This window comes from Bombyx mori, chromosome 3 (genome assembly GCF_030269925.1).
Source record: "Bombyx mori chromosome 3, ASM3026992v2".
NCBI lineage: Eukaryota > Metazoa > Arthropoda > Insecta > Lepidoptera > Bombycidae > Bombyx > Bombyx mori.
Genome location: NC_085109.1, coordinates 9,781,710 through 10,000,000, shown reverse-complemented (window position 1 = coordinate 10,000,000; position 218,291 = coordinate 9,781,710). Strand labels below are relative to the sequence as shown.

Below are 218,291 nucleotides of genomic sequence, written 5' to 3'. Positions count from 1 at the left end.
ACAAATGTAAATTTGAATTGTTAAATTTCTAAGTCACTACTATTACATGTTTAAACTTGAATAAATAATAAATTAACAGAGTGAAACAATTAACATAATGTGATGTCTCGCGTTCCCGCTAAAAATATTAATAGTCGATTAAGTGAACAGGACACTGGCCTAAAGACTGGGTGCACTCGTCTATATTGCCTCTCCACAAAAAGGGCTCAGTGTGCAATTGTAGCAACTACCGAACGATAGCCCTTGTGTCGCACGCTAGCAAGATCTTACTCCACGTCATAAACAGCAGACTAAAATCGTTCCTTGACTGGCAGATACCTCAGGAGCAGGCAGGCTTTGTTAGGGGGAGGGGCAAAAGAGAGCAAATTCTTAACTTGCGACTCATTGTAGAGAAATGCTATGAGTACAACACACCTGTCTTTATGTGCTTTGTAGATTATCAGAAGGCCTTTGATTGCGTGAAATGGGAGAAACTGTGGGAGATCCTAAGTGAAACAGGAGTTCCGAGTCATCTTGTTATGTTGATTCGCAACCTGTACGAGTCGGGATTTGGGTCTATCTCTATCGAAAATGCCACTTCAGGTAAATTTCGTTTCCAAAAAGGAGTCCGGCAAGGATGTGTTATCTCACCTATTCTCTTCAATATATATGGGGAATATATAATGCGCCAGACTTTAGAAAACTGGGAAGGAGGCGTTAGAATAGGGGGGGTTCAGATAACGAACCTGAGATATGCCGATGACACCACACTTCTTGCTTCATCTGAGGCGGAGATGAAGGAGCTTCTGGACAGATTAGAGGCTATAAGCCTAAACATGGGACTAGCAATTAACAAAAGCAAGACCAAGCTGCTAGTCGTAGACCGCTTCTCATCCACTCAGCGTACGGACCTTTTGGCAGAATACGAGGCCGTGGACCAGTTTGTCTACCTTGTTTCTGTGATCACGGATAAGGGGAGCTGTGAGCCTGAAATACGCCGACGAATTGGAATGGCTAAAACAGCTATGACGCAGTTGAGCAAAGTTTGGAAAGATCGTAATATTTCGAATAGGACCAAAATACATATTGTGCACTCACTGGTCTTTCCAATCGCTCTCTATGGAGCAGAAACATGGACCATAAAAGCAGCTGACCGAAACAGAGTTGATGCTTTTGAAATGTGGTGCTGGCGCCGCCTATTAAGGATTCCATGGACAGCCCACCGCACGAACATCTCGGTCCTACATCAGCTTAAAATGGAGAACGCTCAACGCCTGTCTGCCATCTGTCTGCAACGCATAATGCGCTACTTTGGCCACGTTGCCCGCAGAGGTGTAGACAACTTGGAACGTCTGGTGGTCACTGGGAAAGTAGAAGGAAAACGTCCTAGAGGCCGGAGCCCCAAACATTGGTCCGACCAGATCTCCGAGCAAACCAGCGGACCACTTAGCGCTGCACTACACCTGGCAACTGACCGGAACCGATGGAGGCTGACAGTAGACAAGTTAAAACGGAGTCACGATCTTCAGCAATGAGGGAGCGATGGAAAAGAAGAAGAAGAAGTGAACATTAAATACTATACTATACTATCTCTTAGGTTTATGGCGTTTCCTTTTAGATTTCGCCAATATCAAGTGTATTTAATACTCTGCTTTCTATAGCGGGCTTCGTGAACGAGCAAGGTCACAGATATTCACTAAGAATTAAGTGGGTACCGTAAAATGGGGCGATTAGGGACAAATTCCAACTTTATGAGCAATTTTAAGGTAGTTGTTGATGTATATAATGCTATATCAGGATCAAAATGATTGAGTCTTGGGGGCATCTTTGTTTTCTAATTTAAAATTATGCAACTAGCATTCCAGTTTAAGCAAAAAATGAAAAAATTGGTGTAATCCCTATTTACCCGAAAATTGCGGTTAATTGGGACGAAATGAGAAATTTGCTAGGGTTGGCACTACTTTTATTTTTATATATAGTTTTAATTAATTTATTTATTTAGTTGCACCAACAAAGTGATCATCAATAAAAAAAATTGAAAAACTGACAAAAGTACATGGCAGACATCACCTCAATTATAGGTGCAATCGACAGTGCTGATATTTCTATCTGGGTTAAGAGATTAGGTGTGTCGGTTATTCCATGGATTAATCAGATGAATACCCCCACTCTGAACAAATATTAAATATTTTATTATGTATTACTTAGACATTTTTGTCCACTATCAGATTTCATTGATCTTGTTACATGTCTCTGCAAAATCGACTTACTTATATTAAATTGCTTATCTATTTCAACTAAAGACTTATTCCCAATTTCGCTTCGAATAAACCAGATTTTTACCAACAAATTTAAAAAGTATTGTTATAACTACATAGACAACCCTACAAACCTGTACCTATTTATACTTAGGTCGTTTCCATTTCACGTAATCTCATCCCAATTGACCCCTTTTTCGTTGTTATTTGTACCTAAGACGTCCCCAATATCCCCAAAAACAACAGATTTTTATATGTATTTTTATTTAATCAAATACATTAAAACCAATAACAACTGAGACTTACTTTTAATATATATGCTGGTTCAAACACTAAATAACGTTTATAAATCATAGTCGTCTTCTGTTATTATCAAATAAATAAAAGAGAGCAAAGTTTCTAGCACTAAAATAATTACCACCACAGGAAGTTTATTTGAAACGCGATTTTTTATAAGTTAGCAGCTATTATCTGCATATTCAGAGTTGTTTTGTGAACTTTCAACATTCTACTATTAAACTACAAAAAATGGAAGATTTTGCAACGAATATAAAACTTATATCGAGCGTCGAAAGATTTTCCCGGTTTTTTCCCGATTCGCCTCTCAATCCCTAATCGCCCCATTTTACCGGTAGCGAACATTAGAACAGCACTATGACATATGACAGTTGCCGTCATTTTGACATTGTGCTATTTTTGACATTTAAAGTTCTTTCAATTAAATCACAAAAAATCACAATCCAGAATTTGATTGAAAGAGTCGAGACTGACAATATGACGAAACTTAAAATGTGTCGCATCGAAATACGATCTCAGTGTTTTCTTAGAAATTATGCAAATTAATTAAATATTTTATGTTCGTTTTGGTGGTTTCTTAGAAACCTGAACAATGTCTCAAGAGACGGAACTTTTGATATCAGTGCCGCGTACGTGTATAAAAGAATTTCGGAGTAAATATCTAAATCTAGTTGAAACTTTTTACTATGTTACATTAACCGAGATTAAATCTAGTTTCGCAAATGAGGAAACGGAATTTGTTTACTTCAACGTAACATTTAACTTGAACTCAACAGATGGGAACAATAACCCACGTGAATTAATAGGACGTATACAGGTAAGTGAATAATTAATTGGTTGCGAAATAAGTACGTGAAATTGGAAGAGAAACAAAGAGAAATCGGCCTTGCATAATGTAATGCCGTTGTCGTCACATTTCAGCTGTGATCTGCATTGTATTCTAGTGCATCCTCTTGATATGACTAGATTTTTATTCGCGTATTTCCTAGTTTTAGAAAAGTTAAGCTATAAATATCGTAAAGTATATTATATAGGACATATGTCAAATTGTTATTTCAATAAAATGAATAAATGCTATAATGTATACAAATTTTAAAAAATTTAAATTAATTTTTCTTGTAGAAAATGTCATTAGTAACATTTGGTGTCAATTTAAAAGATGCCTTGAAGTGATTGATTTTCTTAACATTATTAATCTTTTAATAAGTCAAAAGTAAATATAGAGATTTAGTAGTAAAAATTGGTAAAATTTTAGCTATTAATAGTTTCTTCAAAGTTTAATTGTGAACAAGTTTAATTGTGCACAAATAAATTTGAAATCCTTGAAAAGAAAAATGTTGTACTTAAAATAATAATAATAATTATCAAATTAATAGGCTGTAAAGTTCATATTATTATGTATGTAAATGTGTATGTCAATTGATGGATTATTGTTATCTGATAAATAAATGAATTGATTGATTGATATTTAAAGTTTGTCTGAAATGGGATATAAAATAAAATGAATAGTAAGATTTATTATTCTTAAAAATTTAATAATTAAAGCAACAAGCCATAACCACTGCCACTGTTACTTTTTAAATTTATACTGATAACCCTTATCATAGACTTTTTGCATTGATTTTAAATTAATTATTTTTGTATGTAATCATTCAAACTTAATTGTTTGAGTACTACGGTGTTATAGTATAATAAATAGTTAAATTGGTAAACTGTTGGTAATAGCATTCATGTTATGAGCCCTGTAGGATCTGATTATCACTTAAGTGTGAGTTCATTCACATTATTGACCTATGATATTTTAAATTGTCAGATTCTGAGTGTATCTGTTGTCTAATATGAATGTGTTTCTGGTACCAACAAACAAAAAAAATTCAACAAAATATCTACTAGTAACAGTGTTTTAAGAATCTGTAAAGTAGTCTTGGGGATTATCCCAGGCAGACGACAGATAGGCACAATTGAGATTTTTGTAACAAGTGACCCAATAAAATGTTTGAACTTAAAAATTATTATATTTTCAAAACTCAGAACGAGACTTCAAAAATATTTTTTTTTTGTAATATAATAGACAACACCAACTTTTTTTTGTCCAGTGTTAGATAAATAATTAAGCATTATTCCATTTAAATACGCTTCTGCAATTAATCTGTGTTATAATTTGTGTACACTCACTTGGTACATTCAATAATAATGAATAGAATGTACGATTTATTCCATTACTATAATTTGCATTACTTGTATACCTTGAATAGTCTAAGTAGTTGAGCTGAACAACAAAAAAAGATATTCACGAAGTATTACCGTTATGATTCAATAACAACTTTTAAATTTGTGTATGTAAATATTTTCAACTTTGACATAAGTGACTGTAGGTCTTGACTATTTATCAATTTTAGTGTCTATTTCAAAGACAAATGTTACCTTGATTATGTTTTTTTTTTTTAAACAAGTATTAATTAATATGAATAAAACATTAATTGCTTTTTACACATGATACTTTGTAAAAAAAACAAGAGTAAGTAAGAATACTGCTGTAGGACAATTAGAATTCATAATATAAAGATAAGTTAAGAAATACGGTGCTCACTTAATTCCCCTAAATGTTTTTTCTGTTATGGACGCACCTTGACCATTTAGATCACAGATATTACAGTGGACAGGGTCACTAACCATAAGGCCAACTGCTAAACAGTTGGGAATACAAAAGAAAATCAATGATGATATATGATATGATTTAAGATATTCTTATGCCTCTAGTGCGTGGATATAATATTATGTATATGACTAGAGATGCGACAAAATGAACGATATTCGTCGCAGTGGCAGAGGTCAGCGGTGTGCGGTTTGTTTGGGGGCCGCCCGCCGGGTGCAGTGGGCGCACAACCCGGATCTCGCGATACCCCGCCTCCCCTTCACTCAGCGGGCATGCGTGGAGGTGTGTATGCGGTTGCGCCACACGCTTAACCTGCTCGTTTCTCACTAGTCTTGCCGCGAAACACGCCGCGCTCGCACACGCGCCTCATGCCATGCGACGCGCTTACGCACTCACGCAGTATTATGTACGCGATTGACAACTCCCAGGTGAGCGCGAAATCAATCTGAGCAATAGAAAACATGCACACTAGCACACGTCGCGTTTCCGGCTAGCTGCACCTAGCACCGATCATGGATTCACTTCGCGAGTATCGCGTTCGTCAACGGTTTTACGTACATTATAATGTAACGATGTTCATTCACGAATCGATATAGTCCCGGAAGTAGAGCCGGTTCGTTAGCTTCGTATAGATATGCTAATTACTGTAGTCAGAGCTCAAACATTGGAAACACGGATTCAATGCTTTTTACATTCGTTAATTCGTCATACGTACGTACGTACACGATAATTATCATAAAAATATAGTAGTAACAATGAAATGTTGGTTGATTCCTATGATAATATCATCTTAATATCAATGTGTTTCAAATTGATCACCTACTGCTGCAACACTGTGTTGTAATACAGTTTTTGTTCTATTTGTGAAAGCCGTGAGGTGGAATTAATGATGTACATGTCTTCATTTGTCGTCTGTATAAGCGTTACAGGTCCGGCATTGCTCGGATAACATTACCGACTTTCACTTTGCCTCCGAGAGAACCATAATATCAATTTACATTCATTCTGTATCTTAATCTGATCACACGTAAACTTCCACGTAAAAGTTTATTCGTTTGTTTATATTTCTGCGAATGGCGGATGCTTTTTTTTTCTGTTGAAAAATCTACATTGTTAGCAACAGCCCGTGTTTACAATTGGATCATACTATTACGTAGGCACTAGAGGATTCCGGTTGCAAATTAATAATATTATTATTTTATTTCGAGCACTACCTAACATAACAAAATTACATTATTATTACAAAAGTCCGTATTCCATTTATATATAACTATAACAATTATCAAATATTTGGCAGGTATACCGAAATAAGTAATACAGAAAAATAAAATCGCAAAAAAAGAAACTGAAAAAATCTTGCAATCATATCTCACTTTATTTGAATGCTCTTCTCTTGACCGCTGATAAGTGTTGACCCCAAGGCGAGTGTGAGGTGTTGACACGTTATATGCAAGTCTCAATTAGCAGCGTCCCAGCTATAGCTCGAGTCGAAAAAATGAATATACTTGACATTCAAATTTCAGCTAACGATTTACGACAAATTTGTGTTCAGCGATTACTTTGACCCACATGATGAGGTATGAGGTCTTTGTGGACGTGGAAGTTTTTTTTTTTTTTTATTGCCCTTATGCAATGATTTTTTTTATTGCATAGACGGGTGAACTATTTCGCGGCCCACCTAGTGTTAGGCGGCTATACCGGCCCTTAAACGTTACTACGTAAATGCCGCCATCCGCCTGGATCCATAGGCTGGATGGTGGTATCTCCCCATGCGAGCTTACAAGGCGTCCTACCATCAGTGATTCTGGTCGTTTGATTTTGCTACATGCTGTTCCTTCATCGTGGAAGCTATCTGTGAATATGTTTTAAATACGTATTTCATTACAAAATTTCACCGATTATTATTACGAGTTGTCCGGGCGTCTTATCCTCTAGGCCACGACCGCTTCAAAAAATGCGTGATTGATTTGGGGCAGTGATAAGAATCTTCACGGATCTAAAACAACCGGTATAATTGTATAATTCGAAAAGATGTATTAAAAAAAAATCAAAGCATAGTCTCTACATACTTGTAGTAGGTACTAAGTGTCGAAAGAAATGCTCCAATGTAGTATTTTATTTTATAAATTTCCTTCGTTTGAAATATTAGAGCTGCAGTTGCGGTTGCAGTCCGCCAGTGCCCTTTTTAGGGTTGCCAACTATTTGTCAAAGAAGGGTTAAAAAAAATTGTTTTTTTTCTCAAATGTATATTTTACAAACATCCTCGAAAAAGCTTGCTAAGTTTAAAATCAAAATGCAATTAAACGATGGTCTAATTTGATTATAAATTTATTCTTGCTTTATTTCTTATTTATCAAAGCATAGTTTGCACTTTAGTTATTTGATAGATGCTTTATTTTGTTCGATTAAGGTTTTTGTCTTCAATAAAGAGGATCCAAGGTGTTAGATAAGCGCCACGCCAATTATCTTATCCGTTTGAAATGAAATATTTTTGAGTACCATTCGTAATTAACTTGCTTCATTTAGTCGATTGCTTTAATTATGTCGAGTCTTGTGAATCACAATATTCGCAACGTGATCGAGAGAATGTTGACAACAGCATTTACCCGTTTTATTTTTTTTTCGAAGTTCGAAATTGCGCTCCATGTCATGGCGACTCATAGTCTGTCGTAAGCGAAACCGCAGGAGTTACGTTCTTATTGTAAACACCTGGATTACCTATGCGTCAGAGATGTTATTACATTTGACAGGACTTTTTGGCGGGAACGCGAGGAGTGAAGTTGTGTGATTTGTTTTATTTTGTCTATTTAGTGTTTCTTCAGGTTTAAATGTGTAATAATGGTGGTTTATTAACTGTTTAATATCTGTGAAAGTGCACAAATGTGGGAAAATGAAACAAAGCTGCTGGACGTAACTTCTCGGGTTCCTCCAAAAAGTCCACTGAAAAAATCTCAGTAAATGACCACCATTTTACTGCGATTATATCTCATCCCATATCATCTCATTTCATTAAATTTCATCCCAGTTGATTAATGTTTCAAATTAATCATCTTCATTTCATTTCACTCCTTATTATCATTTTTCATAAAATTAAGAATATAAAGTAAAATAAGACATGACTTAAAGGTCTTAGTTACCAGGTCATAAAATCTCTTAAAAAAAAAAAATTACATTTGACAGGTTGCAAGTGGCTGTTTCTTATGTGACCGATTAACTGTCAAAATATTTATATAATTCCAATTTTGTTCGTAACCCCATTGAATCCACCTACCTATGACGTAATTTATTTTTGTTTGTGACAATTCTTCAAAATTTCAAGTTTATCTTTTGGATATTACGTGTTACACAATCCTCTAACTTTCTGTAATAAACAAATCAATGACAAATTAAGTCATTCAAGTTTTTTATCGTGTTTATTTTGCAATTATTTCGGTTTATTTTTTGTATAACTAAATCGACTCACGGCTGACCTAAAGTTCAGCGGCTATCAGAGCTTAAAGGTACTACGGTGTGAATTCCGTTTTTCCTATAGAGATATAAGTATTATATAAGATTATATTATATAAGATTATATTATATAAGATTATATTATTATAAGATTAGTGTCTCAATAGAACAGCTCTCCTATTTTTTTATTAAATTGAATTTCACTTTGTTTGAATAGTGCAGCTCTACCTATAGAATTAGACATGAAAATAGCGCCACTTCAGACGGTGTCAAGTACAGAAATATTATCGTTAAGATCCTCTTTCCCTACCTATTCATTAGTAGCCTAGGAGGCTATACCAGCTACGCCTGGACGGGTAGGTGAGCTCACGCGCTCAACCTGAGAGAACTTGCCAACACTAGCCCTAGCAAGAGAATTTACTACCGGATCGAAATCGCGACCCACCAAGAAAATCCGGTGAGAAATTCAGCGGGCTATGTCTTTGGTTTAGTTCGCTTGTCGAACTCTTCGTCGTAATCAATACGTACGTTGACCGGTGCTTGAGAGACTTAAAAGCACCGAAAGTGCAAGATCATCTGAACTTGCACTTTCAGATGAAGTTCGGTAGGCTTGGCTGCCTACCGAAGGCTGAAGTCCATGGGCAACGGTAACCACTCACCATCAGGTGGGCCGTAAGCTCGTCTACCTACAAGGGCAATAAAAAAAAAACTCGTAACTATTTATGAAATCAAAGCCATAAAACACAATAAATAGTTTTATTTATTTTTAAATCGACATTATCGAGCTATGTAAACTTGATTACGATTTGAAATCGAATATCTGGGAATACCATTTACAACTAACATTGATAGCTATGTTTTGTTTATGCGTCAACGTGAAATCTATCAGATTAATTCTGAAATAAATTTTTTGTCCGTTGTCTCGTAAGAAAACATTTGTATAAATAAATAAGCCGCTCGACAACCTTCTAATGTTAGTCGAAACGTATCGGTGCTGTATCCGGAATGATTGCGAACCTCTGATGTAATAATAGTAATAATAAATGTCAGTAGGTAGGTAGGATAGGCTTTGCGCAAAATACTATTCAAAACTCATTCGTATTATAAAAGACTAGCTGTACCCCCCCCCCCGTTCGCTGCGCTGGGCATTTAAAATTAACATTATTATTTCTCACCTCCACAAAGATTCTCATCATTAACGCCCCTGCAACTGGTGTAGGTAGTCCAACACTCATATAAATAGCCAATCCATTAAGTACATGTATTTTCTACATGGGTACCAAGTTTCAAGTCAATCGGATGTATGGTTCAGTAGTTATAACGGAACATCCGTAAAAACCACTGTAGATTTATATATTAAGTATAGATTAAAAGACGCGAACATTTTGTCATATTAAAAAAAAAATGTTCAGACCACCGTTATAGCGAGACAGATAGAAAATTCGATAAATTCTTAGTATCCAAAATTGCTGATAACCTTTTCATCAATAATTATCTTCGTTTGATTACGAATGGCTATTTAACTTACATTGTCCACGATAGTATTAATATACATATATATTAAAATACGTTCTTTTTAAACAAATTACGATCCGGTATGAAATGTTGGCTGTTGGCTGCTGTTTGCATGAGTTTTTTTTTTTTTCCTACTTAAGCTGGTAGCCTTGAGAGGCTATTCCAGCGTAACCCTAACGTTTGTAGGTGAGCTCACGGGGCTCAAACCTGATGACGTTGCTAACACGAACCCTAGCAAGAGCCGTGCTTCGCAGAATCTACCACCGGATCGGAAACGCGACCCACTGAGAAGATCCGGCGAGAAACTCAGTGGGCTGTGTCTGTGGGTTAGTTGGTCTTTTACTTTTTTTTTTAACTACATGTGAGTGTACTATACATTTAAGAGAGAAATAAATAAATAATTATTGTTATTATTATTTGTCTCTTATGGACATTTGGAATTTACTCGTCGAGCCCTTCGTCGCAAGCGACGGGTTCGACGAGAACGGTGACCGGTGCTTGAAGTACCTAGAAGCACCGTTAGTGGATCGGGAGGAGCATGAGTGTACCAGACTCACCACAAACCGGGAGGAGTGGCGATCGCTCGTGAGGCGCATAACATCCACAGCAATGATACTAAATGACGACCACGACAGCTCTGACAAGAGTGATACGACAAAGGAAATTGAAATGTTGTATTTGCTAAGGAATTGTTTAGTGGAACACCATGAATAGTTGTCACGCAAAACTATTTATAACCTGGCAATGCGATAGCACCTTCATCTCTACCCATAGTTGTCGTTAAAGGTGACTTCGGTATACACCGGAGGCTGAGCATCAATCAGCGTTCTCCGAGTGTTATACCAGCGTACTGCGATCGTAATCGGCATTACCTACTAATATTACATCATACAACCAAATCAAACACCCATATTACAACAAACGAGTCCATTCTAAGGCAGCTAAACATCCGAAAAAGGCTCTCTTCCATCTGCCGGGAACGTGTTATGAGCTTCTTCGGACACATCATGCGGTCTCCCAGACATGAATTAGTGAAGCTCATAATTGTGGGTCGCATAGAGGGCAAGCGTGCCGTGGGCAGAACACCAGCCAGATGGTCAGATCTAGTAAGAGAAGCATTTGGTGGTAGTATGTACCATGCGGTCCATGCTACCCATGATCGAACACAGTGGAAGAATGTCACATGTGGTCGCGATCCTCAGTAGTGAGGAAATGACATAGAAAAGAAGAAGACCCATATTACTACTATCATACCTATATCTATCATGAAGCAGTCATGATTTCCAGTAGTCAAGATTAGGACAAACGTCGCGCCAAAAATTGGCCTCAAAGTGACGGCACTTAAACTGCGATTTCTATGGACTCCGGTAGCCATTACATCAGGCGAACCGTGAGCCTCTTCATCCATCCACGCAATAAAGCAAAATAAAAACGTTTTTAAATATTTAAAAAATCGTCTGCGTGTGAACTTTTGAATTTACATAAACAATACTCGCACACAGATATCTTCTAATTAATGTGATCCTGTGTTGTAGTCAGATAAATTGTTGACGTCATTATCCGACTCTTAACGGAATATGACGACGCGGTCGCAGTAATTAATTGCAAACGAAAAAAAATACGTCAATCCGTTCAAAGATATATTTATTATTTAAACGTTAGAAAAAAAAACATGTTTTTTTTTTAATTAAAACTTTAAACCAGACTGTATTTATATTGTTATAGACAGTATATGGCATACAACATTTAATTTTACTAGTGGTCCCGCAGTAGTCGAAATTCGTCTATAATTGAAATTATAAATTTTTACACTATTATGATTCTATTGTCAAAGAATATAAAAGTTCTATTTAAAACAAAGATTTTGCCAAGACTACACTTTAGACAAATATTAATATTATGACAAACAGTATTTAATCTATTCTCAATTTGACCACAGACTATATAAGCAATAAGAAAAGTTTGACAATAAACAAATAGTATGCATGATTGTGTGTGTGTCAAATACATGGTAGTGTGTGTAATGTTTTTTTTATTGATTTAATGTACATATTGTTTATGTATTATTTAAAAAAATATTAACATTTTGCGCTCCTTCTCTATATTCTCTATTAGTGTAGTAAATTTCATACTCCTTCGTCCGCGCAATTTTCGTAAAATAGGGTACAAAGTTTTTGCTTCCCGTACTAATTTAATTTTATAAATATCTATCTAATAACAATATCGATTTCTTTTTTAATATTGTGCGTTATTATTTTGCATCCGCATTTTTTGTGAGAGATTAAGAGTCATATATTAACGATCTAAGTAGCAAACAGATACACACCAAGCTATCAAGTTCAGATGACGCAAAAAATATGAATCAAAATGAAAAGGATATTATATAAGGATTTATAGTACACAACATAATTATGTTTCACATCGAATGTAAGGTTGGAGCATAGATTAATGTACACTTTACCCTATTATCGAGGCGGTATTGTTATGGCAACGCGTAATCAGTTTGCACTTAATATGAATGCTCATGTGATCGTACATGTGTATTATGTGTGTCGCGTGCTCGCATCCTGTTCGATTGTGACGACACACATCGTACGAGGTGGCGCGTTCCGACGTAGCCAGAACTCTCCCACCGTATTGGTCGTTCTTATCTCTGCAACGGACCACTGATAGAATTTCTCCTACACAAAACGGAACTAATTGTACTCATTCATCGGCAGCCAACGTTATCGCGGCAAGATATGATTCGGCGCGTGAAACGGCGTTATGAAAGCTACACGGCACGGAGAACTTGAAAGTTGGCTTTAGATTTTAATAATAAAAAAAAATATCCAAGAACAAAGTTTGTCTTAGTTGTGGTAATAGCTACGGTAATAGCTAGTAATAGCGATATCTAAAAAAACATGTCCCTTAAAACTAAACTAACAAGAGAATACGATAATAATTATTATTGTTTAGTAAACTATAAAGCATCAATCAATCAATTTAAACTGAAGTTTCGATAACCTTTATGTAAATATAGTACTTTATAACCGTTGCCCTTTATTTGCGTTCAAGTAATAAATTTGATTAATGATCTAATTGACGTCATCCTTATCAATTATAATTATCGTACATTTGCATAATAATTGTTTAATTTAAACAAAGTAATGCATCTTAACATTAAAAGCGTACCGGAGGACCTTAATTAATTCGTTCGACACACCTCTTGAATTGAAAACCAAATGTAATTACGATTTGAATCGGATAACTCACTAAATATTCAATTCAAACTAGAACTGCTACAAAATGTAGGTAGGCTGACATTAGGTGCAGTAGACCTAATATATTATTTGGGTCAGGTATTACTGTCAAATGCCCTATTTATTTATTTACTAATTTATTTATTACGCTTCATGTAAAATTTACATTGGCGGATTTAATGCCTAAGGCATTCTCTACCAGTCAACCATGCAGAGTAAATAGTAGTAGGTGAAATAAAATTTATATTAAATTACAAATAAATACACAAAAAGATATATACATATATACATATTAACACAAACACATATACATACATATAATAGTTTATACAGTATTAAAAGGAATATATTAATAAATTCACTTAACAAATAAATTCATGAAGATTCCGCTATATTCCGATTTTATAACTATTCCATATAGTTTATATTTAATTCACATATCCACCCGGTCATCGTTCTCGTCGAACCCGTCGCTTGCGACAAAGGGCTCGACGAGTAAATTAACCCTCAGACACAGCCCACTGAGTATCTCGCCGGATCTTCTCAGTGGGTCGCGTTTCCGATCCGGTGGTAGATTCTGCGAAGCACGGCTCTTGCTAGGGTTCGTGTTAGCAACGTCGTCAGGTTTGAGCCCCGTGAGCTCACCTACTAGTTAAAGTTACGCTGGAATAGCCTCTCAAGGCTTACCAGCTTAGGTAGAAAAAAAAAAGAAAAAAACATATCCACTGCTTTTCCATTTCTCCACAATAATAAATCTTGTATGCTAGTTAGTTTGACTTAAGTTTCTTAAGTCGAACGGAATTGTATAACATCTGCGATTCTCTTTACTCGCTTCCCATACATAAATATATAATTTAAGGTCCTTTATCTAACATAATGTAAAAAGCATGATTTTTAAAAACAATAATAATATATGTAGGTAGTTTAAAAACAAAACAAAAAAGCTTAAACTTCAACCCGAAATAAAAACTAAATTTTATTATATTGATCAAGATATCAGAGCGAAGTTATAAAATAATTGTATTGTGTGCAAATCTTCAAGTTAATCAGACATCTTGAATTCGATCAAAATAAGCTTTAGGTATCTATATATTAATACGCGAAGCAAAAACTTTGTACCCCTTTGTAAGAAAATTGCGCGAACAGAGGAGTTGAAATTTCCCACAATTACAGTGAATATAAAGGAGTGCAGAATGCTAATTTATTTTTAAACTATGCATAAAAAATACATTAAATCAATAAATTAAAAATTACACACACTACCCTGTATTTGACACAACACATATATACATACACTCTTTGTATATTGTTAAACTTTTGTTATTGTTTAAAGTCTGTGGTCAAATTGAGAATAGATTAATGTTGTTTGTAATATTATTTGTCTATAGTATAGTCTTAGTGAAATATGTGATTAAAGAAGTATAATAAATAGTATTTGACAATAGAACCTTAATAGTGATCAAACATAATAATTTAATTATTATTATAGTCGAATTTCGACTATTGCAGGGGACCACTAGTATAATGAAAGCGTCCTAAAAACAGTTAACCGCGAAAACTTACCTGTATTGGAAATAGCAAACGTTGTAAAATAAATAATTTTTGAAATTAAACCAGTAAGTAAGTAAGTTGACTTTGGTTTAGTGTAACAATAAATTTTAGAGCGAAAGAAAATTAAAAAAGGTACTTAAGAGAGAAACGTATAAGATTCCTTTGCAATACTTTCATAGATTGAAAAAAAAAAGAGAAACAATTCTATTGAATAGTTTGCAGATAATCGCATGACCTTCGTTAGATTTAGTGGCTCGTGAATAATCTATTTAGAATGTTTTTCTGTAGCTTTGGCTTTGAAAACAAGAAACAATATCTTGTAATTACTGTTCCAAATACAATGACGCATTGTGTCGTACCATTTTTTTATTGGAACACAACGAGATGATCGGAAAAAAAGTAAAAAAAAAAACGTAAACAAACTTTTGGCCCGCGTAAATTAACGTTGCTAAAATAAAGCGGGATAATCCATTGGGTTTTTTTGTTTTGTATGAAACGTTTGCTACTCGTCATGAGGAAATAGACGCTACAACGATTTTCTACATAGTAATTCTTCGAAAGGTACCTACGTTGGCTCTCTCTATCGCGGCGCGAAGAAAAATAAATAGCTCTAAGAAGTTGACATGATAAACCTTGCATTATATAAGAACAAAATATCAAATAATACGGAACATGAACTGTTGAATATATTATTTAGTTTTAAAAATTTAATACGATAAATTTATGTATTTTGTTACATATATGCAGACGTATCAAATAAATTATTAGATTGAAAATTAAATTTTGGATAACGAACTTGACGCCGCGCCGTTCATTCAAAATTTGCATTTCAACTAAATCCGTGTCACCTTAAACCTGCAATAGGTTGTTCAGTATACTTTTAGAAAGTCGTATCCGGCTTTACGTGAAGGCAGGTCGCTTCCGTGCGACATTAGCCGGATGTTGGCTCCCAGCGGAGGCCTACTAAACTTTAACATCCAACATTACGAATTCATTTGGATTATACGAAAGGAAAAGAACCTGTTTGTTTTACAGCACATGTTATTATTATTGAGAAGCTATTATTCGCGATGACATCCAACGTGTATATTTAAAATGCATGTAAACGCTTTTAATAATTAACCATTTCCGTCATCGTTTTGATGTTTCGTGTTGATTTTATCTTCTTTATATTAATACGTGAACCAAAAACTTTGTATCCCTTTTTACGACTATTGCGCGGACGGAGGAGTATGAAATTTTCCACACTTATAGAGAATATAGAGAAGAAGTGCACAATGCTATTTTTTTTGTAAAATAATGCATAAAAGATACATTAAATCAATAAAGAAAACATTACACACACTACATACCATGTATTTTACGCACACACGCATGCATACTATTTATTGTCAAACTTTTGTTCTTGATGTCTGTTGTCAAATTGAGAATAGATTAAATATTGTTTGTCTTTGTTAATATTTTTTCTTTATAGTGTAGTCTTGGCGAAATTTGTGATTATAGAAGTATAAAAAATTAATCATAATAGTGTACAAACTTACAATTCCAATAAATTATAGTCGAATTTCGACTATTGCGGGACCTCTAGTTTTCATTAATCTGCAATAACACGTTCGTGCAAAGTGAAACTGTCCGAAATGAATCTCAATTTAGAACTACAGTATCCGCCAACTAGGTCTCAATGCGGATCTCGTTCGACAATGACTAATTAATAAAATACGTTTAATTCAAGTAAACCCTCTAAACAGTTAACGTGGCCTTTTAGATTAATAAAAACTCGAGAATCGCTTTTGGTGAATTCGTAGTATAATGAATTACAACCGGTACAAGGATGGACGTTGCGCACACGTTGAAGGTCAATGATCATCTGTAGATCCGCTTCGGCGCCCTCATGACCCTGTCGTGTGCCGGGTTTGGTACTGTATTAAAAAAAAAAATTGCGCTTATTGATCGATAATCGTATGTTTTGAATACGTTTTTTTTAAGCCGCTCGTAGTTTAGGCAGCGGGATTTTGGGTGTGCATCATAGCTTAATATGGTTTTTTTGTTGTAAAATTCCTAAAAATATCCTAAATTTTTATTTATTTAAAACTCCAAGTACTGATCAGTTAAATAAATAAACAATCCAGTACATACATATTATAGAATAATGTTACATGTTAAATCTGGTATATATTAATAAGTAATAGTAAAAAGTCTCTAAATAACTTAAAAATACATCTTTATGATTTTAAACACACATGATTTAATTTGGTGTGCCTTTTATAAATTATGCAATTCACGTCGTTTCGAATAACTTTCCGTAAATATTTTATTATCTTACCAAAAACACCTAATCGACCGAATCGAATCTATATACAATCAAAATTTTTAAAATAGGGTCAAGATTAACACAGTTGAATTGTTATGACATATAAAACTCTGGAATCTTCAGATTATTAATAGATAAACCTGTATATATAAAAATGAATTGCTGTTCGTCAGTCTCGCTAACACTCCAGAACTGCTGGACCGATTTGGCTAATTTTGGTCTTGAATTATTTGTGCAAGTCCAAAGAAGGTTAAAAAGGTAGATAAATATGAAAATGCTCGAAATTAAATAAAAATAACAGTTTTGTTTTCCCTTTGATGTGTCCCCCGTCGGATGAATTCCTTTTGTTCGTTTTAAGTTTATTTTATACAAAAGTTTAGGTATTTTATTAATCGGTTGAGGCACTACGAAGTTTGCCGGGTCAGCTAGTACATAAAAAAAACTAATAACGTATTATTTTAATCAGAAATATGTGGAGTCATCGTTGGGATGGGCCGGCGAACGCGCCGAGGACTCTAGCTATGATTCCGAATGCGAAGAAGACAGTGCGCATCGTGCCGCCTCTCGCACCCCTTCCGACACACTCGCCGCGGAGTTCGCTGAATACGTCACCGTCACGCCTTCGGTACCACAACCAAACCAGGTGAGTTTTGGAGAACAGTAAAGTTTAAAGCCTAGAGTTTGTCATCTGTCGGTAGGCAGCGGCTTAGCTCTGCTCCTGGCATTGCTGAAGTTAATGAGCGACGGTAACCACTCACCATCAGGTGGGCCGTATGTTCGTATGCCTACAAGGGCAATAAAAAAAAAACACTTGTGTCGGATTCGAAGCGGTATTTGAAGCCCACAGACAAACTACAAAGTAATTGCCACCAACCAATATGGTGCAGAAATTTGTAAACTTAGGCTAAATATACTTAAATTGCGGAGTTTCAAGGCTAGGAAATAGTGATTTACCTGATAAAATGCGTTTCTAAATATATTAAAAAAATGCACTTGCACTTATGTACGAACAGATAAAAATTGTATTTGTTTATGATAGTAATTGAACTTAGTATTTTTACTAGAGAGTTGAGCTTAGGTCTTTTGGTGTTTTAGTACCAGCGTGCAAGCTGCTCATCTGCAATCTTAATGCAGTTTTTACGTTACAACCAGTGTGCTTAGTGTGGGTTTTTAACTTTCTCGATAGCGTAAAAGTTAACCCAATTTTGTATGCAGTTGGAACAGCGCCCCTAGCGGCAAACGTAGGTAAACGATCCCGTTCCATACAAATATGAGCTAACTTTCACGCTATCGAGAACGTTAGAAAACTCTCACTAAGCATACAGAAGGCATGATTTCTTCACAACAATGAATTCAAAATGAAATGTAAATTTTCAGGCTAAAATCGAATTTGCCGTGAAACTGGGTTATTCGGAACGTCTGGCAAGGATAGCACTGCAGCGCTTGGGTCAAGACCCTCCCCGAAATGAGCTTCTGGCGGAGCTCATAAGACTTGCAGCGCAGCAACCTCCCCGCGCGCCCTCGCCTCCCCCTCCCGCCGAGGTTGACCCGACACCTGAAAGGTCGCCGCTGCGGCAAATCGTCATTGACGGTAGCAACGTCGCTATGAGGTAATCAATATTTTTAATTACGTTAAAGTTTGTCAGTTATCACATACGCCCTTCGAGATTTTAATTACAATCCGTAAGCGTCTCATGTACTGGCAACACTAGTGAACTGACTAGTGTAACCCAGATACAACGAAATGTGTGCAGAGCCATTTTGATTCGAATTCGTAATTTATTGATTTGGAAACGAATATTGAATATGTATTATCTTTTTTATTTGATTTTTTTTTGTTAATTTTAAGTATATTTCAATGATACTATGTACACACATATGGACTTGTTGTTGTTGTCTGAAATAAAATAAATCATTCATTATTCGTCATTCATTTAGTTTACATTTTAATTTAGTTTACTATATTTAATACATTTTTTTAGTAAAACGATTTCCAATACGAGCCCACAAAATGCCATAAGTTTTTATTTATTTATGAATAGTTTATCATTTAAAACAGTAACTCAACTCAATCATATCTTCGACTCGAACGGAGATTTATGAATTATATTTACATATATACATACAAGAAATTAAATATTCCGTTTTTGATCATTAATATATTAATATCATCATTATAATTAATCAAATAAATCTTTAAAGAATATTGACGTCGAGGTAAAAACTTGATTTCGTTGATTCTTTGATAAATTGACAATGAAACTACAGGATATAAAATTGAATAATAAGTGAGGTCTATGCTGGCAAACATAGACAAACTCATACACAATTGAATGTGTGTAAGGAGTTGAGTTACTGCTATGATTTATCGTGTACAAGTTGATATTAACGTCCGCCTCGATCTGACGAATCGATCAGCTGAACCCAATAAAACATACAATTTTTCTTCTTCAAGTTAATAAAGTTGCACTAAGGTTTATTTATAAAATCCTTGTTTATGGGTTTCTCGACTTTGTGGTGTTTATGTTACGTATTAAGAATCTTATAAATTTGTTGCAAAGGTTTGCTTTTACACAAGATTAATGTGTATTAATACACACTCACACACATGGGCGTTCTTAAACGAAGAGAATTATATTTAGGAAATCTTTGTGTATAGGAACAGAAGTGAAAAGTTCAGTTTTTATTAAACTTGCAACACTGACATTGCAGGGGATAAATGCTCATTAAAAAAAAACCTTGCAACTTTTTTTTACATGAATAAAATAATTAAAAGCTCAACTTCAAATTGGTGTGTTTTTAATAAAAATATTTATAATTCAACAATAGCTAAATAGAAATCGTTCCTTATAATGCTCACCAAGGTTTCTAAATTAATATTTTTTTGTTTTGTTCCAGCCACGGAAACAAGGAAGTTTTTTCTTGTCGCGGTATAGAAATATGCGTTGATTGGTTCCGAGCTCGCGGCCACAAAGAGATCATCGTGTTCGTACCCAAATGGCGTAAGGAAGCATCTCGGCCCGACAACCCCGTCGCCGACCGGGACGTGCTGGACCGGCTGGAGCGCGACCGCGTGCTCGTCTACACGCCCAGCAGGCTGCTCGGCGGCAAGCGTCTCGTGTGCTATGACGACCGATACGTACTGCGTTTGGCCGCGGACACAGACGGGATCGTCGTCTCCAACGACAATTACCGCGACCTCGCTGCAGAGAGCCCCGATTTTCGCCGGGTCGTCGAGGAACGTCTACTTATGTACTCATTCGTTAACGATCGGTTCATGCCCCCGGAAGACCCTCTTGGCCGAACGGGTCCGACGCTCGATGCCTTCCTCCGCATACCCCCCTCCCGCGTCGAACCTCCGCCCCCCTGCCCGTACGGCCGAAAATGCACCTACGGGAACAAATGCAAATTTTATCATCCGGAACGAGCGGGTCGACCGCATAAATCAGTCGCTGAAAAACTGAGCGAACGTGCCGCCAAGGCCTTGCGCGCTCGCGACTTGCACACGGTCAGCCTCCCGCCCGGCGGCCGCCCTTCCGACTCGAAGCGTCCACTCGCGCGAGCTCACTCCGCCGCTCCGCGCCTCGCCGACACGGCACTCGCTACGCACTTCGATCGCGCACAGCTGCAGCCGGCCGGGCCGTCGGCACCGTCTTCGTCCCCGGACTTCAACCCGCATCGCAAACTCGCCCGCCAGCTCACTCTGAATCCAGCGTGCGACCCGCGACTGCACGCGCTGGCGAGCCGCGTGGCCAGCGCGCCGGGGCAGGGGGGCGCGGCGTGCGGGGCGGCGGGGGCGGCGCGGCTGGCGGCGGGCGCGTCGGACGGCGCGTTGCAGCACTGGGACGCGCGGCGCCGTATGCACTTCCATTTATCCGCCATCTTCCCAGAGGCGCAGGTGGCGGAGGCGATGGCCGCATACCCGGAAGAGACGGACGCACAGAAAATGTGCGCAATTATTTTAGCGCGGTACCGGCCCAGCGAGGCGCCCCCGCCGCGGCCGCTGCGCTAGCCGTTGGGGTGTCGTACTTGGAATTGCCCCCGGTTTACTTCAAAATCGGGTCGCACGTTCGAGCTCAGTCACCAGTCGAGCCTTCGAAACGCCCACATAAGTTGTAACGCAAGAGCTTAAAATTTCTTATAAAACAAAAAGCGTGGCCTGAAGTACTTTTCTCTTATAGCAGAAAATACAAACAGGCGCCTGTTACCGCTTACGATTTTAACATTCTGTTTCTAAAACATTGGCAACGTTCTTCTGAGAAGCGCGTTTTAGCTATTCACCAAATTGTTTAAAACAAAATGAATTTATATGAATGCTAAATCGTAAGTTTTCTTTGTTGTTCTTCATTATACACTTTGTAACACTAAACTAACATATTGATTAACTATTAAAGATAAGTTTTTTTTTTTTTTTTCCAGTGATAGGTGCACTTTATACTACTATGTAAGCATATGGGCACATTAAGAATTTGTAATTAAATAATTTTAAAGTTTATTGATACTGTGTATCATTTAGATTAGATTTGTTAATTTAGTTATAAATATTATTAACATTGTTAAATTTAACTAAGAACCTTTCATGTTTGGTTTATATTGAGGAATTTTATATTTATGTATGTTCTTTATACACAAGAATAGTCTTTAGGGAAATGTGATTTATATGTACATTGAAAATGACTCTTGATATCACAACAATTTCAGGTTGGACGTCCATTTTTCATATTTTGATAATGAATTTTTGAGCATATAAGAGTTCATAGTCAACCATTTATAGATGAACTATTTCATATTGAGATGTAAGCAATATCAGGAGAATTCCTGAATAAAAATATGGTAAATAATAAAACACATCAGACATTTTCTCTCATCCTGAAAGCATTTCATATAAAGTAAAAGCTCTTTATTCGCGTGGTATACTTTCCGTGAATATAGAATAGCGCGTTTACAAAGGATATACGGTTGGATACCTAAATATTGGCATGTTTTATATCAATGTGTATGTACCGATTAGATCCGTCCCATTTTTTTTAATCTGCAAATAGTGAAAAAGCGAATAAGGAGATTTTACTGTATTGTCGGGATTTATGTTATATTCTCTATTAGAATAGTAAGGAAAAATCGATGGCCAGCTATTAAGGACTATAAGTTATAGCTATAAAGACGACATTCATTTGTTTGATTTTAATAAAATTGAACTGTATCAAAACTTAAATGCAATGCATGGAAAGAAAATGTAAGATAAATATATCTACCCCACGTAATACTGCATACAATTAAGCATTCATTGTTACAAAGATTTTTTAATTGTGAGCAGTGCTGCGTTAATTTTAACATTAATGTATTGTAAACTTACCGTAATCTCATATTGCGGAAAATGTTTCCCAGAGAAATGGTGAAATTTGTTTACAAATAGACTGGATGGTTAACAACTTTACGTTGTATGTAAAGTTACCATCTACCTATTAATTTTTACATTCATTGATGAATGTATAAGGATAAATGTCTTTTTGACATCATAGCTCATTTGTATTTTATAAATAAAAAATATGTGCTACATATCAATTTTTCGTTTATTTTTTGCTCTATTCGGATTGCTAGTTATTCTCTTTACAATCATTCTCATGTAATTAGTGCTCTCTTGTTTCTTTTTGTCTGTAAAATTTATGTAATCTTGACCTGAAAACTCCATTCTCTTTTGTGTGATTACTTCATCAGGTACAAATACTCTGGAAGTTTTGTTAGTTCTATACAAATATGGATAAATTTCGACAGAGTTCACAGACTTAACAGGTTTTTCTTCTTGTGAGCAAACTTTCATTTCTACATCCACATTTATATGTTTATCTTCTGATTCCAATTGTAGATCATTTTTGTAGAATTGCGAAATTTCAAGTATTTTATTTTTGAGGTTATGCAGACTATCCGTTTTAATGGCTAAACAACTTGTGGGAATTCTAAAATACTGGAAACAAATTTTTTTCAAATTCGTCAAACAAACTATAGGGGTTCTTGTGTTAATGCATTCCTCAATGACTGGCTGTACAATTGCTCGGGGATTTACTAATGCTTCTATTATTACTGCAGAGCACTGACAATTCTTTAATGCTGCTTTAGTTGCTGCTGTGCCAAATATAAAACCATCAACTATCCTGTAACAATTTCTATGTTTTATTATAATATATTTAGTGTGTTAGTGAGCATACTTACTTGTTCTCCTTTTAATAATTTTTTTAATTCAATTTTTATTGCTTAGATGGTTGGACGAGCTCACAGCCCACCTGGTGTTAAGTGGTTACTGGAGCCCATAGACATCTACAACGAAAATGCACCACCCACCTTGAGATATAAGTTCTAAGGTCTCAGTATAGTTACAAAGACTACCCCACCCTTTAAATCGAAACACATTACTGCTTCACGGCAGAAATAGGCGGGGTCGTGGTACCTACCCGTGCGGACTCACAAGAGGTCCTACAACCAGTAGTAACTATAAGTATTGCTAAGTGACGGTTATATAAAAACAGTGAACTGACTTGTGACTGGTTGTTACCCAATACATGTGCTTAAGTTCATAATAATAAAACATAAATATAGCACTAGTGAAATCACCTTGTTTTTGCGTTGATGTTAAGTAGTTACTGGAGCCCATTCACATTACAACATGAATGCCACCTTCCTGAGGCCTAAGTTTCAATTGTATAGTATTATGACTAATACTATGACCAATAAATAACAAGTTTAAGGTACTTATAACTGAACAAAACTAAATGGACAGTAGGAATTATTATTTTAATAATAATACCACACCTGCAGTCATTCATCTTAAGACATCATCATCATTATCCTGCCCTTCTCCCAGTCACCTGGGGTCGGCGCAACATGTTTTCTCCTTCCATACTCTTCTATCATATACCATTTCTTCGCTCACTCCCCTCCTACCCATATCGTCTTTCACACAATCCATCCATTTCTTCTTAGGTCTACCTCTTCCTCTAAATCCTTCCACATTCATAGTTAACACTCTCTTAACAACCTCATTTTCATTCCGTCTCATCACATGTCCATACCATCCCAAACGTGCACTCCTCAGCTTCTCTGTCACAGGTGCCACTTTCAGACTTCCTCTAACATATTCATTCCGTATTCTATCCATTCTCGTTACTCCACACATCCATCGCAACATTCGCATCTCTGCTGCGTGAAATCGCCTTTCATCCGCCACTTTCGTTGTCCAAAAAGCTGATCCATACAAGACGGCAGGCCTTATTAAGGTCTTATATATCTTCCCTTTTAGGGGAAGAGGGATGTGCGAGTCACATATGGTGCCCGTGACCTGCCGCCATTTCATCCATCCTGCGTCAATTCTGTGCCTCACAGTACGATCCAGTTCACCGTCGCTTTGGATAATAGACCCTAGGTATCGGAAGTCTTGACATACTGGCAAAGGTGTTCCGTCGAGGGAAATGGGTGTAAAATTGGAGAGACCGCCAAAATCACAGAACAGATGTTCGGTTTTCGATCTGCTGATTTTTAGGCCAACACTCTCCAACTTGCATCGCCATTTCTCCAGTATGTTTTGGACCTCGAGCCCGTTTTCTCCGACGAGCACTATGTCATCGGCAAACAGCATACACCAAGGGGGCTCTTCCTGTATCTCCGATGTCAAGGCATCCATCACAAGCAGGAAGAGATAGGGACTTAGTGCAGACCCTTGGTGTAAGCCCACTGCCACATTGAACTCGTCGGAATTCCCCGCGGCGGTTCGTACATACGTCCTGGCTCGACTGTACATGGCACAGATTAACCTCACATACTTACCAGGTATACCTTTCTCATTCAATGCCCACCACAAAACTGCTCTAGGTACTCGGTCGTAAGTCATTCATCTTAAGACATTGGGTTGAAATCTCAAATTCTATAATATAACCACTGCCCAGTAATTTCTATCTAATATCCTCCCTACCGGCCCTAATAATTATCTTGAACACTAGCGTTGGGTAATGTGAGCCCAGTTTTGAACCGGGGGTTCCATTAATACAAAAAAGCAATATTTTCGAGACAGAAAGGTATGGTTGTACTTAAACTTATTATACTGCAACCATCTTTAACCTAGGGTCCAAATGTTTAGTCAAGGCAGGGGAAATATACACGGTGTGTATAGTCACCAACAACCACATATCATGTGACCCATGAACAATAAAAACTGTAATACTTTTTTTTATTCCTAAGGTGAGTTGACAAGTTGCTAGCACCCTTGTATTCAAGTAGAACACTATACAAGGAAACCTTTATTTGAGAATAAATTTTAGTATTTTCAGTGAGGTGATTTAAAAATTGCATTAACAGAATAAGAAAATGGTATACTAACTTTATTGGTGGTGGTTTAGGTCTTGTTTCTTTAGGTATACATTTTAATTCATTCCAGTGTAATTTTTTAAACACTGGTGTGTCAATTTTATATTCGCCTAGTGCCAATTCTAATTGTTTTCCATGTTCTTGAGACAGTACAGGCCTGAAAAATAACTTAAACATTATATGTACAAACAATCTTTTTAATACTACTAATATTAATTTAAAGTTAAATTACTTTTTAAATGAAACAATAAAGCTCCACCTTTTTTTGCCATAAATATACTAACAGTTCATTTTTTAGTTTTCTGTTACTTTTTTAATCCAAACAGACCTTTTGGTCTTGATTTAATAGTTCGTTTTACTTCTGACTATTTGATTTTGAATAAAATGAATTAGTTCTATATGGAATACCAAAAATAATCATTATTATTTTCTTGACAGGCACGTTGAGATAATGTGATATGTTAATCACACAAGATCAATATTGGATCAAACAAAATTTGGTTGTGTCTCTACTTTAACTGACAAGCTGGTGCAGTAGTTACCTGTTTTGACTATTGTGCAGGATTTGATTCCCATATTAAGAAAACATTCATGTGATAATAAGTTTGTTTTCTGCTTGTCTAGGTGTTTATTATCTATATAAGTATGTATGCAGTCTCTGGTACTTATAACACAGAAAATCCTAATTTAGAGCCTTATGATTGTGTGTGATTTGTTTCCAGTCATATATTACAATCACACCTGGATCACAACCACATGTGATTTTCCACCACAGTGTTTAGTTATAGGTGGCATAGACCACATGGTATGTACTACCAACACCTATTCTCCTTCCCTATATCAGTAGTAAATACAGTTTATTACACAGGGTTAGGTTCTACGCACATTAGCTGTGCGTGTACTATTTGTAAAGTATATCTAGGTAGTCTAGTGCTCGATGATTACTCTGCACGTCTTGCATAATCTGGTAGTATTTCCATTGATATATTATCAATATAACAGAATTTCTGCTAATTTGACATTAGTAGTAGCAGAAGTAAACATGTAATGAATTGCATATATATTAAATTGTTATAATAGTTCAAAATTTATAATAAATAATACGAGGGTTTGTAAATTCTCGGTCCTGTCGTAAAGTGGCGCTGAATAACTGATAAGTCAACGTTCAGAATCCTTCGGAGTCCAAAGGGTTAATAACGAACCTTTAAATATAAGTGAATTTCAGTTTAGCTGAATACCATTGAACGAAATGATGACCACGACCACTCTGCCAAGAGTGCAACAAACGGCTGAGAGGAAGAAGAATGCCTATACGTACCAATATATGGGATCAGGCCTACAGATTACATATTTCATAGCTTTCTTCAATTTTCCCTTATGAAGTTTTTTTTTGTTTGGTAGTGTTTCGGCTTCCATTATAATTTATACTATTGTTGTGGAGAGGTCAATAGTTAAAACCTGGTAATAGCAGTATTAGTAGTAATTAAAAATGAGTATGATCAACTTTTAGTTAGAAGCAGAATTAAAAATTCCAATTTCAAAATAAACTAACCTCAATCTCTTATTTTTTTATTTCAGACAGGCGCAGGGAACGAAGCCCATACTTGAAACCAATTGAAACAAAGACTAAAATATTATAGCATTAATTTAACAATGAATATAGTAATGCATTTTGACAGTTAAACTTAAACCGAGTCCGCTATAAAGAGTAAGTATATAAACATGCATAAGCATGAACGTATTTTAAGACCGGCTGACTGCTTGCTTGGTAGTTAGGTTATATATAATCTTACTCTATGCTTGGTAGCCAGAAGACTGTTGTCGTCTTTTACGAGACCCAAGGGCTTTTTAAATCGTCAACCCGAAAATTGTACATAAATATTCCCAAACTGTAAGTTTGAGTTCAACGTCAGCCGGACCTGCACAGCATAACCACCTTTTAAACGAAGACGAAAACTTATGTTCGTTTTCAACAACTCATTTTCCAATTCAATGTATTATGTTATGCAAACTTTTTTTTAATGAGATTTGATGTAGATAAGATGATCTAAAAAACTTAAAGAATAAGCTGTTCATAGCTTAAGTGCATTTTTAAATGGTAAAGTGAGAAGGAAGCGTCCTATAGATATTTGGATGGACTATGTAATAGAAAATATCCGAGAGAAATGTGTAAGTTCAAAAATGATATAAGCCCAAATGGAAAAAAAGATGTACTACTCCGACCCTACACAGTGGAATAAGGGCAAAATCAAGAAAAGGAGACATTAAAGTTAAATAGGTCAGATCTTTACTACGTCAACAATCAATAGTACTTTTTAAGTAGCTATTCTTTAAAATAAGTTTATAATAAAGTAATTAAAACAATATTTTTTTGTTTGTTTTTGAGACGAATTTAACTAAGTTTTTGGCGCGATATTGTATTACCTAATCGTAGGTAGAGGCTAAGGGGCTATTCCAACTTCTAGACTGGTTCTTTTCTAATTTTTTTTGTTAAATTTAGGTAAATGATCTCTTGGAATTAAACTCACCTGGTATTAAGACTACTTTTCAGAGACCACATAACACCACGGTTAATACCACTACCCACTTGAATGAAATCTTTGTGTAAATTTTATAACGTCTGTTCCACCTTTTAAACCAGAGTGCATGACAAGTTCAAGCGGAAATAGGTGAAATAGTGGTACCTTTCCGTTTGGGCTTACCGTAGCTAGTAATCTCAAGCTAATGATTCATGAAATCGAAAGAGTTAAATAATTACTCTGTGAAACGAAGAGGTAAAGCCTTGTTACATTTTTATAGCCATAGCAATAGGATTCATTTTGGTATGACATACTACTAGTTACTATCTCTCTCACACATTTACGAATTTACGCAAACTCTCTCTCTGATTTAAGTTTCGTTCATCTGTAACTTAACAATAAAAGAAAAACCAAACTTGTAGAGTGATAGCATGGGTTCCGTAGTTGGTATAAAAGCGGTTTAAATCAAAGCAGTTGTAAAATTCTTATAATAATTGTTTACCTACGCATTCACGATCAATAATATTTTTGTCAAAATTAAATAAAACTAAACATTGTAATTGTAGAGGTCCTTTATGTACCTAGGGATCAATATATGATTGTTTGCTTAAATTCATTAATATCGGACTGTCGGTCTACTGAGCAATTTCAGCCGCTGGATGGAAGATCTATCTTTAGACATTACCTCCAAAATGCTATACATGGGCTAAATCTCCACGGGGTTTATGACATTAATATACTGTGTTCTATCCACTGTGGTCTATCATGTAATGAAAACCTAAACTCATTCGCATATTAATGGGCTGGCATCATAACCCTGCTTATTTTTACCGCTAAGCAGTAATGTATTCCGCTATCGAATGTTAAGTTCCAAGATGAAGGTCGCCAATAATGTTGCTACTCCGGCGACTACTTACTTACGGCTTTACATATTTAATACCATGTGGACCACGAGTTAGTTCACCCCATGCATTAAAAAAAAACTGGAATTATTTTATTTATGTCGTAACCAATGCGATGTCATCATCTTCGACATGGAGGTTCACAATAGAAACACTGATTTAACTTTCAATTAAAACCCAGTCTCGGAACATATATGTAGTTGTAAAACTGAGTTAAGTGCCAATTTTGAGCGTCAATAATTTAAACAGTAGTAGCTCAAGCTATTATAGCTCAAGCTGGATGCTGTCACGCCATCACGCCAAACTACCTAAACGGCACGTTTATTACAGAAACCACTTAATTAAGATATTTTTTTATTAATTCAGAGATATTAATTTGGTATAGAATTTGTATGGCGAATGTGTGGTATGTATGGCTATAATTATGAAATGTGCTCTTTGTCTCGCATGAAATTAGAAACATTTATAGCTTTATTACTTTTGAACAGAATTTAGTCTCGTTGTCGTTGGCAGTATACTTAACACAGAATCTGTGTTTCGACTGATATGTTGTTTTTAAGACTTCGACCATATTTTTTTCCTTATCTATTCGCTGACAGCCTAAGAGGCTATTCCAGCTACGCCCGGACGGGACTTCGAAGTTCGACCATATGTTTGAAGGTTCGCAACCGAATTTGCTTTGTACTTAATTTAATTTTAGTTTCATTTTTGCTCAACACCATTAAGCTAAATCCCGTTTCGTTTGTACATCCTACATCAATGAAAAAATCAATCAATTGTATTATAAATAAATAAATACCTCATTCCAAATATTCTAAATACAGATGCTTATTGACAGTTTAGTAAAATTAAATGTGTGTTACGAGAACTTCATTGATGGAATTAGATGGAGTCCAATTAGATGGAGTTTAATATTGTCAAATTTATCATGTCTGCATTCTCAGTTGTCCAATCGTTTTAAAAAAATATGGAAATCTGGATACCCATCAGTCTCGAGTCAAAAATTTTAATTAAAAAATGCTCATATTAGCCATCAACACGTAAATATATACCTACTGCAATGTAGAATAGCAGAATATCAATTCTAGTTGGACGTACAATTTGAATAGTTCAATTAATATATAAGTTCGGAATTGGAATGAGTTTTCATTGTGTTCGCTTCGAATTTCTAAATTGAAAATGTCACGTACACCATTAACCGTGAGACAAACCGAACGCCTAATGGTTTTATAACTCAGAAAACGTTTTCAATCTCATAACAATAAGAATATAAATCTATGCTCGGAAACTTTGTAGGAAGTCGATCGCAAAAAAGGTTCGGTTTTTTGTCTACACGAACCGTTGGCGAAATCGTTATTGTTCGTGCTTCAACGGGCGGGGGACGGTAATAACAAGTAAGGGTGCGCCGCAATGGAACATCTACCTGAGTCCTCAAGCAATGTAATCTAATAGACCCTCTGTCTAATTCTTATGTAGTAGATGCAGTACGCTACTTGCGCTGGCCTAGTTAATTCGTATTTGCGATGTCGGCTAATACAAATGAGAATTGGCTTCTCGTGGAGTGGAGTGACGGTGGTCGCGATGTCATTTATATCAAATCTGTGTTGGAACCGAATGTTCAAGAATTGAAGGTCGGCGTTCTGATAACGGCGAATAGGAAAGGCGAGCCGCAGAAAGGAAAGCTCATCGATCGTGCAAGTAAGTTCTAATTAAACGATTTAAATTACTTAATAAACATCACTGCACTAATTGTTGGTAATTCGTAATGTAATTTTATCCAGTTTATTTTCAGTACTAAATTATTTTTAATTAAATTTTATTACTGTCTACCCACTGTACTTATCTTCATTTTTATTAATTTGCAATTTTTGTTAAACGATTATACATAAAAGTGCTTTTGTTTGGTTCATTAAGCTGTTATCAACAGTGGCCATAGTTTGATAGGAGTAACCGTTTCTATTAGGCATTCTTGATCCAAACACTCAATTTTAATACTTGAATTCAATACGTTAAGTTTCACATTCAGTTACAATGCCAATTCTAATATCAATCCATGGAACTATCACACGAAAGCTTTGATATCAGTTGTGTGCGTCAAAGCACGTTAAAATAGCCCGTGATATACAGTAATAGAGTCGGTTTTCAAATGCAGTATATTCGGTAATTTAGGCAGATGTCATTTTGTTTGTGAAGAGATTTAATTTTGCGCGCTTATTCTAAATTAGTGTCAGATGAATCTTTACTGATCTTTTATTTAAACGGTATTATTTGAAATGCGTTGAAATGTTGCGTTTTTACTTTAAACATTTTATGGAAATCGAGTTACGAATATGCGTTTGCCGAAAACACCGAAACGTGGTGTTTTTAGCGCGGGAACACAATAGTGTTGTTATCAAACATAGCTGACCAATAGAACGTAGGGAAGTCTGTGAGCGAAAATCAAACCGATTCAAAACAGCCAATAGATGGCAGCTAGTCCATAATTAATTTGTTCATTGACATTTTGTAGCACGTTATCATATTTAAATAATTTACCATAATAGTCTGATTCACATTCGGTGAAGCTGGTATAATCGAGGATATCAGGCAGAACAAAAACTGATATACATATACTTTTATTGCAAATATTGGACAGAAGAATTCTCGGCTAACCTGATGTTGAATGGTAACGGAGCGCATAGATATCACAAATAACAATCTGCTGTCTAGTACAGAACCATCTTATCCCTTCCCGTAGGTATCGTAAAAAGCTACTAAAGGTACTTAATTACTGATGGCATGACGTATTGTTAATTTTTTTTTTCCTATCTAAGCTGGTAGCCTAGAGAGGCTATTCCAGCGTAACCGTAACTAGTAGGTGAGCTTACGGGGCTCAAACCTGACGACGATGCTAACACGACGCCTAGCAAGAGTCGTGGCTCGCAGAATCTACCACCGGATCGGAAACGCGACCCACTGAGAAGATCCGGCGAGAAACTCAGTGGGCTGTGTCTGAGGGTTAATTTATTCGTCGAGCCCTTCGTCGCAAGCGACGGGTTCGACGAGAACGGTGACCGGATATTGTTAATCCGCTCATACAACAGTCCTGTCTAATTCTACCACGAAGAAGTCATACAGCCATCCGAAATCTCAATTGTATTGTAGAATGGATGTTCCACATTGCAAATCAGAACGCCCTGTTTACTATAATTGATTTATGTCGTATTAAACAATACAACTTAATTATTTTGAATCCTCGTCGTGGCCTAAAGGATAAGACGGTCGGCGCACTCGTATCGTGCGACTGTGCCGATGTTCGAATCCCTCAGGCAGGTATCAATTTTTCTAATGAAATATTTAACAAATGTTGACCACGACAATGGGACTCCCTCTGGCTAGGTGGTGCGATGACCTCCAAACGGTGGCCGGCAAGAAGTGGATGAAGAGAGCCGTAGACCGGGCTCAGTGGTGTGGATTGGGAGAGGCCTATGTCCAGCAGTGGACGACTGTGGACTCTTGATAATGATGATGATGATGACGATGATAATGATGATGATCACGACAACAACTTTTTATAATTTTCATAACTACTGGTGGTAGGTGGTGTTCTGAGGCTGCAGGGGTAAGTACCACCACCCTGCCTATTTCTATCGTGAAGCAGTAATGCATTTCGGTCTGAAGGGTGGGACAACTGTTGTACCGTAAAGCGGAGTCAATTGCGTTGTTGATGTCAATGAGCCTCGATAACCACTTAACCAGGTGGGACGTGAGCTCGTCCACCCATATAATAGAAAAAAATATAGATAATGGTACCAGATGGATGGTTATTCTCGGTTACATCAGGGAGAACTTCTGGTGATGAAATCAATTGAAACTCCGACCTGATATCATCATCTCGAGTTAGATAGGAGATGCATTAGTTAAGCCGCGAGTTCTTGGAAAAAATATTGTCAGTATCCTTTTTCTTGTTGTGGAATGTGGATAGTAGGTGAAAAAGTATACTTTCACATTTTGTGAAACCTTCAAAGTTATTCACAGCATATTTTACTGGTCGTCTTGTGAGTCCGCACGGGTAGGTACAACCACCCTGCCTATTCCTGCCGTGGAGCAGTAATGCGTTTCAGTTTGAAGGGCGGGGCAGCCGTTGTACTGTCAAAACTGAGATCTTACAACTCATGTCTCAAGGTGGGTGGCGGCATTTACGTTGTAGATGTCGTGAGCTCGTCTACCCATCTAAGCAATAAAAAAATAATCTAGTTTGACATTCTTGAGTCGGTATAGTGATTAGTGCTGAATGTTCTCTAATTGTATTTTAATATAATATTATCCTATTGTATATTTGTATGAACAGGAGCCAGATTTTAATGTACCCGCAATTAATAAAAACCCAAGCTCAGTCACATCTATCATTTGCCAATATATTTTTTAAATGTTCGTAATAATACATCAGATGAACGCAAGTCATTGGATGCTCGTTTGAAGGAAATGGACGAGGCCGGTCCTAGTAATAAAAAGGAAGAAGAACCCCAAGACTTCTCATCAAGCTCTTCCTCGTGGGTGCCGAGTGAACGAGACATATCTACAGATTCGGAAAGGGTACGCATTACTTTTTTGTTTTTGCCTACCTGTGCTGGTAGCCTTGAGAGGCTATATCAGCGTTACCTTAGCGTATAGGTGAGCTCTCGGGGCTCAAACCAGGAGGTGTTGCTAGCACTGGCCCTAGCAAGAGTAGTGCTTCGCAGAATCTACCATCGGATTGGAAAAGCGACTAACTCAGAAGATCCGACGAGAAACTCAGTGGGCTGTGTCTATGGTTTAGTTTTCTAGGCACGTCCTTACGGATCCATCAGATCCAATAACCTTTGCATTAGATGCCTTCAGCTCTAATACTAGGAGCAGGCTTAGGGACCCTGGTAACCGTACTCGTCGAACTCGACAAAGAGGTCGACGTGCAACCTAACCCATGCATCAGCCCGCTGAGTTTCTCGCCGGATCTTCTCAGCGGGTCGCGATTCCGATCCGGTAGTAGATTCATTCGCGAAGCAATTGCTCTTGAGTTGTTAGGTCTCCTTCGGAGGCGCTCGGGCAATTGTTAGCAAATCCCGTCCCTCTTGGCTGAGCCTTTGCTCGCCCACCTGTCCTGGTAAAAATGGAAAGGCCTTCAGACCACCAGTAAACTTTCAATCATAAAAAAAAAAAAAAGTTTTCTAGGTTTGGCTAGGTTTGACTAGGTAGGTTAATGGATAGTGAGGATCCGTAATGACTTGCTTAGGGCGACGTCGACTGCTTCCCATTTGGCCCACAGGATCAGGTATGTAGGTAATTTCCGGCGGCATCGACAAAAGGGTTTTCGTGTCGTGCCGCCTTCTCAAAGTGATTTGATTTGTCCCGACTGTATATACTTACTGATTGAGTCAAGATCCAGGTCATCATGGAGGTCCACATTCCTCGACGCATTACTAATAGCTGTTGTCATCTATGACACGAGTAGCTAAAATACCACGTGTTAATAATTGAGTTTTTTAATTCCCACACATGGCAGATGAGTATATGGCCGTGATAAGTGATAAGTGCTTAACGTCGCTCATAAATATTAGCATAACCGAGCCGCTGCTTCCCCGATGGATTCTTTTAAACCTCGGTTGAACAACATGATAAAGTTGTCCGGAACAACATTGAATCAGTTAATAGCATTCTGGAAAAGCATTGTGGATGTACTCAGCGGTTTCTGGTACGAATCAAATCGTTGCGACATCAAGACAACGAGCGACTCGGTAAAATATCGAGGGGTGAAAGGTCATTTAGTTTAAGCGACATTTTGCAACTTTACAAGAGAGCAATTTACAAATTTGAGAAAAATATCATAACAACAAAGCTTCTTCAGCTATTTGAATAGGGTAAACTTAATTTATGTTCAATTATAAACATCTAATTGTTGATATAATACCAAATAAAACGGACCTTTGATTACAAAGATAAATATCGCTTATAAAGCGAAATGTCGCTTAAAAAATATCCTTTCAGCCGTCGATATAATACAGTATGCTTTATTGTATGCCAACATAAACACAAATGCAAAACATGAAATACAAAATTAAATATTCCTTCACACTACCATCAGGCGTAGTTATCGATTGAAAAATCAATATAAATATGAACAATACTATAATAATATCGCACATACGGTGCAATAACGTCACTTATGCAAATTACGTAATTTTTCAGGAGAAACCTTGGAAAATTCAACATCTTATTATATAATTCTTATATAGTTCTGCTAGGCTATAATAATGAAATGAACTACAAACTTCATCAGTAAAAGCAAACATTTCTCTTGTATCACTAATAACTATTAAAAAAATTAATTTTTCATCCACACTTATGTTAACAAAAATTACCTATCTGACTTTATAGCACCGTATATAATTTATACAATTTCCATAAATACCTACGAAGCATGAATGCAATTTTTGTATACCTAAACCAATTAGATTTGTTTTTGTAATAAACGTTTTCTATTCTTTATCCAGGAAGCCAGAAAAGCTAGGTTGGATAAATATTTACGGCAATATACTAACAAGCGAACCAGCAAGAAAACATTGACGCCTTCAAATAAAGTTAGTGAGGTCGTAACGAAGCCGACAAATAATAATGACCCAGTTAAAACCGGTTATGATGAAATAACTATAGCAAATTTTCTACAATCGTTGCGCGCCCAAAAAACGGAGCCGTACCTCCAAATTACCACAGCACCGAAGAGAATAAGTATGGACAGTGATACCACTCTTAACTTCCACGAATGGTTCAGGGAACTTTTTAGATCATTCGAAAGAGTTAAATGTGAAACCGCCCCGGAACATAGGTATCGTCAAGAATTTATTCCGCCACCTATTATACCGCCGACAGTAGAATTTGAACAGACCAACGAAGAAGATATAGAGAGCGAGCATAATATGAACGACGAATCAGATCGTTCTGACGACATCGTTCTAATTACCAACAAACATGACAGTGCTTTGAATGTCCTAGATAAAACTAATGAAACGAATAATGCCACCGAAGTAACGAAAAAAGAAAAAAAAGAAGATAAAACGGAATGGGTAAAAGAAACAGTTATTACCTTTTAAATTATATCTATACTAATATATAAATCTACAGTGGTTTTTACAGATGTTCCGTTATAACTACTGAACCATGCGTCCGATTGATTTGAAACTTGGTATCCATGTAGAAAATACATGTACATAATGGATAGGCTAATATTTATATGAGTGTTGGACTCCCTAATAATAATGACAACAAATAATAATGTTAATTTTAAATGCGCAGCGAAGCGGGCGAGTGCGGCTAGTACGATTATAAAATTTAATTTGACTCAATTGAATTTTGACTGACTCGGCGGTGCAGTAGTTACAGCCCTGACTGTTGCTCGGGGGGTCGCGGGTTCGATTCCCGCATCAGGCAAACATTTGTTTGATGAACAGATTTGTTTGCTCTTTGTCTGGGTGTTTATTATCTACAAATGTATAGCTTAACACTAATCATACCAACTGGTGGTAGGACCTCTTGTAAGTCCGCGCGGGTAGGTACCACCGCCCCGCCTATTTCTGCCGTGAAGCAGTAATGCGTTTCGGTTTGAAGGGTGGGGCAGCCGTTATAACTATACTGAGACCTTGGAACTTATATCTCAAGGTGGGTGGCGTATTTACGTTGTAGATGTCTATGGGCTCCAGTAACCACTTAATACCAGGTGGGCTGTGAGCTCGTCCACCCATCTAAGCAATAAAAAAAAATAAAAAACTTACTGGTACCTATTTCTACCATAGCGGCTAGATAACGGTATAGGACAAGTATTTCTCACAATAATCAAAACAAAACCAAAAAAAAAAGTATAATAACTGTAGATTTATTGGTAAGAAAAATTCACGAAGTTAAATGGTCAAAAGCAATAAAATGATACGTGCATTTTCAATGCAAAGTTTCAAAATGGGTCATTAATTTGATCTCTTATGATATGTTTAGTATTAAACATATTTATGTACGTTTGTCAGTCTCTGGTACCAATAACACAGGGAACCTTAAATTGGAGTCGGATGACCACGCGTGATTTGCTCCCTATTATTATTATAGTTGTTATTTTCATTATAATTCACATTAATTTAACATGCAAAACTTTTTACAGGCACCCATAGGTAGTGGAAAAACTTTGATACACATGGACCAGTTCAAAAAAATTAACTGGTCGTCTTACACGAAAGCGACCCGAACTTTATTGTTGGCAGTCTTTCCCAGAAGGTAAGCAGTTTGTTTTTACTGATTTGATGCATTGTTTAAAACAAAACTTAAATGTGTTTTTGTTCTAGGGTTTTGGCTACTCACTCTCTTACGGGCAAACGGTCACCAGCATTCCTCAATAAGCCACCTAAACTATGTTTGGATCAGAAAATAATCGCGGATGTTATCGCGGAGATAATCGAGCGGTTTAATGTGAAAGAAAATCTAGTCAGGTAATGTTTTTTCTATGTGATTTAGAGACAAAAAACGATGTAAATCGTCGTGGCCTAAAGGATAAGACGTCCGGTGCATTCGTATGTAGCGATGCACCGGTGTTCGAATCCCGCAGGCGGGTACCAATTTTTCTAATGAAATACTTATTCAACAAATGTTCACGATTGACTTCCACGGTGAAGGAATAACATCGTGTAATAAAAATCAAACCCGCAAAAATTATAATTTGCGTAATTACTGGTGGTAGGACCTCTTGTGAGTCCGCACGGGTAGGTACCACCACCCTGCCTATTTCTGCCGTGAAGCACTAATGTGTTTCGATTTGAAGGAGGGGGGGGGGGGGGGAGGGGGGCAGCCGTAACTATATTGAGACCTTAGAACTTATATCTCAAGGTGGGTGGAGCATTTACGTTGTAGATGTCTATGGGCTCCAGTAACCACGTACGACCAGGTGGTCTGTGAGCTCGTCCACCCATCTAAGCAAATAAAAAAACTAAGTTTATTTTTATCTCATTAATAAACAACACAGTACCAATAATTCTCTAATAGCTTATATATTAATGTTTCTATTATTTTAGGAGTATCATAACGACCAAGTGCGCCGATGAATGCAAAATGTGGCGAGCCAGAAAGATAAAGAAAGAATCCAAAAAGAACCAAGAAAACAGACCACCTAAAAAGAATAGCAAATTCAGAGTGAAGGTTTTGAATTAATTTCATCATTGTTTTGCTTGTTTTTTTGGGATGAAGGGATTTTTGGTGGCACGGAGGCGTTTTTAACTTCACCAGGGTTGGCGAGCACCGACTTAGCTAAGAGGGAGAGATTTAATAGCAATGGCGAGTCATATCGATGGCAGTTCTTTTACTAGTGCATTTATCTTTGAATGAAAAAAGCGACCCACTGTGAAGATAGGTATAATTATAGGTATAAACAGTAGGCAGCGGATTAACTCTGCCCCTGGTATTGCTGAAGTCCATGGGCGATGGTAACCACTCACTATCAGGTGGGCCGTATGCCAGTCTGCTTACAAGGGCAATAAAAAAAAGATCCGGTGTGAAAATCAGCGGGTTGATATCATGTGAGTGTAACATAGTTTGACAATTACGATACTATGGTTGCTGTTGGCGTTAGAACTAGAAACGCCCTACATCACTGAGTAGGTTAGAAGATACCTACATTAGATGTGCAATTAGCGGCGACCACAATAAGGGGGTTATATTGTCGCGCAATAAGATTAATTTGCAATGCCGACTCGTGAAAAACACTTGTGATTCGGTTTGTAGTAGTACATTCAGTACTTAATATTCATTGTATCTCATTTTAACGACTGCTTTAGATACTAGAATTCGATTAATAAAATAAATGCTGTGTTGAATTTTTTCAATCTAATTGTGTTTTTTTTTCTTAAATAAATGACATGTAATATTTTCGATTGGTTTTTATTTAAAACGTGAAAAAAATTATTCAAATGACTAGAAAACATAATTCGTGAAATACATCGTAATGTTTTTTTGCATGTGTAATTGTCCAGTGTAGACATCAGTTTCCTTGTTGGAATATACCGAGCGGAGAGAGAACTAAGTCTGTATTGGTGCTCGCTATGACCGCTCTCATGAGCATCATTTCGTCAGGAGTGAAACGCCAACCGCTCAGCTGTCCGAGACTTTGCAGCTTTGGACAGCTCTCCATCAATAGCTCAACGGTCTCTAACGAGAGACGTGGCGCGTTCGGAAACCATATCCCCTCGAGATTTTCGAATTTATATCTCCGCAACATTCTGTGAACGATAATAAACTATATAATCATCACGATTATCACATTAATGGTTGAAAGGCTATTAGGTTTAAGCAACATTTTTCGATTTTACAGAAAAGCCATATAAAGTTTAAAATTTGGATAAACTATTATCATCCCCAAAAACTTCTTCACCCATTTGAATGGAGACCTCCTCCTTGCGTCGTATTCCTCACTGCTGAGGGTCGTGACCACCCCTTTGTATTACTTTCGCACGCACGATCTTTCTCCATCTATTCTTGTCTCGGGCGGTGTGGAGGGCGTTGTGAAATGTGGAATCAGGAGCGTTGCGGATCTGGTCGGACCAACGTATTGGGCTGCGCCCCCAAGGGCTTTTCCCATCTACCTTACCGGTCACGATGAGCCTCTCGAGATTGAAAGGAGTAAACTTAATTAATTGAAGTTCAATTAAAAACATCGAATTGTTGATGCTAATACCAAATAAAACGCTCCTCTAATTACAAAGATATATGGCGCGTATTAAACGAAATGTCACATAAACGAAATAGCCTTCCACCCCTCGATATATAGTCATAGATCAAGTGAATATTTATTTAAATCATTGATTAAATAGGTAAGATTAATAAATTAAATAGGAATTATAAAATTGTTATAATATTTATGCCTCCTTGACGTATTGAGCCACGGCGAAAGTCGCTTGCACGAGAGATGGGAAAGACTAGTTAAGCAGTTGCTTTTAAATAAATATCTATTGGTCTTAGTCACTATTGCTGCACAGCTGAATAAATACGACTGGCAGGGGCTTAGCAATGTCTGGACACTGTTTTCCTTGGAAAAACAGTGACTAGTGGCCACGCAAAATGTGAGGTATAATTGGTTTTTGATTAATTGATTTCGATAGTTGATGTGCTTGTGGTCTATCCGATGGTGAGTATTCATGGAGATCTGTGTTGCCTAAGGGACTAAGCTATGTCTATCTACCGCTGAGAGCTTTCGTAAAGGAAGAGATGACGGGTTCATCTCATACGAATGCTCAGAGCACAATTTATGGTACAATATACCGAGAATATCAAATCACTCCGCCCGTGAGACCAAGGTTAACTCTGTGCATCCATGTTCAAAAACCGCGCGCAAACGCTTTCTCTCTCATGAGTAATATTGATTACAAGTGATCCAACAAGATTAAAACAATACTCACCGTGCCATGTCGTTATCGTCTAACTTGATCTCATCGCCTATAATTAATTTCTTAAGTTTCGGGCTGCCGGTCATCAAATATTTTAAACAAGACGATGTCAGGTTACCCTGTATTATTTCAATATGCTCCAATTTATTGAATGGAGTTTCTTCTTCGTGTGTTGCCGTTTGTATTGAATAAAATTCTATGCTTTCCAGGTTTCGACAAGTCTCGGCGATTCTCGTAAAGTTGAAAGAACCTGACGACCCGGATAACATGAGACTTACAATTTTGTGACCTATTTTATCCAATAATTGATGGAGCTCGTGACATTGGAACTTGTTAAGTTTGATTTTGTTAACACAGTTCAGCTCTTTAATCTGTTGTAATACGCCTTGATCGGGATCCTCTAGGTAAATAGTTTCAATCAACGGACAAAGATTCACAATAGCCTTCATAGTTTTATTGTTCGTTTGCTGATCGTGTATGTATTGTAACTTTGTTTTGAAATTCGGCGGACAATCCGTGTTGTAAATGTGCGAAATAGATTTACCGACAAACGAATAACTTCCAAGGTTTGTTAGGTTCGGTAATCTCCGTATTAATAACGCCACGTCTGTGTGGTCAATGTTTTCTTCGCCATACATTCCTATGTTAATAACTGTCAAACTTTGCGTCAACTGCGGATTACCAGATAGCATAGCATCAATGCCGATTTCCGTTATATCGGTCTCTCCAGAAACATCAAGCAGTTTTAGTACCTTATTATGTTCACCGATATATTTGAGCACTTCGTCATTAGCGATATAGGGTATATTTAAAGCAGTTAAATTAGTGAGATTCTTAATGAGCTGATACATTAGGGGCAGATGTTCATCCTTGACCCAAACTCCTTTTAAATTTAGCGACGTTAAATGACGACCTTGTTCAACAATTATTTCAATGACTTTTCTGTAATACGGAACTGGAAACATACCGGTCGCTAAACTCTTAATGTTCTCTTTAAGCAGAAGTTTCATGGTGTAATATCTCACCGAAGGATCGAGATATTCCGACGTTAATATTAAGTTGATAAGATCCTGGAAGATATCTGTTGTAGCGCCCATACTTTCGTAGTAAGAGGACACCATAGCGAACAATAGCTCGGCATCTTCGTCGGATGACACCCGAGATAGGGTATGTATCAACTGTCTCGCCACTAGCGACAACGTGATTTCTTGTAACGGCAATACCGGACACTTTGGCGACATTTTCAAACTACACTACGATCTCCTGTATTAACACACTTTCACTGTACTATTTGGGCATCGCCGCAATATGCGCTGCGTCTTAAAAAAATTCGGGGAAAGAAATAAACGAAAAATGCGTGATGTTATTCGTTAGACGCATGCGCGGAGAACAGTTGGCACATAGCCAACACACGTTTATAATTCAAACTCACACATCTCGTGATATATTTTTAGAACTTATATAAAAGGTGTTTATGGTAGATGATATGCATAACTTTTTTTTTTATGCCTGTAAAAAATGTACAGCAAACAATATGTACAGTTTAATACAAAACTGAGCACGTCTTTCTGGTACTTGAATATCAAAATAAAAGGCAAAAGTTTCGTTCAATGCATATATTTCAGAAAAAAAACATGCAAATTTACAAGCTTAAACTAGATCATGTGTAATACTACACAATATTTAATTACGTTACAACTCTTAATACCATTAACGAACTATAGTAAGTAATAGTTTATTTAATAGATAATACGTAAAATTAGTTTAAAACTTCTTCTACCTCACTAGTAATGATACTCTGTGGCACTATTTAATTTCATACATCACATTTAGAAGAAGAAAAGAGATAAAAACCCTTAAGGTTCCCATTTTACTAATTTCTAAATTCGATATTCTTTATTTAAAAGTACCAAATAGGTCAAAGTTGGTGGCATTCATAAAATCTTAGATATTACATACACAGAAACATTTTTCAACAGTATTGACAGCTTAGAAATTCCTAGCTTTATAAACTTTTTATCGCATTAAGATTTTACAAATTATAAATTCAAAAAAGGAGGAGCAAATTGTAGGGTGATGGTGGGAAGGTTAAGATGACTTATTGAAAATGGATTTGAATATAATTAAGAATTGCAGAATAATTTTAAACCGTCCGATAAAGAGTTTAGTTATAAATTAGCTTGTTTCGAAAACAATTACGAGGGAGTTTGCGTTTCATAGCTTAAAACTCATAGCGTAAAATAAATGATTCGAGTTATGAACAATTTACTTTAAAAACGACTTTTTCGGAGTGGCTAAAAAATAGACGACACATCCTCCTGCCGTGAAGGGGATATAGGATCTCATAGACATCACAACATGTATCGACTGGATGGAAAAAACAAACCTTACATACCAAGCTAAGTACAAAGCGGTACAAAGCTCCGTAAATCACAATATATTTGAGACAAGAACGCAGTTGTTTATTTTTTTTTAATCAGCAAAACACGCTTGTATATACATGTAGTCGAATGAATTCAAAAACACTCTTCGTGTAGGTTTTGACACATCTAACCAGTAGATGTATTAATTTTTTTTATTATGCGTAACACATACATACCATACGAATATAAATACTAAATATCATTAACAAAGAAATTAACCGGACCCTGTAAATTACACAGGGTCATTAAGTATTAGAACAACAAGGTAACCGATGTTCTAGCCAGATAACTATGTTAGGCTAGATTGATGCAGAATATTTGCGTAAATACAAAAAAAAATACATATTTATTTTATTAAAATCCTCAACGTTGCCTTGAAATATAGTATATTTAGTAATTAAAAAAAAAGTTTAAAAAAACAAAATATATACGCTTTTATAGAAAATCCAACTAAAAAATAGAAGATAAGCGTGGGGTGCTTTTCAGGATATTATCAAAATAACCCTTCTACTCATATCTGTTCATAAAATATTTATAAATACTTACTGATACCTTTACCTCTGCGCTTTTTTTTTTACAATAAAATCTTTTTTTTTAGACTATTTTTAATTTAAATTTATTTTCTATTTTTTTGGTTCGATTTTCTATAAAAGCGTATTTTGTTAGTTTTTTTTACCATTATTTATTTTTCATTTTTTAGTTGAATTTCAATTTTTTCAATATATATTTTTAAATATTGAATTTGCATCGGTCCTTAATAAGTATACCAAATTTCGAGTTAATCCGACGTTTTGAAGGGGGTCAAAATCATGTTTTTTTTATTTTTTTATTGCGTAGATGGACGCGATCACAGCCCACCTGGTGTCAAGTGGTTACTGGAGCCCATAGACATCCATAACGTAAATGCGCTACCCACCTTGAGACATGAGTTCTAAGGTCTCAGTATAGTTACAACGGCTGCCCCACCCTTCAAGCCGAATCGCATTACTGCTTCACGGCAGAAATAGGCAGGGTGGTCGTACCCGTGCGGACTAACAAGAGGTCCTACCACCAGTAAGTTCAAAGATTCCGTTACATGCTAACATACATAAAACTAAACGTATTTAAGGATTTAAAGTCTTTAAGAAGGAACTGGCAGGTTTTTAGCGACGAGAAGCAGTATCTGATCGGTGCTGAAACACCAGTTAACGATGTCCTTAGAAACCTTGCACCAGTACTCGCCGTGGTGCGGCTCGGCGGCCCGACAACGCGACTTCACGTCCTCCTGTTGCTGTTCGTTGCCGTGAAGTAACTCGAATTTATAGAAATACGCCCAAGCGTCCCCCAAGTCGGGATCGATTTTTACCTGAGATCATAAAATTTCGTTGGAAACAATAAAGAAAAACAATAGTAATCCCCCCATATATAACTACATAATATTAAGTAAACATAACTACTAATTATATTAAGCAAGTGATAAAAAAACACACACACATTAATAGATTTTAAGTTATGTAAATTTACTGGAAATAAAAAGGCTTTATTATTATTATTTATATGTGTATTAAGCATTGCCTCGCCTGGGAAGACGGCAGGACACACTCCGGTGAGGTGGGCAACGATCGGCCGGAGCTTTAGGGACTGTTGGGCGAGAAACCGGCGAGCTATACGGGCATTGTCCAGCAAGACTGCTTTTATTATTATTATTATTATTAATCCCCATACAAGCAACCCACTGAGTTTCTCGTAGGATCTTCTCAGTGAATCGCGATTTCGACTCGGTGGTAGATTCTGTGAAGCACGGGTCTTGCTAGAACTGGTGTTAGCAAGTTCTCTCAGGTTGAGCCCGTGAGCTCACCTACCTACCCGTCTGGGTGTAACTGTGTGGCAGGCAGCGTCTTGGCTCTGTCCCTGGCATTACTGACGTCCATGAGCGACGGTAACCACTTACCATCGGGTGGGCCGTATGCTCGTCTGCATACAAAGACAATCAAAAAAATAAAAAATAAAGCTGGGTTAGCTAGCTACCTAGCTATCTAGGCCACCAGCAAAAAGGTAATGAAAAAAAAAATGGCGATGATATTTTTTTTCTGTTGTATTAATTAATTGTACACGAAACAGAGGGTCTATTCAAACATTTCTAAGATTAAATTTACGAAGGATACAAATGATTAAAAGTCACGATTTCTAACATCTGGCGTTTTACTATAATACATAAATTCGCGGCGGCACTTAACAACCAAGTACCCTTTTAGTAGCGTTAAACAATTTAATTTATTATTTCATACAACTATAATTTTTATTTTAATCGCGTTGGTATTTTATCTTTCGCTTTTTTTTTAATCATAATTATGTACTTATTACGAGTAGAATACCGGTGCAATGTAATCGAGATTAAGATTTTAGGCAATCAAAACTTTTCACTTTTTCGTTTCACCCACGAAATTAATTCTCAGAATTAGACCCTTATTATTATTATAGGTGGTGGTCTATGGGCTGTTTTTTGAAGAATTAGTAGGTGGGCACTTAGGACGTTTGGCTTATTAGAGACCAAAAGCAGACACCTTTTGTATTTTATTATGTTTTTCTAAGATCGTATTCCCCCAAAAGGTCTCATAAAACAAAAAAAGCAGAGCATTGGGATTTACGTAACTATGTCGTGCGAGAGAGACAGCTATATATTTCTGCTCTGCTTTAACTAGTAACGAACACATACATCGAGACAATCCGTTTAAAAAATAAGGAATTTTAGACGCTTTTTTTTAAAACCTATTGAGAATCAGTTAGCGGAGAACCATTCGTTTTTCAATAGTATCTTCTGTTGCTTATAAAATAAATAAATAAAATATGGCCTTACTGTATAATTCCGTACGCAAAAAGGTTAAACAAAGGAAAGTGAAAGTGTATAACGTTGCAAGGAAGTCAATTGCGAACGCGTCATGTTTTACTAAGCGTTGCATATTTAAGGCTATTTATTATAAAGATCACGTGTTAAAAAAACGCGTGTTTTTTTTTTTTTGTATTGTTGCTTTCCAAATTTTAACGATAAAACAGTCGACGGAGGAAAACTAGAAGTTTATTATAAATAAGGAAATATTCGAATTCGAATTCCTAGCTAGACGGCGAACAGAGTAATGAATAATGACGTAAATGTTCAAGTGCACTTTGCCCAGTCAATATGTTAAGGATCGTTGACAAATAATCTGGTTTATCTATAAATAGAATGAATTCATTCACGAGAGACACATATCAAATTCGGATGCGCATAATTTACAAAAAGGGACGTTCAAAAATTTTTTTTTAACATTGCTTGTACTCTACTCGTCTGTAGAGAGCTAATTGAGCTCTATCATTATTTAGGTCTAAGAGCTTCGGTGACCGCTCACTATCGGGTGAATAACGTACGAAGGTTTTTTTTTATTGCTTAGATGGGTAGACGAGCTCACAGCCCACCCGGTGTTAAGTGGTTACTGGAGGCGCCTCCGACCTTGAGATATGAGTTCTAAGGTTTCAGTATAGTTACAACGGCTGCCTCACCCTTCAAACCGAAACGCATTACTGCTTCACGGCAGAAATAGGCGGGGCAGTGATACCTACCCGCGCGGACTCACAAAAGGTCCTACCACCAGTAATTACGCAAATTACAATTTTGCGGGTTTGATTTTTTATTACACGATGTTATTCCTTCACCGTGGAAGTCAATCGTGAACATTTATTAAATACGTATTTTGTTACAAACATTGGTACCCGCCTGCGGGATTCGAACACCGGTGCATTGCTAAATACAAATGCACCGGACGTCTTATCCTTTAGGCCACGACGACTTCAAATGTAATGTTTTATTTTTTTAATTCGGCCTCATTTTATATAGCGTAAGGCCAGAAGGTGGTGGTCGTCCTTTAAGCAGTATCGGGCCAAATTTGGAATGATATCAGCCGTCAGCTCGACAGTTTATATTGCTATAAATAATAATTAGACTACTAACCGTCCTATTGAACCATTCCCTGCATTTGTTTAGTTTCCTCTCCGTCCAGAACAACTGTGAGACAGCCAGCAGCACGTGGGCGTCGTGTTCGCATTTCTTCAACGCATCAACCTGTAGAATAATACCAGTATTATAATTGAATAGGCAATTTCGAAAAGGGCACATGTCGCATATTTTGTCAAATACGTTTTTTCATATACATGTAGTTTTGAGGCTTACCTACACCCATTTTATAATAATTCCAGTAATTTTCAATTGCTAATTAACACTAAAATATATATCAAAAGTAAATATTTTAAATTTTAGACTGCTTTAGAAAATAATCAGCTTTTTTCATTTCCTGAAAATTTTACATTTTCAGAGATGTGCCCTTTTCGAAACTGCATATTCAATTACAATTCATCATCATCATAATCTGTTACTCTTGGCAAAGCAGTCGTGGTCTTACGGAAGCATTGTTTATTAAAACAAAACAAAATAAAACATTTATTATTTATTACAACTAAAAATGGTTAATTATGTGTTTTTCTTCTAGTGGGTAGGCCTTTAAAATTATCACAGTTTTACTATAGATTCGGAGTGTTGAGATTTTATTACTGCGACTAATCGGCATGACACTGAGTGCTTGTTCTTTTGACCTCACGCCTCAAAGGTGAGTGACGACTTTACGTTGTTATGTTTAGGAGCTCAGCTGAACACTTTACAGGGTGTGCCATTTGCCCAAAAAGTACTTGAATTTAAGGGTGAGTCAATTGTACTGAGATGCAATGACGTACCTATCTATACTAATATAAATATAAATATAAATCTACAGTGGTTTTTATGGATGTTCCGCTATAACTACTGAACCATGCGTCCGATTGATTTGAAACTTGGTATCCATGTAGAAAATACATGTACATGTTGCGGGGGCGTTAATGATGGGAATCTTTGTGGGGGTGAGAAATAATAATATTAATTTTAAATGCCCGGCGAAGCGGACGGGTACAGCTAGTTGTATTATAATTTATCTTATAGCCTAACAACTTACACTTTTAGTCTTCCTCTGCGGTCTCGATTCCATGAAGATAGCATCCGCCCACAGTCGACCGGCAGATGGGCACTCTTGAAGAGCTTTCGCCATAACGGCATTAGCTATTTCCGGGCTTCCGTTTCGTCTTTCCAATCGCACACTTTCTAACCTAAATAGAAGAAAAAATACAATCAATTCATTATGCTTATCTAGGAATGAAAACAGAATTTGGAAAACAAAATTCAAACGAGGCTTGTGGAGAGTATTAAGGGGTAGGCAGCGGCTTGGCTCTGCCCCTGGCATTGCTGAAGTCCATGGGCGCCGGTAACCACTCACCATCAGGTGGACCGTATGCTCATCTGCCCACAAGAGCAATAACAAAATAGAAATTGTATACAGTGTTTGGTTGATTAATGAAAGTAGTCGCCCTAAATACGTTATTACGGATCCTCTCGACTTTCATCAGTTGAATAATTAAAGCAATTAAAATGACAATGCGTCCCTCCGGAATCCGGTTACTGCACTGTTGAAGGTTTAACAGTGCTTTTAGGTACCACAAGCACCGGTCACCATCCTCGCCGAACCCGTCACTTGCAACTAAGGGCTCCACGAGTAAATTAATCTACAGACACAGCCCACTGAGTTTCTCGCCGGATCTTCTCAGTGGATCGTGATTCCAATCCGGAGGTAGATTCAGCGAAGCACTGCTCTTGCTAGGGCTAGTGTTAGCAACTCTCTCAGGTTGAGCCTGTGAGCTCACCTACCAGTACGATTAGGTAACGAAAAAAAAACCTCAGGCGTCCAGACCGAGCCATAATGTACGATCCCACACCGCATTCTAGTCTATAAGAATCTCTCTAGATTCTAGAGTATATGACAGTGACTAGTTTAAGAAGTGTTATATTAGTTAGCGTATAGTCACTGGACATGGTTTCACTTGAATTCACTCAGTGTCCTGTAAACTCCCGCCAATTCACTGTGATTATTGTTGAAGATATGACGTGATCGAATTTTTATCTCGACGCTGGTACTGCGATGGACACAACGAAAACAAAGTAATGAGTATAATTATCGTTCATAATTCTGCTCCTTTTTGGTCATTAATGGAAATAAATGATTATTACCATACGGTTTTTTGTTCTTTTTTTGCCTTCATTTATGAGTCAGTGCGTCTGCCGCCGAGCGTTCCCCTCAATATTTTTTTAAGGGATTTTATGACCTAGTAACGAAGACCTTTAGGTCAAGTCTTATTTTAATTTTAATGAAAACTTTTTTATATAGGAAAAATGATATTATGAAATGAAATGAAATGAAGTTGATTAATATGAAACAAGACATGAAATAAAATGAAATGCGATGAGATAATATAGGATGAAATATAATCTCAGTAAAATGGTGGTCATTTACTGAGACTTTTTCAGTGGACTTTTTGGAGGATCCCGAGAAGCTACATCCAGCGGCTTTGTTTGATTTTCCCACAATTATGCACTTTCATAGATATTAAACAGTTAATAAACCACCATTATTACACATTTAAACCTGAAGAAACACTAAATAGACAAAATAAAACAAATCACACAACTTCACTCCTCGCGTTCCCGCCAAAAAGTCGAGTCCCCATCAAAGATAGACAGAAAGCACAGATAACGTATAACCTACCACAGTTCGGCATTTTTAGGATTCCGGAGCCTGGCTTTCTCCAGCACGGACCTCGCTTTGGTCACGTGTTTCAGTTTTTCTTCCAGTCTCGACAGCAAGATCCACATGGGGACGCTCGTTGGACATTTTTTCAACTGAAAACACAACATTTCGTTAGATTTTCGCGAGTATTTTTACGATTTCATTTAGTGATTGTTTGTTGTCTTTATAATTCGAGGGGTGAAAAGCTATTTCGTTTAAGCGACATTTTTGCCACTTTAGAGTTGAGCCATTTGCAGTTTAAAATTTGGGTAAAATATCATAACATAAAGCTTCTTCAGTTATTTGAATGGAGTGAACTTATTTTTATTTATTTATTTTTTATTGCTTAGATGGGTGGACGAGCTCACAGTTCACTTGATGTTAAGTGGTTACTGGAGCCCATCTACATCTACAACGTATATGCGCCACCCACCTTCAGATATAAGTTCTAAGGTCTAATATAGTTACAACGGCTGCCCCACCCTTCAAACCGAAATGCATTAACGCCGTGCGGACTCACAAGATGTTCTACCACCAGTAAAGTTAGAAGTCCAATTAAAACATCGCATTATTGGTGCTAATACAAGTTCAATCATAACAAAAAAAGATTATTTAGATTATAGATATTAAAGATTATATACGCACCCCTTGACTATATGTGTTGTGAGCGTCTTCGTCCTTGGCCATTTGTTCCTCAATCTGTCCCTTCATCATGTGAAGCTTTGCGTAGTCCCCGAACACTTTGATCGCTTCGTCCAGTAACTTTATGGCTACGTCCAGATTGTTCAATGCCCATTCTAGTTTCGCTGATTTGATCATCACCTAAAAAAGTAAATAAATAGAAATCGTTTTTTTATTTATTGCTTCGACGTGTAGACGAGCTTATTCTATATCAGTTTTTATAGTACATCCATTGCCTCATTCTTCAAACCGAAACGCGTTACTGTTTAACGGCAGAAATAGACAGGGAGGCGGTAATTCCTCGTGTAGCCTCACAAGAACCCCTTTAAGTAAATGTTTTTAAATAAACATCTTCAGAAATGTTTCCGTCATTCATCAAATGTAACAAACAAAATAAAGCATTAAAATCGGTTCTTACACCGAAAAAATTGACGTCAAAAGACATTAAGCTATAACTCTTGTGAAATAAGAGCTAAACGCCACTAGTCGGTCGGGGGGAGGGGGACCTATGACCTCCCTAGAGTGGGTCTCATAATTGCAGAGTACGAACAGACGAATCTTACAATATTAATGTTGATTTAACTTACACCAGCCCACTGAGTTTCTCGCCGGATCCTCTCAGTGGCAGATTCTGGGAAGCACTGCTCTTGCTAGGGCCAGTGTTAGCAACACCTCCGGTTTGAGCCCCGAGAGCTCACCTACACGCTAGGATAAAGCTGAGATAGCCTCTCAAGGCTATCAGCATAGGTAGGAAAAAAAAACTTACTCTCGGTGTGGGAGCTGAAGCCCTAGCTTTAGCCAGCAGCCGTCTCGCTCTGTCGTACTCTTTGTTCTCGCTCTCCAGTTTGACGGCGGCCAACCAGATCTCTTCAGAGTTGGGATTGGCCTGGAAGGCCAGCGACAGGATACCCCGAGCCGCCGGTACGTCGCCTAAACGAAACATTAATGATTGGTTTATTCAAATAGACCCAATCGGTGGTGCTGTGGTTAGCGACCCGAACTGCTGAGGGTGTTGGTGACGATTTCAGCATTGGGTCAGCTCTCGCGTTATAAACAAGTTTGTATGCTCTATATTTGGGTCTTTAATATCTATATATTATGTATAGTAGACTATATGTACTTATTGTCATATTCGAATTTTGAGAAAATTTACTACGACGGTAACAACCATCGTAGGGGACCGCACGCCAGCAATAAATAAATCAAATTGAACTGAAAAATAATTCGAAAGTCGTGTCATCTACAGCACTTCATTTTGTGTGAGTGCTCTCAAAATCTATAAACGTATCAAACTGCCCTTACAGAGCCGACGGGCAGAGAGATGGGCAACATTCGTCTTTACGTTTTTATTGCTTAGGTCGGTGGACGAGCTCACAGCCCACCTGGTGTTAAGTGTGGTTACTGGAGCCCTTAGACATCTACAACGGAAACGCCACCACCAACCTTGAGATTTGATTTCTAAGGTCTCAGTATAGTTAGTTACAACGGCTGCCCCACCCTGCAAACCGAAACGCGTTACTGCTTCACGGCAGAAATAGGCAGGGTGGTGGTACCTACCCGTGCGGACTTACAAGAGGTCCTACCATCAGTAATTACACGATATTATTTCTTCACCGTGCAAGTCAATCGTGAAGATTTCTGAAGTACGTCTTTCATTGAAAAATTGGTACCCGCCAGCGGGATTTGAACACCGGTGCATCGCTACATACGAATGCACCGGACGTCGACTTTAAGCCACGTCGACTTCTAACGTGTTACTGGAACGGAACGAACGGATCGATAAATCGTCCCTGACCTGCGAGCCACTTGGACTTGGCGCCCATGAGCCACAGCACCTCCGACTTGGGGCAGTGCGCGACGGCCCGCTGCAGCAGCGTCTCGAGGCTGGCGCGAGTCCCGTGCTGCTTCTCCAGGTAGGCGGCGCGAAGCCAGATGGACTTCTTGGACGGGAACACGGACAGCGCGTACCCGTACACGGCGCGGGCGCACTCGAACGCACCCTCAGTGGCGCACTACACAAACAATAACACTTATTAAACACATTACTGTAGGCGCGCGAGTTCATGTGCATCCTGAGGAATGCGGTAGTGCTGTGACCTAGTTAATTATGGTAATGTCGATAATAACTACCGATTTAGTCAACAGCTGTCAATTTGGTTAAATGTAACTTAAGGTAATTTTGCAATTTATGAAATAAAATAAATGTGATAACTAATTACTTGTTTATTTCTAATAGAGAAAAATATTCTTTAAATTTCAATTTAATCACTATCAAATGAAAAGACAACCGACAGATCAGAGTCGGAGTCAGTATGTATCTTTTTTCAGTAGGTTTTTTTCTATCTGAACTTGTTGGAAGCGGAGTAGTTATGGTTAAATGACATAATAGCGTTAGTTTAAATTATGACATCGATAAGCTCGCGTCACAACCGTCAGAACAACACTCGACGTCAGACAAACGCGGGGAGGCGGGCGAAGGTGGGGCGAGCTGTCCCCCGCGCATCGCCTCTGGCCCCGATGGACATGAACTCGCGCGCATACAGTAGTAGTTTTCCAATTACAGAGCACAATGCGACTCAGTGGCACACAATGCCGAATTATGCTGAAGCTTAATTGGAACGTGAATTAGTTTTCAAATGCATCAGCAGAGTGCGCTAAGTTCATGATGATCATTGCAATGTTTACAAAAGTATATACCTGTAAAATTAATTTGTTTACAGATTCGAATTCTAAAATGAAATTGTATTCACATTTTAAATGTGGTATATAAAAAAAAAGTAATTATTTGTACCTTCATCCATACTTATATTATTATTTTTTAGCACAGTTTGAATTAACTTTGATTATTTCCAACGAAACTACGACGAAACGAAAGCCTTACAAATTTTTTCAACAATAAAGGTTTACTGAGGTCTGTCACTGAGTTGGCATCGATTGCTTTTTTTTTTTTCCTACCTAAGCTGATAGTCTTTAGAGGCTATTTCAGCGTAACCGTGGCTAGTAGGTGAGCTCACGGGGCTCAAACCTGATGACGTTGCTAACACGAACCCTAGCAAGAGCCGTGCTTCGCAGAATCTACCACCGGATCGGAAACGCGACCCACTGAGAAGATCCGGCGAGAAACTCAGTGGGCTGTGTCTGAGAGTTAATTTACTCGCCGAGCCCTTCGTCGCAAGCGACGGGTTCGACGAGAACGGTGACCGGTGCTTGAAGTACCTAAAAGCACCGTTAGTGGATCGGGAGGATCCGAGATGACGTGTTTTGGGCGACGTCGACTGCTTTCCATTCTGTCCGCAGGATCGGGAATGTAGTTACCGGCGGCCACGATGAGAGGGTTCTCGTGTCGTGCCGCTTTATCGAAGTGAATCATCGATTGCGAGTATCACGCGAGAGCAGTGCTTTTGAGAGTGCTCGATTGTGCGAAGCGTTGCTGTAGTTGGAACATTCAACGTTGAGCATTACGCCGCATAATACGCTCTAGTGCTGTAATTAGAAAACTACCATTGACACCTAACGGCCGTCCGGTGTACAGTAGGCGCGCGAGTTCATGTTTTTTTTAAGGGATTTTACCACCTGGTAACTAAAACCTTTAAGTCATGTCTTATTTTAATTTATATTCTTCTTAATTTCATGAAAAATGATAATATGGACTGAAATGAAATTGATTAATTTGAGACATTAATCAACTGGGATGTAATTAAATGAAATGAGATCATATGGGATTTACGGAGATTTTTTCAGTGGACTTTTTGGAGGATCCCGAGAAGTTACGTCCAGCGGCTTTGTTTCATTTTCCCACATTTGTGTACCTTTACAGATATTAAACAGTTAATAAACCACCGTTATTACACATTTAAACCTGAATAAACACTAAATACACAAAATAAAACAAATCACACAACTTCACTCTTCGCGTTCCCGCCAAAAAGTGAGGGCACAATGCCCTGCCTATGACAATATAGATTGTAGACTAACAAAAAATTATGCACATCAGTTCAATTTATTTTTCTTATGGATAAGAAATACTCACAGCTTCAGCGTCTTCCATCCAAGTGTGCTTCTGATCTTCGGGTTCAATTCCGTGACCGATGACCGCACGAATGATTGCCTGTCGATATCAGATGACCGGATTAACTATAGTTTTTGGAGATTTTAAGAAATTGCTTTTTCTAGCATTCACATGTGAACTAGATCATAACCTACCTGGTGTTATGTGCTCACTGGAGTCCATAACTATCATCACTTTGAGATATGAGGTCTAAGTGTCAATTGCATTGGGCCACATTTCAAATCGGAAACCATTAGTGTTTGACGGCAGGGAGGGTTGCACGTTTGCTATTATAAATTTATTTAATTTTAAAAGCGTACTTTACTAATATTACTAATGTTCTATGAACAAGTAAGTACATACATATAATGATTACAATTGAAATATAATATTAATTTTGATTTGTTAAGATTGTTGACATAAGTAAAAATTATTTCAGCAGCAACAACTTGTTACATTGAACAATAAAAATAAAATTTTAAATTGAAATGATAAAAAAAATTATTAATAATATTACATATTGATTGCAAGTGACCAGAACTCATAGATGTTAGTACAACTTAAAATTATGTTAGAATATTTAAAACTATAATATTAATACATACAATATTGAGATATATGATTGAGAGATATATGATAACAGAGACCCTACAATTGACCTAAACGTTACCGTGGCTCATGGACAGCATCGTATTATAAAGGCATAAGTTACCTGGCAAGTTGAAACAGCTCCAGACTTTTCAGCTTCTATGGCTTCTTTAAACCAATGTTCGCGGTTGATCTCAACCCCGTTGGCGCTCAGCGACGTTATCGCACGATCAATAATTTTTTCTACCATGTGAGTGTTGCCTGTTTGAAAATTTTAAGCAATATAGTTAAAATTGCCAGTGAAATTTTGGATTTTTTTTCTGTTACAATGTCAAATTATTTAATTACTATTTAATTATAATTTTGATGGGGGCTTATAAATCATTAAAACTGGTGGCTTAATTAATGTAAATTTATAAATTTTCTCAGGTGATGACATTAGTATTATTAAGAAGAAAGAATGGTGCTACTTTTATTTGTTTGTTATTACTGTTAGTATGTATATCGAGAGGTGAAAAGCTATTTGGTTTAAGCAACATTTCGCTTAATACGCGACATTTATCTTTGTAATTAAAGGTCCGATTTATTTGGTATTAGAATCAACAATACGATGTTCTTAACTAAACTTCAATTAAGTTTACCTCATTCAAACAGCTGAAGCTTTTTTGTTATGAAATTTTCTCCAAATTTGAAACATTACAATGGCTCCTGTATATTTGCTAAAAGTCGCTTAAACCAGATAACCTTTCAACCCTCGTGATATGATATTATGTAGTAAGCTTCACTGACCGTGCGCTTCTTCGAGTTTAGCCGCCGTGACCCAGATCTGTCGGTCTGTAGGGATGTTCTCTCTTGCCTTGTTCAGCACCTTCCTTGCGTTCTCGTAGCTCTCCAGTCTCGCCAGAGCCAGCCACAGCTCGACGCTGGTGGGACAGCACTCCACGGCGCGAGACAGCAGGATCCGGGCGTCTTCCGGATTCTCGAGTTCGACGGCCGCCTTCCACAGACGCACCGAATTCGGAATGTGCTCTAAGGCTTTGCGGAACACACGACGTTTCGCCTGCAAACCAATGTTGGTCAATAGTGAATTTTATATTATTTATTTACTTATAACTTTATATATTAGACAGTAGTAGACAGCATAAAGGCGGACTTAATGCCATAGGCATTCTCTGACAGTCTACCTTAGGGGGGTGCAGAGATGAAACTTGGTAGATGTAGTGTGATAGTGATATTACTTAAACATAATAATATGTATATATATATAAAACTACATAAATTTTCTTGTCCAATTTATGGTCAGCTACATAATTGCATGGGTGCCTTAAGTTCTATAATCAAGTAAACACTTGAGTCCAAGTAATAGTTATTGATTTGATCCAATACATGCTTAGTGGGTATAATAATAATAGTCCAGTATAATTCTTTAATTTGAATATGATATTTTCAGATTTTCAACAAGGGAAGTTCGGCATATTGTTTTAGAGAAATCAATAAAATTTGTGTCATAGTATAATTACCTTTGCCTCTTGTTCTAAGTCAGCCGCTTTGACCCAAATCCTGACACTGTGAGGCAGGTTCCTCGCAGCGTGAGCTATGACCGCACGAGCCGTGTCTATTGGTTGCAAGCGAGCTGCCTCTAGCCATAGCTCTTCACTGCTCGGATTGACTTCACATCCCTTCATTATGAGATTACGTGCTGTCTGTACTTTACCTGTGTTCATAAAATTAACTATAATTAGTACTTTCTCAAATCACAAGGGTTTCGTCCAGATATTTAATGTATGAGACGTTATTCATCAAAATTTGAGTATGATGTTATAAATAGAACTGTGTCTACATCTGATTTGATTTGGTGTACAAAATTGTGACTGTTCTTAAAAACATATCGACGCTTGAAAGGCAAACATGACTAAGCGACAATGCGTAAACTTTACAGTAGAGCAATTTAAAGTTGAAAAATTTGGAAAAAAAAATATTTTAACGAATCTAACTGTAGGATTGAAATTATTTTAATAGACTTATAAATAGTTTTTTTTTGCCCATCGAATATACTTAAAGGTTATTGCCTATCATTTGTGTATATAGCAGTTATTGTCGCTTATATATATTGTCCATAATTTGATAAACAGGTAAAATTATCTGAATTTTATATAAAAGGTTTCTCGTCACAAGTAAAATTATCTAAGCCAGCATTGAAAGATTAGGAGTAACATGTAAAGCAATATGAGCTATCGTTGAAAGATTTTCAGTAACATGTAAAGTTAGACAAATTCGCACAGCTTACAGTTTCGTTTTGGGTATATTGGACTAAAGTGATCCCATAGTTCACAACAAATCGAGTAAATGTATCTAAATACTATTCCATATTTTATGCATGTAGAAAGTGTAAAGAATTGAACTAAAATGTAATAAATTACTATGGTAAATCATGCAAAAGAGCGAGACGTTTATGAATAAACATTTATTGTAAGAAACAATAGGGATATATTTTTTTGTAACAAAATCACGCTATTTCTGTTTTTTTTTTTATTGCTTAGAGGTGTGGGTGACCTCACAGCCCACCTGGTGCTAAGTGGTTACTGGAGTCTATAGACATCTAGAACGTAAATGCGCCACCCACCTTGAGATACAAGTTCTAAGGTCTCAAGTATAGTTACAACGGCTGCCCCACCATTCAAACCGAAACACATTACTGCTTCACGGCAGAAATAGGCAGGGTGGTGGTACCTACCCGTGCAAACTCATAAGAGGTCCTACCACCAGTAATTATGCAAATTATAATTTTTGCGGGTTTTGATTTTTATTACACGATGTTATTCCTTCACCGTGGAAATCAATCGTGAACATTTGTTGAGTACGTATTTCATTAGAAAAATTGGTACCCGCCTGAGATTCGAACACCGGGTGCATCGCTCAACACGAATGCACCGGACGTCTTATCCCTTAGGCCACGACGACTTATGTATCAGCGTAACTTTAACTAGTAGGTGAGCTCACGGGACTCAAACCTGACGATGTTGCTAACACTGGCCCTAGCAAGAGCAGTGCTTCGCAGAATCTACCACCGGATCGGAAACGCGACCCACTGAGAAGATCCGGCGAGAAACTCAGTGGGCTGTGTCTATGGGTTAATTTACTCGCCGAACCCTTCGTCGCGAACGACGGGTTCGACGAGAACGATGACCGGGGAAGTCAATCGTGAACATTTGTTAAAAATTGGTACCCGCCTGCGGGATTCGAACATCGTTGCATCGCTACATACGAATGCACCGGACGCCTTATCCTTTAGACCACGACGACTTTGTAAACTTTTGTTAAATCTTTTTACGGAATCTATAGTCGTTTCTTTGGCCTTATTTGGTGGTTCACATCTCCCTCATGGGAACAAAATGCAAAATAATGTGACAAACGACTTAACTAAGCGACGCCCAGCTTACGAAAGTCACCTTTTACCAGCCCGCCAAAACGTGGTACGCGACTAGTTGCGCATACCCACACAACGTATTTAAACTCGCGCAGTTCTTTAGCGACAAAAAATTATATTTTGTTTACGGGTAAACATAACTAAGCGCCAAAAGTAACCATTGAAATTAATCAAGTAAAATTATCTAGGCGACGTAGTTATTAGAAATGTTGTCATGTAAAAATATTTACGGATGGAAAGGGATATTATGTTAAACAAGTAAAACTATCTAAGATTCAATATTATTCCATTTTGTTTCAGGTTAAATTGTATAACTGTACCAATTACGACTACTTTGTATAGGTACAATCTACTAAGTGGTTTCAAAGAAAAATTTCATAACAAGTAAAAATAAATAAATACAAACAAATTAAAATTTAAAAACATGAATAACTGACTAAGTAAATAATACCTTATTATTAAAATGTCCTAACTGCAGGATGTCTCGAAAATAACTTTTTTTTTGTCGTTTGGTAGGAAAAAACTCTGCATTTTTATGAAAATCACACCATATCTAAGCGACATAAAACACGTCACAGAGTCATGAAACCTATACTAAATGACGCAGAAAAATCAGACGATTCCAATGGTGTATCTAACTCATTTTACATACTTTTGTCGCTTAGTCAGGATTGCCTTTCAAGCGTCGATATAATAGTGCTTTGGTGATTGGTTTTTTACTAATAGTATGACACAGCAGCAATAACTGCTCGACAATATTTTTTTTTTTTATTGCTTAGATGGGTGGATGAGCTCTCAGACTACTGGTATTAAATGGTTACTGGAGTCCATAGACATCTACAACGTAAATGCGCCACCCACCTTGAGATATAAGTTCTAAGGTCTCAAGTATAGTTACAACGGTTACCCCACTCTTCAAATCGAAACGCATTACTGCTTCACGGCAGAAATAGGTAGGGTGGTGGTACCTACCCGTGCGGACTCACAAGAGGTCCCACCACCAGTAAAAAATTTGCCGGTAAAGTGGTCCCCTTACTTCCCGTGTAGAACTTTAATTATTTTACAAACCTGTTACTTCCTCTAGTCGAGCACTCGCAATCCAAGCGGGTGGATGATTAGGATTTGTCTCACGTACAGATTTCAATAACAGTCTAGCTTTCTTGATGTCATTAATATCACCACCATAAGTTGGTATCATTGACTGTAAATCCGTCAGATAGCCTTTGGGGTCAACTACCGTTTGACCTGTCACAGAGTCTGACACTTGTGAGAGTTTTACTGTCATAAGCGTATTTCTGGCTTGACCGATCTTTCTTAAATCAAGGTCACCTGTAAACAAAAAGTAATCAGAATTTTGATATCCGAAGATTTCTTATTAATTCATATGCTGAGAAAGTAACCAAATGGTCCTTGACTAATTTCAAATTACATTTTCTACATTTGATTTGATTTTAGAACTGACTGTTTTAGGGATATGATATGTAATATTTGGACTCTTTGTGTTCCAAAGTTTCTTGCATTAAATTCGTCTAAAACTACCTGATGGTGTCAACATCCCTGGAGTCACAACACCAGGCATCATAGACGCTAGTCCTGACCCTGGATCGATTGAAGACGACGATTCTCCACCCAAGTTCCTAGACAAGACGCTGTCTGGTAACGGCGTAAACTTCTCGGCGCGAGGGTTGCGCTGTTTCCTATTACGAGCATCGCCTACTTCGGGGATCGCCGCCCATTCATCTTCAGAAACTGTTTTTAGTTCACGTTTCAAGTCAGAGAATTGCTGTTGAATTTTTGGCCTGTAATATTATTGTTAAGATAAATATTGTGTATTTTTAAGTTCTATTTCTTATTGTTCTTAAATGTATCTCATGTATTATATTGTTTGATAAATGTAATTATAATCAGTGCATGCAATACACGGAATGGGTGTTTTAATTTACTGGTGGTAGGACCTCTTGTGAGTCCGCACGGGTAGGTAGCACCGCCCTGCCTATTTCGGCCGTGAAGCAGTAATGCGATTCGGCTTGAAGGGTGGGGTAGCGTTGTAACTATACTGAGACCTTATAACTTATATCTCAAGGTGGGTGGCGCATTTACGTTGTAGATGTATATGGTCTCCAGTAACCACTTAACACCAGGTGGACTGTGAACTCGTACATCCATTTAAGCAATAAAAAAAAAGTTTTTTAAAGTTTTTATAAGAGGCTACTAATTGCGACTTAGTTTTTTTTACACTACATTTTTAATTTGATCTATATCGTTTTTACTATAACCACGTTTTGGCTTGAGATACGCTTTGTGGGACAGGGGATATATATACATGTATTCCCTATTTCCCATGAAATTTTCACTAAATATTCATTGGCCTAGTGAATTATCCTGTAAAATTTAGTAGCAATAATATCAAAGTCAAATCATAGATCAGCCAGCAAAACGGTCCAAGTTTGACTGGTGGTTTAATAAAAATATTGGTATTTTACATGAACACCTTCTGCAGTTGATTTGAAATTCCGCTTTAACTAAGCTAAAATTACGGTTAATAATCTTCAAAAGTAAAATAACCTCTCCTGTCGATATCTTTCCAAGTCTTCTTTAAGTCTTTTTTCTCTATACTCCTTCCTCTTCTCATCCATCCTCTTGTCAATGGACTCATAGATTGCATCTGCCTCTGCATCGTCTTTGTCATAAGGATCCTAATAATAAAGTTTACATTGTTTAATATTATGATCTACACTTAAGTAAACAATACAAGGTGTATTGGAATAATCTCAGAAAGTGAAGAATTAGCAAATATTGTAGGATTTGTTTGTTTAATCCTTTTGCTGAACATCCATGGATAAAAAATCATTAAATTTATGGTGGTTTTGTCTTGGATGGTGTTACAGCAACTGAAAACCCAGACTGTGATTCAATTTCCAACAGTAGCCTGCTAACATGTGTGGACTTTACCTTAATATTGTTTTTCTATAGTAGAATTTTTTGGTGGAATCTGTTAACATGTTCATTGCTAATAGAGCACAAAATTTTCATGAAAGAACTACATTTGTGAATGTACAAAATATATTTTCAGTGACATCTTATAGCCTAACGCCTAATAAGTAAATAATAGCACCGCAACAACATTCTTATAGTCACTCGATCAGTTACTATATAAAACATTCTAAAGCTGATTTCTCTAAATCTCAAGGTTTTCTTTAAATATTTCATCTTTCTTCAATTGCCTGATTTCAGGGCCGTATCAAATCAATTAAATTTCCTTGAGATAGTGGATATGGCTCATTAGATTAGGAATCTTCTCGAAAGTTTTCATTGCTTTTAGCATAGCAGACAGATCATAGCTTTGGGGTGGTCATGGTACAGTTCTACACCATGAGGGATCCATCTTTTAGCATATTGCTTAATTTTAGAATACTTTTAGGATACATAGTTCGACTTTTTGGTTTTAATTAATATTTTCTGCACAAGTAAGACAAAAATAACAATAAAATAAGTGGTTCATTGGTTCCGTCCAAATCATTGGAATTTCAAAAGTCATAGATTGAGATCTTCTCATACATATAACACAATAGATGTGTCTTATTGTCCTTGCTTTGTCTTATTGTCAGATGGAAAAGCCACAATACTGTTGATGTAGTTTAGTTACTAATGGTGTCAAATTTCTATACAAAGTTTTAAAAGTTATGTAACAAAAGTTACAAATGTAAGAAAACTGGTCAGGATATTTTTTACACTTTCTTTACATTATTTAAGAATTAATTAACTCAGAAAAGTAAATACTATACTCTTAGCATATTTTTTTTTACTGTTATATTGTAATCTTAATACAACAAGTTTGTACTATGGTTCTGCCTTACAAAACAACAAGTTCAAGTTAAGATTGCATAGCATGATGCAAAACATACACAGCATGTCTCAGGGAGGTCATACTGGTATCTAAAGTTTTGTCAAATCCTTATGTCGAGGCTCACATCAGTTCAACTGTCTAAACTAGTTAAATAAAATACCTTAGAAAACAGAGATCCACTATATCCTGAGAACTCATCATAGTTAGAATCATTTAAGTCTTCATCATCATCTTCGTCTTCTGTTTTCTTACGTTTTGCAGCTGGTGGTGCATGACGATCATCACTAAAATAGGAAAATAAATATAAAAAGGCAATATATTTTTCATTTATAACAAATTAAATTTATTCTTACAACTTTGAAGCAATATCATGTCAAAATTAAGTTTGAAGTCACAGCAGCTTAAAAGATAAAACGCCCTGTGTGTTTGTATCAAAAGCTGCGACTATGCCGGTAATTGAATCCCACAGATGCCTGTGCCATTAATTTTTCTAATGAGCGTATTTAACTCATATTCATGAATGACTTCCACAACATGTAACAAAAATAAAACTAGCAAAAATTATAATTTTTATAAATACTGGTAGTAGGGAATCTTTAAAGCCACCACTGTGCTGTCTAAGCAATAAAAAACAAAAACACAGGAAGGTCGAATGTTCTTCAATTTACCTTTTTTGTCAATAGAAAGGATACATACGTTTTTTTTTTCTCCTAAACTTTGTCTTTAATACCGAGTAAATATCATAAGATCTTCATTCATAAGATTGAGAGAAGATTCATAAGTTCTTCTATCAGGCTTCATCTTTTGATGTTGATAAGTTCTATTAAATATTATTAAATATATTTTTTTAAATACTTACGACACATCGTTAGCGTCTCTTGCAGGACCAATATCAGATCGAGTCGTGAAACCAGTAGCTCTGAAATAATTATTAATACAATTATATTTGAGCTTGAATACACTTGTTTATTTTATATTTGAAGATACGCACCCTCTTCCTACACCAGCGACATAACCTAGCGGTGCGGGAATGCCTAAGAAATGCTTTTTGTTTTTGTTTACAAATGCTTGTGGTGGTACAGACATTTTTAAGGAAAATATGAAGTTAAGGTTTTTTTAGAAAACACTATTTTTGCAAAAATAGCCTTTTCTTAAATTTTACGAAAAGCTAACTTATGACATATTGTTAAGACTGTCATTGTCAAAAATTTTCAAAAACTGGAAAGGCAAAAGTAACATAGCATACACGCTTATCGTTTTTTGTGGGTGTGTGAGTGAAAGTGAAATGAAATTAAGTTGATTGATTGGGAACATTATTGGAATTTGGCATAAGTTTTAAAACATGCGCCTGTTTGACGACTTACTCTATTTAGATTATGTGCGGCCAATATTTTCTGTACTAGCTGGTATAACAAGCCTAACATGGCTTAGTTGTAATATCATAGTTTAAAAACTCAGAGCCAGGGCCAATCAGGCAATTATAGTAAAAATTAGAGTCCGTCCGTTGCTAAGCAACTGAAATTGGTTTGATAGTTTGATTGAAAATAGGACTTCAGGGAAGGTTAGCTTATTTTCTGTTGCCAGTGAGTTTTATTTACCAGTGAGTAATACAGTACGCTGATAAGATTGAGAAAATTGTAAATTAAGAGATATCAATTTACAATGGCGAAGAGTTTAATGGCACAAAATCAAGACCTACCATCGAACGATAATAGTTTGTCTACAAGAGAATTTTTACATATCGAAAAGACTTGTGAAGCTTTTAAAGATAGTGACGAAGAAATTAAAATGATACTTAGTGAAATTAATAAGCTATCTGGTGGGAAAACTGAAGAAAAACTATTAGAAGGTGACGTGGACGACGTAGAGTTAATTTTAAAAAGAGCGGAAGATATAGCCTTGGAGACGGAAAATCTTCTGAAAAATAGCCCAGTTGCCGCTAAAATTCATAAACTAACACCGGAGAAAAGTGAACCGTCAGCAATACCAGAAATACTGGTAACCAAACCAACTGAAAATAGTCAAGAAATAGGAAAACCATCACAAAATAAGGTAAATGTAGTTAGTAACCTAAACTTTGAAAATAAGTTAGGGTTACTAGGTTAAAATAGCATTGTTCTGTAATGTCTGTGCATTAATTCCAAGAAAAGCAAATAAGCTAATTTGAACTAACAGTAATGCTAGTTCATGGCATACAGCCGTTCGATGCTAAATAAGATAATATCCCTTTTATCTATATATATAAAAATGAATTGCTGTTCGTTAGTCTTGTTAAAATTCGAGAACGGCTGGACCGATTTGGCTAATTTTGGTCTTGAATTATTTGTGGAAGTCCAGAGATGGTTTAAAAGGTAGATAAATATAAAAATGCTCGGAATTAAATAAAAATTACAATATTAATTAAAAAAAACAAATTTTACTTTGATGTGTCCCCCGTCGCGTCGGACGGATTCCTTTTGTTTGTTTTAAGTTTATTTTATACAAAAAAATAGGTCTTTTATTTATCGATTGAGGCACTACAAAGTCTGCCGGGTCAGCTAGTTAAAAATAAAATAATTTCCATTTTTGTGTTCAGGTTTATTACCATAGCGACAATTAAAGACAATTAAAAAAAACAAATACATTTGTGAAAGTAGAATTTATTAAGATATAATATAAATATGCACATAATTAATTAATTATAAAAATAAATGCATCAATCCTATGATTATATTCATAAATGCAGTACTATCTACTCAATGGCAATATTAAATTATTCCTTGATAACTTGGCTAGCAAGAACCCTCAAGCCAGCTAAATTTTCCTTAGCAACGGGTACAATGAACGATGTAGGTAGAACAAAACCATAACGTCCTGTGTCACTAAGTTCAATAGTGTAAGAGTATTTGATTCCTTGTGATTTCGCCCAGTCATCTGAGCCACCTGCTGCAGGGTAAAGGAGACCACTAGATGAACCGACTTGATATTGAGAACCACCGGTCTTTGAGATTGCCTGAAATATAAAGTGTCATTATATGAATAGTATTATATATATATTTATCACTTAGATGGGTGGATGAGCTCACAGCCCACCTGGTGTTAAGTTGTTACTGGAGCCCATAGACATCTACAACGTAAATGCGCCACCCACCTTGAGATATAAGTTCTAAGATCTCAGTATAGTTACAACAGCTGCCCCACCCTTCAAACCGAAATGCATTACTGCTTCACGGTAAAAATAGGCAGGGCGGTGGTACCTACCCGCGCCGACTCTCAAGAGGTCCTACCACCAGTAAAACATCTGCTTCAATTAAAATAGATTTGTGAATATCATGATTTATGATTGATGTTTAATGTTTAGTAAATAATATAAAAATAATATTGTAATGATGATAAATTTGCAAGTAAAAAAAGCCACCACCCACGTATCTTCTATAGTATCGTTTTAGGTATTTTATGCTCTTAAAAACAGCTATCTAAATTTATTGTATATGGATTATTATTTAAGTTAAACCCATCTATTATTATTCTCATATTATTGATATATAATATTGATATACAATAATGTGATACTAGGACTTACCTCTGCCATCTTTTTTCCAAGATTATCTAAATCCTTGTAGTCTGGAGGCACTGCATTATCATATCCCCATGGATAAAGCATGTATTGACCATAGCTATGGTATGTAACATATGCGGAGAAGTTAGCCGCGCTTGATTTTATAAATTCCTGCAAAATGGAAGTACAATATTAGAAAAAAGTCTATTCTATATCTAACCCTACACAGGAAGATCTTCCACCAAGTGGTGCTTTTGGCCCAATCAACTAAAGTTTACTACTACTATAGATTACACTTACAGATAAAGCTAACGTTTCTGGTTCTGAAAAGGCATTACTTCCACGATATATTTCACTGCACGGACTGTTTGATGCGCCTTTGCCTCCCCAATGATGTCTATAAACAAAAAAAAAGATGAATGAAAAAAGATCATAATTAATTACATAAGTGCTATAGTATGTGCGAATTTAATCTTGTTTTGAATTCGAAGGAAGGTTGCCCTTAAACAAATATGGAATTAAATTTAGGACTATATTTTAGACATTTGGTAAGGAAAACCCCCGATCCGACTTGCAAAAAAAAAGTATTTTAAATTGATAAAGTACTTAACTTCTATAACCACCTACCCAAAGTTTCTGTTGAGATCAGTACCAGTGCAAGCACGGTAACCAGGCTTTCTGTTCTTCCTCCAAAGACGATCCACGGTATGTGTATACTCGTATCCATCTGGATTCACGACCGGCATGAAATACCTGTAGTGTTGTCTTGATTTTTAGCAGAATACGTTAACATTATCAAAACATAAATACTAGTTGATATAAATGGTTATAGGAGCCATAATGTGAATTAATTTTTGATATAATCTTTCAAAAGTCCAATTTTAATGACATCTATCCATAGACCTTCATCTATCCCGCTGGTTAGACAAGAACAAGCCCGCTTACTTCACATTGGAATAGGCACGATAATGATGTCAAACTGTGTGTGTTCTAAAACGTTCTATCATCATTATTTACGACAGGAATTAATTAGTAAATGTGAGTAGAGGAATAGAAGATGAGGGGAATACTAATGAAGGAAGGAAGTAATGCAGGAAGTTAATAGTGGTCCTAGAAGGCCGTGGTCGTATCATCTAAACGTTCGTGTTCACAACATGACAGTTCATGTAAGATTCTCTGGTATACAACTTTGTAGGCCTTATTTTGAAAATTATAAAATGCGTTTTTGAATTAACATAAGGCTTATTAAAAACTGGTATGGTATAAGCGGTAAAGGTATTTACTGCACAGTGGGCATTTGCGTTAGTTATATATAAGCGTACTGCGGACGCCGACCATCACTTAGTGCAGCCTTTCCCAAAGTGGGCGATAACGCCCCCTTGTTCACGCTGCAGGCCCAAAGGGGTAAGAGCCAAAAAAGAAATGGGGGTGTTGTGTAGAGGCTTGGGACGCGATTTGTAATTTCAGCTAGAGGAGAGGACTCTTAGACACCGACTGAGCTCTCGCTATAGTAGTTTTTAAATAGGTGAAAAAATGGGGGCGCTTAAAAATAATTTATCCTCAAACTGGGCAGTAGACAAAATAAGTTTGGGAACCCCTGACTTAGTTACTGTAGGGCGCTTTGGAAACCCACAGGGGTACCATTATTCTCTTTATTTATGCCACGAAACAGTCATCCAGTCATGTGAAACATTCATTCATTCCGATTTGAAGGGCGGTGACAACCGCCATACAATATCTAGGCATTGGTTACCACAAGATAATATCGGAGCCATGAGCTCGATTATCCATCTACAGAATAAACTAATAGTTTTTCAGTCTACAGACGTTCACTACTGGACACACCCCCCAAGTCCCGGGACTAAGACAATGACTCAATCATTAAGAAAATTAATAGTATTTTACATAATTAAAAATACTTTTACGGTTTAATCTCTTATTAAAATGACTAAAAAAAATTGCGAGATTAAACCGTAAAAGTAATTTTAAATAAGACAATTAAGTACTAATTCTATTCTTACCAGTCGATGCCCTTAATATCGTCAGATTCCACATCGAAATACTCAGCAAACTGGTAGATAAAGTAAGTGACGGTTGCGGGACTTATCCATTCACGAGCGTGGATACCGCCGTCGATGAACACGGCTTTGTTGTCTGATTTACCGTTTGATATGCGGAGTATCTGGTATAGAACGACAGAGATCAACTTTAATCATTGATTAAAAGTTTGTTATAGTATGAAACTGTATGCAGCTTGAGATTTTTTATTGCTTAGATGGGTGTACGAGCTCACAGCCCACCTTGTGTTAAGTGGTTACTGGAGCCCATAGACATCTAAACCGTAAATGCGCCACCCACCTTGAGATATAAGTTCTAAGGTCTCAAGTATAGTTACAACGGTTACCCCACCCTTCAAACCGAAACGCATTACTGCTTCACGGCAGAAATAGACAGCGTGGTTATTAAACTGTAGGCAGCCGCTTGACTCTGTCCCTGGCACTGCTGATGTCCATGAGCGACTGTAACCACTCACTTTCAGGTAGGCCGTATGCTAGTCTGCCTACAAGGGCAGTAAAAAAAATTTATAAAATATTAAGGACTCTTAATGTTCGTTTATAGGAAATGTTTAACTAAACAACACTCATTTATAGATGTCAACGAATTCCGTTTTAGTAGCCATTGATAATTAACTAAATAATGAAACAGTAGAGTTTATTTCCGATGTTAACTACATATCGACGCTTGAAAGGCAAACGTGACTAAGCGACAATGCGTGAACTTTACAGTAGACTAATTTAAAGTTGAAATACCTGAAAACAAAATTTATTTTAACGAATCTAGCTGTAGTAGAATCTAGCTAGTAGCTGTAGGCTTGAAATGATTTTAATAAACCTAGAAATATATTTTTTTTGCGCATCGGAAATGGTATTGCCTATTATTTATGTACAAAGCAGTTATTGTCGCTTAGTCACGTTTGCCTTTCAAGCGTCGATATTCAAGATGCATACAGGAAGGATCGAATTTACCTTAAGATCTCGACCTTCAAATGATTTTCCTATTGATTTCACACTGATGATAGAAGGATAGGTTTTTGCCAAGTAATCCATAAAGCCGTAAATGTCTTCTAATCTGTGATACTGTTTCCATGTCATTCGGTGACCTGCAGTGATAAGTTACCAGTTACAATTGAAGACATGAGTGGATGAAGGGGCTAAGTACATTTTTTAAGATTTTTTAGTTTTTACATTGAATGAAGGTGTTATGTGCCTATAAACCACATTAGACCTTAAAACTCCTGGTTTAAAGGTAATTTTTAGAAATTGCATGTGATGAAGGAGCTTTTATGAAGAAAAAGTACAAGCAACAAAAGTTTATTGCACGTATTCTCAAAATTAACAAATTGTATCATATTCCCTTCATCCACTCATGTGTTCAATTAAAATTGCTGACGCGAAACTTTTGAGTCAGTCGTCGAGCTGAGTGTATCCACAAATTGAAAAAAAAACAGTTATTCACAATAATGATAACGCCATGTTAGCATTCACAATCACACGCCATGATGTTAAAATCACGCTAACAGAACCAAAAGAGAATATTAGAACAGACGAAAACGTGCATTGCAATCCAAATTTTGTGCCGATTTTCAACAACGAACCCCAATTTGCATTCGGCCAATATTCCATTGGTATGTTCAGTGAATTGTAGCCCATATAAGCGCTAAATAAACCTAAACGTTGATTAGGTGCCCTGTAACGCCAAAAATTGTGAGCTCTTGCTGGAACAAAACGTAGCTCTTGGAATATTACTAGAGAACACTGTCCTTTCTTCTTAAATTATAGAACTTACCTCGTCTGTCTTGCAGTTCAATTTCATCGTTATCTAGCGGCGGATTTTCCTCATTGATCCTCTTTTGTAAATCTTCTATCACGACGTTGTAGTCTATGCTCTCTCTTTTGAAAACACGTGTAATATTTTCTACGACATTCGGTTTGATAAGGATGTCCACAGAAGACTGATTCCCGCCCCATGTAGAAATCACTGTAATGTTAAATTTGTTAAAGCTATTTATTTTATGACGCGACTAGCTGACCCGGCAGACTTCGTAGTGCTCAATCGATAAATAAAAGACCGAAACTTTTGTATAAAATAAACTTAAAACAAACAAAAGGAATCCGTCCGACGGGGGACACATAAAAGGAAAAACAAAATTGTTAATTTTATTTTATTTCGAGCATTTTCATATTTATCTACCTTTTAAACCTTCTCTGGACTTCCACGAATAATTCAAGACCAAAATTAGCCAAATCGGTCCGGCCGTTCTCGAGTTTTAGCGAGACTAACGAACAGCAAAACATTTTTATATACCTATATATAGATTGAAGAGCTTTAAAAAAAATCCAATCTTACGGTTTCTTCGTCGAAGTCTTCCGATTACTTGACGAGCTCCAGATTTTGTAGTGGAAACTTGCCACACTTGTGAACCGGAGTAATCAATTTTTTTCGGCTCATGATCGCGTTCAATTGTTTTCGCTACTATTATTGCATCTTCAACAACTGCGGCTGGGGCCGGATCGTCAGTTGAGAAGTCCTCTGTCAGTGTCTGTTCTGTTTGGTCATCAGCTACCGGTTGTCTTACCGAATTGCGTTGTGGCCATTCTGAAAGGCAATTATACTGAATCGTGAGGGATGTCCTATCATCAAAATGTAATCATGCGGTTCGTATATATTATTGTATATTTGCTTCACGACTAGGTATTATCGTGAATTATGTGTTATTATAGCGATTACCGCGAGGATAATCTTGATTACGAATTAAACACCTTTTGTTGTTACATGGATGTTTATTGTGCAGTCATAGAACAATAGTATACCATAGCACAATGGTCATAACGATTCAATCTACTCCTCATTTAAGTGTTGCGCTGTGACGAATTAAAAACGAAACTGAACAATAGCGGATATGTTCGTTTGTTTTTTTAGGATACGAAGACGCGTAAAGAATTTTTAAATAGAAATTATAATTAAAATGTTCGTCCCGTGCTTCGTGTGACATGTTTATGACTTTCTCTGGCCGAGGTTCGTTTTCCACTCGCGCTTAGTCCGATCTTTGTGTAACGGTTCTCGCGACGCATTCAATTGAATATTGAGGAGTTTCCGCTATGTTAATATTATTTTACGCACTATAGATAAAGGCTGATATTTTGTTATTGCTTAATTGTTGTACTATAAAAGATGCAAATAGTTTACTGGATGGTTTAGTGACCAACATATTAATGTTTTTAATACTAATTCACATTCCGAAACGCACCTAGCAATATGCTATTCAAGTCTAAAAAAAACAAAAAAAAAAACAGTATAATTGTGTAAAATTAGAGAAAGTATCCATACACTAGAATGCGAAAATTTTACGGTAAATGATTAAACGACATAGTACCGAAAAACCGTCCTAAAACGATGTCATTAGCCCTTGATAAAAAAAGAGTTTTATTATGGGTAAACTGCATGCGAATGTATATCATAAAACTTTTAAGGAATAATCTAAAGTTTTGAAGACCTTATGACAATGTGCTTTACAGACTTGATTTAGCTTTTAAATTTGTTGAATAAACAATTAAAAACAAAATGATAAAACAAAATAAATTTTATAAGACGAGAGTTTAAAAAAAAATTCTCTGGACCGAGTCATGTATTCGATAAAATAACAAAAATTATTCAATTACGTTTACTTTAGAAATATCGATGAAAACGAATTTAGTTCGGCATACCTTCTCCGGGCTGTAGTTCATTGATCAGAGGTGAGCTGAGAACGACGGTTAGGGCCGCCAAGAACAACACGACCGTTTGCCTCTTGGATCCCATGGCTACTGAACGTAAAGTTCGGTTTTGACTGCAGAGCTGGTTCGGGGGGCTTCGACGAACCGCCGCCTCTCAGCCGCGCTTCAATGATGCGACCGGACACCTCGTTTTGCGCCTTTTAAGCTCTCTCAACTTATCTTTTTCACTTAAACGACTGCACTATCTGCTGTCTCTTGAAGCCGTAGCTTACTGGTAGTGTTAAGACGATGATTTCAGGATCTGTCAATGAAATCGAACTCGTGCGACAAGATAAGTCTAAACAATGCAAAATAGAATGTATGGACATACACTAATTAATTTTGATGATATAGAAAATATCCAGGTTTTGATTATCATGTATTCAATGGTTTACATTTACTAAGCCTGTTAGTCAACGAAATTGCGATTATCATTCTTTGAACCTATCACCAAAAAATTGTCATCAACTTAAATACATAACTAAGCAACATAGAAAATAAAATAATTATTGAGAAATCGCACTAGTAATTAGATCACGATATATCTTTTTAGTAGTGCGATACTATTAATTCAGTGAGCTTAGGAATGCATCGTAGTATCATAGGAAGTAATACAATAAGGAAGACCGGATGTTCCTGACTAGTTGAGTCAACTAAAAATATACTCAATAAATAGTCCATTAAAAATTATCTTTGTCCAACAAAATCTGCGAAATGATATTAAAAGTATTTATGCTCCAAAGCTTCGGATATCGCAAATTAACTTCCGAATCGTCCCACTCGATTTTTATTTGGAACCTGAATGATAACTTGTTCTCAAGTTGAGCGGGCGCCATGCCCGGTCATTGCCTCAAGTTGCAGTTATTTACCTCCGATGACAAACTTTGTTGACTGTAAATACGTTTTTAACGATTTATTTATCTAGCTTAACTCATTACGGTTGATAGCTTTTCTTGCATTCTGATAGTCGACCTCGATACTGTAAGTAGTGAGTGTCGAATTGACGTGGGATGTATTCAAGCTGCGTCATATATAATAAAATATATGTTAAAAATATGTTTCTAGGTCAACCAATATGCTAAACATAACGTTAAAGAAAACGTTGAATCTCGGCGTAAATCAAAATCCAGGCCGTTCTCAGCCGGTGTTATTGATTCCAAGAAAGACTCCGGTAAAGTCGCGAGATTCTCAAGTAATTCACCTAAGAAAGCGAATGTTTGTAAACATGAAAACTTGTTAGAAGAACTAAAAGATACAAATGAAAGGGCCAAGAGTCTTGAACTTACAAACGTACAGCTAACAGATGATAATAAATTACTTCGAAAGAAATTGGATAAAGTCAACGAAGAGAAACATGTAGCTGATTTAAAATTGATAGAATGCGAAAAATTCATTAGTAGACTTGGTAAAGAATATGAAAACAGAAATTCTCAATTGAAAACCTTACAGGAGAATGAAGGTAAAATAATGGCTGAATTGAATAAAAAAAGAAACGACAGGAAGAATTTGACTATACAGCGTGATAAAGACGCTATTGTTATACAAGATCTTCAAAGGCAAGTTAAAGAAATGGAATTAATTTTGAAACGGAAACATCCAGATTCGGTATCAGCTCTAATAGGTAAGTTTTTTCCCCTACCTATTCTCTGGTAGCCTAAGGGGCTATTTCAGCCATGCACAGACGGAAACAGGTAAATATGTAACTGATATTGATGACTATTCATGATAAGGAAATCCATTAGTGTATCTAACATACATGATATTTTACAGTTGCATCGAAATCGTCAACAGTTGAAGATAATAAAAAGAAATTGCTTGAAGAACGTATATCCCGTTTAGAAATAGAGTTAAAAGATAAAGAGGATCATTTTCAGGGTATTTTAATGACACTTCAAGAAAAATTTGGAGACATGAAACAAAAGTATGAAAAACATATCATTGATGTCGAAAGACAACTCATGGATGAACGTCGAGTGAATAACGAAACAAGAAACCGATTAAATAAGACCAATCTTATTGATGTAGCCGTTCAAACGGGACCAAGAAATCAGCACACGATCGGTACGCAAACGCTACTAAAGCCTGATCGAACGTCGTCCGCAGTAAGCAGAGTATCACAAAATTCCACACTAATCTTGAATAGATTAAAAGAAGATAGTTATTTGGTGGCGACCATTAAAGGATTACAAGTCGAACTAACTGCCAAACAGCGTACTATTGGCAAAATAAATCGAGAGACGGAAGAGCTAAGAAAGAATCTGCGAACTCTGCAAAAGGAGAAAGAAGGTAAGTTTTATTAGATCTTCGAAATTTTGATAAACGACTTTTCACTTATCGCCTTGTGCTTTTCAGTTTTACTCAATTTGAATCCACACAAAAAAGTGAGCGGTAAACAAGGAAAGTCTACCGAGAATATATTGGCACGTATAAACACAGAAATGGAAGCTGAATTAACTGAAGTCCGGAAGGAGAACGAAGTGCTCGTACAAGAGAAAAGCAGTCTTCTAGACTCCTTAAAGCGGTCCAACGAAGACTTCATAGTTTTAAAAAAGAAAAGGATACAAGATGTAAGTTGATTTGGAAGCTAAGTGCTCCTCAATTGTTTTCTATCAAAAATAAAAATGTGTCTGTTTTTGTCTCCCATCGATCAGTGGTAGATACAGTCCGACGCTCAACGACCATGAATATTTCTGATATTGGTATTTTTTCTTATTTTATTTTTATTGCCTAGTTGGGTGGACGAGCTCACGGCCCACTTGATTTTAAGTCGTCACTGGAGCCCATAGACATCTACAGCATAAGCGCCGCCATCCATCTTGAGATATATGAGTTCTAAGGTCTCAGTATAGTAACAACGGCTATAGGCAGGGTGGTGGTACCTACTCGTGCAAACTGACAAGACATCCTACACCAGTAACATAAGTTTCTGAAATGTAGGTATCTATCTGCACTAATAGTGTTTAGCTATCTCTAAGAAAGATGAAATTAGCCTTTCATCATTCACGAAGCAGCTACTCCTAAGTTATTAGGTCTCTTCTGAAGGCGCTCGGGTAGCTGTTAGCAAATCCCACTCCTCCTGACTGAGATCTTGCTCGCCCACATGTTCTGGTGAAACTGGAAATGCCTCAGGGCGGCTAGTAATTCCTCAATCATAAAAAAAAGAAATCAGCCTATACATTTCATTTATCAGGAAAAAAGACAATTATGAAATACAGATTCATTCGTGAGCGCTTAGTAATCATTAATCGTTACCGAAAGCCCTCCGATTTTAAGAATTAATGTATTATATTTCTGGAAAACCAGTTTCAATCAAGCATAATTTTATTATTCCTTCGTCGAAGGAATACTTTGTTAATAATTTGTTATTTTTATTGCGACTTTTTTTTTAAATCGTACTTATTAGGGTTCGCACCGGAGACGATTAAACATTAATTGTATGTATAATATGTTAAGTGGTATTCAGTATAATTTTCGATTATTCCGTCACCACGAGAACTTGAATTATCGAGAGTTTCAATCTTTCTGCCCCAGCTTCACACGCTTCAACTCGCCCACGAGAAAGAGCTGATGCAAATGAACATGCAGATATATCCATTGCAAGAAGAGATAAAGTTATTGAATCGTACAATCGAAATACTCCAAGAACGAGTACAGAGCACCGAAGACAAAATGATTAAGTATCAAACTGCGAACAATGTTGTTGACTTGAACGGTGGCGGTGATAATTTAAGTAGGAACACGAGAGAATCCCGCTAATTTAACGTAGTACTGTTTTTTATTTAAATATGTATTAGTATGACGGAAATAATTTGGTCTCTTTGTCTGAAGCAGATATAACAATATTTATTTGTTCATTTTTCATGATTCGATGGTGATTCCACTGAATCCGCACGGAAAGGTCCCCCACCGACCTGCCAATCTCTGTCATGTGTTATGGTTTCCAGGAAAAGACAGTTCACACTACACAAACGAGTTTCCCAACTTCTTCTGTTAAAGTGTACGGCGACAGTCGACGTTGTGACTTCCACGAGATACGGTCGAGCTATGTTGTGTACCCACTAAAATAAAATGTAAATCGGCATATTGTTTCGGAAGAAACACTTTATACGTTACTTTTATAGCCGGTCTCGATATTTTCGAATTACAAAGTTTACGCAGGTGAAATAACCTCAGGCAAATCGTTTATGATTTTCTCTGCATCGATAAAAAAACACGTATGGCACTCGGGGACTGCCGCGGTAAAGCTCTTGCATAGTATTTTTTATCAACTTACGCAATTAAAATTAGACAATAATCATTTAATATTAAAACAATAAAAAAATAAGACCACGCTATATTTATAAACGTTAACAAAAGCAAAACATTAACTGTCCCCTTCACACTTATAAGCTAGACCGCGCAAGAGAGAGATGGGCAGACTTTTCATGATGCGCATGCAGTGAGACGTCACGCCACGCGCTTATGCACAAACACTATACAAGCGTAACGTGTGAATGTATTGAACGCGAGCTATATGGTAGGTGGAGTGGGGGTGTTAGGTTTTATATTCGTTACGGAATTTATTGATTCGGTCGCCGCGCTCAAATCCCGGGATAAAACCTACGCAATAGCTTAGAAAACGGATGCAGAAACATTGTGACTCTTGGTTCGACGTTGACGTCACGTCGCTGCAACATTGCAGATTGTTTTATACATTATTACATCATTAGTTCGTCAACCTTTTTTTCCTTGATAGCCTTGAGAAGCTATATCAACGTTACCCTAGCATGGAAGTAAGCTCTCGGGGCTCAAACCGAAGGTGTTGCTAACATTGGCCCTAGCAAGAGCCATGCTTCGCAGAATCTACCACCGGATCGGAAACGCGACCCACTGAGAAGATCCGGCGAGAAACTCAGTAGGCTATCGTCAACCAATTAATATAGACCGTAGTAAGAACTGAGTAACGTAGATTATTTTAAATTACCTACTGTAGTTTAGGTATCTGCCGAAGTTAAATACGGAATAACACAAATGGTTGTGGGATATTTTCTTAAACGTCCACAAAAAGAAGGCAATTACATTTTTGCCTCGATTTTCGTAAAACTTATGTATACTATTTAAAAGCCATTTAAACGCTGAAATCAATACGGCGTAATTGAGTTCAACTTTAACAAAAGAAGTTTTGGCTTTGATGTTTTAAATTAATTTATTAGTACTGTATACAATGAAAACAATAGATTAAGTATTAATATTACGCTAAAGAATAACGTGGGACCATATTTGAAAGGTGCTTATTAGTTAGTATGTATGTACTTCTTTTCTTAGTATATTTATTAATTTATTTACTCTTGCAAAAATAATAAATAATGTATCTTTTTTTTTGTCTACCTAACTGCCAGTAGCCTTGAGGGGTTATTATGGCTTTATCTTGCATATGGGCGAGCTAACGGGGCTCAGAGAGCTTGAGGATTGAGGGCTTGAGAGAGCTTGCTATCATCAGCCCTAGCAAGACTAGTGCTTCGCTGAATCTACCACCGGATCGGAATCGCGACCCACTTAGAAGATTCGCCAAGAAACTCAGTGGGCTATGTCTGGTTAAAGTTACCGAACTCTGTCGCTTTTGACGAGGACGGTGACGGGTGTTAGGAATGCTTAAAAGCGCCGAGAGTTGATTGGGAGGAGCCAAAATGATAATGTCCAGGACGACGGCGGCTGTTCGTTGCACCGTCGCGACATTTAGGTCGGGTATGTAACTTGAGGCGGCCGAATTATGAGGGTTATCGTGCCGCGCCGCTTTCTCAACGAAATAATGTATCGAAGTTTAGTATATTATTATTATTATGCACTTGTACATCCAATTAAATAAATCACACGCCTAGGAAAATGTGACGAACAATTTTCCTCGCTATGATTCCATAATACGCGGTCGTCGTGGCCTAAAAGATAAGACGTCCGGTGTATTCGTATCTAACGAATGGTTTCGGTGTTCGAATCCCGCCGGCAAATACCGCTTAACATCAGGTGGGCCGTTGAGCTAGTCCAGCCACCTAATCAATAAATAAATAAAATAGGGAACCGATAGTTTCTTTTTTATTTGGCGTAAAATTTCGAAACTCATCTGAACATAAAGTTATTATGTGTGACGTCATTTTCGTCCGTAATAAACTACTGGACGAACTAACTGCATAAGAGAAAATTATCATACTTAATACCTACACAACCTTTAGCCTCTTATGATATAATGAGTTTTTATTTGTGTTTAGCATCTTAAAATTATTAGATTTTGTTCAGTGCTTTAAATTAATTATTATTATTTTACAAAGATAGCAATTGATCACTCATTTTAATTAAATTAAGATCCCTTTTAATTACTTTCATAAATTGTTTTATTCGTGTCCGGTTTCTATTAGAAATCTACGATTTTGTTGTTCGAAGTCTAGATTGAGCGTTACTTTAGATATTGGTATACCGTTACATCGGCTGCACTAACAGCAGAGTTACGGTAAACCACGAACTTTCATTACTATTTTTAAATGTTTCGCTTCGCTTAATTATTTCAATCACGTGAAGACTGTAGTTTGAGTTTACCAAAAAGATGGCGAAAACTGAAGTTTTATTTTAGAAGACGGTCATTTTCAATTTACCCTCCTTTTATGGTAGGTTATTATAGAAATTATGTTTTTCAGGAGTTTACATTTTGTTTGGTTTGTGTATGGTAAGTGACATATTAGAAGATGTATTTTAAGTTTAGTTTAAGCATATTGATAATATGATGCGAGGTTTATCTTTTGTAGTCGCGAATTAGACAGTATAGCAGAGAAAACTCGATCTAAACAAATGTCAACGGTATCGGGTATGATAGTGATGGACGATGTCCTAGGCCCGTTCTTGTATGTCCCTTTTTAGAGCATATTTGTTCTTTAAGTAAACCGTATATTTTTTTCTTAAAATTTACTAGCGAGAGAAAAAGCAAAGCAAAGCTCAATGTCGCAGTGAACGAAAAAATTCAATTTCAATGAAGAGCCGGGAAAATCTTTTATGTTCAGGCGCTTTATAAATTTTAGTAACTTTTTAAAGTTAGGCTCTTCAAATGTCGCTGTCCAAGACTAGGGCCTAGCCTCACGGTCCTAAACCTAAATTCGCCACTGAATAACAAATGTTCCAATAGTCAAGAGTTAAAAAAATATTTCTTGCGTTCTTTGGGTCGTCTTTAGCACGCATTAAACTACGATCAATTAACTTCACTATTTATTGGTTGTGAGCAACGGTTACGACTTCTTAAGTTATATAAATCTCACACTTATGTTGTTTGCATTTATTTTACAATATGAATTTAGATACTATGAAATTGAAGTTGAATATCGCCACAAAATAAGAAATAATGGAGGGTAACGGTATGGAGCACAATTTGTGTAAATGTTTCTGTCGAACAACGATCACTTAGGGTGGCGCCACGGTATCGAAGGCTGTAATTTAAAAAATAGCCCTAAAAGTTTTCATTTTCCAATTCCACACGTTACACTCCATTTATAACTGCTCTAGGCATATCGAACCGCTTGCTATGCTAGCGCTGTTTTGGTGGGCTTTTGAATTGTAATTTACTGTTTACAGCTGGACATATTTTCAACTTGGCTCTCACATAAAGTTCTCCATAACTATGCCCTTCAAAAAACAGATGTGTAGCAGGTACTCTGTTAAATGTTAAATTAAGTGTCTAATATTAAAGGGTAAAGAAAAATCAGCACAAACCCAAATTGTGCCTGTAAGCTTAGAAAATTTCTAGTCATATACTATTTTCGTGAAAATTTTATATACCTACCCACCGAACGATAAGCAAATGTGGTGCCTTCTTTATTTTAGTTGTAACGAAATATATGTTTTTGTACAAAATTGCGTTTCATTTTTATGGCTCTCAAATCAGAAAAATCGTAATGCTGCGGTAGCATACAGATTCATCGAATGTTCCGACGGTAGTTCTAAAATTCTAAAATCGGAACAGGTTCTAGCGAAAATCTTTTCTTATCGATGCCCTATCGGTGATTTGGTGAAGTTAGAAGGGTTATTTTCATTACAGGTTACAATAGTGTATACTTCGCAGATTTCAGGCTAGTACCTATGCAACACGTCCACGTTATAATTTATATTCAAACCTATTTTTTCGTTAGAATGTTTCATATTGTAGATACCTACCAGTAATTGTAGTCGGCAAACATATGCAGGATATTGGGGGCCCAAAGATGTCACATATATTAATCCTTGGGTACTTTCGAAATTTTCTAATATGTTAAATAAAATTCGCATAATTTATTTTGGGTAATTAGTGATGGTAAGGCATTTAGCGATTCCGAGTGCTGATGATACAGTCCTAGATTGCCGCAAAACCAGAAAGCGTTGAGATGGACTCCATTTACCTTTTGAGGCTGTCATCCTGGCTTGCTGTGAGAAGACGTCGATGATGCACTGACGGTGTGGCGTGAAGACTACTTGCTCAGAGGTTTATAGAAAACGTGACTGATTATTTCGTATTAGGTACTATTTACCATCGAGCCTGTTCGGTAGACTGACAGTTCGAATATTGTCTTAAAATATTAAGTACTCGGGTTTTATAAAAAAAAAAATTATTTGACGTTATATTTTTTAATTTCTTTTCCTACCTATGCTGATAGCTTTGAGAGGCTATTTCAGCTTCTCCTTAACGTGTAGGTGAGCTCACGGGGCTCAAACCGGGGGTGTTGCCAACGCTGGCCTTAGCAAGAGCAGTGCTTCGCAGAATCTATCACTGGATCGGAAACGCGACCCACTGAGAAGATCCGGCGAGAAACTCAGTGGGCTTATGTTAGATACCGTTAGTCATTCATATTTAAAACATTCTTGTTATTTTAAATTTTGCACAAAAAAGATTTTCGATAAAATATTACATAATACAAATCTTAAGTTTTCTCCCTTTCATAGTTTTATTTTTAACTTAATTTTCGAGTAGGCGCTGTCTAGTATTACGTAAACAGGCCGTGTGTGATTTAATTTTATTTTGTTTAATACTATTTAATCAGGGTCAAAAATGAGTACAATCATATGATAGCGTCTCTTGATGAATACAAGGATATTTTTTAAGATACCTTGTTTTTACTGAACTTTATGAATAATACTCGGTCCTTCGGTCGTATCCGAATAAACATTAAGTTTAACGGCTCTTTCACCCCTTGCTGATTATTTAAATTGATGCCCAGTGCTGATTATTTAAATTTTGCAGAAATTGTTAAAGGACTTTTGAAAAAGTACCATTTAAGAAAATATAAAAATTATAGCAAAATAATTTAAAAAAAAAATTATAAATATTATTGACTTATAAAAAAGGTTATACGTGCGCGCGCTAATCCACTACTAATGCGCAATACCGACTATCTACTCCGCAGTTTGTAGTGATTGACTTTGTACGCATTAATAAAGAGCCGATCTGTCGTCGATTCGCGCTAATGACATTCGCTTCTTTATTTCCTACCTGTGCTTATAGCCTTGAGAGGCTATGTCAGCTTCGCCCTAACATGTAGGTGAGCTCACGGGGCTCAAGCCGGAGTGTTGCTAACACTGGCCCTAGCAAGAGCAGTGCTTCGCAGAATCTACCACCGGATCGGAAACGCGACCCACTGAGAAGATCCGGCAAGAAACTCAATGGGCACTTCGCGCTCAAAACAGCTCAAAGTATAGTGAGGTCTCTACCGGGATTCATTTGAACTCGAATTCCCTGAGTCTACAGATGTCGCCACAGACAAAAACTGCTATCATACCAGTTTTCCCTACAAGCTCCTAGTGCTCTTTAGGAAACCATTTACACAAAATATCGGACTAGACATAAATAAAGATCATAATTTTACGTCTGTGTGCTTAGTGCGAGCTTTTTAACGTTCTCGATAGCGTAAAAGTTAGCCCTATTTTGTATGCAGTTGGAACAGCGCCCCTAGCGGCTGACATAGCCAAACGTTCCCAATCCATACAAATATGAGCTAACTTTTACGCTATCGATAACGTTAAAAAACTCGCAATAAGCACACTGACATCAATCTTGATTTATTTACAAAATACTTATTACTCAAATACAAAAGACGTCAATTTCATTGCTTTAACTTTCAAACTGTTACAACTTCAAAAGTAGGTATTAAAAGTTTGGATGCTGTGCATGATTTTGTATTTTAATTTTTTATTTTGGATGCTAGGATTACTTGGAGCCCTAAGGCCTTTCTAATTTCATCTCATCATGATCTGCAGAGTAATGAATTTGTATGACAGCCTATATCCGCTTTTGTGTAATTTTCGAAGTCTTCAGTTCTGACATTAAATACGTGTTCTTCTCAGTACAGAAGGGCTAGTTGCTAAACAATAAATACTAAATTATGGCCAAACTTTATATCGGTTGATGAAGTATTTTTCCAACCAATTAAATTGTAAAAAATGACAACTTTTTCGACGAAGTAACAAATACCTAAGCAATAAAATTATCGGGTTCCTAAATTTAGGGAGTTTTGAAGAATTTAGTTATTTATTAACCTAGTTTTTTTGACAGGGGCTCCTTAAAGGGGGGCAAAGGGATAACAATCATTAATACTTTAATGATTAAAGTCTCTTGAAAAGTTATGGCTTGTTATGTTTATTAAAATTACACTATGTAATATTATACATAGGGTGCACTGGAACTGCCTCCGAATACGCAGAGTTTAAAAATAATATCAGTTTAAAACTGATGTATTGTATGGTATCTGTGGGACAAGTAAAATTTATTCATTGGTATGAATCAAATGATACTAAAGTAATGATGCAAGTTATATATGTTTATTAACATATCTCTATATACAATCATTATATTTGAAAATAGAAACATTTCATAGAAACTCACGTAAATCTAATAAAAATGTGATAAACAATAAAAATTATGCATTAGGCTTGGTGTTACGTAATTGTTAGTTGTTGCAACAGACAGACCCAAACATTCCTTTGACTCTATGGCAAGTAACCCCTGCCACGAAACAATCAATTCAGCAAAGAATATATCCACATTTTTTATTCAAAGATTTCTCTAATATATTATCACAATCAATCCACTTATTCATAAATAAATTATAAAATTGTCAACTGAGTGTCTCATTTTAATATCTTATGTATAAAACAATGTCAAAAACAATTCACTATTCAATGTGATCACATGGTCCACTGTTGTGCATAAATAGTAAACTATATACTTTTACTTTAGTCTCATATCCACGTTTGACACAATCATCACCAATTCATTGTCAATAGAAAATGACACATTTGTTTATGTTATGTCTTCTAACGAAAGTACATAAGTTTATTTTTAAGTGTACACTTTACGTGCTGATGCCTAAGCATTCACGTTTTTTATTATGAGTGATTGACACTGTATCTGCGATTCACCTAATGATATTCACTCACTCAATGATTTTAATTAATTAATTTTGAGTCTACGAAACGAGCCATAGCAGGCTAGACATATATCATAGTGGTTCACAAGTTTCACTAGTTTGTTTTAATAGAACGTGTTGAAATATCGAACACTAGAATCCTGGGTTACTCCGCGTCGCCATTTGCGACCGTAAGGGGTTCTTCTTCTTCGTTATATTCTAGGGACAGCACCGATCCTCGTCTCCTTTTACCGACGGGAGTGTCGCTACACTCACTGCCCGAATAAGTCCTTTTGTCAGCGGGAGACGGTCGGTTACCGTTCACGGTCGCATGGGACGCGCGTAATTCTTGTTGTAGGAAAAAAACTGTACTCTGCATGCCTTCCACATCTTCATCTAATTCTTGTAGAAACTCATCCAATTCTGTAAATTTTACAATTGTTGTTAAGCTAAATATGTTTGCAATGTTTTTTTTTTTCTCTCTAATATCTATAATAATGTTGTGAAATTCTAGGATGAAATATTTGAAATGCAAAATTTTAATAATTCTAGATAATTCAAATATAATTCTAACTGTTAGTAATACCTGATTGTGATTTCTTGACTTCTTCACTAAAGCTCTTTTGCAGTGCTAGATCACCTTCCAACTTTGCTATCCGGCCACTAGATGTCATTCGTCCTAAGTCTTCATTCTCTTGGTGCAACAGTCTGCATTTTGCCATTAATTTCTTCCCCGTATTTGAATCAGGAGTAAACTTCCATGCGGAAAGTTCATTTTGCGTTTCTTCCAACCGAGCTTTTGTTGAAGTTAGTTCTTGTTTGAGTCTTAAAATAAGTACATTGACAGCTGGATCAAGAAGAGTTGATCGACCATTTAGACTTGCATGCGAAGATTTCAATTCCGTTATTTGACTCTAAAACAGTTTTTATTTTATTTTTACAGACAATCTCATTTTGTGTTAAATTTAAATAATATTACAGATTATGGTTACAAGACTGGGTAAATATAGGGCAACAAGTCAACTTTATCAGATGTTTTTCCCAAATAGTTATATTCTACTTCATTTCTAAAGTCCACTTAAATGTGTTTTGTTAACTGTTTGGGATAAGAGCCTATGGACATCTTAGACAGATATCATGGAATCTCTCAAAAGTCAATGCAAGTTGCGTCATAAGCTATTCTCATTCTGCATGCTAACTATATGGTGGGCACATTGACTATTTGTAGAATTATTATCTTTTGACACAGACGCAAGGCTATATGATACTGTTATTAGAGGTAATAGAAAAGAAAATTGGTAGTCCCAGACTGAAATTAAAGTGATCTGTAAATTCATTTTGATAGTATTAGATAACATGGAATCAAAGTTCCAACCAAACGAAATAGTAAACAATTTACAGTTACAAAAAGTGCACTTTTCAGATAATATGCAAGACAACAATTTAGATAAATGTTCGCAAACTTGTAAAATGTTTAATAGCAATCATGCAGTTGCTTTCATCTAAATGAAAGCAGTTAAATCCTTAAATCATATTAGCTGGAACAGCCAAAGCACTATCTGGTAAGTTCTAACTGGACCTATAGATAGCAGTAGAATAATGAGATTTGATGTTTTTTTTGTTTACAATTTGATAGCAGATTCGAGGGGCTATTCTGGCTGCATGTTAAAAGATAGGTAAGCTCATGGGAACCATCCCGAGAGAATATTCAAATATATTTTTTGTTGTTCTCAGGTAAATATACCATTGGAATTGGAATCACGATCACCCAATGAGAAGATCCAGAGAGAAACTCAGTGGGTTGGGTGTCATTGGTCTATACCTTCTTTAAGTAATCATATCCAATTTATCATGAGCTAAGGTAGAACTTACAACATAATCCTGAATTTCTTGCTCCTTGGCAGCGAGCCTCCGAACAAGTACTTTCTCTCTGTGTTGTGACTCTGCATATTGCTGTTTTATTTTATCCTCTATCTCTTTCGCCTTTTCCAAGCCTCCTGCACATAATGGAACATTACTGAAGTCTGATATGGATATTCAGTATTACTACAAATATACATTGTGTTCATTCATTGGTATTACAAAATACTGAAATCTACAATACTATACATTTAGTTACTTTATTTTGTTATTTAACAATAAAACCGTAACAGTAAAAACATTTCAATTTTAAATGATGATAAATAATTATTTTAACAATTTGTAAAATCGACAACACCTTAACTAAATTATAAAAATTAGTGGATTTTGTTTTTATTATATATTAGAAAAACATTGTGAGATGAATGTGCAACAATGAATTAAGATAAATTATAAATGTATGGGAACACTTCTGATCTAACTTTAAGGAGTAAGACATGGCAATCATACATTCATAAAGCATTGGTTTTTAATTAAGTATGTGTATTTTATTAGTGACAATTATAATTAAAAACAAAGGCTTTTAAAATATTGGTGTTAAGCATGTGCATGTGCTATATCGTAAATGCATTTTTTTTATAAATCTAATATTTAATGTTTAAGATTATGTAAATCAAATGGCTTCTTGTAGATTTTTCTTAATGTTACTAGTAAAAAATTGTGTATATTATTAGTGTTAATTTCATGTTATTTGTATGTATTCATTTTGTAACAGTTCTAGGCCTTTAAATGTATTTTTCAATTAAAAAATGTCACTATCTAATTTTTTATTTTATTGTATGCCAAACTTTAAAAATTATATGTATTATGTGCAATGTTGCTTATTTATTTTCTTGTGAAATAGACGAAAATTAAAATTTTACTTTTCACTTTTTCAGTTAGTTTTTTATGATTTTGTGAGTACAAAAAATATTGATGAACATGTGTAGACAGTAAATATGCTTTTCAGTATTCATTTACTTGGTTTTTTTAATTTGCTTTTCTTAAACAGCATAACATATTATACAATTACATTAAATATTTCCTTCATTTAAGGTCTTGTTGTTTATTTTAAAGTGCATAATGCACAGTAAAAAAACCATACATAACCAGAATACAAGCAAATTTACATTCTCAACTCATTACTACCAGTGATTAGGATGTGAGCACTATAGATGAAACTTTGTTCACCCATTAGTATAGAAAAGTATAAATGCCTTAATTTCAGTTACATTCAATAATGATGCCCAAACATAATTCATATTTATTTATACACTTGAAAATATAATTAAGTAACTGTAAATAATACATAAATACTTAAAGAAGCAAAACAATTACTTATTTAGGAAGTAAAATCAAATTGGTATATTTTTAATCAGTATGTTGGTTGATTATGTGATTTTTGTTATTATTAACACATGTCCATTCCAATAAGGTTGATAGTAAGGCTTCATTTCTAAATATAAAGTCTACAAATACCTTACTTTATATTTTTACATTTTACGTTATTTGATTTCACTTTCAATAACCTATACTTATGCAGAATTTATAGTAATGATGTATGTACCTAAATGTACAAAAAAAGGGTAGATAAATATAGATTAAGATGATAGATAACAAAGCTGCACAAACAAACCTTATCTAATATGGCAAAACAATTGAAAATATATTTACTTTTTCATTTGCAAAAAACTGGACTGCGTTGCTTTCTGGATTTACCGAAGTTGTGTATGTAAGAACACTGAACATCAATCCAGGACAAACTGGAGATAACACTTCCACTAAACACTCCACTGGCTCACCACCAAACACCATATCTTGATCTTCACCTTTACCAAACACCTAAATACACCTTCTACACGTTTACGAACTAAACAATTTCAACATCACAGAACATTTTCGTTAGATCACTAATTTTAGTTAAAGTATTGTCGATATACAGATACATGAGAACTCGCGGTATGACCGAGCGCCGACCGATGCGGCTTAGCTCGTTATTCTCTTATATACCTTCCAACTGTTTATTCAACTTTTCGAGGTGATCAATGTACGAGTCCTGGGATTTCCACGCGGAGCGGAGCGCATCGGCAGAAGCAGCGTCTAGCTGCTGCGGGGTCAATAACACTCGGATGGAGTTCGTGTCACCACCACCGGTGCTGCCTTCACACGCTGCCTCACCATGGCGCTCTGTCTCCTCGGACATTGCACTCATACACGTTTAGAGATATTTCGACTGTAAGCAAAGGAGCAATGTTAACATCCTAGCACGGGTTATTTGCATTTTTCAACCGTTACGGGAGACCTATTGCAGGATATGGATTGACAAGTGAATTAGTTTGTAACTTACATTTGTTTAATAAGAATTTTACTTATTCGTTAATGATATATCAATAAATACTTTTACTGATTTTGTTTACTATTCGTTATAAATAAATGCTAAGTATACTGTAACGAGCACGAAAAATAATCTACGAGGTCATCAAACGATACACGAACGACGCCATTTTATAGCGTATCACTTTTTAGATAGTGCCACACGAATACGAACCTTTAAGCCTAAGATTTTTAAATTAGCTGGAAACAAGACCATTGGCCGCTTAATGATATTTATATTTTTTAATTTCATCAGGTTGAATTTTTTTACATGCAGTACGCTCCTGCAAATAAGAATTAAAAAACAACTCAAAATACTGTGCAAATTTCTTAATTAATATTAAATATAGTTGCAGAATAGCAAGTGGTAGTTTTCCAATTACAGCACAAGAGCGCATTATGCGCATAAACTACCTGTATTAGTTTTCCAATTACAGAGCATAATACGACTCAGTGACGCACAATGCCGAATTATGCTGAAGCTTAGTTGAGCATTATGCCGCATAATGCGCTCTTGTGCTGTAATTGGAAAACTACCAGTATGAGCTCGCCAGTGCGTCGCCTTTTCCATTTCCAGTACAAAGTGTTTTTATTATTGATGGTGGAAAAAATGAAACAAAAAATATAAATTTATCTTGAAGTAACCTATTAATATATTCAAATTAAAAATAAATGCACGAAAATGTAAACAAAATTAAAATAACACCCAGGACCGTTTTGAGTAAAAACATCCTCATCAGAATAAATAACGTTAGAATCCATGTTTTTTGCCTTTTCACGATAATTTAAAATTGAAAAAAAAGCCTTATAATAATAAAAAAATAAACAACGGACCTGTTTCTTCTGTCCTCCGTAAAAAATATGTTTTTTTTGGATAGGTAAAGTGAACGTGTGTCGAATAATTAACTTAGTAGGTAGCCAATTTATACTCACATATATATGATACTACTTACATTGATAGTTCCAGTTTTTGACATTAAAATCGGAACGTAGAATTACTACGCGCAAGGCAACTTCTAAATAATCAAAACACTCGTATCTACAAGTGCGGGTATGCAAATTATGCAATACGCCTTGCCAATATTACTTTATTACTCAAGAATACTCTGGTCAATTACTTAGTTGCCATTTTTGACCCTAACCGGAAGAGACGGATGGTAGTCCTATGCTAGAACTACTAGACATCCCACACTAATTCATGTTATGTACGTATTTGTTTGTTTTAAAATTTCGTCTTTTTTGGCACAATAGCGCCATTTTAATGTATAGTTTTTGAAAATATTTTTTGATCCACATACTTCTGTTGGTCCATTTTTCCCCTTGATATCATTATCAATGATTACATTCGTATTGCTTTGATAATCATAATAAATTTTTGATTATCGTGAATTTGCACTGATGCTAGTAACAGCATTTGACTAAAACTTGAGTTCTGGCGTTGGCTAACATTAATATGATGATATAGATTGAGAGGAAGTGGCCACAAATTCGTATGGAATTAATGATTTGCAGAAAAGAATAGTTTGTCACGTTAAAAATACATAAACTCAAAACATATTCTACAGTGATGTTATCTAAATCGCGTTTCGTTTAAGAGAATCGAAGGGAAATTCCCCTTCCTGCCCTTCTGATCATCAATGAACATTCTTAATTTTAATAGACGTTTTACATAATAGTTTTAAAGCGAGAAGACCGTTTGTGGGAAATACGAAGTACAAGGGAGTAGTAAAATTCGGATACCTTGACTGCTCTGTAATAGATACTAATAACAGGAAAGACGAGATTGAAATACGTGCATCAATTACACTGCGATGCAGTGCGGCCACATATTCGGTTCTTTTTGCGAAGTTGTTAAGCAGACGTACCAAGATTCGGATAAACAAATCCATAGGCAGACCAATCCTTATGGTTGCGAAGCACGCACGCTTCCACAGAAAAAACCATTTAGTTCCACAGTCAATTTAATTTAATATGAAAACAATTAGTTTTCCCACCATAATTATATAATTTCGTTTGAAAAAATAGCTTCAGGCATTAAAAAAGTGACTGTATGGGTTATGTTCCATTTGACAGATTGAATAAAAACAATTTTTTTGGCGGGAATACAAACAAACAATACGAACTTGAGGATTTCTTAACGGGAACGCAGGACCGAAGTTGTCTGAATTGTTTTACAATGTTAATTTAATGTTTCTTCAGTTTTAATATCACTATAATAATAGTGGTTTATTAATTACTCAGTATCTGTGAAAGTGCACAAATGTGGGACAAAGAACAAAGCTGCTGGACATAGCTTCTCCGGATCTTCTAAAGTCTCAGTAAAAACCATCACTTTACTGAGACTATATTTTATCCCATATCATCTCGTTTTCTTTTAATTTCATTCCAATTGATTTTTACTTTTATTTCATTTCGCTCCATAACAGTATTCATAAAACAGCTTAGACACAGGATTAGGCTATTTTTTTACAAAGTATATTTTTTAATTCATGTATCACTCGTAATTTTAAAACATTAAATTATAAATGTAGGTTTCAAAAAATATGCAACGCTATCAATTTAAAAATAAAAAAAGGATTTTTGTTTATTTCGTCGATTGTAGTCAGGATTTTAGATTATAGGAATATTATTTTATTGTCATCTATTCATACTTCTGAACTTTTAAACTAAATCGGATGCCTTGAAGTTTGTGAAAATGAAGTTCAAAGATTTTGTTCCAAAGATAGGATAAGCTAATAAAATCGTGTTAAATAGAGGTTAGTAGACAGAGGTGAATAGAGGCCACCACCCTGCCTATTTCTGCCGTGAAGCGGTAATGCGTTTCGGCTTGAAGGGTAGGTCAGTCGTTGCACTGTAAAAACTGAGACCTTAGAACTCATATCTCAAGAGAGGTGGCGGCATTTACGTTGTAGATGTCTATGGGATCCGGTAACCACTTAATATCAGATGGACCGTGAGCTCCTGCACCAATTTAAGGAATACATAAATAAAACAATTGCCGCTGGATGTAGAAAAATTCAAACAACTTCAAATATTTATTTTTAACATTTTTAATATCATTTCTGTTTCTACAAAGTGTATGGATGCATTTTGAACCCTGGCACGTACCTATAGCATATTCTTCAGTTTTCGCAAGTATGTATTAGAAATAATTAAGATTATCTTTATGGTTTAATTTTGCATTAATTTTTTTCATTTTTTGATCTTCCACATTTACAGTTAATGTGCTCCACATTGCGGATGTCAAGATTAACTGAAGACACATTTTTGTTGTAAAAATTTTTGTCGTGCCTCAAATCAAATTTCTATAGGTACTTAAAGTCAGTTACGGACCTTGTGAACAACTATATAAAATGCTTAATATAGCGGACTATGATTCCGTGGGCTGGCTAGTCTGGATCTGAAAACCAACTTCTTGCGATTCGATATAGTCGTGGCTTTCTTTTTCTTTTTTCTTTTTCCTACCTATGCTGATGGCCTTGAGAGGCTATTTCAGCTTCTCTTTAACGTGTAGGTGACTCAAACCGGAAGTGTTGCTATCACTGACCTTAGCAAGAGTAGTGTTTCGCAGAATCTACCACCGGATCGGAAACGCGACCCACTGAGAAAGAAGATCTGGCCAGAAATTCAGTGGGCTTTTTTCTATGGGTTAATTTACTCGTCGAGCCCTTCGTCGCAAGCGACGGGTTCGGCGAGGACGGTGATCGGTGCTTGAGGTACCTAAAAGCACCGTTAATGGATCGGGAGGATGCGTAATGACGTGGCCGCGGCTATTGATTAACTAAAAACTAAGAAAACACCAGGTCAAGATCATATCACAGCTGAAATACTCAAGGACCTGGGCGAAACACTAGGTAGACGCATTGCACCACAAATAGCGAAATGGCGAGTTATCCACAGCAAACTCTTGTTCCGAGGTAGTGGTCACGACCCTCAGCATTGAGGAAACCGAAGCGAGGAGAAGGGGACGCTCAGTTACGGTAACAACCCTAGCAGCATTAAAACCTGGAATTCTCGTTAATTTCCAGTAACAATTCACATTGCACCTAATAAATAGGAAGTCAAAACAAAAAAATTATATAAAATCTAAATTTAAACGCAAATTCAAAGTTTGCGAAAATTCAAAATGCGAAACATTTGCATTAATAATGGATGCAAAATTATGTAAAAATCATTGAGATTCGAAGAAATATTCCATAACCCTTTTGACTTATTTTCTTATGTTTATGGTCAGCACGCATGATAATAACAATAGAAAAAATGTTTTTTTTTACTTACTTTAAGTTTGACTATGAGTATAAGGGCTTCCTATACGATTGTAGGTTTCCCCGTTTGAGTACCCACTCTTTATTTTTATAAAAAATTATATATAATTTTTGGTACACAGAGAATACTCAGAAAGAGAAGTAGAAAGTTATTTTTTCATTTAATTTATTTCTTAAATTGTTAACAATTAAAATCTAATTAATGTTTAACATTAATTTAAAACATCTTTACATTAATAACCTACAACATGGAAATTTACATTTTACCTATATCACAATATGTACAACGGAATGTTTTTGTTGAGGATTAACGAACCGTCAATATGGTCTCCAAACTTCTTGACTTCCTGCGCCGTACATTCCGTGTTTCACTTCATCGTTGGCTTCGCAAGTTTGGACTATACCACTCGGCTCCCCTGTACCCTGAAGTTCTGTCGTTATAGATATACCCCCGTCTATATCACTTATTTTAATCTCACTTGGGATGCACTGCTCTAAGTTATATTTATCTGAGGAACTGTGTAAGTGTACGTGAATTTGATTTTGGTTGACAGTTGAATAAAGATTCGGTAGTATCATTTGCGGATTGGGATTGATGTATGGCGCGTGAGATTGTATGCACGCGGGATTGTTATTGATGTTATTGTATTGGTAATTGTTGTAATTGTACGAATTTGCTGGCCACGAGTTGTAGTAGTTGGAGTCGTAGCGCTGCGTAGTAACAGGCGTTGTTGGGTTTAGTTCGGTTAGTGATGAACTCGTTCCACTGGGGCTGCCTTTGTAGCTAGTTGTACTTGACTGGAACCCACTATAGTCAGCGTGCCCAAGAGGTAATTCGGGTAAGACTGGAAACAAAACAATATTAACTTTTAATTACAACAACAAACTATATATTAGTCGTGAATTAGGACATGTTTTTTTCCCACTACCTATTCGCTGGTAGCTTCAGAGGCTATTCCAGCTACGCTCGGAGGGGTAAATGAGCTGACGGGCTCAACGTGAGAGAATTTGTTAACGCTAGACCCAGCAAGAGTAGTGCTTCGCAGAATCTACCACCGGATCGGAATCGCGACCCGTTGAGAAGATCCGGCGAGAAACTCAGTGGGCTGTGTCTATGGGTTAGACGCTCGTCGTCCGGATCGACGAGTTCGAAAAGATTATAGCCGGATTAGAACATGAAAGTTAGTTTCACCAATACAATGAAAATAGGGCGTACACGATACGCCTTATTCTTCTGCAGTCGAATTTTTTTCACAACTGAAATAGCCTCTTTTAATTAGTAGTTTATATCACGAAAATTGGTTATATGTACATATTTTCTAAATTTTATTATTATACTGTCGCTGTTTTCAAGTAAAATGGCTGATGTATATGAATAAACAGAAAGTGGAATGATCGGGACGGGAATCGGGTAATAATAAGTACTAAAACATCATTATGTTAAAATATAGAAAAAGCGTGATTGTAAATAAGAGGGTATAAAATTTCAAACATAAGTAGTTTAGTCAAATATTAACGTAGGTGTAATTGAAGACTCATAAAACCTTTTTACTCTAATGTGCCTTACGGAAAGCTTGAACGGAAAATCTAAATATTGTTTATCTCAATTTTTTATTCAATATTTAGGAGTAATTTATTAAATTAAATTAGAAATTGACCTTAGTCGTAATTTTCTCTATTACTAGTACTGTAAGATGAATGGTCAATTCATTGTTTCGAAGTAGTAGTTTAGTTATGATGTGGTAAACCGCTTCATTTCCGTGGTTATGCTCGTTATGATTTAAGGAAATATGCCTCAACAATTAAATAGGTGCATATTTAGGATGACGTCGATTCTCGGTACGTAGGTACCAATTATATCAATTATAACAAAGCACAATTTAATTACGTCGCGTTCGTTATTACTTTATAATTTCCTCGTACACTGATGTGCGTGTGTTATTTTATTAGGAAAAATTACTAAAATAATGTTATGGAAATAATAAAGAAGAATGCATTTAGTTGACTTTTAAATTATCAGCAATAATCATAAATAAAAATCAGACAAGACGCTAATCGTATACACGTGAGGATGTTAAATTTTTTGTTCTAGTTCTTGAATCTCAGTATAGTCTGTAAACATTTGATGAACTGCAAAAATAATGAATTGAATTCAATAACGTTGTTTATAGAAATTACTTCAAATTAGAGATTTGCGGGTTTACGGGAGATTCCCGGATAATCGGTAGACATTTTACGGTGTATATACGTATGTAAATTGAAAGGAAACAAGTGTTGAAGTGACCTGGAGCAAAAAATATATTACATTTAACTTATGTGACGTCCGTCACGAAGAGTGCTAATAAAAACACGGTTTAAAAAATATGATATTTTGTTTACTTTTCGTGTTAGCGATGTCCCTTTCTTGGTCTAATTAGGACGGTTTGATTGAACAGACTTTAAAATTACCTATCCTTGAAAATTATCGATAACCATGTTTTCTTAATTACTGTTACTTTGGTTCTAAAAAGTTGTTTTACTAATTACGGGCCACGCTTTTCTTTTTTCTTTTATCATACGGTTTAATTTTCTACAAAAAAAGGGATTGCAAATATTAAACAGCACTAAGACTTCCTATTTTTAAAATAGAGTCGCTGTCATTATAATTATTTAAGTCGGGAGTTCGGCTGTTTCTTGGTGAGTGGCAGGTCATCTGGTAAACGCTTAATGTTCTCTATCATGTCCCTGCCATTGCCGTTGGTCCGATTATAAAAAAATGCAATTTTAGCAGAAGGCAAAGACGAAGTAAACGGTGGGTGCATGGCAATGGTTTCTATTAAAAATATGCTTAAAAACTTACTCGCAGGTATGTGTATGGCTGGTTCAGGCTTGTAATATGCAGGCTGAAGGGTGCTATACGAAGGGTACATGGACGTAGTAGAAGAATAGCCGGTATTCCATTCACTCGCTCCTAGTATGCTGCCGCTGCTCTCTGAAAGTTATTGTAAATTATTTTTGGATTGTACTAGTTGGTTTAAATATTTTAAAATAATACTTATAGGTTATTTTGCTTCAATACGCTTAAAGTTGTAAATTCACAAACATTATAAATTATGTATAGCTTTAAGATTAGTCAAAAAATTATTTGAATAAGTTAATAAACGTGCTAAGTATACATATTGGTACAGTAATATAGTCTTAAAAGTATATAACCTAAATACTGGAAGGTCGCTTCTTGAGAATTCATGATAAAAGATCAGAAATGCAACAGTGTAGATTAAATTCAAAGAAAAGAGTGACATGCGTCATTAAATTTGCAATCGTTTTCCTTTTAGAGATGGAAATAAATTTAACATATCGTTGCGACCCGACTGTCCATTTTTAGAAAGTTTAACCAAGATCATTGTTATTATTCAATATACAATAACGTACAATGAAAGTTTCATTAAAAACACTTTTAACTAGTATAGTGAAAATAGCTGAATCTAATTAAAACTGCTTTTGTCGTTATAATCTTTTGTAAATATTTAGATCTGGATCTAAAGAAAAGTTTTTTAAACCATACAAGAAACCGAGCCAGCACTTAAGATCTGTTAGTGTAACTAGGACTGTGAGTGTGGGCTCTTATAGATAAGACCCAGACGACGGAATACGTTTTGGTAATAGTTAAGAAGCACATTTCAGATGTCAAGAATAATCGAATATCACACGTCGTAATCACAAGTCTGAAGTTTGCAAACATGCTGTGTATGCTGGTGCCAACTATATTGTACGATTTAATAAAATCCAAATAGTTGCTAATGAAACAAATTAACTCCTCATAACCGAGGAGACGGTTGGCATTTCAATTCGGACGCTTTTAAAGATGAAAACGTGAAATAAAATGTCAGACTTCAAAATATTATTAGTTCTTTCTGTGTGCAAAAAAAGTAAATGTCAATAAATCATTTCATGGTAAATTTGACTATAGTTAGCACAATATTCAAATGTCGACAACGCTTAAGCTTAACGCTGATCACGAAAACATTGAAATATTCGAAATTTCGGAAATAAAATCATAGTAATAAACAAGAGATTGAACAGCAAAAATATGTAAGTATTTACGTGTGTATGTACGTATTACTTATATTCACACAGAGAAAAACTTTTAGCTTTTAGACAAATATTAAAAAAGAGTGTCTAAGCAGATAAATAACCACTCAACAAACGGGAAATCTCCCATTTCCAGGAAAAATGTAAAAAGTGATAGAGAAATTGCAAATTGGGTAACTAAAAAGTCAACGAAGCAGCCTGATTTTTTTGATATTTTAGAAAATAAATAAACAAATAGTTTAATCTTTAAATCTAAGTTTGTTTAAGATAGGTAACTGCTTGAGGAGTTCAGTTCAGAGAAAATAATAATTTTATACAGAGTAAAACCTTAAGTATCTGGCTGACTATCGTAGTTCAAAAACATTTTTATCGAAATAATCGACTTAAATGAGTTTTTAAATTATTTTTAATTGATAGTCATGTAATTACGAAAACTAAAAAACTACTAACTACATTGAACTAAGGTATAGGCCGTGTGATTTAATGGACATTGTAGACCATCGGTACTTAGTATGTATGTCACACGTACGGAAGTTGAGGTGTATGGCGGGATTGCCAGCTGATTCACACAATTGTAGTTATGTTTTGACGAAAGTAAGGTCAGTGTCCAAAACAATGACTTGAATAACTTTCAATGTTTAGTATTAGACATTTGTTTTTTTTTAATTCAATCAGCCTATGATTAGTTTGTTAAGAGCCAAAGCAGAGCTTTTTTTATTGCTTAGATGGGTGTACGAGCTCACAGCCCACCTGGTGTTAAGTGATCCTACCGCCACTAATTACGCAAATTATAATTTTGCGGGTTTGATTTTTATTATACGATGTTATTCCTTCACCGTGGAAGTCAATCATGAATATTTGTTGAGTACGTATTTCATTAGAAAAATTGGTACCCGCCTGAGATTCGAACACCGGTGCATCGCTCAACTCAAATGCCACCAGACGTCATAGCCTTTAGGCCACGACGACTTTAATTGGAAGCGTGTAGTATTTTTTTTTATTGTCCTTGTAGGCAGACGAGGACACGGCCCACCTGATGGTGAGTGGTTACCGTCGCCCATGGACTTCAGCAATGCCAGGGATAGAGCCAAGCCGCTGCCTACCGCTGAATACAATCCACAAGCCTCGTTTGAAGAAGGACATGTCATAGCGCTCGGGAAACACCGTGGAGGGGAGCTCATTCCATAGCCGGATGGTACGTGGCAAAAAAGACCTCTGGAAACGTACTGTGGATGACCGCTGTGGCTCCAGGTAGTATGGATGAACTTTACTCCGGTGGCGGGCGGTGCGATGGTAAAAACGAGATGCCGGTATCATCTCGAACAGTTCCTCAAAGCACTCTCCATGGAACATACGGTACAAAATACAGAGGGAACCGAAGTCCCTCCGCAGACCCAGAGGTTCCAAACGATCCGTGAGAATGGGATTATCGACAAACCGAACGGCCTTCTTCTGTATGGAGTCAAATAGAAGGGAAGTATAGGGAGATTACCCATTTCTTTGGTAATCAAGGGCGGATCCAGCTTTGGCGCCAGGAGGGGGTCACATAGTCAAATTTTCGATGCGCTCGTTCCCAAACGCTTGCCATCATACAAAGTTATTATATTATATTAAATTAATTAAATATTGAAAGTATGTAGTTACATAAAATCTGTATAGTAACAAAATATATAAATAAAATCATTATGTTCAATTAGTGGTTCACCTAAGTCCTGGAACCAGCTCAGGGGGGGGTCATGACCCCATGATCCCTCCCCCCTGGATCCGCCGTTGTTGGTAATTGTGTTATTTATTTGGTCAAATTGTTGTTTTTGTCAAGATGTTAAATATTTTCTCTCATTTATCTAGTAGAATTGGAAGAAAATTCATAAACATGATCCACGTTTAAAATATTCGATGTTAACGTATCACTTACGGTTGAATTTAAATTATTTAAATCATTTATATCTTTTAAGAAACAAGAATTTAATTTTTTTATAAAATTTCCCTGTACTTAGCGCTTGCCTCGAAATCCGTTAGGGAAAAAAGCTTTATTATTCGTAATTGTTAGTAAATACGTTGTGGTGTCTTTACACTATATAATATATATGATTATATTGGATTAAGTATTGTGCCGCTTTTTTGCAAGGATAAAGTGTTAATCATGGTCCCTACTACTATCAAAATAATGTCTGTAGTATAGTGTAATCTAGTAAAATCTAGTCTAACGAGAAAAATACCAACAAAAGTATTATTTACTAGCGACCCGCCCTCGCTTCGCTTCGGAAACATTAAAACACACATGAAACCAAAAAAAAAAAAAAAAAAGTAAAAAAAAGTAGCCTATGTTCATCAGGGACAATGTCGGCTTCTAATGGAAAAAGAATTTTTCAAATCGGTCCAGTAGTTTCGGAGCCTATTCGAAACAAACAAACAAACAAATCTTTCCTCTTTATAATATTAGTATAGATATAGATCATCCCTCACAAGTAGTCACAAGTTACACTTGGGTAGTCGATGACTCCGTTGCGTTACAATAAAAATCCAATGAAAATTAAGAAATTAATATCGCCACATCGTTGGCATAATCCCAAACGTATTGCGAGTCAGATATTATGGCGTGAGTAATCTCGAAAGAAAGTTTATACGTTTTCGCAATTTAACCTTGTTCGTTATTCATGTGTTATAAATTAGGTATAACAAACAAGGATATAGGTATGCAGTAAAACCCACTGTTTTTTTTTGGGATTCAAAATAGAGAAAATGATAAATTAATGAAATCCGACCTAACATCAGTGACTAACGCAAAATAATGTGAAAAACTCCTATTTAAATTAGTTGGGTAATTTGTATTTCGAGGGGTGTGCCTAATTTTCCTGAAATCCCTAACAACTGGACAATGACGAGCATACGAAAACAATTTATTATTATTAAATAGAATCGTTGCAACATTAATTTAATTTGTTTTTTTAGTTAAATTTCCAGTTACGATGACTAATCTGGGATTATTTAAGTTGCTAATTCACGTGAACTATTGGTAATTTTATACCTTCTACATCGAATTGTGATGCGTCAAACAAGTTACAATAATTTTAAATTGTAACATTTTCAAAAAATAATTGTATTTTATGTAAATAGTATCATATGTTTCTAACTAAATAATGTGATACAAACTTTTTTATTTCTTGCATATGACAGCATTATTTCATTGGTTTTAAATATTTTTAATATTACCATAATATGAGAAGTCAGTGGCACTATGAGTTGTTTTCGGAAACGGTTCAGTTACGGTCTAATGGTTTCGGAAACCATTGCACACCAGTTGAGGCTTGAGATTTTCGAGTAAAAAAAAAACAATTGCTCAAAGGTCTATTTTCCCTTTCCCTGTAAACAATTCTCGATAGCCATAGTAAGATTAGTTACTATGTACAATGCACACTCGTACAGTCATAAAGAGGGTGTTTCCGAAACGTGAGTCGTTTACGTATTAAGTCGTCCTCGCAATAAAACTTAACCATTTCCAACGATACTTGTCACGGTACAGTGTTTTAATGCTTAGGGTTCTTTTTAGGTTGGCATTTTGAATTTACTACTGAGTCAATGTGTTGCCAGTGAAATAAATCATTATAATGCTAATTCGTTCGTCAGTAAATCTTTGTGTGCATATTATCGGTACACGCGACTTGCGGCACGTATACCAAGGTATAATTTTCGCAAATCGAACGTTTTTTTTTGTTTTGTAGAATTTTAAATAATGTTTTTTTTTTAATTTTCCCTCTGGCTTGTAATTGTATGTACATAATGTTTACCTCTTTTTTATTCGTTATTAATTATTCGAAACGAAAATTCTGTCAGAGCAAAGATACTGTATCAAACTAAAATTGTATCTTTTGCAAATTATGTTATTGAACATGGTCGCTATGATTAGATTGCAACAAGTTAATTAATTATTACCTGAACTCTTGTAACGGCCACAAACCACAAGTACTTACGTCCAAAACAGTAATGCTGCGTAGTATGAGCATTTTTATTAATTTTATTATATTAACAAAAATACATTACAAAATTGTGACAAGTATTGCAATATTGACATTTACTATTTTTTTATAATATCCATCCCTGTTATTTATATTGAATTTTAATGGATTAGATGGGTGGATCCAGTTTTCAGTGGTAACCGGAATTCATATACATCAGAACATGAATGTCGCCACCGATCTTGGGACATGAGGACGTAGTCTCAATTGTATGGTATAACTGTCTGATTGTCTTTCAGAGCCCATGGCATAAAATATTAAACTTTACAAAACTTCACTAAACAGCGTACCAACCATAGATCATACAGTAAAATGATTAGCCACATATGACATCCCTCTTTGTGATGTGTGACTTAAATTATTTTGTTTATTATTTCACTAAATAGTGAACTGATCATGGTCTGAAACGGCTTCGAATACAATATCGCATCAATCAGAAGAAAAAAAAAACTATTCTATAACCGTGTCACTTCAAGACAATAGATTTCTTATCTTTCTTATTAGTCCACCTAAGCTTAAAAAGCCATGTTACTATAAGTGTCTTAACAGGTGTATCATCGTCATCATCAGCCCACACTGCTGGACATAGGCTCAATTTACACTAGTGAGCCGGATCTCCGACTCTCATCCGATTCTTGACCTGACCAGAGTGGTTCCTGCGTTATGTTCGCCAGTGGGTTGTCACCTCAAGAACCCTTCTACTTTAGCGTTCGTCGGTTCTACGATGTATACATAGAATCATATAATATTTTTTTGGATTATGTTTTTAAGTATGGAAAATGAGTGTGTTTCAATAAAACAAAGTGTTTTAATTTTCATTGGACTTCACTTTTCCTGTTTGTGATTAATTCTGTTATAATTCACAATTCTAATGTGATTAATCAATTTTAATTACGTCCGAAATTAAAATATAGGAACCAAATGAATATCAAAGTTTTTGGGTACAATAAAGTGTTATTTATGCCGGTGAATGTATAAAATGTTGTGTGAGACTCAACCTGTATTTTTGTGTTTAATTACGAATATTGTAAAGAGTCAATGCCTTTTAATTTCTCAAGAAATTCCTAATTGCAACGCAGGCTTACTATTCTACTATTCTGGAGCAAAGCAACAGAGCCGTCTGAAGTACTACCGTTATCTCTTTTTTAAACCTTATCGTGGCTACCGCTAACTACAGACCGACCCAGGTGACGGGGCAAAGCAAAGCCACCGTCGCCCAAAACATGTCTTGTCGGATCCCCCGGATCTACTCTCGGTGCTTTTAGGCTCTACAAGAACCGGTCACCGTCCTCGTCGAACTCGTCGAATCCGACAAAGAGTTTGACGTGCGAACTAGCCCATAGACACAGCCCACTGAGTTTCTCGCCGGATCTTCTCAGTGGGTCACGGTTCCGATCCCATAGTAGATCCAGCGAAGCACTGCTCTTGCTAGGGCTAGTTTTAGCAATTCTTTCAGGTTGAGCCCGTAAGCTCACCGACAAACGAAAAGGCAGGGAAAAAAGCTCTTTTTTATAGGTCCGTAGTGACAAAAGCGTGGAATATAAGTGAGTTTATTTTTATCAACTTATCATTGGTGATCTTGGTCAAGTATTCAAATAATAGTAAATAATCAAAAAAGGAAATTTAAGATAAGGGGTTTAATTAAAAAATAAGGTTATGTCTTCATGATGGAAGACAATGAAATTTTTTTTTATTGCCTTTGCAGGCAGATGAACATACGGCCCACCTGATGGTGAGTGGTTAACGTCGCCGATGGACTTCCGCAATGCCAGGGGCAGAGCCAAGCTGCTGCCTACCGCTTAATACTCTTCACAAGCATTGTTTGAAGAAGGACATGTCATAGCGCTCGAGAAACACCGTGGAGGGGAGCTCATTCCATAGGCGGATGGTACGTAGCAAAAAAAACCTCTGGAAACGCACTGTCGATGACCGCAGTAGCTCCAGGTAGTATGGATGAACTCTACTCCGGTGGCGGGCGGTGCGATGGTAAAAACGAGATGACGGTATCATCTCGAACAATTCCTCAGAGCACTCCCCATGGAACATACGGTACAAAATACAGAGGGAACCGAAGTCCCTCCGCAGACCCAGAGGTTCCAAAGGGTTAAGATTAACTGAACTTCAAGCCGAAATGCTGCCAGAATATCGTTGTGTTGCCAGTATATTTAAAATACACCGTTATCACGCCTATTAAAAAAAAGTATGTTAATACGATTGTTTGTATAACAATGGGATCTGTTTACTGAAAGTGTATTCGATAATGATTTTCCGTACCGCCGGACCCTGCATATGAGTATATGAAGCCGGCCGCGTCCAATGAATCCACTTCATTTTGCGGTCCGATCGTTCACTGTTCCTAATTTTGCTCGCTCGTACATGAAATTAAAATCGGTTTAACGTATAAATGAGATATGCACTTAATAAATAATTAATTAGGTGCCTAAATAAAAGCTTGTTGCGGTGCTCCATATAGTGACGTGTAAAATATTATTTCATATGGAACCATTACGGATATAGAGCGTCGCAGTTTATGTCGCATATAATTAAGTAACCAGAAGCATAATAGGTATTAATGATCCATCCAATATTCCTTTAAAAAAAATGAAACTAAAAACAGAAAAAAAATATGGCAATTCTTCTTTGTGAATCGTGTTTGGAATTGCTCTTCTAAACTTAAGTATGTACAGGCTAATAATCGTGCTAAAATATGATAGGTAGAACTTATTGAAATTATATGATGGAATATTTAGTCTGCTAACAATTAGGGTAAGCTATGAGTTAAAATGACCGAAATGACCCATTTCTCAAATCAAACTACTTAATCGATTGAAAATTGCTTTGTGGTTTTTCGTACTTCATCTAACGAACACGTGTTCATCATCAAGTTTAACGGGGTTTTTAATTAAAAATAATAATATTAACGAAAGTGGCGGATGAAAGGCGATTGCATGCAGCAGAGATGCGAATGTTGCGATGGATGTGTGGAGTAACGAGAATGGATAGAATACGAAATGAATATGTTAGAGGAAGTCTGAAAGTGGCACCTGTGACAGAGAAGCTGAGGAGTGCACGTTTGGGATGGTATGGACATGTGATGAGACGAAATGAAAATGAGGTTGTTAAGAGAGTGTTAACTATGAATGTGGAAGGATTTAGAGGAAGAGGTAGACCTAAGAAGAAATGGATGGATTGTGTGAAATACGATATGGGTAGGAGGGGAGTGAGCGAAGAAATGGTATATGATAGAAGAGTATGGAAGGAGAAAACATGTTGCGCCGACCCCAGGTGACTGGGAGAAGAGCAGGATAATAATGATGAATGATGAATAATATTTAATGTTATCGTAATATCAGTTTGCTTATAAAGTTATGCTAGAACAGATTTAAGAAAAAGCCGAGACGAGAGGCGATTGAGTAAGTGTATGTATGAATAGTTGCGAAAATTAAGGCCTATTAGATGAAAAAAAAGAGCTAGTTATTAGAACTTTTTAAGAATTTTTGTATTGAGCTCGTTTATTAACACGTTTTAATTAGCTTGTTATGTAACTGCTTGTGTGTTACTTTATAAGATATTTTCTAGTGAATTCACTTATACCAATGTCGGTAAATAAAGTATTTAAAATAATAGAGATTTAGCAGCCCACACATTTGATATGGTTTTTTTTATTGCTTAGATAGGTGGACGAACTCACAGCCCACCTGGTGTTAAGTGGTTACTGGAGCCCGTAGACATCTACACCGTAAATGCGCCACACACCTTGAGATATAGTTCTAAGGTCTCAGTATAGTTACAACGGCTGCCCCACCCTTCAAACCGAAACGCATAACTGCTTCACGGCAGAAAATAGGCGGGACGGTGGTTCCTATCCGTGCGAACTCACAAGAGGTCCTACCACCAGTAATTACGCAAATTATAATTTTGCGCGTTTGATTTTTATTACACGATGTTATTCCTTCACCGTGGAAGTCAATTGTGAACATTTGTCAAGTACGTATTTCATTAGAAAAATTTGTACCCGCCTGCGGGATAAATAGCTTATAAATAAATAAATAACAATATCTGGAATCACGCACAGTCATCAGACCCCAAATTAGGATTAGCCGTGTTATGGGTACTAGAAAAACATAGATCTTTATTGACTTTTTTTTGATGTTCTATAAAAGCATTTTTTTTAGTTATTAAACTATTATTTATATTATATATTAACGGGATAAGAAGATTTATATGATAAATCAGTTGTAGTTTATATTTTTATATAAATAACACTAGTAGACTACACACACTACTAGACCCGTAAAACGCTGTAAATGCTCATATTTTAGTATTTTTTCCACTTTTCACGCTTTGCAATTTAAACTACAGTTGTATCTGTGTTGTTATGAAGGCTGCTTGTTAACATCGCATCGTAGGCACGGACAGGGCGCCTAGGCCTGCTGGTGACGTGGGATAATTACCGGCGCCTCTCACTACCTTCCCGTCCCCTCCGCCCCCGATGGTAATGTCACATTAACACCCTTACCTCGGTTCGCGCGGCAAACTGTCAAAACATCGCGCCGAAACTGTTTAACGAATATGAAGCGAATCAAAATATGGCCGCGGAAATTCAAGTGACATTTGTTTTTTTTTTTAAAGGACTGGGTGGTTATTTTTTTTATGAAAATTAATGTTTTAAATCTATTTACTCAGAATTTCACTAAAAATTCGTTGCATAAATGAGTTTAAATGATTCAAAATTCAAATTCAAAAAGTTTTTAATTCAAGTATTTATACATTTTTGTTATTTTACCCGATAACCCACAGCTAAATCTCAAATATTTATATTTATATTATATTTTGAAGTCGTCGTGGCCTAAAGGATAAGACGTCCGGTGCATTCGTATCGAGCGATGCACCGGTGTTCGAATCCCGCTGGCGGGTACCAATTTCTCTAATGAAATACGTACTCAGCAAATGTTCACGATTGACTTCCACGGTGAAGGAATAACATCGTGCAATAAAAATCAAACCCGCAAAATTATAATTTGCGTAATTACTGGTGGTAGGACCTCTTGTGAGTCCGCACGGGTAGGTACCACCGCCCCGCCTATTTCTGCCGTGAAGCAGTAATGCGTTTCGGTTTGAAGGGTGGGGCAGCCGTTGTGACTATACTGAGACCTTAGAACTATATCTCAAGGTGTGTGGCGCATTTACGTTGTAGGTGTCTATGGGCTCCAGTAACCACTTAACACCAGGTGGGCTGTGAGCTCGTCCACACATCTAAGCAATAAAAAAAAAAAAAAAAAAAAAAAAAAAAATATGATCTACTAATAAACATGAAAATGCTATGCACTAGAATTTTTTAAATCTTTTCAATCTCTTCTGATTGTGCACATTAAAAACTTTTTCTCGTAGTCTTCAAGTGACAATCAAGGCTGTCGTATTCATTGAACCAATCAACGTAGATTGGAGAGGGGGTATAATTAGGCTCCTTTGATCAAGCTCCTGTCCTTGTTACACACACGTTTCACGTGTGTTAAGCTCGTAATTAGCATTATAATTAACAGGCTTTATACTATTATGGCCTAGAATTATGTCAGTGAGTTATTTTGTTGAGATGTCCTTGTTTTAATTTGGCAATGTGTTGCTATTGAATTATGTCAAATATTCGAATACATTACTTATTCATAGGTCTTAGTTCTTAATTCACTGCGTTTAGACTTGCGTAAATGGAAAATACGTTTTCTGAGTCACATTCATAGTAGATGATTTCTCAATAGCATTAATAAAATGCATGACTAATCTATCTACGTTTGTATTAGTGATTAAAAAGCTATGAGAAGGTGCCTTTGTGGTATAATATAACATGAGATTTTAATGATAAATTGGCCTAGGTTATTAAGCTAATAGAATTTGTCCTCCAAAATATTACAAAACCTTTCTTGACAACAAAATCTTTCGTGACAACCATTATATTAGTAACCAACGCGCGTCCATGCAAAATATTACATTTAATTTGGGATCTGTCATTTTTATATGACTGCTCATTGAGTTTTCTCATTTTGGCGCCAATACATTGTACAATATTTTGCGATATTAAAATGAAGTTGATAAAGAGAACCGAATCGCTGTGATTGCATTACACAAAGTAGGTATGGAGCCAAATGCAATTTTTAAAACTCTCCATACGCTTGGTATTAGTAAAATGTTTGTGTATCGGGCTATTAATAGGTGCAATGAGACCTCCTCTGTTTGTGACAGAAAAAGATCTGGCTGTCCACGTAGTGTTCGTACGAAAAAGGTGGTCAAAGCAAAGTAAGGGAAATAATTCGAAGAAATCCTGTCCGAAAGCAAAAGATTTTATCTCGGGAGATGAAGATAGCACCTAGAATCATGTCGCGTATTTTAAAAGATGACTTAGGACTTGCAGCCTATAAGAGACGTACTGATCATTTCTGAATTGATAATTTAAAAGGGAATAGGTTGGTAAAATCGAAACAACTACTGAAGCGGTACGCAAAGGGAGGACATAGAAACATTTTGTTTACGGATGAGAAATTTTTTACAATTGAGCAACATTTTAACAAACAAAATGACCGTATTTATGCTCAAAGCTCTAAGGAAGCTTCCCAATTAGTCGACAGAGTGCAACGTGGGCACTATCCGACTTCAGTGATGGTTTGGTGGGGTATTAGCTATGAAGGAGTGACTGAGCCATACTTTTGTGAAAAAGGTATCAAAACATCGGCACAAGTGTATCAAGATACCATTCTTGAGAAGGTAGTGAAGCCCCTTAACAACACCATGTTCAATAATCAAGAATTGTCCTTCCAGCAAGACTCGGCGCCAGGTCATATAGCTCGGTCTACGCGGTCTTGGTTGGAAACGAACGTTTCGGACTTCATCAGAGCTGAAGACTGTCCGTCGTCTAGTCCTGATCTTAATCCGCTGGATTATGATTTATGGTCAGTTTTAGAGAGTACGGCTTGCTCTAAACGCCATGATAATTTGGAGTCCCTAAAACAATCCGTACGATTGGCAGTGAAAAATTTTCCCATGGAAAGAGTGCGTGCTTCTATTGAGAACTGGCCTCATCATTTAAAGGACTGTATTGCAGCCAATGGAGACCACTTCGAATAAGCTTTTTATACTTGAAATTGTTTTATATTTATGTATTAAACTAACACACTGTAAAAGTAATAAATGTTATTTGCAATAGATTTTTTTTTTCCTTTGTCTCAGTATTTATGGCAAGACTAGGTATAGGTATGTGGTTGGAATTGAATGAGTCAGTTTGTCTGATACTTTAAACTACAGCTTTTTTCATTTTGAACTCGTTTCGTTTACGCGCCTCAAGCATATTTATCTGAAGCTTTATAAATCCCGTGGACTTGCCTCAGAATATTCTCACCCCTCGGCCGGCGCGTTGTTTTGTTTTTATTTCGGTGATCACTTACATTATGAGTAGACGTAATTCGATACATCCTGTGCAGCGAAGCCTACGGTGAGAAAGGATCTCGTCATCTTTGACTAAAGAGGATAGTTTTTTTTTTGTAATGTTATTTGTCAAAACATTTTAAAGTTATAAGGGCGCCTTGAAGTTTATTGGATGTATTGTAATCGCGTAGTAGGATCGCTCTGTTAATTCATAGGGTGAAATTAAAACTTGTTCGTGTCAGCGAAGAGCAGTGCTTTCCGTGGCTGTTTTTCATCATGATACAAGAAAGGATTGACCAATGTTCACGAGTCAATAAGTTTGTAGAATTGATTACCTTCTAATCTTGGTAGTTATTAGGAGAGATTTATTATTATATTTGTAGGGTAAGGTATGTTGCAAAACCGTACTTGTAGGTACCATCATCACCCTAGTCATTTTTATCACGAACCTGCCGTGGGCTCCAGTTTGTAGGGCTATGTAGCCTTTATTGCAATTAAAAACTTTGCGTCAAAAAGAAGGTCTATGCATTCAAAAAATGCGCATAGAATCAATTGGTGAATAATTTATTACGGATTAATTTTATAGATATGAAAAGAAGAACGACTGAAAAGTTTTCTTTACACGATGTTCGTCGTGATCCTCACTAACAACAATCAAAATTAAAACAAAACCGCCCGAAACCTATTAGCTTGATATAGAATAGCTTGAAGGTATACTAATAATGGTTGACGTTGAATATATTGGCGTGACATAATGTCACTGTCGCAGTTTTGTGAGATATTCGTTTTAAGTTTAAAGTGAGGAACTGTATTACTGGTTGTAGAACGTCTTATGAGTCCTCACGGGTAGGTACCACCCAGCCTATTTCTGCCGTGAAGCAGAAATGCGTTTGAAACCGTTGTACTATTAAAAAACTGAGACCTTAGAACTCATGTCTCAAAGTGGATGGTACTATTAACTTGGTTAACGTGGTTACTGAAGCCCATAGACATCTACGACGTAAATGCACCACCCACCTTGAGATGTAAGTTCTAAGGTCTCAAGTATAGTTACAACGGCTGCCCCACCCTTCAAACCGAAACGCATTACTGCTTTAGGGCAGAAATAGGCGGGGTGGTAGTACCTACCCGCGCGGACTCACAAGAGGTCCTACCACTAGTAACAACGTCCACCCATCAAAGAATAAATAAATAAAGGAACGAGGTGATTCGACAAAGAACCAAGCTTATCGATATAGCGCCGCGAACTAGTAAGCTGAAGTGGCAATGAGCTTATTATCCGTGAAAATTTTTGATTCTGATCAATTTATAATAGAAAGTGAATAAATAGATAAAAAACTAAAGGGATTACAATTATCAATAAACATAATTATATTTATTAGATAACGCATTCACGCGTCATTTATTAATCAATGTATGGAAAATATGTATGTAAAATAACTATTAAAATATGATATGACGAATTACAAACGGTAACATTGTCCAGTTCAGTGCGTTCTTAAGACACGTTCACCGTGTGTAATGTAAGTTACTAAGATTAGAGGTTCGGCCAGTAGAATAGCGGATTATTTGTATATGGAGATTTTCTGTTTTTTATTTTCTTCAAAAGCAGATGACCAGAGTGTGGGTGATCACCGTGGAGTATGAATCTTAGCAATTCCAGGCGAGACAACCCGCAGATCGGTAGCTGACGGATATTTTCAGACCATTATAATAAAGCTTTTATTATACATGTATTAGTTGACCCGGCTCACTTCGTAGTGCCTCAATCTATAAATAAAAGCCCTATACTTTTGTATAAAATAATCTTAAAACAAACAAAAGGAATCCGTCCTACGGGGGACACATCAAAGGAAAAACAAAATTGTTATTTTTATTTAATTCTAATTTATCTACCTTTTAAACCTTCTCTGGACTTCCACAAATAATTCAAGACCAAAATTAGCCAAATCGTCGTCCAGCCGTTTTCAAGTTTTTTAGCGAGACTAACAAACAGCGATTCATTTTTATATGTAGAGATTTTATTCTTAGTGGCAGTGCCCACAGTGTTGCTGACGTCAATGAGAGACGGTCACCACTCGGCTTCAGATGAGCCGTCTGCTTGTCTATAAAGGTAATAAAAAACACAGGAGGATAACTAGTCATACAGGCGGTCGTCATAGTAAGTCAAATCTAATTGAATATGCAATTTCGAAAAGGGCACATGTCGCATATTTTGTCAAATACGTTTTTTCATATACATGTAGTTTTGAGGCTTACCTACACCCATTTTATAATAATTCCAGTAATTTTCAAATGCTAATTAAGACTAAAATATATTTCAAATGTTAATATTTTAAATTTTACACTGCTTTAGAAAATAATCAGTATTTTTCATTTCCTGAACATTTTACATGTGCCCTTTTCGAAATTGCATATTCAATTATATAACGTCTTACCGGACAAGGGCAATAGAAAAACAAAAAAATCGTTCTATAAAAAAAAAATCGCTTTGTATTAAACATAGTAACTTGTAATTTAACTATTAAGCTTTAGGAAAGCAAACGCGTCATTATCACAGCTCAATGTAATTCCGCTGTCGCTTCAGCTCAGCAACACGCTGCCCTAGTGACTCCACCGAAGGTATTGTTACACGGAATGAATCCGGCCGATTGACGATCGTTGATACAGCCGGCTGATCGCGTAACATTATCTGGCGTACACGCGATACCAGAGCTAGCGTTACCTATCACATCTCGACACATACCTACCGGCACACCGCGTACTAGAGCGACACTTTATTTATGCTCTATATTAAGAATTACATATTAATTGAATTAATGTTGAAAATCATTTTGTTCATAAACAACCTTAATTGAATTTCCAAAAAATCAAACTTTTAAGCTATTGCATAGCTTTTATCGCGGGCCTTGAGCGCGGCGACCGAATCATGAAATACCATAACGAAAAAAACCTAACACCCCTCACTCCGCCTATCATGTCGCTCGCGTTCAACACATTCGCACGTTGCGCTTGTGTAGTGTTTGTGAATAAGCGCGTGGCGTGACGTCACACTGCATGCGCATCATGAAAAGTCTGCCCATCTCTCTCTCGCGCGGTCCAGCTTATGAGCGTGTAGGGGACAGTTAATGTTTTGCTTTTATTAATGTTTAATATAGCGTGGTCTTGTTTTATTATTGTTTTAATATTAAATTATCATTGTTTAATTATAATTGCATAAGTTGATAAAAAATACTATGCAATAGCTTTACCGCGGCAGTTCCCGAGTGCCACACGTTTGTTTTTTTATTCATTGTGCATGATGTGTTCACCACGGCCTACATATATGTACATAAAACAAAAGATTTGTATAATATACTAAAGCTTGGTTTTAGAACATCAATAATCTTCGCATTCTAATCTTTAAGGAATTATTTCTGTTCTTATTATAAAGCGGATAAATTTAGTCGAATTAAAACGATAAGAAGTTAGTGTAGTAATTAATGCAGAGTCAAGCTTTGTGCAATGTCCATGTTCTTTCAGTAGAATAATCAAATCAGATTCGCATGAGGGAGCACCACTTCACTTAGTTCTAAATTTCAATAAAGTAAAGTGTCCTTCAAATAGTCTACGTTCATGCTGTATGTATGCAGCTATCGACTAATGTAGTGTTTTTTTTAAATAGTATTTATTATAACTAAAATTTCATCATATTTATTTTACACGTATATATCATTGATTTGTTTAATCGTCATATTTAATTTTACGATCAATAAAGTAAAGTGTCCTTCAAATAGTCTACGTTCATGCTGTATGTATGTAGCCATCGACGAATGTAGTGTTTTTTGTTTAAATAGTTTTTATTATAAATAAATTTTCACCATATTTATTTTACACGTACCTATATATCATCGGTTTGTTTAATGGTCAGATTTCATTTTACAATAGGAAACTTTATGATTAAAAATTAAAAAAAACTTTAACCTACAAACGTACAATAATAATGTTGGCTTAATAATACTACATACTACTAAAACTTCACCGACAAAAGGTAGCCGTGCAACACGTAAAATTATAATTGATTGTATTCGAAACAGACAAGACTTCAAAATATCAAATATGCATCCCTTACTGACGTATGAGCAAAGAGTGAGAGGTCAAAGCGGTGCTATACGATACGCTTTTTCCTCTGAAGGATATTGGTACGTGATTCAGTTTTTTTCGTGGGTTAAAATTATTTGTAGGGCTTCTTTATGTGTTGCTCATTACAGTACAAGCTCGTATCCTGCCTGCAGCGACCGCAAATGCGAGACATTACGTTGGTACCACCTGATCTTCGATACGGAGCCTGACTGCCTTTAATTTTTCATTCGTGGTACGTGCTAGCGATTCCCACAACGTACGCTCTTGCGTTTCGTGTGTACGATGATTATTACTTTTAAAAAACAAAAATTATTTAATATTCTACTTTAAATTCTCGAGTCGCTTGAAAAACTAAGCAAAGACAGGACGTGTAAATGCGTTTTAGTTCATCGAATTTTAAAAAGCAATACCCGGTTTCAGCATTATTTTGTCTAGCGTTGATATCTTGCGGTCAGCGTGTTTTACCGTGCACTCTACGCTCATTGCGAATGCTAGAAATTAGTAGCATCGGAAAATACGAACTAGCCGATTGTAATGAGTTAGGGGATGAGAATGATAGACGAAATTAGTTGAATAATTTACAGGTTAGCGTGGTTAGAAAACGATTTGCAGTTTTCGTTTTTGAACGGACACTGTCCAGCTATTGTCAAAGTTTAATAGTCCGATATGTTTGTTGTGTTTCATTTATATTACGCAGACATTTCATTAAGATAAGTTCTATACTAATATATAAATCTACAGTGGTTTTTACGGATGTTCCGTTATAACTACTGAACCGTGCATCCGATTGACTTGAAAGTTGGTATCCATGTAGAAAATAAATGTACTTAATGGATAGGCTAATATTTATATGAGTGTTGGACTCCCTACACCAGTTGCGGGGGCGTTAATGATGAGAATCTTTGTAGGGGTGAGAAATAATAATGTTAATTTTAAATACCCAGCGAAGCGGACGGGTACAACTAGGACTCTTATAATAATAGTATATAGATAATATAATAAACTTCACATAAGGTACATAATAAGATTGCTTAAAATTCCGAATGTGTGAATAGCATATAAAATACGATTAGAATATAACATTGATCAATCTAGTAAAATTTAGATTGTTCGATGCAGCATAAAGAAGTTCAATGTAATTATAATATTGATGGTTCGCTAATAGTGGCCACGTACGAGGCTAACAGTCCCAATCGTCCAGGAGCTGTGGTTTGCGGCCACTGAGCTCCATTCCAGCCACAGCTCCGCCCACCATGCGTTTTAATAGTTTTAATGCCCCGTGAATGCCATCTTTAGTAGTTTGATTGTTTCCTCTCGATTCTATGAGTTTCCAATAGATAGTGACGTTTTTTGTTGAGCTTTTTTTTAAAGTTTCTTTTGTTTCATTATCAAAAGGGTTGTATGGATAGAGTTATTTTATTTCAAACTAGCTGACCCGGTAGACTTCGTAGTGCCTCAATCGATAAATAAAAGACCTAAACTTTTGTATAAAATAAACTTAAAACAAACAAAAGGATTTGTTGTTATTTTTATTTAATTCCGAGTATTTTCATATTTATCTAACCTTGTAAACCTTCTCTGGACTTCTACAAATAATTCAAGACCAAAATTAGCCAAATCGGTCTAGCCGTTCTCGAGTTTTAGCGAGACTAACGAACAGCAATTCATTTTTATATATAGAGATTAGATTATTTTACATTCTTATGATCAGGTATATCCACATTTATTGTGTTATAGTTATAGTTTTAAACAGAAATTTACTTTATTCATCACCGCCTCAAAATTTATTGTAGTTGTCGCATGTACCACTATAATTATAGATCATGATGAAAAAATGTATTAGGTATTTCAAGTAGAAATTGCCTAGCAACTAACGGCAAATAGTTACTCTTTAAATTTTCGTACAGACACAAAAACATTTTTACTGAGCTAACGTCGAGTGATAAAGAGTTTGATGAACTTATAAGAGCATCACCGTGCGCTGTGTTATATTTTCAAATAAATGTTGCTCACTCAGTCAAAGTGATGATGTGTACAGTTGTTTTTAGTGAAGTGAGCGGCCGTAAAGTATTCTATAACAGACTAATCTCAAGCGCCTATTAACATCCCACAGTAGCACAGTGACCGAAACCACAGATATGGGCGCGTGATTTCTGCAGTCCCATCGATCCATAGTTACGTTATCAAATTTTCACACGGACCCTCCCGCGCCAAGATTGACTTTATTTGTGTAAGTTTAACCGCAGGCCTACGCGCAGCTTCGGTTGATCTTGAAATTGCTGAATTCTACTCCACTTATCGGTTCAAAGCGTCGATCTTTCTACATCTCGACAGCTCCCGTAGTGAATTAAGGTCAGCGTAATGTAAAATAGTGAAAAATAAAATCGATATAATGCGATAGGTAGCCAGTCGGTAGCCAATCGCGGCGCCCGAGAATATTGATCATCGAAATTGATCAATCAAATCGAAAACGCTGTACCGGAAATAAGAATCGATATAATGTTACGTTGTCCGTTGAATTGAATGTTTTTGAAAATGGGTTTTTTGTTCTTGTAGGTAATTTAGTAAAGCTGTCAATGAGTTCATTGCCTATAGAGTTGTTCTTCAATTCGATCATTGGGTCTAATTCTCTTTTTTATTCTGTATTTTTTTTTTTATGCAAAAATAGCCTTAAATTCAGAACGTTATTGAAGCTAGCCTTCGACCATTAACCTCGTCTTAAGACAAATATATAAGTAGTTTTTCGAGTGCAGAAAAAAAATACAGCCATATTAGATTATTACGAACAGCGTGGCTTTTACCATTACGGCGCCGTTATTTTTATAACAAACTTTTTACTGTAATTTTATAGCATCTCATTGTAGTTACTCATTCAAATTTCACCAATACTAGTACTATAGTTCCCTATAGTTTATTTCAATGATTTCGATAGGACAACTTCTCAAAATTACGAATATCCATGCATTGTGAAACTCCTAATGTCGATGGTGGAGTGATGTAAATTCGTCTATGCAGTAATTAGGATAGTAAATGTAAATGCATGTACACACATTATAGAATGTTAGTGACGGGTCGAGTCGGCCGACGCTCTGATTACCTCGGATTCAAATGGTGATAGACAAACGCTGTACGCGCATCTAATGATCGAACAGAAGCGTCTGAACTAAATTAATTGACGGCAAATTCACCGCGACTTCATAGAGTATTGATTACAAAGGTCATCATGTTCGATATTTAATTACATAGTTTACAAGACTTATACACTTTACTTACTGATTAACGTCCTGTATATAAAACCTACGTTTGATAAAAATCTATCAGATTATGCGTGATTTTAGTGGAACAGCGAGAACGAACCTAGATTTGTGTATTTTGATTTTTTGTATTTTGATGACATTGTGGTGAGGTTTAAACTTTGAAATTTCAAGAGGGATAACGACATGTTTGTGCCCATAGTGCTGCGCATTTATATGAACTTCGATACCGGTCCGCGAGCAGTAGGAATTAGCCCCTTAGGTTACCAACGATTAGTTAGAAAAAAAGCGGTGGTAATCGCTTTTGATTACTGTGGCAATAAAAAAATATTTGTTTTGTTCAAGGCGTACATATTATGTATACATTACCAAGCTTTTTACGAGTATATTTTAAGGTTTCCGAGTGTCGTTACCACACGTACACTTTTTACAATTAAATTTATTTCAACTCTATTTTCAATATCTAATATAATACTGTGAGTGATCAACTATTACAAAGATTTATAAACAAGTTCGGTCCCTTGCGTTTTTTTTTTAAATTGGTAGCTTAAGATATTATTTTAAAAACCTTATTAGGGAATATCTTTGACTTTGTTTAGTCTGTGGCGCACGATGTTACGCGCCGTGCCGTAATGACATTGTGCCAGCACGGGTTTTTTCTCAGATCGCGTTTGATGTTATTGTTATTATTTTTCTCTCATAGTCTATGCAGAGGTTAACAAACTCGCAGCATCTTTGCATTTTCATTGAATATTCGTACAAAGATTTCGTCTTACGAATGGATTTTCATGAAAAATCGTAGCAAATAGTATCAAATTTTTATCGTAATTTTTTATTAGATTAATTTAAAGCTATAATTAAATTATTTTTATTTTATAACTAGCTGACCCGGCAGACTTCGTAGTGGCTCAATCGATAAATAAAAGACCTAAACTTTTGTATAAAATAAGCTTAAAACAAACAAAAGGAATCCGTCCGACAGGGGAAACATCAAAGGAAAAACAAAGTTGTTATTTTTATTTAATTTCGAGCATTATTATATTTATCTACACTTTTGAACCTTTTCTGGACTTCCACAAATAATTCAAGACCAAAATTAGCCAAATCGGTCCAGCCGTTCTCGAGTTTTAGCGAGACTAACGAACAGTAATTCATTTTTAAATTAATCTTTCAATAGGGATTTTTCAGTACGAAATATTTACGTAGGTGCATTTGAATAAGCTATGTTTCTACACGTAAAGTTTCTAAGCGGTGAATGCCTTGGGACATGACGTCACAAATTAGTTTTCAATACCCGGCTTGTGTGTAGGAGGCGCGCGTGCCGAGCTCGCAAGGTGTTCCATCAGGCCACATAATTGGACCCTTCCGATTGTGCAAGCCCTCGCCATATTGGCGTATTCATTGTTCATACACTGTCCGTTTCTATTTGTTCTTAGCTCTATTTCTATGTTATATACCTAAGATATCAGAGAATGTGATGGCGGAGAATTATTTCCTCTTCTTTTCTAATTACTTGAACTTTTCGAAATAATTATCGGCTTATTATTTATTATGCAGTATATGTAATTAAATTACGCATACAAGCGGCTATGTATAGATCTTACTCATTTGTAAAATCGTTTGGAGAATACAGTAAAAGCTCCTTTTTAGCGCTTCCTTAATTCGCGTTTTCTCTATTTTCGTTGAAATAAAAAAAAACTCAATTCATATATTACCGGCAAAAAAATCTTTACACGCACACATTGATAAAAGGCATTCCAAAATTTAGGTATCAAACCGAATATCCTTTGTAAACGCGTCTTCAAATCGATCACCAAAAAAGTGAAATATCCCTTATTACAACTATGCCTAAAGTATATTATTAATTTGCGAAACATATACGTGGCAAGTAAAGAGCTTTTACTGTTTAAAAAAAAGGCATGTTTCACTTTTATTTTCTCTAACAAAATTTCCTAATTGGCGGCTATGTTAGCGAACAATAATCATAGTAACGTTACGGCAGATGTATTCCGTGTGAAGTTAGCTCGGTGCGTTATATTATTTATTAATTTCTGAGCTCATTACCGCCGGGGTAGGCAGGATTGCCGTTTACAATCACGAAGAACCTCTAACTGACTGCCGCCTTATTTACGGAGTTTGCAAACGCGGCGGCTAAGAATCTCATAGACAAGGCAATCGAGAAAAATAAGCATATCGACACCGTGCTTGTTATATAATTAGAGCTTCCGTTTTTGACATTATAATTAATTTTAATATTTAATCCAAATAAAGATACGAATTGAATAATTTAAACAAAACAAATTCGAATGTATTTTCCATGTTCTTTTTACCATTTAGGCAAACATATTTTTTAAAATTTCTTAGGCTGTGTTTCGATGTACAAAGCTACTTAGACAAAGTTTTCTTGAAACCGGTTTTGCTGGCTTCGAAATTTCCATTTTAATCTTGATATTGAGTTTCGTACTTAAATTCTCATTAGAAAAAAAAATACTGGCTGTATTTTTATATTGTCATTAATGAATCATTTTTATTTACTTCTTAAACGGGCGAACAAACTAACGGTTTTCTTGGTGTTAAGTTATAACCGGAGCCCATAGACATGAACAAGGTAGACGCCGTGACCGACGTTGAAGTTGTAAGTCTCTATAGCACAACGGCTGCCCTACCGTTCAAACCAGAACGCATTGTTGCTTCGCGGTCCAAAAATAGGCAAGAAATATTTTCATATAAGTCATGTCTATGTTGTTCTAAAGTAGTCGGTATAAGCTCAGCGGCGTTTACAAGGCAATCCCAGCAGCGACTTTCATCAGCGCGACCGGCAATCTGCGCGCGCGCCGCCTAATGACGACTCAACCATTACGCACGTTATTAACCTCTGCACGGCTCCTGTCAACGCGTGTTGCCAGCTCTTTTTACTGAAAGTGCTTCGCAAATATTCCCACGACACACGAATATATCAAATTTTGTTACGAATTCTATCTGATTATTTCAGTATTCTGTGGATAGGATTCCACATTCAAAACCTTAACTCTTTCTGAATTAATTACCCATTTTTTGTTATTTCAAATTCTTTTAGTTTGAAAGTTCATATTTATTGTAAAGCGACACATCAATTATATCTCAGTAACGTTGGTACGTAAATAGGACCTAAATCTTTTATATGATATCTAGTTAAATGAATTCAATTGTATCAAATTTATAGGATAATTTCGTGATTTCATTAATTGAAGAGACTAGGATTGAAATTTTCTGAAAATAAGTGTGATATTGTTTTTCTTAAGTCCGTAAGGTAATCGCTTCTAGCGACAAGACGGTTCGTTGTATTTTAGTATAGTGTTGTGTTTCTAATATTTAAAGTTAACTACTACTTTTTTGGTCTGTAATAAAGTATACTCTGCTTTAGGTACAATAGGTACACCTTTGTGGCAAAAAAAATCTATTGTAGCGATTAAAAATCTCGAAAAAAAACTTACCACCAGTGGGCAGGTTTGCGTTAGTCTTATAATCACGTTCTTCGTGCGATAGTGATCTGAATGTTCTAGACGTAGATGTCTTATATTCCATATCTCGAAGGGCGATGGAAGCACTATCACAGGTAATGAGTGGCCGCTGGAATCCGAACGTTCTAATCGGATGTGTTGTAGTATTTGTACCTGGAGATCAATTTGATAGTTAGAGTATCTCGAATCGATAATTCATCGATCATTGTGCTATCGATTACTCAAATCGATCACTCGATCTTAATGTCGCCGTATTTTTTTCGTTACTGCTCCGACTTCGTAGTAATTAATTACTTTTTAACTTAACCCGAAAGTAATATTCGTTTACTCTTCATTTTAGGTGATAAATATTTTACGAATAGACAACCAATGTTAACACCAAGACACTTAAAAACCAGAGAGAAGCACAGAATAAATTGTATTAATAAAATACATATCAAATATAATAAATCTTTTATAATTCGAATTTTTGTAGATATTTTAAGAAAAAAATAGATATTTCCGGCGTGGGGTCTTCAATTAAATTGCAATATGTCAATCACCTCATTAGCCAGGTAGAAACTGATCCTTGTGTATATTATACCGGCCTATGTCGGCCTTAAAGCGAACCCCGCAATTATTCGTGTCGGAAAAATTATAAAACATAATTGGTTTATGAGTTTACACAATGCAACATAATATATCGATCGATGCGGCAATTATGTCGTGAAATCGACGCAAACAAAATGCAGGCGGTTAATTATTTTCGGAATAGGGAACACGGAATAGTGCGGGGCTAGTTTCGATTATTCGTATAGATCGCAAAAATCGATAGTTAATTATTTTACTTGATTTTCTCATTTATATTTTTGACTTGAGTGTGGTAGGCTACTTGTCTAAATATGTGTCTTTTTTTCTGAACAAAAAATTAAATTAATTTAACTGATTTCTAATTCCAACATGTAAGGCCACTAGTTTATCATTCAATATATGGTATTTTAAATAAGAAAGAGAGAAATTTAAATAAATCAATAAGAGGGAAAGAACTATATGAAAGAGCATTTGAAACAAGAACTTCATAATTCACTTATAAATAAATATATTTGAATATACTTGCTATATACAAGCAAAAGTATACAAATTGAACATTTTTAATCAATTATTAAATATCGATATCCGATATTACATTCTCGGGCACAACACAATTAGCGAGGGTCACTGCGAAGCGGCTTACGGCGGGCCACCTACAAATTAAGTCTATTAACTCAAACTTTTAAGTCCCCGCTCACGCGAGATCTTCCTTTCTTGTCCCCCGGAGTTTGGGGGCTTATTCGTTAAGTACTTGTCTTTTGTATTCCCTTTCCACTCTTTGTTACGTGCTTCTGTGTACCGGGATTTGTGAACTGTGCGGAACTTATGCTAGTTTTATTGTCACGATTTTCTAAATATTGATCAAAGATGTTATTAACATAGCACATTTAAGTTTTTCTTTATTTATTGCTTAGATGGGTGGACGAGCTCGCAGCCCACCTGGTGTTAAGTGGTCACTGGAGCCCATAGACATCTACAACGTAAATGCACCATCCACCTTGAGATATAAGTTGTAAGGTCTCAAGTATAGTTACAACGGTTGCTCCACCGAAGTAACCCACGTGGTACCTACCCGTGCGGACTCACAAAAGTTCCTACCACCAGTAAAAAAAGTTTATTTATAGAGACTAGTGGTTCCCCAGTAGTCAAAATTCGACTATAATAAATGAAAATTATAAGTTTGAACATTATTATGATTTTATTGTCAATTGTATACTTCTATAATCACAGGTTTCGCCAAGACTACACTATAGACAAATAATACAAACACTATTATTTTATTCTTAATTTGACCACAGACTTTTTTTATTGATTTTATGTATGTTTTATGGATAATTTTAAAAAGATAAATGCATTCTGCGCTCCTTCTCTATATTCTCTATAAGTGTGAGAAATTTCATATTCCTCCGTCCGCACAATTTTCATAAAAAGAGGTATAATATGGCGTTTTTGCTTGACGTATTAATAAAATATAGATTAAACATACGAGCCATTGGTGTCGATAATGATAATTATATATTTGCGAATTAGTTAAAGACCTATGTGTATCCTTCTATGCACTATAGGTACGTCTGTTTACCTCTGAAATGTTATATCGTGAGGTATCGGTGTTCGTTAAAACAGACAAAAGTTTGTTTCAATAGCGAAAAGAACTTTGAAGAAGCTTTTCATGAACTATGTTTTTTTTTTTTTTTTTTTTTTTTTTTTTATTGCCTTTGTAGGCAGACGAGCATACGGCCCACCTGATGGTAAGTGGTCACCGTCGCTCATGGACGTCAGCAATGCCAGGGGCAGAGCCAAGCCGCTGCCTACCATAAAGAACTCTCCGCAAGCCTCGTTTGAAGAAGGACATGTCATAGCGCTCGGAAAACACCGTGGAGGGGAGTTCATTCCAAAGCCGGATGGTACGTGGCAAAAAAGACCTTTGGAAACGCACTGTCGATGAACGCAGCGGTTCCAGATAATATGGATGAACTCTGCTCCGATGGCGGGAGGTGCGATGATAAAAAGGAGATGAGGGAATCATCTCGAATAATTCCTCAGAGCATTCCCCATGGACCATGCGGTATAAAACACAGAGAGAACCGAAGTCCCTCCGTAGACCCAGAGGTTCCAAGCGATCCGCGAGAGCAGGACTATCGACCATCCGAACAGCCCGTTTCTGTATGGAGTCAAATGGAAGTAGCTGGTATTTGGGAGCCCCGGCCCAGAGGTGAGAGCAGTACTCCACGCGAGGTCGGACCTGCGCTTTATAAAGCGCAAGTCTCTGTCCAGGCGTGAAATACCGCTTCGCTCTGTTGAGAACTCCCAACATTTTAGAGGCCAATTTGGCTTTACCTTCCAAATGACTCCGAAACTGGACATCGCTCGAAATATCGACCCCCAGAATCCCGATACTCGCGGAAAGCTGCAGGGATACTCCTTGAAATTCCGGCGCCATGACAAAAGGGTCCTTCTTCGCAGTGAACGCGCAAACCTGTGTCTTCAATGGGTTGAACTGAACTGAATTCAGTTCACCCCACTTGGAGACCCGCCCCAGAGAGTTCTCCACTTCAGACACAAGTTTTAATCGCCTCTCGTGTACAACGTTTCGAGAGAGACTCTGATGGCCGATATATCGCGCATCCCCCGTGCTGTCATCCGCATAGCAATGCATGCCATCAATAGATAGCATGTCATTGATATGCAGTATGAAAAGCGTGGGGGAGAGCACCGAACCTTGTGGAACACCAGCGTTGATGGTCATGGTATCGGAGCAGCAGCCGTCGACGACAACTGCGATGCTCCGTCCATCCAAAAAGCTAGCGATCCACTTGCAGAGTCCCTCAGGGATCCCGTATGCTGGAAGCTTCGATAGAAGTGCCCTATGCCAGACCCTGTCGAAGGCCTTCGCGATGTCAAGGCTCACAGCGAGAGCCTCGCCCTTGCTTTCCAAGGCTTCAGCCCATTTATGTGTGAGGTATACAAGAAGATCGCCAGCTGAGCGACCATGACGGAAACCGTACTGCCGGTCACTGATCAGCTGGCGATCCTCAAGATACTTAAGAAGTTGGATGTTTATGATTCGCTCCATCACCTTGGAAAGCAAGGAAGTTATCGCGATAGGTCTGTAATTCGAGGGGTCCGACCGGTCACCCTTCTTGGGGATAGGGTGGACATGAGCAGTCTTCCATGAAGACGGAACCCTGTTGGTATTGTACGAGAGGCGATATAGACGCGTTAGCGCGGGTGTCAATTCAGGGGCGCATGTTTTTAGAACCACTGCGGGGATGCAATCTGGCCCACTCGACTTATGGACATCAAGAAGCCGAAGCTCCTGCCTGACCGCACGCTGTGTGATGCGAATCTCAGGCATGGAGCTGTCACACCGGGAGATGTTGGGCGGCGTGGCTCCTCCGTCATCCAAAGTCGAGTATGAGGCAAAGAGCTTGACCAGAAGGTCAGCCTTCTCCTTCGCACTATGAGCCAGACTGTCATTGGACTTACGCAGTGGTGGAAGGCTAGACCTGCAGAAGTTACCTTCTGCAGCCTTAGCTAGCGACCAGAAAGCACGGCTCCCAGAGGGATAGCTATTCAGTCGCTCGCCAATTCTGGCAACGTGCTCCGACTTCGCCTTGGCAATAGCCCTCTTATAGGACCTAGAGGCGGCGTTAAATTTCCGCCTTTTCTCCGAGATATCAGGATCCCGGCATCTCCTAGCAACATTAAATGCCACGTATGCAGACCGCTTGAGGCGTGCAGCATCCCTACTGGCTTTATTATACCAGGGTTTGCTGCGACCCCCAACGGGCACCTCAGAAGAAGGAATGAATAATTCCATTCCCTGAAGCACCACGTCTTTAAGTCGGTCCGCACAGACGTCAGGATCATCGGAGGAAAAGCAGAGCCGCCCCCATGGGTAGGATGCGTAAAATTCACGCATTCCATCCCAGTCTGCTGACCTGTACCGCCAAACTCTTCGAAACCCGGTCGTCGTTCGACGACTAGGACGAGAGAGTGGTATGGCAGCACGGATAAGGCAGTGATCAGACGATCCAAGTGGAGCGTCGACCACCACACTGTATCCAGCTGGGTGAGTGGTCAGCAGAAGGTCCAACAAAGAAGGCTCGTGCCCCTCAATGTCTGGGACACGGGTGGGCTGTGTCACCAGTTGTGAGAGGCCGTAGGACAAGGCGAAATCGTAGGCAGCCCGACCCGGGAGGTCAGTGGTTCTGGAACCCAACCACTCCTGGTGATGAGCGTTAAAGTCACCAAGGACCACCACCTCCGCAGATGGGTACTGCTCAAGCACGCGGTCAGTCCCCTCTTGTACATGCTCAAACAGAGCTGACCCCGCATCACTGCTGTGAGACCTGTACAGGCAAGCGTAGACTCTGGTACAGCCCCCATAGTCCACGCGTAGCCACAAGAGGGACAGGTCCCGTTGCTCGAGGCCCCGAAGCCGACGACAGCAGACATCCTCCCGGATAAACACGCACACCCCGGCTTTACGCAGGAAGGTGTGCTCCAATGCGTAGCCGGGGTATCCGAGGTACGACGTATCGTCCGGGGCAGATATCTGCGTCTCAGTCAGGAAAAAGAGGGCAGGCTGCGCCGTCTCAAGGTGGTGATGTACGGCGTCAAGGTTACTGTGTAGGCCCCTGACATTGCTGAAATCCACATTAAACGTGGAATGGGGATCCGCCGAAAAAACTCTTTTTCTTTTGTCGACTTTCATGATAATTATAGTTGGAGAGTAAGGATTTGGAGAGGTAGGATGCTAGAGGCGAGATCAAGGCAATACCTGAATAAAGCGCAGGGCACAATGAACACTCGATCCGGGGTTGCGCGAGAAGCTGACGCAGGGCATGGAAGGGCCCCCAGTCCACCCTGCATACGATCGCCGGGTTCCACTCCGGTCTCCGACTCCGGCACGACGACCGCATGACAGGATTTTACACCGGTTGGCGGGACAGCTTCCTGGGGCGGAGTTTAGTTGTGACACCCAGGTTCAGGTCCCCTACTGACCGGCGGGCGGCGGCAGGCACCGTTTCACTGGGTCTCCCTATACCCCCGTCAGCAACCCACGCCCCGCGGACTTGCGCGCACGTTTGCTCTGCATGTTCCAAGTATCACCAAGACTCACCCCCAACAAGGAGGAGGAAAGGAAAGGAATAGAACTGGCTCTCCAACCCACATGCCGGAACACAGCTAGGCTATTTGGCGGCAGACTCTAGTTGGAGGGTGGTCGCCAGCCAGTCGGACTAGGTCCTACCACCGATTGTGTTTTCGGCTCCCGTTTAGCACCACCCAGGGGTTACTTGTAGGGAATCGCGGGTTAAACCTACGGAAGCGGGAAGCATCAACCCCCAAATCAATTCAATATCAATTCAAAATCAGTCAATTTTAAAATAATAATTAAAAGAAAAGGGAAGTATTTTTCAATTTGTATTATACACTACATTTTCCTGAACTATAACTACTGAAAGGAGCTTCTCAATGCTTAGTTAATAACTGTTTCTTGACAGAAGTCAAGAAAAATAATTCAAATTTAATTGATTACAGAAGTAATCAATTAAATTTTACTGAACATTAATACGCTTCAGTAACTGTGACCAACTATAATAGTGTTACAATTATTTTATTATAAAGGTACATAATAAGCGTATAGGTAATAAATAAGACGTACTAGCCAAACCCGGCCTGTTTTTCTAGCCTGCTATTAATTTCAATTTAATCGGATCGCTATATGAAACTTCTGCTTGTATTAACAATGAAAACAGTTGGCTTTGACATTTCAGAATTTAATATTACCTACTAAGCGAGTCAAACCTCGTCGGTATAAAAAAAGTCACATTGGACATGGAGCTAACTAATAAAAGTCTATACGAAGGTATCTCTTTGAAAATCCCAATAAGATGAATTGCGCGTAATATTTCAACAGTGGTTGTTTACAATATTATTGTTCTTAAAAGTCTCTTTCACAATTCTGGAACGTACAAGGATACGTCGAGCGCAGTTGTGAGCCGTGCGTGAGTGCAACTTATTACTGATATAATTTCACTATTGTTTGCCGCCGGCATCACTCCATATGGCGTAACGTGTGTTCCTTAGTGTTCCGTATTAAAAGGATCTCGCTTGTTATTTTTTTTTAAACGGTAAAAGGACAGCGGGCGTACAGCCAAGTGTATACAGCCAACAATTTACGAATCTTTGGAGGTAACGGCAAAGGGAAGATCTTCCACCGAGCGGCTGAAATTGCTTGGTTGACCGACAGCCCGAATGTTGATGTTCGGTACCTACCTGTACATATGTAAGCTTATCTCGAAAATGTTGCTAGCGAGATTAAGGCGTCTGTTAAATATCATGTGTTCTATTATAGATCTTAAAAAAATATTTTAAATGGACACAAATCTTTAAAATTAATTATTGTAATTTTAACAACGATTCATTTCCAAAAAATATATAAAATTCATGGATCAAAGACTATTATCTATATTTGAAATGATTTATGAATCAGGCATTTACTACTTAATAAAAATCAAACTTAAAAATGTTATTATGAGAAGGAATATAACATACGGAACATCGCATATCGCTCTTGTATTCCTTTTTGTTTTTGCCCTACATTGAATTTCGTCAATAGAACGAGTTTCTTTTGAACAAGGCTTTAGTTTCGCGTGACTTCCTGAACGCAGTGGCGGAAGACGATATTTTATGATATTAATTAGCTATCCGTAATTTACGTGGGGTCTCGAATTTTATTATTTTGAAGATATATTTTTTTTAACGTGAAAGTTCATTCAGTTTATACAAATTTATATGGTGAAATTTGTTTAATGAGATTCTTTTAGACTAAATAAATAGCTTGTAAAAGATTTACCACAACTATTTCAGAGCTTAGAGACTGTAGATTCAAGAAGAAGAATGAACATTATAATCGAATAACAGGCGTCTTAATTTTTGAAGCCGAGACTTATTTGTTATTTTCCAATACGCGCAGTTTTAGGAGTAATAGTTTTTGCAAGTTCACAATAACAAACCACGAATGAACTCGAGATAGGAAGATTTATTTTAATGCATAAAACCAGCTTTCTCACTTAGTATTAAGTGTTTGTCGGAGCTTATAGACATCCTAAAGTGAATGCTCATCTGAGACATGACCTGGAAGTCACATAAGCATTGTAAAGGCCTTCTATTTTTTTTAATCGCACGAATGCTTAGCTGTAGAATATTGATTGTAGGTTTATTTGATTGTCAATCTAGATTCTAGATGTTGTTCATGGACGTCAGCAATGTCTGGGTCACAGTTAAGTCATTGCTTATCGCTGAGAATCCCAAAACGTGTGAAAAAGAGTACCGTTGTGAAAAAGAAGGAGAGATGGATGGTATGTGAGGATATATCTGGAAATGCGCTAAAAGTTTGGTGGGTTATAGTCACGTATTACCACTAGTAACCCTTAATTAGGGGTGGGAACAATTTGGTGAGGATAAGTAATTTTCAGACAGGAAAGCTTAGTAGGTATCTGTCAGTCCGGTCAGAAGGGAAGCGTATCGGTTATGTTATTGGGAATACCACCTCATTTGTCAAGGTGAAGTGCTGAATATATTATGTGTGTGGACTCCGGTGGGCGTTTAACACAAGAATCGTAAGCTATCGTCTATTGCAATTTAAAAGACCAAGTGTGTACTGAAACCTCCTCTTGGGTAAAAGGGATAGCCTTGAGGCCCGATCCACGCCCCCTTAAGGGGACGCGACGACCCGATTGCATTGTCGCATCTAGTGATGTTAATGAATTTCCGACTGATTACTATCAGTTTTTTTTTCCTTGCAGGCAGACGAGCATACGGCCTACTTGATGGTGAGTGGTTACCGTTGCTCATGGACTTCAGCAATGCCAGGGGCAGAGGCAAGCCGCTGCCTACCGTAGGATCCTCTGAGCTTTGGCCGCAAAACTACGTAATGTACCTGTAGCTGTAACTGACGGACGAAGGGAAAGTGGCTCAATAGTAGTAGCTCAAAGAGGCCGAGGTCGCAGATACGTGCCTTCTGATTAACATTTAACCAACTGATGACGAATTTTATAATTAAACACCTCTGCGAGCATCGTCTTCATTTTCGCTAAGCTTACGAAAAATATTTTATTATAGAATAAAAAAATCTGTATAATTTAGGTGTATTTTAGTAATTGTTGTATTTTAATTATTAAAATTATTTTTTGTTAATTTCTTAGACCGGATCCTATAGACATTGCTATAAACATCGCCCATACACATGGATACCATACTGCTTCACGACAGAAATACCAGCAGTGATTATGACTATTTTTATTACACGATGTTATTCTTTCATCATGGAAGTCGTTATTTGGTACCTGCCTGCGGGATTCTAGCATTGGCACAGTCAAGTCACTCGATACGAATGCACAGGGCGCCTTAATCTTTAGGCCACGGCTTCTTCCAATACCATTACATTAATATTATTATTATTAATATCATATTTTTTAAAATTGCTCATTATATTTTTAGTTCATGATGTTGTCAACTATGGCACTGTCCATTGCACCTATAATTGAGGTGACATCTGCCATGTACTTACTTATTGTCAATTTGTCAATGTTTTTTGTATTGATGATCACTTTGTTGGTGCAACTAAATAAAAAAATATAAACATCTAGATTGTACGTATTAAGGTTTATTTTATTATGTATTATAACATAAACATATTACTATGTATTGTCAAGTTGGTCATATATTATTTATTTAATTCACACACTCAAATTTAATATTGGTAATAAATTATTACCATATTGCTCTAATTACTGATGGTAGGACCACTTGTGAGTCCACACGGGTAGGTACCACCACCCCGCCTATTTCTGCCATGAAGCAGTAATACGTTTCGGTTTGAAGGGTGGGGCAGCCGTTGTAACTATATTTGGGACCTTAGAACTTAAATCTCAAGGTGGGTGGCGCATTTACTTTGTAGATGTCTATCGGCTTCAGTAACCATTTAACACATGGTGGGCTGTGAGGTGGTCCACGCATCAAAGCAATAAAAAAAAATTACATTTTCAACGTAATCATTAAAACATTTACAAAACCGACACACACTTTGTTGGCTCACAGTAACATTGCCATATCGCACGTAGTCCCGTGGGAAGAAAATATTTATCAGGCGTCGATACGACCGCGGTCGCTACACCGTATCGCACATTATTAAAAATTATATATTATGATAATGATAAAACGTAACAATAAATAATTTCGTAGTCCATACTCTGTAGTGCGGTCAGCGCGGCCCGCTATCCCATAATAACGAATTGGCTTTGCTTGTGCGGGCCTCGTTATAATTATCTCTTAAATTAGAGACGGTTAATTAATTTATCAGTTTTATGATATTATTTTGCAGTCGTGCATCATTGGTTGCTCATTATCGTCTCTGATGGAAAGCCTGATATTAAATTAATGAGATTTTGTCTAACAGATTTTGTACGTTTTAGATTTTCGATTCGAATTTATTTATCGATTTTTGCTCGTGAATGAGATAAAGTCCGTCTGATAGTTAATTAGAATTTTAGGCTAAAAATTTGCTGCTAATTCTAACAGCTAAACATGAGTTCCATCGCTTTTTTTCTATGTTAATATGTATGAATAGTTTGAATAAATCCAAAACGTGTTGTATTTACCTCTAGTGTTGCATCTAGATATATCCAGCGATTAATGCAAGCACCACAATTAAAGTTACCATCAAGTGTATTTAAAAAAAAGAGATGCTATACGATACCTATTTTGGTGTTGAAAATTTATACTGTCAAGCCTATTTCTTTTGATGTTTGATTTTCAAATAAGTAGACTAGATGATGATTCACTTTTTTATTAACGGAGCCACTTGTCATCATATAGTCCACATCGCCACCCAATTTTCAATATAATCAGTGCAAAAAAATCTAATAATAGACTTGTACAGTACAACCTTCTTCTATGTGAAACTTATCAATCTCTTTTTATTTTATTCAAACAGGCGATGATATATATGCATACTTAATATGTATTATTGTAAATGAGAAAGTTTTGTATGTTTGTCACAAAAATGGATTTGAAATTGAATGAAATTTCGTACAAAAATATGGATGTATACACAAGACACTTTTGATCATGGTATATGACATGACCCGGGCAACGCCCGCTATTTCGGCTGTAATAAATACAAGGGTGTCTAATTTGGTTCGTGATGTTACGTACCAATGGCTTACAAGCTGGCTGGTTTGGTTTATGGATCGGCGTGATACAAGGAACTCTTTATCCCCGGTAAATGCAACGTCTTTAATTCTTTCTGTATTACAAAATTAAAGCGGTCAAAACCGCCGGACATGTTCAGTGCTATCATAAATTAACGCTTTTAATTATATCCATAAATTAAAAATTAAAACTAGAATACGTACTGGTTTTAGATCTAGGTTCCCGAGGTCCGTCGACAGTGACTTTTATGGCTTTTTGATATGTTGCCACTTGAGGCGGGTTCGTCGATATCGTGATGGTCAACGAAAAGCTCTTCCCTGGAACAAAATACTTAAATTATAAGTAGATGAAATTGCTTTACCCTGGTACGGGACTTTAATGAATTTGAACAATTTTATTAATGAAATAAAATTGTACTTATGTAGGTACTCTAACTAAAGCTATATTGATGATACAAAGAAATTATTTAGTTTTAAGTAACACATATTTTTCAAGAATAAAGATAGCCTTAGAACTAACGATTGCTGGAGCAGAGGGGTTCTCGAGTGGAGACAGTGCAACGGAAAACGTAATGTGGGGCGCTCCCTAGGTGGTGCGATGACCTCCAAACAGTGGCCGGCAGGATGAAGAGAGCTAAAGATCGGGCTCAGTGGTGTGGATTGGGAGAGGCCTATGTCCAGCAGTGGACGACTGTGGGCTGATGATAAAACTTTACAAATGAAATTGTAAAAGGTACGCATACATATTATGTATATATATGTGTACTTTATATGTATTTAAAATGTATAAGAACTAATTTGAAATCATACATAAACATTTTTGTTTATCTCATAATGGTGTGAGTATCGTTTAAATATTGAATATTCAAATTAATAACCAAACCATACGCAGTTAATCATGTTGTAAATCAATTGAAATTTTAATGTAGATGATCATTATCGTAGATGCGTGGCATGTGTTGAATAAAACTATCCCTAACAACCTGACTGGTGTAACGTGACCTATAAATCGTGTTAAACATATCCGCATGCGAGATCTTCGAAAATTTGTTTTGTACTATAGACCGTATGGTCGGAAAATAGCGAGCTTTTTGGGTGCCCGATTTGCGGTGGCCAGTAATGAATGCACCGATAAATACCGAATAAAATTACTGTTAAAATGAGTGGATTAACATGTCTAATGCAGATAATTCGTGTGCGGTGCACTCGATTCGGGATAAATGACTGATTTTGAGTTCGCTTTGCGAAAGCTCGTGTGGTATGCTCGAGTATTCCTTTTGCATTCTGAATTTACCTGTATTATCTCACGTACGTACGACATTGAACCTACACAGCAAATAAAAGTAAAGAATTACCAAAATGCTTAAGTTTCAGAAAAAAATATAATATTTATTGTTTCAAATATTTTTTGTAATAAGAATAACAGATAAAGTCGTTAATGTTATTTCAGCCTGTATAAAACCTAAAAAAATAAAGTTTTTCTTTGTTTGTTGCTTAGTCGGGTGAATGAACTCACGGCTCACCTTGTATTAAGTAGTAGTTGTCGGTTCCCATAGATATCAACAATAATAAATAACGTAACCCACCTTGAAAGTCTTGAAACATGGATTCTAAGGCTTGGTTCAAAGGCATATTGTAATTGGTAGGTTAACTACCCGTGCGGGCTCACAAGACGCTCTAAACGTTAAAATGTTAGAAGATTCTAAAGCCTTCAGAAGAACTAACTAAGCCGCACATTACAATGTATATGAGATCTTAATATCCGACTTGTTTTATGAAACCATTTTTAAAAGCGCATTTCAATAAGGAAACAAATCATCATAAAACATTGGTCGCTAAACATTAAAGGGGTGTCCAAAACGATGTGAAATATTGCTTTTAAACTTGCTATTAAACTTAATAATGTATTTCTCATGATCAGTCATCTACAGTTTAGGGCCTAAACACAATGAGAGCGAAGTAATAAAATATAACATTGTATCCGATGGTCATCTCGTGAGGTGTTGAGAGGGGCGCGTGAAATATTCAATTATTGTGCGCAGACGCAGGTTGTGAGGATCGAGGGTGAGGGGAGAACGCCGCCATTTTGATTTACGATCGAACGTAAATCCTCAGCGACATTTGCAGTGACTTGAGCTGACGCCATTTTATGTACAATATTTTCCGGGAAACGTCGGGCGGTCGCATTGAGAACGCTCGTCGAGTGCAGTCACACATTGGTCGGCTTAGTCGCGAATGAGTAATGAATAGTAAACGGAGAGTACATGTCGTTTCAGAGCTACGATCGGTACATGGGTACTAAATACAATGTTGGTACTTTGGTACGCCCACTGCGCATAAATTTAAAATGTTATGTGAGCGTTGAGTCTTCTCACTTATGTCAAATTGTTGTGTGGCAATTTTAGTCATGATAGCATTTATTTATTTACGGTATGTTTTCTGATTGTAATAAGAAAACGAATTTCCAAAGTTTTTTTGTCTGAAAAGTCCGATCGCGCGGCCATCTTAACCGACATTGTTGTTGATATGGTGGTAGAACCTCCTCTGAGTCCGCGCGGGTAGGTACCACAGCCCTGCCTATTTCTGCCGTGAAGCAGTAATGCGTTTCGATCTGAAGGGTAGGGCAGCCGTTGTAACCATACTGAGATCTTAGAACTTATATCTCGAGGTGGGTGGCGCATTTCAGTTGTAGATGTCTATGGGCTCCAGTAACCACTTAACACCAGGTGGGCTGTGAGCTCGTCCCTGTGCCCTGCGAAAACTATTGATGATAGAATAAAATAATGAACTACGACTTTGTAGAACACATTACTATTTACAAAAAGTGTCGCAACAGCATATGTCAAACTAGTTATGCCGCAATAAGTATTCTTTTATTTAAAAAATAAAACAACGTCAAATATCATTGAAATTTTTGTTGACCCGAGCGGAGCCGTAGCGGGCCGCTAGTAAAATAATAAAACTGTGGCAGATAGTGATCATACTTTACTGGTGGTAGGACCTCTTGTTAGTCCGCACGGGTAGGTACTACCACCTCGCCTATTTCTACCGTGAAGCAGTAATGCGTTTCGGTTTGAAGGGTGGGGCAGCCGTTGTAACTATATTGAGACTTTAGAACTTAGATCTCAAGGTAGGTGGTGGCTTTTACGTTGTAGATGTCTATGGGCTCCGGTAACCACTTAACACCAGGTGGGCCGTGAGCTCATCCACCCACCTAAGCAATAAATAAAGAATATAAAATACATATCGCGGAAACCGAAGAAAATACCATATCTATTGTTCGAATACAGCTCCATCCAAAGCTTAAAATAGTAACAAGTGCTCTAGATGCATTTTTTTAAGCCACAAGATACACAAACGTACTAATACTCATTAAAATAGGATCAGACACAGGTCGCTTTATCTCAATCAGTCATGTTTTATACCTACGAGAGTTTTCAATGGTACTTAAACCTATACAAAAACCTTTCTTATGTTATATGTATATCTGAAGTATATTGTTCTGAAATATCTGAAGAATCTCAGGTGGTGGTACCTACCCGCGCGGACTCACAAGAGGTCCTGCCACCAGTAAAGAATTACGCACGTACCTATATAAGTAATTGAGACTACTTGTACGGTTAATAACATGTTTCTTTATTGTCGTTATATCGAGAGGTGAAAGGCGACATTTTTGCAACTTTAAAGGAGAGCCAAATAAAGGATAAAATTCGGAAAAAATATTATCAATAAAAAAAAAATTCTTTAGCTATTTGAATGGGGTAAGCTCAATTAAAGTTCAATTATAAACTTCGTATTATTGAAGCTAATATAAAATAAAACGGACCTTTCATTACAGAGATAAATGTCGCGTATTAAGCGAAATATCGCTTAAACCGAATAGCCTTTCATCACTTGGTATTATTTTGGACGTTTTCAAAAATTTTGCGTTTTCGTTGTAGCGGACGACACGGATGGATATGGATGCAAGAGCTAATTGCCCAACTTGTTTTAAGCTTTTAATGGAGCCAACGCCCAGCATGGGACTATGGGTGGCAGGACTGGCAGGGCGTATGGTAAGCCCGATCGATATCACCATCCTGCCTATTTCAGTTGTGTTAAGACTTTTGAACTCATTTCTATCTAGGCTCAAACCTACCAGCACTTTTTATTTTCATTTTGATGGTATGATTTTTATTACACGGTGTTAATTCATCATTGAATCGGTAGACAGCGGCTTGGTTTTGCCCCTAGCATTGCTGAAGTTCACGGGCGACGCTAACCACTCACCATCAGGTGGGCCATATGGTTCGGCCGCCTACAAGGGCAATAAAAAAAATATTGTAATCGTTCATTAGTGAACCCGTGCTAAGTACGTATTTGTAAAATATTTAATCCTGACGAGTTTTGACTCTGGCACAGTTGTATCTCTAAAACGAATACGCCAGGCATCCTATCCTTTAGGCGAACGCTTTGAACTTAGATATTATAAATGTACATACATATGTACATATATGCAATGTGCACGTAACGATCTCAAAGATTTTACTACTTCTTAGACATTGTTCATGTGGGCCGGAATCAGGAGTTATCAAACCATAAAAAAATCTAGATTTGACTGTTTAGATATATAAAAAATCACTATTTTGTTACTTTCATATTTTAGCAAGCTTTAAATGTAAGCTTTCAACCGTAAATTACAAATATATTGGTATCATTTTTTTCTTACCTATGCTGATAGCCTTGAAAGGCTATATCACCGTTACCCTATTATGTAGGTGAGCTCTCGAGGCTCAAACCGGAGTGTTGCTAACACTGGCCCTAGCAAGAGCTGTGCTTCGCAGAATCTACCACCGGAATTGGTATCAGTGCGTCAATCTTGAATAGCAAATTTTATTGCACATTTGCAATGCTCCAACCTTCAAGCCTTCTGTTGATGAGCTCATAATATGTCCTACTACTACTACTACTACTACTACTACTACTACTACCTGTAAATGAAATCACGTGATACCACTGTTTCTCGATCGTGATTATCATACACCAAGCTCAACTGCGTTTACTATGAACACAAAGAAGTCTTGATCAATTTTAAATAAATTTAATGCGCTGTGTTTTACATTTCTATTTACACTTTTATAAAACATTATTTTAACCATTTACAAATTTACATGACATCTTAGTTGCTTTCATTTACATATAAAGTTATATATTATATTTATATACTGTCTCCTCAAAACCCCGTTATCATATATTATTTTACCTCTCATTATAATAATTATATTCAACTATTTAAATACTTATGCATCTTGTTAAATTTCGAAGTAGTCAATAGCGTCGAAATTTAATCAAAGTATTTATAAAAAAAAAAAAAACGTATACGCAAAATTTTTTTTCTGACTACGTGCCAGTGTCCAGTAGATGTGGGTCCATAATGCCGAGAGCAACGGAACACAATGGAACTGTAAAGTGCGAACGACGTTCACAGCCGACTGCGGTTTGGAAATTAAAATCTGACTTGTTCTGATATGAGGTCGAGACGCTTAAGGTTTTTCATGATCGTCTTTCGACTAGTCGAAATTAGTGAACGGTGTGTGTCTTACAGTCAAAATTAAATTTTTTGCAAACGTATGCATGTAAATAGAAAATGAAATGTGTCGTAAATTTACTGTCAAGGATAAAGTTGAAAGTTTCCAAGAAATGCAATATTTCCTAGACTTAGTTAATACAATAATTTTGAATAATAAAGTTACAGTAATAGCTCGTTATGCGCGTATCCTTCATTCGCGTTTTCATAATTGGCGAATTAAAAAAAGGCGATCCGATTCCTATATTTGTGGCTAAAGATGTCTATATTCGCGGATCTAATCGGCACATCGGTACATACACATTGATAAAAAGGTTTCCAATATGTAGGTATCCAGCCGAATATTTGGGCATTTTCGGTGTGTCATTTATGCTAATTATGATTTCGTTGAAAATGATCAATTTGTGACGGTCTTATGACGCAATACAGAAATAAGATTAAACGTAAATGAATGACTTTTTTTTATTGGTGGCAGGACCTCTTGTGAGTCCGCACGGGTAAGTACCACCACCCTGCATATTTCTGCCGTGAAGCAGTAATGCGTTTCGGTTTGAAGGATGGGGCAGCCGTTATAACTATACCTTAGAACTCGGATCTCAAGGTGGGTGGTGGCATTTACGTTGTGGATGTCTATGGGCTCCAGTAACCACTTAAAAGCAGGTGGGCTGTGAGCTCGTCCGCCCATCTATGCAATAATCTATGTATATTAAAATGAATTGCTGTTCGTTAGTCTCGCTAAAACTCGAGAACGGCTGGACCGATTTGGCTAATTTTGGTCTTGAATTATCTGTGGAAGTCTAGAGAAGGTTTAAAAGTTTAAATAAATATGAGAATGACCGGAATTAAATAAAAATAAAAATTTTGTTTTGCCTTTGATGTGTCCCCCGTCGGACGGATTCCCTTTATTTGTTTTATGTTTATTTTATACAAAAGTTTAGGTCTTTTATTTATCGATTGAGGCACTACGAACTCTGCCAGGTCAGCTAGTAATAATAATAAAAACATAGTACTAAATAGCTGTAAGGCCGTATCGAAAATTGCATTTCAAAATTGCTTTAGTGAATGTTGTAAAATTCGTTATTGACTAGAGTAGTCTGCTTTAAGTCTTCCTAGAGACTGGTTCATTAGTACCGCATTTTCCATAGACGGTGCTCTTGGTGTACTATTTGAAATAATCGCGGGGATTGGAAACACTAAGCTTATCAGCATTGCGTTTTAGGAGATTTTCGGCCCCATGTACCATATGGCTCAGAAATATATTCTCGGTCGTGATGGGATATACGCGCCTTTCTATGAGACTTTGTTGGATGAGGCAGTGGTTTGTTTGTACCTCAGATTGTCGACGAGCGATCCTGATGATGGACTTATCATCTCCTAGGTCGGACGCCCTATTTTTTTAAATTTTTACTATCTATGCAGATAGAAAAGCGTACAGCCGAACCGATGGTGAATGCTCATCGTCACTCATCATCACCTTCTGTTATTGAAGATAAAAATTGTATCTACATTTTTAAATGGTAACGGAAAACGGTAGTCTTAATTTTAGAGATATGAATGTGTGTTCTTTTGTTGTTGTTTCTTTGGTAAATTAACATTGCAATTACCACGATAATTGATAGTTTTTTTTTTTTCACGAGGGAAGTGGTGAATATAGGTTACTATTGTTTTTCCTTATTATTTTTGTCAGCACTTTCGTATCACTACGTGTGGTTTCCGCTCGGTTAAATGTATATCAATTTATTTTTGAACAAAAAAAAATGTATACTTTATTTATATGTACATATATCGTAATTTTTTATTAATATCATTTTATAGTTATTTTATTTGGTGTTTAACGTATTTTTCGCGTTTAATTAACTCATTGAACCGATAAATTTGTTTGCGTCGAAACATATTTATCTAACGTAACATGTATTTTGCGAATTACACAAATACATATATTGCTCGAGTTTGTTTTTTGTGGGAGACGTAACGTACAGACCCGCTTACCGTTAAACGGATGTTATGCCAGTAATGGAATCCAATAGACAGACGACGTGAACGTTGTATAACCTTGAAGTGAGAGTGAAATTTTTGAATGCCAGCATCGCGGTGCAATCAGATAGAACGCTTATCTCATCTGCTCTTTCAAATCCTTCCAAGATCTCATCCGTAAGTGTCATCACCAGTACACGCTCGTACGTGTATTTAACCTTTTAAGGGCCGGGTAGGTCACCGGTGTCCTACGTGGCGCACTGGAGTAACTAGATCGATTTCTGTCACTAAACGCCCGGGTTGCCTAGCTTTGTCTTCTTTTGTTTTACGTATTAATCTTTTAGGTCTTTTAGAAATAGATTTCTGGAATGCTTAACGACGAAGGGAAGATCGTCCACTGAGGGGGTGATATTGCTCAGTAGACCTACGGTCCAAATTATGTTGTTCGGCACGTGTATATAAGCTTATCTTGAAAATGTCGTAAGCGAGATTCAAGCATTTGTCAAATACCTTGTGTTGTATGATGAACACAAGATATTTCTCATTCTTGGTGACGGATTCATTCTTAGTGTCTTAGGATTCGTCTTTTTCAGGGCCTACTAGATATTCTGACGCCTTAGTAAGAATATTGGAAAGAGAAATAAACATAACTACTATAGTGCGCCACGTAGGGTACCGGTGACTTACATGGCAGTCAAAGGGTTGAACGATCTGTCAAAATAGCCCGTAGCAAAATTTCATCTTGATCTCATGTATTCTGTTGATTTCTGTTGAGTTTACTGGTGGTAGGACCTCTTGTGAGTACGCGCGGGTAGGTACCACCACCCTGCCTATTTGTGCCGTGAAGCAGTAATGCGTTTCGGTTTGAAGAGTGGAGCAGCCGTCGTAACTATACTTGAGACCTTAGAACTGATGTCTCAAGGTGGGTGGCGCATTTACGTCATAGATGTCTATGAGCTCCAGTAACCACTTAACACCAGGTGGACTGTGAGCTCATCCACCCATCTTAGAAAAAAATAATTAAAAAAAGACATAATTATTTAATGCGCCACGTAGAACACCGGTGACCTTTAAGGTAGTCAAAGGGTTAAACAATCTGTCAAAATGGCCCGTAGTAAAAATGATCTCATGATTTCTGTCTAATTCAAAGAAAGTTTTTCGTCGCGCCCCTGATGGTGGATGGTCGCATTGGAGATAGAGTCAAGCCACGTATTAAATAACACAGTAATTTACAATAAATAAGTCGTGAATTAACACGTAATAATGCGACGGCACGGTCGCGTAGCTGTTAACGGTGTCGCAAATGGAAGTTTTCACATTCGTGATTTAGTAACTCTCCCTCACCGCAAACGATCGTTTCCTTCATGAAGGGGAATCTCGCTAATGGCTGCAGCATTTAGTTTTCTTTTATTTCATAAACGCGATGCTTATTTTGCCGTTAAATTAAATTCTAAGGCGATTAGCGTTTGATTGGTTCGTGTTTTTTTTTTTTTCAACGTTTTTAACATCTTTTTTTCATTATTGTATGGTAAAATGGTTAGCGTAACCAAGATTCATCACAACACAAACTCGGTATGTGTATTCGAAGTTTTTTTTATGATTGCTGATGTACCGCTGACTTCCGAATTCGACGAGTATGGTTACTGGGGCCCTAAGCCTGCTCCTAGTGTTAGAACTGAAGGCGTCTAATTCAAGCGTAATTGGATCTGATGGATTCGTAAGGACGTGTTTAGGGCGTATTTGAAGTCTCAACATATTCAAACCCTTCGAAAAAGAACGAATGACTACTTCGCAGTCGATATAAGCAGCATAGTGATGACCACCCGTGCGGCGTCTACAATACTTTTAGTAACCCTAAATTTTTTTTTTGGGCTGGTGGCCGAACCTCTTACGATGTCCCCGCGCCTAGGGGGCGCGCGGCGTATGTGGGACTTGACGATCTGCAGGTGTTGGGAGCAGACCCCGGGCCCAAGGAACTTTAGGGCCTTACCACACTAAACGACTCCCCTGCGCTCTTACACCCGACGTCGAGAAAATGTAACAATTCTCATTTCTAACGTATTGTCTGCCAAGAATTTAGAATATTTATTATTATTATTTTTTAAAGTCTTTAATCATAATATGCTTTCAGAATTTTCTTTGAGCATTTCCGGAAATATTATAAGCAGAAATACTACCCGCAATACTATTTTGCTTGAGCCCCAGAATATGTTAGTGCATATATGAAAACTGCTTCGCAGATTTTAAGTAGTATTCCTCCTTCTTGCGTCGATTACCCTCAATGCTGAGGGTCGTGGCCTCCTCTAATAACTTTCTCCTGTATTATTCTGCGCCATTCCTGCCTATCCTCGGCTGTGTGGATAGCAACGTGGACTGAAGTATTGAGAGTGGAGCGTATTTGGTCCAACCACCAAATTGGACTTCTGCCTCTGGGCCTTCTTCCGCATACCTTGCCTGTGACCAGCAGCTTTTCCAAACTATCACCTCTCTTTCTGGCGATATGCCCAAAGAACTTTTTAATTGCTTAGATGGGTGGACGATATCACAGCCCACCTGGTGTTAAGCGGTTACTGGAGGCCATAGATATCCACAACGTAAATGCGACACCCACCTTGAGATATAAGTTCTAAGGTCTCAAGTATAGTTACAACGGCTGCCCCACCCTTCAAACCGAAACGCATTACTGCTTCACGGCAAAAATAGGCAGGGTGGTAGTACCCACCCGCGCGGACTCTCAAGAGCTCCTACCACCAGTAAACTCCTCCACGCGCTTATAGTACTGAGGCGGATCGGAAATAGTATTATTATCATTTAATCATCCGCTTTGGTAAGCCACGTCGGAAAACTGCCTGAAAAGCTTGAGAATCTACTAGTATTAGTACATTTTCATTCCACGATCAATCAATATCTTCTAGAATCGAACAGTAAAAACAAGAGTGGTTCCCAAATAAAAATTAATATTATTAGCTTACTTTTTTTCGTTATTTCTGGGTTATGGGTAATTCCCTATCAAATAATGATCGGATAAACCTGTCTATAATAAGAAATTGAATATAAAAAACGACGACGTAAAATACGTTTAATACATCACTAAATACGAAATCGATTTCATAATAAAGTCGTAATGACGTCACAACGCGGACATAGTGAATAAACATGACAGTACTGCGACATCGTTAATAATGCGACTTCAAAATCTTAATTTTTTTTTGCATATTTTTAAAGTTATTAGACCATTATGTTCAATGCATTTATATGTTGATAAGAACTATTGTTGCAATAAAGAGAAATACTGAAATATTTCATAGAAATATGATAATAAGAAAAATATTTTCTTTAAATTTGTTACTTCATTCCATTTTGCGTTGTTCTCAATGCCCTTTGATTATTAGACAGGTTTACTTTTTTTATGAATCATTTAAATTTGTACCAGTTGTCGTACTGTTATATTTCCAACTATGCAGCCTTAATTCTGTTTGTAATGATTGTGAATGAAAACCGGTTTGTGCTGAATGGCCACGGACCAAGCTACGTCATCATCATAACGTCTTCGCCTTTATAAAAGTCAGCTATGACGTGTGCGGGTTTTCGCATTGCTTTGTATTTCTCATTTCAATATTAGAAAAAAAAACACTTTTATTTGAATGTCTCGAAGATCTGTGACTAAAATAGCGATGCTTGTCTTATATCCAGTAGCGGTTGCGCGGGATCTTTGAATGATAATACTGTTAGTATAATCTTTTCTTGTTTCTGATTTTTTACACATCTATATTTGATGGAATTTTCTTGTTGTTACTTTAAGAGCTTTTATGAACTCATGCCATTTGTATATCGCATCCGTTTATACATATACATATGAGTTGTTTTGAATTGAATGAAACTAAAGTATGCCTTGGATAGGATACACTCTATGGTGCAGAAGAGTCAACGCAGCATCAATAGCAGCACTAAAGCGGCAACCGCGTGGCAGGAGAAGACCTGATATGTATGGGGATCAGAATCCACCTTGTAGGTAGCGAACTGCATCTACACATCTAGCATAACGAATAATTAACTACGCATTTACACAGTTAAAAAATCTTATATTCAGTATTTAGATTCGTCAAGACCAACCTAACAGCTTTCTCTGACAAGCGAACGAACAAACAAACAAGCAAACAGGCGGTTACGGTACGAAACATATAATGTTATTTCACAACGTGTCACCAACACTAATAGAAAGAGGAGTTTATTTTACAATTACTGAATAGCGCTGGTAGAACTAAGTTTTAGTTTGAAGAAGAAATCCATATATGTATATATATAAATGAATTACTGTTCGTTAGTCTTCCTAAAACTCGAGAACGGCTGGACCGATTTGGCTAATTTTGGTCTTGAATTATTTGTGGAAGTCCAGAGAAGGTTTAAAAAGTAAATAAATATGAAAATGCTCGGAATTAAATAAAAATAACAATCCTGTTTTTCCTTTGATGTGTCGTGCCCCCGTCGGACGGATTGCTTTTGTTTGTTTCAAGTTTATTTTATGCAAAAATTTAGTTCTTTTATTTATCGATTGAGGCACTACGAAGTCTAGGGTCGGGTCAGCTAGTATTCAATAAAAATTCGTCATAATCTTGAACGTAACGTATGTATCTTAAAACACCAATGATGACCGGTCGTCGCTAAACTATTTGTTTTAAACATACAATGTTGATTACCAGGTAGTTGTTCACAAAAAAAAAGGATTTTCATTCATCAATAATTTATCTTTTGAGGGTATCCGAAATGTATACAGCACAGAATCTGTCGTTATTACTGCCCGATTACCCGGTTATAGGCAATTGGTTCCCGGACAACATACGGTTAATACCGCACGATCCGGTCGATCATGATTTGTATTCGATTTTATATGTCGACGAGATTGCTCTAATGACCGCCTAATTCAAGCAGTCGAGGTCTTTGAGGTTGAGAAAATCGTGGTAAACCAGTCGTAATAAATTTCGTTTAAATAATATTGACAAAATTAAATGATTCACCATTGACTAATATTTATTTGGATGTTCTTTGAAGTAGCAGTTTCGTAGACGGCCGTGTAATAAGCACTTGAAATACGGAAATTCTCGGTCAATATTAGCCGAGGGGAAGTACGATCAATGGCTAATACGGTGCGCTAGAGATGTCCGTGATAATACGTGCCGTATTTCCCATTACAACACGACACGGAGGTGCAAATTTTTAGATTCCCATTAAATATTTACTGAGCGGAGACATTCACATCGTGATATCTACGCTTACCGTACTCATCTTTATATATTTTATTTTTTATTTTTTTATTGCTTAGATGAGTGGACGAGCTCACAGCCCACCTGGTGTTAAGTGGTTACTGGAGCCCATAGACATCTACAACGTAAATGCGCCACCCATCTTGAGATATAAGTTCTAAGGTCTCAATTATAGTTACAACGGCTGCCCCACCCTTCAAACCGAAACGCATAACTGCTTCACGGCAGAAATAGGCAGGGTGGTGGTACCTACCCGCGCGGACTCACAAGAGGTCCTACCACCAGTAAATATATATATACTATTATTATATATACTAGCGACCCGCCCTCGTTTCGCTTCGGAAACATTAAATTTTATTATTGATAGCTGAGTCCCGCGATGTTACCCGCGGTTATTGTCGTACCGCGGGTGACGCCGCGGGGCGAAGCTAGTCTAAAAAAGCTACTCCTCCTAAAGCTACTCTTAAGTAGCTTAAGTTACTCCTTATATCATCAGCTACCTATCAGTGGAAGTCTCGTCAAAATCGTTCCAGAAATTAGCCGGAACAAACAGACAGACAGAGAGACAGACAAAAATAAAAAAAAAAAAAAAATTTGGTGTATGTACCGTATATATATACATATGTGTGTAGTAAAAAGCGGTTATTTCAATATTACAAACAGACCCTCCAATTTTATTTATATGTATAGATATCTTCTGTGCGTGTGTTTGTCACTGAACTCCTCCTAAACGGCTGGACCGATTTTAATGAAACTGTGCACCTTCAGGTGGATTCGAGAATGGTTTAGGTTTACAAATCAGCCCGGCAGATGGCACTGCAGTTGGTGTCTAGGCTATTTATCGTTCCTACAAATAATTTATATGGCAAAACAACGTTTGCCGGGCCAGCTAGTCTATTATAATATCAGATGGGACGTTATATATATTTTTTTTTGTTTGGCAAGTTATAATCACTACCATGAGATGTGTGGTTTGCTTTAAGCAGGCTTTAAAATAGTTGACAATAATTCCGAGCTTATGTCTCTTCGTCAACGACAACACACTTATTCTGGATCATTTAAAGAATGGCTGTGACTAAAGTACCTAATTATAATTTGAAAAAAATCTTCAAACAACGTCCTGTATTTTTTATGAACTGTACAAGTAGATAGACCTTAACCGTAATGTTATTACAAAATTAAATTAAATAAATTAATAATACGCTTCTCACCTCTACCGCTTCTGCCGACGAACCTCAGGTCATTGAACTTGGCAACCCTATTTTTCATAACGGCAGAGTTGTTCCTCAATTCCGCGGAGCAGTTTTCATCGTTGCCAGCTCTGACCGTCACCAGGGTTCCGTCCAGAACGTCTCCAAGGGCGACCACTTTGAAACCACCGGGCAGAGTTTTATTTGAACGCCAGTGCTGTGGTAATATAGAGCACATGTAGTCAGGACTGCCAGTTTTAACTGCAAACAAGAAATGTACTGTTCAAAGAATGAAGTTCTTGGTGTACCGGGCCATACAACGATGTCGGAGTTCAAAACACACCGGCTAGTATCAAAGCAAACACGTAAGCACTAACAGAGGTTCATAGACAGTGGAAGTCGTTTTTTTTTTTCTTTTTTCTTTAATGCTACATGGGTGGACGAGCTCACAGCCCACCTATGCGCCACTCACCTTGAGATATAAGTTCTAAGGTCTCAAGTATAGTTACAACGGCTGCTCCACCCTTCAAACCGAAACGCATTACTGCTTCACGGCAGAAATAGGCGGGGTGGTGGTACCTACCCGTGCGGACTCACAAGAGGTCCTACCACCCGTTAAGTATGATCACTATCTGCCACAGTTTTATTATTTTACTAGCGGCCCGCTACGGCTCCGCTCGGGTCAACAAAAGTTTCAATGATATTTGACGTTGTTTTGTTTTTTAAATAAAAGAATACTTATTGCGGCTTAACTAGTTTGACATATGCTGTTGCGACACTTTTTGTAAATAGTAAAGTGTTCTACAAAGTCGTAGTTCATTATTTTATTCTATCATCAATAGTTTTCGCAGGGCACAGGGACGAGCTCACAGCCCACCCGGTGTTAAGTGGTTACTGGAGCCCATCGACGTCTACAACTGAAATGCCACCCACCTCGAGATATAAATTCTAAAATCTCAGTATGGTTATAACGGCTGCCCTACCCTTCAAACCGAAACGCATTACTGCTTCACGACAGAAATAGGCAGGGCGGTGGTACTTACCCGCGCAGACTCAAAAGAGGTCCTACCACCAGTAAAATAAGTTCTCAAATTCAGTCGCAAAAGCTTTTACATTTGCGTAATCAGTGCTAGTATTGTGATCCAGTGCGGCTTGGTACAAGCAATCAGACTATTTTCAGCCTATTCCAGGTCGAAGATTAGTACAGCGGTTAGGCAATGAAAATGAGACTACAACCTTCAAAATAGGTGAAATATTCGTTATAATATATAAGGACTATAGGTTTTTGGTAACACTTAAACACCAGATAGGCCGAGTATTTGCCTACCCAATTGTGGAAATAACAAATAGACAGTAAACTTCAAATAACATACAGCTAAAAGTCCCTTGTACTATGTTGTTTCATAATTTTGTCAAGAGGAGTGCAAATAATAATTTTTAAACTATCGGTTAAATAAAACTATTGACTTAGTTCAATTCTGGCAGCTGTTCAACCGGGATTCACCGTTTCTGTTACCGAACAAATATTAGGTGGATACTTTACTATAACACTTACAATATCTACTACATTTACTACCAGAGCCTTGAAACTGCGATACTTTAATACAAATATATTTTTTTGTATGGAAACTATTGACATCTTTTAGCGAATGCCCATAAACTTATATGTTATTAAATTAAAGGCATTTAATTATTGTATAACAAAACACAGAAAAAAAAAACCATACAAGTCTTTATTTGTTAAAGACAAAATTATTAAATTTTATCAATTAGTGGTTTCGATAATTTACTAAATCTTTCATTAAAAATAAAATATAGGATAGGTAATTTGTTACTGCTATCAACTGGAGCAATGAGAAACTAATCGAAGCGAAGCCATCTAGTGGCCGACGCCCGTAAACATTTTTGTTGAGTGCTAGAGTTGCTTATCTATAACTAATTTATGTGTGTTATCTATGGTTACTACTGCTTTAAATGATATCAAACAGGGCCGAAACCAAATGTTTTATTGACAAATTGAGTAAAGTAGAGTAAAGAATCAATCACGATCTAGCTTCAGTTGATTGGGGAAAAACAATAACATTAGGACTTTTTAGAAACAGAACATTAAACGTTGGACTACAATAAAGTGCCAAAGAAAACGATAAAGGATTAGATAACTTCCACAACCGATTATGAATATTGACATTCATGTCACTAACCGGAAAAGACCCGTAAAAAACATCACGCTACTAGTAGAGGTGCTAATTGTAAAGCAACACATAAATTGTAATTTGGTCACACGCTTCAGATTGCCTTACGATGCTGGAAAAACGCTATTAGCAAACAATCTCCTACTAATGGAACACTGATATTTTAAACAGCTGATATTTTAGAAATCGCGACGCGAAAGCCCACCCACCTTGAGACATTAGCTCGAAGTCCCTTTTGTATTGTCTAATTGCTATCACACGTAACAAATCGAAACATATAATTGATTTGCGGCAAAAAAGGTAAGATGGCAGTATATATACTTTTATATCCGTGTTAGATCGTCACATACTCAATAATAATATAGATTCATTCATTTTACGGGTTGTGATTTTTATTACCTATATATTAAATACGTGAAGCAAAATCTTTGTATGCCTTTTTACGAAAATTGCGGAATACGGCAGAGGAGTATGAAATTACCCACACTTATAGAAAATCTAGAGAAGGAGTGCACAATGATAATTTTTTTATTTAAATAATGCATAAAAATACATTAAACTAATAAAGAAAACATTACACACACTAACAGGTATAATTCTAATTCCTAATTCTTCTTTCCTTTTGCGGGCCTACTGGAAGAGATTTCAACATGAAATAAATAGTGCCCTCTGTATCCTTATTGCCGTGTTTCTTCTAACAGCTGTGTTTACAAAATATGTTAAATAAATAAAATTTATTTAACACACACACGCATACTTACTATTTTGTATTATTGTTAAAGTCTGAGGTCAAGTTGAGAATAGATTAATATTGTTTTTGTTTATTATTATTTATCTATAGTGTAGCCTTAGCGAAATCTGTGATTATAGAAGTCAAGTCTTTAACAATAGAACCATATTAATGTTCAAACTTATAATTTCGACCGCTAGTATGTTTTTATTCCTTCATAATTATGTGCAAGTTTACATAACAATATATACTTTTATTTAAGTGAATATAACGGGAATTTTATGCCGTCAATACTATGCTTGGATTATATATGTTAAGTGGATTTTTCGAGAAGTAAGACTTGCAAGTAAATTTCATCAAATATTCTGATGTACGTTGTCACGTGTTATAATATGAACTTTGGATGCTGTTGTAGCCCTTATTTCAATGTAGCTACTGGTGGTAGGACCTCTTGTGAGTTCGCACGGGTAGGTATCACCACACTGCCTTTTTCTGCCGTAAAGCAGTGATCCGTTTCGGTTTGAAGGGCGGGGCAGTCGTTGTAACTATAGTTACTTGAGACCTTAGAACTTATATCTCAAGGTGGGTGGCGCATTTGCGTCGTAGATGTCTATGGGCTCCAGTAACCATTTAACACCAGGTGGGCTGTGAGCTCGTCCACCCATCTTAGTAATTAAAAATAAACCTACTTAAAAATATTCACGAATAACTTCCATGGTGATGAACATCGTGCAATACAAATCAAGCCCGCAAAAATTATAATTTGCGTAATTCATGGTTGCAGGGCATCTTGTGAGCCCGTATGGGTAGGTACCAGCACCATGCCTATTTCTGCCGTGAAGCGATAACTCGGCTTGAAGTATGGAGCAGCCTTTAAACTGTATAAAAAAATAAGACTCATGTCATTGTTTCAAGATAGGCGAATACATTGTGTTGATTGATGTCTGGGCTCCGGTGACCACTAAATACCATGTGGGCTCGTGCACCCATATTAGCAATAAAAAAAACAAATAAGTAAATATAATATAGGTAACTATGTAAATAACTCACTAAAATTCGTGTATGCTGATTACATAATGTAGTTAGTGTAAATGATTATTCTTGAGGCAGGTTATTAGCTTCCGAGCATTAAGATTATATTTGTTGTTGGTTGAAGAGTACTTCATTGTATTTTTAAGGCAATTTATGTTTGTCGGAATTATCTTCATTATTTTTAGTAATTAGTCACTTTTTTGCAATATTGTGGTTGCTTATCTGCGACTTAGAAAATAGTGTAACAAAAACTAATGTTATAATTACCGGTTGTAGCGTATATTGCTAGCACGCGACTACTATCCTACCTATAAGCTTTAGAATGCTACTATTTTAGTTGCCGCTCTTCGCAGGCGAGCATATGATGGTGAGTGATTACCGTCGCCTATGAATGTTGATTATACCAAGGCTAAAGCCAAGTCGTAAGCCACGGCGGCGTGCTTTCCGCAAAGCTTATTTGAAGATCTGTGGATACCGAACCGTCTCCTTCGAGGCAGGGCTCGTCCTCGCCGGGACGCCTTCCTGGGACTTGAAGGCGGAGGCGCTCGCCACTGATTATACTACCTCCACAGGAGCCACGTCCCGATGAAGAAGCGATTAGAGCGTGGAGGCTCCAGTCTCGGCGGTCCATCATGAAAGTATGGTCGAGGCGGTGCGCACGGTCCTCACTAACTGGTTTATTTGCGACCGAGGGCATCTCACGTTCCGGCTGACGGAAGTGCTCACCGGCCATGGGTTTTTGAGTCGGTACCCTTTTTTTTAAAGCTGGGAAATCCATTTACGGATATCCGGTTGAAGGAGGTACTTGCCTGTGCCGGTATTTGCATCGCATCGCCCGGAACCGACAATGGAGTCACGATGGTGCCATCAGTGTGCTTGTAACGAGGACACGGCCGAGCTCATACTTACGGCCTGGCCACGGGGATCGGCGGTGCGAACAGCGAAGCGGTGGACGAGGCGACCATTCGCGCAGCACCGTTTGCAGGCCACGGGTACTCACGTTCGCCGCCGCGACTAGTAAGGAAGTCCGACAGCGAAATGACTATATCGAAATTATCTCGATATTGCTTACAAATTAATAGCTTTTTGGTTCAGGACCTATTATTTGGAAAATATTGTGAAGTACATGATTTGAATAAGAATCGGAGTATACCTAAAGATGGAGAATTCCACAAGAAGTACGAGAAATACTTTGGGTGGCTAGACTTCCAAATAGCTGGTCTAGCTAGTATTTCAGCTATTTTTTTTTTATTGCTTAGATGGGTTGACGAGCTCACAGCCCACCTTGTGTTAAGTGGTTACTGGAGCCCATAGACATCCACAACGTAAATGCGCCACCCACCTTGAGATATAAGTTCTAAGGTCTCAAGTATAGTTATAATGGCTGCCTCACCCTTCAAACCGAAACGCATTACTACTTCACGGCAGAAATAGGCAGGGTGGTAGTACCCACCCGTGTGGACTCACAAGAGATCCTACCACCAGTAATTACGCAAATTATAATTTTGAGGATTTCATTTTTATCACACGATGTTATTCCTTCACCGTGGAAATCAATCGTGAACATTTGTTGAGTACGTATTTCATTACAAAAATTGGTACCCGCCTGATATTCGAACACCGGTGCATCGCTCAACACGATTGCACCGGACGTCCGTTCGGCCACGACGACTTTAAAAATATAAAATAAAAAATAACTAAAAAAATATAAAAATTTCGGCGTTAATTTTTCGCGGCGAAAACAACTAAACTCATTTAATCACTGTACTATTCGCCGCGACTACCGCTCGACTCCGTGGCTCGCGCCGTCCGTATTCATACATTTGTTTTGCTCGCCCGCCGCATCGCGCGATTCGCTCGGTACATTTCGCCGGTCGCTTCGCCGGTCGCCGGTGCGCGTGGCTTGTTAGGTACATTTCTATGCGCTTGTTTTAGTCGCTAGACGCTTCGCCGTTCGCACCGCGCGAATATTCGTATCGGCGAATGTCCCGTGGCCAGGCTGTTAATGTCCGTCCGTCGCTGTGATGAAAGGCGATGCTCGACTTTTGCTCGACCTCGACTTTTGCTCGTCTCTCTCCGCACTTATCCGTCTTCGCCGAGCCGGGGTCGAATGCCACACTTTTTTTTTTCAAATTTTTTAGACGGATTTTCTATAAAAGCGTGTTTTTAGTTGTTTTTTTAAAACTATTATTTATTTCATGTATAGAGAGCCCTAACCGACTGATTGCCATTTCGCATAGTGGTTGAAATTTCACAAAAATCATGGACGCCTTAGAATTTTGATTGGTATGTATCGCTTTTTTTTTTCTTGGCTTTGTGGAGTCATTGCAGCGTGTCCTGTCCTATCTTTCCATTCAAGCCTGTCATTCGTTATCTCTGTAGTCACACTCTACTCTCCCATATTCTCTATCACACAGTTAATCCAAGTATTTTTAGGACGTTTCTCCTCACTGATCTCACTCATTATCGTTAATGAATGAATGATGTTGACTAATATAGAAAATTAAAAGATGTTCAACAAAACAAGGAGAAAAGTGAACCATTTTTGTTTGTATTTATTTATATAGATATTTCTATGATGGCGAGAGATGTAAAACAAATTTGTCGTACACATTGTATACAATTTCGTCACATGCACTACTATTGTGCGTTTTCATGAACGGTTCTAAAACATTATGTATTTTAAGATCGCGTTTTTTTTCTTTCAACAAGAAACGTCCCGTTGAAGTCTTTTCCTCCGTTCATAATCCGTTAAAAAGAAACACAAGTAGTCTTAATTGAGTGTTACAACATATTCCATGTTCCAAAAATGAAGCGTTTTTTAAAATAAGTATAAATTGGCGTTTGGCATGATAGGTCTCCAACTAAATGACCTTGTCGCTCTGGCGTAAGAACGTAATATTCAATTAACGACTGTCATTTTGTTCGATTTAAGGAGGACAGAAATAGAATTGTCTGTCATTAAAAATCTTTTAACATACTCGGAAAATATTTTCCAGAGTATGTTTCTCGTTTGGATATAAAAGTTTATATTTTATATATTAGTGTCATAGCTTTAGGGCTTGGCAGCAGATTACCCATTTCTCAAACAAAGCTTTTTTCATTGCACACAGAGAATTAATGTTTTTTTTTTTTTTTTTATTGCTTAGGTGGGTGGATGAGCTCACAGCCCATCTGGTGTTAAGTGGTTACTGGAGCTCATAGACATCTATAACGTAAATACGCCACCCACCTTGAGCTATAAGTTCTAAGGTCTCAAGTATAGTTACAACGGCTGCCCCACCCTTCAAACCGAAACGCATTACTGTTTCGCAGAAAAAGACAGAGTGGTGGTGTACCTACCCGTGCGGGCTCACAAGAGGTCTACCACTAGTAAAGAGAGTAACAGATATTTAGACATACATACATGTCTAAATATGAAATTCAAAAAACCTCTTTATATTTACTTTGATGGACATATAACTGTCTTATGTTTAGCGTTAACCGAAGTGCGCTATCTTTCTCATTTATATTGCCTCAATAGTAATTTGAATCACGTCACAACTCGGCAGGCTGTAGCCAGTGCAATCTCAACCAGCACTCCTAATGTTTCGAAGTTTTTAGCCTAAGCGATAAGATGACCCGTGTACTATACGTATCGAGTGAAGCGACAGTCCACTGAGTTTCTCGCCGGATCTTCTCAGTGGGTCGCATTTCCGATCCGGTGGTAGATTCTGCGAAGCACTGCTCTTGCTAGGGCTAGTGTTATCAACGTCATCAGGTTAGAGCTCCGTGAGCTCACCTACTCGTTCGGTTACGCTGGTATCGCCTCTAAAGGCTACCTACCAGCTTAGGTAGGAAAAAAAAAGTGAAGCGACGGTGCCGGTGTTCAAATCCCGAAGGAAACATTTCTTCGAACTGACGAAGGACTAAAAACGTGGAATAAAAATTAAACCCGAAAATTTTATAATTATTCGCGACGGGACGCACAGGGGACTAGGAACTTTAAAAAAATACAGCAATTGGAGAATGGTGAAAAAATAAATTAAAAATTTCTAATAAATTAAACATTATTGTATATGTATCAAATTGTTGTATAAAAATGAGTTCATTTACTTATACTATAGTGTATACTTTTATATACAACATGGTAATAAATGAAAAAATACATTCAATAGTCCACAGCTCGGATTTTGGTTTCTTTTATGAGCAGAAATAAAATATTTTTATTCCTGTTCTTTTTTTTATAATTCCATTGAGCTAGTTTGGATTCATGATCACCTCAAAAGTGGGTAATGAAAGCCCTGATTAATAAAGTGATCGAATCTGGGCCTATTACCTTTATCTCAACAAGTCCCTATTCTTTACGTAGGTTTTTGAAGGATAGGTATCCGGACATCGATTCAAAACAAACTAAAAATCCGTTATAATGGATCTCAATTATGTTAAAACTCAATCACTATTTTTTTGAATTGAAAATAATTGTTATTTAATTCATTATATAGCATCTAACAACGTTTTTTCTCAACCAATCACAATGTATGTATGTATTATTTTTGATTGATCGTTGTGTATTAATATGATCTGTAGTTAGCCTGTCGTACGTTTTGGCCCCAAATGACGTCACACGAGATGAACGTTCGGCCGTGCCTTAAAATTTTACGCTGCTCTGTTTCATCTATATATTAATACGTGAAGCAAAAACTTTGTATCCCTTTTTACGTAAATTGCGCGGACGGAGGAGTATGAAATTTTCCACACTTATAGAGAATATAGAGAGAAGTGCACAATGCTACTATTTTTTTAGAATAATGCATAAAAGATACATTAAATCAATAAAGAAAACATTACACACACTACATACCATGTATTTGATGCACACACGCATGCATACTATTTATTGTCAAACTTTTGTTCTTGGCATCTGTGGTCAAATTGAGAATAGATTAAATATTGTTTGTCTTTATTAATATTTTTTATAGTGTAGTCTTGGCGAAATTTGTGATTATAGAAGTATAAAATACAATCATAATAGGGTACAAACTTACAATTCCAATTAATTATAGTTGAATTTCGATTACTGCGGGACCTCTAGTATCAATAATTTTGGCTGTAAACGTTTAATAATCCCGTTAGTGTTTGTTTGTTGACTAAATGTCAAATCACGTAACGTCGCACTTTAGTTTACTTGCGCGGCCACCGGTCCGCAGATTCTCGTCGCATTTTCCTTAAACTTTCACCGTTTTTTTTAGTTGCATCGATTAGATTTAACTTCATAGGTGTGTTGTATTGGTTACGCGAGTGTTACAGTCATTCGTATATTCCGATGATACTCCGGCACGACCTTGTTTTGACGTAGGAATGAAATTGAATGTTTTTTACGTACATTCTTTCAAGTTATACGAATGCAAATAAGAGTTCGGTTCTTCTTATACGAGCTAGGATGCTTTGCTCTGTTTTCGTTGTTGATGCTACCGTGATGCTACGTACCGGGCCTTATAGAAACCGTATCGTGTACGTAACTGGCCGTCTTCATGCATCATCTTTAAACCTCAATTGTATTGATGAAAATTGATGAAGATTTTTTTCAGTAGATATCGAGATTTGAATATATTTTTTTATGTACTTTTTTTTCCACCTTATCCTAGGTATATAGGAGTACATAGGTCGGGTCAGCACAACAAATTTTTCTCTTCCATTCTTTTCTGTCAGTCGTCATCTCAACACTCACTCCTCTCTCTCTCATATCGTTATTCACACACTTCATCCACGTCTTCTTCGGTCAACCTCTCTTCTCCTCTAACTTGCATTATATTATATTATATTCATTGTTTTAATATACTATATGTTGTAATACGCGATAATTGAAAACATAATTCACACGCTTTATCGATTACTGTATTACAAAAAATTAAGCAACGAAAATACTTTAAAATGTATTAACATTGCACAATTAACGTAATTTTTTACTGTTATTTAATTGTAATTTAGTAGTAACAAAAACCGTTTAGTTTGGAAATAAATGGGATTGAAAATATGGAAAAAAATTCTTTGAGGTTAGCTTAGGAAAAGTTAGTAACTGCTATGTAATAAGAATGTAATGAAAGCCCATACCTAGATCGGGGTATTCAGAGAGAGTCTCTTCGATGATAGACTGCAGCCACCAGGGCTCTAGGTCTGCCATCTCACGGCGGCGTCGGCCCCGCGACTCATACGGCAAATGCATCCTTTAGCGGCTCATCACACGATCACACGCTGGGCCTTTACAAGCGTCTCTACACACTAAACCCACAAAACAGGCGATGTATACGTCACTTATGGAATTGTCGCCCGTGTCAAGGTCACCATTTATTATTCCAATTTCGTTACGTTACGATTTAATCGTAAATTCAAGTGTCCTAAGTTTAAGGTGCTGGCGCTGTTCCAATTTTAGTCTCTGCAAGTTCACGATAACGCAGACCTTTTGATGCCTTTAGTTGTTTAGGCGAAAGTTTACTACACTGAGTGTTCACTTAGCACGGGCAAGTTGATTCCTTTAAACTCTGTCCTTCTTTGGATTCTTAAACTGTATCAGTCTCTTCTTTTCTAATTGGTTTAATTTAAATGTATTCTTTCTTAAATAACAACTCGTGTGTGCGGTCACTTTGGCGTCCTGGTTTATATCGCAAACGAATATTTATGTCGTTATTTCCTCAATGGGTCGACGAGGCAGGCAATATGCTCCAGTTTACGTTAGAACGAACCTTGGTGATTTCTTAAACTTTACTTTCGACATTTTAGATGAGTCACGATCCTCCCGGGTTATTGCGAGAGCCCAAATCACGGCGATCATTAAGTTCCGGTCGGATATTCTCAGAAGAATTTTCAAGTTACCGGCGTCTCAAGGTGTTCAAAGTTGTCAACGTAAAAGTCAGTGATTTTTGAATATTTTTTCCCGCGCTTCGTGGTCGATTGATAAGAGCATTTCTAATTTGTCTTGTTATTGGAATTGTTTACGTGTTGTCGGCTGACAGGTGTCTATCGCGCGCGTCGCGTAGTGAGTTCGGTCGGATGAGTCAGCGTGCGCGCTCGACGGAGTCTGGACGCGTGCTCGCTGCCCGCGCGACTCTCCACTACTGAACCGCCGCCATTCTGTCACTCGCTGCCTCCATTCTCTGCGGTCAATCTGCGGTTTGGCCACGCTTCATTTGTCGGGAAAACGCGCGTCGTTGGCTTCCCGCTCGCGCTTGTGACTCGACGATGTTGTCCGAGCGAGACGGAATCAAGTTTTGTATCATTAAATATTTTTGTTTAGTTCCATTGTCGAAAGGGAAATATTATGAGCTTTTTCATTTCGAGGCGCGGTTGCGTATCTCCCTCTTTCCGTTCGCTGGCTGCGGTTAATGTGGAAAGAGAAGTCGATAACCATTCACGAAATTCGAAGTTACTTCGAACTTACGTGAAACAGCTCAAAGCTTAGCTTTACGTTTTGATAGAACGTTTAGATAGGTTTATAATAAATAGATTAGTTATGATGCCATAAGTGTGAATTTTTACATTTAATTCGCGTAAAAGCTTACAGCAATCAAAGCATCTGTTCTCAGGTCAATGAACTGATAACGGAGTTAGGTTTTCAGTGGGTTCTTAAGATAGAGAGGGGGCGTGCGCGCGTCTGGGCGTGGCGACCCCGCCTTCTGTCGCGAAGATGAGCTGCTCGCGGGCGGAAAAACGCAACTACACAACCGAGCGACCGCAAAGATTGCCGCAGGATTCGAACGCCCGCGAACTCACTTCACCCGAGCACTTGTTGCTTATTCCACGTGACGATCTACGAGTATTACGTGATTCCCGATTGCAAACTAATTAAATACGTCAATATTGAGTACAGTTATGATGAGACGTTATCCTCCTCCTCGCGTCGTTTTCCTCATTACTGAGGGTCGAGACTCCCTCGCTGCATCAGTTTCTCCCATACGACTTCCCTCCATCTGCCGCGATCCTTTGCTTATCCTTATGAGACGTTATAAGCATATGTATTCACGAAGATTTTAGCAATATAACTGGTCTATTTTTTGCTTTTATAGTTCTTTTTATTTCTTATTTTTATTGCTCATATTGGTAGAGAAGCTCACAGCCACCTTGATATTAAGTGGATACCGGAGCCGATAGACATCTACAACGTAAATCCCGCCACCCGCCTTGCGATATGAGTTCTATGGTATCATTTTTTTTTATTGCTTATATGGCTGGATGAGCTCACAGCTCGCTTGGTATTAAGTGGTTATCGGAGCTCATAAACATCTACAACGTAAATGCCGCCACCCACGTTGCGATATGAGTTCTAAGATTTCAGTATAGTTACAACGGCTGCTCCACCCTTCAAACCAACGACGTCTTGCAACCAGTTTGCTGAAGCTGTCTGAGTTTTAAGGATTTTATTGTTTTCTTTTGTTTTGTTTCCAGCTTCACCATTATGGGTAAGCGAGCTCGGATTCAGCCAGCAGGAGTAAGGTTTGGTAACAACTGCCCGAGTGTCTTAAGGGCGATTACTTCGCGAGGACGATGCTATAGATTTGTTTTCAATAATATAAGAACTTAATTATGAAACTGAATAACCATTAACAATAGTAATCTATACCTATATTAATACGTGAACTTTGTAGCCCTGTTTATGAAAATTGCGCGGAAGGAGGAGTATGAAATTTCCCACATTTATAGAAAATTAGTCGAATTTCGTCTACTAGGGGACTACTAATAAATTGTAAATAGATAAACTGTATTATGATTGTGTACCCTATTCGGAATGATAATAAGAAATTAGTTGATGTTAAAGGTGAATTTCATTTGTTTGTAATCTTAATTATCTTCAAAGAATTTCATTATATTATTTAGTTGCTCCAACAAATTATTTAATTAAAGGAATACTTAGTAACAATTACCGTTATGCAATAAGCAAGTTATTTGTTGTTGAAATGTCGTTAAACAACACCTCATAACGATAACGATCAGGTATTAATGATAGCTCGTCATTGCCTTCATTAATAACGCTGTGTCAAATGATAATCGAACTTTAGTCAATCTATTGCTAAGAGATAAATTCATTTTATATTTAGTCAACAAAAGGTCACTGAGCATGCCTTCACAATAAAAAAAAATTTAAATGGAAATAAAACGGTATTGTATTTTTATTTTCAGTCTTTACTTATAAAGCTGTTACCCATACTATAGAACACTGGCCGGTTGAAAAGTAATTTCTAAATATCTGACAATAAATTTCAAATTCAAATTTATTTTATTTTCAAAATGTGGAACTCTATTTTAAAATTCACTCATTAATTAATTAATTAATGTTTGGTTTTCACAACGTTTGCATCTTCTTTATCAATATGGACACGATAAAAATACCTGTAAAGAAAAACCTTCATAGTCTAAAACTTTTTAGTTTTTTTTAAACTATTTTTTTATATGTCATTCAGTGAAGTTTGACATTCAGTAAAAAGTAAGTTCAGTTTGTTTAAAAATATTAATTTTATTAGATTAATGGCTTTAAATGTTGTTTTGTGATTATGAATACAACAGAAAACGCAATTAAGTATTTTATTGTTTATTTATTCTGGAGTACCCAATATAATTCATTATATACCATTAGATATAGAGTACGATTTCCGTGTCAGTAATGCCGCATAATCGGCTCACAACATTAAGCGGAGTGTAGATTACAAACGAACACACGACTCGTAATAGGTTTGAAATTTCGATCTTAAATTGAGCCCACGTGGTTGTCCGAAAACTGAAACCCGCAAAATTATAATTTACCTAATTACTGGTGGTAGGACCTCTTGTGAGTCCGCACGAGTAGGTACCGCTACTCTGCCTATTTATACCGTGAAGCAGTAATGCGTTTCGGTTTGAGGGGTGAGGCAGTCGTTCTAACTGTACTTGAGACCTTAGAACTTACCCATATCTCAAGGTGCGTGGCGCATTTGCGTTGTAGATAGCTATGGCCTCCAGTAACCACGTAACACCGGGTGGTCTGTGAGCTCGTCCACCCATCTAATCAATAAATAAAAAATAGTCAACAACGACGAATTAAAGCCGTTAGTAGAAGCTGACGATACTAAATCTACCGCTCAGTTAGCAGCAACTATCAACGTTAGCATCAAAACAATATCGGTATATTTGCGTTAAATTGGCATAGTACAAAACACCATACAACTTGTTAAGTGTGCCCCTTGAACTGAACGATATTTTTTTCCATTAGCGCACTTTTTTTTCCTACCTAAGCTGATGATAGCCTTGAGAGGCTATTTCAGCGTAACCTTAATCAGTAGGTGAGCTCACGGGGCTCAAACCGGAGTGATGCTAACACTGGCTCTAGCAAGAGCAGTGCTTCGCAGTTTTTTTTTATTGCTTAGATCGGTGGACGAACTCAAAGCCCACCTGGTGTTAAGTGGTCACTGGAGCCCATAGACATCTACAACGTAAATGCGCCAACCACCGGATCAGAAACTCGACCCACTGAGAAGATCCGGTGAGAAACTCAGTGGGCTAAGCGCAACTAAGAAACGTGCAATGTTTACAAAAAGGTGTTATCGTTCGGTCGTGCTCCCTGTCTGCGGGGAAACCTCAATGTGGGTTTGAGGTTTTAATTGGTAGACGCCCGGCAGACGGCGTACAAAGGAGTGAATGTAATTATAAAACGGCTGTCCCATCCGCGGCTGATAACCGCAATGCTGTCAATTTTTGTGGCAAGAAACGCTTACACTCAGATCTCGGTGAAGCGTCGAAACTGTGGCGAGAAAACCATTCAATTATTTATGTAAGTAGGTAGTTCTAAGTGCTCGCCGGTCAAATCAATATAAAGCCGCAATTGGCGTTTCTGTGTATTATACAAATTAATTAATGATCTTCTGAACGGATTTGATGCGGTTTTCCGATCAATTATCTGATGTATAATATTGAAATATATTATTGTTAGCCTATCTATACGCCACAAGACGCCCTATCAGTAGTAGTACTCAGCCAGCGATTGCACCATTCTCCAGGTATTGTTGATGTCCATGAGCTTATTTATTTTTTGTACAGAGGAGTGAAAGAGCGAACCCACCTGATGGCCAGTGGTCAAAAGCCAATATAGATGAAGGTCATTTTCAGTCATGAGTTAGAGGCCTGCTTTGGATTGTTAGCACCGTAATAGTATAGTGTAACACCAGTATGTTCTGTGTTTAATGATTATTAATAAAAAAATATTGGTTGTCTGTGCAGTCGGTTTTTCGGACTATTCGAATTGCTAGCTCTGACGTCACGCGAGAAGAGATGCGTCACAAGCCAACGCTTGGGCCGATCGTGCGTCTCTATCACTTGTTCCGCGCTCTCGCTTGCACGCTCAGGTTCATGCGGAACGTGACACTTTTTCGTGCGTGCAGCCGGTGTTCAAAATAGATATTGTGGGTGTGAAAATAGATATGTAAGACAATTTCAGTAATAAAATTATTATTGAATTTTAATTTTTTTTTTTTTTTTTTTTATTGCTTAGATGAGTGGACGAGCTCACAGCCCACCTGGTGTTAAGTGGTTACTGGAGCCCATAGACATCTACAACGTAAATGCGCCACCCACCTTGAGATATAAGTTCTAAGGTCTCAATAAATAAAATGTAATGTAATTTTAAATAAAATTCAATGACGAACTATTTTCAAAACTAAAATATTATAGGGTATTACTTGTTTCCTTCAATACTCATTCATGACGAATACAAAATAAGGATAATTGTAACAAAATACAATGTTTTTGCCGATTGTTCAGATCCCACAAAAACAAGTGTAACACATAATATACATGACGGATAGCTCATTTAACTGTTTCATTTTTCCATTGTAAAACCAAATCTATTCAACAATACGTTAGTTGTTAAGAGTACACAAGCTTGATTAATTTGAAATTGGGCATCTCATGAAATCATAAAGAATCGTGCCACATACATGACGGAAAGCAATGGAGAAAAACAAACGGTTGCAAACGTCCAGAGACGGCGAGATACATTGATTTCGAATTTTAAATGACTGCACAAATCGACCAACAAAAAAAGGAGAAAACCGACTTCAACCAGCTAAAAACAGCTAAGCACAAATACTTGAAATTTATAACATACTCGAAAAATATTTTCCAGAGTATGTTTCTCGTTTGGATTTTTTTTATTGCTTAGATGGGTGGACGAGCTCACAGCCCACCTGGTGTTAAGTGGTTAGTGAAGCCCATAGACATCTACGACGTAAATGCGCCACCCACCTTGAGATATAAGTTCTAAGGTCTCAGTGTAGTTACAACGGCTGCCCCCCACCTTTCAAACCGAAACGTATTACTGCTTCATGGCAGAAATAGGTAGGGTAGTGGTACCTACCCGCGCGGACTCACAAGAGGTCCTACCACCACTAAAAAATTTAACTAAGCCGAAATTGAACTAAGTTCATATTTTGTGCAACTGTAATATTGTTTTGAATTTCGAACTTATTTGCTGGTAGCCTAAGGGGCTATTCCAATTAGGCCCGGACGAGTAGATGAGCTAATGGACTTAACCTGAGAGAATTTGTAATACTAGCCCTAGCAAGAGCAGAAGAGAAACTCAGTGGGCTGTGTCTATAGGTGAAAAACTTATAATGGTCTGTATTTGTTCCATCGCGTTTTTTTTTGATAATAGCGTAGCAGTTATCTTGTTATAGTACCCTCATTTTCAAATACATCCGTACATTCGTCAGACTGTGACTTTGTGAATACTGCTCTGCTGACATTCTTATTGTCAATACTTGTTCAATTACGAGAGAAATGATGTCATTTTAATTGTTTGAGTAACCACAATAACAAAATTAGGTTACGATTAAACACAATCGAGTGTGTCAATTTGTTTTATGCAGCTTTTGTTTTTTTGTTTAGAAATTTTCTCAATTATCTTTTATGTATTATTATATTTATTGCAAATAAAAAAATAAAAATCTCGAATTGTTTGTCTCCATTTATTGAACCGGTTCCCGTGGACAAATGTAGGACGATAATAAATTAGCTATGTGATTAAATTATTATATTTACTTAATTACGTATTTACTTAAATTTCAAATTTTTAAAACTCACTTAATAATTCAATTGATTTTATCGCCTGGAATACCTCACTGGGTCAGAACCAGCAGGCGTAGGTCGAGGATAGCCAGCCTTTCATCACCCGGACGCTCTTGCACAAAACGCGTGCAGAGCAGCTTGCTCGTCGTCTTCTTAGGCCCCCTCGCCGGCCTCCAGACTGACATGTGAGGGGGACTCGAAACACTTAGAGGGCCATAAAGTGTGTGAGCCAGAAAGTGAGGCGTTCTCTGACCCCTCTGACACGAAGATCAGCCCGCTTTTGATAGTCAGCGGCGAGCGCCTCCACCTCCAGGACCCAATGCGGCGTCCCAGCCAGTACACACGCCGCCTCGAAGGAGATGGGGCGATAACCACGGATGACCCTGACCGCGATTGTGCGTTGCGGCCATTGCAGCAGCAGAGTCAAATAGAAGTAGCTGGTATTCGGGAGCCTCGGCCCAGAGAATGGATTAGTATTCCACGCGAGGCCGAACTTGTGCTTTGAAAGACACAAGTAATACTAAATTGGAGTGATTACTGCTTATGTTGCTCGAGGATTTTCAAGGAAAGCTGTTCTTTCCGTCGCGTTCTCTGGAATTTAATATAAACAAAGACAGACGCGTATTTTCGTGTGAGTCATAGATTTAACTTAAAGGAATAGCTTTAACGCCTTCTTTGTATTGTTTCATGGTTTGAATAAATTATTGTGAATCACTTTTCGTGTGTACTCGCAAGTATCTTTGTTGACTTTCTGTATAGTCATTGCGAGGGATTACCAGTTGAATTCAATAAACCCATCTGACTATATTACAAACGTTTAAAATTGCCGACAATACTAAATAAAATACGCTAATTCGTTTTCGTAATCGTCACTTTTAACCTCTAGAAGTTTTAACGCTTAACGCTTCGCCTAATTTTAAGAAAACATCTTTCGTCACGTTAAATTTACGATTAAAATGAGTCATAAAACAAACATTATTTAAAATTATTTTTAAGGTTTGTGATGAAACCGTAAAAATTTTTTTAAGTAGTTTATTATCTTTTTTTGTAAACTTAGTTTAAATTTGATCTGGGACACGCGAAAACCAAAGAAATTATAGAAAATACGCAATAACAGATTGATTGCCGTCTCACTCATTAAAATTAGGAAACGGCACGTTATACTAAAATTCATTAAGCATACTAAATGATGCCCCTTTTTCTTATCATCAAAGAACATAGAAGACAGAAACTGTTTCATATTTTACTTCAACTACACCCAGACGTGCTATTGAAGTAACTAAAAAAATTATCTAGTAGTAAAATATCGGAAAATGATTTTAGGTTCTTGATTGAAGTTTTACAAAAAGACAACAAATACCTGTGTTGAATCTACTCGTGCGCCACCTGTCGTACTTTTATGGTACTACGCCCGAAACTTTCTCCCTAATGTAAAAAACGCGTATGGCACTCGGGGACTGCAGCGGTAAAGCTATGGCATAGCATTTTTTATCAACTTATGCAATTATAATTAGACAATAATAATTTAATATTAAAACAATAAAAAATACGACCACGCTATTTTTATAAACATTAACAAAAGCAAAACATTAACTGTCCCCTTCACACTCATAAGCTAGACCGCGCGAGAGAGAGATGGACAGACCTTTCATGATGCGCATGCAGTGCGACGTCACGCCGCGCGCTTATTCACAAACACCACACAAGTGCAACGTGTGAATGTGTTGAACGCGAGCTACATGGTAGGCGGAGTGGGGGGTTTTATTTTAGTTACGGAATTTCTTAATTCGGTTGCCGCGCTGAAAGCCCGCGATAAAAACTATGCAATAGCTTAAAAACAATTGAATAAAAACTTATCCATTTAAACTGACAACACACTACTACTACTATTTGAAATATTGGTTTTATAATAATAAAGCACACACATTAGGTACGGGTAAGTGTTTTTTTATATTTTACTTATAGATTTGATGTTGCATCGTTCTTTTCTGGATTCATCAATTCAAATTAATGTAAAAGTCTAAATTGAAATTTCATTACGGATTCTGTTTTCTATCAAACCATTAAAAAGTTGTTTCATTTATGTAAAATTAAAACTATTGTTACGGTTTAAATTCGTGTTTTTTTTTATTGCCAAAGTTTCGAATACATTACAGTTTTCGTGATCGTAACTTAGGATATACCAGTCTGAAAACTCTATTGAATTCCTATGATTATTTGAGTGACGTTTTAAGCTTAGCTACCTACCTCCTTACTCAGCTACCTATATCAAAAGTAAAATAGCCACATAAGCCCGTGATATATAATTCAGTATTAATTGTTTGACTTAACTATAAACTTAATATATAAGTGGGTTACTAACCACGTAGAAGTTATAGTTAAATAAGTATATGTTATTTTGAAAAAAAAAAGTAGGTAACCATTAACCAAAAAATAACAAGACAACAAATATGTTTCACAACCCTTTTTCCGCATAATCATTTTACAAAAGGGCTCTTACGTACGTAGCTACTTAATGGCACGTGTCGTTGTCTAATAGATTTAAATGCAGCGTTAATTAAGTAAAAAGAGGGACTAAATATACTGTGCCGGGCACAAAACTTTTGTTTAGGCTAATTCTGTATCAAAAGGGTAGGTATTTATGACTAACGCTATTAAAATATGATGCTTCGTAATCTATCTTAATAATCGAACTAGTTTTCTGTCCCCAACTTAGCCGGCTTGGAGGGCACTTGTGAGTGTACTTACAATTTGGACAGAAACTGAGCCCCAATGATGTTGATCAAAACTTAATTGGGCTTTATAGCGCTGAACCGCTTCAGTAGTCCTCGTGGCCTAAAGGATAAAACTTCCGGTGCATTCTTGTTGAGCGATGCACCGGTGTTCGAATCCCAGGCAGGTACCAATTTTTCTAATGAAATACGTACTCAACATATGTTCCCGATTGACTTCCACGGTGAAGGAATAACATCGTGTAATAAAAATCAAACCCGCAAAATTATAATTTGCGTAATTACTGGTGGTAGGAACTCTTGTGAGTACGCACGGGTAAGTACCACCACCCTGGATATTTCTGCCGTGAAGCAGTAATGCATTTCAGTTTAGATATACTCAAGGTGGGTGGCGCATTTACATTGTAGATTTCTATGGGCTCCAGTAACCACTTAACACCAGGTGGGCTATGAGCTCGTCCACCCATATAAGCAATAAAAAAAGAACCATGAAAAGTATCTCGTCGTTCAGCAAATTAAGCCGCTCATTAGCTTAGTTAGGCGTTATGGCTCTAAGACTAGGCGATTACCAAAGTTCAAAGACATCACGACCTGGAATCCGTCACAAGCCTTGAGTAATGTTGGAGAGATTATTATTAATTTTAATTGAAAGGTAGGTAATCATTTATTTTTTCACATTATCATCTTTATCACATTATTTTTGTTAAGGAAAAACATAGGGCTATGTCATCCTTTTAGTTATTTAAAATAGTGCCGACTATAGTGTTCTTAAACAATATGGGTAACTGCTAATATAATATTGACAAGTATGTAACCTATACACATTATACGAAAAAAAAATTTACTATTTTTCATCATAATTTTTGTAAGTAATTGTATGTTAAGTAAAAAAAATTATTTGCTATTTTTAAAACAGCGCCATCTATACATAACATAAAGTTAAATTGAAATACCTGGGTGCGCCATCTATCGATTATTAGTAAAAACAATCACGTCGTATTTTCATATTACCTTTAACGCTTACCACTAGATGTCGTACTTTTAATTTTATATATAGTTAATAGATGGCGTACACAAGTCAATTTTAAAATGGATATCTTTAGGTATTTTACCTATAAAGGCTTTCACAAGTTGCGAAAAGGAGAGAAGAGAAACTCATAACTAATTTCTGAACAATATGAGGATTTGAATTGAATTTTTTTCTTATAGTGGATGTTAAAATACTGAAAAATTCTATTGTGTGGTTAGTTGGTTTTGATTAATTTAGGTAATTAAAATTTAGGTAGACGCTTTAAAGGCTTAAAAACTGTGTGTTCAAAAGCTTTTTTGCCCCGTGAGCCCCGTGAGCTCACCTACTAGTTAAGGTTACGCTGAAATAGCCTCTGAAGGCTAACAGTTTATGTAGAAGAAAAAAAAACCTACATACGATACCATCACGTATGAAGTCACAGAGTCAAACAGAGACGGAAAGAGTGCGTTTGTCCTTTTCGGGACTAAAAGAGACAGTTTAATTCTAATAAACTGATATAATACATGTTCATAGGTAGTACGTCATTCCCGATCCTGCGGAAAGAATGGAAAGCAGTTGACGTCGCCCCAAACACGTAATTTCGGATCCTCCCGATCCACTAACGGTGCTTTTAGGTACCTCAAGCACCGGTCACCGTTCTCGTCGAACCCCTTGCTTGCGTAAATTGAGTAAATTGACCCTCAGACACAGCCCACTGAGTTTCTCGCCGGATCTTCTCAGTGGGTCGCGTTTCCGATCCGGAGGAAGATTCTGCGAAGCACGGCTCTTGCTAGGGTTCGTGTTAGCAATGTCGTCAGGTTTGAGCCCCGTGAGCTCACCTACTAGTTAAGGTTCCGCTGAAATAGCCTCTCAAGGCTATCAGCTTAGGTAGGATAAAAAAAAAGGTAGTACGAAGTATAAAACTCATTTTCGTAAAAATTTTAGTTATGCCACGTCAATTTTAAAGTTACGATATCATTTACATTATTATTTCAATAACCAGACTTCTAAGGTTGAAATGCGATCTCATAGATGAGCGTGAACTATTGGAAGGGCATATAACCAGAATTATATTCAGAGTGTAAAGCAATAAATCACATGATAACAGAAGACAACAATCCCGTTCAGAGAAGATCCAATATTTTTTATAAATAATGATATATTGTAAGAGTAAATATTTGGATGCCGAGTTTTATAGCAAGTTTATAAATTTATCTAGGGACGAGACGCGGTCACGCCCTCTGATGGACAACAAAGAAAAGGTTGCAACTTCACCAAACTGCAAATTGTTATTTCCACGCCATAAAATTCTAAAAAGTATACATTTGATAGTCCAAAGAATGTGTGTTGTTTGTTTAGCTAACTATTAATCTTTGCCTTATGAATGAATTTTATCGGCAGCAAAAGTTACATCTAACTTGTGTCAATTTTTTTTGCAATAAGAAAAAATCTTGGTAAAGGAAAAAAAATATTTTTTTACACCAACGGAGGAAGACCTTTCCACCTAATGCCTAAAATATTGCTAGGGGATTATTCGCTGATTTTTCTAAAGTACTTCTTGTTTTTCTTCTCAATCGTGTCGCTCTTGACAGAGTGGTCGTGATCATCATGTAGTGCTGATGGAGGCAGACTCGATGCGTCGCACGATGTCCTGCCAGCTCTTCCTGCTCGAGGCCTTCTTACTGCAGTTATTTAGGAGACCTCTTACTGTAGTTTTAATTTGGTCGGTCTACCAGATTGGCGAACTCCCTGTTTAATACTATCTATGCTTAACATCAAGTAAGTAAAAACTTTGGCCATTTCAAAAATGTACATGAAATATTAAATTTACTTTATCGTAGGGTAGGGTAGGGTAGGTATGGTATACTTAATAGTAGACAGGGGCATGCCTCTACCCCTGGCATTGCTGACGTCCATGAGCGACGGTGACCACTTACGATCAGGTGGGCCGTATGTACGTCTACCTACAACGGCAATAAAAAAAAATTGCTTGTGTGGTGTTTAGGCCTATACCAGTCCCTTCTTTCCCCATCGGTTTCCTAAAAAGCGAGCCAGTAATTCACTGGGAATTGGCCAGTGTTATTTGGGGGTTTTGCTAGCATGCTGCAATGGCTAGCCCGCATGATGTTAAGGCGTATTGTAAGCCCACACGAGTCATGTGTTCCGTAGACAGCCGTTCTTCAATAGAAACTTCGACTGCAACTCTTCAAAGTCGGCGATGGCATCGACGTTGTCGTATGTGAGCACTAAGAACTGCTTTACGAGACAGTTCCGGTCTGTGTGGGCTCATTTCTCGATCTAATTAATAAAATTGGCATAATAATACAAAACATTTATATTTAATATTGACATGGATCATTATATTTACAATCAAATTTTACAAAAAATTGTCCACTGACCCTGATTGTTTTTGGTAATTTTAATATTTTATTTTATTTACCTTACGGTTAGCGTAGCATGGACATGTGATGCGTAGAGCGAAGATGCATGTGACTAGAAGATGTATAGAAATGGTAGTGCAAGGTAGAGGGGGAAGAGATCGACTGAAGAAGACATGGATAGATTGTGTGAATGACGATATGAGAGAGAGAGGAGTGAGTGTTGAGATCACGGCTGTAGAAGAGAATGGAAGAGAAAAATTTGCTGTGCCGACCCCACCTAGTGGGATAAGGTGGAGAAAAAGAAGAAGATTTTAATTAGCTTACGTTTACAGACCATGTTAGTGTTTATTCTCACAATATTTTATGATTAAAGTGGCTAGAGATTCTCAAAATTTCTCGCCAAAAAAGAAACTAAAATCAGTTTATCACACGTCATTGTCCCAGCGAGGCGTTCTATTATCAGTACTCGCCATTTAATCATAATAATATCAGAATGGCTTGTCGCGTCGCGCCCAAACAATACTTTCTGAGGTAGCACACAACCAAACTAAGCTGAGCCTTGCGAAAAATTGTATCCTGTCGTGTTTACGAGCGCGAGATAGTTCAGCTTAAATCTGTTGCGATATTATAATGCATTTAATGGCCTGTAATGAATGGAGTTACATCCATAAAGCTTCAATAAGGCCACTCGAATGTAGCCTTTTATATTTATACTTGATTTATAGATGTACACCGCGGAAAGAACTTTGTTTTGCACGTGTTGGGAACGAAACGCCTCCGGCAGACAAGTCGACGACAATGTGCCTGCATCATAAGTCAAACTGTGAAAGAAAATAGATACGACCAATGAAATATTTCGCAGACGCGAAAATAAAAATCGGAGAATGATTCGTTTGAGGCGTGCTGGTGAGAGAATAAAATAAGCTAGTTTGTTTTTTTTTTTTCTCCGTCCTAAGCTGGTAGCCTAGAGAGGCTATTCCAGCGTAACCGTAACTAGTAGGTGAGCTCATGGGGCTCAAACCTGACGACGATGCTAACACGAACCCTAGCAAGAGTCGCGCTTCGTAGAATCTACCACCGGATCGGAAACGCGACCCACTGAGAAGATCCGGCGAGAAACTCAGTGGGCTGTGTCTGAGAGTTAATTTACTCGTCGAGCCCTTCGTCGCAAGCGACGGGTTCGACGAGAACGGTGACCGGTGCTTGAAGTACCTAGAACCTAGAAGCACCGTTAGTGGATCGGGAGGATCCGAGATGACGTGTGTCAAATACGCTAGTATAGACAGGACATAATACAGTAGACAGACTTTAACAGTATAAATAGACAGAACTATACTTGAGACCTTAGAACTTATACCTCAAGGTGGGTGGCGCATTTACGTTGTAGACGTCTATGGGCTCCAGTAACCACTTAACACCAGGTGGGCTGTGAGCTCGTCCACCCATCTAAGCAATAATAAAAAAAAAAAATTGAAAACTGAACATTTGTATCTTTGTTTGTTTGTTCGTATGTGTTTGCTACAGTACTAATCGACAGTTCAGGGAAGGTATGGCAGTATCATTGTTGTTGTATTTCATATTAACTGGTGATTGTGAGTCTACATGGGTAGATACCACCGCCCAGCCTGTTTCTGCTGAAAAACAGTAATGATTTCCGCTTTCAACTTTGTTATCGACTTTACGTTATAAAATTAATACTTAGACCTTATGTTTAAACATTGGCGACATTCCTGTAGTAATATCATAGTAATATCGAGTGGGCCATGGGTTAAATTATATCACAGTGGTTTCATATTGTGCTCGAAACAAAAACAGCTTTCAAAAACAATGTATCGTTAATAAACGTATTAACCAATGTGTAATTGGCCGATGTATAAGTAATATGAACACAAGATTTACCTCTATCAATAAGAGTTATAATACTTAAATCCTAGGTTTCAGCAATGAGCACACAAAGTGAATCTGATGTAAATCAGATATTGAAGCCCTTGCGCATTAAATAATGCACGGAGATGGTCAACATGGTGGCTCGAAAACCTACGCAAATAGCCTAACAAAAGCAATCGTTCTTTGTTTAAAATTATTCTTATTTCGATTTAACCTCCAACCTAAAGATAAATCAATTATTTTCCAAATTGTTGTTCAACTAGGCTGAAGACAAATCTCTTTTGCAACACGCTAATCGCTATAAACAAAACTTTAGATTTACTTTCCTCTTAAAACCGATTAAAAGCTACCGTGACATCTGTATTAAGATTAAACTATAAAGGTTGGCGTTTTTTTACATCTCAAGAGACAACAATCCCTTTTGGCCGCGCGGAATCCACAAAGCAAACAGACAGATGTCGAAATTTTTATCGCACTTTTTAAACCTCCTTCAAGGGTACGAGATAAAAAGTAAGGTATTCGTTGCATTCATAGAACACCTATGTAACGAGCTGCTATTGTGTCATAGACAAAAACGGGATAAATGTTACGTGAAATCTCTTTTCTTGTTGTAGGCGTAATCCACTTAGAGGCATGTCGTTGCTTTTTGACAGAATACAAAGACACGGCTCATTGATTTGAAAAAAAATTCGCCGCGGGACACCTTGTGTGCAAACACAAGCTAGTTATTGAGGGTGAAGTACTTACTGATTGCTGAATGCACTGTGAACGCGGCGTAGCTGTTAGTGTGTTTTACGAAAAACAGATGGCGCTACTAATGCAATGTGTAGACTTTTAAGGAAAGCTTGAATAAAATTATTGTAAAAACAGCGTGGGGTGCATGGTATCAGTACTTATAAATATTTAATGAACATATATGAGTAGAAGGGTTATTTTGATAATATCCTGAAAAGCACCCCACGCTTTTTTACAACAAAATCATTTTTTCTTATACTATTTTTAATTCAAATTTATAAAAAAATATTTTCTATTTTTTAGTTGGATTTTCTATAAAAGCGTATTTATTTTTTGTTTTTTTAAACTATTATTAATTTTTTTAATTATATTTAAAAAAAAAACAATATATTTTTTTAATTCGAGTTAATTCGACGTGTTGAAGGGGGTCAAAATCATGTTCAAAGATTCCATTACAAACATATATACTAACATACAGACGTCTGAAGCTAATAAAAGCGTATTAAATAGGCGTAGCTATCCAAAATTACTAAACAAACAATTAGTTTGCCATTTTCAGATATAAAAATGAATATGTAATTTGAGTTCTTAATTGTATAGAGCGCTTAACCGCCTTTCTGCTGTGGTCATTTTTTATCCTATATAGTCGTCGGTAGCCTGTAGGGCTATTTCTACTACACGCGGACGAATAAGTGAGCTCACGGAGCTGAATCTAGGAGAACCTGCTAACACTAGCGTTAGCAAGAGCAGTGTTTCGCAGAATCTACCACCGGATCGGAATTCTCTCTTAGTAGATCCCGTGAGAAACTCAGTGGGTTGTGTATATTGGCTAGCAGGTAGAACGGTGATCAATGCTTGGAGTGAATAAAAGCACCGCGAGTGGATCAGGAGGATCCGATAAGACATATTGAGGGCACTGACTCTACATTCTAAGCTATTGTAGGATTTGTAGGGTTCCAATTTTTTTGTTGTAAATATATATGGACATATTTACGACATCTAAATATATCAGTAGGTAGCGGCTTGGTTCTGTCCCTGTTATTGCTGAAGTCCATGGGCGACGGTAACCACTCACCATCGGGTGAGCCGTATGTTCGTTTACCTACAAGGGCAATAAAAAAATATAAAAAAATAAACATCGATTTCACTCTTCAGCTCAAACTACAGCTATTATATTTTTGCTCTGTTGTGTGAAAAAGAGTTTACTTTTAGTGGTGCTTTAATCTATACTTCTATACTAATATTATGAAGAGGAAAGATTTGTTTGTTTGTTTGTATTGAATAGGCTCCGAAACTACTGAACCGATTTGAAAATTTTTTTCACTGTTTGGAAGCTACACTATCCCCGAGTGACATAGGCATATAATCTTTTTTGAAGTGAAACTTCTTTAGAATCGTTGTGATTTCAAAGTCGATGAAACGAAATGAAACGAAACGAAAAAATAAGTGTGCCGCGATTGGCTTGCCGAGCGGCTCCGAGCGACGCCGACAAAATCACGAAGCGCTCCACACGGTCTCGCCTCTTCGACTAGTGTTTATTATAAATTTCTCGAACTACCAAAGTCGCTTTCAGAGGCAGTTAGTCCGTGCCAGCCGGAGGAGTCGGGACATTGCTGGTAGCCTACGGGGCTATTCCAGCTTCTCGTGGACGGTAGGTATGTTCACGAGCTCAATCTGAGAGAGTGCTAACACTAGCTTCAGCAAGAGCCGTGATTCGCAGAATCCACCGGATCGGAATCGCGATGTGCTGAGAAGATCCGGCGAGAAACTCAGATACAACTGTATCTATGGGTTAGTTCGCTCGTTAAACTTACCCATAGACAGTACAGTTGGCACAGTAAGATACCTCGCACCCACATACGCAATAAATAGAAACAGCAATTTAGTGACATAGATTTACGATGAAATGTCCGTTTATTGCATTATATCTTTGTTAGTACGAGTATCTATATATTAATACGTGAAGCAAAAACGTTGTATCCCTTTTTACGAAAATTGCGCGGACGGAGGAGTATGAAATTTTCCACACTTATAGAGAATATATAGAAGAAGTGCACAATGCTAATATTTTTTTAAATTAATGCATAAAAGATACATTAAATCAATAAAGAAAACATTACACACACTACATACCATGTATTTGACGCACACACGCATGCATACTTATTTATTGTCAAACTTTTATTCTTGACGTCTGTTGTCAAATTGAGAATAGATTAAATATTGTTTGTCTTTGTTAATATTTTTTATAGTATAGTCTTAGCGAAATTTGTGAATAAAGAAGTATAAAATAGTATCATAATAGTGTACAAACTTACAATTCCAATTAATTATAGTCGAATTTCGACTACTGCGGGGCCACTAGTTTCTGTAAATGTACTCTCCGTAGGTACTCGCCCGCTTCGCTGGGCCTTTAAAATAAACATTAGGTATTATTTACTGTCATTGTTATTAGGGAGTCCAACACTCATATAAATATTAGCCTATCCAATAAGTGCATGTATTTTTTACATGGATACCAAGTTTCAAGTCTATCGGATGCATGGTTCAGTAGTTATAACGGAACATCCGTAAAAACTACTGTAGATTTATATATTAGTAAACATTATCTAACAAAAGGTACCTTATAAACGTTTCATTGATTTACGGTACAGGGACCAAGCTAATCCACACGTCGCGGCGTCGGTTACGATACGAACTAAATGTCAGTAGTGACACGAATTAGTCTGCGTGGTTAGTAAAGGCCTAGCTTATGGTAACATATTATTGTATATTTGAATTTAGAAAAAAAAGGGAACCTACTTTTTCACGACTAAAGTATATTCTATGATTTTTTTTTAAAATTACGATTAACACTAGGACGTACTATTAAATATTCTTTTAATCTGTTGTACGTGAGCCAGTGAAAGTGCAATTATGCATTTCGGTTTTAATGGCTATATATCTCATGTTAGCAATGACTCGCATTGCTGCTGACTGTTTCAAATTTAACGTCTAAATTGTTATGCATAATCTTTTATAAGGATTAAAAGAACCAATGAACTTAGAATAAAAGCTCTCTATACCCAGGGTATATAATATAATATGTTCGGTATGTATTCTGCGAATACAGAAACCTTGAACATTCGATGCTTAGTTACAAATAAGGGATTATAGGGAATATAGGGATTATAGGGATTATACGTTTCTATGTGTAACAAATAAATAAATAAACAAGCATATAAAAATATTTAATTGAAGTTTTTGACCATATTGATTAATTATTAAAGGGTATTATTCATTTAAATACCTACATATTTGAATCTTTTTTTTTAATGCGTATGTACCGGTGTCCCGATTATATCCGCGAATAAAGAAACCTTTACCCGCGAATAACGGCATTGGGTAGCATTTTTTAAATCCGCGAATAGTGAAAACGCGAATGAAGGAAGCGGGAATAAGGAGCGTTTGCTGTATTAATAAGATGGTCGATTTACACTCTGCCCCGGTCAAACGAGGGTACAGTGAAGAAAACTGAAAATAAATAATTATTATAAATCATTTTGCTCCTGAATATTACGGTGTATTATTGATGAGAACGTGTCGGTATAATACGATTGTTATTTCTGCCGTGAAGCATTGACGTGTGCCGGTTTGAACCATTAAGCTTTGGTATGATTACGAATCAGATTGATGATTTTAAAAGAAGTGCCAATGCCTTTTTTTTGTTGCTTAGATGGGTGGACGAGCTCACAGCCCACCTGGTGCTAAGTGGTTACAGGAGTCCATATACATTTACAGCGTAAATGCGCCACCCACCTTGAGATATAAGTTCTAAAGTCTCAGTATAGTTAGAACGGCTGCCCCGCCCTTCAAACCGAAATTACTGCTTCACGGTAGAAATAGGCAGGATAGTGGTACCTACGCGTGCGGACTCACAGGAGGTCCTACCACCAGTAATAAGTCTATTGACATACGTCGATTCCGAATAATACATTTCACTTCAATTATCATTGAATATGTCTCTAGTAATTTTTCGTAAATGTAGTTTGTAAGCAGCCTTTTATTTCGTTAAAATATTTTGTATAGGCCTTCACTTGTTAGGTGAACTGTAGTCTGATTTCCAGTGCCAGCCCGCAAAGGACGGACAACCACAAACTCAGTGGCCAACGCCATTCAAACCAACTACAATAGTTTTTGTCACCTCGACCATTTACGAGCTTAACTATACCTACTAGTACAGTTACATACAAAAACTTTGTGAATTTTAATATTCAAATTTGTTGCTTCAAATTTTTACGTGTGCATTTTTTTTCTAAACCACTTATTAAGTTGTTTGCGTGAAACAAGTACTTGAAAATAAATTCTAAGCTACCAAACCATAGTCGATGTTAGCCGATTAGCCGAAAGTTTTTTTTTACGCGCTGGGAAAACCAGTTTCTTGTTTTTCGGCTTTAAGTAGTAACCAGAGTCTATCATTCATCTTTTATAAGCACTAAGCGCTGACTTACTACTGGTGGTAGGACCTCTTGTGAGTCCGCGCGGGTAGGTACCACCGCCCTGCCTATTTCTGCCGTGAAGCAGTAATGCGTTTCGGTTTGAAGGGTGGGGCAGCCGCTGTAACTATACTGAGATCTTAGAACCTATATCTCAAGGTGGGTGGCGTATTTACGTTGTGTCCATGGGCTCCAGTAACCACTTAACACCAGGTGGGCTGTGAGCTCGTCCACCCATCTAAGCAATAAAAAAAAAACTTAACAGTTATGTTTATTTTATATATTACAATACTTCAATTTTGTCGGTCAGTGTACAGCTGTACCGAACAAGCAAAACTTTGATTTATGTGAAGTCACATTAGAAACGTTTGATACACTTTTGTTAACAACTTACTCGGAAATCTTACGGAATATTGTGCGAACATTCAGAATTGAATTTCACGGTCCTTTCAATAAGTGGATAGCGGGCATTTATGGGGCTATTTAAGTGTGTTTAATGATTAATGGCGTGTTTTGCTTGTGCTACGTGTCGAGGCAATACAAAAATTGATTAACGACCGTATCTTGGCTCGATATTATTTATATAAAGCCAAAAAAGCACTCGGAGACGATAATTGGCACACGCGATTAGCCATTACCTTTTCCTAGTAGAGGCATTATTCATTGCGATTTCAATATACTCAACATTAACCATTTAAGTGACATTTCCCCGTATAACGGCATAATAAACTTCGCTTTTATCTAACCAAACTCCGTATCCATTGGCAAACAAATCCGATACAAATCTGGCCCGCCAATAAACTCCCGTCTAACTTTATGTCGCGTGGAATATCAGTTTTCCGACTTTGCCCAATAAAGGGTAACCCTTGATCCGTTAAGTAAACAGAAAAAAGGAAGGTTGGCGGGCCGCGGCGCGACGTAAAGAGTAAATCACTGGTAAGCTCCAATACGCGCCGCTTCGCCCGCCGGCATTCGGCTAAGCCCCGTAACCCCTTAAGTTCACCTTCGTATCCGGGAATGTGTCGAATAAACGAGACGTTCACTTTGTCGCTTTTCTTTAGGTTATGGTCGCGCGTTTTTTTTTTGTTTTAGCCGATACGCGGCTTTTTGTCCGATCCGACGTGACCTACACTTGCGAATGTCTGATTGATTTATTTATCTGCTCTTTGTTAATAGCAGATAATCTGTGGTCTTGTAAAAGATATTTACTACTAAAGTATTTTGTCTTAAAAAAAAAAAGTATTTTGTCTTACAAACATATGTGTCCCCCCCATCCCCTAGATTTATCTATGTTCTCGGGTTTATTAATCAAATATATTTGGCGTATTATTAGAAAGAATTCAAAAAAAATCAACAGGAATCACAGGAAGTGACAGCACTGATAATAAGTTGATAAGGTCAACTGGAAACCCTATATAAAACTCTTTCAAAATAACAAGTTACTTTGTAAATGTATGTTTGAAATTCGACTTCTTGTAGTTGATGTATAGGCTGATTTTTAAATGACAGCAATGATGTTGTTCATACTGAGGAGTTTTGTAAGTTAAATCTATAAAACGTTCTCCACGTGTTTTTTGTTGTTTCAGATTGGCAGACGAGACGAGTGAAAATAGAAAAACTTGGACAACAACAATTTATAAAACCCCAAAACATATTTATAATTGCAATTGTCTATCCTTGAAGTCGGAAAGTACGCTTGTTCCATAGCGATTATATATAAGATGATATATTTCTGACTTTCTCCTGTGTTTACTTACATGCGTGAAAAATTACACATAAGATATAATAACTAGTACTAGTAAAATCCAGTTGTCAACTCTCATTAACACATTTACTGAATACCAACTCGGGATATTAAAGAATCAGACCAACGAAGCGATCGATTTCTATGTTGCTTTAAGTTTCATATCAGAAATACGGATTGTATTATTTGTTCTTGTACGTAAAGAGACTTAGATTTCAATTACGTAACTTCGTCGATCGATTCTTTTCTTATTTAGTACGATAAAGTAACAAAAACGAAATAAAAGACGACGATTGGACGCGTGTGACCCGCCGCGCCCGCACTGACCCGACCCAACTACTTTCTACTAACACCCTTTACACAAATTGATTTTAAATGGCGATTTATTTCCGCCTCATATCGCCGATCCGATCTTCCTATGAGTTTTACGGGCGGCTTTATACGGGGTTAAGGAAGTCGATGTTATAAAACGGTTTATTTCTTTTTCAGGACGCGGCAGTTAACCGCCTCCTAATTATGCCGGATTAGCCCACTGAACGTAGCCTTCGTTATCTGTAATTTATACGAAGGGAATAAAAAAGTGGATAAAAAATTGACGATAGCCGAGTTCGTATTGGCGTCGAGTAGTTTGTGAGAGGACAAAGACGTGAAATTACATTGAAACGAGTTACGTAACTAAAAATCTAACTTTCACAATTGTTTTTTTTTTATTTTTATTTGCGCTCATAACGGATGTTTGAAACAAAAGTTTAACTACGTTATAATAGAATGTTCACCCTTTTGCGAATTTGCGCAAATTACTTTATGAGCGTTTTTTTTTTGGCAACGCGTTTCTTGTCTCTTTGATGTCTTTCGAATTCGCAGTCGAATAACTCGAAAACCCAACCATATTAGGATGCACGCTTATTTTTATGAGCACCGTAGACCGACGTGTCATTCCCGAAGTCGTCGTTTAATAGAAATAAACGGTAACCCTTAGGCGTTGCGTTCGCTGCCGAAAGGTTTAGTTTTATTGCAGTCGACTTTCTTTTACTGTGTACCCTTTTATAATTGCGAGGGTTGCGAAATACAAAAAAAAAAAAGATATAGCAAAAGAGAAATTGGCATTTTTGCGAACGATTCTCATTGTCAAGAAAAATTTTAACGGCTAAAACAAGAAAGCTATAAAACGGCAACGGTACCACGTAAATGTTATCTAAGAAGAGCTTCGGTATCGATTCTAATTAATGTTTTACGTGACAAAAAATAATAATAATGTGTTTCTGTAAATTTATTTGCACAGCGGGCGTCGTACCTGCCCCATTATGGAGCGGCGCAACGCCAAAGAGATCCGAGTGATATAAATATTCCGTTTTTGCTTTAATAGTCGCTTCCAGATTGAGACATTTTGTGACCGCAAAGCTTTTTCAGCGGGGGGTGACACCGACGACTTTTTTTTATTTTCCCCGTAACATGTCCGTTGAAACGACAATGCATCGTTAAGTGTCAAGAGTAATGTCTCCAAAATAAGATTTGTACCTGTTTTTTTACTGACTTTGATGGCATCTGAAACTGTCTATGGGTGTGGTGAGTGGTCACCATCGCTTACGGACATTAGCAATGTCTGGGACACAGCCAAACGGATGCCAACCGCTGAGAACTTTCTTTTCGCACCAATTATAGGTAAATGTATCCTGAACAGTATATTTAGATTAGTTTATACTTAAGTAGCTACCATTGAGAGTGCAGAGCTGCAACTGGTCCGAAATTCCCATCACTGGTGAAGATCTGCCAAACACATCAAGCCTCGTTTGAGAAATACGTGGGATTTGTTAATTTATTCCGATCACAGAGAAGAACACCAAGACGTATTAAATACGAAGAGGCAGTACTTCATTTTTTAAGAAATTATTAAATTTAATCAAACATTTGTGCCTATTATGCATCGCCAAACATAAATAGCTCGGTAAAATGGCCTATTTAAAATATCCAAAATCCGAAAAAGCCACAGATACTCCCCAATATTAAGGACAATAACAATAACATTTTATGGTTAAATATTATTATTTTTTTGTATAAAGATGACCATTAATTTATATTTCGATTAGTTTTATGGATTACGGAAGATATATGTAGACCTCCGCCCTTTTAGACCACCATGGATATGAATGGCATCATGAATTGAAATTCAAAACTGTTTATTCATTGATATATGTAGGTACGTATGTATGTTGTATAACATATGATTATGCATTTACTACTTGTCAAAGTAAATTTCGCATTTAGAAAAAAATTAAGACTTTTTTTTTTAATGTATTGCAAAACTATCAGCTTTTATTTAGCAGTTTTTTACCAATGTGAAATTAAAATAATTATAATAGACATTGGAAGCTAAGGTTATATTTAGGGTCAGGAAAGTGTGATCTGTACATAAAAAATAATATTATCTATGTACGAGTATGTTGTATCGTTGGCTCCTGCCATTTTCGTGTAGTACTCGAAGGAACAACTTGTACTACTCGTAAATCGTGATTAAACTTATCAAATGAATCCGGACGTCAATACAAATTAATTTTTTTTTTTTTTTGTCAGAATTTACAACGTATAAAGCTTTTGTTGTAGTTTAATATTATTGTTCGGTATATCACAATTTTAGCTTTTTTTAAAAAAATTTAAGCTACGTTAATCGTTAATTTAATGTCAAACGTTAAACGTTAATGTCACGTAGATCACGTTAGGTGTTTTTCGCGTGGGGATCACAATTTTTACCAATTCGAGGTTTAATTTTACGGGTAACCCCGGCACCCGTACGGACCTACCGATACTCTGCTTATTTCTGTGGTGAAACGCGTTTCGGTTTGAAGGGTTGGACAGCCGTTGTACTGTAAAACGGAGTCTTACAACTCATGTCTTAAGGTGGAGTCTAAGTTAAAAAGAAATGAAATTTAAATTGCCGAGAGCGATTTGCGACCGATTATTATCGCATAGGCGAGCTAGTGAATAGAAATCGCATACAAGTTACAAATTTCCATATATCACGAAACATGTGAAATTAATTTTAAATGCATTAAAATGTTGAACATACTTTAGTTTCATTTCAAATGGATCGCTACAGCTATTTTGGAAATAGTCACCTCCTAAACACAGTACGGAATTTCACAGAAATGACTGGCTTACATGATTTCATGTGGTTTAAATTTAACGTAAATTTAATAGATGGGTTCGATTCGGTGCTTCTCAAATTGTAGATTCCATAATTGATGATGGCATTCAGATATTGATGTCTATGATCCGAACCCACTTAAGTTGAGGAATCGGTGAGATTGTCTACCAATAATAAGTAATAAAAACGTAGTATTTCTAACAAGCCTTTATTAGCTTGATCCTTATGTCTTTATCTGCGTAACACAATATTTTACCTTAATTTTCAGTTATTGTAAAAGATTCTTTTGTTCTTGCACGCGTGCTAAGGACCGATAACAGTACAAAAATTTATTACATTGACATATTTATTACACTGATTAAAATCATAAGACGAAAAAAAAATTTATCATTTTAATTTTTAGTATTATTACCTACCTGTAAAATCGTATTTTCCTAACTTTTTAAACTAAACTTTATCTATATTCTATTTCTTAATCATGGTATTAATCTTCTGTCACTAGTTCCGATAGTCAATCCGAGAGCTCTAGGATTTTGTAAGGTCAGTCTAAATTTACCTCACGTCATAAGTAGTGCCAGTGGCGTTTAAGCTTTGGTTACCGATTAACCCTAGCAAGATAATGCTATTAAAAAAAATATCCCAAAATATTTTTTTTCTTTTTTTTTATAAATGTTGTTGGTGCACATGTAAACCGACTGCGTATTTCTCACTAAAGTCGCTTTACGGCGACACCGACACAATTCAACTCAGAAAGTAGCCAGGAATCGTAAAATTTTATCGCCTCTAATGGGTAGGAGAACTGATTTGTTGGGGATAATACCCATGATAGAACCGTGTTTACCTATTATTATAAATGATTATATCTGCAATTAATTTTTGTGTTTTCCGCTATTGGAAGAAGACTTTTAAACAATTGCTAAAGCGGAGTCGTGAATTATTTGTTTTATTGATTGTTTTGTTTTAAAATTTACACGGCGCGGAAAACAATATGTAAAGATCAGTCTGACTGGGTGCATTATTGTAACTCTTAACAGTTAATGGTTTAGATTGATTTTATAGATTATTGATGGTCCGTGTATTTGTTACCTACGACTTGTTTATTGAAGTTGTTGTAGCCTAAAGGATAAGACGGCTGGTGCATTAGTATCGTGCGACTGTGCTGGTTTTTGAATCCCGCAGGCGGGTACGAATTTTTCAAATGAAATACGTACTAAGAAATGGTCACGAACGACTTACGTGGTGAAGGAATAATATCGTGTATTAAAAATCAAATCCGAAAATATTAAAATTAGCGTAACTATTGATGGTAGGACGTTTTGTAAGCCGTGACGTGTGACGTGGTTGATGTTTATAGGTTCCGGGTGAAACTTGGCAATAAGAAAAAAAAATTGCAAATTTATCTTGAGAATGTCATCATCGCGATTCAGGTTCTATCAAATGTCTTCTATTCTATGATCACATAATCATAGCCACTAACATCATCTTCCCGGTTGAGCCAGTAACTTAGCGTTATCCGTGCTGGGACCAGATTGCAAGTGCCAAGTCGAAGTCTGCTGTGTCAGTGCTATTAGTAGCCCAGCTAGTGCACAGCTGTCGCGACGGTGTTCTGTGATCCTTAATGTTGATGATCCAGTCGTGGGCTGTCAAGATTGATGGCGCGCAGATTATAAAAGCATATGCTGTTTCGTTTTGGGTCCCTTGCTTAGGGAAACGACAAAGGGAAATCTTCCACCGAGGTGATAATTGCTCGGTAAATAGTTAGTCGGTAACAACGTTACAAATTAGCAAATTGCTAAACTTGTCTTAAAAACGTCATTAGCGTGTTTTTCTTAAATATCTGCTATTCTATGATAACTATCGCTGTTGCACTTGTATCAAGTTATGAGGCATGTAGTGGTTCGAATCTGTGCAGTTAATTGTAATCTAAAAACGTGCAAGTCTGTTGAGAGTGCAAAGGGAAAACCCTTTGAAGGTCTGGTGGTACACCCATGCAGTTAGCAACCGCTATACGCTTTATTTTAAAAATCATAATTGAGACTTTCATCTCAAGTATCAAGATTGGTCTACCGTTTTATCCTAGTAAATTTTGTAAGTATTTTATAACGAAACAAATATGTTTTTAAATTAACCAGTTTGGAGGCAAGTTTTGTTCAAGCGTTTTTTTTTTGTGTCACACTTTTTCAGTCAGATTCGTAATATTTATACGTAAAATATCATTGTTGAAATGGAGCCAAATTTCCGGTGCGCGCTTTCAACGGAATTTATAAAAAGAGCCATAAATTGGCAAATAATCCCCCGCATAACGCAACCTTTGTTTGGCCACACGTGCTTTTAATATCTGGTATCGCTCACACAACAAAAACTGGATTTGGTCATTGTCTGAAGTAAACATACGTAAAAACTTCCTAAGCGCGATACGAGACGCGAAAAATATAGTTGTTAATAAATTTTATTAAATAACGTCGAGCACACAAAGAGCTGGCGATTCAATTGTCAGGTCTACAATCGGTGTATCGAATTTGTCATGAAACTGTATGCTATTGTTTGGGTGTATGAATGCCGTGAGAAGGAAGAGTTTCCGGCGCTGGCGGCTCATGTCGGGAGCGCGCCCGCAGCGATATCTTGCCATCCACATCCGACTTTGTTGTTTTTTCTACGTATTACGCATCGACCGGATTCGATTGCACTATCAAGTTTCTAAAGTTATAATCTATCATTAGTCAGGTAATCTGTAAATGGTACGTCATATGTAGGTTCGGACACTGAGTTCCTTTCCGGTGCTGAAGTTACATTCGGTGGTGCAATCTATTGAAAGCACCTGTTAATTTCTCTGAAAAGGCTAAGCCTGTTCTGGTGAGACTGCAATATATATATATATATATATGTATATATCATCAGCCTGTATCTCTCCACTGCTGGTTGCAGGCCTCTCCCATAGTCCACCACAATGAACGATCCTCCGCCTTCCGCATCCAATCTCTCCCAGCATATCGCCGCAAGTCATCGGTCCAACGGGCTGGGGAATGCCCAACGCTGCGCTTACTGAGACTGCTAAGACTGCAGTAAATTTCTCAGATACTACTAAGGCATATTTTGCAAAAGCTATTCAAGTATGAGTTACCTATATCTAGTTGAATTTCTAATGGCACTTTAGTAGGTATACTTCAAAACATAAGCAACTTATTATTCGAGATATATTTAGGGATGCTGAATTTATTCAACGCATGGTCATGCGAAGTGGCGGAGCTCGGTGAGGCTTAGTTGTTGGTTTTGGTAGTTGGTTTTGCGAGTCGGGTCTTGCGTGGCTGACCCCGCACAGCGCCTCACGCGCCTTGTTTAAAGTGTAGTCTCCCGACGGGAATTGCAAGACCTCGGTCTTCCTCTACTCCCTCTTCTTCTCTGGAAGCACCAGAGTCCGATATAACCCGGTCTGTTACCCCATTGACCGGGTATCTGAGCGTTAAAAAAGGGTCACGCGAAGTCCTCGAAAGTTTTGTGAAAATTACATATGCTTGCTATACCTATTATCGAAAGAATTTTCTCCATCATGACAAAGGTTAATCTAGTTAATCTTGAAGTTTCTTGGACAGCTTCCTCTTTAATATAAACAAGTATAAAATCGACTAGATAAATGAATTTCGTCCGGCGCGCTTTCATCAGAAAAATGCGGAACAAGTTTCCACGAAAAACAAGGCAGAGGCACGCGCGTCACAGGTTTCAAAAAACTGGCACTAAAATGAGCGCAAATAGATAGCCTGAAAAACTTTATACGTCAGTTACTTTCCATCGAAATGTAAATAATGTATTTTTATACATTATAAAGCTTGTATATTATAAAGCTTATATATTATAAAGCTTGATATTAAAGTGAAATGACGTCGCTAACGCGCAGCCGAACACGCGTCGTGTTAATTGAGCGATAGTAACAGTGCAACAAACATTCCGTTTTCTGTAACCGGGGAAAAGCCGTGCACACGTCGATTTCCATTGAGTGTTCGCCATATGATACTGGCCAAAAAAAAAAAAATCGGCCCGGAACAATCGAAGCTAACTTATAAAATATGTATCCCGTTGGCTTTTCAAACTTGCAGTCGGTGCTATTTCGACCGCGATCGGGATTTTTCCCGACAAGAGAATGGAAAATCGCAAAGCTGTCGACGATATTTCAATGTTTGGTTTTCGCTTTAACGGTTTGTCCGTATCGGCGTATTGTGTTGATGAAGTCGCACTGAATTGTTTGCGATGTATCTTGTGTTGCTTTTTGGTTCGTGACGCAGTCGCCAATTAGGCTTCAATTAACACAAATATATGCTTATGCCTTATCCTGAATTTGAAATAACCTTTGCATGATTTAAAGAAATCGCTTGGCTACGTCAGGCTTTATTCAAATAGCTTAAATTACTTTTTTTCCTACTTATGCTGATAGCCTTGAGAGGCTATTTCAGCTTCACCCAAACGTGTAGTGAGCTCACGGGGCTCAAACCGGAGTGGTGCTAACACTGGCCCTAGCGAGAGCAGTGCTTCGCAGAATCTACCACTGGATCGGAAACGCGACCCACTGAGAAGATCTGACGAGAAACTCGGTGGGCTGTGTCGGTGGGTTAAATTACATTGAAGACTGAGTGATGTACAAAATAACCTAGGGACTAAAACTGGTCGTGGGGTAAATTTTGGGGCCGTCCTGCGGAATGTTACGGCTGAAATGTGGTATAACCTACGCCTTAAAATATCCATAGATTACTAGTTAGAGTATCAGGCAGCTTATCAGTTAAGATCACATTATGGCCAAACAAGAAAGTATATTAGGCATAAGTTAGTTAACTATTTACCATCCAGTAAGCCGTGATGTTATAGGAAAAATGTCTTAAGTTCTAGTTTTCTAAAACCGCCACTAAATTCTCGAACGAAATGCTCGATTTTGGAGATTTTTATCTACGACTAACCTTATATATCTCTCATGAATGAGCTATATACTCTATTGTGATGTAGGTATTGAAGGTTAATAATATAGATTGCAAAACAAAGAATCTATGCACCAATCACATTCACAGACGCACACGCAGATATAAACTATTGATATCACCAACGTTCAATTGCCAAATTTTTACTATAAAAAATTAGAATTTCCGAAAGAAAAAAAAACGAAACAATCAAAACGTATGCTTCCGTGCACGGTAGATGACAGCGGACATCAATAAAATGTCGCATCTTGATGGCTGTTCTCCGCCAAAAAACTCGCCATTATGCGATGGTCATTAATTAAGTGACCGTATCTGTTGCCTAACGTGGTTTTCTTGTATTTGCTTTATTCCTGTGCATTATAAAAACAGAAATTTTGAAACCGATTTTTTACCTTGTGTTTGGACTGCAAAACTAATTAAGGTGTTGACTTGAAATTGGTTAGCTGTAGCCGGATAGAAGGTAACTCAGCAATGCCTATACAATATATAAAGCAATGCGATTTTGGATTGCTGTTATTGTAATGCAATTGTCACACTTCAACCATACGCCTTGAGGTCGGTAGTGATTGATATTCAAGTTATAATGCCTCTATCCGGTAAAGGCTAGACAATTCTGCAACGACACCATTTGCCAATTTACGTTAATATAAAAAAAAAACTTATTAAATGACATCTTTACAGAAGTCAACATGTAAAAGTCAGTTACTTAATCTTTTTTTGATTCGCATTCGATTTTCGACTATTTGAAATTTCGGTATTGTTTCCCCATTTTTTTTTATGTTACATTTATTATGTCTTTGTAAAATCGATGCTAAAAATATACCGGGTTTTTTAAATGTCATTTTGACAAGTGACGTGCTGTCAACTGTTTTAAATTAATAATCGAACGCACCCGCCGTCCCGTCGCCGGGCTCTGACGTACATTTATAACCGCCTCGACCAATACGAACGTCATTTTTATCCGCCCTCGCTAATTTGCCATTGTTTCGCCCGCTGACGCCACATTTTTTGACCGTAAACCATAAAATAGATAACACTTTTTGTTGCTTGGGCACCCTTAATTGATTATAGGCCTGTATTTGATCTCGAGCGAGAAGATTTGGTCATTAACACGTGGCTGACACTTTTGGAGGTTTTAGATAACTCAATGTTACATAGTTAGCAACAATTCTTTATTTTACCCTTAATTATTGAAGTGGTTAATGCAAAAGTTTGTTGTTTCGCAATGAGTTTTCAAGATAAAGTTATATCGAGCTTTAAATGTATGTTCGTTGATAGAAAATCGAAACGATAATTATTCAACTTAACTTTTCCGTTTACTTAACTTCTAAGGCAGATCTAAGTTAGACTTATAAAGCAGTTTTACTAGTGGTAGGACCTCTTGTGAGTCCGCACGAGTAGGTACCATCACGCCGCCTATTTCTGCCGTGAAGCAGTAATGCGTTTCGGTTTGAAGGGTGGGGCAGCCGTTGTAAGTATACTTGAGACCTTATATCTTAAGGTGGGTGGCGCATTTACGTTGTAGATGTCTATGGGCTCCGGTAACCACTTGACACCAGGTGGACTGTGAGCTATATAGGAAATAAAAAAATAAAATAAAATGTTGCTCATCTTCGAAATTGGTATACATTACTATGGCAGTACGCTGTGCTGTAATATTAAACTATCTTTCATTTCAAGTCACAGTCTCATTTTGGAACTCACTACATTCTAAATTAACATTGTGCAATATGCACATTCAGTTAGTTTAGTGTACGTTTGCACAAGTCAAAGTCTGTACTACAAAGTACTTGTGCTCACGTTGGAATACAACGGCAATACGTTAGCCGCCTCTGCGTCGAGGCATCAAGGCGACACGGCCGCCTCGTCTGCTATAAAGCACGGGGCAATAAAGAGAATGGATGCCGCCCATCGGCAGCCGCCACCCGTATCCAGGATTACCCGAATCGCCACTATTTATCGCTCGAGCCTTGCGCCCAGGTGCCATCAATCTGTTTAATGATCGGGTCAGCACGTGCCCGTCTTCTTTTTGTGGCTCGCAGCCGTCGGGCGCGCCAAAACGAAGACGTAAACTCTTGGCCGGGAGATGGACGTTTGATGAGGCGCTTTTGTGTCGATCGGTGCCGGTAAAAGGGTTTTTGAACGCACTATACACAACGCGCTGTATTATAATCGTTTTTGTTTATTTTCTAGGCTAACATCAAAGTTCCGTGCAGTTGACGGAGTTTATTTTTAGTAATGAAACAATAAAAAAAAGACGCACCCACCGGTTAGAATATTTGGAGAATTCGTTTATTTGGATTTCAAGCAGCCTTTCTGAAAATGTTGATTGCTAATGAGAATGCCGTTTTGTTTATGTACCTACTTCTGTATTCCTTACGGTATTATTTATGGATAATTATATTGTATGGCTGACTTATTTAGGCTGATTAGAATTACATAATTTGACGTTAAAAAAACAAAAAAACATATTAACATTCTTAAGATTTCTTTTTATAAGGATCACAGTTTTGAGAAATCCAGAATTGAAATAGAAGAAATTCGAATTCAACGTCTTATTTGACGATTTTATTTAATTGGACTATCAGTGATCTTCCGATTGGCATATTTGGTATAATTTTAAAATAAATATTTTGCTTCTTGTTTCCAGAAATGAGCTGATCGATTCACGGCAAGCTTCGATTTGTAGTTTTTTTTTATTTATTGCTTAGATGGTTGGACGAGCTCACAGCCCAGCTGGTGTTAAGTGTTTACTGGAGTCCATAAACATCTACAACGTTAATGTGCCACCCACCTTGAGATATAAGTTCTAAGGTGTCAGTATAATTACAACGGCTGCCCCATCCTTCAAACCGAAACGCATTACTGCTTTACGGCAGAAATAGGTAGGGTTCTCAGCACGACTTTAACATTTCCAATTCCCGATATTTCTTATTTTAATCTATTTTAGATAGCCAGGTTCAAATTAAATTTTCAAATCAAATAAAATATCTCAACTGCAATAATCATAAAAAAATCTCTTCCTTACCGCTCGACAATACATAGGATATGGTCAGCACAAATCGTCCAGCTACAAAGGCCTTTTCTTACTATGAGTTCAATACAAATTAGATGTCTTTTTATTTCGGCTTCGCGATACAAAAGCTGGTATTTAAATGTGGCCATACATCTGGAAGAGTCGTGCGCGTAGCAATGGTCACGCGGATTTGACAGTCTTAAGTGACGGCGTCTTAAGTGAGATATATTGCATTGACCCTATTTAAGTAGTTCCCTCTGTTTGTGGTGAATTGAAATCAACACCTTTGTATGACTGATACTTACGATTGTGATATAGAGGGTACAGCTCCGTGTTATTCAAAATAATCTAAGTGAGAAGCATTTATTAGGCGTTATTTCGAATTTCGTTATAAACCACTCAAACTAAACCTAATTAGCTCTAGTAAATAAATCACAAGAATAAATTGCGTGGACAGAGATTTTCATCACCTGAAGAAGCTGTGGACGCCTACAAAACGGCCATTTTGGAAACCCCAACTTCCGAATGGAATGGTTGCTTCAATGATTGGTTCCATCGTATGGAAAAATGTGTCAAATTTCGCGGAGAATACTTAGTAATGTTGTGTCGCTTCGTTAATTCCCGAAATTTTCAGTGCCGCCTATGTATTAGACGAATTCAAAAAGGCCTAATTACCGAGATTCTTGTGAGAGTACAATATAATATAATAGGCACTAAATAAGAGTAAGTAACTGAAAATTTATTGGTGATAGGGCCTCTTGTGAGTCCGCGCGGGTAGGTACCACCACCCTGCCTATTTCTGCCGTGAAGCAGTAATGCGTTTCGGTTTGAAGGGTAGGGCAGCCGTTGTAACTATTCTTTGAGACCTTAGAACTTATATCTCAAGGTGGCTGGCGCATTTACTTTGAAGATGTCTATGGGCTCCAGTAACCACTTAACACCAGGTGGGCTGTGAGCTCGTCCATCCATCCAAGCAAAAAAAAAATCTAATCAAAATTTACAAATCATTTTAGTCAAATGAATTAAATCCAACACAATCAACATATTTATTAAATTGTCGAAACTAGCCAACACATAAGACCTATAACACATACCTTATTATAGGTAATATTAAGAGTAGTTTTACAGCTTAATCTTGTTTTTAATGGTCATTATAAAAGTCATCAATCGTCCCTGACTACGAAAACTGTAAAGTAGTCGTGGGGTCGGAATATAATGACAATAGACAATAAGAAACGCGAGATTAAACCGCAAGATTACTCAAAATTATGTTTACAATTACCGAAAAACCGTAAAAAATAATGTAATATAGCTAAATAGCCGAAGTTCTATCTTCACTGGAGTGAAGTGTCAAATCAGAACGGATAATGCGATTAGTCGATGATGTCTCGATATTGGCCCTACCTCAATAAGCTGGGGCTTGTCGTCTTTGGAAGTAAACTCGCTTACTTCACCTGAACAAACTACCTCCCAAGGAGGGTGGAGATACTGTTTCCATTGTCCTATATGAGGAAAGAATATATATATTATTTTTTTATTGTTTAGATGGGTAGACGAGCTCACAGCCCACCTGGTGTTAAGTGGTTACTGGAGCCCATATACATCTACGATGTAAATGCGCCACCCACCTTGAGATATAAGTTCTAAGGTCTCAGTATAGTTACAACGGCTACCCCACTTTTCAAACCGAATCGCATTACTGCTTCACGGCAGAAATAGGCGGGGTGGTGGTACCTACCCGTGCGGACTCACAAGAGGTCCTACCACCAGTATTCAATTGATCCGTTTTACGAAGTGTTTTTTTTAGGAATATATGGATTTGAAGGAAGGATTATGGAAATGAAGGATTACTTGTGGCTCGACGGCTTTTTCAGTTTTACCACGACTGGCGATCACAGGCTCAGCCAGCAGTGATGTGCTAGTGAAGTGTTATTAGGGTTTATTTCAACATGTTGTGTCCACGCATCGAACGCGTGGCCAGCAGCGGCGGGAGACGCGGCGGACGGGGGACGCATCAGCTGATCGCGGCTCGTCGACAGACTCGATCAACAACGGACGTTTCGACCGCTCGCTCATAAGAATGTTATGTTAATTTCCAAATTTATAAAGTATTAATTATTATAAAGCGAATTGTATTATTGGAGTTTTATTAACATTAGTGGCGACCGTGACAGGACAGGACGTTTGCCAACAATAATAGTTGATAAGTACTGGGCTGTAACATTCTCTGTCCACTAACAGCAATACCCATAATTTGATACAGACAGCCACTGCTGGAAATAGGTATTCCAAGGTATGAGGTCTACACTCTCAGCATATTTCCGCGTCCTTCGACAGGTCGTTGCTGGTCCTTGAAAACTTTTGTAACCTCCAATAATAATAAAATACTGATTTTACTGATTCGAAATTTGGGTGTGCTTTTCAGTGATGAACACCTAAACTAAAATAGAGTTTTGATTTTATTTAAATCGTATCGATATAGTAAAAGGTAAGATCTTACATTTTAAATAATATCATAATTTTTTTTATTTTTTATTGCTTAGATGTGTGGACGAGCTCACAGCCCACCTGGTGTTAAGTGGTTACTGGAGCCCATAGACATCTACAACGTAAATGCGCCACCCACCTTAAGATATAAGTTCTCAGGTCTCAAGTATAGTTATAACGGCTGCCCTACCCTTCAAACCGAAATGGAAATGATTGGAAAAAGTCTTTTAGATTTGGAATAAAAAAAAAAAATTGTGACGTGGGGTATTGGAGTCGCGCTGCTGTAGGTAGGTAGCGAGGTGGGCGGCGCAGTTCCGGTCAAGTCGCGGCCCGTTCCCGGCTTCCGTTTGTTCAATTTGGCCACATTCAGCCAGTTGCAGAGACCAAGACGCCTCACATTATACAACAAGCGAACTCGTTCGAAAAATAAAATTTAAATCGTAATATTTATTATTATCTAATAGTTTAGTATATAAGTTGTTTGCTTAGGGTCAGCTGTCATATTCTTCGATGATTACGCGTAGCGAAAAAACACTCAGAAGTCAACAACAACTACAATATCGTCGTTGTCAAACCAAAATCTGCTATGTGCACTTTATGAGATTTTTACTTTTTGACCTTTTCGTATAGTTCACAGCCCTATCTAACGTATAAAAAAACTGTTACGTGTCTATAGCTTTCATTTGATATAGTTCTTAAAAATTAACTTTCATATAAAATTTTATACGAAAATGTTTTTACTCGTTAATTCAAAATAGAGTTTTTGCACATAGCAGATTTTGGTTTCACAGCGACGATATGCTTTATTAAAAAGTCAAATTTAAAAGCAGCTGAATATGAACATACGCTTTTTGTTTACTAGCACCGGTAATGAATTAAATTCATATGAATGGTTCACTAAGATAAAACACACTGTTATTTTATAATAATTTTTGTTTAAATAATACTCGGGGAGCTCCTTAGCGACATCAAAAGGGCATTATCCTTTATTAACGATAGGGCTTGTCTAATTATAAGATGAGCCGAAGTTAATCCTTCCCGGTAGGCTTCGCCGGCCGGACTTAAGGGCAGGCCATTTAACTGAATCCAAGTACTGGCATTTTGGAGGGCTACGGTCAAGGGGATATATTACTAGAAGCCTACTCAGGACTTTATAAGGGGATTTATGATTTGTACAGATTGACGTCTTGATATTTTAGTAATGCGGAGTAGAAGTTAGTTTCTCTATCATGGAAATTGTACTATAATACGTTTTAGATTAGAAAAATGTAATAGTAGCCCATAGTACGAGTACATCCAGTATTATCTTCTACGTTATGATAATTTTCTCACGTGCATAGCCGATACGCAAGTAAAAAGGAACATGCAGGAATCTATGTTCTAATAGATGTCTTTTCAAACGATTGAAACAGGACTTGTGAAGATGACGTTAGAATAAAATTTTATACATTCTCTCGTCCTAGCTCCCCTTAACCACCTTCTTTTTTCTTTCGTTCTGGTCGTTCCCTCAATGTTGAGGATCGTGACTGTATGTCAATCTTCTCCACTCGGCCCGGTTCTGCGCCATATGTACCGCTCCCCGTATCTGGCCTCCAGTCACCTCCTTGAGTTGGTCCACCCATCTAGCTGGCGCTCTTCCTCTAGCGCGCTTCTCCTCCATTTGTCCGGGAATGATGAGTTTCTCCAGACTGTGCAATGGGGATCGCATTATGTGCCCAAAGAAACTCCGGATCGTTTCCTTGCACGTGGGAACTTTATCAGGTCTTCTAGATACGAAAATGGTAAGAAGTCCTGCCTAAAAATATCGTTTGTCTGTAAAGTCGGTTTACTGACGATAGTTGAACGTGACAAAGTCATAAGAAAATACTGATCGAATGGTTTCATTATTCAATTATCGCAATTATCGTTGCTATAAGCAATTGACACCACATTCACTTTTCACTGAACTTCATTCTTGACGAAAACATGTAAATGTATTATTCAAGTAGGAGAGAGACAGATGTCGAACGCTGCCGAACGCGGAGGCCGATTGTGCCTCTTTGTCGCTCGTTGCGCACTCTCGCTTGCACTTCAAGCCTTAAATGGAACGCCTCAGAGTGAGGTAACGCCGCATGAGTCATGTTTTTTCGTGCGTGCAGCCGGCTCCATCGAATTATAAGACGTTGTCACGTCAAAAAAGGAACAGGAAAACAAATTAAACGAATACTCGCTTCACTTTCGTCCGACCGCAGCCCCGTCCTGTCGACATTATTATTGCAAAATTTTGTCGGGAGATGTTCACCGCATAATATCAAAACAAAGAGGTTGTCCCGTGAAATCCACACTAGGTGCCCGACAACTGCTCATTAAGGAGTCAAAAGGGTAAAAAGTGGGGATCGCCGGACGCATCGGGCCTTTTTGTAAAAAGAGGCTTAATTAGGGCTCATGCGGCTACCCTACGACCCCTGTAACTTTTAATAAATGTTCGCGGAGTCTTGCGTACGTGTAGATTAAAATATATACGTCTCAATATCAAAAACATATGGTCGGATTTTGTTATTGGGCTAAAGTTGTTTTTAATACGCTTTTATTAGCTTCAGACGTATGTAGGTATGTTAGTATGTAACGGAATCTTGGAACATGATTTTGACCTTTGAAATTTGGTATACTTAATAAGAATCGATAACAATTCAATATTAAAAAAAATTGAAAAAAAAATTGAAAAACGACTAAAAGATGAAAAATAAATAAGTTTAAAAAAAATTACAAAATACGCTTTTATAGATAATCCAACTAAAAAATAGAAAATAAATTTTAATAAATTTGATTTAAAAATAGTGTAAGAAAAAATGATTTCATTGTAAAAAAAAGCGCGCCAAAGTTGTTTTTTTTTTAAAAAGAATATCATCAAATCGGTCGCATATGTTTCCATTATACAATAGAACGAATTACATTAATTGTATTGTCTTGTGTGTGTTTTATTTAACTGGTACATATATATGCGTTTAATAAAAACATAAATTGGTAAATTATATTCCAATATCAAACAAATTCGTTAAAGTTTCGCTGTTCTTCGAACAATAAAGTACGCATTACCTTCAGTATTCACTTCATGACGCGTCGCTTTTTCGTTCATGATAATTGAAATCCAACCGGTAAATAAAAATTTCATTAAAATATAACTGATAACCAGGGGTAGTGGTAATCACCTTTGTTGATTGTACGCTTATCTGTCACCGCTAATTATAATAACGATTTAAGCTATTTAGAATTTTCTCCTGGGTTATGTGAATATTTAAAAAAAAACAGCATTTTTAATTAATTTTAATCTTTAATGAAGTAATAACCCACCCACCGCCAACTAAAATGTTTATTAAACAAAAACAAATCTGTTAATTGTTTTCAGAAGACTGCACATCAAAGAGAGCTGTCGAAACTTTTAAAATAATACGGGAGATGAATGCTGAGATACCTATTACACGCTTACTTCCCACGTAATTCAGGCGCGTGTGCTTCGAACAAGTCCTCGTGGGAAGGTATTATACCTCATGCACAATTCTGAATGAAACTCAGATTGGAACTAGTGATAGTGTTTTAGCATGTGCCATCCTGTATTATGTGACCTCCCCGTTCGTGTACTGGTCAAAGTCACGCTCTGTAGACGACGGTTCAGGATAATTTGGGTGTATTATTACTTTAATAAAACGATGCGCCCTCTTATCAGTGCCATCTGTGAGCTGCCGGCACAATGACGGATCATCCCATAATTTGGACGTTAAAAAACGCATTGTGTTTTTTCCCCACACCATTCCGGGTTATTATTGTGTTGTTTAATGTTATAGGATATTTTAAGCAAATGATACGGTCTTTATCGGATTCCTCATCGACATATATAAAGATGCCATGAATAGACAAGGTCGGTTTTCAAAGTTTCATATCAAGGAATGTAAATAAATAAAAAAAAACAAATTTAAACAATTTTAAAGTTTTGATTACTAGCTTAGCCAAAATTCACGTAATGGATGTGGCATCTAAAATTGCTTCTAAAAGCATAATGAAATAGTCATAAAGGCGGTGCTCCATCGGGGCATATCTATGTGATCTTTGTGACTCAATGGAAACCTCCATTTACATAGCAATAAGGCAGGGTTAGGCAGCGTCTCTGTCGCTTATCCACATTATTGTGCACTCAGCTTACGATCGGGAGGAAAACGAACTGACGCGACAGGAAAAGCCTCTTTAAACTACCGAGAAGGTTTATCTATGAATTTGAATGAGGTAGATAGGAGCCGCATGAATATTATCTTGATGCGATATATTTGATCGCCTAAATATTCCACGTTAGATTAAAATAAATCAACTTTTTTGGAAGTATTTTTTTTCCATTAACTTATCTAAACATTAAACAAGCTAATAATGCTACAGTGACAAGACGTAATTGAAACATAAAACATTCCCAATTTAGATATAACAAGTCGCGTTTTCGGTTATCCAACGTAGGGGATGTAAGCAAATATTAAAAATTAAAATTTACGAAGTGTGACCATGAGCGGGGCGAGGCCGTGGCAAAACGATTTGTATGGAAATCTGTTGAAATGTCGTCATTGCACGGGTGTTAGGATATAGCCCGAAGGTACCATTTGATGGCATAATTTGGGACGCGGAACGTAAAACCGTCCAGATTTATGTATATTTGCAGGAAGCTTTATTGAATGTTGTGGAGAGTGACATGGGTTTATGGGTTCATTGTTGAATATATTTGAATATTTATTGGAGTACAGGGTGTATATATTAATTTAATATAAAGATTAATAAAGCATTTAAACTATATCAAATGAAGCATTTCTTTTTTCCCCCTACCTATGCTGATAGCCTTGAGAGACTATTTCAGCTTCACCCTAACATGTAGGTGAGCTCACGGGGCTCAAACCGGAGTATGCTAACACTGGCCCTAGCAAGAGCAGTGCTTCGCAGAATTTACCACCGGATCGGAAATGCGACCTACTGAGAAGATTTTTTTTATTGCTTAGGTGGGTGGACCAGCTCACAGCCCACCTGGTGTTAAGTGGTTACTGGAGCCCATAGACACCCTTCAAACCGAAACGCGTTACTGCTTCACGGCAGAAATAGGCGGGGTGGTGGTACCTACCTGTGCGGGCTCACAAGAGGTCTTACCACTAGTAAAAAAAGGTTGAAAAGCTCACTCGGATTCCGGGCATTCAACATGATCAATCTTCCAAAACTGACTTTAGAATACTTTACGCAATTCGACAGAACAACACATCAGATTTCTCGTCGCGACAGCGCGAGTTTGTTTTGTAGAATCACACGCCCGTACTGAGTGTAAAATCGTCAGGTTGTTTTTATCCGGATCCGCACTACGCTCATATTTGGTTCAGTAACGGACGCGTAAAAATCTCGGCTGGAATCATCGCGCTGCATCGAATCACATCGACCTTAGTCCATTTAAGTTCGTTTTCGGTGTGGTTCAGCTACAGAGCTACGTTTTATTAAAAGCAAATAACATTTTAAAGTCACTTTGGAAATCGAATACAGTCATTTACGCTCAGCTTAGTAAAATTAATTTTGTTTCCCGTTCCAATCTTGGTAGAAATTTATTCTGGTGTCACCTTCTAAAAGAGGTCTTATACACCTTTCAAAATTAACTATACCAATAAAAGAGGTTTGTACCACTAGCCCTTTCTTAGTTGATTATCCAGTATAGATATTCCATCCAGTATAGGTTAGCGATTAGCTGGTGAAAAAATTTGGATAGCACGGCAGTTCCATGGATTCAAATAAAAGTGTGTGTGTTCGACGCGTGGTTTAAGTTAATGTATTTTATAATTAAGGTATTTTATTAACGCAGACAGTTCGGTCCAACACGGTGTTCTGGATGTTTCCGGAAGCGATTTAAGTACAGTTTTCAGACCTTAAAACCTACTTACGCAACTTAAAACGTGACCTACTTATTCGCTGGTAGTCGAAGGGACTATTCCAGCCACGTCCGCGCGGGTAGGTGAGCTCACGAGCTCAACCTGAGAGAAATTTACTAACACTAGCCTTAGCAAGAGCAGTGCATCGCAGAATCTACCACCGGATCGGAATCACGATCCACTGAAAAGTCTTTGTGTCTATGTGTTAGTTCCTTTGACCTACCGGTGCTTGAAGAGTCTAAAAGCACCGTGTGGGTCCAGGGGATCCGACAAGACGTGTTTTAGGCGACGGCGGCTTTGTTGCCCTATCGCCTGGTTTGGATATGAATTGAATCTCTACTCAAGAACAACAGACATTTTTTGCAGATTGTTACAGAAACAGGAACGGGGGATGCTTTGTGCTAAATAAATTATTAAAACTGTTTTTTGAATGTTAATCTCCCATAATTTGTAAGTAGGATGGGTAGAATTGATTTAAAAAAAAAAGTAGCCATTCTAAATAATGCTTTTTCTTTAGATATGTATCAGTATTCACTGTAATTTTCTATAATTATTTATTGAAAATCATATAGCTTTTTACAGTGTTGACATCATCAATGCCATATAGAAAGCGAAACGTAGTCTCAAAAAAAAATTAACCTGTGTCATACTTAATGTTACTTACGAGTTTAATTAAACGTGTTTGGGAACAACGAAAAAAAAACAGTAAAAAAATAAAATTCGTTCAATAAAATAAACAAATACATGACTTGTTGTGCTTATCTTGAAATATACCGTACCTACTCATTTGACGACTCGGACCAACTTTTCTTTGAGCGCTCTGTTTTTTTTTCGGTACAGTTAAAACTGAGCTCGATAGTGGATCTATAACAAGCAATATTCGTACTTTATTTATAAACACACAATGAACTTTTATTTTCGACGTCGAACTGTAAGGCGCCGTTCACAGCTGCGTGTAGCTCGCATGCAAATGCTGGGAGGGGTGTGCTGTGAACGTGCAGTTGGCTGCATTGTGCACACCCCCGCCCTCGTCCCGCTCCCCCCGGCTCTGCACATCCCGCGAGAGTTTGTTTTTCGGGGCAAATAGCTATAGGCTTGGTAATGGCCTCACACGGGTCTTTGGAACGAACTGAATGATGCTCTACTCAGAAGCGAATATTGAAACTTTTTATTCTAATTTGCACTTGTTAAACAGGACACAAACTTGTTAAAACACATAGAAGTTAGTTGTTTCTGGATCGGTTTAAAAAATTATTTAGTGATTGATGACGAAAACGAAGTAGAGCAATCATCGTGGCATAGCCATTGGATCAGAGTGGCGGATGGGTTTTGATTTTTGTAGTTTCGTATTATTTGCGTATTTATCCGCCCGCCGCCCAGCAGATACATTTATTTGTGCCCGTGTCTACCCCCACCCCACACCCTGAGTTCGATTGATCGCGATATCAATGCGATAATAGGAGCAACGCGATCGAAGCGCGGTGCCGTCACGCGGGAAATGCAAAAAATATAGCGGACGCGCCGATCAAGCGTAATGCAGAAATCGGTCATTGCCTTTTATTGATTCCAATTTTAAATTAGTTCACAGTTGCGATCGAGCAGCGTGCCGTTTGATATTTTTATATCATCTTCACGTTCCATTTTTGATTTGAATTCGTTCTAATGTAGACTATATTTTGTACGCATCGGGAAATAGAGACTAGAGAGATTAGAGAGGTATTGTTCATGGATTTTTTCATGTCAGCTGATCTGATTTGATCTTTAAAAGGAGTTTGCTGCACCTCCGGCTTTGTCGATGCCCCTGAACGAAGGTAATTATGTTGTTATTACTGATTGAATTTTAAGTCTTCGTGACCAATATGAAGCCTAGTTCAAGTCAATCATTTTGCTGTGTATTTATTGCGTTACTTGAAACGGAGCGCATAGGGATCAAGACGTGAATGCCCTCATCCGCCTTGAGGCATGAGGTGTGAGGTTCAATTGTATTGTATCGATGTTGTCTCATTTTTCTGATCGAAACGATATTAGCAGGATGGTAGTATCCATGCTAATTTAAAAGATGATTTATACTTGTAGTTACACAAATTAAAAAAATTTGCGGCTCTGATTTTCATACAAGAATATTCCTATAAGGTGGAAGTGAATCGTGAACAGCGGTACTTTACATGATTCTCTTTAAAAAAAAGTTGTTAAGCTCACGCGGGATCTGACCACTGGCATTGTCGCTTCACTCGATACGAGTACACCGGACCCCTTATCCCTTATGCCACGACGACTCCAAAATAATACAGTTTACCAAAAAATTAATTAAGGGATTTTATGATCTGGTAACTAAGGCCTTTAGGTCATGTCTTATTTTGATTTATAATCTTATTTTTATGAAAAATGATAATATGGAGTGAAATGAAATGAAGACGATTAATTTGAGACATTAATCAACTGGGATGAAATTAAATGAAAAGAGAGGAGATAATAATGAAATATAATCTCAGTAAAATGATGGTCATTTGCTGATATTTTTTCAGTGGTCTTTTTGGAGGATCCCGAGAAGCTTTGTTTCATTTTCCCACATTTGTGCACTTTCACAGATATTAAATATTTAATAAACCACCGTTATTACTCATTTAAACCTGAAGAAACACTAAATATACAAAATAAAAACAAATCACACAACTTCACTCCTCGCGTTTCCGCCAAAAAGTCATACAATTTTAACGTAGGTGCCATTCTTTTTTTTTAACAAAATTTAACAGTGTGGAATATTTAATGAGGTATTTATGAAGTGCGAAATATCTTGTGTTCGACAGATCCAATCAATCATGGTAAACCGAGTTCTCGGTAATACGGTGGCACAAAACAAACATTAAACATCACGAATGCAAATTGCATTGAACAACAAAACCCTTATGTAAATTAAGCAAAAAACATATATCTTAAACGACGATACGGTTAAAATTTTAACCAAATAATATCCATCAAAGTACGTGAGAAGCGAAATTTTAAAAATGTCGTATGATACGTTATTATCCCAAACGAATTTGACTGTTAAATGTTAGCTGGTATATTATGGTTCACGTAATAAGCGAATGGTTCTTACGACGTTTTAGATGTGCGTATAGAATATGACATTTTGTGAAGCATTGTAATATTGGAACGCGCATACGCAAGTCCTATTCAGTTGGTTATCAATTTTAAAGTTGGTATTATCGCTACAACGCCAAGGGGCTGATATAAAACATTTCAATTTGGAGATCCGGTTACAGACCCTGCTTCGAATCTGCATTGTGGGTCTGCGGGACCCTATATAGTAGTTTGGGTACATTCACGTTCACAATGCTTTGAAATTTGATTTTGCTGACGTTGAATTTTATTCAAATCATATTCAAATTTGTGAGGATAAATTTTGTTACTTTCACTGTCCGTTTGCTTAAATGTTTTGATTTTCTTCCTGTAATATTTAATACTTACGAAATCTAAAATGCTTTTGCTTTAATATAATGTAATAGATATTTTAATTCTTTTTAATACGCTTTTATTAGCTTCAGACGTATGTATGTTAGTATGCAACGGAATCTTTGAACATGATTTTGGCTCCCTTCAAAACATCGGATTAACTCGAAATTTGGTATACCGACCGATGACAATTTTTAAAAATTAAAATTCAACTAACAAATGAAAATGGTATCATGGTATGGCATGGTATCAGTAGTTATAAATATTTTATGAACATAGTTAGAGTAGGTAGAGTAGAAGGGTTATTTTGATAATATCCTGAAAAGCACCCCACGTTTTTTTTTTGCAATAAAATCATTTTTTGTTACAATATTTTTAAACCACATTTATTAATATTTATTTTCTATTTTTTAGTTTGATTTTCTATAAAAGCGTGTTTTGTTAGTTTTTTTTAAACGATTATTTATTTTTAAGTTATTTTTTTCAAAACAATACGCGTATCTCGATAATTGTTTTTATTAAAAATAGTATTGTCGTCGATATTACCTTAAGCGGACCCCAAACGCAGTGCGCTTGGTTAGGCCCGCGCCTCCCGCGGCCGGTTTACAAGAAAGGGGTAGTTAGCCGCTATTGTCTCATCGCCCTACAGTTGTACACTGCTCACCTTCCAAACTGCGTATGTGACAATTTAATATACAAAAAAAAAATATGCAAACTAATCACTGATCAACCTACTGAATTGTAGGTTAGCTTTGGCGTTAATTTGAAAAAAATTACGTAATCTAATATAATCTTAATTGAACTACAGCTTCGGATAAATTAAATAGGTAGATGTATACTATAATGTAAATACTTAATACTATAAGGTAGATGTACTCTACATTATAGTATTAAGCGCTTCCATATTCCCAAACAATCTTTGAGAATTTCACCAAAACAATATGGCAATGTTTTTAGTGTAACCATTGTAAGCATTTTTGAGCGTAGTTTTATTTACCTATTTTTCCGTTTTAGTATTTTCGGTGTTGATGTACTTCCATGATGTCGACTTTTATTAAATAATACATGCGAATATTATTTATCTCTATTTGAATCTGTATTAAAAAAAGCAGTGAATAGGCACTGAGTAAACTTTTAGATGTATTGAGAGTTGGCGGGCTCGTGTCTACCACAGATTATATTACTGTCTGGTAGTTAACGCCATCAGCGGCCTTTTTAGGTATATGCCTACAAAGTACCACTTCTCTGATACCAAATTTATATTTAAAGCTAGAGCGTCTTACACAAATATAGTCCGGTCGGCTATTTATATTTAGCTACGAGAATGCGACCTCAGCTTTATTAACGTACCATTCCCACTTACCAGACATTCATCGTACAAAGATATACGGCCAAAACATGAAACGTCATTTTCAAGATATGCTCGCATATTACAAGTCTAGGGAGCAATATCACTCGCTAGGTGGAAAATCTTCCTTATGTCTCTAGTTCCAAACTGGTATTACACTTATTTAACATTAAACTTATTTTTATTTTCAAGACCTATTGATTTAATATCCATCTTGAATAACGGCTAGTAGCTAGTTGTAAGACCAATTAAAAAAAGTAATTGAATCAAATGTACAAGTCCAGTCATGAATCAGTTCTTGATGAACAAAAAAGTTACCTTCTAGCCTGTTATAATTTTGTTTATTGATTTATAACTTCTAAGAGCTCGTTTATTTTTGCATATACGCAGTTCCACGGTTGGACGGTGGCGGCGTCGGGCTCCCCACAAAGACGCCGAACACGGAAAACACTTATCAGTGTTGACACTACACTTTAACGCCATTTTACTCCAGATTTATATTCGTCCAGCTTTTTCATTAACGACATTTATTTGACACTCTTGTTTCAAATTTAGAAACTGACTAAATAGACAGAAACAGAATAGGTATTTGTTTGTTTGACGTTTGGTCGAAATATGGTGTGTTCTTTTAAGAACGAACGCACTGGAGTTCTTATTTGAGTCGACTATTATCAAAGCCGGCAATGTGACTTTTGGACAATTATTGGTAAATCAGAAAAACGAATTATTGGCTTTGTATTCCATTGGCAGTCACAAAACTCTTCTGAACGACATCTTAGATAAATAACAGGTTAAGTATTAACCTTTATTTAATGCAGGTTTTGAACCGTATTCTTTGAAGGAGACGATTATATTCAAATCAATCTGTATTGACATATCAATAACATTTTTTTGTCCAAATGCACAGATTGCCACCTTTAATAATAGACGACTCATTTATAAGGCCATGTATCAAGTAAGTCAAAATTTCCGCACCGGCATCGCAAGTTAGCCGTTCTGCCTGTTGAATAATAAGTGCATTGTGTTTTCTTGTAGATTTATAGGGAGTGCTCTGTCAATCTCAACCGTATCTGTAGCTGATTGTCATTCAAAAAGACATGATAGAGTAAATGCCCCTAATGCCTTACCTTTATTAGATGAATACATCGAAACCATTCGTTCGTTTGTGTCATTTTTTTTTTTTTTTACACGCCACTTTAACTGTTCCCGTGATAAGTTCGTAAAGAACTTGTGTTACAGGTACCAGATAACGGATATAAATATAAGATTTTTATTATACACATACACATATTTAATATACATCCATAACCCTGGAAAAGACACTTATATTTATCATACAAATATCCCCCCTTGGCGGGATTCGAACCCGCGACCCCCTTGTGTAGTGACCATGTCACTTACCACTACACCAGACGGCCGTTAATTAATAATTACTAGCTTCAAAAACAGTTGCGAAACTGCAATAAAACCTAACAAATCCCTACAACGTTAATCTCTGGACAAATTTTCGAAATACACAATGAAACTTCAAAGTTTATGTCAAACAGTGGCGCGGCTGTAATGAATGGACTGTACCGTATTATAACCGGACTGCAAATCTAGTTTCGAAGGGGAGTGCGGCAAGTATGGTGTGCCTCCATGGCCAGACGCTTACCACACTCGGCGTGTAGTGTTCCCAGTGCGTCCAATTGAAAAACGACATACACACGTCTGCCATTACAGATCGGAACCACTCTTAAAACGTCATGTTAAAGCACGTTATCCATTAACAAAAAAGAAGAATTTATTGCATTAATGTTTTGTGATTTTAGGCAGATCGCTATAACGTGTTCTTTGTCGCTTAGTCCGCGTCCCTCTCACACAATGGCATACTTATTAGGGATTTAGTCCAGATATTAGTTGGGGACGTCGGTATTGTTTGGATTTTAATAGAATTCGGCTGCGCCCCAGGCGGTTGGGTATACGCAGTACACTGGTTACGCAGTACGCGGGAGCTTGGAGCGACGCATGTGCTTAATTGTTATAATAACAAAAAGCTCATTGGGATTTATAAATATTTAAGCCATAAGGATAAACTGATAACTATACTGAGACCTTAGAACTTATATCTCAAGGTGGATGGCGCATTTACGGTTGTAGATGTCTCTGGGTTCCAATAACCACTTAACACCAGGTGGGCTGTGAGCTCGTCCACCCATATAAGCAATAAAAAAAAATCGACTCCGGAGGCCTGAGATTTGGATCTAATGAGTTTCTAATCTGGAGAATTTCCAGGCGTAAATCAAACCTTATCTTAAATTTTGATTAATACCATTGTCAACTGATCGGCTGATTATTGTCACCCGTGGACATCAGGAACGTCGGGAACAGAGCTAAGCCACTGCCTACTGATGAGAGCTCTCTTCAAACCTCGTTCGAAGAACATATTTAGGTATCACCGTAGTGAGGACTTCATTCAAATTTGAAAATTTTAATATCGTAAAATCCACTGTTCTTATGTCTGTAATGCTTTGAAATAGTGTTGAGACATTATACCTCTTACTCCCGTGCCTTTTGTTGGTGTTTCGATCATAGATTATACAAGAATATTAGTCCGAACTATGGTTTTGACGCGACGTTTACCCGCCAAATTTGATAAAAGGTCGAATCTTATTAAAATATGAAGTCGGTAAAATAACACTAAAAAAACCGAATCGATTAAAATGAAACAAAATATTTTTATTTCTAATTGTTTATCGCAAACGTGGTTTGGAATTACAAACATCGTTGCGTTCTTATTTGATATCAATTTTCAGCTCGTTTTAATATTTAATTAGAATTAGAAGTTATCTTAAAATAAAAATAAAATATTTAAAAAAAAATTCTGAAATTAAAAGCATTAATTAGCTATTTCAATTTACAAACAGGGAAACATGAACATAGCTGGTATTTTATTAACTGGTACTTTAACTTAATATACTAAAATTTAGGACTATTTTCAATATGTACAGGGAGGATTTTAAAAAACAACTTTATTATACATTTTCTGTTTATTTCTATAACAACAAACGCGTGCGTCTTTCCGCGTCGTCAAAGGTCCTGTTTGCTTAACGGCGGATATTTATAGTTGGATGCACACCGCAGAAGGAAGCTGGATGCATCGCTAGTTCTGCCCCTTGTGCAACTTTCGATCGATATGTGCCCCTCTATCGCGCCCCTTATTGAAAATTATAACAATGGCACACCGCGCGCTCTACGCCGCCGCCCTCTTAACACTCACTGATTTTGGGTATGCTTTATGGACACTCCTAAGATATATGTAAACGCGTATTCGTTTTCTTCAATACTTGCAATTTATCTTTTGAATGAAACTAATATCGAAATTAATAATAACAAATTGTATTAATCGAATGTGCGCCTCGCGAAAACCTAAGAAAATAATTTAATTCTGATTTAAATGACCTAAAGAATAATAAGAAGTTCAGATTTTTTTTTTGTTGCCCGTTAAGGCAGATGAGCATACGGCCTACCTGATCGTGAGTGGTTATCGTCGCTCATCGACATCTGCAATGCCAGGGACAGGGCCAAGCTGCTGCCTAGACTTCCGATACGCGTCACAATAGTATTTGAATAACATCTATTGTCATACTAACAGATTGCGAAACGTCAGAAAAAAATCACAACTTACGACAGTAGTGTACCTACTTGCCCGGACTACATTCGAAAACCCGGAAGTTATAGAGTAGGTGAAGAGATACAATAACCAAGTAAGTATACTTCAAACTTCTATAAATTAATGGTGTACTCCCATTAGCTTAAGAATCCGGATCAGTCTTAGCAATCTTGATCCGTTTTATTTATCTTCTGTTTAATTATTATTATTCGAATTTCGTTGAATTTGATACGAAAATATCGAAAAATAAACGTCAGTATGTCCACGTATACATAACTCATACGTGGACGTGTTAATATATCGGCCGAATCGGCTCGGAGGTCGGAGGGCTGCAGGGATTATAATGAGGCTCGCCCCACTAAGTATTTTCGACATGCGTCGTCGGCACCCGGCAAACATTCGGACGGGGGTAAATGAGAGCGCGACTCGCAAATTATTGTCGCTGCCGGCGTGTTTTAATGTCCGCATCACGGTCGTGTGGCGTATCAAAAATCGAAATGCTGTAATTGTTTCGAAAAAAATATATATTCATTTAATTTTTTTTTAATTCTCCACTAAACTCTAGTACAAAAAAAAGGTATACGTGAAACAAAAGACAATGAGTATACTGCCTTCTGATCGACACAAGATCGCTATCGGACCAATTTTATCTGGTACCCATAAGTCTTGCCAAGTTTAATAGTTTAATAACAATCAGTAAGATTCTGTAACGTTTATGCATTTTTACATAGAAGTCAAGTTAATTGAAAGTACACAGAAAAGTTTTCAATTCCAATAATAGAGTTTTTTAAAGGGTACCCTTTAAAAAACCTTGTAAAATCGTTTATGTTTAAAGCAGAAGTCGACAGATTCGATATACCGCTCGCTAGCTCAACAAAACAAGTGAGTCGTCTATTATCAAAGGTGGCAATCTGTGCATTTGGACAAAAAAATGTTATTGATATGTAACACAGATTGATTTGAATATAATCGTCTCCTTCAAAGAATACGGTTCAAAACCTGCATTAAATAAAGGGTAATAGTTAACCTGTTATTTATCTAAGATGTCATTCCGAAGAGTTTTGTGACTGCCAATGGAATACAAAGTCAATAATTCGTTTTTCTGATTTACCAATAATTGTCCAAAAGTCAGATTGCCGGCTTTGATAATAGTCGACTCAAGTATGGTACCAAACAAATAAGTTTTAAAAAAAAGTATACAAAAAAATTAACTTAAATTATCAAAATATACTGTATTGTACAAAAAACTATCAGTAAGAAGAAGTCTTACACGAAGGCAACGCGGCACGCGTAGGTTATTTAACAACGAAGCTGTCCCAGTTTCTCCACCGCCTTCGAAGAACCAGACAGAGCACTGTTGCTAAAATACTGGAACGAATTCTGCCTTCGCGTCGCGTGGGTACCATAAACATCCCACAAAGCCACCATGCTACGTCGTTAGCTATAGAATATCTCATTGTAGCCAATACCAGGAACATTACATTCTTTGGACATCCATTGAGGGCATTGTTTCCTGTGTTTTTAGTTCTTTGTTGGAATTGTTAGGAAGTTAAATGTAGTTAAAGCCATTGTTGGTATTGTAGTACAATTTTACGCAGGAACGTACCCTGTATGGGTTGTTTGCGCTGAATCAATCGGGCCGTTTATTAGTCACGGCAGGACCTGTCACGATGCGATTGAGTGTCCACTGTCCACTTGTGACTTATTAGTCATCAAACTGTAAATTTTCAAAAATACTTCGTAGGCGATTAGATACATATCTTTTAACCTCATCTTCGTTGGATGCTAAAGCAAGGAAGGTCGGTGAAAAATGATTTATTATTCTGATCTAAGATTTGTAATACCGTGAAAATTCTACCTTTAAACGTGAAAAAATCCGTCAGTTCATCATCAAGTCAATCATTCGTCACTAAACGAATCCATTGCTATTCTTTTCTGTACCTAAAGGAATAAAAGCGGTTTGATGTCAGATTTGTTCCTTAGGTTGTGATTTTGGTGAAGTTACATACACTGTTAAGTGATTTCCACATTCACACGTACACCGCATAGTTCACGCCGTGATATCCTTGAACTCTCGAGGATATTGTTAAAATGATTATCGTCTTTTTCAACTATCCCGTGAGCTCACCTGTCCGCGAGAAGCTGGAATAGCCCCTCAGGCTACCGGCGAATCCTTAGGGAATAAAATCTCGCTAGCTCAACCTGAAAGAATTTGCTAACACCAACCCTAGCAAGAGCAGTGCTTGGAAGAATCTACTACCGGATCGGAATCGCAACCCACTCCGAGATGATCCGACGAGAACATAGTGGGTTGTGTCCATACGTTAGTTTGCTCATTATAATCGACCAGGACAGTGACCAGTACTTGAATAGCCTAAAAGAACCGATAGTGGATCCGAGCGATCCGACAAAACATGTTTCGGGCGAAGGAGGCTTTAGGTCGCCTGGATTGATAAATAATTAGCAGCGGCGATGATAAGGGGGTTATCGTGTCGCTTTGTCGAAGTAGCGTTCTGATGCTACCTTAAGCTACTTATCGGTTTTATATTTAGATCGTCGTGGAAGTTGCCATTCCTCACGTACCACAGTGCTCCGAAGACTATCATTTCAACTGTCATAGTCTGTTTTATTTCGAAAGTTAGTAATACATTTTGATTGCAACGACATGAAGACGGTGTTTTGAAAAGCAAATTGTTTCATTGTGAACTTTTACTACATGCGATTACTGGTAGCCCGGAAGCTTTTCCAGTTTCACGAGCCAGGATAGCTTAAATCTGTTCACGTTATCTGTCATAGACTAGCATAGCTTATCTAATACAAAATAGTCAAAGATCACGAAAAAGTTTATACATAACACATTCATGGCAATAAACAAACAATCTCAAAGCAATTGGCCTTGCTGCTAATTGCTCCAGCACAATGGTCTAAATGGGTCAAGTTATTTTTACTGTAATATATTACATTGGCAATTCGACAAAGAAGAACAATATAGTGTAAGACCGGTGGCTCGGAACAATGCAGTTTATGACAACAGAAGCCTCACAACAAAATCAAGGGAAGAATGAAACAAAGCCTAGTAGTATCATCTTGTTAGTTGCATTCTTCATTTTACAGATGTATATAACATAATATAAAAAACCGATGTAACATTCAGGATAAGTCTCATGTTTTTCGTGGAATGTGAAATTTTATAATACATACCTACGTAATATGAACATTTAATGAAAAAAGAAAACCGCCTTTAACAAATTGATGCACCTAGAAAAAAGTTCTGTGATGATAGCACATATAAAACCAAAAATGCAGTTGAATTGAGAACCTCCTCCTTTTTTGAAATCGGCTAAAATTTTTGAAAGCAATAACTTTTGTTTACATTTTAACACGAACCGTTTTAGATGAAAGAAAATTGAAAGAAAATAACTACTACTCATATTACCTACATTTGATTGTGGGAGTGCGTATCGTGAGCCCTCACGTTTTGGGATACGGCCTGTTTTAGCGCAAAGCAGTCATGAGGTTTGCTTTCTATACAACGAAATTGAGATTTTGATTGGTGACGTCATTCACGTTGTGATGTCGATGACCTCTGGTAACCTAAGAATGCAGGATGACTTAATGCAATAAAAAACCACGCAAACAATCCAATATAACTCGTATTTAAGTCATCACATTTTCCGACTCCAGTTAGAATCCCGCGAGATCGGATCTAAACTAACGGCATCATCAGACCCATTATTTCGAGGTTCTTTGCTCGCAGCAAAACAAACCATTAACGGTACAATTTCGAAATGCACGTCACAAAATCATCCCGTTATGTTCATAAACGCAAATAACGGTCCAAAAGCTGAACCATTTTCGGGCAACCCTTTCTATTTATGAATAATTACACAAGACACCGTAATGGGAAAGAATACGAAATGTTACTGTTGTGCTCCTAAACACGGACTGTTATACAAAGGATAACGTTAGTCGTCCTTGAAAGAAAGTAGAATAATGGACTTTCTCCGTTAAAGGGTAACGTTTCCTGGTCGGCGAAACGAATTTCATACAAAACTGGACCGGTTTTATTGTCCGTGGATCGAAATTGTTTTAGACGTATTTCTTTCACATCTCCTTTCTGTCTTATTTTACAGTATTTATCTGCTCATAATTATTGACTAACGTTAATGGTGACACACACACACGGCACAAAAAATTCGTAACAACGCTGCAGAGAAGCTATACGCAAGTCCTTACGGATCCCTCAGATCCAATAACCTTTGCCTTAGACGCCTTCAGCTCTAACACTAGGAGCAGGCTTAGGGACCCCGGTAACCATACTCGTCGAACTCGACAAAGAGTTCGACGTGCAACCTAATCCATGCATCAGCTCGCTGAATTTCTTGCCGGATCTTCTGAGCAGGTCGCGATTCCGATCAGGTAGTAAATTCATTCGCGAAGCAGCTGCTCTTGAGTTGTTAGGTCTCCTTCGGAGGAGCCCGGATAGCTGGTAGCAAATCCCACCCTTCTTGGCTGAGCGTTTGCTCGCCCACCTGTCCTGGTGAAAAGGCCTCCGGGCCACCAGTAATCCTTCAATCATAAAAAAAAGAAGCTATTCTTGGTAAACTAACTTCATCTCTCAACTATTTCATTCACAAAAACTACTTTAACCTGATTAAATCTTTGCTTATCGATTCTCATAAATTGTCAATATTCTTAATAAATTACTTATAAATAATGCATAAATGCAAATTTTACGCAGTGCTACAGGTTGTAGCGCGATTATAGTCTACAATTAAAGCATTTGTCAATTTTTAGTATTGATTTTGTTCAATATTTATAATAATAATATGTTTGTTTTGTATAAGAGTTCATGTTATTTTTTCTTTCTTTTTTTTAGTTTATACCATGTTGTAAGTTTGTGCATACGTACCTAGTCTTAAATCCCGCGTTACACAAAGGAAAACAGGGATGATTGAAAACCAATACTGTTCGATTGCATTCACCTCCAACAGTCTCAGCTGAGTCACTTCATTTTGCCTTAAATTTTTTAATTTATATCTTAACCTGTACGAAAGGTATTTAATGATTTAATTATTATTATACTTATTACAGCTACCTTACTACTTAACTTTGTATCTCAAGCGAATCCTAGAGTACCTAGGATAAATTGCCAAGAAAGACGAAAGAATTATATTATAATATGGAAAAACGAACGGTCTTAGTTTCATTAAGAATAGGCGTTTATTCTATGTCAATATTTCCCCAAATAGTTACAATCTATAACAAGCTTTGTGTGCATAAGACGTGGGGATTAAGAAAGATTTTGTCTTACTCAGGGGCTTATTGGTTTAAAGCCACGCCAATCTACAATGTTGGAACATAGTTAACAGATTTTACAACATTAAATACCACGGAGAAGCTAAAATAGCCTCTCAACGCTATCAGCATAGGTAGGAAAGAAAAAATATTGCTTTCTCCATAAAGTTCATATTCTAATAGTTTAACATAATACCTCATCAGCAATTACATAATTTAATTCTAAACGTCTTGTTAGATGAAGCGATTTAATGCGTCTTTCTTACGATAAAAGCTGATGATGCAAAGTTTGAACGAGTACTGATATTGGGAGCTTGCACGATAGATTGTAAATATAGATAAAAGAAATATATTTTATGTGAGGCAGCCAAATAGTAACAAAATATTAAATGTTAATACTAAAAAACTTTTCAATTTGAAGGAACTTTTGTTGATTACATTTTATTACATTAGATTAGCCACTAAGTTCACTGTATTTGTGTATGTTGATTTAAATACAGCAGAAAACGAAAAAATAAATAAAAAAGAATGTGTTATTATGATCTAAACGAGAATATGTACGTAAAACTTGTCTTTTAAACGCGGTGGTGGCTTAGCCTTTTCACGAGGCGAAGAGTTACTGAACAAATTATAAATCTATTGTCAACATTTTTTTATAAGGGACAATTCACATTCTTATCTGTGTGTCAGCATCTACAGCGAAATTGATTCGTATTCGAGAGCACACCTGTTACAAAATTGAGTAATGCCGCAGACGAAAGGAAAGTTATGATAATGTGAGTTGAGTACAAGATGAGTGGAGGGCTTTCCGTATGGGACATATAGTAGGGTAACATTAGCGTTGATAAAGTGCTAGACATTGTTCATTTCATTACATATTTAACGTTTTTCAGTTTTTCTCACGCTAATTTTTACTTTCAGCATACTTTCAGCTACCCGTGGAGAGTACTTCTTGACCCTATAGACTGGGGTGCCCAAAATGTCAGTTATTCATATTTGAGCCCAAAATTACAGATTTGTCGCTTTTTCATATATCCACGTTTTTTTTTTTAATTTCTTAGATGGGTGGACGAGCTCATGGCCCACCTGTTTTTAAGTGTTAACGGAGCCCATAGACATCTACAACGTAAATGCCGCCACCCACCTTGAAACATGAGCTCGAAGGTCTCACGTTTACAGTACAACGGCTGCCCCACTCTTCAAAGTGAAACGCATTATTGCTTCACGGCAGAACTAAGCAGGGTGGTGATACCCGTGTGGACTCACAAGATGTCCTACCACCAGTAAGGAATAGCATCGTTTTATATAAATTAAACCCTCAAAACGTATATTTTGCGTAAGTACTAATGAGTTCTACCACTTGTGAACCAGCAAGGGTATGTACCACAACCACCTTTTTTTTTTCGGGTCCGAACCTCCTACGATGTCTCCGCGCCTAGGGGCCGCACGGGGTATGTGGGACTCAACGATCTGCAAGTGTTGAGAGCAAACCGCGGGCCCAAGGATTTTAGGGCCCACCAACTAAACGACTCCCCTGCACTCTTACACCCGACGTCCGATCTTCGTCCGGGGTCAGAACCCGGTCAGAGTAGGGGGGTTCCCGCGGTCGACACTACAACCAGACACGCGGCGCCACCCCGAGGACGCCCGACCGACGGGTCGTCGAGGCAATAGTCGACGACCAACGACGTCGGTCTCCGCGGTATGTACCACAACCACCTAACCTAAGCATCAGCTCGTTCAGTTTCTCACCGGATCTTCTCAGTGGGTCGCGATTCCGATCCGGTAGTATATTCATTCGCGAAGCAGCTACTCTTGAGTTGTTAAGTCTCCTTTGGAGGCGCTTGGTTAGCTGTTAGCAAATTCCACCCCTTCTGGCTGAGCCCTTGGTCGCCCACCTGTCCTTGTGAAACTGGAAAGGCCTCTGGGCCACCAGTAAGCCCTCGATCATAAAAAAAGTACCACAACCATACCTATTTCTGCTGAGAGCCAGTAATCCGTTTCGGTTTGAAGGATGAAGCCGTTGTATTGTATTAGTTGAGATTTAAGACTCATGTCTCAAGGCGGGGTCATTCACGTGATTGATGTCTATCGATTCCCGTGTCACTTAAGACCATGTGGCCTGTGAGCTTGTTCAACCATACCAAACTTTGTTTTGTTTATAATTTTAATTCTGGTATTATTTGTTAATCATTACATTAAATAAGATTTTCTGCACATGCCGTTTATTTTTAGGTGAAATCAAGTTAAGCTAAGAGTTTAATAGAAGTATTAGACAAAGATAAGATCAAAATAAATTGTCGCAAAAAATAATTACGTAAAACGCTTTCTTAAAAATAGAAATATTTTTGTCAAGTGCGAAATAGCTCTTAAAAACTTATGAACTATTTATTCATTATACATTTATCGGCATTTAAAATACCAATCCTATAACAAGAAGATAAAATGTTGTTGTATTGTTTGTTCACTATCTAATCTGTATCGAGGTAGGGCGGTGGGTGACGACTTACCGTGCTGTCAACTACGAGCTATGTTTGCGGGTGCAAGCTGGCCACACTACGGAATAAAAACTAGATACGGTGTTTACAGAATATTGAGAAGTTAGTTAAGAAATTCTTTTCTTTTTTTTTTTTTTTTGTAAAAACATTCTGTCGCTTTAGACGGGACAGAAGCAAAATAAGACAAGCTATACTAACTCAATAAGTATTTAGACTTTTAGAAGTGTTTTATTTATTTATTTATTGCTTCTATGGATGGATGATCTCACAGCCTACATGGTGTTAAGTGGTTACCGGAGCACATAGACATCTACACGTAAATGCCGCCACCCCCCTTGAGATATGAGTTCTAAGGTCTTTAACCCATGTGTGTTATTCTGATGTTTGTTTGAGGCATTGTGAGAGCAATGGAGGGCAAGCAAGCAAGTAAGAACAACTCAGTTTCTCCCCGAATCTTCTCAGTGAGTCATGATTCCGAACCGGTAGTAGATTCTGTAAAGTACTGCTCTTGCTGGGGATGCTGTGAATTCACTCAGGTTGAGCCCGTGAGATCTGTTACCTTTCCGCACGAAACTGGAATAGCTTCTTACGCTACCAGGTACGAATAGGTTTCGTGGAGTCGGAGTGGTGGAGCTCGATGGGGTTTAGTCGGTAGTCGGTTTTGCGGGGCGGGTCCTGCGTGGTAGACGCCGTGCAGCGCCTCGCGCGCCTTTCTCAAGGCGTAGTCTCCCGGTAGGAATTGGAAGAAGAGGAGGACTTTGGTCTTTCTCTTCTCCCTCTTCTTCTCTGGAGGCGCCGGAGTCCGACATAACCCAGTCTATTGCCCCTCTCGACCGGGTATCAGAAAATGGATTCCCCAGCGTTAAAAAAAAAAAAAGGTACGAATAAATCGCTGCGACGTCCGCAGCGCGCGATCGCGGTCAGGGCGATCCGAGGATACCGCACCGTCTCCTTCGAGGCGGCGTGATTGCTCGTCGGGGCGCCACCCTGGGACCTGGAGGCGGAGGCGCTCGCTGCCGATTACAGGTGGCGTAGCGCCGCCGTGAGGTCGCGCGGCGCGCTACCAGCACTCTAGCGCGCTGCCGTGGATTGAATAGAGCGACCGGTCGACGGTGTATCGCGTCCCGACCCGGCAGGCTGGTTCTGGTCCAGCGGGGTATTCCGGGACACCAGCGGCACCGTCTGGGCGGCCCGACGGGCTGCCGTACCGAGACGGCCGACGTTTCAGAGCCTTCGATTCGCCTCGAAGGCTCCGTCGGCTGGGCGTCCTTGGGGTGAGCCGCGCCATCTGGTTGTAGTGTTGACCGCGGTAGCCCCCTACCTCATCCGGGTTCTGACCTCGGAGGGGATCGGACGTCGGGTGTAAGAGTGCAGGGGAGTCGTTTAGTGGGTGGGTCCTAAAATCCTTGGGCCCGCGGTCTGCTCACAACACCATGCAGATCGTTGAGTCTCACATACCCCGCGCGCCCCTTTTGCGCAGGGACCTCGTAGGAGGTTCGGCCCTCTACCCGAAAAAAAAAAAAGGTAGGAAAAAATGGATTGCGTGAAATGGTTGACTTACTGGGTCTTATTAAGCGTGTAGGCGATCCCAGCCGTTTTTCTCTTTTTCAAAGGTTGTTTCAGTCTTTAGATTTCATTACGATAATTTTTATTGATCTGACGCGAAAAAAATCAATCGCAGGACCGTTTGTTTTAGCAAAACTTAGTGCTATCTTGAATCAAAAACTAAATCTAATTCCGATGATTAAAATAAGACAGGCGTGGAAAAGTAAATTATTAGAATTATCCCTATTGATTAGTTGAAACTCTGCCATTGCCGGTCCCAAGCCCGGATGAGAAAAGAGGAGGGTTGAGTAGAGCTGGAAATTCCTACCGTAAAACGTCAACACCGAGCACTGGGCGGCGGGAAATAACCCAGCCCCCGGATCCAACCAGAGACCCGGAGCGGGATCAGTTGCCGTGAAGGACTAAATCCTTTCGAAATACTGATGTAGAAGGACGTGGGAACCCACCACAATTAGATCCCAAGAGAATCATCGACAGAAAAACATTTAAACTGTTTCAAGGCCATGACCACGACCCTCAGTAATGAGGAAACCGACGCAAGGAGGAGGATTGATTAGTTGAAATTTGAAGTGCCTAATTTGATGTTGACAATTTTTTCGCGTTCACACTCCGCTAACTTTCAGCTCACACAGCACTTTAACATGAAACAAAGCGCACAAGACAGTTGATGTAATGATGAAAGTAATTACTTGTGTTTGCAGAATCCTAGGCGCCACTACATTTTACAACTCAACCCAATTCACTGCATTTTATTACACGTAATTATATTTCGCACGATGTTTAGTCTGTAATGTTTTTATAAACAAAAAAACTGAAGCGAGGTCAACGTTGCTCGAAGATACTCCAAATGTTTTAATGTCATCATAATTTTTTTTAAACACATTATGTACTTATATAAATACTAGCGACCCGCCCTCGCTTCGCTTCGGAAACATTAAAACACAAATGAAACCAAAAAAAAAAAAATAAATAAAAAATTAAAAAAGTAGCCTATGTTCATCAGGGACAATGTCGGCTTCTAATGGAAAAAGAATTTTTCAAATCGGTCCAGTAGTTTCGAAGCCTATTCGAAACAAACAAACAAACAAATCTTTCCTCTTTATAATATTAGTATAGATGTCATTCACGTATAGTCTCTAAGTTGAGAAATGACAAATCATGAAAATTCAGGAAGGCTTATCTCAATTATGTTAATTTTAAATTTCAATTCGATCGTCTAATTGATCTAGTTAGTTGTTAATGTCTGAGTTCCATTTTGGTTTGCCAAATTAAATTTCCGCTGGTAATCAGCATCTTGTTTAAGATCTTTGGTTCATACTGCCCATGTGTGCTTCTTTCTGTCAAGTACAGCAGATTTCCGATACACATTATACTGGAATAAGATTCTTAATTGAGGTCGTTGAATTTTTTCTTTTGTTCTGGATGGACAAAATATGAGATATGTTGACTAAGCTCATGGACCATATGATATTAAATTGTTACTAAAGTTCTTAATTCATACTTAAACCAACCAATCTTGAGATCACGTATCGAAGTCTCAGTTAGTTTTCTATCGTAACTGTCTCCGTCTTCAAGCTGAAAAAAAAAAGAAAATATATTGTTACTGTTACATTTTGGCTTTATTATTTATTGAAAGTAAACAATATTCATGAACTAGGTAATGCCTTTCTTTTTTTAAACTGACAACATTTCATTTGTAATTCTCATTGTTGTTTTACGCAGAAAACTAAATCATTGCTGTTCGTTACCCAAAAACAATTCTAAATTAATATAACTGTCCCGGAGCAGTCAATTATTTTTAATGTTTGTTACAGTTTTTTTTAAGACTCATCTTTCTCCGTGCCCTATTTAAGTGGCAAAACATTCATTTAGAATGGTAACACTACAGAGAAAGGTACAAGTAAATTATTATTTGTAAACAAAAAAATAAAAAGATATTTTACTTTTTGCGTTCCATTTTTAATTATTTGCAGAGCAATAGCTATTGAAACCAATGAGCATGAAGCAAATAGAAATGTTTATTATTGCACAATAAAAATTTGCTCTCGAAAAATGGTGACCGTTACTTTTGCCACAAAAAGTTTAACAAGATGCTCCGAATAGGGAAAAATTACGCAGAGAGACCCATACAAGAAGGGATTAGCTAAGATTTCTTTTATTTCATGGCATTGTGTGTAATTTAAAGCGATTTGGTTATAATAATATGTATATGGCAGAATAATTTTAGACACGCATGATGTTCGCTTCAAGTCAATGCTAGATATAACAACTACTATTCATGCTAAGACATTAGACTGAAGTTTCAATAGTATTAGTTTACGGACCGGCGTATTCTTTCAGAAACTACCTTCCAAGGAAAAAAATAACGCATTCGCCCACACAGAATCGTGACCGTGATTTTCTAGAGTTGTTTATTAAATACGTAGGTATCTTCTGTTTAGCCGATAGTAAAGTAGATAATAGTTTAAGGCTCTTTAGTCTAAAATATGTTGTTTCAGATGAACTCGTAACATTTTTATGATTGATGGTTTACTGATGGCCCGGAGGCCTTTCCAGTTTCACAAGGTGGGATTTGCTAGCAGCTGCCGGAGTGCCTCCGAAGGAGACCTAACAACTCAAGAGCAACTGCTTCGCGAATGAATCTACTACCGGATCGGAATCGCGACCCGCTGAGAAGATCCGGCGAGAAACTCAACGAGCTGTGCTTAGGTTAGGTTGTACGTCGAACTCTTTGCTGAGTTCGACGAGTACGGTTACCGAGGTCTTTACTCCTAGTGTTAGAGCGGAAGGCGTCTAATGCAAGGGTTATTGGATCTGATGGATCTGTAAGGACGTGTTTAGGGTGACGATGGTAACTGGCTCCTACGTGATCAGTATTCAGCGGCGGCAACGATAAGGTGATTATCATGACGTTGAAAGACCAACAAACGAATGACACATAAAGAAAATTAAATATTATAGTATACGCAACAAAAATACACTGAAACTATAATATTCGAAATCGAACTACTTCAGAAGGCATTAACGCCGCGACTAAACTTACATCGAACCCTTTGCTCAATCGTAAATCATAACAAACATCTTGCTAACCCTTCGCTGCCGTCGACCGTCGGTACCCAAGTGCCGTTAATTGGCGACCGGCTCGGGAAATTGGTCCGCTGTACTTGCTTCCGTGAGTTAATGACTAGCCGCCCAGTGGATGGACGCCGAAACCCATTTAGGCGTGTGCAATTTGTGTATGTGCAACGGGGGTTAGCCGATTTGGTGTGACTGCCGCAGTTATAGGGTTATGAGGTGCGCTGATGGCCTTAGATTGCGTTTCTTGCGAGGGTCGGAATAACATGAGAATTTTGATCGGTTCATTTTCTCAATTAGACAGCTTAAATCGGAATTATTAGTAACACATTAACGGAGTTCCTTATTATTTTTAAGCTATTGCATAGATTTTATCGCGGGCTTTGAGCGCGGCGACTAAATCAAGAAATTCCGTAACGAAAATAACCTGACACCCCCACTACACCTAATATGTAGCTCGCGTTCAACACATTCACACGTTGCGCTTGTGTAGTGTTTGTGAATAAGTGCGTGATGTGACGTCACACTGCATGTGTATCATGAAAAGTCTGCCCATCTCTCTCTCGCGCGGTCTAGCTTATGAGTGTGAAGAGGACAGTTAATGTTTTGCTTTTATTAATGTTTAATATAGCGTGGTCTTGTTTTATTATTGTTTTAATATTAAATTATCATTGTCTAATTATAATTGCATAAGTTGATAAAAAATGCTATGCAATAGCTTTACCGCGGCAGTTCCCGAGTGCCCCACGTTTTTTAAATAATATTATTCTTAAGCTGTTTATTTATTTTAATGTATAATGCTTTAGTATATTTAGTTGTGCATCTTAAGTAGAAATAGATTATATGAATGTCGGTCATATTTGAATCGAAAGATACGCTTGTGCATCTTCAGGCACTTCAAGGTATTTGTATTTTCCTGCTGTCCATTATTGGTGGTGATCACGCTTTCGTTCATGATAGTATATTGTATTCATGTAACGGAATCTTTGAACGTCGTTTTCACCGACTTCAATAAGTACCTCGTCGATGAAAATTTGGACTGATAATAATATAATAAATTTATAAATTCGCTCTACTAAACTAAATATACTATATATACTACTATACAATGTATACTAAAGAGTTTAAACAGATAAAAAAATATGAATTTAATTGTTAGTTTGGTTTGCGACTTGAGCACGTTATTGTTTTTTGTTTTAATAACACATATATTATTTTTAAAACTGTGCCTCTAATTCTAAACTTCGGTAACGACTCAATATCATGTTTGTTAAATTAAACAATGAAAAACTGAAAAATAAACTAATGAAATTTGGACTATTCTACATTCATACTTAAAGGTATGTATGTAGGTATATATATTATGTATATCAATCTCTAGTAGGTACCCGTAGTAGATGAAATCGTAGTTTGAGGCCAAAAGATCGGAATCGTTTGCCTTTGACTTTTTTTTTTATATTTACGTCGAGTAATATATTAATATATCATTATCTTCATTGCCTTCGGAATACTTGGTTAATTCAATTAATTCAATTGAATTCAATTAATTGAGCCCCTTAACAAACTAATATGTTCAACGAAAATTTTCCAATAATTATTGGGAGTTTTTTCGGTAAGTACTTGTATCTTTTCTGTAATAAACATCTATATCTAAGCTTGAATAACATAAAATCTACTACAAATAGAATAGAAATGTGTTCAAAGTACATTTTTAACTTTGTTTTAAAGCATTACTAAAAAGGAAAAGTAACTGAAGTGAATTAATATTTGATAGGTAACTTAGGTAGTTAATTAAAATCTAATAATTTACATTGTCAATTTTGTTTTATCTTGTTTGAGAAGCCGTGGTACTTTTGTAATTGATAAGCAATGAATGCATTGCAATGAGTTCATGAAATGCATGAATTTTAGACGCATGATGAAAAATGAGAAATGCCCTCTTTTATAATAATTATTATAAGTGGAAACAGGTGGTGCAGCCAAAAAGCAACCGACAGAACAAATTTTAATCTTGGCTAGAGAATCTCAGAAAGTGATTTGACGTTTTGACGCATGAGTTGTAGTAGTTGCTTAAGTTCCTAAGGCTCCTAGCTGCGGCAGTGGGCTTCAACAGTATTACGCCATCGTATTCGTCTTGGACTCCGCGCTTTATTTACTACTAGCGACCTGCCCTCGCTTCGCTTAGGAAACTGGTTGACTAGGTGAGCCCCGCGATTTTATCCGCGATATTATTAATTTTATTGTCGTACCGCGGGTGATGCCGCGGGGTGAAGCTAGTCTAAAAAAAGTAGCCTAAGCTACTCCTTATATCATCAGCTATCGGTGAAAGTCCCGTCAAAATCGGTTCTTCCGTTCCAGAGATTAGCCGGAACAAACAGACATTCAGACAAAAATTGTAAAATATGTTATTTTGGTGTATGTACCGTATATAAATTAATAATTATGCATGTCGTAAAAAGCGGTTATTTCAATATTACAAACACACACTCCAATTTTATTTATATGTATAGATCACATGAGAATCAGCGTGCTAGAGTACCGTTCTTAAGCGGCATTATCAACAATATTATGATAAGCCTAACGATCGCTGAACTGTAGATGTTACAAAAAGGAAAAAAAGAGTTTTTTAAGTGAAATATTGTGGTATATTGCCGAGAAGCAGCAGTACGTTCCGATCTGGAGGGTGAGGCGATTGTACTACAGAACTGTGACCTAGAACTCATGTGTCAGGGTAGCTGGCGACATTTGATGATGTCTCCAGTATACATCTATCTTTCAGCCCACAAAATTCCACTCCTGGACATAGGCTCTCTCCAAGCCTCGCTAGTTTACTCCTCTATCAAATAAAAAAAAAAACGGTAATAAAATACCTAGAAATGAATTTTACCGTCCAATCACAAGCTGTTTGTTGTTTATTATTTTCTGCTTAATAACTTATAGATAATAGATATTTATTAATAATAAATCGTCAGATCTAGTAAGAGAAGCACTTATGCATGCGGTCCATGCCACTCATGATCGAACACAGTGGAAGAACGTCACATGTGGTCGCGATCCTCTACTGAGGAAGGCGTTCTTCGAAGGCGAAGAGAAGAGAGACACGTCCTTACGGATCCATCAGATCCAATAACTTTACATTAGACGCCTTCAGCTCTAACACTAGGAGCGGGCTTAGGGACTTAGGGGCTAAGTTTTAAGGTCTCAAGTATAGTTACAACGGCTTCCACATCCTTCAAACCGAAACGCATTACTGCTTCACGGCAGAAATAGGCAGGGTGGTGGTACCTATCCGCGCGGACTCGCAAGAGGTCTTATACCAGTAAATATATGTT

General features: G+C 37.2%; 9 protein-coding genes and 2 long non-coding RNA genes across 21 annotated transcripts; 4 read left to right on the top strand and 7 right to left on the bottom strand.

The window, feature by feature from the left end:
- Positions 1-2,940: 2,940 nt before the first annotated feature.
- On the top strand, positions 2,941-22,818 carry LOC101746590 (endoribonuclease ZC3H12A). 2 transcript variants are annotated; one of them, XM_038019181.2, is made up of 4 exons: positions 2,941-3,351; positions 17,723-17,899; positions 18,634-18,866; positions 20,155-22,818. In XM_038019181.2, exons 1-4 carry the CDS (start codon positions 3,127-3,129, stop codon positions 21,266-21,268), a joined length of 1,749 nt encoding a protein of 582 aa, XP_037875109.1. In that variant the 5' UTR covers positions 2,941-3,126; the 3' UTR covers positions 21,269-22,818. The 2 variants fall into 2 exon arrangements, with proteins under 2 accessions (XP_037875109.1, XP_037875113.1); XM_038019185.2 differs by lacking the exon at positions 2,941-3,351 and adding an exon at positions 5,356-5,618.
- LOC101742413 (putative uncharacterized transposon-derived protein F52C9.6) lies at positions 11,780-27,383 on the bottom strand. 5 transcript variants are annotated; one of them, XR_009976821.1, is made up of 4 exons: positions 26,927-27,154; positions 25,622-25,765; positions 22,610-23,405; positions 11,780-16,864 (listed from the first exon to the last, which is right to left on the bottom strand). XR_009976821.1 is itself a non-coding variant. In XM_038019191.2 (4 exons), exons 2-4 carry the CDS (start codon positions 27,022-27,024, stop codon positions 22,808-22,810), a joined length of 840 nt encoding a protein of 279 aa, XP_037875119.1. In that variant the 5' UTR covers positions 27,025-27,066; positions 27,161-27,355; the 3' UTR covers positions 20,039-22,807. The 5 variants fall into 5 exon arrangements, 3 of the variants coding, with proteins under 3 accessions (XP_037875119.1, XP_062532348.1, XP_062532342.1); XM_038019191.2 differs by lacking the exon at positions 11,780-16,864 and adding an exon at positions 27,161-27,355 and having other exon boundaries at positions 20,039-23,405; positions 26,927-27,066; XR_009976824.1 differs by lacking the exons at positions 11,780-16,864; positions 26,927-27,154 and adding an exon at positions 26,151-26,542 and having other exon boundaries at positions 22,809-23,405.
- Positions 27,384-29,510: 2,127 nt separating this feature from the next.
- LOC101742559 (uncharacterized) lies at positions 29,511-41,812 on the top strand. Of its 4 annotated transcripts, XM_021351634.3 has the most exons (8): positions 29,529-29,689; positions 30,326-30,423; positions 30,506-30,727; positions 33,459-33,604; positions 35,539-36,108; positions 37,191-37,303; positions 37,372-37,515; positions 38,095-38,944. In XM_021351634.3, the coding sequence occupies exons 3-8, from the start codon at positions 30,553-30,555 to the stop codon at positions 38,228-38,230; spliced, it is 1,284 nt and encodes a 427-aa protein (XP_021207309.1). In that variant the 5' UTR covers positions 29,529-29,689; positions 30,326-30,423; positions 30,506-30,552; the 3' UTR covers positions 38,231-38,944. The 4 variants fall into 4 exon arrangements, with proteins under 4 accessions (XP_021207308.1, XP_021207309.1, XP_021207307.1 ...); XM_021351633.3 differs by lacking the exon at positions 30,326-30,423 and having other exon boundaries at positions 29,511-29,689; positions 38,095-41,812; XM_021351632.3 differs by having other exon boundaries at positions 30,326-30,727.
- LOC101742807 (uncharacterized) lies at positions 38,941-42,091 on the bottom strand. Its single transcript, XM_004931675.5, has 2 exons — positions 40,471-42,091; positions 38,941-39,294 (listed from the first exon to the last, which is right to left on the bottom strand). Exons 1-2 carry the CDS (start codon positions 41,697-41,699, stop codon positions 39,057-39,059), a joined length of 1,467 nt encoding a protein of 488 aa, XP_004931732.1. The 5' UTR covers positions 41,700-42,091; the 3' UTR covers positions 38,941-39,056.
- On the bottom strand, positions 42,060-63,328 carry LOC101742953 (pre-mRNA-processing factor 6). Its single transcript, XM_004931676.5, has 17 exons — positions 63,120-63,328; positions 62,988-63,047; positions 62,289-62,412; positions 60,847-60,977; positions 59,821-60,080; positions 59,350-59,610; positions 56,375-56,568; positions 55,644-55,914; positions 54,979-55,115; positions 54,249-54,326; positions 52,014-52,230; positions 50,985-51,148; positions 50,183-50,359; positions 49,517-49,650; positions 47,876-48,026; positions 46,846-46,956; positions 42,060-44,226 (listed from the first exon to the last, which is right to left on the bottom strand). Exons 1-17 carry the CDS (start codon positions 63,212-63,214, stop codon positions 44,002-44,004), a joined length of 2,790 nt encoding a protein of 929 aa, XP_004931733.2. The 5' UTR covers positions 63,215-63,328; the 3' UTR covers positions 42,060-44,001.
- A 186-nt stretch (positions 63,329-63,514) lies between these two features.
- On the top strand, positions 63,515-87,176 carry LOC101746731 (centrosomal protein of 162 kDa). Of its 2 annotated transcripts, none has more exons than XM_004931779.5 (5): positions 63,515-64,180; positions 72,545-73,100; positions 73,250-73,765; positions 73,832-74,046; positions 75,011-79,348. In XM_004931779.5, the coding sequence occupies exons 1-5, from the start codon at positions 63,791-63,793 to the stop codon at positions 75,233-75,235; spliced, it is 1,902 nt and encodes a 633-aa protein (XP_004931836.3). In that variant the 5' UTR covers positions 63,515-63,790; the 3' UTR covers positions 75,236-79,348. The 2 variants fall into 2 exon arrangements, with proteins under 2 accessions (XP_004931836.3, XP_012550623.2); XM_012695169.4 differs by lacking the exon at positions 75,011-79,348 and adding an exon at positions 84,604-87,176 and having other exon boundaries at positions 63,613-64,180.
- Positions 64,757-71,600, bottom strand: Mf-cpa (molting fluid carboxypeptidase A). The gene is given in 9 exon segments (NM_001043468.1): positions 64,757-65,120; positions 65,691-65,837; positions 65,967-66,063; positions 66,294-66,419; positions 67,688-67,848; positions 68,693-68,826; positions 69,513-69,704; positions 70,074-70,322; positions 71,432-71,600. Coding segments are annotated over 9 exon segments (1,440 nt in total). The 5' UTR covers positions 71,526-71,600; the 3' UTR covers positions 64,757-64,880.
- Positions 82,264-87,296, bottom strand: LOC101743092 (pre-mRNA-splicing regulator female-lethal(2)D). The gene is made up of 5 exons (XM_004931677.5): positions 87,116-87,296; positions 86,779-87,001; positions 84,742-84,866; positions 83,456-83,783; positions 82,264-83,292 (listed from the first exon to the last, which is right to left on the bottom strand). Exons 2-5 carry the CDS (start codon positions 86,978-86,980, stop codon positions 83,036-83,038), a joined length of 912 nt encoding a protein of 303 aa, XP_004931734.1. The 5' UTR covers positions 86,981-87,001; positions 87,116-87,296; the 3' UTR covers positions 82,264-83,035.
- Positions 87,297-91,555: 4,259 nt separating this feature from the next.
- LOC101747006 (runt-related transcription factor 3) lies at positions 91,556-153,627 on the bottom strand. 2 transcript variants are annotated; one of them, XM_012695136.4, is made up of 6 exons: positions 152,611-153,627; positions 142,585-142,824; positions 128,777-128,890; positions 117,756-117,935; positions 94,246-94,377; positions 91,556-92,251 (listed from the first exon to the last, which is right to left on the bottom strand). In XM_012695136.4, the coding sequence occupies exons 1-6, from the start codon at positions 152,720-152,722 to the stop codon at positions 91,725-91,727; spliced, it is 1,305 nt and encodes a 434-aa protein (XP_012550590.1). In that variant the 5' UTR covers positions 152,723-153,627; the 3' UTR covers positions 91,556-91,724. The 2 variants fall into 2 exon arrangements, with proteins under 2 accessions (XP_012550590.1, XP_062532281.1); XM_062676297.1 differs by lacking the exon at positions 142,585-142,824.
- On the top strand, positions 94,409-100,309 carry LOC101743241 (uncharacterized). Its single transcript, XR_002431402.3, has 2 exons — positions 94,409-95,477; positions 100,043-100,309. It is a non-coding gene; the product is annotated as an uncharacterized LOC101743241 (long non-coding RNA).
- Positions 153,628-194,713: 41,086 nt separating the features above from the next.
- LOC134200781 (uncharacterized) lies at positions 194,714-198,661 on the bottom strand. Its single transcript, XR_009975842.1, has 2 exons — positions 198,520-198,661; positions 194,714-194,933 (listed from the first exon to the last, which is right to left on the bottom strand). It is a non-coding gene; the product is annotated as an uncharacterized LOC134200781 (long non-coding RNA).
- Between the last annotated feature and the right edge of the window lie 19,630 nt (positions 198,662-218,291).

Excerpts from the sequence above, each read along its gene's own strand:
- LOC101742559 (XM_021351633.3), top strand. The coding sequence starts at position 30,553 with ATGTCGGCTAATACAAATGAGAATTGGCTTCTCGTGGAGTGGAGTGAC. Across the intron at positions 33,605-35,538 it reads TATCTACAGATTCGGAAAGG|GAAGCCAGAAAAGCTAGGTT; the intron begins GTACGCATTACT and ends TTCTTTATCCAG. Across the intron at positions 37,516-38,094 it reads GTGAAAGAAAATCTAGTCAG|GAGTATCATAACGACCAAGT; the intron begins GTAATGTTTTTT and ends CTATTATTTTAG.
- LOC101742953 (XM_004931676.5), bottom strand. The coding sequence starts at position 63,214 with ATGTCTGTACCACCACAAGCATTTGTAAACAAAAACAAAAAGCATTTC. Across the intron at positions 60,978-62,288 it reads GTGGATCTCTGTTTTCTAAG|GATCCTTATGACAAAGACGA; the intron begins GTATTTTATTTA and ends CTTTATTATTAG. Across the intron at positions 60,081-60,846 it reads GAAAGATATCGACAGGAGAG|GCCAAAAATTCAACAGCAAT; the intron begins GTTATTTTACTT and ends ATAATATTACAG.
- LOC101743092 (XM_004931677.5), bottom strand. The coding sequence starts at position 86,980 with ATGAGTGCAATGTCCGAGGAGACAGAGCGCCATGGTGAGGCAGCGTGT. Across the intron at positions 83,784-84,741 it reads AAGAAATTCAGGATTATGTT|AGTCAAATAACGGAATTGAA; the intron begins GTAAGTTCTACC and ends AAACTGTTTTAG. Across the intron at positions 83,293-83,455 it reads AGTCAAGAAATCACAATCAG|AATTGGATGAGTTTCTACAA; the intron begins GTATTACTAACA and ends TAAAATTTACAG.
- LOC101746731 (XM_004931779.5), top strand. The coding sequence starts at position 63,791 with ATGGCGAAGAGTTTAATGGCACAAAATCAAGACCTACCATCGAACGAT. Across the intron at positions 73,766-73,831 it reads TCTGCAAAAGGAGAAAGAAG|TTTTACTCAATTTGAATCCA; the intron begins GTAAGTTTTATT and ends TGTGCTTTTCAG. Across the intron at positions 74,047-75,010 it reads AAAAGAAAAGGATACAAGAT|CTTCACACGCTTCAACTCGC; the intron begins GTAAGTTGATTT and ends TTTCTGCCCCAG.
- LOC101742413 (XM_062676364.1), bottom strand. The coding sequence starts at position 25,135 with ATGACTTACGACCGAGTACCTAGAGCAGTTTTGTGGTGGGCATTGAAT.
- LOC101746590 (XM_038019181.2), top strand. The coding sequence starts at position 3,127 with ATGTCTCAAGAGACGGAACTTTTGATATCAGTGCCGCGTACGTGTATA. Across the intron at positions 17,900-18,633 it reads CGGTACCACAACCAAACCAG|GCTAAAATCGAATTTGCCGT; the intron begins GTGAGTTTTGGA and ends GTAAATTTTCAG. Across the intron at positions 18,867-20,154 it reads GGTAGCAACGTCGCTATGAG|CCACGGAAACAAGGAAGTTT; the intron begins GTAATCAATATT and ends GTTTTGTTCCAG.
- LOC101747006 (XM_012695136.4), bottom strand. The coding sequence starts at position 152,722 with ATGCATTTGCCGTATGAGTCGCGGGGCCGACGCCGCCGTGAGATGGCA. Across the intron at positions 128,891-142,584 it reads CGTCGGCAGAAGCGGTAGAG|GGAAGAGCTTTTCGTTGACC; the intron begins GTGAGAAGCGTA and ends ATTTTGTTCCAG. Across the intron at positions 117,936-128,776 it reads GGAACCTAGATCTAAAACCA|GTACAAATACTACAACACAT; the intron begins GTACGTATTCTA and ends ATTGATCTCCAG.
- LOC101742807 (XM_004931675.5), bottom strand. The coding sequence starts at position 41,699 with ATGTCGCCAAAGTGTCCGGTATTGCCGTTACAAGAAATCACGTTGTCG. Across the intron at positions 39,295-40,470 it reads GACGATAACGACATGGCACG|AATGTTGCGGAGATATAAAT; the intron begins GTGAGTATTGTT and ends TATCGTTCACAG.